Here is a 258,114-nt window from a genome sequence, read left to right as displayed (position 1 = left end):
CAGATGCCACAATACATAAGTTTTCACCCCAGCACAGAATTCTCACAATTTTATAGCATTAACAAATTACCATATCTAGTGGATACATCCAACTTAAAAACCATTTGTCCCTGTTACCACCCACAGAACTGTCCCGTTGGATCCTTTCCAAGGGTTCTGGGCCCTCTATCTTGTTTTAACTACAATATATCTTATTATTCCACCCCAGGTGCATATGTCCCAAACAAGATGTCCTTGCTAAAATCTCTTTCCTTGAAAAGACCATTAAACAAAATTTCAATAATGTGGCACAAATCATGAGAAAGTGGTTTAGAAACAGTCAGCTGCTACCTTAAGTGTGAGAAACTATATAGCTGTATTAAAATCTACAAACATATAAAAATCTTAAGGCATCACCAAGAGGGGGAGGGTATTTTTCACACCTGAGCCAGTTGTGTAAGGGAGGACATCGACATGATAAAAAGTATAATCCCATCTTGCAGGAACTGCCTCTTATTGCCCTCTTCCTTACCTGTCTCAAAACCCAACTTCTTGCTAAACAAAGGTTGGTTTGTGACTCTGTGGTGTTCACGCCCTCTGTACCTGGGCTGTTTCCATGCACATCCTCAGCAAAACACCCACTGCTTTTGCAAATGGCCAATTGAGCCATTAACCATTACATTTTAGTCTTCCACACCCTAAGAAAGAATTGCGGAGAAAATGGAGTACACCTACTAGGAGCCTTCCATTTACTTTAAGCATCTCCCTCCTCTGGAGTGCTGGTTCACCAATACACCCACCTTGGGAAAATGTGGATATTCTACATGTACCCTACCCACCAATCCACCTACTGGTGAGAAAACAGCCCTCAAGCCCCCACCCCACAGCGCCCATCAGCACACAGTTAACTCACAGTGTCTGATGGCACGGCACTGCTGCTGTCAGTGTTGGTCTTGCTCACCCATTCAGGATGACTGGCAAGATTTTATTGCAGCATAGGAGACTTTGGTGAACATGGCTGAAGGCTGAAGGGGTGAAGAGAGCTACAGCAAGGGCTGCAGTGAGGATCGTGTCTGCGGCTGATGCCAGCTGACATCTGTGAGTGACTGATGAGCTGTTAACCCAGAGTGAAAGCACTGGCATGTGCTCTGCAGAACCCAATTCCAGAGGCAATGTTCTCAGCTGCTGATGATTGAGGATGAGGGCACATGCTGAGAAGTGCTGAAAATTAACTGATCAAGATGGCCAACAGTTTAGGAAACAAGTCACAGCAGCACATTGAACTTTCAGTCTTTCCTCCTCCATACTAATTAGTCACTTGTTCCAAGGCTTTCAAGATTCTCTCTCACAGCTTCTGTACCCCATCCTTGCTTACAGTGTTTTCAGGTGTTCTTTTAGTAAGGAAAAAATGAATTGAATTAACATGCTGACTGCAAACTGTCACTCATCAGTTCTTGGCTGTTGCATCTTGTTCTCTCAACCTCTGCTTGCCTTGCCTTGTTAAAAGATAAACTCTTTAGGAAAAGAACTGTTCAAACCCCTGGGCTGCAGTGAGAAGAAACTGTTTCTCAACTGGGCACAACATTATCAACAACAAAAATATCCTTTTTACACTTGGCAGTTTTCAGGAGTCATCGTCTTGTGCACAAATTGTGTGGTTGTGGGTGAAAAAAATAGCTTATAGCTACTTACATGAGTGATGATACATTGTCAAGTAAAAAAATTATAATTAATGATAATATATGAATTGAATGCTATTCCATGGCTTGGTGTTCAGACACTGATTTATGATTTACAAAAATAGCTCATAGCTATGATCTCCATGCTGCCATTATACCAAACCAATATTTCATCTGAATCTGTACATCCCCTGGGAATTTTAAGTACCATCTGAGCATGCAATCATCTAGGAGAGGAGGAAGCATTGCTTTTATGTCATGGTTTATTTCCTTCCTTAACTCCAATTTCTGTCTTGAAGTTAGACCAGTTAAAAATGAGTTGTGCAAACGTTTCTTTGCACTTTGTGATGTCTTTGAAAAAATGATCTTTAAATTCCATTTCCAGAAGAAAACTACAGTTTATGCTTAACAGAAGTAAGCTTCAAAAAGTACAGTAGGGAACATTATATTCCTGTGTTGATGTATGGTGTCATTGATTTTGAGCTTTCAACTGATACCAGACAAAACAGAGCCTTTAGTCTGAATCAGCTGCACTTCAGAAGTTAAAATTGAAAGGAAAAGGGATCCATACCTCACTGTATTTAATTTTGCCAACCTAAACCTGGCTCCCATAATCTTTTCTCAGTCATTCAGGAAGCTTCATGCAGTTCTGCTGTGTTTCATAGTTTTGTATGCTGCAATGTGTGGTATTATTTGTTCCTGGTTTCATTCTCTGAGGGCCCCAGGAACATTGCCTTAGGTTTGAGTCTCAAGGTCTCAGTTTAAAATGTTGGACCTAAAAACTCAAGCCCTTGATCTTATGGAGCTGCAGTGCGATAAAACACAACAGTGTAAGGTTGTGTAGATGAGGCCCCAGAGTAACCAAGCTCAGCCTAGCAGGACTGTTCTCACTCTGGGTCTGCACATGGGCTGCTTCTGCACAGATCTCCTGGTCTGAAGGAACTGGATATGGCAAAGCAGAGGGAAGAACCAGACTGAGGTTCTGGGTTCATCGTAGACTTTGGACTGGTTGGCATTTTAAGAGGATTAATATGGAAGTGTTCCATAGGTCTCATTTGTATTCTACCATTTTCCACCAGTAAATGAAGGGTCTGCATTTGCACACAAATTCCCTTTGGGAGTTAAGCTACGTCTGTAACTCTCCTGAGAGTGACATGTGGAAAATGGAGTACCTGCATTTGAATTTTAAATTTCTTGTATTACATGGGAATTAGGCTATACTGTCAGTGCTTTAGTTGCCCTAAATGCTACCATTAGCTTTCTTGAAGCCAACTTCACAACCATCTCATAGGCAGTGACATAGTTGTGACATATAAAGAAACTGTCATGGAGGACAGTCTAGGGTTTTTGTAAAATCTGCCCCTGTTAATACAGAGGGCAAATTAATTCAAGTATTTTATTTCAGGGCTTTTTAAGACAAGCAGCATCTTTCTGTGCAAAAAATAATGTGTAATAAGCACTGTGAGTGGGACAGCCAACCAGAGCTAAATGGGTAATTCTTATTTGATATTCCCATATAATACAGGGTTCACTTGGAAATCACAAGGTCTTTTAATTATATTTTAATACTCTTTTCTGGATGTGATTATGATATATTATGCATACAAGTCAAAATTCAGTGCTTTCACTAATAATGTTTTTAATTTAGTGAGTGCATTGCAAAATGTATCTTTTTTCATCTCTCTTCTAGGTTTGAAGGTACTTTTATATGAATATTAGTATTCATCCTAATCCTGGTCTTAAAAATTACCTGTTACTTTAATGTATACCATGACAGCCACAGAGCAGCAGAACACACTGTTTCTACTGCCAGTTGGTTCTTCACCAACTTGTTTTGCAACAGATATAAAGAGCTGTGCCCTACAGCCATGCAGGGAAACTGATTTCATCAGCAAGCATGGAAGTGTAGTTGCCAGTTTTTTTGTAAGCCAAAATTGCATGACACCTTTTTTTTGGAGGATCAGCACAAGTCAGGCTGACCATAAATTCCGAACATCTCCTTTATTCCTTGGCTAATCTCAGCATTTAACGAGAACCTGCAAAAGTAAGAACTACTTTAAAAATTTATAACTTTACTTGGCAAGGGAAGAGGTATAAGGAACACAGCAGAGACAACAAGACTTTTAAGTTCTACTGTGATAGATCTTACCAAGAGAAAGTACTGCAGAGATGTCAATAGCTGCTTGCAAACAGTAGAGCTTGAAACTGGGAAAACATGTTTTTTCCCCTGTCAGAACAGCACACAGGCTTGGCTGAAGCCCTTGCCTGGCCTCTCCATCTGGCTGATGTGAGAAATGAGATATTGATTTTTCTGATACCATACGATCAGAAACTTAGAGAAGCCACAAAGCTAGCAAACAACACAGTTTATTACACTCTAAATGAGATGTTGGAAAACTTTTGCAACACACACCTTTCTATTTACCAAATACAACTGAATCCATGTTATTAAGCAAAGAAATGCAGAATACACACTGCTAGAATTGCTTCTGGTGAGAACAGATGTAGTTAGCGATTGGTTTACGTGCTGCAGCTTCCCATGTTACAGATGATTTGTTCCTTGATAAGAAATAATTCCTTTGTCAAAAATAAGCTGTAAGTCTGCAATTTTTCAGAATCACTCTATTAAATTAGAAACACAGTTTCTACTCATTTCAAGGAAACATATACATCCAAATCCATTCTGTATCATTGAAATTATCAATCTATGCATTAATCTAAGAATGATCTCTTATGTAGAAAATAGTGTACAAGAGAAAATCAAAGTAGACAATACCATTTATTATATCTTGTATTACAGTACATTGCATTAAATTATATTGTATTATATTATGAAACCACAAGGTAAAGTCAAGAGTACCTGTAGGTACTTGTAAGAAATTAAGATCTCAATATACAACAAAATAAGATACTTCAGTCTTTCTACTTGAAATCACTTGCCTACAAGAGTCAAAACAGAGTAGACTGAAGATCCCAAAACACTAATGGAAACAGGAACAACATGATGCTGGCTACAATATTTGGCACCAGTACCAAGTCTGCATTATTTTATCTCTGCTAGAGAGACATAGTGGCTCTAAACTTTCTCAATCAGCCAAAAAGTCCCAGAGGGCTGGAGTTTCCCATAGGAAAAATATCTTTTAATCACAGGCCATATCATTTAATGATTGACCAGCACTCACGTCCTAAGCATTTGTTCTTCTGACTGCAATTACTTTAAATAGCCACAGCATTACTCTGTCTGCATTTAAATAAGCAAGAGGATAAATAGGCCTTTTCAGTTTCCAAAACTGATACCAGTGAGATGGACAAAACACCAGTGGGACAGCCACAGTGAAAGGTGTGAGCTGTCCAGCACATCTAGTCCGCCACATTAAACCCATTCCATTGGTTTGGAAGGTATGCATGTGTTTGCATGTTTCTCAGCTGTACTTCCAAATAGAATATTAAAAAATATATCAGGATAGCATAGTTTCAAATGAACACTTCCAGCAATGTAAAGAAGTGTTATGCCTTATGTTGCCCATGACTTACTGTCTAACAAAGACATACCAGGAGGATTTCTCTCCATTTTCCAGTCTGGTGTTGTTCACTTCTATTGAGTTGTGATGCCAGGTTTTTTTCCCTCTAGCTTTCAGATTCAGGCCTGGAAGTGTATTTGTTCAACTAGATTTGGGGTCATAAATAAATTAAATGCAGCAAGAAGTAGAAGGTTTGATTGGCTGATTTCTACAGTAAAGGGAGTAAAGTAGCTGTGACCTTCTGGCTCTATCTTTCACAAGCATATAAGTGGGAGGCAAGAAGGAGGCTCAAAAGCCACTAGCATCGAAAATGAGCCACTTTTGCTTATGAAGACATGACATGTTTCTTCTGAATTGTCTCTCATTCCTGCAATGTATAGTCTCTTCTAAAAGCCCTGTTGGCTTTTCCAGATATTCCTCAGTGACTTGTTTGGTTAGGTTTGCTTTTAGTGGTCAGAGAACATGAAAGTAATGCAAGACCAATGAGTAAAAACATTATGCATACAATGCCAGGAACCTCAAGAGATAAACCCTAGTAACAGAGGAAAACACAAACAGGGAAAGAAAAAGGGAGGAGGAAAAGCGCCCAAGCTGAGCCTTTGGTTTGTTTTTCTGTCTCACTAACGGGCCTCAAAGAAAGACGAGAAGTTCTTCAAACAGAATTGAAGAGACTAAGTTCCTCTGGTTTAATTGTGGTACACAAACAGCTCCCTTCTTGGTCACTTGTGCAGCCTGTGTGAATTCATGCCCTCTGCATGATTCACTGGCTTTAAATCTTACATGTCAATGTAAGATCACTTCTGATAAGAAAGGGAGGACCAGGTTCCTTACCTACCTGTTGTCACCTAAACAAGGGAGGGACTCTGTCATAATAAAAGCAATCATTATGCCATTCCTTCTGCTCATCTGCACTGATCTAATGCTTTCCAATGGTTATTATTTATGGAGATAACTTTAGGCCTAGTGTCAAATTAGTTGTTCTTTTTGAAAAATCAACCACACTGTGTCAAGCATAAATTGTATAGAATTTTTTACATGGTTAGCTCTTAATGCATACTAGGAAATGCACTTTGCAATAATTCCTTAGTGTCAATTTTTTATTCATGCTTCCCCTGTAATTCTGCATTCTTTTTTAGTGTATTTGGAAATGAAATGGGAGCTCTCCAGTGACTACTATGATATTTTTGAAGCTTCGTGAATATGAACAAAAGACTGTGCAGTCCAGTGAATAACAGCTACTTAGTAAGTTAAAAATTACACTAAGATTATATCCCATGTAGCTTTTTAAAAAAATTAACACTTATTTATTAAAATTTTATTATTTTCCTGTAAGATAATATTTTAAAAAATATTATCAGTCCATAAATGAACTAGGCAAGTACAGATCAGCTGCCATTCTGTTATTTGATTAGCTCTAAATCTGTGTGGGTTGAGAGTGCTAACAACCTGTTGTCACTGGCCCTTGGACTGTGGCATTCAGCTTTCTATCTCCTCAAAGGCACCCACTGAAGGACATTTGATAGTCCCAAATACAAGGCTTGGTGGACATGTTAATGGTAGGGCCTTCCTCTTGTCCACCTTACGGTAACTGGACATCCAGGAATGCAAGTGTCCTGGGCAAAAAAGAAATCAAGCTAAAGACAGCATGGCTAGGCTTTGGCATTCAAAGAGGAGAAGAGATGGCTTTTTAAAATCAGATTTAAAAAGAAGCATAGGGGAGAGGAAAAGGAGGGGAATAGGAGCAGAAATGTGCAGGGGCATTTGCTTCTTCAGCATGTGAAGAAGGACACAGAGAAGGGGCTTATACTTCAGGCTCCTCCATCTCAGAAGACCAAAGAGATGTGTCACTGCAACACAGCTTGACTGAGTGCAGCTTCTACATAGGCAAGTAATTCTAGATTGTCCCAAGGAACCCTTGAAATCAAACATTCACCTTATTCATAACTGCTTTCTGAAAATTTACAGTGTTGAAGCAAGTATTTCAGCAAAAATATTCTCAAGTTCTATTCATTTCTTCAGGCTAAACAGTTTTTGTTATATACCTTACAAATTCAGGTCATGATAAATGACTTTGGTTTGACATATGTCATAATCCCACATCAAAAACTTTGCTAGTTCTAACAATACACATTGTCCAGTGAGCTTATATACCTATTTTCATTAAATACATAGAAAAAAATGTTTACTGCCTTAATGGGGTACATATGTAAAACCATAGCATAGGCCACGTAGGAAAGCAATACAGATTTGAGGAACTACTCCTGTGCAGAGCTAAAGGTGCAAGTGATTAAGAAATTGTATTTAGAGTTAAAAAGCAGTTTTGTCCCACAATAAATGTAAAGGAGCTTTCTGCTGCTTCAGGTATTTTGGATTTTTTTTTCTGGGTTTGAAGCTGTTATTCTGACAATAAAGGAGGGAAGTTATGTGCAGTGTACAAATAGGATCAAAAATTTGTTCCATTTGAACTTTAGCCTATGAACTAAATAGGATGTGGATTAGCTCAGTATGTGTAATGAAGCAGTTAGGAAATATCAGCTATGTTAATGAGCAAGCACATTTATCAGGGAACCAATAGGAAAGTAATCTTCTTGCTAAGCCATTGAACCAACAGGTTGCATCTGTAATTGGGGTCACCAAGGCCTACAATTGGACAAACCGGACCACTCTTTTCACAACAATGGTGTTTCAGTCACATGTCTGCGAATCTTTCTTGTTCTTAGTGTCTGTAATTTTTTGCATCACTGCCCCTAATTGTGCACCCTTTGAAAATCTGCCCCATATCTAATGGATCCTTTCCTTTGGGACACTTCAAGGGACACAGGCAAGGCCTTCCTGATATTACTGACCCAAGCTCCCTCTCAGAAAACAGAACATCTCTAAAACACAATTAGCTTCTTTTCTTTTTCCCCAGTCAAAAACATAAGACTAACTTTATTTCTAGTTGACAAAATTTTCAGGTTTATATAAACTTACAGCATCTTTGAACTTCGACCCTGTGGAGAAAAATGATGGAAGAGCACGTGTGTACTGTGACAGATATGTGTAAAAGTGCTCCAACCATGCTCAAAAAACCATGGGTTAATAGCACTCTTTCATTTAGCATGTGAGTAAATATTTCAGGGCCCAGGTCCTAAGATGAGGAAAAATCTCCACAGACTTCTCTGGGTCTTGGATCCACTTCCTGAGGTCTGTATGGTATTTCTTTAGCTGGAGATCACTGCCTCTCAAGACAGCAAGATACCAGTTGACAGCATCTGTGGCAGCTCTCCTACTGCTGCCAGGTCTTTATGGCAGGAGGTTTCTGTCAGAGCCAGGTGCATCTAACCCAAACCAGTACTAAGGGTGTGGCTAGACAACCAGAGGAAATTTTTTAACAGACCAGTATCTACACTATTTGGTCAGTGCCTTCTCAAGATTTTCTGGTGTAGACTAGGACAGCACTCAGTAAATACACCATAAATTCACCTCTATGTTTTCCCTTGATCTTGCTTTCACTAAATCTGGGGAAAATATTTATTACTTAATTCACTTGAAACCATTCTGTATATTTGTCTTCGAACATGAACATTTTGGTTACAGTAAAATTTCTGGTTCTCTATTTTCTTACAAATGTCCATGTGTCTTAAGTTTTGATTCACACCGGACAGGCAATGGCTGCAGTTGACCTTGTAATGACTGATTGTTCAGAATCCAGGTTTATACTTATAAAGTAGATAAATGTAAAACTGCTGGAACACAGCTAACAACACAATAAAACACAGAAACTAGTTCAACTACTAAATCAAACACAAGTTTGCATTCTCTGGTATGTGTACTGAGCAAAAGCTCTCTGTAAGATTTTATTCTGCTCACCAGGTGCATAAAAGGATATATTTCATATATGAACCTTAAATTCTAATAGCTAAAAAAATTCAAATTCAACAACTGAGAAGCTTTATGTGCAAGTAGATATTACCCACAAGAAGCAATACAAATACATGAAGCTTTAAAAAATGATTTGAAAGCTACAAAAATGACCAAAAATTTGCTTTATAAGAAATAAAAAGATCACTTAAATGGGCTGTATAAATGACTGAATATCTACAGCTTTGCTGGAAATTGATGAGGCATTTTAAATTTAGGTGTAAGAGGATTCAAGAAATTAGACCTGTAAGTGTGAGGGTGCAAACTGGCCTTCAGGCTGTGGATTTTGGAAGCTGCTTCTGTTAAAAAAAAAACCACAACTGGCTTCTTGGTTTGTTTCAAACCTCATTCAGAAGGAAAACAAAGATAATCAGAATTTCAGCAACCACTTGCTCAGGTTGTTTCAATTCCCAGTATAACAGAAAATACAGATGAGTCTGAACTGTGAAAACCAGGACTAGAGTAAGAATCTGACTCCAAATTTATCCAAATTCAATGACATTAATTGTTCAGTTTATATAAAAAGCACAGTGGGAATGTATATATTTTTTTTTGCAAAGGGATGGTTAACACTGGCTGAATCTTTACAACAACATGAGTAAACTCTAGCCCAAGAAGTGATAATTCCATATAAGAAAGTTTGAAGACACGGGAGAATAAAATCACCTGTTACAGGAACCATCAGTGCTGTGCTGAGACAGGCCAACGCTGAAAGTAAGCTGCCAGGTAATGATACCGGTGCCTGTGGAGGAGATGTGGGCAGGACCAGCACATCACTTCCATAAACTGTGACAGGGATGTTAAAAGCAAGGGCTCTTGCTGCTGAGGCTGGAGGCTGCCCGGAGCAGGTAGGGACTGGTCAGTGTGCAATGTGGTTTCTGCTGAGTTGTACTGGTTGTGGTGGGATCACAGGCTCTCTGGGTTGCATTTCTCTTTCCTCTAAAGGCAACAGCAGCAGAGCAGCCTTTTAAGTTTACCATGTGAGGAAAGAATAATTTCTTCCTCACCTGCTGTGTTCTTCAAAGGAGCATGAGCACTCATCAAATGTAATTACCCAATAGAAACTTAAAATGGAAACCCAGACTAATTTAAAAAAGATCATTTAACTTACATCAATATTACGCCTTCAGCTGGTCACTGGCAATGCCTGCAAGGTCAAATTTTCACACCACCTTCATTAACTGAGCTTTGACATCCGTTTGTCACCAGCCCAAGCCAGCTGGGCAGGGGAAGAGGAACTGCCCAGTGCAGACCATGTGGGCACCAGCTGCAAAGCTGAGTCCACAGGCATCTTCCCAAAGAGATCCTGCAGAGGGAAAGCTGCCCATAGAATGGGGTTTGTCCTCAGTTGACTTGCGTAACTTCTGTAGCCATGTGATCATGAAATACCAAAGCAGTGAGAGCACTGCATTCTGAGGTGTGTTCATGACCACTCACATTTTGTCCACAGCCAGTGTGAATGAAGCAAACACAAGATTTTTGATTTGGAAATGTGTCGTTCTGGTCACAGCTTATGGAGAATACAACTATACACAGCTAACAAAATAGCAGGACTGCACAGAGATACCTTTAGGTAGGTGGTGCTCCCCCTGTCCTCACTGGACTGGTGCCTTCAAGCTTGCCTGGGTGCTCCAGTTGTGGCACAGTGCCTGCTTTGAAGGGGCCATCCCAACCTGCATTTTTTACATTTTTACCAAAGGCACTGATAAAATAAACAGGAAACAATAGTGGTTCTCTCAGTCAGATGAAATATCCAAAAGCAGCACCAGATAAGGAGCTGCTTGTAAAAACGAAGGTAACCATGCAAAAGGCTGCATCTCTCGTCTCGTTCAGATCAGCAGTCACTAAAAGAGGGACAGAACTGAGTTAGCATCAGTGGGATTCCTGGAGGTTTTTTCTATTTTTGCCCCCTGCCCTCCATGAAATTGCCTTCCCTCCACACCATGAAATTGCACTTGAATCTTTACTTTGGTTCTGTTCTGTTTAGATGGATGCTCTACCTGTGGTGATGCAGTTCTAGTTATTCTGGTTTTCATATACAACCTAGTCATAAAATAAGCCCTTCAACAATTTTATTTTACGGTTTCATGCAATACTGCTGGTACATAAATGACATACTGGGATTTACATGTCAAGTCTAAAATGAGATTACTGAGATTGCTGAAAAATACAGATTTTAAGATGAAGCATAGTTATTGAGTTTGCCTCTTTTATGGCTGAAATATATGTGACCATTACACTGTTATGGTTTGTAGTAGTTAAAGTTTCAAGTTAGAGAAATAATCTGTGAACAGGTTAGTAGAATATAGGGTTGCAAATCTCCTTTTGTAAACAATGCCTGTTTGGTATTTTACAGACTGTATAAACTCTGGCAGTAAGAAAATACTTGATAGTGCAGGCCTAGATGAGTAATTGATTTCAACAATTGATTTTTTATTTTTATCATTTTGCATTACCATCTTACTGACAAAAAGAAAAGAGTGAAATACACTGACATGCTAGTGGCCCTTCACATGGCTATTATACAGCCACAAAGGTCTGAGAAACAGTTTTTAATACATCTTTTTCTTTTCAGGCTCTCTATAAAAGGCTTCACCTTAATCGAAAATCCAGTGGTACACTTTGTCTTTTCTCCCAGGACAGAGATTTGACCACTATGTTAAAGCAAAAAGAAGTTTTTAATTTTTAATTAGAAATAAAAATAGCAACAGGAGAGACAGCCAGGACTGTGACTTGGTGAATACAACTGTGTCTTGGGTAGAAGACCTGTAGAATGCTGTGGGCTTTTTACCAGTACACTGAAGAGACAAAGGCCACCCACTCAGGAGATGCCAGAGCTCCTCTAGTCTTACTCCTATTACTCTGAAACATTTTCCTTATAGAGCTGGAAAAAGCTAGCTTGTGATTTTTAGCTTAAATTATTAACTGGTCTGGGGATGTTAAACTGCATTTGCCTGTAAGTAAGTTACACTATTAAAAAATAACTAGCAGAGCCCTAGTTTAGAGCTACAGCTATTTTTATCTGAGAAATGAAGGGAGTCCCCTCCTGTTGAGAGGCCATGTGAGCTGAGCATTACCACTTGCTGCAGTGGCATTCTCCTGCACTTTGGAGAATCTGTGGAGGAGATCCTCCTCCATACACATTCTGCATTTGAAGCCAGCAGAATGTGGGCTCTATGGCTCCTGAGATTGTGCCTCTCTGAGGTGACCAAGGGTGAACCTGCTATAGGCCAATGGAATTAACGACAAGACTCTAGGCTGCAATCTGAGGAGAGCACTCTTACAGCCCTCCATAAACACACACTGTTAGGCATGCTAAAAAAATACAATGGCTACTATTGACTGGTAAATTTGTGAGCACCAGAAATTTGCTGGTGCCCAGTTAGGTCTCTTTTCAATGGTTTTCCAACACTGCTGTGTTTTGTCAACCTGTTTCACCATAGCATTGAATTCAGCATTGTAAGTGAAGACATCTCTGCCATTTTATCTGTAGCTCTATGAACTTAGGGCAATTACTCTGCAGAGAGGTGACAATTCTGTTATGGAAGTTATTGAATTCTGGTACTGTAAACACTGCAAACAGTGCATCAATAATGAATGGCCAGTAAGAGAGCACAATGTACCTGCCTCTTCCAGAAATATAATTTTTTTATGCTCGATATCGTCTGGCAGATAATTTAGGCCTAGAAATTAGACATCAATTTTTCATATTATTTAAATGAACTTTCCAAGGAAAATTAAAAACATGAATTACTAATTACTGGCATGGCTGAATAGGAGGGAGATGGGGAAGGAGAAGTGAAAGGGAATGAAAATGAGGGTCACAGACATGTCTCCTTGGAGTTTGCTGACCTTTAAAAGAACTCCCAACTGATTAGTAACCTTGAACATTGATAAATTAGACGATATTCATTCAACCCATTCTCATTTTTTATTTAGCAGAGACTTACAGCTTTGTTCAGCAGTATCACTTCTGCTCTTTACACACATGTAACACTGAGTGTCTCTCCAAGGATTTGATTCAAGTTTTAGCAATTACCTTATATTTCAATTTTTGGCTTTTTAGCCTATTAGTGTACTGCACTGTACTTTACAAACCTACAATAGCAGAAAGATCCTCCAAAACTCAGGTCAGGGTAGGCAACAAAAGTGATGTTTGTTTTCCATTTACACATCGTTTCAGTTTTGATTAAAAGCTGGGAATAAACACCAGTATTATTCCGCCTTTTAGAAACAATTGAGAAAACAAATTTGAAGATAATTTTCCTTCCAATTCTCATACTTTTTATAGGTCTAAAACTGATGTCAGAGGAGGCATTGAACAGATTAAGGGCAGAGACACTTGCCTCACCTGTAACTTCTCTATCAACTGACTCAACACAGGGATGCTTACACCTCTTCTCTAGGTATCTGCCCCTTCCAGCTCCTCTGCTTTTCTTTAGAGCTTTCTACAGCCTTTGCCAGAGCCCAAGGATTCTGTCCTTGAAAAATGTTCACTCTTTTCAGGTCTTCACGCATTTTCTATGTCTATCGTACCTATTCTTGAATGAAATTGCAGTGCTGTTCTTAAACGGTAACAATTTCTGCCAAACCTTCTCTCAGAAATAGCCATGCAGCTGCTGCTTAAATCTGCTGGAGATGTGCCTCAGCGTCTGAGGGGAAAACATGACCTTCTGAGAATTACTAGCAAGTAAGAAAACACTGTAGATACAGTAGCTTGCTTTTCAGGGAGCTAAGTCTTTAAAAACTGTGATTGCAACTTGCCAGGAATGGGACAAAATATTAAAACCCTTGAATACCTGTTATTTATGGACTAGGTGAAAAAAGGAGTTTATTTGGTCTGACAATCTTCATAACTTTAATGGTTCAAAGTAAACTATTCGTCTGGGTATTTTTCCTTTTTTTTTTTTCCCCCAGATTTTTAGTTTCTTGGGTTTGTTTATATCATTTGCATTCAGTGGCCTAGTGTCTCTTGTATTCTCTAATTCAAGAACATCCAGTACTCAGCAGACACTAGTGTTCAAGGGGATATCTACCAGATACATGGGGTTGCATGGGATTCCTTTGATCTCTTGCTGTACATAAAACACTGTGAAGTATCATCTATTTGCAGGAAATTATTCTGTTTTGTAAAACTACATATATAGATATTCCTTGTAACTTAATAATACATGGGGACAATAATAATGGAAGTTTTGCCTGTCCAGGTTACATGACAACTTACTGAACTGCTAGGAGATGCTGAGGAGCAGCAAGGCACTTTGAAAAGAACATGACTGTTAAAGTATATTTAAAGAATACTGTCATCTTGGGTAGTTTCCTTATCTCCTGTTCTGCCTCCACTGTTCATGATGCATTCCTTACAAATTCAACCTTTTCAGGCAATTTGTAAGCATTGCTTTATTCTTTATTTCTCTTTGAGAATAACAGTTTTGGTCACATAGCCTCTTTTATTTATTGCCCTAACAGAATAGTAGTGTGCATCGGGTTTGCATATTGAAGAAATCCCCATGCATTAAGATACTTTACACAAACAATAAAAACAGCTGCAGAGCTTACAGAAGCAAACCAACCCATGGCAGTTGGAGAGAAGAGGAATTTGGAGAAGATGCCCTGTAAATCTGAACAGATGCAAGTCACATGCAAATGGTCTGTGCCGACTCTGGGTGACAATATGCCACTGGCACACAAGGTCTGATCTTTAGGTATGTGAATTTGCTGTTCAATCCACTGTAATGACTCAGATGCATGAAGTTGCTTACATGTGTCTTAACAAAGATAAGACATAATAGGTACAAGGCTATGTTGGGCATAAGCTCCCATATTTAGAGGAGCTAGACAGGTAATACTTCACCTGTATTGTCCAGTTGCCCAGGAATGCTTGTAAAGCAGAAGTAACAACACACATGAAAATAATGTCCTTGAAAAGCAAAGATGGCACAAACAGAAACTTAAGGTAAGAGAAATATTTATTTAAATTTGCACAATAACGAGCTTATACTGAACAAAGTCAATCAAGAAATAATATTAAGTGCAGTAAAACAAGGAAATATTGATGACTTTTCCCATCAGAAAACATTAAGAAGCCATGCCTGTGCATCACGGGTTTTCTTTTTTTTTTCTTTTTTTTTAACAGTAACTTCTATCTTTTTTTTTTTATCAGCGCACATACTGTACATATCACATCTTAGCTGCTGGATTGTTTATTCCTGAAGGCTTCATCCTTTTACTTAAACATCTGCTAAGTTCTGCAGTAAGCAATCAAACACATTTGTGCAGTTCCAAGTATGATTAGGTAAAACTGCTGCATCTGGTCAAGTGTTGGACTCTCAAAGCTTCGAAAGACCCTATACAAGAGCTCATCGTGGATTTTGGATCTTGATATCATTATGTACAGCATTATAACGTATCACTTTACACTAACCTAAACATTCTGCACAAGGATGCCAGACAGACAAATAGCCAGAAGATTTGGGCCTAACCTCATACAAAGGTTTACACATCTGAGCTTGTCTTGCGTCCCAAAAATTTCACTCTGATTCAGGTCACTGAGTTAATCACATATCTGCACTTCAGATAGACAAAACCAACCTAATTTTAGTTTTAATTTTGAACAATTTTTGGTCTAAAGGTCTATTTCTGTGAAGAAAAATTCTTTAACCAGAAACTGCTTGTGAGAAATGGTTGTTGGTGTCACAGTTCCTGAAGGCACTGTGGATCCACTGAGCAACAGACGTGGCCATTCTAAAGGACAGAAAAACAGAGAAGAATTGAAACAATTTGTATTTTGTACAAAACAAGTATATTCAACAAGTTCAGCAGTTTGCAAACACCCATCAGATTTGAACGTAGAGACTTGGATCAGAACCATGACAAGTCATCATTGCCCAAGGGAATAGCCTATTATGATTTCTCTAATTGCTTGGTTTGCTGTAGTCTGTGTCCCAGAGCTACAACAGTTAAACTGAAAGAAGCTGGGATCAGTGGAAGAATGCTCCCAACATAAAGGTATCAGGCATCTGCTCAAGTACATAAAGGTGTTGAACAAGACAGGGCACTTGGGAGTTTTATTCAGATCAGGCAGAAGGGACTCTGGGCTTTATTTAGCCCTGAATGCTTCAATACATCCTGGCTGTAACATCAGCAGAAACTAATCCATAAACTTTTTCCTGATAGTCCAGACATTCTTCTGAGAATATTAGCAATTAAGGGAACAGATTGCCCATGGACATCATTAAAGTACCATGGAAATAATTTTCTGCACCTTTAATACACCTTAAGTTTGATTCTTACAATGCATATAATGCTGAGTATTATTTATCAATTACTCCAAGTATATTCAATTGACTAAATTTACAGGACTGATTAAAAATCAAGGTCTGAATAATTCAAGCATTTACTTTCAACTCCTTCTGTTTCAGGAGGTTACAATCCTACTCTCCACCTTCTTTACTTGTGATTAGAAATGTTCTTGTGGCTAAGTCTGCTTTAGCTGATACCCAGGTTTCTGAATTCTTAAAGGCTTTGTGTAAACCTATTTTGCAATAGCTTGCTTAGAGAGGCTTAGACTGGAGCTTTGACCTTCTGTGCGATGCTCTGCAAGAAAAGAGTGGGCTGACACAGGATGAATGAGAAGGAGCACTATGAACTGGGCACATCATTAACCTGACCTGGAGGGAGCAGGCAGCTTGCATGCAGAACTGCAATATTAAAACATCAGCAATATGAGCAGGTAGTGTACTTCAAAACAAAGACTGTTCTGTAAAGAGAATTGAGTGAGATTGCTTAGGGACAAAGTGGTACATTTTTACTGTTATGCAGATTCACACCTGAGCCATCAAAACTATGGAGTTTGGCAGAGTATTTGTTTTAATCTTAACTATGTTCACAATGAAGCAATGGATTTTATTAGTCTGTTTACGTGCTTGCACTGAATATCAATTAGTCAATGCTTAAGGTTCAGTCTTTGGTTAAGACAAAAGGGCAGATGGTAGCAGCACACAGGTGGCCATCATCAGAACTGATACATGCCTTCTCATTGCCACTGATTAACAGCACAACAAGAACAAATTTTCCATCACTGAATCTCAAAAGTGCTTTAGGAAAGAATCACACACAACTATTTGTTTTACAGATGGGGAAACAGATGCAAAAGGACCTCAACAACATGGCCAAGCAAAAAGTAACTTCTAGAATTGGAGCTGGTGTATACTATCAGCTACAGATGCCAAAAGTACAGGTTTCTGCATGTAAGACTGTTTCAACATCCTTCAGGTGGCAGCTGGCTTCCTGACCATTAGCCATTCTGTCAGATCACAGCATTTTCTTCTCACCACTGACCCATTCTGACATCAAGACAAATGCCAACGCCTACTTGGTGCATACCAGTGCCCTTGAGAAAGGACTATGCCTTGACAGCAGCAGCTGCTATTGCACACAGCATTGCAGCAGGCAAAGTGGAGGAAGGTGATGCAAGACAGCTTCTGCTACCTGATCACACAGAGTTCTCATAGAAGCAGGTGTTGTAGTTAGATTATTTTTATGAGCACCTTTTCAAAGTAATTATACCCCATATTAGAATTTGGGAAGCAACTTCCTTGGGAAGGACATAGAATAAACCCCAAAATCCACTGTGAATTTCAGTAATAGTTAAAGAGCTATGGATGAAGCCTGCTGTCTCTATCCTTGGCTACTGTGGAAACATATTGTTATTCTTCAGTATTGGATAGCAGAACACACAACTCACCTCATGGGCTTACTTTGAATGGAAACATTTATTTTAAGCTCCTTTTGCATCTTTAAAAAGAGATGCTGGAATTCACATATGCCCATAGCCATTAATTTTTCTCAATGAATTCCTTTGACTATAAAACAGTAAATGTTCTAGGCATGCTGATTATATATTAATTTTAAAGCATGAAAGCTATATAACCATATAACTAATCCTTTTATTCTCAAAACAAATATTGTTCTCCATAGCAATTCAATAAGTTCCAGTAACACTATAGGATCACACTGAACAACTTTCTTGTGAGAAGTCTAGGCTTACATAGCCATATTTGCATATTTCCAAGACAGCATGGAGCTTGATCAAACTTGAATATCCTGGTGGAAAAGCAAAGGCCACTACTGCGTCCACAGCACTCTGCAGAATGGGCTATTGTCCTGCTTCTGACCTCCTAGCAATTAAACCATCCTTCTAGCACATGCAAGAGTAAAATTAACTAAGCTGAACAATTTTAATGTCATCTCTGCTGCTTTAAAACATGTGTAGACACCAACTGTTCACTGACTGGACTCAGTGCATTAATAATTATGTGCCACACAACAGTAAGGAAAGAAGCATCTCAAGCTTCATCTTTATACACTTTACCTTGCACTGGCAGAGGGTGCACTCTGTGCCGTGCTTAATCCAAGAAGATCCAGTGAAGCGAATGACATTGGTTTCATCCAGACATGTTTTAGTGATGTCATTGCGAACGGTGTCTGCTTGGCAGGGGTCAGTGACACAGCGTGGGCAGCACTCGTTCTCGGGGAGGACACTGAATTCACAGTCCACCTCCGGGCATGTCAAGGGCCAGCAGTCAACTTCTCCTTGCTGTTTTCAGAGAGAGTGAAATATGATTATCAGCTCTTCTTTTGTTTCATCACCCATTCCTCTGAATCAGCACTATGTTTCCTAGCTGGCTAATTTTTCCCATCTGGTCCTGTTCAGAATTCAGCAGAGAACACTAATACTCACTGACGGTGGGAGACACAGCAGGCCAGATGCCTTTTTTCTGCATGCTATTCAGGAAGTATATTAGCTTTAACTTACTTCAACACTCTCTGCATCAAACTGCAGCTGAAAATTCTTCATACAAGTTATGCAATACATGGTATTGGTCTGTCCTTGTGAGACCCTCCTGCAAGTGACAGAAGCTATAACATGACTGCACTACAAAAGAACTCAGAAATCTCCAGTTTCACAGAGGTCTTACTTCTATTTGGACTGTTGGTTTGCCATAGAAAGCCCTCAAATTTATCTATGCCATGTTTACAAACACGTTGGCTGGATTAAGGGTGTCAAACCCAATGTAACAGGGAACACCAGAGTGAGAGGACCTCTACCAACTTACCATCAATTTAGGATATTATGATCAGAATAACTGGACTTCCAAATGTAATCACACTTTCTGCATGGTGGATTTAGTACAGTCTGGGTAAGAAAAGGTCAAAGCAGAGACTTGTGTTGGGCCAGAATATCCTTAGAGAAGTTCTGTATGCCTGATCACAAATATAAGGACATTTAATTATTCCTAATAGTTACTAGAAGCTGGAATCAGCTCCCCTTCATTCTGGACAAGGGCCAAAGCTGCAGATCTATTGGTCAAAGAGAAGACTTCACAGAATTCATTAATGCACATTTTTTGGGGGTAGCAGGTTGGTCTCTGACCTCCAACTTATTCAGCTATTTTAGCACAGATTGAGTAGTCTGGACTTAAGGGGGACAAAGAGAACAGCTTTTGGCCCTAGGAAATCAGTTTATTCCCACAAACTGTATCTAAGACTTTGAGCCTGAGGAGTTCACTATCTCTAGAGCAGAAGCTGAAAAAAAATTCAGACACTTGTCATAGCTCCAAATTTACTCCTCTGGTTGCAGAAAGTATTGTGAAGTTACTAATTTACAAAATTCTCATCTGGTTAAATTTTCTTCTTTTTGAATTACATGATAGCAAGAATGAAAGCAATCTTTGAATGCAGTCACTGATCTCGATACTTCAAATTGCTTTTTTGCAGTGATGGACAGCACAAGGAGTAGACAATGCACTGTTCACTCCAAAAAGTCCATGACTCCTGAAAGAAAGCAGGCTTTAGCTACTTGAAGTAGGATCTTGAAAAAAAAAAAGAAACATCTATTGAGCTTCTAAACTGTAGGTTGTTTTGTTTCATTTTTAGGACATTTAATGAAGCACAGTGGAATCTATTTCACTGAATTTTAGCAGTGGTAACTGAAAGCACAGTCTACAGAAATTGGTTTCTGGCTGTTATTCATGATACCCTGACAAGCCAAAGCTGCTACATAGACTAGACTTTACATTTGCAGGTCACCTTGATAAAAGCTACTTGTTTTTTCTTGGGATTTTTTTCTGTCACAAAAACTTCCTGAGCAGCATTATGAGGAATAGTTTTTGCTCTGAAATACATGCCCAGAAAAAAGATGACAACTTTTAACAGATGGGTTTTTTCAAATCTCATTTCACTGTTTTGAAAAATGCATAAAGTCTTATAATTTTTCTGTTACTCAAAATGTCTGAATGAATAAACAAGCTTTAGTCTACCAACATCCTTGAAATTATCAACTGTGGTAACAAATACATACTTAGAATTTCCTTACACAGCTTCATCAGTCTCTGAATGACTGAACACATGAATGTTGCTGTGTAGGTGCCATATCCAAATGACCTTCACTCTTTGCTAAAACAATCTTCATGATTAAATAATTTATATTATATGTATTGTGCAAAAATGCATTTTTGACAGGAACTTGACAATACTGACAAAAATCTATGAAAATCAGATTTTGATTATACACATACTCCAGGGGAAATTAAGAGAATGCTAATGCATGAAAATTAAACTATTCACAGATCAGAATATATCATATCCTTTTTCCCTCTGTCTCTGCTGCAGCAATCAGAAGCCTTACCAAACAGCGGCACTGCTGACAGTTCTGTATCCAGGAGTCCCCACTGTTATAGGAAAGCTCCCCGCTCTGATGCAAACATTGACTGCTGAGCCTCGGGTCACACTCAGGGCAGCAAAAGAGGTCAACGGTGGGATTTTGGCAGTCACAGACCATTCGCCGGCACATCACATATCCATTCTGTTTTTAGCAGACAGACATACAAGGATGGCAGAAATTTGCACAACTCCAGCTACACTTGTGCCAAAATTTGATTTTTTTTGTCATTATTCTAAGCCACTAGCAGCCCAAAAGGTTTTCTACTACACAATATCTTTGTTGAAATACAGTTCAAACCAAGTTTGAAATCCCAATACAAACACAGCAACTACCATAAAGTTCTCCTGTTTTCTTATATACATCCTTCATACAACCATTCTTCCTCTAAGGTGGTGAAACCCAAGGGTGTCTTTCCCAAGGGTCAAATTATAATGGGTTGCATAAAGTTTGTCATTCTCATGTGAATGCTACATGAATCTTGTTTAAACTTCCAGATTATAGAGTATCACAGTATCACAGAACACCAGATTGGAAAGGGGTACCAAGGAAGATCAATCCCTCACTTTTGTAATAATGTAATCACATAAGGAAAATGATAGGTGATCTGAAATTCAACCCATATTCATGAAAGTTCAGCTGCTGAAATGCTCAGTGTATTTGGGCTTCATTCTGCTAGAGCATTTAGCTTGGGACCAAAATTCCCACAGCAAAAATTTGAGAAAGTTAAAGTGAATTACTCTGCAGATACAGAACTTCTATTTATAGCCATCTGCTAGAGATACTGATGTCAGTCTCCAACCCCAACATGCATGTAGACACATTTTCTTTACATGAAAATGCTGTCCCTCCCAACCCAGAAAACACAGGCAGCATCTCTGCTAACCAAACAGTACTATCATCCTTCTCCCTGTATCATATAATAAACTTCCCAAAGATGTTCTGTTCGTGCAGGTTGGAGACAGAAGCTCTCCCCAGGACCCTTTCTTTGTAAGATAGGATTTTATTTTTCTGTAGCACCACACACACACCTGAGAAGGCAGAAATTTCACTTGAATAATGATGCTCTTTCCATGATTCCTACCACCACCTTGCAGAAGCTGCTACTTCCATTTGTACTGACCTGGCATGAGCAGACAGAGCATCTGTCATTCTCCAGCACCCAAATCTGACCATTGTGCTTGATTCTGTCTTCATGGATACAGTCTCCTGTGCAGTTCTTGCCATGCGGACATCGACAGTCATACCCACCGTCCAAGTTAAAGCAAACAGTGTCATTGGCACAGCTATGCCTTCCAGTTCCACATTCATCAATGTCTGCAAAAACATGCCATGCAATGCTCTTAGTCCACATTCAATTAACAAAAATGTCCTTATGGCAGTCAATATAAATGATTCTTAGCCACTAAAGCCTTCAGCTGAAAATTAATTTGTCCTTCACCAGAACAGGGAGAAATAACGTACAAGTTCATGAAAAAATATTTTACAAGTCGCACTGGCTTTTAAAACATGTATTTTGAGTTTTTCTAAACATCTGTCTTAAGTGAATGCTATTGAGTAAGGTAGCTAAAATGAAGAAATCACAAGAAAAATGAGAAGAAAAATACTTCTCGGCTCCCTGAATAGCATTAGTTTGCGGCAACCATTCATGAGACAGGTTCAGTGAAACAGGAACAGCTGCAGAATCGTGTTTTCAAAACCTTTCACTGGCTCTGTCTAGCCTATTTGAGTTCACTTGCTGAGAAGTTAATGTGAAAGGTGACGTCTGACCTGTAAGCTCATTTAAGCACACCATGTTTTATGTTGCATCATTTATTAGAATGTGAAAAATAGAATACTTTAATTATTCAAATTGCAGTGACAGCTAGTGTCTAGAATAGAAAATAAAAAAAATCATATCTCCAGTGGAAAAAAAATAGATTACTTCAAAACAATTCTATCTCTAAGAATCCAGAAGTAGCTTTAAAGGCCTACTTCAGGAAGGTACACACAATTATTTTGCAAGAGCCAACTAGCAGCACATACTACCTTCTACTCGAAGAGTCTTTAGTTTTTTTCAGCTGTCCAAATGAAAAAAAAAATTATCAGGGAAAAAAGGCTCAAAAGGGCATTAATTAAACCAATATATGCAATAGAAAATGGAAAACAGAGTAAAGACCAGAACTATGGTGATTGTAAATATCGATACACTGAGTGCAACTCTAAATACAATTTCTCCACAGTATAGACTAAGTTCTTCATTAAAGCTCATTAAAAAGTATTGTTGTCATAATTAACTGTCCAACAGAGGAGTATGAGACAAAATAAGAAATACAGTGGTGCGTGAATTTTTCTCCATCAGCATAAAAACCTAACAAAACACTCAGTTTGGGTTCAACAATGGAAATGAAACCTCCAATTCACCTCAAGCACAATCAGTTTAAAGCAAAATAACTCAATTATCATTTCAATGCCAAGTGTAGCTGCAGTTTAAAAAAAAAGTAAACAACTTGCTAACATGAATATGAATTGGGATGAAAAACAGCAGGAAAATTATTAGAATCCCATTTTGTACAAATAAGCAGGATTGTGGATTTCTTTCAAATACTGTAGGTAATAACAGTGGTACCATCTTAAAAAAACTGCAGAATTACTAGGGTTTATGGAAAGAATGAGGAAAATGTCATTAGAGAAGAACTGAAAAGAAATTAATTGCCCATCTCTAAAAGAACACAATGAGTACTCAAGAGAAGACATGTTGACAGCTTTTTTCCCTCTGTATTGCCTAACACAGAAGACAAGGGACAGTGAATGAAACTGGAAGACAAAAAATTTAAGCCTGATAAAAGGAAATAACTTTTCATACAATGGATATAGAAAATATGACACTTGCTGCCACAGAATGCTAAGAGGCGAAAAAAGCCTGCATAGCCAAAAGCGTATAAAGCTAGCAAGAATATTCAATATGCAGTGCTAACACATTCTGGGAGAGAGATTACATTTCATGCATTAGGGCCTTGGTACATTTATGTATATATCAGGTAATCCAGAATGGGTGAATCATCTCAGATCTCCACACCTTCTACCTCATTACCTTCTGAAGCATCTGGAGGCAGTCACTGATGCAATATGGCAGAGGGTAACTGAGACCATGAACCTAATTCCATGTGGCTGTTTGCATGGACTTGAACAGATCACAGGCACATCAGACAAGGAAACCCACCCAAACAGGCTGTCTAAACCCCAGACTTAAAGGTTTCTAGGAAAGTAGTGAACAGGAATGCTTTGGGTGATGCTGGTCTGGGAAGAGCAGAGGGGTGGAAGAACTGCTCTCTTCATCCTCTGTGTTTTCTCTTATAGCCATACTGAAAGTAATATAATCTGGCAATTTAAAATCAGGATCTCCATATATTCAGTATAACTGCTTTTAAGTTATGCAAGAAAGAGAACAGAAATTAATTCTACTTAAATACAAAGATTTAGATTAACAGCAGGATTTTCTTTATCATCAAAGTAACTTTTAATAAATTACTTTGAGTTAATTTCTTTAGAACACTCTTTTATACAAAGCTTTCACACAGCTTTTGTCATAAAAGAATGTCACTTTTCAACAACCTGACCACTTGACAGAAAGCAGCCATACTTAATAAGTAGACAAAGTTCAGCTGTCTTGTAAATAAGGTGAATTTCCTTGAAACAAAAAATGCTGATCCTATAAACACTAACTGCGTTTGGCAGTTACTTGTAAGTGTATTTCACAATTTTCCTATGATAAAAAAGCTTCTGAGGTTTGTTTTTCAGCACAGTAACAGTAACTGAAAATAATGGAGGTTTCATCATTGACTCTGGTATCAAGTCCAGCTTGGTTTTTTTTCAGTTGTTTGATTCATGAAAATATATGTTCTGGATAGGGCAATTTAAATATCCCTACTCACAGCAGGAGCTATTTACATTTTGATTCTAACCTAATCAGAAACAGCAGTGTGTTTATGATGCAGCAAGAGAAACACCAACTTTTCATGCATGAAACTCTCATTTGCATTATTTATCCACATCAGACTTCAGGCACTATCAACAAAGAGCTTGCACACAAATCATCCATACCAAGCACAACTTTGTTCACTTTCTTATTACTTTAGATTTTAATGGTGAATTATGTTACTGATATGTTGTTTACAGCCACAACCAGTTATGGACAAGGTACACTGGCTCCTGCATCTTCTATGTCTGAAAAGGGAAGATGGTAGAATTACAGGTTGTACATGTCCAGTATATCTAGCCACAGAGGCATTTTATTATTGCTCACATATTGTTTAAAAACAAAACCAAAACAAAACCAAAAACAACAGCCAAAAACCCCAAACAAAAACCGAACCAACCAACCAACCAAAAAAATCATCACAAACCACACACCATAGAAAGCTCCAAACAAATAATTCCCTTCAGGCTATTTATAACATATTTCGTAGGAACCAAGTAGCTTGCATGCTATGACACTAGAACACTAAGTCTTAAAAAGACTTGGAAGTTTGCCTCAATAAAAACCCAGAAATCAAGTGTAACTTATTATTTAGTGTTAAATTGAGGATGAGTTACTAAGAGTTCCTGCTGAAGAGTAGTGATTCTTTGTTTCCTGTCTCAAGTGCTACCCATAACAAAGCTTCTGTTAAACCTAAGTGTCAGACTCCAAACTGACAGCGGTTTTTCAACTACAAGAAATTACATGTACTAGTTAAAATACTGGATGCAGTGTGAGATAAACTGAGACATCCTGACGGCCAGCAATTCCTCTGCCTTCCAGATCCAGAGACACGGATGCTGGAGTGATCGTTTTGGACTTTGCTCATTCATTAAGGCTGGGTAGCATCCTGAGGATTGTAATATGCCTCCATCCCTCATTATCCTGGATTGTGGAACATAGTGTTCAAGTAGAGACTCAGCCTCTGTGTTGTCAGGCAAGCTGCTCTGTCACACAGAAAAGGAAGAGATTCTAATTCTGGAAGCCTGATGGCAGAAGGAAAACATGAGATATTTCAGAACAGACAACCCAAACTGTGAGTTCGCATAGCAATAAAACCTTACAACCAGAAAAGATCCTTATACAATGCTTTCCAATCCTTTCATTTGCACCTGTCTCATTTAAAGAATGTGGTACCTCTTGAGAGTGAAGGTATGTTGACCTCATAATTCTATATGAACAACAGCTGGTACCTGACAGATACTCTTGGTAAGTCCTAAGAGGCTGTCTTAATTAGGTGAGTTATTTTTTGGGTGTGGATGCATGCAAAATGTCCAACAACTCCTGAGGTATAAACTGCACTAATCTGGTACAAACCAATACAGTTTCCCTCTTCAAGTGATTTTGGAAGCTTTTAGACATTGCAAAGGACAAATTGAAAGGAATCAGGATGTTACACAGAACTGCAGGGCAAACATTAAAGGGACCTGAACTTTCTTATTTTAGGATTTTGCCCTCAGTTGTTCCAGATTTCTTACTGCAATAAAGCCTGAGGATACGTCTACTCCCTTTGGCAAGCTCCCTTTAAGAAATGGTATGAGAGACAACCTCCAGAGCACCAATAAGACTGTTTAAACAAACTATAAAGAAAAGCTGTCGGTGGCAAAGAGGAAGATACCAGTTAATATATCATGCTGAATGCTGTATTTACATATATATAATATTTAAGACATCCCAAAGCCATACAGTTCTCAAGAACTATATGGCTGATATTTCACTTTTCTGGAAATACAATCCTATTTCCAAGGGAAAAACAGCAAGTGCTGGTGAGAGGTTGAAGCCCTACAGCTGCATTTCCAATAATTTCTCTAGATAATTGTTATAGACACCATAGGTCTATCTAGGAATATAATGTGAATCTCTAGGTCTTCCATTGCCTGTAGGTACAATAAAACAGGATTATGATTTTCTGCGTTCAAGTGCATTAGTCAAAATACTCAATATTGTCAGTTGTGCCAAAGAAGACGCAGTAGCCAGGGTGAATATATGTATAAACGGGTAATTCAGCAACTATTATTTTATTATCAAGCACCTCTAGCCAGGAATATTTAGTATGATGTCATAAAGAGATTTTTCCAGCAAAACAGGACACAAAAAGATCCAGATTTGAGGCATACAGTGTAGAACAATCAAGGAAGAAAATATTTGAATCCACACTTGCTTGACTTTTACAGGTTTCCTCCACTAGAAGAGGGAACTTTCTTCAAAGCAACTAAAACTTACAAAAGATGAGTCAAAGTCAAGCCTGTTATGCACTCTGTATAAAACACTACTTTGATGTAGTTTGCACTGTTCCTTCTACAGCTATGCAAGCTGAAGCACTTGCATAAGCCAGAAAGTTCCAGAGATTGCTAGTTCTGGACACAGTTGAAGGTGAGAATTGGAGGACTGAGATCTGAAATTTGAGATTAGTGTAGACTGAAAGCTGCTGCCCCATTAAAGTGACTATTTAAAAGACCATCCACCAACAACTCGGTCTAATTACATCCACCTAGGGGTTACTGAAGAAATCCACTTTCTTTTGTCTTTAAACACACCAGGGAAATCTCTTACAGAGAAAAGACCTGACAGCAGAGAAGATGAATGCTTCTGCACTACTGTATTGTGCTATTGCAAGTTCAATTTACTACACTACAATGGATTTTAGTCTGTCTTTTCATACCCTTTCTGGTTTTATTTTTATCTGAGACAACATATCACAAGCTTCGATCCAACAAAAAGTGATGTAATGAAATATCTAACCTTCTTCTCAACCAAGGCCAGGCTGGATGGGGCCCTGAGCAACCTGGTCTAGTGGAAGGTGTCCCTGCCCACAGCAGGAAGGTTGGAAAAAAGTCACTTCCAACCCAGACCATTCTGTGATTCTACGATCTCAAGTTGCTAAGCATTCCAAGATTTGGAGCCACAATCAATCAAACTGAAAGTGTTCCACTGTTAGTGACTGGGGTTATAAGCAATGAAGATAGTTTCCTGGCATTTGTGATTTAATTCTAATTACTTGTTATCCTCCATGTATGTTTAATAAAGACCTGCTGGCGCTTTGTAGAAAAGGTCAAAGCGTTCTAATAATTGCTACTTCTGTATACATGGAGCAATCCCCATATTTCTTTTCCCTTGGCTTTTCATTTGCTTAGAAATTGAGCTTTAATTGTTACTTGTTTGCTCACATCTTAACATAGCCATTTTGTATCATGTATATCTCTTGAGACAGAATGTGCCAAACCACTATCTTCAACCCTCGAGACAAGTGTTATATTGACACTTTATATTGACACTGAAGATAAAACTTGGGATATTGAGAATATTTCAATAAATGCCTGACTGGAGTATTTATTACCTGTGCCAGGAGTGACAGAAGTGCAATGTTATAATCAGAGGGATCACAACTTATTTTTTGCACCTTCCTGTCCTAACACCTGGACAGCTAACACTGACATTTAGTTAGTCCTTGACAAAGAAAGCTCGACTTATGAAAGCAGTGGTTGACTCAGTTGCTGATTCCTCCTGGGAATACAGGCTTTCAGCTGTGGTGAAAATGTGTAGAAATAAAGTATTGATGATAGGTATACTGAAAAGGTCGTTCTCGCTCCTGGAGAACTGCCTGTGTGTCTGCCTTAGTGAAATTAATTCAATTGCCTCCCTTTGGGATGGATGCAGCCCACCAATGTGAGTTTAAACAGCAATAAGAAAGATTACGCTGCGAGCACTGAATATTTCAGCACTCAGACAGAAAGGAGAAAGGGTCATAATTTTGCCCTAAGTAATCCATGGCAAAACCAGACTGGTTTGTTCTGTTATTTAAGAGCAGCAGCATGAAATATCTTAGGAGCTGAGTAACATTCTATACTAAGAGATCTGCATCTGAAAACAACTATGTTTTTATTAGCCCACTGTTCTCTCAAATATCATTCATAAACAAAGAAAACCTTCCCATCACCTTATCCTCCCATCACTCTCTTGTCCCCTACATCTTGTCCCAGTCCTAACTCCAATTAACTTTCCAGTTTGTAATGTAGTTCTCAAATTGCAGCTTTCTAGAGGCAGTTAGCCCTTGCACAGGAAAAGCACCACAGAAATAAACAAGGTGTAGGTAAGGGTCTCAGGGATGCAGAATCATTTTTTGCAACAGGAAATACTTTAATCACAGACTATTTCATCATACAAGGAGCAAAGTGGAGGAACCGAGGTCTGGATTGAGGCCCATTTTTACAAACAAAGAATCTGACAGATAAACAGATTACTGTGGAGTGACAGATTACAGTGCACTCTATCAGCCCATGGGAAATCACTTATGCAAGGGACACATACAGAAGCAGATGCAGAGCCAGAGAAACTGCATTTTAATCACCATTTCTAACTTAACATATTATTTTAATGAATTACAGAAATGGCCACTAATGCTCCACTTTACAGGAATAGTCATACTTAACATTCTTTTGCCTTTGCTGCTGATGCTTATTTAGATTACAGTTGTTTGGGTCAAGGTTTAACTTTCACTGTAATGTGTTTTTTTGACACTGACCTTCACAGGATTCTCCACTTGGTGAAAACATCCCATTGTCATGGTAGCCATCTCTGCATTCACAGTGGTACCAACCAGGCAGGTTAATGCAGTTAGCGCGGCTGTCGCACTGAACGAAGCCATCTGAGCATTCATCAATGTCTGTTTATTAAGAACAACAAAATAGAAGAAAAGTCACACAGAGGAAGTTGTTATATTCATATGATGAAAGAACAGTGGTATTTATGGGTTTCATTACTGACACTTGAATTTGGAGAATTACTTGCAGTGAAATTTTGAACTGTTTCCATAAAAGGACTTGGCTAATGGTTTTGGGCCTAAGAGCAGTGGAGGTTCTGCTAATCTCAGTCTACTGTTGACATATTAACTCCTGTTGTCACAATACAACAGGTAATCTGACATCTGTGTCATGAAGAAAGGACTTAGGTTCTAGTTCAGATAACAAGATGATAACCCTTTGAGTAGTGCAGTCTGCCTGATAAAGATTTTTTTCTAGGTATATATCAAAACATAAATATGTTCTTGGTGACACCAATTTTAGTTACCAGGGCTTCCCTATCTTGACTTATACCAGCACCTATGACTCTCAACATAACTGACTGCAGTCTTCCCTCCAACCACCAAAGAAAACATCTGGGTTGCCAAACAAAAGTTTAAACCATGAAGACTAAATACAACACATTCTCCTTCTCCTCAAAATTCCTTTGGGATGTGTGTATCAACTTCCACTGACTAGACTTTACAATAACAATTTATCATAGAATGGATTTTTTTGATGCACTCACTAGATCCAAAATCCACCAAAACATGTTCTAAAGATACCTGAACTGAGCAAAGATGCAGAGAACTTTGTGACATGTTCATTTCCCGTGCCTTCAGGTACACAGTAAGCCATACTAAAGAACAAGTGTCAGAGTATTAGTGCTGTTAAAAGTTACAGAATACCAGGAGTATGGAGTCAAACAGGAATAAAAGTGAGTTGTTCCCTATCAGACTCATTGCCTTATCACTGTGTTTTATACCAGAAGTAGCATACCTACTTGAGCATTAAGCTGACTGAGAAGTGCCTACAGAACTGGCACAAATGGAGACACAACATGTGCAAACTGCCTTCAAAAACAAAAAGCTCTAATCTCTTTCCACCATGAGTGTGAACAATAAACCCTCTATGTACTGGTCACTCTGGACAAAGCAAGGATTCAACTTTTACAGAAACCTTTAAGAACTAAAGTAATAAATTAAGACCCAAACTCAAAGTACCTCAGCAGCTGATCTAATATCCTCTGGGATGCAGATATGAATGAGAGGTGTGATATGACCACTGAGATGTATGTGAAATATGTCAAAATTCTGTCCACAGTCTCTGTTACCTCCCATTTATGCCATCCATTATTTTCAAAGGAGAAAGTGTAAACTCACTAAGCAAATAAATTGTGAGCTGCAATAAGGTAACAAATCTCTTTTCTGAGAATAATAATGTGCATATAAAGACATACTCTAGTTTTTTATGAAAACTATTCAAACACAAACTTTAAAAACCCCAAGACTTCCTTATCCATCACAAACGCATTGTTCTACATTTGAAGACAATAAAATTATTAGTATGGGGGGAACACCTGCATAAACTACAAGGTATAGCACAGTCACCCATGTTTGTTTTTGAGTTGTGTTTTTCTTATTACATGAGGTTGTGCTCTGGGTATTTTAATTACATGCCAAATAACATTTCTTTGGAATTACTGTACAACTGTATAATGAGTGCATGGGTTTTTAAAAGACCTACAGACACTTGAGAAAATTTCATTATAAATTTTCATGATGATATTTATGTTTGATTTATTATCATCAGTCTCTCTCTAACCAGGCATGCCTGATGTACTCTATCAGTATTTATGATTATGAAAATGACCAGTACACTGCTGGAATATAGAAGCAAGCATATAATTTGCTGTTTTGTGCACCACAAATTAAGTCATAATTGGTCTATTGCTTTAAAACAGAATTTTCAACTCCACTACAAATTCCAAGATAATCATCTAAGTAGTCCTCTTCCAGGACTGAGAAATGCCAAACCTTCACAATCTTCCACTGCTCATGCATTTCTTTCTAAATCAGTATAAACTGTGGCCTTTTTCTTGTGAGCAGCCAGAAGCCAGTGGGACCCCAGAGGTGTTTAAGAGATCGGAGGAAGATCAATGAAAATTATGTTACAGTAGTGACAAAAGGTTGGCTTGCAGTCTGTGTCTTATCTACTGCTATGTGCTCACAAATCCACAGATTACTTAAGAAAAAGGAAAGGAAAAGAAGAAACGACTGCAATCTAGAAGTTCCCTTAGCAATGGGGAACATGCTGCCTGGCAGAACAGAAGATCACCTCTTCGGTACAAGACCACTGGTTGGGGCTGGCCAAAGCTACAGGCCCCAGAGAACCAACGAAGCATGTAAACTCAGAGACCAAAAGAGAAGAGTTGCTATTAAGACTTGATATTAATCTGCATACTGGCTATTTAATAACATGCATTGAGACACTGAATAGCATACATTTTTATTTTGGGAGAGTGGAATGTATTCATTGTTGATGAGCTGGAGAAAATAGTGTTATTTAGGTCAAAGTAATAAATATGAATTAAAGAAAGCTGTGTTCCTCTCTTCAGAACAAGTTATTTGTGAATCTGTAAGCCTTCTAACTGTATGTGCAGTATCACAGGCACAAGCAGAATGCATTCTGATGAACTCACTGATAATTCAGGAAAAACAAGCTGTGAATGTCACATCAATATTGGTAAACTGACAACAAAAGCAGCTTTTCTGTATTTATTTGCAAACTAGTTGCCAAATCCACATCACAAGAAATATTACTTAGGATGAAATGCTTTAACAGATGTCAATAAACAAATATATTCCTCTGTTTTTGTTATAGCTGCATTCAAAGTTGAGTGAAGTTAAGTAAGAAAGCCTACGTTCATAAGCATGTATGGAAGCACACTGCAGGTCTTGAAGAAATGTCTTATTCCCCACAGATTGTTTGCCATTGCATCAGAACCACTGCTCTGTCAATGCTAAATAACTCATTACTCCTCACAGGATTTTGCAGCAAAACAAAAGAAATCCAAAACAATTCTCCTCAACACTAACTTTTTAGGCAAACGATATCTTAAACATATGCCAGTGAGTTTCTGAATATAGATGTTCCTTATGCACACAATTTAGTTCTAATTCTTACAGCTAATGCTGGTCATAAATTCTAGTAAAGATGTGCTCTGTAATGTGACAAAATATGACTGCCGCAACTCTGTTAAACTAGAAAATGCAGCAGAAATGTGTCTTGCAGCGGCAAAGCATTTATTTATGGAAAATTTTCTTGACTTCTGTATAAAAGGATTTCTATTTTCAAATCGGCATAGCATGGCTCAGGAAGTGTTGCAAAAGTATCTACAACTGAAATTATCTTATTAGTTTGGGAAAAGCAGACAGAAATAATTTTCCTCTGTTCTTTGGTGAAACCTTCTATGATGAATCATCTTGCAGCTGCTCAGTCAGAGGTGTGAGCTGACAAGAGAAGAAAAACTGATTGAAGATTTGCTTGGCCAGTGGCTATGATCTATCAGTGAGCTATATTGAACATTAACAGCACTAATGAAGTCCTATTTGATGCTGTACTAGAAAGGCACGAAAAATGAAATACTACTCTGTAGCAGAAAGTTACTGAAAGGGTTTATATTTTCACTTATGAAAAAGTAAACAAAATGTTGAAGTAGAGGAAAAGGAAGTATGTTTATCTTCCAATAGCAGGTGATGACATTTTTAAGCAGAACAAAACTGACACCTTATTCTGAGTATGCAAGTTCTGGTCTTTAACTGGCCATAAAGAGGGATGGAAAAGTGAGGGGAGAAAAATAAAAATAAACTAATAATAAAAAAGTAAAACACCCCCATCTTCCACAGAAAGTAAAATGAAATCTTATACTTTGTGTGATGGACCAGAGCAAATGGTTTCATCCTGGTCCTGCTTCAGCTTATGGCAGAACTCCCATTGACTGTCATGGAGGTAGTGCTTTTCTCTATTTTTTATCTCTCTTTTCAAATAAAGAGCACAATTGCACATATCCAATCTGCTACACTGCTGATGCAAGTGTCCAGGTTTGTAACAGAAGCACTGGAAGCAATCTTCATCTCAAACTGGAGAGTAGCTATGCAGCTGTACCACAGCATCTCAGCACCACCTGCTCTGGCTGTGTTTCCACCCTATGACATTTGCACAGAAGATAAGTGATTTTGGCTCTTGAAATACTGTGGCTGGGGAACACACGCACCTGTGAGACTGGTGAGCCCACACAGGACCAGGAACACATGAATTCTCTTTACCCTATGTAATTCACATACACACTCATGGCAATACTGTACATACAGGACTGCCACAAAACAGAGTAACTGATTATTACATACTTATGCTGCACATGATTCAATTTCCAAATACTCAGGTTTTCTCCTGTGCATTTGCCTTAGACATAAGTCACCCTGCTAATTCCCATATTTTATTACCCATTTTTCAACTCCAAAATGACTTTTTTTTTGCTGAGGTCCACCTATAACAAACACAGTCAGAGGCGTTTTGAAAGTAAGAACTACATGTGCCTAGCTCCCCTTAACATGACAAAATCTTGCTCTCTCATATTACTTTCTTTATACCTCAGAATCACTCATTTCCTGAATTATGGCAACAGGTTTAGCTGCTTATACTTGCTTCTCTTGTGAACACTGAGAAAACTCTCTTCCCTGAAGAGTAAAATAAGATCATTAGCAAATTAGCCACTGGTACAGTAAGAAAAAAGGAAAACTAGCTGTCTGATGAATATTATTAGAGAATTTCTGCACAGTAAGACTTTTGAAGATTGAAAGTGGTATAAAATTGCCAATTTGAAAGATAGCAGAGCTCTTTTATCCAGCAATAGGACCAAGCTCTCTAATGTGGTCAAGCTGCACTCAACAAAGAACCCTGGTGTGGGGGAAGGGGTAAAGTTTCTACCATTATAGATCACTCATCAAGACTCGTATATTAATCACCAAATCCTCCTTTTAGAAAAGCCTGCATGCCATCATCAAGCACAAACTTAGAGACACAGCACAAATGTAGTCCAAAAATCCTTTTCATAAACTGCTTTAACCAGGCCGATACAACTCAAAGTCCTTGCTGGTGAAGAAGTCAATACCACAGATTGGTAGCTGTGAATACCTAGAATTTAGTTATCTTCACACTGGAAGTTTTTCTGTGACAGTATAATACATGGCACTTAGCTAGGACTGCCAATTAATAGAGACTCCTAATTGCAATAATCTGTCCCAGTGCTAATTGGGTTTTATCACCGGATATAGTTATAAAGATTAATGAGCAATCAACATCTTCCATAATGTTCATTCACTACTGACTCAGGCTAAATTTGAGATCTCACTTCAAAGCCAACAGCCTTGCAGACTAATGCTATTGTCCAGAGCCACCCACATCCCAGCCCCATAGACAGTACAAACAAAGAGAAAACAACTGAAAGAAAAATAATTTCAGAAAAATATCACTTAAGAAGTGGTTTAGGAGACTATTAAGCTGTTTAAAAAAATAAATCTTCAATGTTTTTTTTTATGTGTACATTTGGAGCAGTTAGACTCTGATATGTCTTTACACATGTCAATACATTTTCAAGGATATTATGTCTGACTTGGATATAAAAGACCATGTTTCAATTATTCAGACTTACACTCAGTTAACAGAATACACAGTAGGATTAAGACGATGGCTGGGTTATGTAATTTTAGTAAATATGTATGCAAGGAGGAAAAGGCCTTATTCAGTAGGACAAAATGAAAGCTCACTGTACTGCACAAAGTATTTGCTATGATAACTCAGTTTTCTGGACTAGCTTTGAAAAGAGTTCATTATCTCTACTGCAAGTTCTAGAGTCACATTTCCTGCATTTAGTAACTGAAAAGTTGTTGTGTTGGTTCTCTTTTGACAACAAATTTCTAATACAATGATACTTCAAAAGACTCTGATGTTCAATCAGAACTTTGATATGAGATCCTATGCACAAAACATGACCCAATGGAGAACTACAAGTGCTTGAAACTAGTTCAATATACTGGAGCTATCTTGTTAAAACAAAATACCAGCTTTTGGGATTTCCATCTCACTACATTCTCACATACCACATGCACATAAATATAATACAGAGAAATAAAAATTCCAAGAACATAGAAGCTGAGAATTGCTGACACAATCCAGAAAAACAAAGTAGTTTGGAATGTTTTAAATCTATTTTGTAAAGTTTGATCATCTCCTTTTTGCTAACACTGCTGCTGACTACAAAAGGAACTTTCTTCCTTGGTCAATATTTTGATTTTGTTTATAATATCACACTGATTTCTTCAGCTTCCAGTAACTCTTTTAAGATATGATATCATACTGTGAGTACTAGGACATGCTTTTCTACTGTATGGGTTCTTGCTTCAAAGTCCTCATTAAACCACAGAATATGCTTGATTTTAACTGCAATTTAATCCCAACACTTTATTCAGTTACAAGTTTAAATCATGAAGGGCAAGATTGCAGCTGGCCTGTGCAGCACAGCAAAGAGAGGAGTCACCCATGATTTTATCCTACCATGAGAAAAAGAACTTTCTCTACACATCACTAGAAACATCAGCAATCTCAGATACAGCAATCAGAGAAGTGCAAAGACTATGGCACTTTCTCTTTCTGCTCCCCTGGATAATGCATTAGACTCATCTTGGGAAAAAAAATGCATTTTCAATGCCTTTGGAGTTGCTGCTTCTTGACATCTCCCAGATCTAGTAGAACTTCTGGCTAAGTCACCCTGAAACTATAATCTGGCTCAAGGCCATGAAACTACAGCTGAAGTTATAAATGTCATGTTAAAAATTACTTCAACAGGTTGAGTCAGTGACAAGTTCTTCACCAAAAATTTCCAATTGTTATGTTGCAGGAAAAAAAGCTATTGTCATAAAGGGGCTTTTCTTTCTTTTTTTTTTTTTTTAATCCAAGCACGACCATGATTGCATTTTTTAAAGTACCTTGTCCATGAAAAACTAATTTAGTTATATTAATGAAAAGGAAGCAAAATGTGATTGAGGATGTAATATGGAATTACAGTTCATTAATTCTTCAAGTATGCAATTTTCCAGCCTCCTGATCCCCCATTGATTTCTGCACACCCCCATAGGTCCTGCTAAATGCCAGCAAAAAGAAATTCAATCGTGTTAGTATTTCATGTGTGGCAGTGGCAGCACCAAAATTAGATAGAAATGTTGTGAAAGGGAATTTTCCACTGACTGTTCACCATGCAGCTAACAATTCTTTGTTGTCAAAAATTGATCAATCACAGACCCCACCAATAACAAACTACAACAACCTCTCATTATACACTCAATATCATCAAAGGAATTGGTATTCATAACAATTGAAATACACAACACCTAATTATCCATGATGGACTAGGTGCATCCATGAACACTGTAAAACAAAAATAATATATTTTTCAGCCATATTGTGTGACACCAATTATGCCAATCCTCATTAGAAAGACTAATTGAGAGGTGTTGGGTTCCTATTTATAGTTGTTGACAAAGAGGTGGTTTTGTTTCACTTAGTTCATCATTATCAGTACAGTATCTCAACTCTAACACGCGCTTCTGTTTCCTCATTAGCCCTATCTTGAAAAAGAAAAGTCCTTATTTTCTTCAAGATAGCAAAAGCATTTGCATACCTTGAAATACACTGACATACCTCCTAGCATCCAAAGTTATGAGCTACATTGGCACACTAAAAATGGGACTTGCACACTAGTGCTAGCTGCTAAAGATGGGTAAGAGTAGCTGAGTTCTGAACAAAAGAGAAGTAATTTGCCTGAAAAGAGAAGAGCTGGTTTGGCCAGATGTTATCACTTTTCCAGTGGGTGTGAAGAAAGACTTCACTTGCACAGTACTGATGAAAGTTCTTGGGTTTCCTCAAGTGAGGAGTCAAGTCGGCCATAACCATGAATTATGATGTTTGTACATATGAACGAATGATGCAACCAGCACATTCTCAGCTTCGTTTGGGTTCAGCTTTGCAAAGGTTGTTTCAGATCAGCTCTGTTAAGAATTACAGTAAATTTCCAAGTATTTAGTTCCAAGGCAATTCAGGGAAAACAAACAAAAGAGCGCATAGAGCAACTCAAACAATGTTTCAGCTAAGAACTGTTTTGACATCCTGATTTGATCTTGGTCTCCTGCTACAGTCCTCTACCCTTTGGTCAGGGTATTGCACATACCATACATGTGCTAAAGTTTAAAACATTCTTACCTACATTTTCTTTCTTTCCAGTGGCTTTTTACCATGACCCTTAGTCCATAGACCAGTGATCACTAATTTACATTGCTACTGCTGAACTGTCAAATCATCTTGAGATTGCACAAAATTGCTGAAGCACAAAAACAGAAAAACACCCCACACTATTCCTTTTGCTTGAGCCATAAACATATCATTGTTAGAGACTGCAGACTCCCTCATGCTGGCAGCAAAAGGAAGGGCTCCATAGCAATACAGGGCAATGATTGGCAGTATTACAGATTTTAATTCCACTAATAGTTGAATGGCTCATAATTCATACAGTGAGTGATGAAGGTCATCCCTATCTCCCTTATATAACAGAAGAAAATTCTATTACAATGATGCCAAGCTGCACCATTCACATTCTATTTATAGCCAACTGTATTTTAAGAATGTAGATGGAATTTCAGTTTTCATGTTAAATAAAGGACTTTTTTCCCCATAGTAAATAACAGCTAAGCAAGTGGGAGAATTTTGATGTTTTTAACACATAATAAGAAAATCCTGTCTCCTCAAAGCTTTTTGTAGAGTTCTCTTCCCTGGTCTTTCTTTTTTTTTTTTTTCCTTTTAAACTGATACCTACAGGATTGTAGTGTTGCAACAAACTAAATTAAGATATGAAGAGAAAAAGGTAAGTGCAAGTATGTGACTCTTCAGCTAAGAAAAAATCTTTTTTTATTTAAAACAGAAGACACTGAAGGAGGAAAGAAATTATATGCACTCAAGAAACTGTGTCAGGCAAGGAAATGAAGGGAGAAAAAGACACAGAACGATGAAGAAGCAAAGCATCTTAAACTATAAAACAAAAAGGATGAGATAAGTAGGGTTCATGTCTAAATTCAAAATGTGCATTAAACTCAATATGGGCATTTTTTGCTTAAATTATATCAAATATTTACTTTGTGAATAATTGTAAGTAAAAATATGCAAAGTAAAGCAGCTAAACATTCCAAGCTTCTTTAGTCACCAGCCCTTGTCTTGCCGCTCATTTCTGAGCTTATTTTTCATATGTGAGAAAAAATCCCATGATACAGGAAGGGTGACCTCCCTTTCAAACACTGCAGCCAAGCAAAACGCGTCTCATCTGCAGTACCCTGGCTTTCCTCTTTCTTTGCTGCAGATCTCATTTGTTTACTCTCAGAAGCAACTTTTAAACCTTTTTGTCCTATATAATGAGATGGCCATTTTAGAATATGTCCTTTTAAAAAGTCAAAGGGATTTTTTAGTTTTCACAAATTGTCTGTACTTCCCATTCACAGAAAATATGCAATAAATGCCACCATGCTCAACTATTGACATCTTTGAACAGAGGGGCAAGGGGAGCACAGATGAGGTGACCCATATTTGATTTGGACTTTTGCTACTGCCTTCTTATGGAAGCCTTCTCACCTACTCAACTTTCCTCATGTGGCTTGATTTCCATATCTAAAATGGGGTGAAAGTGCTTCTACCATCTCTTCTTTTTTGCACGTGAACCACTCTTGGTAAAAAAAAATTAAATTAATGGTGCTGATTTGGCAAACACTACATATGCAGATGCCAAGGATCAATCTGGGGAACAGCAGCACACTGGGAAACAGGAACTACAAAAGAGGCCAACTTGTTTTGGGAAGAGGTGAAAGGAAGAACACTGAGCTGTAGAGAGGGATGCTGCACCCCTTGCCCTTTCTCCCCCATCTGCTTTATTTGGTAGCAGAGGTAGACTGCAGAAATCACAAGGACACTTACTGATAGCAACTGTCTGTACTGGGACCAAATATTATTTTGTATCTTCATTAATGACACAGATGAAGGGATCAAGTGCACCCTCAGCAGATTTGCAGATAACGCCAAGCTACATGGTCCTGTTGACACACATGAAGGATGGGATACCATCCCAAGGGACATGAAAAAGCATGAGAAGGGAGCCCATGGGAATCTCATGAGGTTTAACAAGTTCAAGTGCAAGGTACTGCAATGGTTAGGGCAATCCCCAGTATCAATTCAGATTGGGGGAAGAACAGATTGAGAGCAGCCCTGCCAAGAGGGACTTGCTTAGAACAGTGTAGGAGAAGGCTGTAGATTTAGAACTGTTCGTGGTGGAGCTCAACAGATCAGAGACCAGCAGACCAAAGAGCTGGGAAGTCTGGATGACATATTGCAGACACCTGGGAAAGCAGGTGAGCCGTTGAGAACAGAAGCATGGGTCTGCACATGAGTATAGAGAAGTCAATAGTAAATTTATTAACTAAAATATTAGAAAAATGTAAAATGAAATTTGAAGAACATGCACTCAGAGAACTATTAGTTTGGTGCAAAAAGAATGGCATAGAAGCACACTCACAGATGGCGGTTTTATAGAAACATAGCAAAAGGCAGGCTATGCTCTAATTGAGGCTGCCACTAGAAGGGCAGGTTGGATATTGAGGAAATTCCTCCATGGAAAGGGTTGTCCACATTTATCCAACATAATCGCTGTGGCTTCCTCACAGCACTTGGCCACATATGGGATCAACGTGGCTGAGCTGACTGGGGACCATCAGCTGTGCAAGGAGGAGATCGTCACGTGCATTTCTAAGAAGTGGGACATCATCACCCACAAGAGAGGGGAGAGAACCTACACCCAGCTGGTGCGACTGGTCATGCTGTCAATACAGGCCGTCACAGACTTCGGGGTGCTGGTGCATGAGAGGCTGGACATGACCCAGCAACATGCACTTGCAGACCAGAAAGCCAACTGTGTTCTGGGCTGCATCAAAAGCAGCATTGCCAGCAGTTCAAGGGGCAGGATTCGGCTCCTGTACTCCACTCTGCTTTCATAAGACCCCACCTGGAGTGCTGCATCCAGCTCTGGGGTCCCCTGCACAGGGAGGACATTGACCTGTTGGAATGAGTCCAGAGGAGGGACACCAAGATGATCAAAGGGATGGAGCACCTCTCCTAAGAAAAAAGGCTGAGAGAATTGGGCTTGTTCAGCCTGGAAAAGAGAAGGCTTTGAGCTAACCTAATTGCAGCCATCCAGTACCTGAAGGGGATCTACTAGTAAGATGGAAAGGGACTTTTTACAAGGACATGTAGTGACAGGACAAGGGGGAATGGATTCAAACTAAGCGAGTAGATTTACATTAGATACTAGGAAAAAAAGTCTTTACTGTGAGGATGGTGAGCCACTGCAACAGGTTGCCCAGAGAAGCTGTGAATGCATCATCCCTGGAGCTGTTCAAGGCCAGGCTGGATGGAGTTCTGAGCAACCAGGTCTAGTGAAAAGTGTCCCTGCCCACAACAGGGGCTTTGGAACTAGGTGATCTTTAAGGTCCTTTCCAATATAAACCATTTTATGGTTCTGTGATAGAAGTCTTGCATTATTTGTTTCAAACAGATGTCACAAAGTAAACCAAAAGTGGTTTTTGTAAAAATATAATAGACACTGTACAGTTCTGCTGTCCGCTAAGGAAGTTTAATTTTTCTGGATACTTTAATGACTGATTGGATATAGCACAAGCACATGTAACTACCTTCATATTATTCTACACTTTCAGGGAAAATATTTGGAGAAAGGGAAGAACAGGAAGCTGTTTTGCACAACAGCATAATGAAGTTCAGAATCTCACAAACAGCTTATCTATACCATGTTTGTCAAGTTTGCAATCCATCCATTGGCTGCATATGCCTATTTTTCTGTAGCCTGAATTAACACTTGGAGCATTGTTAAAGCATTGCTTGCATGAAAGGCTCTTTCTCCAGGGGTTAACTGAACACCTCTTTACTACAGTTTCTGAGACTGCCAATCATGTTTTCTTTTTCTGATTTGAAATTCTTTGTAACAGTAGATATGAAGACTTTTACTAGAAAACAGTTAGCTGAAGTTTGTTGAGATTATTAATTATAGTAATTCAAATGACAATAATTAATTATTTACTAGATTTTTTATTGGTATTGTGGAATATGAAGTATTGTATCTCTTCTCAGCAATGGCATTTTCTGAATCTAAGCTTTCTCTTGGTCTGGTAAACATCATGTGCTCAAGGTTCCTATGCTTATTTTTGACTAAAATCTTTCAAATCTGTTACATTTTTTTCTCAGGTGGAGAAAAACCCTTCATGCAGAGGTTTCTGGAGAAGAGTTTCAGCAAAAATTGAAACTCTGTGCTAGAGTTTCTTGCTCTCTCTGGAAAGGACCTTCCAAATTCTTTTGAGCTGGAGGAGGACAAATAACCTTTAAGCACTTTATGCCTTTTATAATAATGAATGGAGAATTCCTAGGCAAGACAAAGGCAGCAGAGATGTTGTATTGGGTTTGCACGACCAAGTTTTGGAGATGTGGAAGCTACAGGGGTGGCTCCAGGATAGACCTGATGCTGGCCAAAGCCAAGCTCACCAACAATAATGGCAGTGCCCCTGGCATAATGCATTTAAGAAGGAGAAAAAGTTACTGCACAGTAACTACCGTAAGGCTTATCAACAGAAGAAGCTGTGAAGATGATGGCTCCTAACCTCATGATTTATGTAAGGCTTATCAGCTGCAGGAACTGCGGGAACAAAAATACAGGAAGCAGAAGTTAATTTGCACTTTCTGTTCTAGAGCAGCCAAAGAAGATTTTTTAGAAACTTTATAGGAATTTAATATTTGACCGTGCAAATTAGGCCTGTTTAATGCGCTATGACTGCCTATTTCTCCCTATTAATCACCAGTCAGGAGGAAATACAATATATTGTGCTCTCTGCATCAGAAAACTATATTAACCAGAAGCATGTAAACAGTGCAGAAGTCCAAATTCCTAGAGATAATGTTCTCAAAAACTATTAATTTGAAATCCAGGTAAGCAAAAAACAATATTAAAAAAATTCTGGGTTCTGAAAGGACTTGGGGACACCACCAAGGTACTGGATTAGACAGTTCATTGGGGCACAGTTCAGTTTTTGAATCTTTTCTCCTTCGCACAAATAGTCTCTAAATAGCTACTGCCTATAGTAGCTTAGAAAGGAAAATTTAATAGCTTTCACCCTGGGCAACATGAAAATTATAGTAAGTTGACCATGCAAAATATCATGTTGATTTTAGCCTTCTCTTTACCCTTGCTTGTTCAAACCTCAAAGATCACCTTATATTCTGAAGGATTAAAAACTTTTGCAACCACAAGAAAAGCAGAAATGTTGTCAATCAGATGACTGATAACACTCATATGGCTTTGTAAGGAAACAACTCATAAAGTCATATCCTGCTAACCTCTCCTGAAGTCACCAAAGTATATTTTATGTGAAGATGCAGACTACATTGCACAATTGTAGTTCAGTGACAGGACCACAAAGTACAAACTGTGTATTAAAAATTCGTTATTATTCCATATTAACTTATTGGAAATTTATCATTGTGACATATTAGTCTCTTAAAATTAGAACTAGCTGTTACTTTTAAGGAAGACACAGAAATTCATGTTATGGGATTTTTCCCAGAAATTTGCCCATGATTCTACTATCTGCTTTTCCTACAGGCATCACTAAACACACAAATTATGTGCACTATCTCAATAACGCACGAGTAGCTCAAACATTGGTCTTGCCTCTGAAGTCAGTAATGAACGTGCAAAATAGCCATCTTTGAGAAGGGCAAGACTGTAATGCAGACCACTTATTCCTCAGCCTTTGCAAGCTGAGTAGTGACCTTATACAACAAAGGTGCAAGTTATAAAGTGAGATGTTTCAGCATCCTCAGCAGAACCTTTACATTATTTTTAGCAGCTGGGTCCTGTCTCTTTCTGCTGAAATGGAAACCACAGAAGATATTAATTAAATGCAGGTGTGTGCAGTAATTCAGAAGAGCTTTCATTTCAGCTATTCAGCTCCCAAGAACAGAAAGTACAGTTAGATATAGATATGTAATGTTAAAAGTTTAAGTTAAAACTTTTTAAATAGGATACTGAGAATCTCCATCTACATTTAAGCCATGGCTGTAAAGGCCAAACTTCCAAACCCAAAACACCACAAATCCAAATTTCAATAGGGCAGAAAGCCAGGAGATTTGGCAAAGAAATGGAGAGCACTTGGAAAGACTCAAATTGGAAAAATGGCAGTGATCCCCCAAAGTTAAGGCTGGAAAGTCCAGCAATGAGCTGGGCATGTCAGTCCCAGCACCTCTCCTTACCTTTTCCCACAGCTGGGACTCTGGGTTACATGGACTTGACACCACAGCGTCAGCACTGCTGCAGGGCAAGAACAACATGCAGCTCAGCATCCAACCTGTATCTCAACTGCTTGCAAGGCACAATTTAGCCTCTTTGGGCCTTGTCCTGGGCAATTTTTTTGTTTGTTTTTTGCCTGTACCAAGGGGAAAGTTTGTAATAGCCTACGAACTTTGAAAATTACTATTGTTTAAATGCCAGACTACAAGTGACTCCAAAGACATGACTTTCAGAACATGGTGAATTTCTACTGCACATTGGGATATATTGAAATGCCTTATGCTGCAAATCATGCTTAAGAACTATTTGCAAAATTTTATCCAGGCTCTATAGACTAACTCAGTTTTCTCTTATTTCTATGAATTAAAGTTAGCACTTTAATGTAAATAAAACATAGATAGAGGAAAGGATCCTCTAACCTTTAAGTTTAAAACTTGGGACCCTCCCCAAAAATGGGAGTCTGAATACTCAGGACACCAAGTTCCAAGCAAGTCAAGAGGACTATGAAAACTAATGAACGAGGGGAGGCATCCTTTCTTCCTAAAGCTCTTGCTCTGAACAGTCCATGCCTGTGCTGCCCTCATGTTTATTCCATTTTCCTCTTGCTCTCTTCTTTTGCTTCCTCCTTCACTAAAAACCCCAGCAATCCCTTAGGGATAAGCTTTTTGCTCAAGGAGTTTGTGTGTTATATTCCTTTATCCCAGCATAAAATCAGCTTCTCCTGTTAGATTATGAAGGGCACACCTCTTACTCTAGCTTTGTGCAGGACTTTGCATACTTGTATCACAAATTTGAGTCTTTTAGTATTATTGTTCTATATCCCAACGTGGCTATCAGTAATTTAATTCTTCATTTTAACAATAAAACTGAGCAAATGGGATACTCCTGAGCTGCTCAGAAAGTTTTGAGTGTGATACTCTCATAGCTTATGCAGAGTTTTCATTAGACTGTGACCAAGAATTCTTAAGAATTCTGCCAAAAGTAATTTTGCTTCTTAAAGCATTGGTTCAGCATTCTATGGGCTTCAAACGCCACTTGTGTCACAGCTTCAGCTTCAGAGCCTACCTGGCCACAAGATGATTGTGGTTGCTTTAACTGAACACAAAGGATCAAGGGCTTACATGGAAGCAGTTCTCTCATGATGCTCCTCATTTTTGCAAAATTAGCAAAGTTACCAAGCTTTCTGGTTACTTTGACGGAGCCTTCTATTCTAATACTAGTATAATATTTTTCTTAATAACTGGGGAATCATAATTATTTTCACAAACTTTCTTTGGAATAGTAATAATAACAGTCTTTAATAATCTGAAGGCTGCTATTACGGTTAGTGCACCTGAATAAAAAATATCATGAAGTTCAGAGGGAAATTCAAAGTTCTACAGCTATTAAGAAACAACCCCAGGTACCACTACAGGTTGGGGATTGCCCAGCAGAAAAGTAACTTTACAGAAACCAATCTGGAAATCCTGATGGATACCAAGCTGAATGTAAGGCAGCATTGTGTACTTGTAGCAAAGGCAGCCAACAGCCTCCTGGGTTGCGTTAGGAAGAATGCTGCCAGCAGGTCAAAGGAGGTGATCATGCCCCACTTTTTTATGCTGTTGGGATCCTATCTGGAGTGCTAGATCTTGCATCGTATTCCCAGTATCAAGAGAGATGTGGAGCAAATCCAGCACAGTTCTGTGAAGATGATTAATGGACCAGAGCATCTGTCATATGAGGAGAGGCTAACAGAGCTGAGATGTTCAGCCTGGAAATGAAAAGGCTGAGGGGAAACTTACCAATGTGTATAAATACCTTACAGTGTTGGAGAAAGGTAGACACTCTCAGTCATGTCCAGGGAAGGCACTAGGGGCATGGGAAATTTCATTTGAACGTAATGAAAAGAATTTTTTTTGTACTTTGGAGGTGAGTGAACACTGAAATTGGCTGCCCAGAGAGCTTGCGGAGTCTCCAACCCTGAAAACATTCCAAATCCACCTGGGCATAGTCCGGAGAAACCAGTTCTATTTGACTCTGCTCTGAGCAGGGGAATTAGACAAGATGATTTCCAGAGGTCCCTTCCAACCTCATAATTTTTATGTTTCTGAGAAATATTTAATCAGAACTATGAAACCACCTTTTGCAGATGGAAACAGTAAGAACTGGTGATTATATTTGCAAGATTATTGCTGGGGTGTGAATTCAATCTCCTCTTAATTAATTGATAGGTTCCGTAGTTGCTGACAACTTCTACTTAACTGTATGGTTTAATTTAAAAATGCAACAATTCTTCAATAAGCAGTTTTTAAATATGTCTAGCATAAACAGAAGAAAGTAACATGATATTTTAAAATAGATTTGACATCTTTACATCAGTCTCCCTCTTTCTCTGTATGTGATCACAATGGAAGATGTCTGCCTAGAAAAGATTGCATCACCTTTGTAGATATAGAGACTGTTCAAAGGGAAGCTTGCAGCATAAATTATTTTTAGTACGAGCATCTTGAAGCACTTCAAGTCTAACAAAGAGTACCTTCAGGAAAATCCTCTGCATTCACTGCTAGTGAGTATGTACTGTTTGAAGCTGTTTTTCTCTTGTGGCTGTACACAGCATCATTTTTCTGACAGCACAGTCTCAGAACAGTTCAGTTTTTACTCTTTATTGACTGGATAGCTCTTCCATTGTCACTCTGACAGTATTTTAGACTGTGTGTTTCGATGATTCAAAGATTACAAACCTATTCTGCACATCAGTATCCAAATGAGGTGACCAGACCTTTACCCCTGTGGCTGACCTCTAGCTTTACTTAGTTCTACAGTAGGAAAAATAAGATGTCCCAAGGAGGTTAACCAGGACAGAGGGGTTTCTCCTTCCAAAGATGACCTAAGAATTTGTTTTTGGGCTGCCAAATAGGCTCCAAATCATAACAGTATCATTGCATATCATTAGCTATGCAATTATCAGGTCACTACCATACTAACCTTAAGTTAAACACTGACATCAGGTGTTGAACACATCAGATGTGGTCCAAGCCTCTGCCTGCCACCTTATGTATGCTTCCTGAAGGGCAGGAAGGATGGGCAGTTAGGCCAGCAGTTCAGATGTTTTTGAAGGACATTTGGGGCTGAATGCACTAATCTAATTTAAGTTAGCTTAAGGTACCTGAACTTTCTGAATTGGGGACATAGTGTCCCTGAGTTGTCCTCTAAAGAAGGGATCAGAAACAGGACTTCCAGGGGCAATTCAGAAAAGCCAGTAAGATGTCTCTTTGATAGTGGCTATTAATACTGACTATATTAGGAGACTAAAGCAAATATGCTCCTACACACTTCAGACAGAAGTATAAAGCTGTAAAATACAATTATGAACTTTAAAACTATACGTTTTATTTAGTTGAAAACAGGAGAATGCAACAAGGAGCATAAGACAACCACTACTAAAACCAAGTAACAGTTTTAATACTTGAGCATTATCTTAGCATAAAATTTGATCCAAGCAGAAACAATGTTGCAATTAAGAGACCTTGATACCCTGTACCCTGTTATTTGCAGTCTGTAAAACACTGAGCAGTAGTTGGAAACTTGATTTTTTGACATTTTTCTAGAAATTGATGAGCGATCAGGATGATGCTTGTCACACAGCATCTGCCTTGTGCACTGTGGTAGTACCTGCTCAAATACAGAAGAATGAAAACAACTACATTTCTTACCTCTCAAATGGACCAGATAATACATAATTCAAACCAGTCTGTGTTTTTCATTAAACTGGATATGTTTACAAGTCAGATGAAAGCAATGCTTGCTCAAATTACCTCCTTTCCACTCTTTGGAAGATTTATTGAAGGCAATATAGAACAGCAACAATAGTCAATCATAGGTGGCAGACTGCCCTTTTATTAGGCATATTGAAGCCAATTAATCTAAGCAAGCTTTCTCCCTTTACCTCCTGGAGGCATGTATGCTTAGAATGCATTTAAAAATTCTGCAGCAATAAATAATGGTGCTGAAACTATTCATTTGAACTTTGAAAAATTATTTACAGGCACTTGAGATGCTAAGCATTGGCATTCTACATACTCTGCTCAGCAATATAATTTGATTAGATCTAAGACTTAAAAAATAAAGTTCTAAAACAAAGTCTTGTAGTACTGCAATCCCCAAGGGTAGTGGGAAGATAAACGAATGCTTGTGAAAGGAGGCAAAAGCAGCCAGAAACACTGAAACCTGCCCTAACACTGAGTAAAGAAAACCTGAGCTAATCACAAGTCTTCAAATAAGGTTGCAAGGGAAGATGGGTTACTGAACCAGTGACACATATGAAGAATAGAAGTAATCAGTTATTGGAATTTATTTCTAGATGTTAGATTATCTGTTATTTATATGAGACATTCAAGGTCATTTGAGGTGAAAAGCAAGTCTATAATAATCTTATTAATTATGAAACATCAAAACCCAAGATGTCTTAATTAATGTTCTAATTTTTGCAGTCCATGTGCTTCTAATTAGAATTGCTGCAATATATTCTCTTGAGAAGCATATAGGAAAAGCGAGTAACATTTTAGTGGCAGCTTCCTCTTTCAGGGCACACACTTAAACACTCTTTTATTCTTGGATTATGTCAAACATCCTCCTTGGATTAGCTTCATCGTAAATTAAGTTATAATCTTACCAGTTTCACAGCTGGGCCCAGTGAAACCTTGTGGGCAGGCACACACATTGGAAGCAATACAGGCTCCTCCATTCCTACACCCGTCCTTGCAAAATGCTGTGAAATGCAAAATCACAATATATGGGTAATAGAACTACATTCAGCAACCACGCAGGTGGACATCGTCTGCTGGCACAGAATTCTGTCTGTGTACCACTGAATGCAGAGACTGCCTTCTCCTAAGGACAGAGGTCACAAAGAGATGGTTTATGCCCCCCCCCCCCCCCCCATCCCCCAGCCCCCACTGGCCAGATGGGCTAACAAGCTACAGAAGGAGATTAGAGTAAATCATCTGAAGACAACAGCTCCCATATGTGCTCCTTTGCATGAACTTGGAAACAGGGAAAGGCAGCATCTTCCCTAGGAACAGACTGTTCCTAGAGCAGTGCTTGTCTTTTCTGCTGCCCAAATAAAAGCCTGAGCATAACAGGCACAACTGAATACTAAACTGTCTGGCTACCTCAGTCTTTTATTAAACAATTTGATAGAAACTATAAAAATAATAATTCCATCTCAAAGGAAGAACTTCAAAACTTTTACCATTTACAGCTTAAAGTCCATCCCTGGATTTGTTCTTTGGCATGCTGCAATCTAAGAAGCTGTGCTTACATATTTTGGTGCAGCATTCTCCAGATGTGTGTGCTTTGAAGAGTCACTTCTGTGGACCCAGAAATGCAACCAGCTGTGATTGAAAACATGGCAGATGTTAACTGTTCTGATTGCATCTGCAACACGGCATCAGAAATGCTCTGGTCACAAGAAACTGCAGGTGAAACTAGGCAGATCTAGGTTGCCACCAACACAAAATCTTGCTTTGGGGCACCCTTAACCAGCCACTTGTAACCAGTCATTGGAGTTGTCAAGCTTTAGTTTGCAGCTACCCTGTGTAGCAGCACAACTGATAAGGTCCTAAGGCTCATCTGAGAGAACATGGTGACTGATTTGAGCTATCCAGCTTTCAGTTTTAAGGCAGCTGCCTTGTGACATGAGACCTTCAGTACTGAGTGAGACATTTAAGCTTCCTGGTGCGGGAGTACATGGTGCACAGGAGTACAGCTGGCAGCACAGTGCATGAGAAGATGCCAAAAGCACAGGAGTATCCAGATCTCTCTGAATGATGCTGGCACCCAAGCCTGGGCTGCAGAGAAGTACATTTCTCAGATTTTGATACACAGGCTCAAAGCCTTCTCCTGCATACTGTCTTCTCTGTATTGAAGAAAGAGAGAGAAGAGGGAGGGAGGGGATGTACTTTTCTTACACAATGGGGCTGGTGTTCTCTGAAATGTCAGATCTGCAGTCAGAGCTCTTATTCAGGGAAAGAAGAGCCAAACACAGTGCTGTAGGGTTATGCACCTTCTCTTTGATCCAAAGAAATCTCAATCACCTTTTTATAAGCTGACTCACCTCCAGCAGAAGAACTGGTGAATACTCCCAAGCACAGCACAAGAATGAGCTGTGCAGACAGAGCTCTCTTCTGAGAGGAGCTCCTTTGGGTTTGAACCTCCTCAGGCTAGGACTTTCTTCTCATTCCTCAGAGGAGAGAGCCCAGTATAAAAGGACATATTTGCTGACAAGTCTCACTCCACCCATTTGTTTGACTTATTACTTAGGTGAACGAATAACTAGTGCTAAGATCCTGATCAGACTTAGCAATTAAAGAAATTCCAGGTTGCTTAGCCTTGATAATAAACAGCAGAAGGGATCTATAAGACATTACCAATGTTAACTCTGGCCCCTTAGACTTTTATGTCTAAGACATCAAGAGGACTAAGGCACAACTTCAAGAAACACTGGGTAAGCTATTGCTGCACCTGGCCCACATCTCGCATCTGAGCCCACTCCTCTAGAACTATACTACTTTTATTTTCAAGCATTCTCTAAACCCTATGCTCAGAGGTTGAGAACTTCCAAAGGCTTGGGCCCAAGTGTCAAACATCAATTCTTCTGATTTGAAATGCGAAGAAATAAAAGCATTGGTATCTCTGGGAAAACATCTTTCTAAGAATAAAAGTATAACTAATGTTTACCAGTGAATGAGAATGTTAGAAAACATAATACCACCTCATGTGTAGTGAAGGTTTTGTGTGTCCATGTCTACCGATTTTCTCTCAGAAAAAAAGACACAACATACCAAACAACTTTCAGCTGATCCAAGCAAAATAGCAAGCCATTGAACATGGATAATGCAGATGTGGCAATGTTTGCACAGCTGTAACTTTGATGGTAACAGTGGACTTCCTTGAATGGTACAGCACATATAAAAAACTGTTAACTTGACAGAGAAATGAAACACAACTGCTTCAAATTTTAGACCCCATTATCTGTGTATGCATCATCCTCAAATTACTATGAACTCTGCCAAATACAAAGTCAAGGAAGCCTATGAAGATCTTACAGGTGCAGGACCCAAGTGTCTGGCCTGTCATTTTCTCTGTCTTGTTCAAGGCACGTGACCAGAATTGTATCAACTATATGACAAGAACTTCATCCAGTTAAAGACTGCCAATCCCCCAGGTTTCCAGCAGCTTACCTTTGCAGATGGTACCATTTCCCATGTAACCTGGCTTGCAGACACAGTTGTGCCCACCCACAGTGTTGAAACAAAGCGCATTTTCATCGCAGTTGTGCTGGTTTGTTATACATTCGTCATGCTCTGAAAAGGGAAACAAGAATGGAATGGTTTTGAATTTTTAAAACCATAACCAAATAAAAGCTCTGTATAGGTTTCCATATTAAAAAGAGATAAACACAGTAGTAGTTACTGACAATAGGGCTATGTGAACATGTAACATGGGATAGCCAGGGTATCTCAGCACATACTTGTATGTGATAACTGCACTGCAGCATAGTTCCACTTCTATTAACAGGGAGCCAACATCATTACATTTTCTGTGTGGGCTACAGTGTTCTTGTAAACACTTGCCAAATAACCAGCTAGCATACTGAAAACCTATATGCTAGTTCTAATGCATAATTTATTCATGCAGGTTTATCTTATGCCGAATTCTTAGCATTTCCTTCAGAAATCTGACTAATTGTGCAAAATGCACACTCCAAACTGCAAAAGACAAGGTTAGCAGAAGGCAGGTCTTCAGAGTGTAGCCTATGCTTTCCCTCTCTTCAGTCCACACACAGCACTTTATTTAGATGAAATAAATTACCCCAAAACGAAGGTCTGTCTGCTTGTCAAGGGAATTTTAGCCTGGCACGTCCTAGCACTGGAGTGCTAATCTAAACCAAAAAAGTACTGCGTGTTTAGGTTACAGAAAATTTTAATGTCTAATTTGTGATTTCTAAGAAATGGTAAATGCAATCTTATAATAAGGTGCTCTAAAGTGTCATTTCAAAATTATGCATGAAAATATTATTTTCAAAATGTAGTAACTTAGTCTGTAAAATAAAATGTTTCCATCTTCTGGAAATATTCCTCACATTTTTGTTAAATCAACAGTATTCATCTATTCATAAATAATTTCAGATCTCTGAAATTTTAATTTCAGGGAAACCATCTGTTTGGAGATCATAAAGGCACCTAATTTTTGTCAGCACACGTGGACTAACCTGCACCTGAGATTTCCATAGCCATAATTCTGCTCAGATTTTAGCAAATTTTATTATGCTAGTTCTGGCTATTTGACACAAGTTTTAAATTTGGAATCAGATGCTCTTTCTTCACCCATTTTTGGGGAGAAGACTGTTCTGAATCTTTCTCTTTATAAATAATGAGCTAAAGTCTGCACATAGCCCACAGAGTTGTCAGGAAAATTAATTTCTTAACATTTGCAAATCACTATGGAAATGTTCAACTTGTTACTTCAATAGTGGCCATAAACTGTAGGATATAAAGCTAGCAGAATGGCACACCTCCAATCCATCAGTAGATGTAAATTTTCCTCTAGTAATGGTAAGTACCTGTTGTTTAAAAGGGGAAAACATTCACCTCAGTATAACTAATAAATTTTAAATGCTACACAGGTTTAGTTTCATTTTGATGAGTTCACTGTTGCTGAGTGTTTATTTGTTTGGCTTTTAGTAACACTAACCTAATACCCTTCTTCTAAACAAAGACTTATGTGTCTGTCATATCACCAACCATGTTCTCAAATGGATACAGCAGGGCACAGGTTGCAGGCCTCTGCCCTCAAGCATTACGATTAATTATTTTGCTCTCAGCATGAATAACTAAAATTTTTATTGTTTGCCAAATGATCCAAGCCATCTAAAATCCACTTATGATATTCGAGTCTGACCTCCTAACATAGTGAAATCTCTCATGCTGGCTGAAACAGTATTTATGCTAAAACACTTCATTAAAAAAAAAAGTGACCACTCAAATTATGTAAAAAGTGTTTTCTGTAACTAGCTTTCTTAACTTGTGTTAATAAGATACTACTTATATATGGTTTGCTATTTAAATATTAATATATATTTTCTCATTTTTAAATAACACTCATCAGGAAAATAACTATGGCAATGTGTGAAATATTATGTATTCATCGGGCCAAAATATTATCTTGGTATCTCAGGAGGTAGGGAGTATACAACAATACATCACACAGGTAAACTCAGCTCAAACTGCTGAATTTGACCAAAGAAGTATCATCCTCAGTGAGGGAGCACAGTCATCCAACGTACGCCTTAAGAAAGCAAAAGCAACACTGAGGCTATTTATTTCAAGCATCTTTAGAAATCATGTGACAGTTAATGACAGTTCTATACTTATTCCACTGTACACCATAATGAAGATGGGAACAAGCCAGATACAATAGCATTACAGAGAAAAAGAAATTAAAATTACTTTTGCAGAGAGATTTGAATGATTAACGAAACTGAATTTGCATAAACATATTGCAAAAAGACCAAATGCACTGGTTTCAATGATGACTTGTAAAGATTTATTATCCAATATATCTTAATTCCATTTTGCACTGTTCAGGACTCCATGTTCAACACTTAAAATTCATAAAATCTCTGTTCTGAGAATCAAAGGATTTTTTAAGTACACTATTTATATTGACTAAACTATGTCTGGAATGAGGTCTTTTTATAGAGAAAAAAATTATCTCCAAAATTTGCTTTCGGTCCACGGTAGTAACAATGGCAACAAAAAGTGCACATGAATGTCCCATTAAATATTTCTTACAACACAAAAGACTTTAAGAGGTAAAAATTATGTGATAATGCAATTAATTCACTTATGTGCATTTGTGCATGCAGCAAATACATTATATATACACACAAAAATATATGTGCACATACATACATATATGTGCATCTGCATATATATACATATACACATATATATATATTTACACATACACTACGAGTGATGTACTTTATTTGACTTTGGTTCATTTTGAAATACTACTCCAGAATATTCCATACGGTTTGCTTCAGAAGTGAATCTAGGGTGAAGTACTGCATTCTAGAAAGACCGACTGCTGGCATAAACTAGATGCTGTGATGTATGTCAATGCAATGACAGCTGGGAGCCTGTGTTACCAAATTTATTCCCTGTGCAGAGATTCTTGCCGAACATAGCCAAATTCAACATTTTTTCCACAAGGTGTGGCACCTGCCTCCTCTTTAGCACTATGCAATATAAGTCCCCCATCATTCCTACTTTGTATTTCATGATTCAAAATAAATAAAAGTCTGTATAGCATTTCCTACTTGCATACTGCACGACTTCCCAGTATTTGCCTTGTGAATCCAAACTCTGAAAATATCTAAGAAAAAAAGCCCCAAACCTAAACATAACCCAATTCAACAGCAAAAAGGAATAATGACTACATTGCATCACTTACTTAGTGGTAAAGAATATTATGCTGGCAGTTTTCCTGAACCATCCATTATCAACACCAGAAAATAAGAGCTGAGATCGCGTTTAAGGTGCAGAAATGCACAGAAGTTCCCAAAAATATATATAAAATACATCCCTCAATTGTAACCTTGGAACATGATGCATCAGATATTCATCGTGGAGTGAGGAACATGTGGACAGGGATTAAACTAAAATAATTTCAATAAAGAGAATATATTAAGTACGTTATCCTTTTGATACCTCTGCATTTGTGAACACAAATTACTTTCAGGCTTCTGTGTCCTTCCCACTGATTTGATATAGAACCACAGAACCATGGTGACCAGCTGGCTATCTGACGTGGCAGTGACAACAGATAAGAGTTTCTTGAATTATCAATAGCCAACACACTTGAACTCCCACTTACAGTTATCTTATTTCCTCTGTCTATAGTTCACATACAAGACAAAAGTTAGTAGCAATTATACGCATAGTATGAAAGACTTACTCCATTAAGATCATTTGGGAAATGACAAATGGTTAATTTCTTTAGGACTTCACATTAACTCATTTCAACTCTAATTGGTAGGGTTACTTAAAGCGTCACTATACGTACACTATTTTCAAAGAGTAAATGTTGTAATTTTATTGAATTACACTATTTGCTGGAGATTGTCCAAAGAACTGGTGAAGGGACAAGAGAACAAGTCTTTCAAGGAGAATCTGAGGGAACTGGGGTTGTTTAGCCTGGAGAAAAGGAGACTCAGGGGGAACCTTCTCTACAACTACCTGACTGGAGTTTGTAGACAGTGGGGTTCAGTCTCATCTACCAAGTAACCAATGATACGACAAGCGGAATTGGTCTCAAGTTTAGACTAGATATTGGAAGGTATCTGTTCTTGGCAGTCCTGGGTTAGACTTGATGACTTTAAAGGCCTTTTCCAACCTAAAGGAGTCTATGATTTTATATTTTCCATATACTTATGTTAAATGTTTGGATTGATATTACTCAGTTCATTTTTCTACAGATATTGCTCAATTCAAATGCAAAATGGAACCCATGTTTTAATTACTCATAGAATCACCATCACACGTTTACCCTTAGTTAATGCTGGCGTCATTAATCATTAATGATCACCAGCAGGTGTCCTCAGTTCAAAGCTGAGCCTCCTACAATAGTCTGTTCCTGGCTAATTCTGTTGATTGATCTTTATCTTCATCCACTCCCATATATCCATGCTGCTCCTGGTCCCCATTTTCTAATTCTTTCTTCAGTGCAGCCATGAACAAAAATTTCTCTAGATCTATGTTCACAATTTTCTCTTTAAATTATATAGATAATAAAAGTAGCTCTGACATGTGCATGTTCTATTTTTAAGGTCTGTTTAGAGACCATCCTGCTTTCTGAGATGCTGTTTCTGTCTGTAATTACTCAGTCCATTGCTGTTCTTCAGGGAGAACAGCTGCCATCATCCCTTCCAGATGTCTGTTTCCCTCTTTCATCGATCTGTTTACTTACTTTTTCTATAGTTTGTGTTAATATAGTAAAAAAGAAAAAATAATGCAACTATAATGAAACCTTAGGAAGAAAATCCACTTGGGGATATGTCAAAAATTCAGTGTTCCATAGGAGAAAACTCCAGAATTGTATCTTAAATTATCAGAAAGTTATAATGGGGAATCTATTTTACTGACAATTAATGATGTAGATTAAAACAACTGAAAAACACTTGATCAAGAGAAGGAACAAGCATTCATTCTCCTTGCATGTGCCTGTGAGGCTAGAAGAGCTTTGGAGAAAGTTCCAAAGTGGCTGGAGCTCTAATGAGACTTGAGACAGATATAGACAGAGCTGGACTTTTGAAACCGGTATAACTTTTCTCACAAAAACCCAAATACCAACACTGAATTTGATGATGAAATTGATCCCTAGAGTACCTCACATTTCTAATCATGAAGTTGTTTTTCTCTCTAGAAGAACCAAAACTCTTAACTTGTGTGCTGTTCTGTACCAAAGGAGATAACACAAGAAAGATACTGGGACCAAAAACATGCAGAGAAATACGTGTATTTATATGCAAATATAACTTCCAACACCATGAGACATTCTAATTCTGGTTAACACTAGTTTTTAAAAAAACTTGCTATAAGAAGACTTTCAATTTTACTCTTTATTTCATAACAGACTTTCATCTAAAAAACTATTTCACACATCAAAGCCGAGGAGAAGTATATACTTTTTGCCCTATCCTTTTACTTTGACTTTAAGACTTTTTTTTCTTTGCACAAAAACTCTTTTCTTTCTTTTTTGTGTTCTGGATTTTCCTCCTAGACTGACGAAATACATAACTCTCAGCTTTAAAACCCTTTGAATTCTCCACTAATAATACCCAATTCAGTAGCTCTAATTTTGGATTTTATGGCTTTAAATAGGGTAGACTCTCCTCCATGATTTAACTTGAAAAGTCTAACACATGACTTGATTGTTGACCAGTCCACCTTTCCTGTTATATCAGCACACCAAGAAGTCTGTGCCAAGATCTGTTGAACACTGGGAAGACAAAGACATACTAAGTCATCTCATCCACAGAAGACAATTTTGAGGCAGTCCACCCTTACTCCCTCCATCTTCCTCTAAAGCTCTTCATCAAATCACTTCAACTTTCTTAAACCCACCTAAGTTTCATCATTGACAAAATGTGTTTTCTAATTGTGATTTCCTATTTCAAGGAAAAATACACATTTTTGCAAAATACATTCTTCTCATAGAGGTTTCTGTTGTAATATTTATCAGAGATACTTCACGTAACATCCTGTGCATTTTTATACTTTTCAACCAGTTAGGCAATGTAAACATATTGAAGAATATTTTGCCTGACAGCTGAAGTTAAAAAAGCTTTAATTTATCTCCACTTTTCTTCATGTCTGCCATTTTCTATATACCCTCTTGAACAGAAAAGTTTAAGGGAAGGATTTTCCAAAACTCTTAGCAGAGATGTAACTGTTTTCCCTGAAGGAACATCAGTAACTCCCACTGATTACAATGACAGGACTGTAATGCAAATGCAAAATGATTTTGAAAATCCCACCTTAAGAGATTCCAGTCTAGACATAAGGTCTGTGACCTTGTCACCCACTTCTTTTTTGCCTTAATTCAAACTGATCTCTTAATATCTTGTCTCTTTTACCAGTGACATTTTAAAAGGAGGTTTCTATCTTTTAAAATGTATTTCTCCATAAATTCATCCTTTTTTTCTTTCTTTCTATTTTTAAGTCTAGCCAGATGCATTATTTTTTCTTAGGTAACCCTTATTTAATTCCAACTTGGATTGTACATGAAACCTCCCAGGTACTTATGATAAACTGATGCTTTCAAAATCTTCTATTATAATGTTCAAAGTGACAACAATGGCAAACTCTACATCTGTTGTAGTGCCCCCCACTTTATTGCTAATAGAATAGCAAGACTAGAGCTGCAAAAACAATTTCCTCAGCCAAGTGAATTTATTTTACTACCTCTCGTAATACCAATCCTTTTTCTTTATTTACTGTTTCCTTACTAAAAGGCTCCATCTTATAACAAGTCTGCCACTAACAACAGATACCCATTGGATATCTGGTCTCCATCCTACACATATTTCTGTTACACAAATAAAACTGTAAAGTAACCTGACTGCTGTTGAGGCTCATAATTTGCTGCCTGTTCTTATGTTTCACTAGTAACAACTTAATCCACATGACTAGAGGGCTCCACAAAACCACCTTTGAACCCTTTTTCAGCACAAACTTAACAGAAGGTTGGATATACACAGCAGAACAAAGATGTCTCAGCAATGAAGTACTGGCCGAAGTTGGTTTGATAAAACAGAAGGGTCTCATAACTCTCTAGAAACAGCTAGTGTTTTTCTTCTTTTCTTTTTGGGATAGCTCTGTCACCAGGCCTTGTCACATGTTCCAGGGGCTTCTGGAAAATCAGTTACTACATTTTAGCACCATTATCAATGTCAGTGGTTGTCCGGTAAAGAAAACAAGAGGCACCACAGTGATGGAAGAAATGCTGCTGTTGCTTTGATCCTGCTCTAATCTGCAGGAATCTGGAGCAACTTACCTAAATATAAATATTAGGAAACAAAATGTTTTTTTTTTTCTGTCCTCTCATGGAGCAGGAGGATTTCTTAATGGATGAGATGTTGCCTCTCATTTTCCTGACAGTGCTGTGACTCAGACACTCACATCACTCACTGGATAGCAAGGACAGTACTATTTTTAGTAAGACAAGAGGGAGAGAAGGCTTTCCTTAAATGTTGCTCCTATGATTTTAAAGAGGATCCTCTGCTTGAAAATGGGGGCAAAGTTATGCTTCAGTGATGGTAAGGTAGAGCAAAATTGATGTTTTGCCCTTTGGTCAGCCTTGATGCTGTCTCTAGCGATGCACCCAATTTTCCCTAGGGTACGTCCTCCTTGACAGCCTACAAAGGTGCACCAAAACAGCACAGGAAACCTATCCTTCACAAACATTGCCTTCCCGGGAAACAAAAGCGCCTGGGGAGAAAGGTACAGCCAGTTCTGACCACAGCACAGTTTCGGGGCAGAGCTAACACACATACCTGCCTGTAAGGCATGAAGTTCTTATGCAGTTCAGATACAGACCTTGATGAGACCTGCAGAGGCATCTGAACCGTTTCCAACAAAAGCCAGCAGAGCATAGTAATGAAGGTGCAATGAAACTTGCTTTCATCCTCCTTCCCCCAACCCTGCAAGGGTATGAAACTTCACACTGACTAACTTGCTTCATGGGTAGATTTTCCAGACCACACCATGTCTTTGTTGCCACAGTCCAACTGCTAGTGTCTATCGAGCTTACAAATAATTATTTCTGTATCCATGTGTATCACAGAATAATAGAATCATTGAGGTTGTAAAATACCTTTAAGATACTTATGAGGGGTTTTTTCGTTGATAAATATTTGCATAAGCATATCTTAGCAAACTTTACATATCTGAAAAATTCTGATATTAAATTTGTTATCCTGCTTAAGGACACCACAAATTGTTCTAATGTGCAGAATCATAAATTATAGATAGTCTACATTATTGTTCAGATCTCAAAACCTCAACATCTGACTACAGAATCAAATCAGGGAATTAAGAAAAAAAGTAAACTTTGACCTGATATTCCATTTTTCTACTAATACTATCATCCCAGGACAACTTCACCTTTAAAACCCTACTTACTTCATATGTCAGCCCTTTGGAAACAATGGGATTTAAGCTGAGATGAACAACTTTGGAGGATGTCAAACTTAGTCCCACCCCTTGGAAGATGTACAAAGAGAATAAACACAGAGTATACAAAGCAGACTGGAATATCTGTTCAGACTACCACCAACCACAAACTCTATTTACTTCTCAAACATTAAAATGATGCAGATAGAAATTAAGTACATCCAATTCCACCTTCTGAAGGGCAAGGAACAAGCTAATAAAGTTTTCTTACCAAGTATTTGCACACTTCAAATTTATTAAAAACACATGAAAAAATTAAAACAGATTACTCTTAATGAACCCTCACCTTTTCAGAAATCAATCTTATCTTGAATAGGACTGGTCATTTAACTCCACTGTGAACAGTCTGAAACCTTTATCTTCATTTTTTCTTTTACATGCACTGTCATTAAAAGATTCTACAACAGGTTTCCAAACCCTGAACATTAAAGTTAACACTGTGTGACAGCTGGTGTGTTTCGAACTCATCACATTTACTGATCTGTAACAGGGTAAATGACAGAATTACCTGCTGTAATTACTGTTGCTGACAATATATTTTCTCTGGTGATTGGTCTCTGTGACTCAGAGCTGCTTATCTTTGTCAGTCCAGTCCAAATCTCCATTTCCATGTGACTTGGACATTAACTTACGAAGTATTTACAAATTAGTTCCAATATCTGTCAAGACAGATATTTGGGACAGTATAAATTCATCTTTTGTTGCATGTTAAGCAGTCTACCATCTAATATTATTTTGTATTGTAAAATAAGTATTCATGATGAAATTCTATGCCCCATTTCAATTAAATGTGCATTTCCTTTATTAGTGTATTGGGAGGGAAACACACTAAAAGGAGTTAAGTACAATGAAACAATGCAAGCAAATAAGGACATTGACATTTTCACAAAATGCTCATTCATAAAGCAAGACATGAATTTAAAAACAAACAAACAAACAAAAAACATTAAGATACTGAATTCTCATTGCCTTCTTGTGAAAATTTTAAAGAACACTTACAGAAGACAACAGTGACTTTTGATTTTGAGCAATGTGAGTTACAGGTTAATCAAGCTAGAGTTCAGTGTGTTTCCCTGAGACACCTTTTACTATTAAATTATAAACAAGATACAATTCCTTACACCATTTCTCCTAAGAAAATATTTTGGAGGATGTGAAAAGACTGCAGCATATAACAATAAGAAACAGATAGTCTTTTTGAGATGATTTGTAAGCTTGTCAGAAAGAAAAAATACTCCTACAAAACCTCCAAAAAACCATTTAGGTAGAGCAGCTTCCTATTTTGTTGCTAAGCTTGTTGACAGAACTCTTGGTTTTTGAGATTTTCAGAGATTTTTGTTACTTGGCATGGGAGACCTGAATTTTTGCACAACTAACTACATAAATTGTAAAGGAGATTGGTTTCAAGAAAGTAAATTGATCACCATTTATGAAATAATTACTATTTTCAGTTTTCTAGTTCACTCTTGAAGATGCCACAAAACTAACATTTTCTTTAAAAAAAAAAAAGAAAAACAGAAAAAATGAAATAATTTTAAAAAGGACAAGACTGAGCAGTTCCATTTATTGAGGATGTCCTCAGGAAAAATATCAAGTATCTGTCACAGACATAGCACTTCCAGAAACATTTCCTCACAAAATGCAGCTTCATTAACTAAACTGAAATTTTGCCCCAAAACCTTAGGATTACATTGTACACCAGCACAACATAAACATTAATACTTCCCTTTGTATCAACGTGACTTTTCAAATTATTGACAACGATTTTGGAAGTCTTCCTTGGGGCACCAGTAGATCACAACCCTGAAGATGAATTCCAACATATTTTCTCAGTGGTATTTGCTCCTTCTTATTGCCCCACTCTTTCTGACTGCTGTAGAGAGGTCTTGCCAATCACACTGTCACCTTAATTATTTAGATGAGCTGGCAAACACTGACAGAGCCAACGTGAGAACTGAAAGTAGTTATAGACAAACTCAGAAGGGCAGAGGAAGTGTAGGTTTAGCTTCCACACTAATGCTACTGCATTCATGCATGACCAGCCAGAGCCTGGCTGCAGAACCGTCAGCATATTTCAGTGTGAATCAGAAGTTACATGCACAACTAAAAATATAAGCTTTTCTGTGTTCACAGGAACACTAACACTGGAGGAGTCAGTGAAGTGGATAAGTCCAATATGTTTACCTTTTGTGCCAACACATTTCAGGGTAGATTTCAGCATAATTCTATGTGGAAAGAAGGACTAGAAAGGACACAACTCATGCTGTGGTCAAGAGGTCTGTACCACAAGAAAGCAGTTTGATGCAGTAAAGTAAATGGTTTTGTAAGTTGAGAATCATCAGTCCAACAGACTGACAAAAGCGAGCAATAGTAACAAAGATTTATTGAAGAGACAAACCAAGAAAGGACTTGTCAAAGATGACAACATACTAAATTATAATGATTGACAGTATAAAACATGAGTTAAGGAAACAGTCTTCCATTTAGCATAAAGCAGATCAATCTCTTATAAACATTTCATGAAAAACAAAGGACACTTATTTCAGGAGTCAGTGATTACCAGACATGCCATGTGTTATGCAGTAGGAATCAAATTGTAAAGAATCAAAGGTTTCCATGCTCACAGATTGTCTGAACAGAAATAATTCAGGGATTCCTATTTCTCCAAACAGCCAAGTCCCATATTCGTTCAAAGAAAAAACTTATAACTATAATATTAAAACAAAAGGCTTCTTAAGTCCTGGACAATATTAAAAAAAATATTGTCTCTTCTTATGAGTCCTGACTGACAGTTAGCTTTCTTAGCCTCTGCCTTTTCTTACAGCTGTGTTAACTTAGATTGGAAATATTTTTCAACAGTGAAATGCCGAAAGACAGACATGATATCTATATACTGCCAGCTGTATCTACTACCCTTAAAACGTGGTTAATTTGTATCACGGCTATAGACACCTTTATTTTGCTGTGAATGTGTAGAAACTCACTGAATTCAATACAGCAAAGGTCACATAACCTTAAATAACTCCACTGTTCCTTTTTTAAAAACTGTCTTGCTTCATACAGTGGCTCCAGTCTCTCACTGATCTTGGCTGGAGTCCCTGTGAGAACAGGCAACACTCTCTCAGCATGAGGCAATCACCAGCTGGCTCAGACACCATAGATGTGAGCCATCCAACTTCCCTCACTTCTGGCTCACTCAATGAGACAGCACCAGATTCCCATCTCCTAAGCCAGAAAGATCCTTATGACTTCAAACAAACTGTCCTCAAGGCTGCCTACTGATTTTCCTGCCCTTTGCAGTCTATCTGTCACAGTCTGCGATTGCCCACAGAACAACGGGCCAGGGGAGGTCCAGCTGTGAAAGGATGTCATGTTGCAGTTAGTGAATATCAGCCATCCTCTTGCAACCACTGTCCTAATTCCCACAGATCACAACGACCACCCAGTACTGAGATGAATAGCTGAAGTTTCAACCAAACAACCACCTCCTTGTACTCAGTCTCTTGGATTTAAACTCCTCTAAAGAAAATCATCAGCTGTTTGATTACTGGTAATTTCTGTGTGCAGTTCAGCTCTAGATTAAAGGACCTAATATGTATATGTGTATTTCTAGGCAGGATTCTACTGCATAAACACAGGCCTAGGTAATAGGTGACATCCAGCCTGGTACCATGTGGATATCCAAGACAGCTGTGGATATCCAAGATGCAAGGCTCTACAAGAAGACTAGCAGCAGTTGGAGAACAAGTAGGACACACCACAGGACCTAAAAAGTTACTAGACTTCTAACTGGGCAACTAGAACTTGCTGTAGACATCTAAGCTCACATTTTGGTCAGTCACCTACAGAACTCAGTAGTGCAAAATAATTACCTAAGAGAGAGGATTGAATTGCCCTCAGATAAGGGGCTCAAAGTCATGGAAAGAGGTAACTTAACTCTGCTTGCTGAATCCAATTGTGTGATTGTCTAGAACCTGTAAATAGACAACTGAGTTAGGTCCAGCTGAAACCTTGACCTCTGTTGATTATAATGTGAGCTTAGATGAAGAGAATGGTACATTGGGATGTCTGAACTGCAAGCTGAATTTCATCTCCTTTGTCAATGCCAGTAAAATTCTAACATAACGAGTTAATATAATGCACTATGGAATGAATAATTCATTCAGTGCTGTATGATTTGCCAGATTTTCTATTTTTAATATATACTGTGTTAATTTTGCTATATCCCTACAACTCTACTTTCCAATCATATTGTACTGACACAGGACACAACTGCACTGTAGAAGCTGCCAAGGGACACTGGGTAATTGAAAGTTGCAGAGGGGTTCAGAACACTGAGACACAGGAGGTACACTGGCTGTCTTTGAAAAACTATAATATAAATATTGAGCACTGTCAACATTTGGAAACATTACAATTTCTGATTTTTTACATTAAAAGGAAGATCTCACTCTTTTCTGAGTTAGTTTCAAACTGTGTATATTCTCAAGCTGATATCTGTATCTCCTCTTATAAATTGAAAAAAATCCTTAGACACTAAGAATGCAAAATATATTCCTTGTAGAACAAAATAATCAATTCTAATGTCTAGTTCTGCAGAAAGACAGATTTTAAACAGTATGCAGAAACTGTGGAAATGCAAAATAGACCCTTGCTTTTGATACAATACCTTTTACCATCCTCTCTTTCCGAGGCCAATGGGGAATCAGCTCTATGATGCATTGACAGATACAGACATGTAGATACACACACACATACCAAATGTATAGAATTGGTTAAAGAATGACTTCTGCAAAAGAATTAAGTATTCAGTACTGAAGATCATACATTTGTATCTTTGTCAAGAGAATATATTTTCTGTTTAACAAGTCAAATCATCTTCTACTGAAGACTTTTCAAAAATGTGTTGGACTTTGATCAGCTGAGAAATCTATCCTGCTATAATTGCATAGCCAGATGAACAGTTGTCATGAACTGGGTCAGTAACCAAGGAGAAAATAGGACCCAAAACATATCCTCTAGGAAAAAAAGTTCTCATTCCAAGTTGAAACAGCCTCCAAACTAAGTTGTCAAGGATAACCTGATTCAATCCAAATAAAGCATAAATGAGTTCAGTTGTATAAGATACAGTAGATATATAAAAATTGCTTGTGTTGTTATCTTAGTAATGCAGTCGCATAGCAACAAGCTCAGGCTCAGTAATCAGTCCTTTATTAGCTTTGTGAATTATCGTACAGCTAGAAAGTGAATATTGGAGAGAATTTATCCTGAAAGAATATTGAGAGCTTCATGTAGGCTGACATACTATAAAGCAGAATGGAAACCGGGCCAAGTAATAGGAATCCAAATCAAACAGGCTTTAAATTAAAAATGCTCCGTGCACACAACCTGACTTGTTTATTACTAATAGCAACCCTGGCAGTATAGCTGGACACCATCGCCACCTCGGAGTTTGCATTGTACTGTGATAGTGCATGTTCATGCACATTACTTCTAACATAACTGTGGTGGGGTGTGGGGCTGTGTCACCAAAATCAAGAGATGGAGAGACAGATGGCTCATCTTGTCCACATCATTACATTCTCTGGTGCTTTGCTGACTAAAACATTTCCTTACTCAAGCCATAGTATCTCAGCATCACTACAGTGATGTTACAACCAGCACCTGTCAGTATGCTTGTTTATTGCTCTGTCCCTTGCAGCACAAGCACAATTATTTGTCTTTTCTTAAGCACAGTCAATGAACTCAGCTGTTTTACAAGATGCAGGACTTGAGGAAAACTTGAAATGTTGCTGAATTAATAAAAAATAAGTCAGGGGAAATAAACAGGAGGATATTAGCTGTTTTATTGTCATCATGTCTCATATTACATTACTTTCAAGTAACCAAGCTGGGACACTACAAGCATATGACTGCTCTGAGGTCACAGACTAATTTTTTAACTTCTTTGCAGCAGTGAAGGGAAAAGGGTATATACAGCAGTGCTGAATAAAGTTGCATCTTGAGGCCCTATTTTGTCACTTACTAAAATGTGGTCTCATTTACCAATGTACTAAGCACTGTCAGCTCTCATCTTCAGGATGTCTTGTCGATGCTTTCGTGTGTATGAAAAAGCAGGCTTTTTAATTTAATTAACTGAGGACAAGCACACAGCTCTAAACACAGAAGCTGGATGACTTCATTCAACTCTAGATTACATCAGTTTTATGGCAGCTTTCACCCATGGAAACTCAGGCAACCACAATACTTTGAAGAGATTGGTAGGTGCTAAAACATAGCCTACATGCCTCACATGTCAGCTAGATTTTATTTATCACTTTAAATATAGAAAGGCATTCCTCTTCAGTTCTCAGAACTCATTTGTGGGAGCTGCAATGTACAGTTGGAACAAAAATATATAGCAATACATGATATTGTAAAATATCCACACTTCACAGCTAGCTGAAATCCTACCAATGTACACTGGTGCAAAACATTTCCCACCCCACATCAGAAACCCACAATGAACTTTGTATCTGAATAGTCTGTGCTCTAGGGAATAAAGATGGATTTCACCTCAGCATCCTCACAATAAATTCAACAAAACTTTTTCTCAAATACTCCTGCCATTAAACATCACTTCTGCTGCACAGCATAGGAAAAACTAGAAGATTGAAGGACTGTTTATGTCCCAAACAATTGATGGATTTACAAGTCAAAAATAAGCCAATGAAATCTGAACAGAAGCCCACAGGCAGATGCACGTTTATGAACTTGAGCTGCCAAGAGGAATCATTCATCCAAAGTGTGTCAGAGTACTATGTTAATAAAATCCTCCATGTGACAGAGAGTTTATTCCCAGTTAAAATAAATGTAGCTTGCAAGAACTGGAGGATAACAACTGAGCAGCCAGCAGAACTCCTGATAATCTGGGGATCTGAATTATAAACAGTATGAGCTGTTATTTCAGTATAATCGCAGCTCCCTGTTACTGGCATTTCAAGTCCGTCCAGACACCAGACTGCTGGTTCCCAAAGTGGAGGCACCTATGCTTGGGGGATAAGAATGGGCTAAAGTTGCACTGCAAAGACGGTGCCTCTGTTTCGTCATGAACATCCTCAGAAGACTTATATTGTAAATAAAGCATTAATGAAGGAAAAGAAGGCAAGATCCACACTTTGGCTACACACTATACCAAAATATCCCAGATATTAGCTTATTTACTGGCTGATAGGATAATGAAAACTGGGCACTGGCATATGTATAGCAGATATCTTTTCAAATGTACACAACTAATATGGAGACTTCCAATGAGAGGACGGGAAAGGAGAAGGGCAAGGGGGCCTTTAAAGGTAATTTCAATTTCTACTGAGGACTATCACTATACTTTTAACACTGCATGTTCAAAAGCAGCAAAGGAAGCTTGGCAGTTCTAAAAGGAAGGTGTCTCCCACTCTCTGGAGAGTCATCAGTGCATTGTCGCCTGACCAAATGTCAGAATGGAGAAAGAAGTATTCCAGAGATGTTACTTTGAAATCTTTCATACACTGACACATACAAACATACGCTCAGAAACCCCACCAGTATCAATGCTTAGCAAAATACCAAACCAACAGTTATTGTCCTTGACTGGGGACATCATCAGTGGCATTAGCTGAAATCCAAGCACATGCGTAGTTTTTTTATAAGCCACAGCTCTCTTCAAGAATGGAACCCAAGAGGAGAGCAACTAATGTAAAAAGGTACTGGCCACACAGTGCAGGCCAGTATTTTCCCCTTACTATTGAAACCACCCAAGTAATTATTAATTAGTATTATTGTTATCATAATTCCTACTTTTTGCACATTCATCATCATTATGCAGCTAAATGTGTAGTTTTCTCCTCAAATCTTTTCCATATGTCAAGTCAATCTCCTCAGACTCTTAACTATTTTAATGCTGGAATTCCTTCCAATTTGCAACAGATTTGTGAATTGATTTAATTTGATCTGCAAAATATGCAGAGCTGCCAGTATTCCCAAGAATTAACATTTTAAGTGTCACTCAACTTGCTACCACCATGCTTCTCAGTAAGTTATGTGAAACCATTATTAAGACTTCCGTTTACTCAGAGAGGCTATTGTAGGAAGAAAATTAAATGCTGCTGAATGCATTGACACTATATTCAGAAAAATGACTCAAAAAGGCTTAGATAGGCTGGGGTGGAGCAGCAGGGAGGTCTAGCAAGGTCCAGCTGGATATACCTTGTTAAAAGTCTGGGGGATTCAACACGTTCTTCATTGCTTTGAGTACATCATTGCAGATGTCCAAGTCAAAAAGACCAAAGACCAAAGCCATGGGCTTAGAGCAAGCTAATCTAGTGGAAGGTGTCCCTGCCTATGGCACAGTGGTCTTTAATGGCCCTTCCAACCTAAACCACTCTGTGACTCTAAGGAACTACTTCATCCCTTCTGTCTAGTTTGGTTCTGAAGAAAAAACTCTCCTAATGTTCCAAATACAGTCATGATAGGTTATATAAAAATCCTTAACACTTTTTTTAGAAGTCAAGAAAAAATTCCCAGGAGCACAAACGTGGTGGTACCAGGCTGTAATCCACAATTATGGCCTCACAGACATAGAGTCTCCACTCATTTGCCAACTCCTCTGGCTTCTAAGTTACTATTTTCTAAAAGCAAGCAGTAGCAAAAAATCAGCATGACTCGGCTTAAGTGAAAATGAAAAGAATTTAGCAAAATAGTTATAAAAAAAGCTACATGGTCTGCATACACTTAAAACAGACATGTGAGCACTCAGCTCTACATGTGGCAGCAATCCCACACAGCTTGGCACTGCTGCAGGGATGGACATGGCGGCTTATATGGCCAGTGCTTATGTGGCCAATGTTCAGAAGAAGTAGACCAAAATTTGTAACGTGTCTGGGATACTTTCAATAATTAAGCAGTTAAAAATTCACATGTATTTCCTGCTGAAGTACAGTGCAACTATAAAGCCTCACTGGTGTTAGGATACAAAGTTGTAGATTAATCACTTCTCTCACAAAATACCCTCCAAAAAACAAAAACACCCCCCAAACAAAAAAAGCCCCATAAAACACAAATAGGAAAAACCCCCAGAAACATGTAATACATAATTTACTAAACTCCAGATGACAGCATGTATGAACATTAGTTCAAAGAGGCTCTGGCTTATATAATAACACTTCATATGTTCTTACATTCAGTTGTTTATCAGCTTATTCAGACCACAACTGCACAGAGTCAACCAAATATACCATCCTAGGGTACTCAAGGAAAGCCTCAATGTCTGCCCCTCCAGTACCATTAAATGTGAAACTTGAGACAGCCCCGGGGGAGGAAGTCTCTGGGAGGGTAACATCAGCTGCTTTACCTCCCCCACATCATCTCACCAACTCCCTCCAACAGGAGAAGCAGAGCACACCACCAGCACTTCCACCAGAGCTACTGCCCCCTTTTATGCTAAATGGAAAGAAAAAATAAATAAATAAAAGAAGGTGGCCCCACAACTTTGCACAAGAACAGAGTTTTAAAAATCATCTAGATTGCAGAAAATCCATGGCCTCTCCAGGCAAGGGTATGCACCATCCTCTGCCTTAATACAATCTAGAGAGGATGCACAAAGCCTCACAGAGTCTCCTTTCTTCTGTTCCGCTTTTGCTGGGTTACTTAGATAGGTGAGTGGTCCCCAGGCAAAAAACTAACTACCACTATTGACACTAAACATGATTAACTATCCACTCTGACTAATCTGACCACTTCACTGTTATAGCAAAGCATAAAAAGGAGAGAGTTCTCATCTTTCATTTCCTAACTTCTCCCTTTTCCATTAAAAAATAATAATAAATGATAGAGTAAAAGATATGTACTGCACTATTCAGACCATTGCTATCAGATACAGATTACACAGCCACCTAAAGAGTGAAAGAGACACTGGCTTCTTCTTTATGTCCAGAAGGAAAACTTTCTTCTTTCCAGCCAAGAAAATAGCCCATGTGTTTTTGTAATGCCATGTAGAGTAAAGGAGGGTTATTATTCCAGAAAAATACTAAAGCTAATTTGATCATAGCTAACAGTGATGGTGCAGCATTACTGCTATACATATAAAACTACCCCAGCAGACACGTCATTTTTTGCCTTACTTCTCCCAGTGCAACATCATTACATTTCAGATTCTGGGAAGCAAAGTGGAAGGAGAATGAGGCACTGCCAATGTAGGACCCCAAATCACGGTAGCCCAGGGCATATTTTTATGCCTTTAATTTCAGTTTCTGCACCCATTTGGTATATGGGTGCAACTTAGGACTCATCTCTCCTTCTCATAGCTGTGATTGATTTCTGAACATAAAAATCAGTCCTGAACAACAGATTTCTGTGTAAATATCTTTGCGACTGACTCAATCTTAACCTAAGAATTTTGCTTCCAAGAGGAATACAAATAAAAAAAGCTGAAACTGATGTCTTCATTACATCCTTTGTTGTGACAATAAAAATGTAATTCAAATCTATTGTAAATCCTGCAATGAAAATACCCAGACGAATGAAACTGGAGCTGTTTAGGAAGTAGCTATATGCTGTCTAAATCAGTCTTTTGTGTGCACAACTCTGACAGAGATAGATAACACAGATTTCTTTTCAAATGTCTCGCACAAGAGAAAAACTCTTCAATGTCACTGACTTTACATCTCTTTTCTATTTTGATCAATGACTGCTAAATTATATATGTGTTCATAGGATGGAACAATACAGCATGTTATATTAGTCTGCCAGCAAGTTGTGTCGATGTCACTCATATAATAACCTGCCAAATCAAGTTCAGGTATAATTTCTCAACATCTCTTTCTTGTGCCTCAGCTATCCTGTGCAAACAATGACATATTAATGCCATGCTGCAAAACCTTTTTTCCTGCTTCATAACATTGCCAAGGATGTGCCACCAGAGCTTCTGGTCCAGTTTACAGTGTCAACTATTTTATGCACAGCTACAGTTCCATAACTGGATTCGGTTTTATAGAATTACAGGAACTGTGTTCTGAAATATATTTTAAAAATTTAACATTTAGTAGTAACACACAGAGTCAACTGTCACTTGCACACTCTATTCTTGTTATTCGTCAACTGGATTAAAAAATTGCTTCCTCTTCAGTTTCACTGGTATTTCAGCTGGCAAGTTAAAGCCAGAATTGCCATGAGGCCCAGAACATTAAATTCTGCATAAGGCAAAGAGGGTTGAATGACTACATTTACTGCAAACATTTGCAAAACCAGAAGTGCATTGTACTCTCTGTACACAAGTACTGAGAGATTCGGACAGAACTGCATACTGTATAAGCACACCCACACAGTTCTGGAGCCCTTGAAAGATGACGCAGTATGCTTGCAGCTACAAGGTGCCCCTACAATACTCAGGACTGCCTTTACACACAGAGATGTCTGTGTGAGGCTTCTGCAGCATGGCTCTCATGAGCTGGCAAGAGGCATCTCTAACACCTTTTTGCAGTAGCTGAGAAGTGATGCTGTCAAAGCTGATGAGTCCAGCTATCTTGCAGGAAATAAAATACAGCAATACAGAAGTTATGTCCTATAATACCCACTTTTTGCATGAAATACATAAAACAGAGACTGTTCAATGGTATGAATGTAAACATATTTTGTATATTTGTGTTTGAATTGGTTTTAAAAAACCATTTCTTTAAGGGACTTCTTTCCTACTTTTTCTTTTTCGCCAGACATAAACACCAGGTCTTTTTAAGGACTATGGAATACATTAACTATTCTGTGTAGCTTCTACAGTAAATCTGATTATTAGAACAAAAAAGAAATATAGAAAACAGAAAATTCTGTTCAAGACAGTGTTCAGCCTTACTGTCACAAATATGCCAAGTTGAACAGGGTATTCTTCACAGAAACTTTTCAAAATATCTTCATAATTTGCAGACCTCTGTCTCTGGTCTACCCTGATTGCTTTTCTCTTTGCTGTCCTGATTTCCTGCCAGATAAAAGCACTTGATTTATGCCCTTAACTTCTAGAACACCTTCATGAAAAGAAAATTGAGCTTAACCAAAATAATTCCCAGTTACAGTGAGCAAGCCGTGAGCTCATGATGCACAGTGAGGTGTGCTGGGCATAGACATGTTGGTATCTCCATTCTTACAGTGCAAATGTTTCTACTTGCTGCAATCGTAAAAGGAAGATTAGGTTGATGGACTTAAATAAGGCAAATGCATGGTTGGTTGAAACGGGTTAAGATCCCTAACACACTTTACTGTCTTGATTCTCTAAACAAAACAAAAAAGAAAAAAAGTATTTGGAAAATATATTTCCTTCTCAAGTCCTAGATACCAGTTGTTTAGTTGAATGCCATTAGCACTCCACTTAAATGATAATCAACCAACCAATCAACCAACCAAAGACAATAAAGGCAAGCATAATGTGTTTTTCTTGTAAACGACTTGCTTTGAAATACTATATTATGCTGTAAGAGAAAAATCCTGCTTATGAAAAGTTAGCTACACCTAAGCATAACAGTCTGGACTAAACCTCTTGATCTGTCTCCAGGACAGCAAAGGACTGTCATTTGCATCATAAACTCCTTCCCACTGTTACTTTACACTGATTTATTAACACACATCTTTCAGCAATGTCTTGCATACATGGTCAGTTTTGCTACTGCACAACGCTTTTGCTCGTTCTCAGAATGGAGAAAGTTTCTCCAAGAGAGACAATTCTAAGCAATCTAGTAGTTTAAACTTCCATGTATGGCTAGGCTTTGTGAACAAAGATTTGGAAAGGGGTCTACCCGCATGGGTGTGCCCTTCGAGCCTGCACGGTGGATTTCTTAGGTGAGGCACAGCGTGCGCAGAACTGGCCCCACCATTTAACTCCTCAGGTTCATCTGCCATGGCTGAGCGAGCTTGGACGGTGACAGTGAAGTCCTTGGGACTAGAACCTACAGCCCCTGCTATTCCCAGGAGGCCTCCCATCCAAGTACTAACTGGGGCTGACCCTGCTTAGCTTCCGAGATCTGATGGGACTGGATGTCAGGGAGGCATTTAACTGCCTAAAACTTCCATAAACTCCATGTTCAAGCCACAGAGACATACCCTCCCTGCTTGTGTTCATTTTAAGTCTTAGACTTGTATGTGTCCAAATGGGTGCACGCGAAAGTCTACAAAATCAGGATTTTTAATAGATGGCAAAACCAGCAAAGAGCAAGACTATGGTGACGAGTAAAAAAAAAAAACTTACAGCAGACTCAGGTACAAATATATACACTTGTCACCTGCTACAGTGCTATAATGTAAATGCTCTCCCTGTCACTCATACAGGCTAAAACAAGAACAAAATTACACTTACTGATCTAAACACATTACTTTGAATGTATTCTGTGTTTTCTTCAATTTTTAAAACATAACTAACCTTTCACATACTAATTGTTTGTTGCGAATGTCATGCAAGAGTCTTGTAAATCTGCATACTTTGGTAACTAACCAGTGCCTCCACTGAAGGTGCTCACGCTTTTTGTGGAACAAGAAAAAAGGCAATTATTTTGTGACATATACACTTAACTATGTTAGGTTGCCATTTGTTGAAATTCTAACACCCAGTAGGGACTGCACACTTATGGTTGCCTGCTAGTGTCCAATGATCACTATGATTTAACTCCAGAAAAACTCCAGGATCCAAATAACAGTGAGTGGCATTGCTCAGACATACAGAAAGTCACTGCATGACTTGCAGTTCAGCTGGCCTAGTAGGTCTTAAAATTCAAAATCTTACAAAACTATTTCATATACTTTCCTTCCTTCCACATAAATTTTCCCAGCTTGGTTGAGGCAGAGGTGCAAAAGAAATCATTTATTATGCCCCCCATCACACTGATTTCACAGGAAACTATTATTTACAAACGTGGAGCCAAATTCAGTTTGGAATGTGAGATCTCTAATGGATTTCCAGCATGTTTAACACAAGTTTGGTTGTCCATAGCTCTTGAACCATAATGAATTTCATAAAAGTACATTTCAGCAAATATGAAGAATGCAATGTATGAAGTCTTGAGAAATACCTGCTAGATAATATGAACTTAAAGGCAGCTTTACTGAACAAATATAGCCTTTTATAGAAAGAGTTAACATGTTCCCCTGTGCACACAAAATAGCAGTGCTATTTTGCTCACACACACTTTTGTTCACCAAGGAAACATGCCACATCATCGAATCATATTTTATTTATCTGTCTAGAAGGGAAAAAACCAATTCTCCCAGGAACACTTAAGAGTCAGCCTGGCTCTGATACCAAAGAATGTTATGAATGTTCAGCATTTACTTCATAACCCTAAAGTACCCTGAAATAAAAGAACAGTAGAAGAAAGTCAGTACAAACCAAACACCTCCTCTAGCACATCCACTGCAGTAAAGTGAAAAGGGAAGATACCAGTGGAAGACCGATCATACTGTCCACTGGTGTCAAGGCAAGCAGAACTCCTGCTCTCTCACCTCAGGGTTCACCTGGGGAATCTGACTGAGCCATAAGAACTCAAAATGAGAATACAGCCACTTCTATTATCAAGCAAATTTAACACCAACAAAAGTTTGCAGTACAGTCATACTCCAAATGAAGTTGTACTGGTATGGAATATGGGAACCAAGTAAAACATAGCATTATTTTGACTTGCTTATTTTTCCCTTCAGTCTCCTCCCTTCACCTTTTTGATCAGCACCCAAAACCATGCAGACCTTTAAAACAATCCCAACTTGCCCTACAATTTCAGGCAAACAATATAACATACACATAATATATAAAACGCATTAGCTTTTCTGCGCTGTAATTTTGTAACTATTTTGGTGTTTATTCTGTTCAACATTTCATTTGATGCTCTGTGACTCAAACAAAGACTAACTTTAGAAGAATCATATCAGTGCTCTTAAAGACTATCATCCTGTTACTTTCTTCCACAAATACACAGCTCTTACCTGTACACGAATAATCATCAATGCGTATATATCCTGTTTTGCAGACACACATAAAGGATCCTGGTGTGTTGACGCACACTGTATTCTCACGACAATAGTGCCGTCCTTCAGCGCACTCATCAATATCTGTGAACAAGGCAAAGAGGAACACAAGTCAAATTCAGCGGTGTCCTTTGCAATCTCTCTACACTGCTATTCATTTCCACCAGTACAATTATATAAACACCTGCTCCAGCAGAAAGAATTGAAACTTGATAAAATACTTCCCAGGGCAGAACACCTGTTGCAGTATAAAGTCCTAGAGCAAACTCCAGACATAAATCACTGCAGACATAGACTTCAATACCTAATTGGGTTTGGTATTCTATTGTGCTGCAAATTTAGACATATTTCTTGTAGCAGGTTATACTGTAATGGTAAGACAGAGAAAGCACTACCAATAACAAAAAACCCCCCTTCTGCACACTAATATTATACTGCAAAGAAAATCTATATTAATTGGAAAGTGCTCAGTGACACACTGTTCCTGTATTACTAACAATACAGACATCATTACTGAGACACTCTGTACACCTAGTTATATCATCATACAATGTGCCAATGAACTTTGCTACCAAAGCATGCTAAAAATCAAAAGGGTGGATTGGTGGCTTGATTTTTTTTCCCCCTGCTCATCAGTTTTGATTTCCTCTCTGTTTTCAATGATATTTATAGCTTTCAGAGTTGAAAATAAAAACTCTGGATGGAAAAATGTTTTTGTTGCAGAGTCTAATGATAGTTCAAAACTACAGTTTGTACCTATAAACTTAAATCAGGTTGACCTCTTAATGATGTGATACAGTGTTAACTTCTGTACTTTATTCCTGCTTAGGTTGTATGCTTACCAATTCTCTCTTCCAATTCTTATCTTCCCAGGGTCTTTAAATCAATAGCTATTTACCAACTGCATTCATTGCCTGTTCTTTTATCTAGAAGATAATTTGCCTTATAGTACAAGGCAATGTAGCATACTGAATACTAGTGATTCTGTAGTAAGTTTCTAATGTCATTCAGTTTTGAAAAAAAACAAACTATTTTCCCCATTTCCTCTGTCCACTGGATTCTGCTGGAGAAGCTAGAGGAAGCTGGCTACAAAGTATGAAGGTGGTCCACTGCAAATGCTGAGGGTGGTGAGCCTAGTCTGCTTTGCACAAATTCAGTTTCGAAGAATTCCATGGCTGATATACTTTAACTGGCTTCCTTTCCTCCCTTTTCCTGTAAGCTCTGCAGATATGCAAGAATCACAGCTCTATTAAGGTGCTAGTTTGTAACAGCTAATTTTGCATGTGTGAGGATATATACACAAATGATACATGTTCATTTGTGTATCTACAGTGAACACAGTGGGCATACTAAGGCTCAAAACACATTTTGTGAACATCATCTGAGAACACCAAAAAGAGTGAAGCTATCATAAGACTACCACAGAGGAAGCTGGTTTTGCATGGAAAGTGGAATAGGGTACACATCTCCTGACTTACAGATGTTCTGGAGTAACAGAAACACTGAGCTCACAAAATCAGCCAGCAGTTACAACATATGCCTCGGCCTCTACAATAAATGATGCAACTTGTGTCTTTCGTAATTTCAGTTCACAACTACATATTAAATTAATGGTGTTGATTTGTATTTAAGTAACAACATCAGTCTTTGAGTAATTACAGGCCTTATGTTCTCAGTGTCAACAGACTGTTGAAAAGATAGTTTTGGCACCCTCACAAAATTCTACTTAAAGATCCAAAGCCTCAAAACCATTAAACAGAACTTTCCGAAAACTATAATAATGATTGCTTTGGCAGGCAAATAGCCACAGGAGACCCAAAACACCAATAGTTTTATTTTGCAGTGAAAAAATTAAAGTCAGACCTACTTTGATTCAAATCTTCTAAGCTAGAAGTACTCTAAATAAAACCTTCCATTTTGCCAACATACCACGTATTGCAGTTTTGCAAAACGTTTTATTTATAATTGCCATTTTTAAAACCTTGCTTGTTCAATTGATACCAGAAAAAGAAAGAAAAAAAGTATACACCCCACAACTGATCAGGTTAACTTTGAAGTGTTTCACTTGAACAAATCTGATTTTCGGTGTTTTTTTTTTTTAAATGGATTTGCAAATATGTTGCTCACAATTTTTAAATGCTCAGTGAAAACGAAAAGTCTTTCCCACTCAGCTTTCTATTATTGCTACTATCACATGGTTATGTTACGTTGGCAACTAAAGACCCTATACATCATGGACACACAGCAGATAAGAAGCTGCTCTAGCAGTTTGCAACTTTAATACTAAGTATAGTTCAAACAAAAAGGGTAATGTAACAGTCAAATGACAACTAGTCACACAGAGATTGACCACACTAAAAGTATACAATTCCATTCCGCTTTAAGCACTTCTCATGCAAGCTTCATATATATTAGGTTAAGGTATTACTGATCAAGGAAGACTGAACAGGAGCATGGAAGGAGCCCAACATCTGTTCTCTTTCAAAGCTACTGAAAAAGCACTGTCTCATCCTGCTTACTGATTGAAAACACTGAAGCAGTCTTTTATTCATGGTTTAACTCCAGGCAGCAACCAAGCCCCACACAGCCGCTCACTCCCTGCCCCATCAGCAGGACCCAGGAGAGAATTGTAAAGAGCAAAAGCCAGAAAAGTTGAGATAAAGACAGTTTAATAGGGAAAGCAAAAGCTGCACACACAAGCAGGAATTCATTCACCACTTCCCATGGGCAAGCAGGTGTTCAGTCATCTCCAGGAGAGCAGGGCCACATCGTGTGTAACAGTTACTTGGGAAGACAAATGCCATCACTGCAAACGTTCCCCCCATTCCTCCTTCTTCCCTGCACTTTATATACTGAGCATGATGTCATATGGTCCAGAATATCCCTTTTGTCAGTTTGGGTCAACTCTCCTGGCTGTGTCTCTTCCTAACATTCCATACACCCCCAATCTCCTCGTCAGTGTGGCAGTGTGAAAAGCAGAAAAGGCCTTGGCTCTGTGTAAACCTTGCTCAGCAATAATAAAAACATTTCTATATTATCATCCCTGTACTCAGCACAAATCCAAAACACAGCCCTATTGCAGTCACTGTGAAGAAAATTAACTCTACCCCAGTCAAAACCAGCACATCACCTTAAGATATAAATGCACAACAGAAAACCCGATGCATTTCAGTATCTAAGAAAGCCTACAACATTTATCTTAATTTACCCCTGCCAAAAAGCCTAGTTAGCATATTAATGCACATTCATGTCTTGCTGTTCAGCCAGTTAGATACTGAAGTCAGTTTAACAGGATGAACGCATCACTTTAATGGCTCTACACATTCAACAATAAAGGCCTGTGTGCTTCAAGTCTGTGATGTGATACTGAGCCATCAGCTGTGATGTACTGACAACAATGTAGTCATGGAGATCATCAACCTGCTCTGTTCCCAGTGGAACAGATAAAATGGGCACCTCTGGGAAAACTGGTTAGTTCAAAAGTGTTTGGAATCTGCACTTCAATGATTTATTTATACTTGAAAAACATAAAAAACTGCCTTTCTTTATGCCCCAAGGACTCAAACAAAATTTATGCAAAATAGATAACCAAAGAAATGTTTCCCTGTATCCCTTCCTCCTGCACCCAAATGAGTTTGCTGCCCCAGAGTAAAATTCCCAGTTATGTTTTACAATCCCATTAATAAGACAAGAACTTGACCTGCAATCTGTAAATCATTGTTGACCAAAGACTCACACTAAAAAACAAAGCCTCTCCTTAGACCTCCCTACACATTATTGCCTTTATTCACCACAAAAGCCTTCCAGAACAAATGAGTCTGGTAACTAAGTCAGTAAATACAGGCTGTTAAGAGAGGAGGCTATTTCCAGAACTGAGAATCCTTTATGGATAGTATCCTGCCTCCAGCCATTTCCCTTAAAACTCAATGGTGTCTAACACCAGTTATCTCCCTGGTTGCACTTACAGAGAAGTAAGTGCAGACAGGGAGATGCTCTTCTAGGATTTTTGCAGCAAATAATTAAGCATCAAGGAAGAGAGAGAACAGGAGCACGAAAAGCTTTATTTTTAAAAATTATTTTGTAAGTGCATCAAAAATTACCCTGAACACATGAGCACTGTAGATTAGACCTATAATTTAAAAACAAAACAAACAAAATCCCCACAGTTTTATGTTAATGAAAGATTGTCTTCAATGCCTATAAATATCACATTTACCTGCTCAGCAGATGTTACTCAACAATTAAAGGACTATAAAAGAGGAAAATGAATAGTGACTGATCGCAGCAATCAATACCATTTAAAAAGTAAATGTGAATTTAAAACCTTCTGTCCTTTTACTTTCTCTTTGTCACCCCTCCACCGACAAGTCCTTCTTTTCTCACCTTCTACCTCTGATACAAGCTTCTCTGCTGTTTTCCTTCCTCAGACAATTTTTACCTGAGTAAGTTTAGTCCTGTCTCCAGTTCTTGCTCACCTTGTCTCTCTCTCCTCCTGTGTTCAATCCATTCCTTCACCAGCTCTTACTCCTTGAAAGAAAAAGGATAGACCGTAACTTTGAAGCAAGTTCCCACCAGCTTACCCATCTGTGAAAGTACTGGGCTTTTTCCTTCCGCCACCAAACACACTAACTCATCCTCAAACTCTTCCTTCCCAAATTCTTCTGTGTTTGGTACACTGAAACTTTTCAGCTCATTACTCTAAAAAAATGCTTCAAGTAGGGTCTCTCCCACTTCCCCAACCATATTCCCAAGCTTCTATTTTTTTGACTTTCACACACAGCCTGATTTCAGTATCTTGTGTGCTTTGGTTTTCATAACACTATCCCCTCCCATATGCCTCTTCTTGTGTATACTCTTTCTCTCTTACTAAGAGGACAAAATATCTTGTGGCTCTGGCACAGCCAGCCCTTGCTCCTCCTTCTCCCACAACTATCTCTAGGTTCTCCATCACCTGGTAAACCTATGGTTTAACTATTACTATTACTCCAGTCAGTCACAAAAACAGCACTTCAATTTTATTTTACTGAGCTCTATCTAATCCACTGCAGCAGTTTTTTCGACTGACATATTCAACAAACGATGTAAAACATCAACTTTAATCAAAATTGTGTATTTATTTCAGCTGACAGTACCACTACAGTCACTATCACTCCTACCCTCTATAGATAATTTTTGACCCTCTTCTCTTTACACCCTGTGCCTCTGGTGTTACCAACAGCCAGTAAAAAGCCTGATTTCAACAGCAAATTACCAAGAGGTAACACAAACTATCTACCTCTGAAACTGGGTTTTTTGGTTTAGAAGGGTTTTATTACTTTTATTTTTGCCTACCTTTCTACAGCTGTGTGTCTCTCGTCCCTCAAAGATTAAAAACACTAAAACCTGAGGAATCACAATATAACTAGCCTTGTGAAGCAGGAACATACCACACATACTGAGTTAAAGCATACAAAAACAACCTCAAGTATACAGGAAGACCAAGGAGAAAAAAAAAATAACCTTCCATTATCCCTGCCATGCTGCTCCCAACAAAGAACTTGGGCTGCTAAAAATTCACTGTAACAATGCATAGGGAAGGTAAGAAGAGTTTGGCTGCTACTTGTGTGTATTGATTTTTACTGAATTATTAACAGACCTTTAGAGTATCTCGGTGAGTTGGCTTATTAGTGTTAGCATTGTTGTAATTAAACTAATAGGAGGTTGTTATATCTTGGCTAGACTGCTAAAGCTTCAATTAAACTAAAAATAAATTCAAATTACTCAATCTTAACACAAGGCATATTCTGTCCTAGCCCATAACTAAATTCACAGATAACACATATACACACTGTACACATCTTGATGACTTTCTCTTCACACTATTTTAGATCTCTGATCTTTGCTTAAGTTCATGATTTCTTTGTCCCTCTGCTGTAGCCAGAGAGGGCGCCATTAAGACAGAAAATACTCTTGAAATAAAAGCAAAGTCACTCAAGGTCTACATTCCTTGACAGATGCTCTATATAGCTTTGAAAGGACACAATACAACATTACAGTGTTTCAGAAATATCATTTTTATCAGTACAAAGAGTTGTTTTTATTTCAAGTTGTCCCAGTTTTAGGAAAGGAAGACAGACTGTTGAGATAAAACTGTACTTGTTAAAACATGCAGTAGGAGATAATGTTCAACAGCTACTCATGAGCATGAGATTCATGGAGGAAAATGAAGTCTTCATTTCAGTCTCATAAAAACATCACTGGACTACACATATATTACATAGTTTTAAAAATATATATCACAGAAAATTTCTGAAAACAAATATTGCCTGCCATCATGTAATGTAATGCTTTACTTGACAAACTGCATCTTCTTATTTATTTGTTATAATTAATTCATATGGTAGCATATACGTGATAAAACAAGTAATTATATACAGTTATCTGTCAGACATAAAAGCATCCCAGGGGACCTTTCCTTAGGCACCAAATAACTAGTTTAATGCTGTTGCATACTGATAATAGAAAGGATTTTGTATATTATTAATTAGTGAATTGCAAAAAAAAAAAAATCAGAACAACTCACTGAGATTCCAGTTCATGATCTAACCACCTTCAGCACTGCACTTCATTAGAAATAGGTCTTTAAATCTGAATTGCAAAATCATATTTTTCTTCTTTTACTTTAGTACGACAACTTATTGTGAGCTGTGAATGTCAGGAATTTCAAAATACATGCCCCACTGTTAATGTTTTTGTTTCCTCCTATTTTAAAAGGGTAATAAGGAGCATTAATATTTTTATACAGAATCTACAAATATGTATCGGATTCTTCTCAGGAAGAGACAACACAGATTGTACTGCATTGGTGTATATAAAACTCCTTGTTGAAAGACAGTACCAGTAAGCAGTGATAAGGCCACTGTGGGTGGATTAGACTGCTTTGGGGGTTTTGGGAGGGCCTAAACCATATAGCACATTCCTGTAAGCTATCCAGGAGGATTACCAAATGTTGTACAGAAAGAAGTAGTGAGCGATGCCAAACTAGTCAGAACACCATAACAGACAGAAACACTGTGGCTGCTATTTCTCTGCTGCCTTCACAAAAGAATATTAATTTTAAATTCAGTTTGCCTTAATGCAAGGCATTTCTGTGTCTTTGTTACAGCTCTTGGGGACCCACCCTCTATGCACTGTTAAGACTGTGTCACACTTTTAGACAGGTTTTAAAAGTTACAAAAGAAACCCAACCAGATGGCTGTCGGAACTTTTCAGCACTGTGAAAGGACCTAATTATTTCAATAGTCACCTCCCAGCTACTAGTGAAAACTGCAGCAATGAGCAAAAGGGAAGAAAAAAACCCAACAAAAACTAAGACTTTAGTTTCTTTTCTCTTTTCCTTGGAGGCTGCGGATTTAATTAATTAATATGAAAACTTTTACCTTAATTTTCCATTTAAACCCATTTATTGCTGGTGGAAAAGGGCTGTTCTCAGTACAATAACGCCTCTCCTTATCAGGAACTAGTAGCACAGAGGAGTTCAAAAGAGTTTTAAAGACGTTCCTTTTATATGACTAGTTTCAAATTTGTTTTTAATTGTTGTACCATCACTGTCAGTACTGGCTATAGGGGGATGACAGAATCAGTCTCAATATAATTCCTGTGGAAGTACATAAACTCTAGTAACAGTGAATCAATTCCTGCAATTTGTACATGTACAAGCTACCCCACTGCTTCAAGTGGTGGAAATAACCTGTACTCCAGTATGCACTATGCTTTATGAACTGGTATGAGGGATACTACTTGCACACTTTAAGTTAGGAATATGCTTTAGTATTTTCCTGAAGTAGAGCCATGGCAAACATGAAGGATTTGACCCACTCTGACACATTGATATATTAGAACTTGATAATTCTTGTCTGATAATTCTTCATATTTAGATTTCTCAGTAACATAATGATGGAAATGACACTGTCTTTGATGAGAAAAATATTAATAATTGATAGTACATAATGCTACTTAATATTAATGTCCCATTTTAATATTAATAATATTTAATTAGTTTTTAATAGATATTTGAAAATAACATTCTGCCCTCCTAGAGTGAAAGTTTTTCTTTCTGCTTGATTAGTTTCTCAATCCAACTCCAAATGACAAGGTAATGATTCAAACACTGCCAGTTGATGGAGATTGAAAATCTTTATTTCTTAGCTATATGTAATACTATTGCCACGTTTCACTTATGAAAAAAGAATTTATGTATGAAGACAGGAACCTTCGCAGGTTCACAAAACTGACAGTATTGTAGAGCTCCTAAGTAGGACTTTCACCCCAAAAATACAGTGCATACCGTGAAGACAGAAAAGCTGGTAAATAGCCCAGTATTGCTTATTAAAGACCCAGAGGACTTCATAGAATAGATTTTAATGCTCTGGGGTTTATCTCGATTACTTACACTCTTCCCAGTATTACACTTATTTTAAGAAAGAGCAATTTGTTGATAACTGTACTTGGCCAATACAATGCAACATATCCTATTGCAATTTGATTATTACTATTTATCTAAGATTTTTTTCTCATTACTACAATCTGTAGAAATCATATTCATTTTGAAAATGAAATTTATTTTTGTAATCCAGTAGTTTAAACCAGTAAGGCTAACAGTAAGAATAACAACAGATTGTACTAATTAGGAAAGTGAAGAAGTGTAATGTTTATATCATTGGTGAAGAGGGCTGAATAAAGTATTAGAAATTTTATACAAATCCAAGGATGTATTAGCCATCTTTTCAAAGAGAATCAGAACATACAACTCCGAGTGAAGGGAAACCTGATGAGGTCCAACCCAGTGGCACTTCTGACATGCTTCAGACATCTCTGGAAAGTGACAATTTATCATCTAGGACTGTTTACTTCCCTCCACTGATGATGATTCCAATCAAGCCAACTTATTCAAAAGCAGAGTTCTAAACTGAAATCCTTTCCCCCTCAAGGGACAATCATCAGTGAAGCTGATGCAATTCTCAAAGGAGACAAAGACACTCAGTATTTGGTCTAATTTCATCTGCTACACTTGAACGTAGAACAAACATGACAACAACAGGAAAAAGTATAAATTAGAATATAAATGGAAAATAATTTCACAAAAACTTGTTTAATACTACTAAATGATCCCAAACCATTAACATAAGCTAGCTATGCTGTATACTGTCCAATTAGTACACCTAAATTTCCAAATATCGAAAAATAGACATGGTCCACACACCCATAAGGTAAATTTGTGATGGGTAAATGGTTGACCCTGGTCAGTAATTTAGCATCCAGCACCTGCTTCCTTGCTCCACCATCCAGTTGGATGGAGGAAATAATGAAAAAAGGAAAAAGAAGAAAAAACTCACAGGTTGACATAAAGACCATTTAATACATGAAAGGGAAAAATCGGGGGAAAAAGTGATTCAAAGGCCATGACTCTCCAGCTCCCACCAGCAGATTGGCACCCAGACAACCTTTGAGCAGTCACCCCAGAAAGAGTACACCTGTTCTTACTGCTGAGAATGAAGTCACAAACTTAAACCACACCACAATGAAGAAAAATCTCTACTATGGGCAAAAATATGTGATATAAAATGGCCTATGCACAAGGGAAAATCCTCTTGATAAGGAAATAATAGCTCAGTTTTCTCAGGTCTTGGCCTTCACAAAAAGAATACTGTATTCTCTTGTCTTCTTTCTTAGATCTGCTCTCCTCTCTATTTAACCAGCAATCCTTAGCCACACTTCTAAGGTGATACCAGATTTTGCAGAAAAATAAATGAAATACACTCCTCTACATGCATCAGAATATCTTGGCAGCCAAGAGTTAGACTATATATCATTAAAAATCTTTTCAGCATAACTTCACCGCCACAAAAGTAGTGGGCATTAAACACTATTTGAAATATATCCTGGAGTCTGATCATCAGTTTGAGAGTACTGCAGGTGTTGTTTTGGGAAAAACTAATTACACTTCAACAGAACATCTGGCTTTGTAAAATGTTGATGTTAGGTAGGCTATATGCCGAGGATGCTATATTCAGAAGCACCTACATCTTGGCAGCACAGCATAATCCATACCAAACCTGCCCACAAAGTATCTCAAACTTTATAATAACCTGAGGCAAAAAATAGATTACAAAGTATTTGGAATAAGGCTTACAGCAAGTCAATGAAGAAATCCCAGTTCTTTAAGTATTGCTTTACACAGTCCTCTGAGGGAAAGCTAAATGTAACATAAATATTAACAAATGCTATATTTATAAAACATCAAGTTATCCACCATAACAGTATCTGGGGACATCACACAGCTTTGGAAAGCACCGTTTTTTTCTAGGATAGAAGCCAAACCCTTCCATCATTCAGAGGAAATTTATGCAGCTTTTCCAGACCCACATCGAAATCAGCTTTGAATACTTTTATTTTTGTTCTTCTACCTTAAGAAGTTCTGCCAATGGAAGAATCATTGCTTCTGTTTATTCTTTGAATTTTGACAGTGCTGAGGCACAAATCAGAATTGCATTTAGTGAAATTTGGCTCTAACACAGAACCAATGACATCCAATTTTGCCATGTATTTGAAGTTTGTGAAGTGCAAACATAGAAACAGCTCTTACACCTATGGGCTCCAGCCATTACAAGAAGCCTTCTCTGAAAGTGTTTGTGTTTACTCAACATTTCTGCATTTGACATTTCTCACAATTCAGGCCACAATAATGGGGCAGAGGAAAGAAAGGGCATCTGCCGAGAGAGGGAGAGTGGGACTGCCTTGGCCTTTCAAACTGAGGCCTAGGATTATTGTGCCCTTTGTGGTTACTCAGTTTAGTATCAAGGTAAGAGTCTCTTTCCAGAAATAAAAAACCCTAGTGCTCAAAGTCGTATTTGGTCTGAAAGAAGGGATACAATATTAAAAACACAACTCTGAAGAAACATGGACATTTCAATCTGCTGTCCCTTCTCTTCCACAATCTTAAGAGTTTCACATTGTGACCTTATTTCCTGTCCTTCCAGCATATGACCCTCACACCCAGGCAGAGACAGTCAGTCAAGGACAGGTGTGTGTCATGTCATGTACAAACTGTGCACAGTTAAGTGCAGTGCCTTCACTACAGTTACAGTGTGTAACCAGCAGCAAAGCCACGCTGTCTTGCCTGCTGAGGTAGCTTTGCCCGTGGCTAGGAGAACCTCTTGTGGAAGGAACCCAACCTCCTGAGCTTTGTTCACATGGGCACATCTTTCTAATGGACTTACTTCTGCTACCTTCAATGGGGCCAACTGTTCCTACATCAGGAACATTTTTAAGTGAGATTTGAATGCATTCAAACATAGTAATATGCAAAATTATTATTTTTATGAAAATAATGTATCCCAACCTTTTATTCACATCTCATGTTCTCTGAAAGCAGTTAAATAGTTTGATCATTACCACCCAGAAACAATGTCATTTGCCCATACAGAAGCAATTGTGCCAAGAAATCTCAAAAAATCGTCACATTGAAATCAGGTATTGCACAAACTGGTAAATGCACTTATAATACAAATGCATCATCCTCACATACAATAATCTACTGTGTCCTCAACCATTTCACCTCCAATGCTGATCAAAAAGCTTCTTTTCTTTTTTTGTTTATGGCATGCCTGACAAGTTTCACACAAAGCAACAGACTACTTAAAGTGACATGAAGATGACTAAGAAAGCATAATTTCTTTTTCTACTTTCATTTAGTGGAATGACAATAGAGCCTCAGAAAAAAAACTTCTCAAAGCACCTGATTTCACCATAAGTCCATTGCTACAGTAATCCCCTCAAACAGGAAATGGCTAGCGAGTTCCCAGAAATGCAAATCCACAGTCTAAGCCACAGCACAGTTTCCAGGGACTATGGGATAAAGAGTGGTTGATGCTAAAAGTTATACAGCAGGTCCTGATGTCAGATGCCTACTGGGACATGATGAGGAGCAAGGGATTTCTTTCTGTATGGTTCTTAGTTCTACTTCTCAAAACTGGCTTCCATCAGAAAGCTTACCATAAACATCAAGCAGTGATGTATATGAAGCTGAATTAATTATATGCTCCTTTCCTGAAAACAGCTGCAAATTCTCAAATCTAAATCCACAGATGAGCATTCCCACTGACGTTAATGCACCTCCAAACTCAAGCGAGCTGCAGCCATTAACTTTAGGAGAGTTCAGCTGAAGGAGAAATCCCAAAAGGCATTGATCCATCCCTTTTATTGTGCACCACCAGACAACAATGCAGGTATTAGGTGGGACTGCAGAGTACCTTAATGCACAGATGCCCGACTTTCAATTTCATCCGAACCAAACTACTTATGAGTCAAATCTCATCCTGCTGCCAACACTTAAGCTTCATGGTAAGAATGGCCTGACAGCACACTGGCATTATGTGTTTGCAGAACAAGGGTTTTAATGAGGAATAGCAACAGTTGGCACAGAAATTAAGAGACTGTGAAGAGGACTTCAGCTTTTGCTGCTGGAGTGGGGATGGGTTTTTTTCACCTGATTATGATAGATTGTAGAGATCATTCTCTTCTAATTAAGTACCTTGTTGCTCCCTGATACCAAAAGACCAACTCAAATAATAAATCTTTACTCACTGTGATTAACAAAACTAGTATCTAGTCTAGTACTTTGCATTTCCTAGGGGAAGAGCATGGGAATGGGCAGCAGTGAAGAGAAACTAAATATTACTCTCATATGTTTATCAAATGGTTCACTTTTAGATTGCCTGAGGATCCAACTATCATAAAAAAAAAAAAAGGGAAAATTTCCTTTCACAGAATCACACAATATGCCAAGTTGGAAGGGACCCACAATGACCATTGAGCCCAACGCTTAGCCCTGCACAGGACCGTTCCCAAGAATCACAGAATGTGCCCGAGAGTATCACCCAAATGCTTCTTGACCTCTGGCAGGCTTTGTGCTGTCACCACTTCCCTTGGAAGCCTGTTCCAGTGCCCACCCACCCTCTGGGTGAAGAAACTTTTTCTAGTCTGTGATTCTGTAATATCCAACCTAAAGCTCGAGGACATAACTTCAGGACATTGCCTTGGGTTGTGTCATTGGTCACCACAGAGAAGATAGAAACGTGTTTCTCATTCAAGACCTCAGTCATACCAACTGGTCACCTCCACTCTGATCAGATTTTCTGAAAGAACTTAATTGGAGAGATGAGTTGATCAACATGCTGCATATCCAGTTCATTGTGCTGACCAGGTCTATCTCTGACAACTTATGAATCAATATATTTATCCCAAAGTAATTTATACAACAGAGCTAATCATTTATACAAGGTATTACCTTCACAGTAGGCATTGTCCTCTCGAAGTGCTCGGAAGCCATCTCGGCAGATACAGACAGCTCTGTCATTCAAGTTTCGACAGACCGAATGCTCCATACAGCCATGTCCTTCAGTGCAAAAGTCATGGCCTGCACAGAAACAAACATGATTGAGGATTAAAAAGAACCCATGGATTATAGAACATCCCTGTCAAAGACAGTCCTATCTTTTTCTGTTAGGTCAAAGAATACCCTTCTATTGTCTGTGAGATATAGAAAAATAAATTGTACCAAGCATGAAATGGATGAAAGGGGTAGTAAAGGCCACAAGAACAGACTGTTCCTAGGTCTTCATTTCAATTTCAGGTTATGGCATTGATCTGAAGCAGCTGGATAGGAGGCTTGCTTAAATCCCCTTACTGCCTCCTTGTCACTCTTCTTTTACAGAACACATCTTAATGATATATTTCATGTAATTTTTTTTGTTTGTTTGCACATTTACAAAAAAGTTCAATAGCTTAGACATTCAGCATCTAATTTACTAGTGGGATTATTTTTCTAGCACCTTTTGTTCCCAAATATATTTATAAAATCCTTCTACATTTAACCATAAGTCTTTGATTAACACTGATTTGTTTTTCTTTACTCTTCCCTTTCACTCTTCCTTTTAAGCTCCACTGAACGAATACTCATTGTATCATCCTTTCCATTCCAGTGGATTTTATTTTTAAAATCTCACCTTTAACCATCCCCATTTCCTATTTTCATATTTTTTTCTCTTCCATTTTTACTGAGCATGATCATTTTCCACCTTAATTACAAATTTTTAAGATTCTGAAGTTCTTTTCCAGGTTGGAAACTCAGTAGGATTTTTTTAACATTTTTTTCCATTTGCTTTAATGAAATTTAATGATGTTATGTTGCTGAATACCATTAAATCATCCTTTATCATGCTGAAATCAAGCTGGTTGTAGTAACTGACTTGAAGCTTCTAGCTTCCGCATTTGTACATAAAGGTGTGGGGCTTGTGGCCTTCATTGTTTTCTCATTAATTTCACTTGCTTCCAGTTTCCTTCTTGAACTGAAGCATTAGAATGGATCAAGCAACAGTACTCTTTTCCAACAGCTGTTTTCTTCTCTCAAAACCACAGGGGAAAGGGCAATGTGGGTCAGGCTTACGTGACCACAACTGGTATAACAGCAACAGTCCAAAATGCAAGCTGGAATCAGGCTGCAACACAAGCCTCTTGCAAAATAGCAAACAAGTATTTGCTGGCAGTAAAGATTATTATTTTTTTATCACTCCACCTGGTTTATGTTTCATATTTTGCTGTGAAAGAGATTCTACCCCTAACCTCACAGAAGCTTAGTTAAACAAGCATGCCAAGAGTGCAAAGGGCTTGGGGGTCAGGTCAAAGAGGTCTTTTGTGCTTGGACATCTTAGGAACAGTGTGAAGCAACAGTAAAGAAGCAAAACAAGACAAGGAAACAGAAAAGTCCATAAAGAAAAAAAAGAATGTTTTAGTACTGAGACCCAGTGATATGGTCATAATGGAAACATTGCAAACCTACTGTGACAAGAGGCTCATGCTTTTCTTTCTCTCTCTCTTTCCTGCTGTGGATTGTCTCTGCAACCTACAGACACACTTTGGTAATGTTACTTGAATATTATAATTCACTGCAGCTACCAGAGTGCTGGTATCTAACAGGACATTCAGGAGCAAAACACTCCATGCTTTCACTGAGTTAGAAAGTCTTCAATATTCCTTGATCACAACAGAAGTGTGTGTGTCAAGACAACCTCTTGCCATGATAACATCTACTCTTTGCCTTTCTGTTGTCCTTCCCATTGAATCCTGAGTTTATGGCAAAGCAATAATCTTATTTCTGGATCTCCTGACCTGTATTGCACTGTATCAGATGTTCATTACCTATCTAAGAACATACATATCATCCAGAAAGGGTGAGGGCTTTTTTACTGATTTTTTTGTATTCTTAAGATTCACAGCACTCATGCAGCAGCTGTATTAATAAACAAAACACGTGCTGCTGAATAACAGCCTACAACAGCTTCTTGTTTAAAGAATAAGCTCTTCAGCTCATGCTACCATGGCCAAGCTACCATAGTTCAGGGAGGATTGAAAATGTTCAGAAAGCACTCAACCAACATATATTAAAATTTTCTAGCTACACCAGGCACAAGACACATAGAATTATCTCTAAGCCATTGAAGATTTTATAGAAAATTATCGTTAAAAAATCCTTTTTGACTGTGACAGACTTCAAGACCTATCTCCTCTTAAGTTCTTTGCTTCTACTTTCTTATCTCTCTGCTTGATGTCATTAATCATTACCGTCATGTTTGCTCTGAGTAGCACAGAAACAGCTATAGCTGCACTCTTATTTTCAGTGAAGCATACCTAAAATCCATCCAAAGCCTAACATCTTCTTTCAGGCCAGGTATCAACTTATCTTATTTAGCTACAGAAGAAGCAGACACAACCACTTGAAGATGCAATTGCTCATAGCTTTGAAGATGCCAGTCTTGTCCAGATCAGAAGAGTGGGCCAAGGACACCGAACACTTCCTACACCTCTCTCCTTTGGTAAGGACCAGACCAGGTGTAACACACAAAGGTACACAGAATACACAATTGTTCCCCAAAGCTTGTGCTTATAGATGCAGACTGCAAATTCAAACAAGCAGACAAGTTACTCCAGTATTTGAACAACTGCTTAGCACAAATAGTTCTCTGAAAGAGATATCTCAAAGCACCTCAGAAAGATCTTGGTGATCATGGACATTTCTCCAATCTCATTTTGTTTGGACACTGGAGTAGGTGAAGAGTATTAAATCACTAATTATATATATTATTTCTTTGGCTTTCCACTAATTTTGAAATAAAACACATAAATACGTTTCACAGAATTTATACTAGTAGGCATTTTACAATTTTCAGATGTCACAGTGCTATTCAGCTTCGCAAGATTTACAGTGATTACCATCCATATGCGTGTCCTATTCAAAATTATCAGAAAAAATGTCTATATAATCCATAAGAATGGAAAATTACACTGAGTTTATATAAATCCTGATATTACCTTACCTTTACAGATTTTGCAGCAACTGTGAGGTAAAAGAATCTGTTGAGATTCTGGGCAGTTCAAAGCTGGACAGATGTCTTTTGGAATACGTTGCATTTTGTGGTCCTGTTAAATTGAGGTAATTGATTAATACTGTGAGATAGGAAATAAAGAAAATTATAACTTTGGTGCATTTTTAGCATTGCAATACACAAACAAAATAGTTTGTCTAGGCCAAAATCCAGGTACCTTCAAAAACCATTTGAGAGGACAAGATAGCACAATAAAAGCATCGGGAACTCCCCTACATTCAAACCTCTTCAAGGAAGCAAAGTGTGACAACAACTCTCTTTGTTCTTTGCTGTCAAGCAACTTTCCTCAGAAGTTTCTCTGACATTATGTCTGAAACAGTAACAATTATTTCTCAAAAACTGAGGTGCCAGATTTGAGAATCAAGGGTCCTCATAATGAATACTCTAAAGAAGCTTGTTATTTATACAGCAACTAAAATCAAACTGGAACATCTCTGATCCCACTGCTGTCTCAGTAACAGTGATGGAAACTGGCCTGAGTCCTTATTAGGAAAGAGAGGGAGTCTCAGCTAAGTTTGGATCAGGTATCTGGAAATGTACAATACCACAGGACGATATCTGAGTATCTTCAGGCACAGAGTGCAGGTCACATGAAATCACTGCAGTATGACCACACAAAATGATTGCCTTAGCAATCTGGCTACCACAGATGTACCACCTTTAGGCTCCCTTGGGCCCTAAATAATGTGTCTTGCAGTGCTCTAGTCACGACATGGCAAAGAAAGAAAACAAGGCAAACAACAGCATGTCCCTTAGGGAATCTGCCTTATAATAAGGAATCTGGTTAAAATAAAGAGCTCAATGAACTCAGAACCCTGTATTTCTGCATGTAAGAAAAGCATCTAAAATCATGTATATGCCATTACATGTATTATTATTATTGTGGGTCTAGCATTTAATTTTAAATCCTCTTTAAGCTTGAAATATAAAGAGGAACATGAACACAATGGCCAATATCAAAATTACTGCTCAAACTTTACCTTAAGCAATCTTGACAGAGAAACCAACCCTAATCTGATCATAGAGTAAAACAAACCAGCCATAGATGTGCTGTACACAAGGACAAGCAAAACCTAGCAATTCCACAAGATAAATTTACCTTTGACAGAAATAGTATCAGTTAGGGTAGTCTGGATTGTGTTTAATTCTTCCATAAATTCAAAGATAATTTTTCATTCACTTATTTATAATAGTCAAACAGAAAAGTGCATGCCTATAGCAAGCAAAGCTTCAGTAGCCAAACAAAACAAATCATGATGGTTTTAATTACATGCAGACAAAAAGAAAAAATTCCCTATATTGCCTTGAAAACATCATTATAAGCCTTCAAGCATGAAATCAGTACTTGTGCCATTCTTATTAATATCTCTTGGCCTAGAATCATTAATTATACCCTTATATGAGAACTCTGGTAGTAATAAAATAGAGTCTGCCTATGAATTCCTAACTGACCAGTTTACAGTATTTAGATCTTCTGCTCTGAATTATCATTCCAAAGGCTGTTCAGCAGAAACTCTGTGTCCTTCAGTCTTTGAAAAAGCAACATTTCAATGAGCCAAAGTTGCTGCCTACTGTTTCTGCCAGGACAGTGAGGTAGCCCACCAGCAAACAAGTCGGATCTATCAAACACAGACTAGGTCAGCCAACAGAGGCATTTTTTTTTATATACAGTATCGCAATTGCCAGCTGTAAGGAACACAAGGCAACCTCACATACCTTTTCATGGTTGGTAATTATACCCATTGACTAATCATAGAACTTATGTCCAAAGTGTCATGTTGAAAATATGAGGTCACAGCCCTGTAAAACCTACAGCTGAATCCAAAATTATTTCTGGTCAGCTTCTCCTTTCTTTTTTAAAAAGGGTTTCAAAGCATGTACTGCAGGAATTAAACTCACAAAGATTAAAATCAACAGCAGTAGGACAAGAGTCCCCTGTTCTTCTTTGTAAAACATATTTTTTACTAACTATGAAAACGTCTGAGATTTTAGAAACTGGTCGGATAGCTGCATGGCCAAAGAAGTTGCTCCTGTCTTTTTTCTGCCCTAGAAATGTGCATTCAAGTTTCCCACTCAAGTCCACAGAACGCAGGCCTCTACCCAGACAGGATTCCTCCCCATTCCTCCCCTGGAGGGGTAACACGCAATCCACTGCAGCAGTCTGTGCAATTCTCAACCTACAGCTGTCCCTGGGTATATTTTCACTACAGAGTGCACTTGTGCCCTGAAGAGCAGCTCTGTTCATACAGCAGAGCAAGACTGACCCAGCATCAAGGATGTTCTGTTTACAAACAAAAACCCCAACCCTACCCCATTTCCATCACTAGAAATACCAGACACCTGGTATACCAGCTCTTTTCCTTCTTTTTCCTCTGGCTTTTCCTTGAAGAATTATCCTAAATTCCAAATTACGTCCCCAACACATTCATGTATTCCTTACACCTGATCACATAATCTTGGACAATAGCAGTGCACATGGAAACAAGGTAGTCTGCTGCTGTTTTACTACTGATGATGGAGGATTGTCAAGTTGCATCATCAAAGCTTGCAGCTATATGCAAAGTAAATTTATTTGCAAAATTTGATGTGGAACTCAGCAAGACAAAACAAACATAGGACCTATTAGATGCCTTTTCTGTTGTCACTTCCCAAGTTAGACCTGTCTGTATTTCAAAAGTTCCTTTCAGTGGGACTTTGATATTTCTACATGCAGGAATATTTTTGCCATCAACAGTATTCTTACCTTGCACTCAAAGAGAACACAGTCCCCTGAGCTTGAATACACAGTTTCTCTTTGTCCTTCAAAGTAGGTTCTGCCTTCAAATACACACACCGCTTCAAAAGAAAATTAAAAGAAAATATTAAAAAAACATAATGATTTTGTATAAAAGTGTTGGCACTCTGCTTATAGAGCTATACATTTTCTTAAAGATAACTGCATTTCAAAATGAAAAGACTGAATCACTTGCAAGAATATTCTAAACCCATCCCTAAGACTCTTGGATAATAAAACAAATAAAACAGGGGAGAAAAAAACCCCACAAAATAATCATAAAAGCACACATAAGTAGAAGACGAAGGATATTGAAGCGATGTGGACTACAGATAGCTACTGAGACAGCAGAAGATATGTCTCTCAGGTCACGCCAAAGAAACTATGATTGCCTGAAACACAGCTCAGGTACACCAGAAAATGGAGCTGTGAGAGCAGTGCCAGTGGTATGAATAAAAAATTAATTTCTTGAAGAGGAAAGCTGCACAATGAAGGCTGATCACTGCAGCCACATCAGACCTTTGACAATTCAACACCCCACACAGTTATTTAAACATTATGGATTTGTATCTTGATTATCCTAGCTATTTACCTCTACTACTGAAGTATATTAGAGTATATGAATTTTATTGTACAAGAACTGACTCAAGTCTCCAATGAGCAAACAACAGAATGATATATCCAGGATAAGTGTTTGTTATACTATGGTCTGGCCTAGTGCCATTCCTGCGATCTGGCAGCACCAGGTTTTACAGCAGCATGATGATACAGCTCATACTGGATTGCTCACTAAAGTTCCTATTAAGTATTTAAGAGTTATATAAAACATCTTCACAGCAAACTGTCTTTTGGGTTTTTTTAATAGGTTCATTACTGCAATTACATTATGCAAAGCATAAAGACTGGGGAACATACTGCTTGGTATAGAAAATCAGATGTCTGTCTCTGTTGCTTAGTACACAGTGAAGGCTCATCAAGTAACCATAATCATGAAATAACAGGACTAAGTTATAACTTCCAAGTTCTAGATTACATGTTAGAGGTCTAATTTGCTAACCATTGATTTAGTGATGCAAATCAATTATGCTTTCACAGAGAGATTTATTTATTCCATTTAAATAAACTCAAATTCACAGACAATTTTAAAGTATCTAAAAGTATGTGAGTGGGGTTGTTTGTTTGTTTTTATTTTGCATGACCTATATTAATTACCATTACTTCCGTTATTTTCATTTCTGCTTTACTTTTCTTTTTTAACTTGCCGCTCCTTCTTATTACTTTGTTAGCATGAAAAGTAGAGTTTTGTAACTGATGTTGAAAACTAAGTGATGGGTATAGCATCAGGTTTTTTACATTTTAAAATATGAGTTATATCTTATAAAATATAAAGTATCACAGCATTTTGCAACACTCTAAATGCCATAAACAGCAGAGTTTACAGTCAGACTTAATAAACCAAATACAGAAAAGAGCACAGGAGAGAGTCCAGGGGAGAGTCCTAGGGCTAACAGAAGGAGGAACTTTGTACAACATCCACCAAGAAAGGTCACAAAGAGTCAAAAAAGCTCAATACAGTGTATCTTTACCAGAAAACATGATCTTCTAGAAGGAAGTATGTGAAAAAAATCTATATAAATCTCTATGAGGGATTAGATGATCTTCAGTCCAGACAGAACAAGACAATCATCCAGTCATACATATCACCTCCTATGTATTAAAGCCCATGACACTAAACTGAAATATTCACATCCTAAGCCCTCTCCCTCACCCCATAAATTTCAAACTTCTAAGAACAACTACATGTGACAGGAATAAATGAAGTACAGCAATGCCCAAGGACCATAACGGCAATGAAATGTTAACACATCCTCATGTTCCCAACAGGCAGACAGGAAAGGCAAAAGACATCAAAATCACTGTCATTCTATCTTGGAAGAAAATACACATTCCTAAAGCCAAAATATTCTCAACATATGAGCAAGACTATCCAGGCATCTTAAAAAAAAAAAGAAATTAACCAAACTACGTCAAAGTATAAATCCACTGAATCCAGGCTCCCTATTAATGGCAACAAACCTGATTCTTCAGAGAAACACAGAAAATAGCATACACAGAAGAATCACTGAAAGAACACATCCAACCTAGTGTAAAATCAAAGCTATTTTTTTATTCCACCAATAGCCTTTGGAAGCCTTGGCATATGAAACTACTGCAATGTAGTGACACTGCATCACAAAGACTTGCTTTCAGGAAGAAAATCAACTCTCTTCCTTTAAGCCTTAGAAACAAGGAAAACTTAGAAATTCTGGGTCTGTAAGAGATGGTTTTGCTCAGACAGTCCTGACCCTTTCCCATGTACCTTCATATAGTCAAAGACTGTTTCTCAAAGGTTGGAACATGGCAGCAGAACGCACATTTCAAGACACTTGCCTGTGTGGGTCCCAGAAGTTTCCAGCAGTGCTCACATTCCCACCCACACAACCACAACATTTGGCCATGACAAAATCACAGAATATACTGAGTTGGAAGGGATCCACAAGGGTCATCAAGTCCAACCCTTATCCCTGCACAGGACCACACCCAAGAGTCACACCATGCGCTCGAAAGTCTTGTCCAAATGCTTCCTGAACCCTGGCATGCTTGGCGCTGTGACAACTTCCCTTGGGAGCCTGTTCCAGTGCCCAACCATCCTCTGGGTAAAGAATCTTTTTTCTAATATTTCACCTAAATCTCCCCTTAGATAACTTCACGTCATTCCCTTGGGTCCTGCCACTGGTCACCACAGAGAAAAGATCAGTGTGTAACCCACTTTTTCCCATCATGAAGAAGTCATAGACTGCAATGAAGTCTGCCCTCAGTCTCTTCCAGGCTGAACAAGCCCAATTACCTCAGTGGCTCATCATACAGGTTCCCCTCTAGGCACTCCACCATCTTTGTATCTGCTTTGAACATCCTCTAATAGCTCAGTATCTTTCTTACATTGTGGTGCCCAAAACTGCACACAATATTCAAGGTGAGGCCACCCCAGTGCAGAGCAGAGCAGGACAATCCCCTCCCTCGATTAGCTGGCGATGCTGTGCCTGATGCCCCCCAGGACACGGGTGGCCCTTCTGGCTGCCAGGGCACTGCTGGCTCATATTCAACTTGCTATCGATCAGGACCCCCAGGTCCCTTTCTGTGACACTGCTTTCCAGCATCTCATTTCCCAGTCTGTACCTACACCTGGGGTTTTCCCATTCCAAGTGCAGAATCCAGCACTTTCCCTTGTTGAACTTCATGTGGTTGGTGATTGCCCAGCCCTCCAATTTGTCCAGGTCTCTGCAGGGCCTCCCTGCCTTCGAAGGAGTCAAGTGTTCCTCCCAGTTCTGTGTAATCCGCAAACTTGCTTCGTATCCCCTTCCCATCCTGTGTCCAAGTAATTTATAAAGATGTTGAAGAGCACAGGGCCTAAGATGTAATCCTGTGGAACACCTCTAGTGACAGGTCACCAGTCTGATGTCACCCCATTCACTGTTACCCTCTGTTTTCAGCCTGTGAGCCAATGGTTCACCCACCACATGATGTGTTTATCCAGCTGTGTGCTGGACATTTTGTCCAGAAGGATCCTGTGAGAGACAGTATTGAAAGCTTTACTGAAATCCAAAAGAGATTACATCAACTGCCTTCCCTTGATCAGCTGGGTTGTGAAAAAAGAAAATCAAGTTTGATAAGCAGGACTTTCATGAAGCCATGCTGGCTGTGACCAGTGACTGCACTGACTTTTAGTTGTTTTTCAATACCTCCCGGAATAATCTTCTCCATAACTTTATGAGGCATTGAAGTGAGACTCACAGGTCTGTAGTTTCCAGAGTCCTACTGCTTGCCCTTCTTGAAAACTGGGACAATGTTAGGAAAATTCCATTCAGCTGGGACTTTTTTGGACTCCCAAGGCCACTCAAATATCATTGAGAGGGGTTTTGTGGTTACATCAACCAGATCTTTGAGGATTCTGGGATAAATTCCACCAGTCCCCATACATTTCTAGGGAACCAGCCAGAGCAGCAGACCCTGCACAATTTCAGGGTCAACTGCAAGTTGATCATTCTCACAGTCATGGTCCTCCAGCTTAGGGCACTGAGACCCCCTTGGTCTGCCATCTGTGTTGACAACAGAGGCAAAAAAAACCTGTTAAACACCTCTGCCTTGTCTCTGTCCCTGTTTGTGAGGTGACCAACCTATACTGCCTATTGCCATAAGTATATTTGAAAAAACTCTTTTTACTGTTCCCCGCATTTCTTGCAGATTCAATTCCTGCTGAGCTTTGGCTTCACAAATTTTCTCCCTACAGTGGCAAGCAGCATCTCTGAATTCTTCCCCTGTCATTTGTCTTTGCTTCCACTGGACAGCTAAGAAAATTACATCTCATCCATTGAACTTGGGTAAATAAACATTCCAAGCATTTTGTTGTGGCTTTGCCAGCACGATTATAAAGCTCTCAGGTATTAGAAACCTGTCTATACAGAGTGACCAAACTATGTTTAAGAAAAAAGAGAAAACTCAACAAATAATAAATGCCCAACTGAAAAAAATTAATTGAAACTAAATTGAAAACCTCTTAAGAACAAGCTCAAGCATGTCTTATGGATTGCTGCTCTGACTACATTTAAAAGGGATACTTCTTAAAATCATCAAAATAAAGACTACTTGGATTATTTCTTTTCTATCAGTATTCTCTAAAACACGAAAGATTCCATCATATTTAAGCAGTTCCTTCCATTAAAAAGCAGCAAGAACTAAGGTATGTTTTTAACCTCTAATTTGGCCACAATCACTTGTATTTTCTCTTCTCACCAATGCTAACCTAGCCAAAAACACACAAGCATTTCCTCCACACCAGTACCAATGGCATGTTAACATATTTAACATGACAAATACCAGTGGGTTTAGGGATGGTGTAGGTTTGCCAGTGCATGCTGTCTTTTTTTCCTCCTACTACGGTCATAAATGCCTCTGTTCCTTTCCTGCTCTCTTGCCTGGCCACTTCTCTTCCATTGCCCACTGAGGAGGCATCCTGACAGACAACAAAAGGCAGATTTTCATCAAGCTATCATAAGGCTTCTAAAAACTTGAAGATTGTCTGGTTAGGTGAGTATTGAGCAACTTGGAAAGATTTCTAGAAAGATAAAGCTACCAATTTTTTTCTGCCCCACTTTCAACCTAAGACATTGGGACTCACATCCCAGGCAGTGTGGAACAGAATGTTCCTCCTTCCTCCTGATTGTCACAGCCAGTAAATATCCCATGATGCTGGTGTTTCCTGTCTATTTTCCTCCAGAAGTAAAGATTTGTCAGCAACATGAACATCTGGACTAGTATTGTATAATTGGAAAAGTCCAGCGAAGATTTAATTTCTGCTTGGCTAGATGCTTCCCAGGATATTTTGATTAGTTTGTGATTAGTATCTCTCTGGGGAAGCATATCATCTTTCATCTTCTAAGTACTTTCATTCGACAGGCTAAGTCACAGGCAAGACATTACCTGATTATTAGTTGTTCCAGACCTTGATAGTTATTGCCTGTGTAGGATTTCATTTACAGCAGAATTACATCACCCATTTCCTCTTGCCATCAAACTTCCACATTCCCCTGGTGCCTAAAATAATGTATGTTATTAAAAGAACAGGTTTCTAAGAAGATGAAACAGGAAGCCTACAAAAAGTGCTCAGAAGTTTGACTACTCTTGATCTATTTTTATACACAAAGTGATCAAATGTTACACTGGTAAGCAACTCTACAGGATCTAAAAAATTATTAGCAAGGTCTGCTTCTATTTACGCAGATGTAGTGATAATACAACTGTCTCCTGTACTATTATTTAACACACTGTCATGACACAACATCTTTTCCATATTCATCCAGCAAAAGGAATCTTTCAGGAGCCTGCTGGCTGTTGTGTTTGGTCAATGAATTATCAACAGTTTGTCAAACCATGACTTCTCTTGCACAATCCTTTCTTCTTCCCACTGGCCTCCAAATGACATTTTCCTTTTGCATTTTTTAAAATGTCCATGCAAAATCCATGACCCAGCAAACTCCTGTTTTATGTTCACCAGGTTCTCAGGAAGTCATGCAGTACATTGTCTCATTTCTGTATTACCTTCAGTGTCTAGATTTTTTATGCCTTCTCACAAGGAAGGCCTGTACACTTCCCTGTGGTGTCTACAGCTGATTCAGATTCAGATTTATCACCAAGGGACAATAGGAAGTTTAGCACATTGTGAATTCCTCAAATCACTTTAATTTCTTGTATCCACAACTGCCCAATGACTGGCAGATGGGACTTGAAGTTTTGTGAAATTTGTCAGTAATTATGAATGTACAATTTAAATCTGGTAATGAAGTATGTTGCTGCATTCTTTGTTCACTTATATTGGTTGGTTGGCAGAGGGGAAACCCACCCAAAATTACCTCACACAAAAAAATCCCCAAAATCTGTCTCATTCATTTCATTTTCCACCTCCTCCTTGGAACCTCCTCGATTACATTTTCCACTGTTCAGAGATCAAGGCTTAGGCATTGTGTAAGTCCCATTAATCCTACTTTGCAAGCTTACATAGTGCAAAACCACTGTGCAGCTTCATCTGTACAAGTACACACAGAGATAATCACCACCTTTCCTGAATTTCTGTCTCTTGACTGCCACATCATTACTAGACATTGCTCTCACCCCCTTTCTCATTTATCTTTGCAGAGATTTGGGCATAGTTTCTTCTCTGCTCAATTTCTGGAGAGCACAAGCTCCTGTTACTGCAGTCAGTGAGGCTGAAGACTTGACTCATGCCATGCCATGTCCCTCAACAATTCAAAATTATTCCAAATTTCAAACTGAAAAATATATTGTTATGTATTTTTTCCAGTCAATCCCTGCTGAAAAGCTGCATATATCTGCTTTTACTTACCCAGCTGAAAAAAGAAAATTTGATTCAATAAAAAATAAGACAAATAGTAATTGATTCCTTATTAGCTGGGAAAGCTAAATGTCTCTATTGTAATACGAAGTCAATGTTCTACACTGCTTTTACAATCACCTAGCATCTACAGCGTGAGCCACCTCCAATAACACTAACAGGTTGTTTAGTCACATTGGCAAGGAGTCAATCTAAAATCATAAATTCCTTCCCCTACCTGTCATGTTTGCTGTGTTTGTACCAACTACTATGGAGTAATTACATAATTTATCTATCCTGTGCATTTTTGTTGAGAAGTCTTCCATAGCATTCAACTGAGCTCTTAAATGAGGGCTCCTTGAGGCATCCTTAAAGACTAAAAAAGCAATTTGAACACTGAAAAAGCACGTGAAAATGTGACTATGACTAAAAACTCTGTTGATAGCAGTTCAGCTGAGGCAAACAGACCTAGCAGATGAAGTAAAACTTTTAAGTTAGGCTGCCAGTAAAGGAGTCTGGTAAAGAGCTCTGTCCATGTATGGTTAGAAGATGTTAGACTTCAAAACACGGAATTTTAATGAAAAGAACAAAGGACAGGGCTCTTGCTGTCTATGATCAATTGACAGCAGAAAAAGAATGATTGGGACTTGCTTTAAACAGCACTGGTAAACAGCTTCCAAAATGACGAAAAACTATTCATATGGACTAGTTTTCAGAGTACTGCAGAAGCCAAGGCAGGCTCACACTGTAAGAATCAACCTATTACTTCCATAGTGTTTTCATGGGGCTTAAGATGCCACACTGGAAACAGGAGCAAAGGTGCAAATGGGCAAACAAGATGGTTAAACACATGTATAAAAATAATAGAATCATAAAATATCCTGAGTTGGAAGGGACTCACAAGGATCATTGAAGTCGAACTCCTGGTCCTGCACAGGACAACCCCCAGAATCACATCATGTGCCTGAGAGCACTGTTTGAATGTTTCCTGCACTCAGACAGGTTTTGTGCTGTGACCACTTCCCTAGGGAGCCTGTTCCAGTGCTCAACCACTCTCTGGGTGAAGAACCTTTCCTAGTATCTAACCTAAACCTTCTCTGACACCTTCATGCCATTCTCGTGGATCTTGTCACTGGTCACCACAGAAAAGAGATCAGTGACTGCCCCTCCTCTTCTCCTCACAAGGAAATAGTAGACAGCTATGAGGTCTACTACCAGTCTTCTTTGACTAAACAAGCCAAATTAGCTGCTTCTCATACAGCTTCCCATCTATGACTTTCACCAACTTCATGGCCCTTCTTTGGACTCACTCTGAATAGCTTTATATCCTTCTTACATTGTGGCACCCAAAACTGCACACAATATCCAAGGTGAGGCCACCCCAGTGCAGAGCAGAACAGGGCAAACCCCTCCTCTGACTGGCTGGTGATGCAGTGCCTGATGCCCCCCAGAACACAGTTGGCCCTCCTGGCTGCCAGGGCACTGCTGACTCATATTCAACTTGCCATTGAACCAGAACCCCCAGGTCCATTACCACAGCACTGCTCTAAGCATCCAGGGTTGCCTCATCTCAGGTGCAGAATCCAGCACTTTCCCTTGTCAAACTTCACATAGTTGGTGATTGCCAAGCCCTTTAATTTGCCAAGATGTCTCAGCAGGGCTTCCCTGCCTTTGAGGAAGTCAACACCTCCTCACAATTTAACATAATTAGTACACTTTCCAGAAGGATCCCGTGAAAGACAGTAAGTATCAAAAGCTTTACTGAAATCCAGAAAGATTATATCAACTGTCTTCTCTTGGTCACCTAGGTGGGTTAGCTTGTCATAAAAGGAAATTAAGTTTGACAAGAACAAGTTTCCTCTCATGAAGCCCTGCTGGCTGTGACCACTGACTTTGTTGTCCTTCAGGTGTTTTTCAATACTTCCCAGAATAATCTTCTCCATTATTTTATCAGTCACTCAGTCACTAAAGTGAGACTGACAGGCCTATAGTTTTCAGGGTCCTCCTTCTTGACAACTGGGACAATGTTAGTCAACTTCTATTCAGCAGGGACCTCTCTGGTCTCCCCTTTAAGAATGACAAAAAAAACCCCAAACCATTGAGAGAGCCCTCGTGATGACATCAGCCAGCAATCTGAATATTCTAGGATGAATGTCAGCAGGCGTTATTGACTTATAGAGACTCTGCTGGAGCAGCAGATCCTGCAGGAGTTTATGAGTCTCACAACCATGGTTCTCCACTTCAGTGCACTGAACCCCATAGCCCATCATTGGGGTTGTAAACAGAGGCAAAGAAAGTATTAAAGACCTCTGCCTTGTGTCTGTCCCTGTCTGTGAGGTGACCAATCTCATCCTGTAACAGGCTGATGTTATTTCTGCATTGCCTTCTGCTATTAACATATTCCAAAAAAGCCTCTTTTTACTGTCCCCCATGTTTCTGGCCAGCTTCAACTACAGTTGAGCTTTGGCTGCACAAATTTTCTCCCTACAGTGTTGAGAAGAATTTCTTTATTCCTCCCAAGTCACCCAACCTTGATTCTACTCAGCATACCCCCTTTTTTGCCTTAGCTCTACATGACTTTCAACATTTTGGAATTGCCTGCTCCTATGCTCTTAAGAGGTGGTGCTTAAAAAGGTGACCAGTACTAATGGACGCAGTGACTCACCAATGAGATGATAACTTTATTTATTTATATGTCTATTTTTAAAATTTATTCATTTATGTCCAAGGTTTTTCACCTAACTCCTTAACAGAATACTGCAAAATTAGTAAACTGAAAAATCTGTGGCTAGGTGCTTACACCATAGTACCAACTCTATACATACAGAGTCACACAAGACCATGGACAAGATTTAAGCATTCTGAAGTCATAAATTACTAGTTTTAAGAACTCTGAGAACTTCATAGCAACCATATGCAAGATTGTTATCTCTTCTATGCTGTACTAAGATTTGATTTCTCATTTAGGTGCCTTGCGGATCTACAAGGTTTCTAGTTACAGCACAATGAAAACATTACAAAAAAACCCCTCTGTCTTTACAAGCCTGTAAAAATTACCCAGAGAGAAATACTGCACTTCTGTGAATATGAATATAACCTGAAGAGACATCTTAAGGAAATAATACCTAAATTTACATGTCTTTGTCAAAGTAATAACAATATAGGGAGAAGCATGCCTGTTCATCTTCCCTACATTCCAAGTATTTGAAGTGCTCACTCACTAGAAAAAAAGAACAAGTATGTGTTTATTTTCCTGATGACTCAAGCATATTTTCTTGCTTTGCTTTCAGGATGAGGAAAAAAAGGTTTTACAACTGAAGCCAGGTGTTTTCTGTCCCAATTTATTACATCAAATGATGTCACTGTAATATCGTTCTAACACTACAAATATACACTGGACATCAGAAATTAGCAAGCTAAAAGAATTGTTCTTCAGCATAATAGCTTATGACTGCAAAAAATGCAAAACTAGTATGTTTCAATTTTTTTCATCTGTTAGGAAAAAAATTTATATGTCAAATAATGTTAAGGGATTTTAACCAAATGTCACCAATTAAAAATAAAATGAAATCTGGTAAATCAACCAAACATTATGCTTGAAAATAATTTACAGCAAGAAAGGGAAGACCAGAATTTTCATTTACAATCAGAAACTTACACAAATAAGTTCAAAAACTAGGAGTAAAAATACTAGTCAGCTACTCTGTACAGAAAGGCTTAGGATGGTCAACAATCTTCCTAAACAAATGGAAAGAGCTTTCTTCTTAGCAGAAACAGGTACCAAATAACGCCTCTCCTCCTCCCGCTCCCCTGCCCCCAAAAAAAAAAAAGGGCAAAAACCAGTAAAAACATTCTCTATATTGGCAAAGAGGGAGAACAGTTATACAGAAACACCACAGACCACAGTCCTGTGCCTGGTACAGTGACAAAAACAAATAGCAGAAACTCTTCAAATAAAGAGGATTGCAATGATGTTTGATGTTTTTAAAGGCAACAGATGAGGAAAGGAAGATAAAGGTCTGTTACACCGTATCTGCCAAGACTTCAGTCTTAAAGTTGTGTTTCACATGGGACAAAATGGCCATTATTTGAAGCCAAATATATCTTATGAGCTGACAAATGTAGAAACCATGATCAATAGCAGCCTGAAGGTCTGCACATCACACATTTGATATCTGCAAGCAATGGCTAAGAGAAGTAGACCAAGCAGTAAACTTCTGCAGTACAAGACTGAAAGCCACTGGTTTAAATCATTATCTTCACAAAAAGATAAACAAAGGATAACAGTATACATAATTTTATATTAATCTCACTGAATCAACTTCACTCATATTTTACCATCCCCTCCTTGGGAAATAAGATCACATTATTGACAGTTTTGAGGTAGTTTCTTCTAGTAGTTTATTTGTTGCATTTCATCCTTCACAAGCTTCCCATTTTTTAATTTCTTATGACATAGGAACTGTCAGAAAACCATACATGTGTCCTAGTTTATCTCCCATATCTCCTACCAGTGTCTCCCCCAGGCCAGACTCTCATACAGACAGTCCTTGTCAATGTGGTAATCTTCAATTAGAGCCTGTTGGATGCAAACTGGTCTTTGCAAGATTGGTAATGTGCTCCTGGTTATGGGACAAAAAACCTCAAGCAAACAAAAAAAAACCCAAGCCCCCCAAAAACCAAAACCAACAAAAACCAACCCCACACTTCAATGATTCAGATACAAGTGACATGAGCACACTATTAGTGAGAACAAACATTGAAATCAACACATAGCAATGTTAATGCAATGTGAATTCTCACATATCTTCGGTGATTTCTGTAATTATAAATAGTATCAGAATTTTTTAAATTATTATTTCATAGCTAATGACTAAATTCTAGTGAAATCAGTATTTACAAAGTCAATGTAGCAACTTACTAGAAACTGGAACACTGCCAGTCTGTCCACTCCCAGCTGTCTGAAAGACAATATATTCACGTCTAGCATATGTTGTTTTATTTGTACTCGAAATAAACTAAAATAATAATACAATGCAGGTATTTTATATTTTATGAACTCCCTGGTAAGAACATAATGAAAAAAGAATGGAAAAGATTATCTCTTTCTCAGACAATCTTGTCAAGATAGGTTATGAGGAGATGAGAGCATGGCCTACAGCAAAATTCTCATGTAAAAAGTATTTTTAATACTCTTACAAAAAAATTACCAATATTATTTTTCAAAATTCTTCTTTAGTGCAGATTGTTACATGTTCAGAGTAATATATTTTAATGAATAAGGATTTTCTTAAACAATTTTAGTATTCATTCCTCAGGCACACAGGGAGACTAAAACTAGATGACTTTACCCTTAACTGGAATTCTCCTCATATACTGGCACATTGCCTCCAGATCTAGAGTCTTCTAATGGACTTCCATAATGCATGGAGTCCAGAATAGCTAAAAAGCCACTCACCTAAGAGGGAGCTGCAGTTTCATGTATATAGAGACTGAGATAGGCACAGACACTGACTCCCCCAGTTCTCCTTTGCTAACAAGGAACAATGAAATTCAAAGGACATGGGGATGGAGGAAAGGAAACAGAGGAGCAAAATATTCTGACAAGTCCAATTACTGTAAGTTGTATTTCAATTTACACCGAACAGCAGACATACAAGGTGTGAGTTTCCTGCTCAGAGGAGAACTGCAAGTGAATTGCAAGTGAAAAGACTCACTGTTTCCCTTCTGATGAGGAGAAACAAGGTCACTGGAGACGACAAGCTTGGCAGCAAAAATCCACTGACAATTCTGTCACTGGATGCCTAACAGATACAAACCAAGTATTGCTATGGTGTAAGAGTAGTTAGAAAATGTCTATAGCTTTATAATGGAAAATATAGCAAAGACTGAGCTTGTTGGATCAAGGGTGAGACTGGCCCTGACTACTAAAGCCAAGGGGAGTTCTTCCATTGTCTTCAGCTGGCTTTGAGTCCAGCACAGTAAAGGCACCAAAACATTCTTAGAGTATCTGAGCTTCCTGAGATGTTACATATCCCAAAGACACAAAGGCTCTGATATCTTCCCAATGTGTGCAAACTCCTCATGGAAGAGAATGAAGCAGAGAAAAACTGGCTGTTCTCAGTGGCGCCCAGTGACAGGACAAGACGCAACAGGCCCAAATTAAAAGACATAAAAATCCACTTGGACACAAGAAAATACTTTATTACTGCGAGGGTGACTGAGCACTGGCACAGATTGTCATAGGATATTGTGGTGTACTCATCTGTTTGGATATTCAAAAGCTGTCTGGCCACAGTCCTGGGCAGTCTGCTCTAGGTGGCCCTGTTTGAGCAGGAGGGTTGGACCAGGAGACCTCCAGAGGTCCCTTCCAAACTCAACCCTTCTGTGAAACTGAGATTGTAGGAGCTATGCTGGATTCACAAATCACACATGCAGCAATTATGCTTTTCTATTATAGCTTTGAAAATCTAAAATAGCTCCACTGATTTTATTGACCTACATGGGTTCAAGGACATGGGTTTTTTTCCTCTTCAAAATATTTCACTAGAAAAATTATTTGTGTCCTATTTCTAAATGAATATAAATACTGACTTGCTTTTGAAGTCACAAGAGTTACTGAAGTAATAAAATGGTTTAAATGGTCAGTAAAGTACAATGTAATTCATCTCAGTAGTATAAGTGGGTATATAATGCTTTTTATCTGTCATTCCAACATGATACTATCATTACATGTGATTCAAAAGCCTGAGAAATAAGGTTGATGTAAATCATTTCAGTGCTGAAAATCCAGAAAGTTAAGGCTGAACGGACTATTCTGCTAAATGCTAAATAACTTTCAGAAGTTCTGCATGCTGTCTACAGGAGGTTGTAATAAATAACATGGTTCTGTGAAACAAACCAGTGCTGGCTATATTCCAGATACCTTCTAGTGCTATTATGAAGTAGGTTAATTTATCTGATTTTTCATATTAAAAAAACCTCCTCAATATAAGAGAATTTATGCATTGGTGCTAGTTGCACTTGTGTTCTTTGATGCCATGTATAAATATTTATAATCAAAAAGCAAATAATTTTTTACACTAGACAGAATGTTGCTTCTCCTTTACGTTCTGATGTCTTTTTTTTGGGGAAAAGCTATGACAAATGACTAATCATTGTTCACTGCTAACAACTGCCTCGTCTTCCTCCAGTACAATGCCTGTCACCCTGAGACTGCTGGCTGCCCACAGCCCTCGGACTTGTGCCATGTCCCAGCCAGGATGCTGGAGCTGCTATTTGGTTTCCCTTCTGATTTACTGCAAGGATAAGATGACCTGTACAGTCAGTGCTCATAAATCCTGCTGTTCAATCATTTCTCCAAGCTGCAGCCTCTTCTCTGTGTTACAGTAAATGCAGAAATTCACTCAAATGCTGAAAAAGCAAGTCAGAGGCTGGAAATCCACCCTGCTAGAAATGCATGTCACTGAAGGCAAGAGGATGCGAGCCCAGAAAAAAAAAAGCAGCAATTCTGTGAAAAGATGAAACTTGGGGAGAAACTGTGCTGGGTTTGGCTGGGGTAGAGTTAATTTTCTTCACAATGACTGGTATGAGGCTGTGTTTTGGATTTGCGCTGAACACAGGGATGATGATAATATAGAGATGCTTCTGTTATTGCTGAGCAGGGCTTACATAGAGCCAGGGCCTTTTCTGCGTCTTGCACTGCCAAGCTGGCAAGGAAGTTCGGGGTGCATGGGAGACTCGGAAATTAAAAGTTTCTGTACATTAGCATGACAGGCCACTGCATCAAAAACCAACACATTTTATAGGAGCTACAATGTCCACATTTGTGTTCTAACTAATCAAAAATCCTTCTCAAATTATAAAACCCATTTACACACTATCTCTCCACGTCTGCAACAGAACTGTGAGCTGATCCAGTACAAGCCTAGAATTCTCACAGTTCTTAAAATACTTGTGTTGGAGTATGGATTTGGCTACAATGCACCAGAAAACCATCAAATGTCCTGTTTAAAAAGAACAAACAAACAAATGCACAAACAAAAACACAAAACACAAACAAACAGGTGCATGGGAAAACTCACAGCCTGAAGATTTAAGCATAATCCCTAAGACTTTAACCTCTACTTGAATCTGTTGGGATAGATTTAAATAGTTTGGGATCAGGTCTAAGTATCTACAGTGTCACTGGGAGAAGGACAGTGATGAGAAGAGAGCAATTTCTTCCAGGAGATCAGTCTTTTGTGATGGGAATTATTCCTGCACCAGATAATGGTACAAATAACTCTCCTGGTCTTAAAACACTGACAATCAGCTGGTTTATTAATAATACACTACCTCCACTTAAAAAAACCCCTAAACACATAGCACACAGCTGTTGGAAGTGATGCCTTAGTGTCAATACACCAACTAAAAAAAACATGACTTTAATAAGATTTGCTGACCAAGCACCAATTGTCTCTGCTACTAAGACATTGGCAGTACTTTCACAATTCACTTAAAATAAATGAACCTGTCCTTGTACTTCTTAACCCGAGTCCACGGTCTAAAGCAATATTTATAGGGTCAGTAGGAGAACTTAATCTCTCCATGACTCGTTATCAGTGCCTATCACCACACAATTCATTTGCCTCTGCTGAGGAGAAAAGAATTTAATGATTTTTCACATGTACCTGCTCAGAAAGGTTTACAATTGCATTGAGCACAGGAAAGAAAGAAGTCTCTGCCTTCTGGCTCCAAACAATTCTCCACAGGAAGGTCCCACTGAACTAAGATATATGCTTTGGTAGCTGGAGTGAATTTTGCATTGAATAGCTTGTCTTTGGCTGAAACAGATACCAAACACATTGGACCGTTTATCTGCCTTGGAAGATTGCTGCTTCTTTTAGCCCATTACAGCTAATAGAAAATACAGTGTTAATTTGCATGCATTGCCATTCCTCATGCTACCAGCATTGACCTTCACACAAGAGACAAAACAGTACAAGTTGTCTGAATGGCCTCAAACAAAGGCATGGAGGTAGGGGAGAAGGGTCAGGGTTCAGTTTCTTGTTTGCTTTGTAGATTTTTATTCTTTTGCTCACAAAAAGAATCAAAGCAATAATGGTTAAAAAATAAAAAATCTAAACCATTCCTTACTAAATGTTCTTTCCTGAACTAGATGTTTAAGAAAAACATGAAGAGTCAGTTGTCTGAAACTTCCAAATTGTTGAAAACACCAAACAAGATACAACAAAGCTGCACTGTCCAAAATGTAAATGCTGGGCTGAAAGTCAATTCTCAGGACTTGGCAGGATGGGAAAGTGTCTTAGCATAACTGCTGAATGCCAGAAACAGGCTTGAAAATCCAGCACTTTACATTCCTGATACACTTGATATGCATCACAGTAACTGGTGTAAAGATTAACCTTACAAATTCAGCTGTCTAAAAGTTCACTATCTAATCTAATCACCTGGACTCCCTATACAATCCATGGAAGGAAATGTCCACTCCAGAAGGCAACTCATTCCATCTCCTCCAGCCCCTCTCAGCACCAAGTGCCCATCTCTTTCACTAGCTATCGAGAGAGCCAAAATGGTGACGTCCAATACTTGTTAATGACACACGACAGGTAAATGAAACAGCAAATGACAGCAGGCTTGAAAATGCTTGGTTAAAGTTTGTAACCCTCCCTGCAATCTGAGTGTTAGCACATGTTATGGCACCATTTTGGCCTGTACCAGCCAAGATGCTCTGAAGCAGTGCCAGGCATGGCTGGGGAGACAGCCCCGATCAGAGGCCATTCCCAGTCAGCCATCTGGATGCCAATAATCTGCTCCGGGGGGGAAAAGAGAAAGAGTTTAGTCATGCAGATGTGAGCCACAAGTGCCACCTAGCCCCAGGGCCACAGGACTGTGCCTGTCCTGTTTTAATTTTAATAAGTGAAGTCACTTCAGATTATACTCCCAAATTCTACAGCCCTAAAGCCGTGTAGAATGGCCCCATCCTAGGTCATTTAAAAGTTAATAAATAAATAAGATTAAAACCCCAGAAAGCCTGCTTGCTGATCACTGTAGAAGCCTGAAGTGCTCTTAACTCTTCCCTGCCAACTGTAATTAAATCACACCTCATTCTTTTGATTTTTGGTGACTGAACACCAGCAGAAGAAAGGAATAATTGGAAGAATTATGAAAGGAAGCAGTTATCTCTGGGGGAGTGAGACATGGCCACAAGGCTGCCACTGTCAAGGCACTTCTGCCAAACTGTTGTCTAAGTGGAAACAACCCCAAGCAAGAACTATGTTCACCAAGTACAATGATCTCAATCAGTTCAGACCCTGAGCTGAAAACACCAACATGACAGAATACAGCTGACCCATACATATCAATTCAGAGACAACTGAGCATTTCCACCAAACTGGCCTGAAGAATAAGCAAGAGTCCTTTATGTCCACTGCCTCTATTTTCCTCTTTCACTAGAATATAACTACCTTGTCAATGGGACTGATTTTTGTTCTCTGCCATTTGGTCCCAAGAATGTAGCCATTCAGCAATGGTTTTATTTATTTTAAAAGTCACTTTAAATAATAGAGATGAAATTAGAAAAAACTTTTCAAAGTAATTTTTTACTTATATTTTCTGATCTAATTATTTTCTGGTAGTTTGTCAAGAGAGTAATATGTATGCATGTTAGTTATAAATTGAATTATGTATGTACTGGCATCAAATTACTAACACTGAAAGCTAAAACATTTTTTATAATATTATCAAACAAAGTGTCAAAGTAAACTTCACAGTGTGCTGTACCAGAACTGTATCTTAATTTGAAGGAGAAGTACCAATGCTGTATGACAAGGTCAGTGTCCATATGCTCATTCACATTTCCTGACCCTTGTCAAGATTCCTAATAAAAATTATTTTGGAAGAAATCACATTATGTGAATGCTTCCCCATTAGCATCTGGACAGAGAATTCCTAACACAATTAACAGGCAGTGCATTAGAAAAACACACTTCAGAGGATCAGGTTTTCAAATTCTGCCAACATAATCAGAGATTCAAATAGCCTTAAACAGAGGCTTGAACACCACACATCTCACATCCCTAAACTACCAATTCCCTGAGTCATCGAATATGCATGAAAATTCTGTGTAGCTGGTTAAAAAGAAAAAATGGTATTTGATTTTGCATTTCCTCTTAATTAGAATTAATCTACTTGAATAAGTTAGTAAAGGGTCATAAAATGGGATGATTTGTGTAACTTATGACCCAAATATTAGCAAACTCCTGTGGGAACTAGATCAATGAAGTACAAAACATCTTTCTGAATTTTATCCCACAACATGTCATTTTAACCAGTTAAGTATTTCTCTAAACTCTCTAAGTTTTATGCTCAGTAGAAGAGTGAGGAAACCCCAGAGAAAAAGTCTCAACATTTACTGAATAAAGAAGTGTGTGCATCTCATGGTCAATTTCAAGAATGGATTATACCACAGCCTACAATAACTAACAATCATACATGGAATACACATACATAATCAACATGAAATTTTATATATAGTCCATCTAAATAGCAATTAACCTAAAATTCCTTCTCTGGCCCTATTTGCAATAAAACCAAAACGCTATAAAGACAAAAGGCAATCATTACCCTAAATGACAGCATTTATTAACCTTTTTCCATTTTCCTGTATAATTCTTTCATGATCTTTCATGAAAACATTTTTAGGTGTCTGTTTTTTCCTGGTCTCCTGAGTCTAGTATGAGTTTTCTCTTCCCTTAACTGCAAAAGAAGAATCATAAACATGAACTCTTATTTCTAGCACTACAACATAAGGTTGGAAGCACACTCTTCTTGTGATAAAGGTGTTAGAGACACTGGTCAAGACAAACACCAGGCAATTTTTCTTGAATTTCTAGCAGTTTGGTCAAATAGATAGACAATGGAAGCATGCAAAAAGTTTTTTAAGTAACTTTCTTTCTTTATAAATGTTGATAAGAAATATCTCTGCTTAAAAAGAAATTTAACTAAAATGAAACGAAATATCCCCACATGAAAAATTAAAACCTTTTAGTTATCAATTTTTCAGAATACTTCAGAGAAGCCCAAGTTCCCTGATTCCTCAATCCAAATATTTAATTCCCTGACTAGTTCTTTCACTGATATGTTTACAGAAACCTTCATATTCTTTAAGATTTCAATGCATTCATTAGAAGGAAGTACAACAGTACAACTTACATTGACATTCCTTGCAGCACTTGCCATCCACATAGGCCAGGGCAGAATTAAGTGGACAGTCAGCAAGGGGGCAGATCAAAGCCTCGCACTGCACAGTGCCGTTCTAGAAGAATAAAAGGTGCTTAACTGGTAGTTATATTTAGCAACAGCAGAGATGTTCTTAAACACGGGAACTTGAAAATCTATTTTGAAATGCAATGAACTCCCCAACAACACCTAAAAAGACATTTTAACATGGGTCTTTTAGTAACTACATGTACAGAAACTATACCTTTAGAATGTCACACATACAATCTTTTAGACCTGAATCATGAGCTCTTTGAGAGGATAATGAACAATATTTTTTTTTCCAGAGTCATATCTATTTGGAGGCAAAACATTCAGGATTTTTGTTAATTGGCAGACAGATTACTGTGAAATAACACCTGTGCAGAACAACACACTGTCGTCTGATATTTAGGCAAAAGACAATATATTTCTAAAAGGTAATAATATTACAGCTGTGAGAAAAATCTAAGACAAAAATATAAAATGCATTTAACACTAAATTCAAAGAATTTAAAATATTTATTAGCCAGATTTGATGTCATAAAACACTAAAAGCAAATTGAATGTCCCCACAGAAATATAAAGATAAAAAAAATACTACACTTAAAGAGACCCATTTAGCAAATCATACAAAGCAGCAAATCAATCAAAGGTGCAGTACAGACAACAGCAGCCTTTTCACCCATTTCTAATGGCCTTTGGATTAGGCATTTAATGAGTTCAAATGGAATGAGTGAGTTTTACATGAATGGACAATAACACAGATGCCATGGTTTGGTACCTGAAAGGATACTTTGCAATCACTTCTGGAGTTGTGATACCTTGGGGAATCTTTCATCCACCAAATCTTTTTCATTTGTAATATAACAGAGCTTGCATATGACCCTGACATTTTACTCTTTATTACTTACAGAGTTGTAACCAAAGGCAACCAGAGGGTATCTGACACAAGGGATCTATTAAATCACTTGCTAGCAAAAAGACTGAGTTTATAGAGACAAAAAACAGGGAATTAATTATCCAAAGAAACCGCTTGCAACTGAGTGCATGGGAATAGCATGATAGCTCAGTGTACTGCATAGGATCTGCATATGGTAACATGAAATACCAGAGCTACACACACTAGCACTGCTGAAACAATAGGAAATTATTAGTAGTATTCCTTAGATTTACTTCAGGTTTTAAACCACTTTGTTGTTGCTACCTAGCATGCATCTGGAAGTTCTCATTATTTGCCTAAATAAATCTACTCAGAGGAAATACTGGAGGAGTTCCTGCCTCTCCACTCAAAGCGTAGTCATACCATGCAAGTGCAGTTCTTACAGCCATCCGTCCAGGATTCAAACTCTCTGTAAGTCGTGCCTTTCATTGTGCACGTCCTTTCACAGTAGCACTGATCCAACTTGTTCATCCTCTGCTCAGCTTGAGACAACTGTATTACAGTTCAGAAAAAAGTTTTGAATTTGTTAGTGGTTTTCACATGAGTAAAAACACAATTCCAACTGTCTCCCTTATCATGAAGTATGCAGATGAGAGAATACATGGAGGGAAAGGCAGTCCAACACAATAAAACAGTTATTGTTAAATGCAATTAATCCATCAGTCATTCAGAAATGGACATTCAGAAGTAAGACAAAGCATTTAATCTTTCTCATCATCATGACATCAGGGACATCATGAAACAAAATGAGTAGGTAAGGATGGGTACAGCCCCTTCTTTCTCATCCTTGTATGTATGAACTGATCAAGAATCTTGCTCTACATAAAGTCCTTGCGGACAGTAGGTTACGGGCAAAAGACCAAAATCTGAGTGGTCAAATTGCAAGTAAAGCTCAAAACCAACATGTTAGCAATTGCTTCTGCACTTCAGCCAAGGCATTTTTAACATTTGTGTACTGAATCAGCCAGGTACCAGCATTCCTGCTGTTATCTAAAGAACTAACATTTCAAATCAGAAGACTCATCTGTTTTCACTGGCAGACATGAATGCTTTTGGTGTAATAGCCTACTGGAACGAAAGAAGAAAGTCCTGCTTTGGATTCTTAACTCTTTATTTGCATATATTTTATCTGAACATGCCTTTGGCAGCTCAGGTCTAGACAAGTCTTGGTAAGTCTTGCTGCAATAAATACTATAAACACCATTACCAATTTCATTGTAGGTTTATTGATTTATTAGCTCAATAGACAGAGTTTGGATACCTATGATCCCTTTACTTGCTCAGAGACTTGGATACTGTTTACTATTAAAATACACAATTCTATAAAATATTAAAACACAAGAAAACTCTCTGAACTAGGAATTTGTATGTATAGACACTAAGCATGGGTATATAAAGACAAACATACCATGGGCAGTTGATCTCCAAACACCCATGTGCACATCCCCATATAAGCACAAATGATCGACAAAGACAGCAATTCAGGACTGATAGTCCTCATTTCTCCCATGACTTGAGTCCTAATAACCATTACCTTAGCTGATGTTTTGGCTAAAATGTCTTGCAGTTCCATAATTTTCTGCACAAGTCCATGGAAGTCATTACAAGTTGGACATGCTAGAACAATAACATGTGTGTTAACAAAAAACCAAACAAACATGTATGCACAATCGGTTCAATCATGTCAAAGTTGACATGTCAAATTCAAGGTTTTAGCAAAGTTTGTGGGACAGAAATAAGGTACAAAGTACATGTTTCATTTTACGATATAACAATTAATAGACTTACTGCGATTAAGATCTGGGCATTGAGAAATAAATCCTTGAGGCATGACAAGTAACTGCACATCTTGCATTATGCCCTATGTGTAAGTGGAGGAAAAAACCCAAAAACATTACTTTTACCTGTCAAAATTATGTTTTCTATTCACCATGTAAAACATTAAAGCTCACACAGGAAAAAAAACCTGATAAAAACAATACTTAGGAATAAAAAGCTTCTTGCCTGGACCCAACTCAGTGATAGAAGAATAAACAGGAATTAAAATAGATGTACAGACATACTGAATAATTTTTAAAGACATAAGATAAATGTCAAGATATTATGTGACATGAGTTTGGTAGTTTTGAATTCACTGTTATTTTTAGCTAGTCACAGCAACAAAGCTTGAAAATGACCTTTAAAAGTAATTTGAAAACAGCTGCAGTTTCAGATACTTTGAAATACTCTTAAATAAAATGCAAATGTTTTACTCAGCTATAACTCTTAAATAGATCTGAAGATTAAAGAAACGAGTCAGGAAAAAAGCATTCATGCAAACAATGATTTTGTGCTGGTTTTGGCTGGAGTAGAGCTCATTTCTTCACAGTCGCTTGCATTAGGCTGAGTTTTGGATTTGTGCTGGAAACAGTGCTGATAACACAGGGATGTTTTAGCTATTGCTGAGCATAATTTCCACAGCAACAAGTCCTTTTCTGCTTCTTGAACCAACCCACCAGAGAGGAGGCTGTGGGTGCACACAAAGCTGAGAGAGACACAGCCAGAACAGCTGACTCCAACTGACCGAGGAAGAGGACCTATCCCAGACTGCACTGTCACACACCATTTAAAGCTGGGGCGAGAAGGACGCAAGGGACATTCACAGTGATGGTGTTTGTTTGTCTTCCCAAGTAACCGCCAAGCATAATGAAGCCCTGCTTTCCTGAGGATGGCTGAACACCTGCCTGCCCATGGAAGTAGTGAATGAATTCTTTGTTTGGCTTTGCTTTACCTATTAAACTCTCTATCTCAAACCATGAGTTTTCTTTTACCCTTTTCTTCCCCATCTCACCAGGGTGGGGGATTAGCAAGAGGCTAAGTGGTGCCAGCTGCAGTTAAACCACAACAGATTTTGATGGGGATCCTTCCATAAAGCTTTAAGAATGCTGAGAAATTACGTTTGTTACATGTCTGTTACACAGCTGCAGAGTTTTATGTTGGCAAGAATTTAGGGAAATATTAGCATGAAATTCAACTATGATATCTGGAAAGGAATGGTTTCACCCAAAAGAATAGATTCCATGCTTGCAGGCAGAATTTACATGCATGCTTAATCATCAAGACATAATTAATAGCCAACTTTCTGGTGTCTAATAGCAAAGGCCAAAGAGAAATTTCAAAGCAAGCCAAGAACTGTGTTATGATTACAGAAGCACAAACTGGTTGAGGTTGAGGAGGCATCTCCTAAGATCATCATCTTCAACTCCCCTGCTCAAGTAGGATCAGCCACAGCAGGTTGCCCAGGACTGTTTCCAAAGGGCTTTTGAATATCTCTACAGTAGTCTTACTCTGACCAACCTCACAATAGAACTCTTTTCTTATGTTCAGATGCAATTTCAGGTGTTTCAGTTCTTGGCCTTTCAGTGGGCACTACTGTGGAGAGTGTGGATCCCTCATCTTCATTCCGTCTGTCCCTCCCCCTCCCCCCCCTCCAAACATTCAGTTATTTATTCACATTGATGAGATTTGACCTTATACCTCCTGAGCCTTCTCTATTCCAGGCTGAACAATCCCAGCTGTATCAGTCTCTAATCATATGAAAGATGTTTCAATCTCTTAATTATTTTATTTAATTTCACTCCCTTCCTTTCAGGGAATACATACCTTAAAATAACCATGTGCAGTATTCCTCTGTCCCAGCCAAAACGTTGTACCCAAAGGGAAGTCCATGAAAGGCTTCTCCACAACTCTTTCATAAATTCTGAAAAGGAAGGGGAAAATATAGTCCCAAGATGTTATCACTTAATTTACTCAGAGCTGGAATATTCAAAATGTGACTTCTTATAAAACAACAGTTTTTACTTACTTATTGCAGTCCACATGTAAAATCAAGTGAGAGGAACTGATTGCTAAGGAAAGTCTGTGCCATTTATCATCTGCCAGAATGTATGGGAATACTTCTGTGTGGGAGCGATGACTGCCTGAACGATAATGCAACCTGATTTCGTTCCGATGACCACTGCTTTCCAGCTCCAGGTACCTGTACCATAAATGCATCATCATGTCATGAACCATTTTTATCAGCACACCAACATTTACATGAGACATCTTCTCATCATCATGCAGGAACTATTCAAAAGAGTGAGGAAAAACAACCAACAAGATACAAAGGTAAAAGTAAATCCTTTTCAGATCTCCACTGCATCTTTCTTCTCAATGACAAATAACGGCAAGTTACAACTTGCATGTAAGTACACAAGATTCCAAGCCAAATACTTTTTTTCTCTAGCAAGACTGTTTTCTATTACATGATCTGATTGGAAAAATTACAACGCTCTCATGAATAATTACCTCATTCTGAAAGTACAGGATACTCTGAAGGCATGAATGCACAAGACAATCCCAAGTTTTGCAATAGGGACATCATCAGCAATTACCAACCAGGGAAAAGAGGCCTGAGACTGAACACTGTTTTGTTTGCTTTCCTATGTACTTCTACATTTCCTTTCATTTTTTGTAATACAATTTCTCCAAAGAAATATAAAATCAATAAATGTAATAAAAACAAATTCTTCAGAAAAAAATTATATATGTGTACATATTTGCTTCACTAAATAAGTATGTGTATTTGTGGGGTGGGCGTGTATATATACAACTATTTATACACATATATATATATAAATATGTATATACATGATAAAAGCCCAGCACTGCAGCTTTGCCTAAACAAATGCACCCTACACCAGATTTGCAGATTGCAAACACAAACTTTGATGGTGAAATTCCAGCAGCTCAACTTAAAAAGCACTCCATAACTCAGGTCTTAGGTAGGCCTGTCTCTTGCATGTTGGAACTCCTCTGGCAATAAGCTTGACAAATCATTTGTCCTTTAAAGTAGTAAGTTTCTCATTTTAAAATTCCCCCAAGAAAAAGCTTTTTACACAGGAAAGAAAAAATAAAATGGAGATTCTCTCATAACCACATGTAACATACACTTAAAGGAAAATTACAATCTGTGTGGTGAGATACAACAACTGGGAGAATGGACAATTCATTTTTGTTTATTTTTGCAGTTACATCTGCAATCAGGCATGACAGTGACTTGTAATCTGAGTGCACACATTCTAGGGCCATGTAATTTACTTTATTTAACAAGCTATCTATATTAAGGAAAAGACAACAATTGCAGTTTTGAAGAGCGAAGCTGAGACAAAATCCAATGTATCTTGTACAATCATTATCCCTAGGAGGAGGCTGGGCTCACTGCACATCTCTTCTTCCTTCAGGGTGTTTCACAGAGGAACATGCCTAGCAACAGCACAAAAACAACTAGTCTTTTGCAAAACTAGCAAAGGACAATTTCTTCTTCCTCCCTAGTATTACCCATGCAGTTAACTAGATTCAGATATAAATTTCATAATCTAAGACAATTTACCTTCTCATGGCCCAAAACCAATTTATGCTTTGGCAAGAAGTAGAAACTAATTGAAAGCAAGGCTGGGGAAAAAATGGGCAATAGTGGCAGGACATCAGTCAACTTAATAACCTCCTTCATAACTCAAGCTTCAAGAATAAAAATAAGGTCAACTAACAGAGAAGGGGAACATTACAGAACTGGACTCCTCCAGCAACTTTTTAGTATCTCAATCCAGTTGCAGACACAACTGGAAAACACAAGGCATGGATATGTTGAAACATTACCTCCAGGTAGAACTAACAGCTAGCTCCTCCTTTGAAGTCAATGACAGAACTGATGCCAACACACAGAGATGCAGACAGACAGGGAACAAACCACACCAGTAGACATACACTCAGTACAGAAGGTATAAATCAAACATTTGTGTTGCCCCTTTTGCAGGTGAGATAATGAAATCTCTGTGAATGAAACATTGATTTGCAAATAAAAAGAAGATATCCATACAAATTTCACAAATTAACAGCTGCTGAGAGAGGATGCTGACAATCGATGACACTGTAATCAGCAAGGAAATCTGCATACACAAAGCTGTACAAAAATTGTGGACTCTTGGAGTTTTGTTTTAATGGTGATTAACACACTTTTTATAGTCACAATCTCTTTTGTTCTTCCATTTGGTAAATTAACACATAAACTACCTTCTAAAGGATAAAATATGCATAATAATGAAAATAATAGCCATTTGGAGAATTATTAGGAGAATAATTTATGGTATATTAATAATCTGCAGAGGCAGCAACAAAACAAAATCAGAAAAGCAAGTGAAATGATAGCCAGAACAATATTGCGTTCAGCTTGAACAAATGCCATGATGATGAAACACAGGGAAGCAAAAGTGAATTGTTTCCACTAAATTTTTCACAAAATACTATGCTTGCTGTTCCACTATTCTACATTTGTTTAACTGCCTCGACTTACATGACTCAGTCTGAGGAGTTTCAGGACATGGGACAAGCTTCTGCACTGGCAAACTCATATGGGTGAAAACACAAAGTTTGCCCACAGTGAGGCTTCTTGTTCCATCTATGAGGCTGTAACACTTGGGTACATGCTTTCCAAAGGTTTGGAAGAGTATTTGAGAAAGTATACTAAGCATTAACAAACACATCTGGATTAAAAAAAATTAATTTAGGGCGACAAAAATACACTTCTCTGTAGGCTCAGATTACTATTTTGAGAGAGAAGATGGTGATTTTGGTTTCTAATGACTTACTCCCAAAGAAAGTAATAATTACTTTGTACTGCAGTCTTCCTCTAGACAAGAATTCCATCACTGAAAAGCTTCAGGGAAACCTCTTCAGCTGAGTCACTGGATTCCTGTCCACACCAGCCCAGCACAGCCCACACATTGCTGGGACAGCAGCAGCCAAAGATGTCCCATTATAAATCCCACTGATGCTTCCCCCAACAAGCTCCAAGTTGGTCATCTATGCTGCAGAAGGCAAACAGCTCTTGGATTGAAAAATAAACCCCAATGAGAAACACAATACAAGAGGAGAACCAGCTCCCTGCTTTGCAATGTCCATAATCTCTGTGGTTGTTCAAGGAATACCAGTCAACTTGATTTTAACCCACAAAACCACATACACACTGGGATAAACAGATTCAACTTCACTGGGAGATCATGCTTAGGTTTTACTACATTTGACATGTGGAGAAGAAAATGCCAACCTCAAAAAAAGGTTGTTACATCTCCATAGCTCACTCTGTGCATGCACAATCACTGCAATGGCAACAGCCGAGGCAACCGTCACAGATCAGCTGCTCTGCTTGAAAACCAGCCAGACAGTGATGCCCTAAGTACTGACTAAGGATGAGCCTGTTTTCATAAGAGGAAGAAATTTGTTTCAAATGCCCTGGAGGAACGTGAGACAGAAAACAGTGATGTTTTCTCTGCTGCCAAGCACTGATCTGTTTTAACTGCTGGGTAAGAGTTGGGAGTCAGCAAATCTGCTCAACTGCAGAGCTCTAATGACCATACTGGCAAAGGGCACATGGCCACACCAGCCCAGGCAGGACTTGCTCCTTGGGCTGCAACAGACCAGCACAGGGAAGACTCCAGAAGAAAGTCAGGACAGCAAAAAGTTAGACATTTCAGAGGTGAAACACCAGGTGGTCCTGGTATCCACAGTATCAGTCTTTGAGAAGAGAGAGGTATGCCCATTCCAGGCAACAGCCAGTGTTGGAAAAGCCTATTGCTTAATGTCTCACTTGTTCATTGGCCATCCTTGCTCACACAATAAACGCACACTTCATTTTACAGCATGCAGACAAATATTTTAGAAGCTAAAGGCAAGATATCATGGTTGTTGCTTATAAATTTATTACAGGGTGGGGTTTTGTTTTGAGCTTTTTTTTAATTTTTTCTACTCACAATTATAGGTATAGTGTTAAAAGAGTTCTTCATGGGTCTTTGATCTACATTAAAAAGAAAAGGGAAAGCAATAAAATTAAAGAGGAATATGTACGAAGAAAAAAATTAAAATCCTTATCTCCATTATTTATTAAAAAAATCTTCATCTGAAGGTTTTTGATATGAAGTTCTGGCTTTTCTGATAAGTATAATTACATAAAACATAAGAGATCCTACTCAGTAGACCCTATCCATTGCAGACTATAGTTACAACAGCAGTAAGCAATTCTGCTGGGTGTAGATTACGAAGATGTAAAAGCAATTCTTGCAGCACCACTACCACATTCAGCAATGCATTATTTGCTATTTTTCATGGTATGATGACTGGGCAGCCAGGAGTGTGAGCCTTATTTTTCTATTTGGAAGTAACAGTAAGCATTCTGAAACATTTCCTGGGAGGTTTTAGTGCTTGGTGCATCCCCTAGAATAACACAATCTCAAAATATCCCCAGGTAGATTCTCATTTTTTCAACCTAAATTATTAATGATTATATGAAGCTTTAAGTGGTAACTTGATTTTACCTATAAAAATCTAGTTCCCACTTCTCATTTATACTACTGCTTGACTGCTTTGACCTTTTCTTGACTAACTACAGTTCTACCTAGCTAAAAGAAGATTGGCAGTTTTGCCAGGGAGTGGAAAAATTAAAAATGGTCTTTACTTCTCTGGATAAGTTGGTACCCCTTATTAGTGAAATTGCACAGTGGGCAGGAAAGTCACCAGTTCCATTTTTGTCCCTTTTTTTGCTGAATACAGTTTCAGAACCAGACATGGATTTTCTGACTTAGGATATTTTTGTTCAAAAATGTTGAAATAATCATTAAAACAAGATCTTTGGAAAGAAACAAACATTCTCACAGTAAAGGTTGTGGGGTCTAGGGTGAAATGCTTCCTAAAATAAGAGATAGAGAGGACAAATCTAAGATTTTCTGGAGGACTTCCTTAAATACTCTTTAACACTATGGTTATTACCTATATGAAAAAAGAGAACTCAAGGGACGAGAGCTCAAAATCAGAAGAGGGTATTACCCATATCCACACAGAGCACACAAACAATAGGTCAGTAAACCCAGCCTCTCCTGTAGACCTAATGGGGCTTTTCCATTACATGGTATTATCAGTCAAAAGCAGTAAGTCAGTTAAAAGAGCGACCTAAATTCTGTAACTTGATGTTAATCTCTATGCCTGTACTAATAAATAAAGCCAGTGAGGCCCATTCCCTGGCCCTGAAGGTAAATATGAACAGTAGTGTTCCACTACAACTCACAGCCATGTTGGAGCTCTCTCTTCTTTCCTTGAAATTGGTGGGTTTTTCCACACTGCCTGGTGGGAACAGTCCCTGGCCAATGCTGCTCCCCAAACTGCCCTGACATCATCTGCAAGGGAGACAAAAGCACGCCAAGGAAGATGCTAAAATTATGCAAAATGGACAACACCAGGCCAGTGCTTCAGCCTGGGTACCGTTTTATTTAGTAGCACAGCCCTGGCCAGGCACTGCCAACAAAGCTGCATCACCACTGCATCAAATGGGGCAGGGGGAAGAGCAAACAACACTCCTCAGGGCACTAGTCTCAGAAGAAAAAAAAAAGGTTCAAATCCCTGCTCCAAGTCAGGCAGAGTGGAAGTTAACTACGTGAGGAAAACACTTCTGAAGCACCCCAGCCAGAGAGCTACTGATCATTCTGGCATTTACATCTCTTTTGCTTTTTATTTTCTTCCACCACAAAATGGTCAACCACTTCAGCTTTGCACTTTGCACTGGACAGCTACTGAGAACAGCGGGGGAGGGAGAAGGTACAGCCCTGATGTTCTTAGACAATGGAGCCAAGTGTTGGGACATGCACAGGGAAACACCCTCCTCACTGAGATGCTCATGGGAAGGAACAGGCAGGTGAGAGAGGGCTGGAACAGCAGAGACACCATCCACACACATTCACCTGCACAAACTACTACTACTACACAGCATTGCAGCTTCTCTCCAGACAGAAAGAAGCCACAGCAGCAGCTACTAGAGTAAGATTGAAATACCCTAATGTTGAAGTGAAGGCTCGGAAATAAACATGTGAGGCTGTTCAAATGCTTTCCATCAGTGTCCCTGGCTCACTGTCGGTACCCAATTCAAACTAATAAACCACAGGGAACAAATATGCGGGGCCTCATCTGATTTCACTGGGACTGCTGTGGTCTGGAACTCTGCTGGCTTTGAAGTCAAGAACTTGCCTCTCAACCAAGAGATCTCTCTGCTCACCTCCCAGAATTTGAGGTCAACTGTATCTAAATCAAGGAGGAAAAATCTTGCCTTCCCCCCTGCAGAGGCTGCATAGCTTCTGCTGAGTTTAGTGCTGTGTCTTAATTGCCCCTGGCTACTACAAGAACAGGGAATCCCAGATCCTGCAATGTCACTGCTGATGAGAAGGCAAGGCTCCCAGCCAGTCCTCTCACAATATCTAGGGGATGAGCCAGAAGCAGGACCTGAGGGGCCCCACCAAGCTCTTCAAGGAACTCCAAGAAAAGCTATTCTCGCAAAAGGGGCTGGCTTGGGTCTTGGAAAAATTCAAACCTGATATTACAGCACATTGTCCATGCCATTCCTGCTTGAGCCATGGATATGAAATCTGCCAAAGAACATTTTCTTAAACACTAATTCTTGCCTCTCACTAACCCCATAAATCAATACACTTATTTTCCATTTGTTCTCACTAACACACAGTCCCAGAAATATCAGTCTTGCCTATCTGAAGCTTCCTCGTCTACTAAAAATCAGCGAGGGAAGAACTTTCTCAGATGAAACACTATAAAAACAAATGATATAAACCATCCTTCTCTTTCCCTTTCTTGACAAAGTTTACCCATCAAGGACTACAAATATAACAAACAACTTTCTGACATATTAGTAATAGTAAAAGGTTATTTTCAATGTAACTCCTGCCACTTCCTCCCTCAAAAGAATACAGATTTCTTTGTTATTTATTTCTTCACAGAAAGCCTTTCAAACAACAGCTGAAGAATAACAGCATTTGTCAAAACCCACATTTCAACTATTTCAGTGGTAGTTTTCAGTGTCATAAGAAGGTATAACCTTTAGTCTCTTACTCAAGAAGGCCTGTCACTAATCTCAATTCAATTAAGAGGTTCCAGATGCATATGAGCATTCTGTAAGAAGTTCTCAACCAATTCACCCTGGATTAGTTGGCACTGTGATGATTTACACTGGACAGCATGGCCTCGCTTGATTAACTAAAGTTACAGAATGGTGTTCTCAAGGTGCATGCATTACAAGAATTCACACCCTACTGGCATTTTTATTCTTTTTCTTTATTTTTTGGTCATAGAGCAAAACTGAAGCAAAAAAAAAAAGCTCAAAAAACCCAAACACCCCCCCAGTCAACAATGACATGGTGTCAATCACATTTATAATAACTTTTATAACCAATACTTCAAGAAACAGGTCATTCCCAGCATTGTGAAGACATTTAACTGAGTATAACACAAAACAGATGCTTTAAAAAATATTTCCATCCAACTCCGTACTGAGGGATAAAAGCTAATCTCCCAAACAAACAGAAACAAGGAACCTTTCTCTTTTGGAACAGAGCACCCAACCAAGCTGTCAGTATCTTCAAAAAGAATCCTATGTCCCAGAGAAACTTCTCATGCACTAGAAAAGGAGTGAATGAATGAAAGAAAATATTTTTGACAGCTTTGATGAAACATGCAACCTTTATCAAAAGACTAGAAGACTAACACAAGAGAAGTTTTAAATCCCTAGAGAAATTAAATTCAAAAACAACTGATTGTTGTGAACAGAATCCAGAGCGTTAGTAACTATTATCAGATCAGTAAGGAACAGCAACTAAGATTTAAAACCAAACAACTGAGTACTACAACCTGCACTCCTCCAACAAAGAACATCAGGGAGTGGTTTAAAAAGAAATAAGCTACTATTTCTTTGGTATAGAGAACAGCCACATACAGCTTTAACATTTGAAAATGAATCCCATATTAGTCTTACCTAATGTCTGCTCTGCAAATTATTTGTTTAAGTGGTGAATATTGGCTTAAGCGGTAAATACTGAAAGCTTTTCTCAGAGTAATGTTTGCACAGATTTTGTGGTGTCAGAGAGCACACTTCACACTGCAGTCCAGAAATACTGATACTCATACATGAAAAGAGGGAACATACAATTCCACCTCTATTTTCATACAATGGTGAAAAGAGAGAACACTACTCATGCATTTAGAATTCACCTCTGACAACTTATCTCCTTGTACACATAAATCAGTAAGAGAAAAAATGTCACAGATAAGTTGCTCCTACATGCTGAAACTGCTGTACAGTACAGGCAATTGGACAGCAGATAATCGGAAGACACCAACTACTGTGAAAGCAAATGCTAAGTTAAGGCTGAAAGTGAATCAATTAGAAGTACAAATTAAGTATAGAGAAAACCTGTCCATAGTATGGTATTGATTTCAATGCTCTGTTTCAGGATATAAAAAACACTAACCAAAGGAAGGAATGGGTAAACTACAAACCAGCAATTTCACCCTTTAAAGGCTCTAATATGAAGTATCTCAAGAGACAGGAATATAATATTAGTTACATAAAGCCATTTAACCACTAAGGGTGGAAAAAGCTTTATTATATCTCTCTACTGTTGATCATTAAATGAAAACATATGATGTAATATCAAGACCTAAAATATATATTACAACCTCACTGCAGATTAAAATCATCTCTGTTGACTCTTTTTTCAAGAAGTAGGTAAGACAAATTCAGAAGTGAAGAATACAGCTTAAACCGAAGGCTGAGGGCAAACACAACAATCAGTCTTTAACAGTGCTTCTACTCACACTTAAGGCATCCCCTCATTACCACAATTAAAAATATTTAACCTTGTTACTGTGAAATACAATGCGTTTTAATCAGGGCACTGTATCTGGTCAAGGTGATGCTCTCAAATTAAGAAAACATTTATAGCTTCCATCTTTCAGACATATGCCTAACAGGTGCATTCAAATGCCTGAAATTCATCTTCACAATTACTGATGCATGATTTGGATTCCCCAACACCACAAGAGCTTTTCTTCCCTTGAACTATCAACCTTCATGCTGTGCCCAAAACTACCACTGCCTGAACTCCTTGGCTGCTCTAATCAGTGGGGGGGGAAAAAAGCAATGTCTGTGGAAATGTACGATCAAGTCAGAAAGGGACAGTTATAGGTAGTATTTCAGATTCTTTCATTTTCAGATTATTTTTGAAATAATTTAATATATTTAATACTGAAGAAAAGCATAATTGTTATGAAAGGGGAAGTCAGCTTCAATAGCCAACTAGGAAAAGAAAAATGAAAGCATTTAACAGAGTCCAAAAAGATTACTATATTTGCAGAAGATCATTTCAGGAGCTACTTCTGTGGTGACAGCAACAGCCCGGCCTCAGCAAAAGCCTCAGACTTACATAGAGAACTTTTGTATCTCTCTGACAGCCCAAAGATAGCATTCAGCACATGACATTAGAGGGGAAACTTTGAGACCAGTCCTATCAACTTCTTAACACCTAAAGTCTTAAATAGTTGTAGTATTCATTTTTTATGATACTCTAAAGGGAACCAGCAAACAAAACCAAAACCAGCCACATAAAACTAGAGAACATATACTGAGTCAGTAAACTCTGAATCATGTAAACTATTTTAAGTCTATAAAGAAAACCATAAAACTAAAAAAAGTAACTACAGTTTAGGAAATGCTCTCAATTGCTGTAAATTAACAGATTCACACCAAATTCCCTAGACCCATACAAAAAAAGGATGAGTTTTTACTCTTCTCTATTTTCAAAAACACACAAAGTATTTGCCAAGCCACTAAATAAACATACCTTTTTCCACTTCTTAAACAATTTTATTTTCTTGTACCCTAGAAATTCTTTTATCCTAGAACTATTATTTGTTATGAAACCTCTGTGCAATAAAACATATGAAAAGTTACTTGTGTGATAACTGACTATATCCTTCAATTACTGCCACCTGCCACCTTCCTCACCACTATTTAATTTCTCACTAAGGAAAGGTTAGAGCTAGTACTGACCCCTGTAAATTAGGGATATAGACCCAAGGCAGCAGTTCAATATCAGCACAACTTTTTTTGACAGAGTGATAAAAGGCTAAAGCTAGGGGCAAAGGAGTGGAGCCAGGTCTGGCACTGCTACTTCTTCCACTAACTGTGATGACTGACTGCTACGACAGACTTCACAAGAAGGTGTTTAAGAACTACAAGACTGTTACAGACAAGTCCCTGGTCAGAGATTGGCAAGGCCAGAGATGGAGATCCAGAACTGAAGAAGAAGCATCTAATGCAAGCTATCCAAATGTTTCCTTTACTCTTGTCATTACTGTCATTCATCATAAAAGAACATTAAAACCATGACTACAGGAGACTCGGAGATGCTACCCTGATTCCAGTATTATCCACACCTAAGTCAGCACTCATTCTAGCACAGTTAAGTTGACCCGAACAAGCACTACTATGGCACACAGACATCCTTCTGTACATCCTAGCACAGAATAGACCAGAATGTGTTTATTAAAAGCCTAAGAGCACATCTGTTATAACAGCCACAAGCTCTTTCAGGCCATACTCTTGTTGAGAATAATTTCACACCTGCTGAAGATAACGAAGATTTTTGCTGACTGTAAGGGGATCAGATTACATCTAACATTTTTTAAAGCCAATTCTTCTAGATCCTTTTTAAATTAATTGCCTAATATTCCCCCAAAGAACACAACAAAATATTCATGAGGAGATTGTTCTTTAGCCCGCTTCAACAAATCTGACCTAACAAATGACTGTTTGCCTAAATAACCTATTTTTTTTGTCTCTGATTATCCAAAGGCTTAAAAAGACACCCCAAATGCAAACATAAAGCATACATCTCTACAGAAAAATCATAGGAGGACATAAGAAAAAAAGGACACACTAGCTAAAATGGTGGGAGGAGCTTTTTTCACCAAGGCACAAGCTGATTATTATCTTTATTTTCATACCTCTAACATTATACCATCAGAATAAGAGTAATAATAGTTTCCACAATTAAGAGGAAAAGGGCCCCAAAAATGCTCCGCAATGCCACTAAGTTACACATCCACAGTTTATATACCTACACACATAACACAGACCTTCCAATTTCAATTAGAAACCTTGACAAATGCTGTTAGACAGTTCAAATTTCACTATGCAGATAAACAGAAGATTACAGAATCAACTAGGCTGGAAAAGACCTCAAGATCATCAAGTCCAACCTATGACCAAACACCACTATGTCAACTGGACCATGGCATTGAGTCTTCCCTTAAACACCTCCAGAGATAGTGATGTCCTAGGCAGTCCATTCTAATGTCTAATCACCTTTTCTGTGCATACATTCCTCTTAATATTCAAACTAACACAGCTTGAGGCTATGTCCTCTAGTGCCATTGCTGATTGCCTGGGAGAAGTCACCTGGGGTCCAACCCCCACCTGGCTATAAACTCCTGTCAGGTAGTTGCAGAAAGCAGTCAGTTCACCCCTGAGCTTTCTCTTTTCCTGACTAAACACACCCAGCTCCCTCAGCTGCTCCTCACAGGACTTATGCTCCAGCCCCTTCACCTCCCTTGTTGCCCTTCTCTGCACCCTCTCCAGTACCTCAACATCCTTCCTAAACTGAGGGGCCCAGAATTGGACACAGCACTCGAGGTGCAGCCTCACCAGTGGCAAGTACAGGGGAACAGTCACTTCTCTAGTCCTGTTGGCCACACCATTAGGGATACAGGACAGGATGCCATTGGCCTTCTTGGCCACCTGAGCACACTGTTGGGTCATGTTCAGCACCTCCAGGGTCTTTTCCACTGGGCAGCTTTCCAGCCACTCTTTCCCTAGCCTGTAGCACTGCATGGGGTTATTTCTGGCCAGGGACGGGTTTCTGGCAAATATTGCTAATGACTCCTTAGAAAAGTGTACCCTTGAAAACTCCTTTTGATTCTGTCAGAGAATCATAGGGCAGTTCTCTTTAATAGCTATTACTCAGACAGATATATAAAAATATTTCTCTAGCAGTCATTACCCTATCAAAGGGATAATCCTTAAATGCTATATGTCACACACTTTAGCTTTTTAAGGCTGACAACATTTTGAGTAAAATTCTGTCATTCATGGGAGGCATAAGCCCATAACTGGAGGATTTTTTTTTGTTTATTTGTTTGTTGTTGTTGGTTGTTTTTTTTTTAACTCCTTGCAGTGTTAAACACCAGCTGGTGAAGAGGTGGACACACAGGGCCATGCTTTGTGAATCAGTGTAGCTATACTGACATGACACTTTTATACCAGCTGAGCATCTGGTCCTTATGGTTATGAATGACAGTAGAGAACTGCCTTTTTATGCCCTTGGTGGCAAGAGAGCTGTAAAGAGCAACATCTATTCCTCTTCCCTCAGCTGATTTGGACTTGTGAATTGTTATGAACCTGGACAATATGGCTATCCAAACACTATGAATATTTGCAAATTATATGCTACACAACACTTTGGCTCTAATTTATGTTCAATTTTTTACTGCATAAATACACATACTTTCATTAGCCAGCATAAAGGTATCAGTACTTACCTATGATCTAAATGATGAATAGATAGAATAACGCCTGAATTCAAATGGACTTGTTTTAAGGTCACCAGGATTGTGAATTCATATTTATTTCTTAACTTCTGAAAAAAGATTTCAGCTGTTTCTGGAGAGGCCTTAACACTTCTTGAAGTATCTAAAAAACAAGGTAAGAGGAAAACCCACTCAGTATAAACTCTTACTTTATATCCTCATTCAAATAGCTTACAAAATAACAAGCTATTTATTTCTAGAAGCACAGTTGAACAGAAAGGCAAAAGCAGGGACCAAAGTATTTTAAACATCAGCTTTACATGCAATGGGAGCCAAAGTGAAAGAGAACACATTTTCTAGGACACCTATTCTATTCTGCAAAAGGGTAGTGGTTTACATTGAACCAGGGTCATAACTCTTACTTTTCCACAGATGTCAACACAGTACCTTCAGTATCTTCTCCAAAATACAGGCTCACTAGTAGTGAAGTTAGAGAGTGACAACACTAAACATGAGCCTAAAACATGACCTGAGCAACTTTTAATGACTTCTACAGAAATGTTATGCTTAATAGCATATACACATAAATAAACAAACTAATTTTAAGAACAAACAAAGCAAAACCAAAACAAACCAGTGCAGAGCAGATCTCTTTAGGGACAATTTACTCATCTTTAAGTAATTTTATAGTTAGCTTCAAAACTCACCAAGTTTAAAAATATATTACTGCTAATTAATCACTATATACTCCAGTTGTGTGGTATTTTGCTGCTGCTTCTTGCACAGAATTTCATGAACATTTGTTAGAGTAATGGCATACACACACAAAAGATCTTACATTTAAAAACCCACACACAGCCAAGAGTGAGGCAATATCTCTGCTAAATTCGCACATAATATGCATAGAAAATAAAAAAGCCCAAGCTTAAAGCCTCTAGAGAGATAATTTACAAAATAAGATGTCAAATGCTAGAAAAACAATTCCCAAGGTTTTCTATAATACATTATACCAGGAAAATATTAATATATATTTTTAATGCACAAAATCAATTCATTAGCATGTGTAATCAACTGTGTAAGAAGTAAATCAATTCACAAGCTTCTTGTCACAGCAATTTGACCATCCTGCTCCATGCAGGGATACTAACTTAGAACAGCAGTAGAGAGTTAATTGCAATGGAACTGGTGATTTTCTTTTGGTAGCGCTGGAGCTGAGCTCTCAAGTACACCACTCTAAACTTACACCACTGGTCTGAGAACAGTTTTATTCTTTAAGCTGGACCTATGAAAATGCTGCTCTCCATTAACAGAAAATCGTTTATTGTGCTTCATGGACCAGGAATCTTTTTAATATGTATTTACGAAATGTAACAACCTGTACAACACTGAAGTCCTAGCCAAGCTCCTGCACAGTGTCACACAAGGCTGAATTTCATTAGTTTTTCACAAAGGAGAACCCAAAAATTAAAACACACACACACACACACACAATTCCTGTGATATTTTCATTAGCAACTGATGAAAGAAACTATATGCATAACCACCCTAACCCTTATACAATGCCAGTTCCCACATAAATATCTCCCCCTCCTACATGCACTTTTAATCTAACTGGAGCTACAGGGATGCAAAGACTGCACTACAGATGGCCTGTGCTTTAGCAAGGAAACAAATCTTCACCATCACATGGAGCTCTCAAGAGCCATCCCGATCCTCAATGCTGTGCTAAGAGAGGCAGAGGAAACACAGAGCTGCCACAATACCCACAAAAGAGGAATCTTTTTAGACGTCTATTTATGTAACCCCTTAATCATCTGATCACTAGGCTCGATGAGAATTTTCCATCCTTTACTCTATCAAACCTTATCTGGGTACCCTATAATCATTCACTGTGGCCTTAGGTGACCTTCCTGTATAGACAATAGCATCAAGACCTGATTACACCATGCTGGAAGCCTATATATAAAGATTACTGTCACATTAACTGCTAGAGTATTAAATTGCCAAAACACATGGCCATTCAGCTTTGGCATTGCAAATAGGTCAGTTCATACTTGCTGCTCAAAAAGGCTATACAGCCTTTTGAGTTATTACTATTCTATGAAGCACAAGCCCCTCTGTTCAGGGCAAGCACCAGGTGGATTTCTTAAAAGCAAGATGACTGAAAGGTCCTTGATCCATCAGATCCATTCCTTTTACACTAACACAAGAGTGCAAATACCTCCTTCCAATTGCCTTTGAACACTAGCAGTAGGTGCTTTATAGATCACCAGCTGTGCTCAAATACTGCTTCAGGCTTGTTCTTGACATTTGGCTTTTAGTAATCAGTTGAACGCCCAAGGAAAAAACTTTATGAGATTAGACCTCTTCCATAATAGTTTGGAAAAATCAAACTGGTATATTTCAGATAATAACTTGTGGTTTCTCAACAGTTACATATAAATCTCATACTGCGAACATTTCTAATACACAAATCCCAAGGCATAAATCTTTTTAGAATGTAAAAATAAGGAGAGAACTATTAGTTTAAATGAGAAATTTGCCTCTACCCATGAGATATATATATATCTGTATATATGTGGTTTACTTTCCTAGAATATTCCATGTGTTTGTTTTGACCACACCATGACAAGTCACAAACCCATAGTGTTATCACCCCATACTTTAAAGAATGAAAGTGACAATGAAAGAAATAAAAATCCAAACTCAAAGCATGTCTCACTCTTTGTTAGAGATCTTTTAAGATCTAACACTGCAAAGCAATCTGAAAACCTAGCAAATAAAACCACTGACCATAAGACCTGCAGGAACTCAGCCCTTCAGAAGACAAGCTGAGCAGCTGCCTGTGTTTGCAACAACCCTCACTACTAGGACACATTTTCCCCTCTCAGAGAAAATCTGTAGTCGGAGGTCTGCAGCAAACACCAACGCCACAGTAGTGTCTCCTGGAGATGTTGGAAGCAGCCACCAACAAGTTATGGAGGAAAATTTCCATATAGAGTACCAGTAGCATACTAAATCACACAGACTTAGGACAAGCTATTTTTTATTAGAGGTGTTTTCCAGTCCACAATTAAAAAAAAGAAAAAAGGTTTTAATCAGAATGGAAAACTTGTCTTAACAAAGGGTGTGCTCTTGAATTTCTGAAAAGTATCTAAAGCCAAACACACAGTATCAACTGAACTATAACACAGATTCCTGCAGAATAGTCTTTGAAGGAGGTATCCTAACTAATTGGGCTACACAGTTTGATTCATGTGCACATAATCAGCTTTTAATAGCAGCATCTATAAATCAATTCTCCATCTGACCGTAGGTTTGCTGAACTATCCAAATTAAATTCTAGAGATTTGTGAGAAAAAGAAGGGCTGCAAGCTAAAATGAATCTGAAAAACATAATAAGTCTGGCTCAATTTTGTTTCATTTTCCTGCACTAGTTGGGATGAGTGTCACAAGCATATATTCACATCCTGTCACTTGTCCATATTCAAATCTTTGGCTAATATTTTCTTAACTAGAGATTTCATGCAGCCTTGTCCTGGGTTGAGCTGGCAAAACACCAACTGTCCAGGACAGAGTGAAAAGGGTTCCTCCTCCCCCCAACCAGCCAAGGGAAAAAGAAGAGGGAGAGAGGAAAAAAAAAACTTCCAAAGCCAGGTCTATGCTGAAACTAACTACATGTATTTATACAGAAAGGAGAAAATTAAGAGGATACTACAATATAACACACACTTACACAAGTTATGTATAACAAGAAATAACTTCCCACTTCCCAGTAAACACAAATTCTACCATTTTAACTACAAATCATTCTAGAGATGTTGGTTCTTCAGAGACAGACTTAAGCAGAGAGAAAAGCTAAGAACAAACATTTTACTTCCCTCAGATAACATGATGTTAAGCCGGTGCTCTGAGCTTGGGCCTCCCCATCCCTCCTGGGACAGCAGAGTGTCTTGCTGGCACCACAGCTGTGAAGCAACTGAACAAGCCACACCCACACACCAGCTCTTACCCCTTTTGAGATGATGCAATATGGTATGGAATACAATATTATTGGCTAGAAGAAGTCAGCTGTTAGCTAGCTCAGCCCAGCTCAAGTCAGCTGACAATTCCCAGGCCTAGCTGAACTTTAAAACCTAAATTTAGGCCCAGCTGGCTAAACCCATAACAAGCCTACAAAGGGCAAGTGTTTACTTTATATTGTTCTTTTATTTAAGTAACCAATATGGGCTAAGCTGCTCCCAGCCAATGGGACAACATGCAAAGCCAATCCAAAAGTAGAATGTTTCCAATGCTGAAAGGGTACTACAGCAGGTTTTTAAGAAGAGAATGCATTCAAATTCAGGAGTTGCATTTCTGTAATGAAAACTGAAGATAGAGAGAAGTAAAACAACTTTTATTAGACCCAAACCCTGCTAGATATGATATGCTTTACATACTTCAGGAAAAAGGCTGGTTGTTTTGATATTTGAACTGATAAATAAGATCAGCTAATAAAACATTTTGAGCTGCTTTTGCTATACATTTGTTAATTTCCTTCTCATAGATTCCAAAACGTTTCAGAGAGAATTGCAAAACAGGAGCAGCTATAGTTTTCCAAACCCACAAGAAGCTGAGTTGGTTTCTCCAAGGCTGTAGGAGGGAGCTCAACAAGAGTCTGGGGGAAGATGCTGCAGTTCTACCTCAAATTTAAAAGACTACAAGATACAGGGTGAACACTAACCCTGTTAGACTCCCACCCGGGCCATTCCCTAAGGGTGTGCTTAAGCTGCAGAGCCCAGGACTACTGTCCAGTTCCCAAGCCTGGTGAACACTAAGACTACAATCTAAATGTATGTCAGGATACAAACAGGTGCATCTAGACCTTTAGGTATCCAAGTGCTTCCTGTAAACTGGGTACAGCCTAGTCTCCTCAGAACAAAAACTCACAAAGGCCAGGAACAAGAACTCTAGTAAATCTCTCAAGCTGAATGATCAGGACCTTGGGATACCCCATGAACTGTTTAAGGAGATAGTCCAAAAACTGCCCTTGTAGTTTAGATACCACCATGGTATGGTGTGTTTCCCTTCTTATTTCTACTGAAGAAATGTCTCAGAAAGGATGTATGCAAATAGAAATTAAATGGATGCGAGAAGGAGAAAAGAGAGCGCAAAATGCTCTTCAACAGAAATTAACAATTGAAACAAAAACTGACTTGAAGCCAAATCATTAACTCAAACAAAAATAAGGGGGGAAATGTCACAGTTTGTTCTTACAGCATTTGGGGAGGTTCCACAACTGCCTTTGCTTTTTAGCTTCCTCTACTCTGAATGTCAGCTACAGCTTTGATTTGTCATCCAGGTTCCTCCAGTTCAAGCCATATGCAAAGTCCCACAAGTCACAACAGATTGACACAAAAGACTAGAAGGACCTGTCTCTGAATACATTTTTCCCCCAATTACACTGGATGTTCATACTTAAAAAGTTCAACTTCATATTATTCAACCTCAAAAAAATGGTAACCATATCACTTTTAGCCAAAACTATGGCTCAACTACATCCTACATACTTTGGTGTTTAAAGTCATTTTGGCATAGGTGAGAATTCAAATCTACTGTGGGATAAGAGGAGGAAAAGGTACTGAGGGTCTGGACACCTAGGCTTAAAGGCCATTGCAATGTTTCTGACCTGAAATAACCAAACCATTATTATGGACCAAACTTGCTTGTGTAATCAGGAATAGTTTGTACATTTCTGTAAACAATCATGACTTCATTCAAAGTGCTTTGCTTGAAATGTTTTCTTCGCCATGGTCAGAGTCCACAGGAAATTTTTGCTTGGTTTATTAATATTGTTTGCTTGCTTTCTTTTTTGAGGTTTTTTTTTAAAGTTATAGGAACACTAAAAACTGACATCTATGCAAATAAAATTAAAACAGAACATATTTAATAGGGGGAAAACCTTCTACCTGGTATGATAGATGGAGATAACCGAGTGGTAGCAAGGTTTCAAATATTTCTGCCTGCTCCTGGCACTAACCTGGATGACTTTAGGACAGACTTTGCAAATTCAAGACAGTCTTTGGCAAACTGCAACTGTAATATAATATGTATTCCCTGTATATTGACAATAATATCACTTAAATCTGCCCAGAAGCGTTCTGCAAAAGAGATGATACAAATCTAGTTTGAGAGTGATTATTCTTGTGGCTGGGTTAAGCCTCTGAGCTTATGCATCTACTGGCTGCTTCTAGAAACCAACCAAAGTCACATCTAACTTAATCTTTCTGTGATGCTAAGCTTACCTTTTGACAGCCCAACTAGTATGACTTCCCCTGCTGAAAGTCTCTTTGCATCCCTTTGAGGCTACAAAACAGTTGTTGAGGTGCCAGCCACTGAAGTACAACCAAACTCTTCCAAAGCATGGCCAAACCCCTTAAATGATCTTGAGAATCATTTTTCATGCCACACATGTACTTAACTAGCCCACACTGTGTAGACTGGGGCAGGTGGATCTTTCCTTTCAGCCAACCCACCTCCTACACTAGCAGAATCCAACTGTTCAGCGAAGCTGTCAAACGAAGGGTGCAGCTGCTCAACATGATTCCTCACATGGATTACAGATCAGGGAAACATCATTTCAATGGTAGTGTGCCTCAGTGTGTCAGTACCACAACGTAAACAGCCACAGAGAGCACCTTTGCTCGCATAGTAGATCCATAAACACTGAAGTAGATTCAGAGGGAACAAGAAGCAGATTTACACCACTACATAAACACCCATTTGAGCATAGGACTAGGTATCATGGCGCTCTCAGCCTCAGGCTTAGCTTTACCAAGCACAATGCTAAGACACTAGGATATCTCATCCTCACTTGTGCTTTCTTTCAGCAAAGAAGGAATTTGCACCAGGATTGCAAATGGAATCATTTACTGTAACAAAGCAGCCTGGCTGCACCTCAGAGTCAAGTGTACTCTTCCAAAAATAGGTAGGGTCCATGACTAAAGGTTTCATGACTTTTGGACTCAGTAAGCAAGAACTAAAGAAGAGGTAAATAGATACAGTAAAGATTCCAGGGACTGTATCTACAATACCATATTCCTGACAATTTTTCCAACCTTTTGCAAATTAAATAAGAAATCTAATCATAGGAAAACCTGAATTTAAGATGTGTAGGACTCTGGATTAGAAGTCTGTATTCTCAGCACAGGAGGCTGAAACAGCTGATTTGCTAACAAGCAATACAGATCCTGCTAAAGTTGTTACTAAAACAACTCCCACCAAACCACTATAGAAAATGAGAATGTGCTCTCCTGAACATTTCCAAAAGGAATTTTAGAAACACACAGACAAACACAGAGAGAAGCATCCCCCACACAAAAGGACTATCAGCAATTTTTAAAGGCATACATGATACAGAAACTTCTGCTCCTTGCCCAGAAAAATAGTATCTCTTTCAGTCCAACTACGTCATCATGCTAGATACTATCCCCAGGAGAGAGGGTGCTACTGAGTGCAGACCTATTACATAACAAAATGATGAAGATAAAAGATAATGTGTTCTTTTTACTGTAATTCCACTCCTAGGAAATTATAATACGTGCTGTATGGTATGCTCTGCACCATATATTATTGTAGTGCTTTCTAGTGATTTATAGGTTTCAGGTTAACAATTACATGATGCAATAGCTTTTTTTGATTACCAGTTTTCTCTACTCTATGTACCAACACTATCCCTAATTCCTCTTTAAATTTTGAAGATGCTTTGTATGCGCTCCCTCATAGGTAGTATCAAGTACTGCTACTTAGAATTATATTGTTTAGGTTTTTCACAGTGATACCACTATAAAACCTACTATGTTTGAACAAGGACACAGACGTATCCCACAGAGTGGGATTTCTCTCTGCTTTATTTCAATAGATGCTCCAGCTACATTTAAAAGATTGCAGCTACTACAACTTTATAAATATATATGTACATATAAACACACATACAAACAGCTCCCTTTAGGCACAAAGCAGATTTCTAGAAGCTGCTTTGAGAACACCTTGAAACCAATGGAGAAAGTCAAGCCTGTCTTGTTTTCCTTGCTGCTGCCATCTGTGGCATATGCACCTAGTTATGCTTGGCTGCATACTGTCACATGAGCACTTTGTGTCAAACTGACCTAACAACAAAAAAAAAATCACACCAAGAAATGTTGTTAACACTGGGACACGGAAGAGCAGAAGAAAAATAATGCATTTCTTTCCAGCCACACTGGTACTGTAATGAGGACATAATACACATGAGAATTGCTAAAAGACTGATTTTATTTTCAGTTCCTTGTCATATACCATGGTCAGGATTTTAACAGTCATTCAAATCACACTGAGGGGGAGGACAGGAAGAGGCAGTAGTGTTGCCAGCCAGCCTTTTCCAAATGAACAAGCAGGCTACCAAAGGTAAACAAAGCCTAATCAATTAAAAACAATAAAGTACAAACTTAATGGCAATAATAAACCGTGCAAGCAGATTATGCTAGATGTAGATCAAGCTGAATGACATGACCTACCTTTCTCCCTGAACATATGACACAATTTAGATTCTCAGTTATATTCCAGTGGGTGAGCTATCATACAACAGACGGTAGATCAGTACGCACCATGGTACCTCTGGTTTAGGATCATGCTTGGTATAGACACTCCAACACCCTCTGAGCAACACATCACATCTCTCCCTCACTTGGTTCTCACTGTGCAAGTATCAGTAAGACTTACTCATGCTTTCTGCTCAGTCATTTTCTCTCAAGTCCTCTTTTTGTCACCAGTATGCTGCTCCTGAGGACCTAACTCCTATAGTTTGTGTTTCACCAAAACATTTAGGCTGGAAAGGACCTCTTGAGATGATCCAGCACAACTGTAATCATTTTTGGATACTCTGGAGGCTTTACCTTTTTTCCTCTCAGAATCTGTTTCTTGCTCTTTGCACTGGTTTGAATCTCTCATTCTAGATTTTCTTCATCTCTGGCTTTCTGGGGTATAAGCGCTTTCTGTCCACATCAGGGCTAGTTACATTTGGCTTAGCAAAATTCTAAGTTTTAAGAATTTTAATGCCAATTTATTTTCACACAACACAATGATAAGCTTAAGAAAACATTAATATGAGAACCAATGAAATTTCACAGATAGCCACAACAATGTGGTCTGCATGAAAGATTAAATTCTGACACAAGAGAATGGCCAACAGTCACCAATGAAGATAGAGAGCACCATAAAATTTAAAACTGTATTCTAACAGCAAAAATAGCAGAGTGTGGCACAGGGAGCGAGACCACCACTGTTAAAAATTACACCTGAAGCATGCCAGACACATCCAACACCTCTGTTGCTAGCCACAGGACTCCAGCAGTGGACTGAGCAAATAGCAGCAGAGAGGGGGTATAGAGAAACACTGAAATGCAGCCCCGAGGACCCGACCTTCTGCACATGCAGGATTTATTGTTGGAGTTTATCAATAATGCCTTTTTCTCTGTACAGGTTTGAGTTTCGAGAAGTTCTGTATCCCCTGCCCCCTGCGCACGGCTTCTACACCCCCCTCGTTCATTCTTCGCCCCATCGTGCTCCCTAAGCTCCAATTGGTCAGTTATGGGTGTTTCCCCATTTGTTACGCAGGCTGTCAGTTATCCAGTTTGCCCCACCCTGAACCTGTTGTGTTCTGAGCCCACTCCTCAGATCTCCTCTCATTGGATGTTAATGGTTACCGACACATGTTTTACCCAATCCCACCTAAGGTTCCAACCCCTTCTAAGCCCCTCCCCAAAACCAACCCCTTAAAAGTCAGCTCTCCCATTGAATAAGGGCTTTTTGGTTTCACTTGCATGTTGTGTGTGGTGTGTTCTCTGAGAAGCCGTTCCCCCACAGTTGCTTTCTGCTAAGGGGGGGAAGGCAGAAGACTGAACTGTAGAGATTTCAGGTACCAGAAGAATGAGGGGGATGTGGCAGAGAGACCACACCTGAGGCTAGAGGATGGACATCAATGCTAACTGTGCTAGCATACTTGGAAAAATCTCTACTCATAGGACATCTGATTTGATGCCAGGAAAAGGAAAGGTTAGAAGGTTTTGAATTGGGAACATTGAAGAGGAGGGACCCAAGGAATACCATTACACACAACTCAGCTGTGAGCAGGGCAGACAGACAGAAAATACATGGGGGACTCAACCTACCATTGCCAGAGGTTTCAAGGAAGCAGGGGAGAATCAGATTTCAGATTCTCCTGCAAGAAGTTTTCTTTCATATCAGGTATTAATGGAGTCCCTGCTTCTAGGAATATGTCTGTTAGCCCCAGTAAATCAGCTACACATTTTAAACTCATACTCAATTTATAAGCTTGGATGAGTTAAAAATCATTATGTGTTTCTAACCCCTCATTTCTTTCCTCTGGTAGGCTTGTTTTAACTGGGTATCATTAAAATGTATGTAAGTGCACCAAAGAACAGGTTTCGGGAGGATACAAAGGCACTGGGGTAATTATTGAGTACCAGGTGTCAGATGCTATTTTGTGTCTTCAGAAATCTCTCCCCCTAGTAAAACGATTCCACCAACAGCCTAGATCTCCAGAATACAGAAAGACTTAAGGGTCATCCACCCCATTCCTAGCATATTAACTGAATGTAACAAAATTACAACAACATAGCTAATATTTCCCACATTTTTTTATTTCATGCTATCTTCTAAAAATAAAAAGTGTGGAGATTTCTACCTCTTCAGTAGCTATTCCACAATCTAAACTAGTTCACTGTGAGAGTCTCCTTTTATCTTAAATCCTCTCCATTGTAGTATCATTACATTACTCTTACCTCTAGCTCTTTGAATACTAAATAATTCCTTCATTTTAAACCTAGGAATCTTCTAATACTAAACACTCATCATATAACACTTTTGTCATTGCTTGGACAAGCTGTAATAATCAAGTTCTTTCAAAAGCTTTCTTAGTAAGCCAGTCCTTTTGTTACTGTATAATCAGTTTTGCTGTTGTTCTCTTCAGTCCCTGAAATTCATTGATATTTTTCTGAAACACAGAAACCCAGAGTGAATGCAATAACCTAGACACAATCTCAGTTTAAAAAAAACCAGCCTTCTCTTACTCCTGAATGCTTTACTTACACTGATGGTGTATGCAGGGATTCTTAAAAGGACCATCACTGAACAGGGTACACAAGGTTTTCCTCAAGCCTACCCTCTTCCTTGAACAGGTGCTGAGCAAATCTAGGGACAATTTCAAGTTCAAGACATATTAGTCAATGTTACAGAAAATCTGAGAAGTGTCTTTGGAACAGCTGGGGCACAATATGCAAATGTATGCTTAGGGAGTTATTAAAACACAGATTATAGACTGCAAAACTAGAAAAGGTCCTTCAAAACCCTTTTAGATCATTACACAGCCGTATCTAGAGACTAGTGGATTTCCATGGAGTCAAGGCTGGCACATCAACCATTTTTAGGATAAACACTAAGGATGTTATCACTGTCTATTTATACTAAGTATTTGTGCTGGGGAAATTGTATAAACATTGCTCTAACAGATTGAGCAACTCTACAACTGGAGGTCTTTTTCTTATTATACTTCCTCTATGTTTTCAGAGAGGGAAATAGCCACTCAAATTCCACTAAAAGAGTTTTCAGTTATGGATCACTAGCAATATTGATTATAATGGCTCCTTTGGAAGCATTACAGTCTATCGTAGCAATGTTGTTGCTGCAGCCAATGTTAATCTGCTAAAAGCCTTTTGAACACTATCTTCAGAAGTCTCTTTTAGTCTTGTAAAAGATTATGCCCACTGCTTTAGCACCTTGCAAGAGCCCAGAGCTGCAAGCAGCATCTTATGACTCAACATAAAAATCAGTTTTCTAAGCTTGAGTCTCTCTGAAGTCATCAGCATCACAACACCCAAAAAAAAGTATGCACCAAAAAAGAAAAGCAAACTAAATGTTGTTTAACATAAGTAAATAGACTTTTTTTGCTGTAAAATTTTTCTGTGTTGAAAATGGCTACCACATTTTTTTTCCTACCAAAATACTGTTTAAAAAGAAAAGAAGAAAAAACCTCACTTCCTCAATGGAACCATGACTTCAATAATATGTTTGGTATAAGTCTTTAAGTTTCAGTAGCAGCTACATGCAATATCCAAGTGAACATTCATAACAGGTATTTATCATGGAAAACTTGTCCAGGTGAAAAAAATTAAAAGCTAAATTATGCTTTCTTATCATATTTCCCCTCAGATTTTCCCAAGAGGAAATCTTTTGGACAATACCAATATGGAAGACAGCATTTCTGAAACATTGAGACAAAATATAGAGGAATTTAGCCAAAACAGACTGACAGAAGAAAAAACAAACAAACAAAGCCACAAAACAAAAAGATCAGTGAAAAATCCTTTTTTACCCCTTATTCAGCTGTACTTTAACAGTACAGGTAGAAGAAAACACCTGCTCAGCGGATGTGAACCTTGGCACAAACCAAATGGAACCAAATAGAAGGAACTGAAGAGTCACTACATGAAAGTACAGTTTCCAATGACAACTATATGAAATTTCCAGCTCTTACCCAACAGTTTTAAATAACTTATGAACGCAGTTTTGTACCTCCCTTAAGACTCAGTGAAAACAGTGAAGTTAACCATACCTGGAGTTATTTTTCCAAGCTGGCACCCATATGCCCTGAAGGATACAGACTAGGAGAACATAAGCTGGAGAGGAGTGGAAAGGAGAAAACCTATTTCCCACATCTTAAAAGCAAATAGTGGGGGAAAACAGACATTACAACTGATCGAAAAGGGATGTGTACAAAATTCTGCTGTCCTGGGTGAAACCTCCCTGGAGAATGAACCATGCTGCAGTGCGGGGAGAAACCATAAGAAAACATTAATCTTGCAAGTCTCAGGCACACTTTGGGATTACAGAACTATGTCACAGCAAAAGCAATTACATAAGGGTAGCAAGAACTCATTTCCCCATGTCACTACCTCTCACTAATGCAATCCTCCCCCAGCAATATGGAAAGATGCGCCTGACAGCTACCCAAAAGAGGCACTGTCACCTCTCAGGGCAAACATACTGCACATGCTGGGCTCTCTCTGGCATGCAGGACAGATACTGTCCTGCTGTCAACATCACATCTTTCAATTTCAGCCAACACCCCCACCACGCTGCCAGGAGAGGCTGCCAGGTGGGCAGACAACAGCATCTGGCTGCACTTTATGGGGACATCAAGATGGAGAGAGGCCTCCTGGGCCCCACTCCTCTGACCGTCCTGCGCCTTCTCATGGCACCAACTGGGGCTCTGCCCCACATCACCACACTGACACCATCGTCATGTATTTCCCTTTCAAACATGCCTTAGAGCTGTACATCATACTCATCTTCAACTTTCCAACAAGTAAGCTTGTTTTGGGTGATACTGAACGCATAAACATAACATGGTTATTTGCATCAACCTGAACAATCCAATTCATAAAAAATGTTTCTAAGAATCAGCATTATCCCAACAGAAAACAGACTCCCAGAGACCTCAATTTGTTGTAGATATCAGATGCAACTTGGATGTGAAAAGCACAGCATCAAGCCCACAAGATCACAAGAAAACACATTCTTCTAAATGGAGTCACACCCTTGCTGACTAATAAATGCAGGTATTAATTCACATCAAAGGCTGAAGTATCAGACACCAGAGATACCAGCTCTCCCACAAAGCCCAGGCAAAGCCAGTGAAGTCATGCTGTTTGGCACTCTCTCCCAAGGCAATCTGGGCAGGCAAGGTATGATGCCTACACCAGCAAGCAGATATAAGTTCTCTCCCCATGCTGTAGCTCCATCCAGAATCCATGCTCTTAAGAATTTAACAGACTGAAAGGTGACAAGAGGCCATATCAAGACACAGGGAAAGAAGTGTGAGTACAAAAATAAACCAAAATAAACCCCAAAGGCTAGAGGGAATATTTCCTTTCCTTCTCCACAGAAAGCCCATTGCACAAAACCCAAACAAAACAAGGACAACAAAACACTTTGTGTAAAATATTTTTTATTGAGATGAACAATGGCCTCATTTTTGGAGCTGTACTTCAAACAGCTTTATTGCTCTACACTTACACTTTTTTGATACTTTGTGTATTACTAAAATACATTCTCAGCAACAATTTTTATTTGAAACTTTCAGCATAAGACAAGTGCAACCCCCAAACACTACAAGCCAGGTTTTCTGTCATTCCTTACCATTATTTTCTTTTAGCTATGCACTAATGACTACATTCAGGGATAAAAAGCTTTTCTTCTCAGGAAACCAGTCTCCTTCGTATCTGTCCTATATTAGGCCCCCATTCAGTTTCCATTTCTCAGTCCTACCCTCTGCTGTACCATTACAAACATCAATCATAAGCCCACAATATTTAAGTCTTTCTTCCCCTTTTCCCTTTCTGCTTTACAGATAAACCAGCACAGCAGTAGTTAGCAAGCATCACAATACCCGCTATTAGGTACCTTCAAGAGTATTCATCAGTGGGTAAGTGCATCATAGTTGTCCATGCATTAGAGTTCAGCATGGTTTAGAATGGGAAATGGATGCAGGATTCCTAAATACTACTTCCTCTTTTTTGGACAGGCTCTCCAATCATCAGACACTTCCCAAATACCTTCCCTTGCTATCACTGCTAACAGGTGGGGAAGGATGTTGAACATTAAGCTCTTCTGGAGCAAGGGAATGCCTCAATGGAGCAGCTAGAGCCGCAGGCCCTAGAAAAAACCAGCCTAGCTCTTCAGGGCTCTCCTTTAATGTTCAGCCTTGCTCCTCAGCAGCATCAATCACAACCCTTGCAGTACCCTACCACAGTGGTTACTGTTTGCATAGGTGCAGAGGCAACTTTGGAAAGTGCCAGAGATAGAAGGCAGCAGAGGGAAAAGTTAGGCTGTTGTTCCAGGCATGCCAAAACCTGGACCTTACATTGTCACAGAGCAATTGCTTACACTAGGCATTTCTAACATCAAAAAACATGGCAGTGCTTACTGAGATTAAACTTTTATTATAATTTTTGTTATCTACAGATCATCTCTGTGCTGGAGGTACCACATTTTGAGGATTCTGTGTTTCTGAAAAAAACCCAATTTGCATGCAAGAAAAAATGCTGCAGTTAGGTATTCACTCTGCCGTCACCTATGCCAGTTGGCAACTTTAACATCCTCTTCCCCAGCTGTCTGCTACCACTCCTCTGGGAGGTGAATACAGCTGGAGAAAGGGGATTTTACAGGACTCTCTAATCCATGTCACTGCAGTCAGCCAGGTTTGCTCCTGAAGCTGGCTGACTCTGCCATCAGCAGACATGGGAACACTCATATAATCTCTTGCTTTAGAAGAGTTATGAGGACAGTAACCTCTAGCTCCTGGGCAGTGACAAGCAGCTGGGAACAGTAATATTTTCAGCAGGTTCAGCTGGAACCTGGAAAAAGCATCTGTCTCTAGTTTCAATGACAGGTGGCAAAGAAAAAGCTGCATGTGTGAAGTGCATAGGCAATGTAAATTCTATTTCTGTGAGAAAAGTTTGCTCCCCTCTACTTTTAAGGCTTTATTTTTAGCAGGCAGTTAAATCCCACCCTGATACCCAATCCCATCAGATCTCAGAAGCTAAGCAGAGTCAGCCTTGGATAGTACTTGGATGGGAGATCTCCTGGGAATACCAGGGGCTGTAGGTTCTAGTCCTGAGGACTTCACTGTCACCATTCAAGCTCGCTCGGCTGTGGCAGAGGAACCTTAGGAGTTAAAGGGTGGGGCCAGTTCCACACACGCTGTGCCTCACCTAAAAAATTCACTGCACAGGCTTGAAGGACACACCTCCCTGGGTAGAGCCCTCCCCAAATCTTCATTGTCAAAGCCTAGCAATCACTCACTCATTTTTAGCTCTTTTACTTAGGAGTGTAAGATACAGTAATATTGCCTTGCTAATATTTTAAAATAATGTGCTAATGATCCAGTCATACAGCAACAAGTAATAAATCTCTTATACCAAGAGGTCTATTTTAGGGGTGGGGGTCTTTTTATGCCAGCAGTTTGTGCCAGCAAGTACCAATTCAAAGAACAGTACTGTCAAGTCCTTTCATTCATCCCACTGACAGGTAAGTTATTTTCTGGTGTTTTATAGCACATCTTGTTCCCAATCAGAATATACCATATCTTGCCTCTAGAACTGTCCCTTCTCATCAGAAATACCAAAATATTGTTTATAACCATATTATGAGTTACATATCCTAACTGCTGGAGAAAATAAAACTTAACCTCTGAATGAGCTCCATCTTCTGCATTTATACACAACCTCTCACATTTCCATGACCGCTATGTTTTTATGGTTTTCCTAAATACACATTCCTGTGTTTGTAACCATCTGACTGCACTCTTCCGTCCACCTTTTAGCCTCCTCTTTGAGGAGTATTATACCCCTTTGGATGAACATATACTGTCCTTACACATCACTTAGCCTTCACTTTTGTTGCTTCTCATCACTTGATTTACAGGATACCTTCCATCACTCTCCACTGCAGCTGGAGGCAGTTGGAAGGTGTCTACATTACTATATACATACACCCTTTCAACAACAATATTCTGATGCATAGTATTTGCTCTCAACAACAAGTAACATCCAGAAAGACTACCAAAATATTACATCTATAAAACACATAATACGGAGTCTAAAGGGAGAAGGGAGGGTGACAAAAAGTTACTCTTGCCGCCCTTCTTTAGTGTCACACCTCACCATTTCCCACTGTCAGCTGAAATACCTAGATTCACTGGAACTTTGCATGTGCTTAATGTTACATCTCCTAGCATAGACTTGAGACAGACATCCAAAGCCCTTGTCACCCTTCAGCCTCTGTTGTACTTTTGTCTGCCTCTTCAAATTTTTCTGAAGTTACACATGCAACAAGTGCTTTTGCAGCAATATAATTTCCATAGTGCATAAGAAATGTCTACTCATGTTCATCTCCACCTATCTCCTCAAATTTTATTAATGCAGTATACTTACAAAGAAAGAGTTAGTTCTAAGAATGACAACTAGTACTTCTCCAAAAGCCGTTTTCAACCATATGAACTATATTTCAATCCATCCACCTGGTGTCGGCTTTACCCAAGTGTCACCTCTGTTTTGCAAAGGGAAGACCAAAGGTATTGACAATTTCAGTGCCTTACATAAGCAGCCACCAACCAAGACATTCGTAGCATAGATATTCTGACTTCTGTTCTGCTGCTCTGACCAGAAGAGGAATAATTTTCCTCTCAACATATTTTGACATAATATCTGCTGTTGGCTAGAAAGTGCTGGCAGATGTTCACATATAGCAGAACTAACATTTCTGAAGACTTCCTCCTGTTTTCTATTCATAATTGTATCTTCCCACAAGCTACACTGGAACATTTTACAATTACTTTACAAAATCACATTGCCAGTAAGAGAAGTTCCTGCAACTAACAAGAGCCAGTTTACAATGGCATTCAGTTGCTACCATTCACAACCACCGAGGAGTATCAAACACCCAAAAAGTTTAAGAACCCAAGACTACAGCATCTAAATCTGCTGAAGTCAGAGCACACAGCTAACAAACCAAAAAAAATGTCCAAGTGACAGCAAATTTCACACAGCTAAAATCTATTACTAGATCAGAACTGTATAAGGAGCGATCTAAATGCTCTTGAATGGACAATAACAGACTAAAACTACCTTTGGAGAGTAACTGCTTACTGTTTTATATGGTCTAGAAATGTAAGTACCTTTGAAAAATCAATTACATGAAGAAGAATTTGTCAGAAAAGCAAATTAGATGCTAAACCCTTATACTGAAAGTTGATGCTATATCTAATTAAGCAGTTAAAACTGACTTTTTGCCTAGAAATAGAAGGAAAGATACTATGCTGCTTTAGCTGTATGTACAATTTTCCCTATCATACATATATTTGTCTGTTTCCTGTTGGCAGTTCAACATGCTACTTTCATAATTTCATTCTAAAATAAAGAACAGCATTTCTGTGTGTTTTAAGTTGATGTAACATAAGACTTTACATCAGTTGAGAATGTCAGTATCAAAAAAGTCATACTAAAATGTTATATGTATATAGCACATGAAAATATTCAATATCTAAAAACACCAAAAGGCAAAGGATCACAAGTTAAACCTTGTAGCGTAAGTTCACATACCATTTAAAGTAACTTGTGTCATTCTCACAAAATCATTTCTGTCTAGGACTAAGACTCTAGCCAGAATAAGGTAAAAAACCCAAGAAACCCAAATTCCAAGTCAACACATACATGTATTTGAAATTCACACACTGCAAATACACACATTGAGAGGCATACATTGCAGCAATTTTCCTGAAGTGTGAGCTCGAAGACCAGATCAACATTGACTAAGTGGACCCAGTGGTCTGATCAAGGAAAGATATTTCTCTATTTCTAAAAGTAAGTTCAAAAATTAAAACCTCTCTGCTAAGTAAGGACTCCATTTACTGTAAGAAAAATCAGCATTCCTCTTATATGGCAGTAGGGAAAACTGTCTTCAGTCCCATGGGGCATTGAAGACTTCCTAAGGGACACCGAGTGACTTCAACCACCATTTAGACACAAGTGTTTTCATCTTTGTTATTTCCAGTTCTTCTCAACAAAATAAAAAGGTTGTTGCGAGACTTTTAAACTCCTGTCTCCCTTAGTTATAAATAAACTCCTAACCCATTTGGGAACTATGAACACTCATAAATGCAAGGAAAGAGGCAACAACTTGAAAAAAAATATTTAGCAACCCAGTAGTTTTTTGTCCTGACATTGGATAAATATACAAGAAAAAGGCTTATTCTTCCAAACCCCTAATCTGTTACCACTGAATACATAGTAAATTTTGACTTCGCAATCACCCAACCATTACAGCACAATGGGGTTTCTACTCAGAGACCCACCATAAAAATTACAGCTATTTTAGGACACAAACCCTACTGCCACACTAACACATTGCTATGCTAAGCAGCTGCCCCCTTCACAGAGGGCTCTGCTCTGCAGCCACAAGCCCACCAGAGATGTTTAAAGCCAGTATGTGGCTAGTGTCTCTGAACGCATATACCCATGTGTATCCACATTCATGTCCATAGTGACACATGCTGGCTGTTCAGGGGAAGAACACCACTAGAGAGGTCACCCTACAGAAAAAAAAAAAAAAACAAACCAAAAAAAAAAAACAAAAAACCCTTGGCAACTATTAGCCACTGATAAATTATCTCATTAATGCAAACATGAAGAAGAAAATTCCCTTTCCAGATTTTATCTCCCTTGAATTATAACTGTTCTGCACACAAAACAAACCCTCTTGTCTGTTGCACCAGAAATCTGTTCAAATCCAGGTTGAAACTTCTGGCATGACTCAAGAAGCCAGTGATCAAGTTCCCCTATTTTAAAATTGTAGACTGATGTGGAGATTTGCTTGTGCTTCACCACATGTTGAGCCATATTCCTTGTTTTTGTTTAGTCATAGCTTATAAGAAACATTTAAATCATCTTTCAGAGAAAAGACGTGATTCTAAGCACCATTTTTATGCCTTTTTTAATTAAGGTTGGAGTTTTTCCTGAAAATATTCTTGACTGCAGCTTCATTTAACATATCAGGACATTATTAATGCGTAATTCAAAAATACACTGATAATGAGCAGGTGTAGGCAGTGTAACCAATGCCAACATATTCAACTAGGCATTGAGAGTTATTTTACAGCCCTTTATGAATTACAATATAAAAAAGTTTAAAATGTTTTAATAACCCTTCTAAATGTATTTTGCAAAGATAGAAGACTACTATTTTATTCCTACTCCAAATAATAACAAAGAAACAATCACAAAACTGAAAGAGACCAAAACTAATTCTTTGTTTCTCATGCGAAGTATGTCACAGAAGCTCCCATGAGCCACTTTCCCTTGGCAAAAAAAGAGGGTTTTATTTCCAGCCATCTGCCCCCCTTCCTCCAGGGCACTTCATTTCAGTATTTTGCTCGATTCACATGAAACTTTCGCTGAGCTTTTCCTCAGCAGAAACTGGGGTATATTTAGCGTTTCCCAAGTAAACCAGGAGAGTGGGTGGTGCTATTATTCATCACTGCACCCCACGACTCACAAAACAAGCCATCTGCCATTCCCTTTCCTGCTGTACTTTAATTAAGCGTCTACCAGTCAAAAAAAAAAAAAAGTGGGTGAGAGAGGAAAAGAAAAACGGGAGCGGGGCTGTGAGGAAGAGGGGAAGAAAACCGAACAAGAAGGGAAGGGTCGGGCCCCCGGTGTCTCAAGAGCGGGCAAACCCTTGGTAATGGGTAAAGGTGGGGCTCGCCCCGTGAGCGGTGCCGGGGCCCGACGTCCACGGCCGGAGTTGCGGGGCCGGGATGGCCGTACCTGGGAAGAGGAAGGCTTTGCTCCCGTTGTGCAGCCCTGGCACCTGGCGCACGCCCTCCGTGGAGCCTCCCAGCTGGAGCTCGGACAGCACGTCGATCCGCAGGGAGGGATCCACGCCAAAGCCTGAAACTGACCCGGAAAGTGCCGTCACCCACCCGCTGACACCGCAACTTCCCGAGCCCCCCCCCAGCCCCGCCGCCGCTCCCCGCAGCTGCGGCCGCCCAGGGGCCAGGGCATCGCCGCTGCGAAGCTCCGCCGGCCCCGCTCCCGGGTGCTCTCCCGGAGAGTCCGACAGCCGCCTACCTGGCCCCAGGCAGAGAAGAAGGCAAAGCGTGCTCAAGCGGATGCCGGACTCCATGGTATACCGATGCGCTCAGTCCATAGTCCCCCTTCTCTGGCTGCTGAGGGCAAAAAGCCTCCGGGGCACAGGCTGGGTCCCTTCCCGCCGCTCACCGAGCGGCGTGGACCCCGCACCGCCCCGCAGCGCGCATCACGGCGGGCGCCGCGCTGCCCCGCCGGCGGCCGGAGCACACAAAGGCGAGTGTGGGGGGCGTGCGGGCAGCGCAGCCCTCCGCCTGCGGGCAGACAATGGGGAGCCCGCCGGAGCCTCCTGCCGCTGTACGAGCGAGGCCGAAGCAACCGGGAGGCGGAGGCGGCACGCCCGTGCCCCGCAGCTCCCCGCCCCGCCGCCACCAGACGCAGCCCCTCAGACGAAGAGGAGCCGCCGCAGCCTCCGCCCGGCTCCCGCTGGAACGCCGCGCTGCTCTCCGCCGTCCAGCAGGGACAGCGGCACCGGCGGGAGGGGCCGCCGGTTTAAGCCACGGCCACAGGAGCCGCCCACCGCCTCCGCCGGGCCGGGCAGGCCGGGGGGGGAGGCAACGCCCCGTCCACCGGGGGCGCACCGGGCGCGGGAGATGCGGGACTCGCCGTCGGGCGCTCCGGGCGGGCCGGTCCGCACAGCCGGGGGCGCCCCTGGGAACTTCGAGGGGAGCTGCCGGGAAGCTCCGCCGGGGCCAGGGGCGGCGGGGGGCGGCCGTGTGGCCCCGGAGGCCGCGGCTCGCAGCGGCGGATCGACGCTGGCTGTGACCCTTGGGGCACTCTCCTGCCTGCTGGCGGCTGTCGCCCTTGCTGAAGTCACCGCTTGGTTTCCATCCCGAGGTGATGCCGTCCAGCGTCTGGCGAAGCCTCCGACTGATCTTTGAGCACGAATAAAACTAATTTGGGAACGACGGGGTTTGGGGAAAGAAACCAGGACGTTTCCAGAGGATGAGTGAGATGGGAGTGTGCGGGGCTGACAACCGCAGGTTCACTTGCCCTGTCGTAAAGGACGAGTCTACGCAGCGGTCCTATCTTCGGTTCTTTAAGAAACCCTCCTCCCCCCCAGCAAGTGACATTTCTGTGCCTTACTTTGTGTGCCTATAAAGGGGACTAAGAATAGCCTTATTCTTCCCTTCCCTTTCATAGACTCCCAATGTGCAGGGCAGAAATGTCTTGTTGCTAGTTTGTCAAATTGTGCAGAATAAAGGACTGTTGGGTTTTTTCTACTTTCACATGCATGTCAATAAGACCCCGATGTCAGGTGCTGATTCCAGTATTGTTTATTGACCTCCCCAAAATTCATCCTCTATAGGTTTTGCAAGTAATAAAATCTTTACAAGTAACCTTTCACATATCTCAAAAGAATAATTCTGAAGGCTGAAAAAAAAGTGGTTTTGCCTCCTTTTTTTTTTTTCCAAGACAACCATGGGAGTCAATGGTAAATTTCCTTTCCAGAGTAAATTAACCAATTGAGCTACTAAGCAACATAGAAATCAAATATCTGCCTGTAAGGGGGTTTAAAAAAAAAAGAGAGAGAGAGAGAGAGAGAATGAGAGGAGCAGCTATAGAGGAAAGTGGGAAAATGCAATCCTTCCCTCAACCCAAATCCAGAGCATGGGTGTTAGAATGTGGTTCCACTGTGCTCAACACACATGTCACACTTACAAGAGCTACAGGCTTTTTTCTCCAGGTGGTGGAGCAAGTACAGCCCTGTGAGAGTGGTTTCCACATCCACTTCACATTGCAACTGGCCTGAAAACAAAATAAAGGAAACCTGCTGCTGGTACCACCTGTATAACTGGTCACACAGCATCCCTTATGTTGTATCTTGCATAGTCAGAGTTTTTAGTGACATTCCACCCCCATCCCAATCAGCCTAGCACCTCTTATGCACAAAAGCTTTGTCTCCAGCCTTTTGGTGATGTGGAGCTGTGCTTCCAAACTCACGGAATCCACTATCTGCCACAGCAGTCTTAACAAATGATGTGTTTCCTTGGGAAATTTAATGGACAACAGCCACACATCAGTGGTTGTTTTCATGCTATTTAATCACATTGGTTACAGATAGCTCAGCCAGAAGCAATTAATTTGAGAAGAAATAGATTCAAAACTTAGAGCAATAATGATGCATAATGAACCCTGCCACCAGTTGAGCCAGGAATGCAAGTTGTTATGGGTTTAGCCAGGTGGGCCTAAATTAGGCTTTAAAGTTCAGATTAGGCCTGAAATTGTCAGCCGACTTGAGCTGGGCTGAGCTAGCTAACACCTGACTTCTTCTAGCCAATAATATTGTATTCCATACCATATTGCATCATCTCAAAAGGGGTAAGAGCTGGTGTATGGGTGTGGCTTGTTCAGTTGCTTCACAGCTGTGGTGCCAGCAAGACACTCTACTGTCCCAGGACAGATAATTGGTGCGTTGGCCGGGAAACGAAGGACACTGGCAAGTGTCCCAGAAAGTTGGCAGGGTTCCCGGGAGCATTGTTATAGAAACGTTCCTTGATATCTGCATTGCTTGGGTACATCTAATATAAACAATGTCCTCTTGCAACTGGATCCTCATGTTATTCCTTGTACTGACTGTTTTTGTGAGTTCAGACAGCTCAACTTGTACCTGATGTGAATGCAGCCACTGCAAGGAGAAGCCTTACAGCCAAGGCAAGCTGTCTTTCTCTCCTGCCCCACCTCAACAGAGAGCAAACCCCAAGCATGAGTCACATGGTGAACTGTCGTCCTTCCTGTGTGACCAGGGGAAAGGCATGAGGAGGTGGGACAGTGCATCTACTTCTGTGCTGGAAGTCCAGGTATGGAAATCAAAACGTAAGAAAGCCAGTAAAAAGCTGTCCACATGTTGAAGCAAAGATCCCAGAACAGAGCCAAGAACAGCAATTAAGCCGCCCTGCCTCCAGCTGAGAGGAGGAGGAGAACGACCAAGTCTACAGGACATTGCTGAACCAGAAAACTAGCCAAGAGTGTACCTCTACACTGACTTGTAGATGACAGCCAGTGCCCCTCTGTGGGTGGCTGGACCAATAAAAAAAGATTACTTGAAGCATAGAGAGGCCCATGTGGGCTGTTGGTGTGTGGCAGGACACTGCTGCTTGAGTAGAATCTGTAAAGATTCATCATGTGGATGTTCATGTGCCCAAAGGCCGAGCTAATGAAGGAACATCACACCTGGACTAGCATAAGGGACAGTTGTTCCTGGCTCAATGGGCCACCTGCAGGTGGACGAGGCCGAGGGGTGGATTTAACCATGGACATTATTTCCCAGGTTATCCACTATTGTGAGACCCCTGAGAAGGGGATGGAGACCCCAGTGTGGGGATAGTGACCCCTGAAAAGGGGATAGTGCCCCCAGTGTGGGGATGGTGACCCTAATGAGGGTATAGTGACCCCTGAAAAGGGGATGGGATAATCCCAATGTGTGCCTCAAGGACATTTAACCTTGAGAAAAAAAGGTAACTTGCATTTTGAGTTCTGTGTTGCAAGACATGAACCGTCTGATGAAAGAGACCTGAGCTGAACTGGTGGTGGTGTCCAATGATGAACTGTTTTTCCTGCCTGAAGTACCTACCCCATCCTAATGGACTATTGCCTACAATATGGAGGGGTGGAAGATGGCCCTGGAAAGAGCAAAGACTGTTTAAGCGCGAGAATAGATAGATCTAAGGTATGAGTGACGTAATATGGTATGGAATAAGGGGTGGAATATGTTATGGGTTTAGCCAGGTGGGCCTAAATTAGGCTTTAAAGTTCAGATTAGGCCTGAAATTGTCAGCTGACTTGAGCTGGGCTGAGCTAGCTAACACCTGACTTCTTCTAGCCAATAATATTGTATTCCATACCATATTGCATCATCTCAAAAGGGGTAAGAGCTGGTGTATGGGTGTGGCTTGTTCAGTTGCTTCACAGCTGTGGTGCCAGCAAGACACTCTGCTGTCCCAGGACACAAGTGAACAAATCAAAAGAGGCAAACATCTGCCTTGACTTCTTTGCATCCTCCAGCAGCCACTGACATTTTCCAGTAGCTGGACCTGCTGGAGTAACATAAGCGTGTAGATCAGGTGGAGACCATCCTTTTAATAATCTATCTTTTTCTCGATAGAATTCCAAGGACTGGCCAGTCATCTTCCTGTACATGAAAAATCACTCTTAATGCCATCCAACCTACTTTATCTATTTCCCTGTACCTCTGTGGAGCCCAGGGCAGACACTATACACATTACACAAGGCTATGTTTATGCTATGTGAAGCGTAAATAGTGGCAGTATCCAGCTAATGGAGAAGTGAACAAAATGCGAATTTCTACGAATCCAAAGAATATGATATTGATGAGTAAATCTTTCAAATAGTTGTCTAAATCAAATATATATTTCTACTCATGTAATCGCTTTCTGATCACCCTAGAAACATTTAGTTTCACCATATTTTTGGGCATGTCCTTTCTTAAATTTGGATATTATGGAAATACCTGGAAAAAAAGTGGGGTTTTACACCTTTGAATGGATTGAATGCTGTTTTCTGTGATGGAAACCATATCTTTTAGCAAGAGATCTACAAACACTTCATATTGAGTTGCACCGTAATGTACTCCACACATGGCAAATGGTGACAGACCTAAGAAAACACTACAACATATACATATATGTAAAAACCACGCATCGGTGAAAGTGCTTTCTACAGTAAGCAAGGTCTCTGTCTAAAGAAGGCCATTTCAGATACTAACCTTTACATGTCTCAGCAATTTTCAAGGCTCTCCGGAGACTAGATGTCTTAGAGGTGGTTTGGTTTTAGTTTGGTTTTGGGAGTTCAATTGGTTGGTGGGTTGGTTCGTTGAGTTTTTTGAGGTTGGTGTATTTGATTTCTGTGGCCAGACTTCAGTAGTGGGAGGGCTACAGGAGTGGCTTCTGTGAGAAACTGCCAGAAGCTTCCCCTGTGTCTGGTGGAGCCAATGCCAGCCAGCTCCAGGATGGGCTCCCTGCTGCTGGCCAAGGAGTGATAGTAACACCTCTGTGATAACATATTTAAGAATGCAAAGAAAGTTATTGCGCAGTTGAAGATTGCAGCAAGAGTGCAGTGAGAACATGTGAACAGCGATGTAAATACCTACGTCAGTGTAGAAGGAGGGGCAGGAGGTGCTTCAGGCCTGGACCTGAGGCTACCCTGTAACCCATAGTGCAGACCATGGTGAGACAGCTGTGCCCCTGCAATCCATGGAGGATGATCAGGGTGTAGAGATCCACCTGCAGCCTGTAGAGGAGCCCACACTGGAGAGGGTGGATGCTTAAAAGAAACTGTGATCCTGTGGAAGGCCCATGCTTGAGCAGGGTTCTGGCAAGGACCTGCAGCCCATGGAGAGTGGATCCCACACTGGAGCAGGTTTTTTGATGGCCCTGTGTGTTTTCTCTTGGCCCTGTGGGGGACCCACACTGGAGCAGTGTGTTTGTGAAGGACTGCATCCCATGCAGAAGTGACATGACCCAAGGGACAGTAGTTTTGTGAAGAACTGTTGCCCATGGGATGGACTCATGCTGGAGAGGTTTGTGCAGGACTGTCTCCTGTGGGAGGGACCCCGTGGGAAGCAGGGGAAGGACTGCTCTCCCTGACAGTGGCAGAAACGACAGCTGACCAAAACTCCCATTCCCCATCTCCCTGAACCACTTGGGGGGAGGAGGCAGAACTTGGAAGGAAGGAGGGGTGGAGGGAAGGTGTTTTAAGATTATTTTACTTCTCACTCTATTGCTCTGATCCTATCAGCAGTAAATTTAATTAATATCTCCACTTTAAGTCTGCTTTGCCCATGATGATGATCAGTAAGTGACCTTTCCCAGCTCTTATCTCAAGTCATGAATTCTTTGTTGTTTTTTTCTCTCCTCTGTCCAGTTGCAAAGGGGAGGGTTAACCCACTACAGGTGGTTAAGGGGCTTTGTTCTTTTGGTTTTGTTTTTTTAGTGAGCTAGGATAGTTCTTATCCCTACGAATGCTAGAGGTGAGATTACTCAAGGAAACATCTGTAGAAGAAAAGACTAATCTTTTGCACTTGCTATGGGACTTCTGTGGCTTGCTTTGAATACCACCTGGTCATAGGTTTTACTGTATCTACAGTGAAACAACCTTCTCTTTACAAAATCTCCAGGAGAAATGGCATCCTGTAATTCCACAGCAATGGACATGTCAACAATAGCACACACACAGTTTGTCCAGGTATAACTGAAAAGGCTTTCTGAGGAGATGACCTTGGACTCATTCACCAGATCTCCTGGAAGGGGGAATGGCCCTGACAGTGATGTAAGCCTGCCATGTCACACTAGCAGGAGTACACTCTGTAACACAGCTTTGGTGCTTTGTTACTCATAAACAGTCTTCTGGTTATCAATGTTTCAATTTCAATTATATTTCTGGATTAAACAGACATCATGATATTGTCATCTCCTCTCGCCAAATACCCTACTAGATCCTAAAAAGCAACAGATCTTCTGAATAATGACTAGTATTCACAACAATTTTCATGCCAAATGAAGAATTAAGGGATGTGTGTCAAGCCCCAAATTAATGAATGCTTTATTTGCAAAGGGAATCTCATATTATTTATGCACATATTAATTATGCTATATTAATTACAGTCAAATTAATTATATGGTAATAAACTGGATCAAGTAGAGTTCTTAAAGCATGCAGAAGACAATCCTGCACTGTGAAAGCATTACCTCTCTTACTGTTGCTTATCCAGGTCTATTTATTTTTAAAGAAAAACATGAATGTTTTATTCACAGTAGTTTTACCCATGTCTTTCTATGCCAGAACCTGGAGAGTCCATGTGAATTTAAGAAATACATAAGAAATTGCCACTGACCTACTTATAAAACACTGATGCAACTTTTTTCTGAGTGTATTGCAAAACATGCAGAGTTGTTTACTCAACATTATGATAGTGGTTTAATGCAGCATTTATACAGAAAAATATTTGTAAAACATGATGTTCCATAATTAATACTTTTTGAAGTGGAACAAGAAGAATAGTCTGTTGTCATAGAGAAGCAGCTTTTAATTTGAGTAAATTTGATACTGCTGGGGATGAGGACTTTCTATTAGTTACAGTCAGGGAAAATGCAGGCAAATTACACTGCAGCACTTTCTGTTAATACCCTTCAATGTGGACATCTCTCTTCACCATTTTATCATTATGATCCACATTTTCTGTCTATGAAGACTGTCATGTGTAAAAACTGTATAGTTATTGTATGATGTGTAAAATGCCATGAGAGACTACGGTGGGACCACAAAACTCATTTTCACTTTTTTTTTTCAACAGTAAGGAGCAAAGCTTGGATGCTGGTTTTGAATAAACCTCAGGTGTTCATCAGATAGTTTTTCTTGCCAGTTTCCTGACCAGATCTGTAAACTTAAGTGGCATCCTCTCCCTCCCTCTATACACTGCTCTATTTGTTTCTGTAAAGCAGGTGATTTACTTTTGCTGCTTTGTTAGCTTCCTCACAGCTCCCCACTTGCAGAGTCTTCTCTTCCCAATTCCCCAGATGCTTTCTGCCCTTAGCAACATCCTCTCACACAGGCGCACTATCTCTTTCCCCCTTTCTCACACATAAACATGCATGCTCATCTTCTCTTTGCAATTTCTCAGTCTTGCAGGCGCCCTTAGGTGAGAGCTGGTACCAGTATTAGCATTAGCTGCAGGACACACTCTGCCTTTCTGACCAGAACTTGGATGGGATTTAAATACAGCACTTGTCAAAGATCCAGCAGAGACTGACAAACTGACTAAACTCCATACCCAAGCATGACAGCACCAGCCCTGTTAAAAAGCCAAGCATGAAAGACATCCCTCTCAAGCATGCATCAGCTGAGGAGACATCACCAATTTTAGCTACAGTTATGAATGTTTCACACCAATTTGATATTTCTCCATTTGTAATTGCAAAATTTATTTTCTGTTGGAGAATAGAGCTGTGAAACAAAGGCTACAGCTATTTAAGGAACACACCTTAAGTCTCTTAAAGTTTCATGTCTTCCTGGGTCTTTATACCATCTTCACTTGATTATACTTCATGTCTTGCACCTGAGATTGCAGCTTTGGCAAGTGGACTGGTGCAGTCTGCAGTGGAGAAGCAGCACCAGGAGTGGTGGAAGTTATAAGGCTGTTGTACTGCTTTATTCTTCTGAGTGAAGAGAAATTGAAGCAATTATATTAATGAGAGGTAGAGATTAAGGTATTTTTCAGAAGTTTTCCCAACGATTCTTGTTTGATTCAAGGGCAAGGGAGAAAGGCTGAAAGTGCAGGCTGTGCTCTCTTTCCCCACATTTGAAGTTAGAATCTTCCAAATTGCAAAGTCCCCACATTAACCTTCCTTTCTAAAGTCTTGTTCTTTATTCTAGCTTTATTTTCTCCCTCCAAGAGAGTGCACATCCCTCTGAGGTAAGACAGAAGTGATAGACTGCCCTGATGACAGCCTCCGCACGTTATGATGCCTAAAAATGTCTTTTCACAGAAAATGTCAGCTAGGATTGCTGGCATTGTATTTGGCATGTGGAACCATATGAAGTAAGAAGAGGATAGTTCATGATCACGATTTAATTATCTCAGTTGTCAGTCCAGACCACAATAACAATTAGGAAAGATTAAATTACCTTGACCTAACTGCGCTCTGTGTTTTGATCATTTTGCCATCTGAAGTATTATCCCCTATTAAAAATGGGTCAGCATATCTATCACAAATATTTATGATAACAAAGCTGGCATAAAAAGAATTTATGTTTTACTCTTGTAATAATAATAATTAAAAAAATCTATGCATCCCTCACTACAGCCAGACACTGGCTGGAGTATGCGTCCCTAAAAGAAGGTGGGTGTAATCTTTTTCTCCTTCTACCACTTGACATAAAAGGGTAATTCCATCTGCAAGTACCAAAGTGGAGAGAAAATTTCTGATAGTAGAAGACCATCTAGTGTAGAAAGCAAAGGTAAAACAACATCCAGTATCTGAAAATCAAATCAGAACAAATCCATATTTGACAGCGGAATTTTTAATAACTGCAAGAGGCTCAAGGAGTTCTCCAGGTTTTATTTTCATTGAAAGCAGATATCATTTTAGAGAACACAGGTTTAAGTTTGACACAAACACTAGGGGATGACATTTACACCTTTCTGTAGTGGTTGGATTCAGTGACAAGCTTACAGGCAGCTTTGGATCAGGGACCATCTCCAGATCCTTTTCCCAGACTCTGACCCCATCCCCAGACTCTGCTCACTCATAAAACCCCAGCAAACACTGTAGTACTACTGGGGTCTCCTTTTCTTTCCATGTGTTCAAGCTGCCATATCAATAAATTTCCCAAATCCAACAATGATTGTTTCAAAAAAATCCTGTCTGCCTGGTGTGTCATGAGTGGGACTGCAGTAGAGAAGTCATGCATCCATTTAGTTTTCAGTTGAGCAAAGCCAGATTTTGACTCTTGCCTTATAGAGAGAGGGAAAAATAGTCTAAAACAAGCTTGTGACCTCAAAGGTACAAATTTTACATCTCCTAGTACAGTTTAATTACTTCTGCAATATCAGGAGAGACAGTATCACAGGATCTCTTACACTGTGTGACAGGTAATAGACTTTTCAAACTCAATCTGTACAGTTTTCATACCCAAAGGTGTATTTATTAGGCAAACTGGAATAGTTTCAATATTTCTATCAGTTATCAAATAATTGAGAGGGCCTTCAAGTGATGTAACATTGTGTAGTAGCATTAAAACATCATCAAGCTGTAATTCCTAAAGGACTTTAGATTTCTACTGCCTAGAGAGAAAAATGTAGAATAAAGGAAAGAATCTGGATGGTGAAGGATGTGTACACTTTGGTGCAGTCACCTGAGTCACATCTGGCTGTCTAGCTGGGAGATCTCTAAAGCCATGTTAGCTCAGCTGCTGCAGTGCTGGGACATGGTGAGTGGCCGTTGGACACAAGGAGACATCTCAGAACAGCACTGCACTCTGGCAGAGCAGTGGCTGGAGATTTCTGAACCCTGGTCACTGCAGAGACTAGACATGGCCAGTGCCAGTCTTGTCAAATCTCCCTGCAGCCAAAGGAAAACCTGACTCGCATTGTCAAGAAAAACACATGGACACTGTACCTCAGCCCACACTCCCTGGCTTAGTGCCACAGATGTCATAAAAGAAACCCCAATTCCAAAGAGCCAGTCTGGGAATGAATTTGATACAAAATTGCAGAGTGTAAATGTTACAGCATTTTGGCATTGCTTTTTAAACCACAAAATTTAAATTTCCATTAATGAATATAGCAAAATCATTACCAAAAATGGTACTAAATAAATTCCATTATTTAATTTTTTTTGAACAAACAAAAGGCAGAGAAAGATTTGGACTCACATGTTCTTAAAAAGCAATCATTTATAGACACATATGTTAGATCCCACTCCTTGTTCCCTTAATAGCAAAAACGCATGTAGGGCTAAAATGACCAGGTTCAAGTACCTGCTTCATCTGATTACAATACGTGCTTTATCCTGGCATATCTCTATTGCTAGTGAGCACCCAGCTCTTGACTTATTTCTAGCAGGACATTCTTTCATCATAAAATGCTTGATTAGTCCTAATCTAAAGTCCTCTCAAAAGTCTGAACACTGGGCAATTCTCATGAACATCACTTGCAGTTTTACTCATTACTTGTTCAAGAACATGTAGGTCTAGAGATTCTATATTTCAAGAAGCTTGTCTATGAAAGACAGACTGTTTATGGGGACAGATAGTGGTCAATACAGTACATAATGACTGATGGAAAAACAACTTTAAAAGCTGAGAATTCCTTGCCATCTTGGTTTTGAGTTCTAACAACAGTGTAATCTTGAGAAATAAATCCAACATCTAAAATAATATCATCTTACATGAAGAGGAGAATTCAGGAGCCAGGCATGCTAAATCACAGGTGTTTCAGTAGCAAAAAGGTACAGAGGTACAGGAGGGGAGGGTTACTGATGACTGAGAAACCAATATTAACTTGAGAAGAAATGAAGCAACTGTGAATAAGAAACTCTTATTAGAAGAGAATATCAAAGATGTCCAATGATTAGTTTGTTTAGAGGAAGATAAAGGTAAGACTTCTAGAGTGCCATGTAAGCCACTGAGGGGAACTCAAAGCACGGTGTGTAGGAGAAACTGACTGTTAGCACACAAGTTCTAGATCCAATAAAAAGAAATACAGTGCTGTAAACACAACACATAGCTGTGGATCAAAGTGATTAAGCATGAAGAAATGCTATGTGTAATGGAGCTCATTAACAATAGGATTTGGTTCAGAGTATAGTCCCAAGTATAATAATTACAATGAGAATAATTATGATTGATTTGCATGAGTATTTACCTCGAAGCTGATAGAATTGCAAGTCTGAGAGAATAGAATCATATTCAAACTCAATAATTCAAGAAAAATATCAGCATTTGAAGATAAAATATTAGCATTTAAGACACGTCTTTTTCTCTCAAAGAAATAATTATTTTTAAAAATGATGTTATTCATAACTTTAGAGTGGAAGCTATTTATAACCTGTGCTTTAGTAGATCTCCACAGTTCAGAACAAAGAAACAAGGAAAAACATAAGATATATAAATGATAAAATTCGAGGATTAATTTTGATCCCCAAAGCATCTTTCAGGAAAGGATATTCAGCTAAAGCAATGCAAATAAAATGCAAGATTTGGCAGGCAAGATACAACTCATACAGCAAGATGAAGCTCAGAAAGTACACAAAACCAGTCAAAGAAGCAATGCAAGTAAATCACATATAGAAAGCTGAATATTATGTGTAGGCTTACTAGACTGCTAAGTGTAAAGAATTAAAGCACAAGGTGAGAGAAGATTGCAATGAAGGTAAATGATTCATTTGGGTGTCAGAAAAGAAAGGCTGGTGGAGAATCTTTACTCTGAAGTTACATGTAATGATGTGAAAGCCCTGTTGCATAAAAGATATTAAAAATGTCAGTGCCGTAACAACTCCAGAAATACATATTCCAATAAACTCATAGTACCAAACGGAATTCATCAGAGACTCTGAAGAAATCCTAAGAATGCAGCACAATTTTAGCCTACCATACTTTATCATTAAAGATATGTAATTCATCATTAAAACAGCCACTCTGCTGGGTAACTGGAAAATAGCCAACACTGTAGCAATCTTTAAAATAGCTCTTAAGAATGACCCTCAGAACTGAAATCTAAAGAATCTTAATTCATTAACGGGGAAAGTAGTTGAGAAAATAATTTAAAATAGTTATAAAACACCTACAGGTGATATGTAGGAGAGAGAGAAAAAATCAGAATGAATAAATAGCAAGTCAGCACAGATTAGCAGAGATAAATTGATATCAGTGAGGATAAATTGTGCTTTTCTAACCTGTTCAAATGTTACAAAGAGTTAGCAAAATATTGACTAAAAAGTCACAAGATACGCATTTTCAGAGACATTTGATAGTATCATTCACAGGAAGCTTTTAAGGACACTTGGTAACCCTGGGGTAGAAGATAAAGTCTTTGTTATGGGTTAAAGAGAGAGAAAAGGATAGGAATGAATGGCAGATGATTGGGATGAAAAGGTGGTAGGAGTGTGATGCCATAGGGACTACCAGAGGATCACTGCTAGGATTAATTCCACTCTTTCTCCATCCCCATCTATTTATTAGTGACCAGGAAGAGAGAGAATACAATGAGATGGCAAAACTGCTGACAACACAAAGCTGTTAAATTAGATAAAACTAAGGTGTCTGTAAATAACTCTTGGGACTGGTTGCAAAGCTAGCAAAAGGAAAGGAAATTATGTTCTGCATAAGCAACTGCAGAGATATGGCCATTAAACAAACTGCTTAAACTGCTTATACTCATTAATGGGGTCCAAACAAATTATGGAACAGCCTTGCTGAATTGCATGTGGGAGACAAGAACTACTACATTTTGTTGCTTATTTACAACTAGAGACACTATTTTAAAACATCAAATAGTACAAAGTATCTCCTGATTGACTATTTAAATAGTATGGATTTCATTTTATCTGAACCCTTCCTACTCTCTGTGTGGGGCTCAATACACACAGTGACATACCACTGCTGAGAAGGGCAGTGTCTGCCTCTCTCCTCATAGTTGAGAAACCTTGGCAAGCAGATGGCTCTGAACGGTGGGGCCACCTAAGCAGTCTGTCATAGCCTCCTTCCCTCACCCAGTCTCAGAGCCAGAGAACTCCTGCTGGGGGAGCTTTTATATCTCTTCATAAAAAACACTGACTACATGCTAAAGATAGCCTCTGCTTACATGGGGCAAGCCAAACTGTGCACAGAGGGAAAAATGAACAGCCTTTCCATATTGCAAGAGATCTTTTACAGATTACAGTGCTAATGGGAGGGAGTTTGCTGGAAGCTCCTGTTGGCCAATTCACTGAAGAATTTCCTTCCTGTTTTCTGACCCCAAATGGCTTCAGAAAACATGAAAGGCAGAAAAAAAAGAGGAGGAAAATGCCAGGGGTGAACTGAAAACGTTATGCTGGGTCCAAGCCTCTTTTTTATTTCATACTGATGTAAATGTGGAGTAGCTACATGAAGTCCAGCAGAGACCCCTCAGCAATAGGGCTGTGAGAGAGAGCAGCATGTGGATGGACCAGCACTTGGGTACTGAGCTGTAACTGCCAGTACCCAGCCCCACAGTATGGATACTGCTGACAACTCCATCACTTTTGCTCAGTCCTGTTCAATCCTGAGCAGAAAAAGGATACAGCTGACAGGCACAGACTGATTTCCCAGGACTATGAGAAGACTCTGTATTCTTGCCTTATTGTCCTACTATAGCTGTGCTTTAATGAATGGAATAAAGGTAAATATTTGCTCACCCCTTCTGTGAAATTATACATCCTTGGAAAGGAGGGTTCACTTCTTGACCTGTTCAGGTGACTGGAATATTCCTTAGGAGAAGGTAATAACTCAATAAGAACAACATTAGCGCAGAGCAGCAAACCTCCTATGAAAGCTTGGAGGAAGGGAGGAGAATAAAGGGCACATGACACAGAAATGGTACACGGCTACCCTGTCTCCCATTTCCTGCTTGTACAAATCTCCTTTTCTCTGCATTTGTCACAGTTTAAAGTATCTTTTGAACACAGGTGAGCAGAAATGCATATTATCTGCATTCAATACCTTTTACCTTGCTACTAATTCCTTCCCAACTCTGCTGCAAATTCTCACCAGGTATATTTTGGAGTGCCTTTAGCTGTTTTCACAGCTATTTAGCACTGGAAAGCTTATGGTCATCCTATGGTCTATCAGTTTGTTCATCCCTCCTTTCCTCCAGTTCATGAACCTCTTTCCTACAGCAAAAGTTCTGGTGATTAATCTTCAAGGACATGATTTTGCACTTTGGATTATTAAATTTCATGCTGTTTCTGTTCTGCTGTTCCACAAGGTCATCTAATTTCTCCTGCATAATAATCAAGTCTTCCTCTGGTCTGTATTAGCTGTACTTACCAGCTTTGTGTCATCTGCAGATCTTGTAAGTCTACATCTAGCTCTTGCACCAAGGTCACAAAGGAAAACAATGAACTAGCCCAAGGCTGCCTCAAAAGAAACATAACTATTGCTCTGTATTCTGTTATCCAGCAGCTTCCGCCGTTCTACAAGGTCAGAATTAATCCCCTGTCATCTCTTACTCAAATATTAGTTCCTGTGAAGCACACCCAGCCTCAACACTTTCCTTAAGCCTAGGTAGATTCATCCATTTTATTTGCTTTTTTCACCCATATTTATTCCCTAAAATCTTATCTGGGTTTCATAAAGGACAAAATCCTACTGAGCTGTGATTATCTCCTTCCACTACTCCTTCCCCCTCTCCCCCCTCCCCTTTTGTTCATGCCATGAAGCAGCATATTTAGCTCTAGAAATGGTGCAAGCAGAGGGCAAGCTCTGCCAACATCTCCTGGGGAAAATAGTTGCTACTAAGCAGGTGTAAGTGTCAGGACAGATGGAAGTAATGTTTGCCTCATCACCCAGTCCTATTTTTGTGTTGTTTCTTTTAAACTAAAACTTTAATATGTTTAACAAACATGCAGGTTCAATATTATTTGGGGCATTTCTTTCAAAGACCCTGAGAGGCTCTAAGTGAAGGTAAAGAGTATTCAGGAAAATCTCCCTGTACTAGCAAGGACTCCATATAGATCCTTGCAGCTTTTCCAAAACGAACAAGTGTTGGGGCATAGAGGGAAGTGTTCTTGGAAAAGGCAGAGCTGAAGGCCCAGCCACGATGAAAGCAGGGTAAAACTGCAGCCTGAGGATGGACTCAGAAAACAGAAAGGGAAGAGAAGACAGGACTGCTGAGCAATGCCAACAGATATGCTCATCCACCAGGTCCCTCAATCATCAGCTCCTCAGCTGGAGGTGGGAGTTGACTGGGTTGCCCTTCAGACACACTTGCAGGGGTCTGACAGCTCAGGACTTTAGAGGTTGTTTTATCTATCTATATCATCTATATCTATATATTTTAATTTATATATATATATATGTATACATATAACAGCTGCCTTAGTTTGTGCACATCAGGGCAGCATCAGCTCTCCAGGCCCCTCACTGCCCCAATGTATGTATCAGCCTGGCAGCCAGCAAGCAATTCTCACCTCACCCAGCATGGCAGTGGAGGAGAAGATGTAGTCAGGATTAGTGCCAGTAAATTATTTTAAGCGTTTGCCCTGCTTGTGGCAGATTGCTCAGGTTTCCCCTCTCAATATGTTCAGATGCTGCCATAAAATGTCTGTTTGCTCAAGGCCATCTGCCTAACTCACAGTTTGGGGGTGGGGAAGTGTCATTTGCTGCTTACCCAGGCTGGAACCGAGTTTCCAACATTTGCAAGTGGGAGGTGAAGCCAGCCTTACTTCAGGTTTTTGCTAAAGATTGTTCAAAATTGGATGAAGCTGCTCAAGCTGCTGGCTGGAAGGGCTGCATGAGAGACGGGTTTACTTTTCTGCAGCCATAGCAATGCAACCCAGCAGTGCCTGCTTCACAGCTGGCTCCCACCTGCCAAACCACAGCAGCAGAAGCAGAGCTGCTTCACACCTGACCGCAGCATACTGTGTAAATGTGCTCTGCATTTGCTTTTCCCTCAGGAAAGGATGACTTCAATCACCCTGCCATTCTCATTCACATCCCAGTTCTATCTTCATCTCCAGTCCTGGAAAGGGAATTCATTTACTGTTAGGCCATACTTGGGTTAACCTTTCACTTCTATCTGTCAGTCAGCAGCTCCCACACTCCTTGCCTTCTGGTTCTCTTTTTATTTCAGAAGATATAGTATCTCCTGCTATTTATTTTAGTTTTCTTCATAAGGTGCAGCTCAGTAAACCTTTTGAATGTTTTCGATTTCTCTACATTTTCTGACCTTTGAGACCTAACTCTCCCAACCATCAGTTCCTTTTCCATTAGAGGCAGGTTTCCGCCTTTAAACACTTTCTGTGGGTTCTTATTTTTGCCAGATGGGTCAACTTTCCTTTCCTACCATTTTCCCTTTGTGCCTGCAATACACAAGAAAACTCTCAAATAATACACAGTTCTGACTTAAATTAACTCCAAGCCTTCACATTAAAAATTTTGAGCTCCTAACTCCAGAGCCTTTTTTCACACACACACACAAAATTGCCATTCTGAATCCAAAACCTTAGTAAGGACCTGTTTCAACTGATTTATAATTACCTGATCAAAGATGATTTTTGACTTCTAGTTCCTTTGTAACTCTATAGGATTCTGAGTTTAAAGCAGGATCGTCTCTGTTTGATACAATGACCTTGCAGCAGTGCAGGCAGACCTTCTCATCCAAAAGTACCAGGACTTTTCAATTGCTAGTAGCATAACTTCCCAGACTATATGTACAAGTTAAATACTCCTACCATCAGATAATTCTTCCATCTTACAGAGATCTTCACCCATATCCATAGCGGAGCCTGGGGAGATCCACAACAGATGGCTCTGACAGAAACATATTTTCTTCTCTGCGCCTTCTGTTCACCACAAAGCTTCTGTTCCTGTACCTATTCCCACCAAAAAGCCCTGCACAACTTAGTAACACCTCTTCTTGACCTTCATGATTATACAGTTTCCCCATTAAAAAAATTAAAAGGCCTAAAAAGCAGAGAAGCTGTGATAGCTATTCCAGCAGCACTCATATTTTACTTTAATTCTTGGAATGTTTGCTTTTTTATGAAGGCCACAGCTAACAGCAAGAAATTGCATGAGACTATCAGCTTGCATTAAAGCAAAAATAAAAATAAAAAAATAAAAGTGTTTGTCACTTATATGTGGAGCTAAAAGCTTTGAAAATATGACTCAGAAGTACCTAAACACTCAGAAGTGAAAAAGGAAATCAGGGGATACCTGAAATTATGGGGTTTTAAAGGCCAGTGGAAGAACTGTCAAGAGGTTTGGAGTCTTAGCCATGGTTTTTGAGTATTGAAACTGATGGAAATACCATGCTAAGTGGAGGGAGAGACAACTGAAGACAGCTCAATGCCTGTGTGTGCTATGTAAGAGGAAAGGGGAACTTGCACAGAGAACTGACCTGTAAAATCACAATCCTTGTATTAAAATTACAAATAACCTTCTCTCATTGCCACCAGGAATCATGAGATGAAGCAGATTTCATGACCTGAAAGTCTTCTCAAGCAGCCAGTAAAGTAGTATATAGTTTCATATGTAATAGACTTTGAAATATTTTATTACAGGTACAGTGATGTAGAAAATGGTTTAATCAACTACTGTGTGCTCCTCATCTAGGAAATGTTTACTTGACTGTTAAGATATGTCAAACAAGCAACATGGATCATGTCATCCTAATAGTGAAAATACTGGAATAGTCCAATCTATGAAGCAATTATATAGGAAAAGAAAAAACATTTCTTCCCTTGATCTTGAAGCTCTCTGTGATACACTGTACTTGGAGCCAAGTAAAGACAATAGAGAATTTGCAGTGTTCATTTTTGTATGTATTAAATATCAAACAAAATCAATTGGAAAAAGACGTTAGCATACAGTAGGTGTTACAAGAGAAGTGTGTGAACTTCTGACAATTAAATTAATTACACAGTTAGATCTTTAAAACCTTGGCAACTAAGGAGCTCATCCAAACACATAGCAGTAACAGTCTTCCTTTAATTTCTGACCTAAAACATACATTCTCTCCTTTGATCCTGCTTTTTATTGCTTTTCCCATCCTTGGATGTTAATAATACACTTGTATAATTTTTTCAGTTGGATGTAGAGACCGTGTGGATGTCATCTTATCTTACTGTTCACAAGGTTATTGTAAATAAAACAACAGAGAACATTAATAAGGAGCAGAATAACATGTAATGCCATTTTGAAGAATTCATACCACTGTTATTCATCTTCTGTGACCATTTAATAGAGGAAGTGTCTGAGGGGACAGATGGGAATTGAAAGCAATGCACTTGGAAGAAAATGGAGATTACAACTATCCCTCCAATAATTTGAATCTGATTCTCAAGCTTCTTCAAAAATAAATGCAGAGCTCAAGGTCAGAAAATACATTACTTAGAATCAACCATTAGGATGCAGAACAGCACCATAGCAGATTCTGCTGTCTGCAGATATCCTACATTTTTCGTCATCAGCAGTGGAGTATCCAAGTTACTGCAAGAGTCTTGGAATACTAGGATCAAGTAGTTTATTGATTGCAAATACAAGTAGCTATGCAATGGTAACAAAACTGCAGATACCCAGATGGAGCCCAAAGTCACAGAGTCAATGAACTCAACAAACTTTGATAGGGATTGTCCATAAACTAAGGGAATGCTATCTGTGTGTGTGTATATATGTGTGTATATATATATATATATATATATTTTATCATCAGTTAAATGCCTCCCTGACACCTGATCCCACCAGATCTCAGAAGCTCAGCAGGGTTAGCCCCAGGTAGTACTTGGATGCGAGACCTCCTGGGAATACCGGGGGCTGTAGGTTCTAGTCCTGAGGACTTCACTGTCACTGTCCAAGCTCGCTCGGCCATGGCAGATGAACCTGAGGAGTTAAAGGGTGGGGCCAGTTCTGCGCATGCTGTGCCTCACCTAAAAAGTCCACTGCGCAGGCTCAAAGGACACACCCACGTGGGGAGAGCCCTTCCCAAATCTTCATTCACAAAGCCTGACCATGATGGCGATGAGATTTTATGTATAGATATAGATATAGATGATACAGATGATATATAGATATAGGTATAGATATATATATACATATGCACATATGCATACATATAAATATATATATATACATTTGTCTAAAAGGACTGGAAGGGTGATTATGGTTAGCTATGATGTAGTGGAAAGTGTGGGACCTGGCATGAGCAAAATGGCATGGAATAAGGGCCAGACACAGTTCTGCTTTTGGCTGGGATAGAGTTAATGTTCTTTTCAGTAGCTGGTACAGTGCCATTCTTTGGATTTAGTATGAGAATAACATAGATAACTCACTGATGTTTTAGATGTCGCAGAGTAGTGCTTAGCCCAAGTCAAAGACTTTTCTGTTTTCCATGCTCTGCCAGTGAGGACTTGCACAAGAAGTTGTGAGGAAGCTTGGACAAGACAGACGACCCAAACTGGCCAAAGGGATATTGCATAATATAGAAAATCATGCCAGTATGTAAACTGGAGGGATATGGCCAGGAGCTGCCAATCAGTGCTTGGGGATGGGATGGGCATTGGTCAATGGGTGGTGAGAAATTGGATTGTCCATCACTTGTTTTTCTCGGGTTTTATTTATCTCTCTCTCTCTCCCCCTCTTCCCCATCCCTGTCCCCCTTTTCATTACTAATATTATTATTGGGGTTATTATTTTATTTTACTTTATTTCAATTATAAAACTGTTCTTATCTCGACCCACAAGTTTCAACTTTGTCCAGTTCTCCTCCCTGTTCCACCGGGGTGATGGGGTGGGGAGCTGTATGGCACCTAGTTGTTGTCTGGAGTTAAACCACAATACTAGGTCACATGTGCCACTGTTGATGGATTCTTCCACTCTTTGTTAAGGCACATCTGTAAGGGCTGGCCAACAATACAGTGGGGAAATGTTTCCATGACAATAAGCATCATTTCTTTCTCTCCCCTCCTACTTCTTTCTACCTCCTCCTGGCTTGTGTTCATGACTGTTCTGCAAAAAATCAGCAGCTCACTGAAGATCTTTTTGGATACCAACTTATGAGGAATGGTAACTCTATTCTCCAGGTGGCATGATGTGGGGGAGGTAGGCAACCATAGAGATTGTCTGGTCCTCTTCGAGCAGGTAGCCAAGGTGAAGCCACTGGAATGACTGAGCTCAGAAAAGTGGGGAGTGAACCTCTTGCTCTCCAACTCATAATCATCCCATATTTCAGTATCATTCAGAATATAATTTTTGAACAGCTTACTACATAGCATTGCTTACTTCAGAATCATTATTGCAGTCTGGTTTTCGGAGATGGACTTGCCTTCTTTTGGATTGCTCAGTACATTTCTGTCTTGTACTGGTCTGTCTTCTGTGGTTTTGACCAGCAGTAGTCTCTTTCTTACAGCTCTGCAGAAGCAGATGGGAGATCTAAAGTTTCAGCTGCCCTCAAACTGTATCTCCTGTGGGAGAGGAATAGGCTGGGATAGAATTTGCATTCCCACTGCTGTTGCTAGTACAAAGCTAGCAGCAGCTTCCTGAATAGAGGATCTCCCCTAGCAGTGAGATACCCTGACACTGAATGCAGAAATGCAGATAGGCAGCAGAAGTGGCTTTTCTAGACCTGTTTCTGCCTTTTAACAAGATGTAGCATGTTGACCAGATGCATAAAGAAAAGGCAATGTCAGGGATGCATTTTGCTGAGTGTAAATCTCTTCCTGCATGTTCTGGACCAACTGAGCTGACTTTGCCCTCTCCTCCCTCCTTTCTGTGTCACTGACTCCCAGCCCGGGTCCAGTCACTCTGCCATTGGCTGTGCTGGAGGTATAGAAAGACAGCATCAATACCGGGAGACTGAAACACAGCATCTCAAATAAAATCCAAACAGGAGGGAGAGCATGGGTTGGGAGACAGATTATGTCCTGTGTCCCTAGCAAGGAGAAGAAGGCAAACCCAATATGGGTTATTTAAAGAAACTGGAGAAAAACTCCTCTAAGGATTAAACAGATCAACCAAGTGGGATGCCAGGACTCTCTGCTCTTGCTTGACCCAGAATACTTTTCTGCCCTGTTTCAGCCTTCCATCATGCCCTGGGCAATAGCTGCCTTTAGACTTAGGGTTTTTAAACAGGGAAAGAGAGAGGTGGCCAAATTTGATGCCAACCACATCACTTCTTTCAATGCTGCTGGACACAATCAGGTGTCTTGACTGTAGTGGCCTGCTGACCCACCAAAGTGCAGGAGAATGTCTAGATTAGTAGAGTAGACACAGTTTGAAGTCCAGAGAAATGTTAATGTCCTATAAAAAGATCCAAAAATGTGAGGTCTTGAGGATCCCAAGCTGTTTCAAGAGCATTTAAATTGTTTTCTGGTACTAGTTCAAGGTTTTTCTCTGTAATCCAGGACACAATTCCTGCACTCAGGTGGGATGCAGCTGAGCTCCAGCTCTTTTGTGTGTCTCTGACTCCAGCTGACATGCAGCAACTTCTCTGAATGTGAAGGATTATTATTATTATTTGTCCTCTTCTTATTTATATTTTTCTTCTTCTTTGTCATATTTGCTCACCTTCTGAGTGTGATTTAAACTTTCAGCCTTGATCCCTTGGTACTTCATCAGGCTATCTCTATCAATCATGACTCTTTCCAAATATGGCCCATTCAGAGAGCTCTAGAAAGGAGCCAAACCAGAACAGGAAAATAAAGGGCGGGGGGGGGGGGGAAGGCGCCGCAGGAGGTACTGAGCAGAACAGCAGCAGATCATAAGACCAAAGAAAAAAATTCTGAGTTGGGTTTGCCTAACTTACACATCTCTTCAACTTTACTAAATAGTTCATGCTGTAAGAAAACAAAAATCAAGTAATTCTCCTAGAAACTAGTGGGTGTTCAGAGCAGAGTCCTACTGTCATTCTATGTAACAGTTACACTGAGGAAAACTGTTATTGAAATAAATATGGGGCCATATCTTGTTGGTCTTATTTATTCCAGCAATCTCATGAGAGTTGGTGGTTCATGGAATAAATGAGAAGGATTTAGCTTGAGGTGACAGTAGGTAAGCCCTCAAGCAATGGGAGAATGGAAGTGAGACTGCCCAAGATTAGAAATCTAATGGTCTCCCTAGGTTCATCTAAATAGGGAACACTGAAACTGGTTGGTGTTCAGCCTACTGTACAGCAGTCCATCATTAAAAATAGAAGAGACAGAGAAGAAAAATGAGGAAAAAAAATAAGATTTCCCTGCAGATAGGTTTCTAAAAGGTACATTTCTCTAAAAAAAAGGCTGCAATGATTTCATTAGCATATTTAATCAATGCTTTTTAAAGATCTTTTCGTTTCTTTGAAATTTCAAAGCATAAGGAATTTATTAGTAAAATGACATTTATATTGAATTTGAATATATTATAGCTTTGATGATAACCTTTATACAACAAGATTTTTTTTAATATAATCTTATTTAAAATGAATAGATATACATTCTGTGCAGCCAAATGTTTTATTTCCTACAAGTACTGCTACCATTTTTATTGCTTGTAAAAAATCTTTATAACTATGCAGACACAGTATGGCCACCTTTGTTAATCTTTTCATAAACAAGCAGTCTTGTTTCATGTAAATTTGTTAAAGAAAATTTGGTCTTGTGGTATGAGTGTTTGAAGGAAGAGATGGAATCTCACAAAGACTTGAATTCACTGGTCCACACCAATACTTTTAAAATACATGTGAAAATCTATAGAAGACCTGTGATTTTCCTGTAATCAATTCACCACATTACAAGTATAATGTCTAGGGATGTTGTTCTATAAAAGACATGGGAACAAGTTTTAGATACCCTATGGTACCTTTACATGGAACAACTGAGCCACCTTGTAGCCGGTCGGGTTCGTTTCAAGAGTGTGTAGTGTAAATCATACTTTTTCCTTTTGCACTCCATTCCCTATAGTCATGGCAGGAACAGCTTGCACCAAAACTGTCAGTTTTATAGCAAAAATCTCTCAACATGCAATGCATATTCTGTGCAAAAATGTCAGGGTGCATTTTCCTGATGTGCATGTCATGCATTGTTTTCATTAATCTTTTATTTTTAGAAGAGGAGGAAAAAAGCTCTTTTTATCTTTGCAGATGAGAAGGGAAAAAAAAAAAGAACGATTTGGTTAACTTTCCACATGACTTCTATTTTTCTCAGGAAGATAGAGCTGTGTTTCATCTTCTAGTGTATATTCTACATGTTGTACATTTGTTTCTAAAAATATTAAGAAAACCACATCACAGTGTCAACTGAATGTCCAGAGTGTGCCTCTTAGATCTCCTGTCTGACAGCTAAGTGTCTCTACAATTATCCATTGTTTGCACCAGCTTTCTACCTACTTAGACTTCCGTGTCACACAAATGCTGCTTGTGAGAAAAGAGAATAAGTGCATGCCTTGGAACATGACATGGAGCTGATTAAAAACCTGGCAGGAAAGTTAGTATTTTGGTGGAAGATTATAATATTTCCTATCAGATTATGATCACTGCGTGCTGTGGAGTGATAGGTAGTGGAGTGCCCCAGTGGGACATTTTGGAAGCTGAAACAGGTAGACTGACACTTCATTTGTATGAATATGGGGTGAATATGTTACATATAAAGACAAGTGGGTGACAAATATTGTTCCTTCCCCAAAATAAGGAGCATATCCCCATTGCAAATTATGAATAGCACACTGTGTTTTTATATCAGCTCCCATTCAGATTGACTTTCCATTTGTGAGAGTAAAGCAGGTATGAATTTATTAGATGGAGAGAAGGGAAAGTTCAGGGGGCTATAACCATCTTATTTCACCATTAGCATGACCTGCTACAGCATGTATGTCCCTCATCCCCGGATGTAAGATCTTGTGACATAACACAGCCTTCCTGTCTGCATTTGAGTGGGTTGTGGCTTTATCTTCCTGTGGAGGAAAGCATTCAAATTTTTCTTCAATACTTTTATTGTCACAGAAGAGTTGATAAAGTTAATTTTTTTTCGTTAATATGGACCATCATTATGTTATGGGTTTGGCCAGATGGGCCTAAATTTAGGTTTTAAAAGTTCAGCTAGGCCTGGGAATTGTCAGCTGACTTGAGCTGGGCTGAGCTAGCTAACAGCTGACTTCTTCTGGCCAATAATATTGTATTCCATACTATATTGCATCATCTCAAAAGGGGTAAGAGCTGGTGTGTGGGTGTGGCTTGTTCAGTTGCTTCACAGCTGTGGTGCCAGCAAGACACTCTGCTGTCCCAGGAGGGATGGGGAGGCCCAAGCCTGGAGTACCAGCTTACCATCATGTTATCTTAGGGAAGTAAAATGTTTGTTCTTAGCTTTTCTCTCTGCTTAAGTCTGTCTCTGAAGAACCAACTTCTCTAGAATGATTTGTAGTTAAAATGGTAGAATTTGTGTTTACTGGGAAGTGGGAAGTTATTTCTTGTTATACATAACTTGTGTAAGTGTGTGTTATATTGTAGTTTCCTCTTAATTTTCTCTTTTCTGTATAAATACATATAGTTAGTTTCAGAGTAAACCTGGTTCTGAGGGTTTTTTTCCTCTCCCTCTTCTTTTTCCCCTTAGATGGTTGAGGGGAGGAGGAACCCTTTCCACTCTGTTCTGACAGTTGGCATTTTGCCAGCTCAACCCAGGACAGATTAACAGTCTAACAAAGTGTTGTTCAAGATGCACTGTATCATGATTCTTGCAGAAAGTAATTCAATATAACTGAGGTTTGACCACTCTGCAGAATTAAGGTCTTATTGCTTTTTAATCATCAATCTCAAACAGACAGTCTAGGAAAAATAGTCCAATATGACTAAATAAATTAGAAATAAGTGAGGGATTGAATTCTTCTTGAGAAAACTTCTCAGTCTTCTACAGGACAACCCAGGAAAGAAAGGTGAATATGTATATTCTTTTCATTTCACTTGAGACATTTGCAATGTAAGTGCTTCCATCTGAGCTTATCACGGTACATTCCCTTCATCTGAAGGAGACACTTCTAGGTGTTGAGTCATCTGACCAATTTTAGATGTTGGCTTCAGGGTGAGATAATAATAGCACAGAAGACCCAATTTCTCTGTATAAAGGAAGTCTAGATGACCAGCTCAGACATAGATGTGTACCAATTCATCATCAGAGAGCAACTTTTTCACAGAATAAAGCAAGTTAGAAAATTGATCTTGGTTCTACCACCACCTTAGCCTCATACAATGAGACATCTGTACTTGACAGAGATGTATGGGTCTGTTCTGAATGACTGGGTAATTTTAAATGGCTTAACTGGAGCTTTTATCAAGCACACGAGAACAAGTATTTCCTTAAACTTGGGTGAACAAGCAGAATACTACTAAGTTCAGTTTCCAAGTAGCAACTTCTGTTCTCTCTCTGGAATTTGGGTAACAAGTAACAGTTCAAAATAATTCTGTAGGATAGAAGGGTGTCCTAGTTACAGCAGCTGGGACCAGTTTATCATTGTGTGGGTGTCACCAAAACTGTGTATTCTACATCCTCTAGACATTTCTCATGAACTGTTAATAAAGAATCATTTGCAGCAGCTGCCCAGGGCACACCTTACACATCAGGCTACAAGCTGGGTGCTAGAGAGCCCTGGAAGAAAGGGGAGTGTTTTTTTGTTTTCACACTAAATTATGATAACTTCCTTCAGGGAGGCATTAGCACCTTCAGGCCAGCCTGAGGGGTCATGTCTGCTAATGGGCTATTAGGGACTGGTCCAATAGGCAGTTGCAATGACCTAGACCATGAAAGATTCCAAAAAATCCCATGACTCACAGAGTTAAATCACCCATTGTGAAACTCCCTGCCCTGGGAGGAGGTACACTGGGCATTCCCACCTGAACCTGAGCATATATAATCTTCAGGTGTGGGTACTTCTGGTACCACTCATCAGAGTCAGGAGAGGACCAGAACTTCAACAGGACTGTGACTCTGACTTTGTCTCGGTTTGAGGGGAAAAACCAAAATGTTTTACCCACAAGCAGGGGAGGGGCCTCCTCCACAATAATCACACCACTCTTTATCAAATTTAAGAAAAGGAATTTTAATACAAGAAGGATAACTGCTATATATATATATATATATATATGTAAACAGACTAGTGCAACCCACTTCCCCAACACCATAAGAGAAAAAAAAAAAACAACAACAAAACCCAGCAGGTTTTCCTCCGGGAGAAAAGGTTATACTTAAGTGTCCTTGTCACAACCCGGCTGGCTGCAGAGTGAGTTTCAGTCCCTCTCCAGCGAAACAGACGAGCAGTGGGCTTTCAGATGGACTCAGTCTCTTCCCCCTGTGTTCCCCGTCCAAGAAGCAGAGAGGTACGAGCAACCAGCAGCAAATCCAAGGCAGGCAGCAGCACGGCAGGAAAAAGTAGTCCGAAGTAGGCAGCGGCAAGACAGCCAGGGAAAACCCCAGCAGTAACCAGCAGGGCAGCCTGCCTCCTTGGAGCCCCCACTCCCCCGTTCCGCCGAGCCAAGACTGAGGAGAATATCCCAAAAAAAAACCAAAAGAGACAAACCTGCCCCCACCCCAGCGATCACAGTTAACTGCTTCTTTTGTTAACCGCTGGCCTGGGCAGTTAAGTGGCAGGGGAGAGAATTTACATAATAATCCCAAACTACAACATTATCCACCCCTAAATTCTCTTCCATGCCGATACTCTACATTAAACTTAAATTTTCTTTCAAATAATTAAGTGTTTACAAATACAGTAATATGAGTCGTTTACCCAGAGATAAGTTCCCCTTGAGGTACACATCGTGTCTCTCCATCTTCCTGCATCACCCACCAGGTGGAACCAGATCCTTGAGCAAAGACAACCCCACGAATGGGTTTGCCTTTGCCTGAGGCAGGGTTGATCCAGACTGTTTTCCCTAGCATACCTCTCAGGTGTATTACAGGGACTTTGTCTCCATCTACAGTGTGAAGGGGTTCTGATTGGGCAGGGCCGGCTCGATTGACAGAGCCTCTAGTGTTGACTAGCCATGTAGCCTTTGCTAAGTGTTGATCCCAGTGTTTGAAAGTCCCTCCACCCAACGCCTTCAAAGTGGTTTTCAACAGTCCATTACACCGCTCAACCTTCCCGGCAGCTGGTGCATGGTAGGGGACATGATACACCCACTCAATGCCATGTTCTCTCGCCCAGGTAGCAACTAAGCTGTTTTTGAAATGAGTTCCATTATCTGACTCAATTCGTTCTGGGGTGCCATGTCGCCACAGCACTTGTTTTTCCAGGCCTAGGATGGTGTTCCGAGCAGTGGCGTGAGGCACTGGGTGTGTCTCCAGCCACCCTGTGGTTGCTTCCACCATGGTGAGCACATAGCGCTTGCCTTGGCGGGTCTGTGGCAGTGTGATGTAGTCCACCTGCCAGGCTTCCCCGTACTTATACTTATCCCAGCGTCCACCATACCACAGGGGCTTCACTCTCTTAGCCTGCTTAATGGCAGCACATGTCTCGCAGTCGTGGATAACCTGAGAGATAATGTCCATGGTTAAATCCACCCCTCGGTCTCGTGCCCATTTATAAGTGGCATCTCTGCCCTGATGGCCCGAGGCATCATGGGCCCATCGAGCCAAGAACAGCTCTCCCTTGTGCTGCCAGTCCAGATCTGTCTGTGATACTTTCACTTGCGCAGCTCGGTCTGCCTGTTGGTTGTTGAGATGTTCCTCATTGGCCCGATTTTTGGGCACGTGTGCGTCTACGTGGCGGACTCTCACAATCAGCTTCTCTACTCGGGTGGCAATATCTTGCCATATATCGGCAGCCCAGATGGGTTTCCCTCTGCGTTTCCAATTGGTTTTCTTCCATCGGTCTAACCATCCCCAGAGAGCATTGGCCACCATCCATGAGTCGGTGTAGAGGTAAAGCTTTGGCCATTTCTCTCGTTCAGCAATGTCCAGGGCCAACTGCACGGCTTTAAGCTCTGCAAACTGACTCGACCCACCTTCTCCTTCAGTAGCTTCTGCAACTTGTCGTGTGGGACTCCATACAGCTGCTTTCCATTTGCGATTAGTCCCTACAATGCGACAGGAGCCATCGGTGAAGAGGGCGTAGCGTATTTCCTCTTTTGGCAATTGATTGTATGGTGGAGCTTCTTCCGCACGTGTCACCTGCTCTTCCTCTTCATCTGCTAGACCAAAATTTTCACCTTCAGGCCAGTTTGTGATGATTTCCAGGATCCCAGGGCGATTTGATTTTCCTATACGGGCACGCTGCGTAATCAGGGCAATCCACTTGCTCCAGGTAGCATCAGTGGCGTGATGTGTAGAGGCAGCCTGTCCTGACAACATCCACTTCAGCACTGGTAGTCGAGGTGCCAGAAACAGCTGTGCTTCTGTGCCAATCACCTCTGAGGCGGCTTGGACTCCTTCATAGGCGGCTAGGATCTCTTTCTCTGTGGGGGTATAGTTGGCTTCAGATCCTCTGTAGCCTCGGCTCCAGAATCCAAGTGGTCGGCCTCGAGTCTCACCAGGCACCTTCTGCCAAAGGCTCCAAGACAGGCCATTATTCCCGGCGGCGGAGTAGAGCATGTTCTGTATGTCTGGTCCTGTCCTGACTGGTCCAAGGGCTACAGCCTGAGCAATCTCATGCTTGATCTGGTCAAAGGCTTGTTGCTGCTCAGGGCCCCAGTGGAAATCATTCTTCTTACGGGTTACCAAGTAGAGAGGGCTTACGATCTGACTGTATGCTGGGATATGCATCCTCCAGAACCCTATGGCACCCAGGAAGGCTTGTGTTTCCTTTTTGCTGGTAGGTGGAGACATTGCTGTGATCTTATTGATGACTTCTGTTAGAATCTGACGGCGTCCATCCTGCCACTTCACTCCCAGGAACTGGATCTCTTGGGCTGGTCCCTTAACCTTACTCCGTTTGATGGCAAAGCCAGCTCCCAAAAGGATCTGGATGATTTTCTCTCCTTTCTGAAAAACCTCTTCTGCTGTGTCCCCCCACACAATGATGTCATCAATGTATTGCAGGTGTTCTGGAGCCTCACCCTTCTCCAGTGCAGTCTGGATCAGTCCATGACAGATGGTGGGACTGTGTTTCCACCCCTGGGGTAGTCGGTTCCAGGTGTAGTGCACGCCCCTCCAGGTAAAAGCAAACTGTGGCCTGCACTCTGGTGCCAGAGGAATGGAGAAGAACGCATTAGCAATGTCAATAGTGGCATACCACTTTGCTGCCCTGGACTCCAGTTCATACTGGAGCTCCAGCATGTCCGGCACAGCGGCACTCAGCGGTGGGGTAACTTCATTCAAGCCACGATAGTCCACAGTCAATCTCCATTCTCCATCAGACTTATGCACAGGCCAGATGGGGCTGTTGAAGGGTGAGTGGGTTTTGCTGACCACCCCTTGGCTCTCCAGTTCACGGATCATCTTATGGATGGGGATCACAGCATCGCGGTTCGTTCGGTATTGCCGACGGTGCACTGTCGTGGTGGCAATTGGCACTTGCTGTTCCTCAACTTTCAACAGTCCAACAGCAGAAGGACTTTCTGAGAGACCTGGCAATGAGTTCAATTGTTCAATCCCTTCTGTCTGTACAGTGGCTATTCCAAAAGCCCATCTATGCCCCTTTGGGTCCTTAAAATATCCATTCCTGAGGTAGTCAATGCCCAGGATACATGGGGCGGCTGGACCAGTCACAATGGGGTGTTTCTGCCAATCTCTCCCTGTCAAGCTCACTTCAGCTTCTAGCACAGTCAACTCTTGAGATCCCCCTGTCACCCCAGAAATAGAAATAGTTTCTGAGCCCACATGTCCTGATGGCATTAATGTGCATTGAGCGCCAGTATCAACCAAAGCCTTATACTTTTGTGGGTCTGATGTACCAGGCCATCGAATCCACACAGTCCAATAGACACGGTTGTCCCGTGCCTCTACCTGGCTAGAGGCAGGGCCCCTCTAACACTGATCCTGGTCATAGCGGTCAGAACCTTTTCTCGATGAGTACACCTGGGAGGTGCCCTCCTGTGGGTCAGATTCTTGCCCGTGGGAAACTGGGACTGCACTTACTCTCACTGACCTTCTTCCATTCTCCTTCAGTTCTTGTACTCGGGCTGCAAGGGCACGGGTGGGTTTCCCATCCCACCGTCCCATGTCTTCTCCATGTTTGGCCAGGAAGTACCACATCTCAGTTCGTGAGGTCTGTCCACTTCCTCTGGCTGGGGGGCGTCTGGCTCTGACTTCAGAGGTTCTCATTCGCACTGGTGCCACTTGGAGACTTTCCCTAATTTCCTCTCTGATCGCTTTTACCTCTGCAGGCAGCGTCTTGAGACTCTCAACCAATGTCTCTACAGCAGAAATACGGGCCTGCATTGGGCTGTGGGTCATGCTTTCATATATCCGGAGCTTATTTGCTACAGCGCCCACTGTTTCATGGTTCTCTTCCCTATACATGGATGCCAGGAAATCGGTGTATTCAGCTGGCCCCGAGCGTGAAAGGTCCCACCACATATGTGGTGTGCATCTGACCTTGTCAGGGTCATTATTGGCTTGCCCACCTCTTCCAAAAAGCACGTCCATCATTGCCATCTCCCTCAGACGTAAAATTCCTTCTTCCATCGTCTTCCAAGTCTTCCTAATATGATGTTCCTGCAGGATTTCTCTATAAACAAACTTCTCTCTTACACTCGTTAGAAGTCGTGCCCAGAGTGAAAGGGGCTTTGATTCCCTCACGAACACCTGTTCAATAGCCACATCCTGGGCCAGAGCCCCCAAAAACCTGGCTTCAGCACCATCCAGTTGTAAGGTTTCACCCATAAGGTCCCAAACTCGGATCAACCAAGTCAGGATGGGCTCACCCGGGTGTCGAGCAATGTCTTTCCGCAAACTACGGAGATTATCAAATGACAATGACTCAGTGATGATCTCAGGCTCTGGGTCTGCTTGCTGTGGAGGTGCAGCAGCCCCCTCATCGTCTGCTGGATGGTCTAATTTGGTCTTATATTTCCTTTTCTGAATAGGGGCAACTTCCATAGGCTTGGCCTGTCCTCCTGGTTTAGCCTCATCCTTTTCTCCCTTCACTGTGGCATCAGGGGTTTTATTCTCTCGCTTTTCCCCCTTCACTGGGCTAGGTTTCTGAATGCATTCTGGAAAAACCCTGGCCCTACCTTCAAACATTCTGTAAGCTGCAGGGATACAACCCTGCAGAAAAACCATAAAGAGCAAGATATCTCTGGCATCCAGGGAGAATTTAAACATCTCAAAAGCTGTTGTAGCAGACTTGAATGGGGAATGGACAAAGGGTTGGGAGAAGAGATTCCCCTTTGTTCCTTCCCAAGGGTCCGTACTATTATCACTGAATCCCCAGAGGTAGCAGCTTAGGTTGCGGCAGGAAAACAGCCTGGAGAGCACCACCCACATGACATCCAAAGGCATCGAATTCATGGCACCATAAATCCAGAGTAAGAACTCAATAATAATTGCGGCTATTTGAGTTTTGCTCATTGATTTGTTGATAAGACTTAAACCTGCCGCTCCTTTTGGCATGAATTTGTACCAACAAAAAGCCAATATATTATACAGGATGGTCCTGATGAACCCTAAGCTCAAGACCCACATGGTGCCACAAAATAGCAGTTATCCTTCTTTGTTTACAAGCCCCACACGTTGGGCGCCAAGAAATGTCTCGGTTTGAGGGGAAAAACCAAAATGTTTTACCCACAAGCAGGGGAGGGGCCTCCTCCACAATAATCACACCACTCTTTATCAAATTTAAGAAAAGGAATTTTAATACAAGAAGGATAACTGCTATATATATATATATATATGTAAACAGACTAGTGCAACCCACTTCCCCAACACCATAAGAGAAAAAAAAAAAACAACAACAAAACCCAGCAGGTTTTCCTCCGGGAGAAAAGGTTATACTTAAGTGTCCTTGTCACAACCCGGCTGGCTGCAGAGTGAGTTTCAGTCCCTCTCCAGCGAAACAGACGAGCAGTGGGCTTTCAGATGGACTCAGTCTCTTCCCCCTGTGTTCCCCGTCCAAGAAGCAGAGAGGTACGAGCAACCAGCAGCAAATCCAAGGCAGGCAGCAGCACGGCAGGAAAAAGTAGTCCGAAGTAGGCAGCGGCAAGACAGCCAGGGAAAACCCCAGCAGTAACCAGCAGGGCAGCCTGCCTCCTTGGAGCCCCCACTCCCCCGTTCCACCGAGCCAAGACTGAGGAGAATATCCCAAAAAAAAAACCAAAAGAGACAAACCTGCCCCCACCCCAGCGATCACAGTTAATTGCTTCTTTTGTTAACCGCTGGCCTGGGCAGTTAAGTGGCAGGGGAGAGAATTTACATAATAATCCCAAACTACAACAGACTTGTAATCTCTCTTGAGTTGGGTTCACTTCTTCTGCCAGTTTACTTTTAAACTAGCACAGAGAGCTCATTCTGTTCAGTTCTTCCCCATGATGTGGACAGTCACTTCTCCAGCCCAATTGCCTCTGCGAAACCATTGTCTCTGTCTTCATTACCATGAAATTTCCAAAGTTTTCCAGGCAAACTAAAGTCCCTAAAGCCTTAGAGAAGATAAAAGCAACTAGATTTCTCTTACTAGACACTGATCAATCACCAAAAGCTCAACTTTCCCAAATAAGTCCTCTTAGAAATGAAGAAGCAATCGTAGTTGGAAAAGGGTATGTCTATGATGTGTCAGATAAAATGGTAACACAGAAGGTGAGAAAGTAAAATCTTGAAGAGAATGAAGCATATTCACACCACATTTTTTAAGAATGGTCATTTGGGCACCTCACTTTCCTCTAAGCCAACTTGCTCAAGCCTGAGCCAGATCCTGCAGCTTTTTTCAGACCCAGGTGGTGATGCTTTGATGAGCCTTTTGGGCCATAGGCCAACAGGGAGGTTGTGCACCATACTGCTGACAGGGAAGGTTTGATAAAGCTTCTTTTAATATGACTTAGAAACAACCTCCCACAAGCTGTTTGCTTTTTTGGAGGCTGCATAGCGTATGTTCACCTTGGAAGGAGGTTGCTACAGCAGAGACAGCAACTTCACCAACAGTCCTTCAGGCTTACACCCACAAGTCCCTGCTTTCTGCTGGTCTTCATGATCCCTTCCCCCACACCAGCTATTTTTATTCTAGTGAAAATATCATCTGTGAACTAACTAGACCCATTTTCAGATCTCCTTTCCCATAGAAATGATAACAGATACTGCACCCAAGTGTTTATATTTCATTCAGTGAAGGACTCTCAGCTGCAACAGTGAAATGTCCCAAATAACAAATCACATGTCAGCTGAATTCATGTCATAATTTCTAATATGTTCTTTGAATTCTTTTCCTTATGGTATATTTACTTTGACTGACTTATCCACTTGCAGCTGCCTTTTCATTCTATATTTGTGCTCATTTCAGTCATTTTGTGTTTTATAGTTTATAAGAGGTTTTTATGACTTTCCCAATGTATCCCAAATTGAGATGGGAGAAGAGAGTAGCTGAAGAAAAGAAATAGTGAAGTGGTGCAGAAAAGGAAAATCTAAAAGATTGGCTTTGGGCTTCTCGCTTAAATCATTCCTATGGTTAACCATGAGCCTGGTTTTGTTCTGCTTCCCTGATGCAAGGGGAAGGCTCATAGATTTGGGGGATGCTTTTTTTTTTTTTTAAAATTAGCTTCAGCATATGCAAAGCAGAAGTCAGTCTGTGTTTCTTCCTTATGCTGGTGAATATGGTGAATACACCTTCTTTACAACTCACTTCTATTAAAAAATAATAATAATTTCATAATTAACAATGATTTTGTGGCTTTCTTTTCCAGGCTTTTATTAGCATGAGAGACCACAGCCAGTGCTGCAGCAGCATAATTTCTCCGGTTCAGAAAGGAAAAGCAATTCTGTGAAATTTAATTGGCTAAGCTGAATTAATGGTCTTCCTGGTCCTAATCAGAAACAATATAAGGAAAAATTAAAGGAAGAATTGTCCATTTCCTGCAAAATCTCTCAATTTATGCTAATGCAGCCATAATTGCTAAAGCCATTTTATGACTGGACATACAATAAAACAATCTAGCAATTTTAGAAATCTTTACTCATTGTCTCTGCATGTTTATATCATAGTACCAGAAGTTCCTGCTAAAAAGTTCCTCAGCTAGCACGGAAAGTGCTCACAGGTGAGATATACAATAATTTATCTGACTTAAGTCACTGAATGTGAATTTTCAGCCTCTAGTCATAATAACCTTGTTTATCATAGCCTTAAGGCTATAGGGACTATGGATTGGGTTTTTCAAGAAAAGATTGACAAGAAACAAAATGCAACAAGAACTTTGCAGATGCCTCTTAACCTGCATGGTTTCCGTGACACAGAGTCTTGTTGAAAGAGGATGATGTTTGATGGGTGGCATCAGTTTACAGACTGGGTTGGCCAGTAAAAGAGAAAACAAAAGCCCAACACTAGTAAGGATCATCGTATCAGGTGCACAGGGGTGGCCTAGACCCTGGTGAACTTACCATTATTGCTTGGTAAATATTTAATAGAAGCATAAGGAAAGAAAATCATTAGTGAAAACAAATGCATATTATTTAAATCCAGTGGTTCTCTCTATGGGTGTTTACATGCACAGTAAACAGATATTTTCAAATCTCAGTAAGTTTCTGAATATGGAAATTCTTTACACCTACTAGACTTAATCCTCTGCATATAATGTGTATACACAGAGGATTTCTAAGAAAATTACACATCAGTCTGAGGAGAAGTGTATTTGGAGTTCCTGGATACTTATTCAAGTACCCAACAAGGAACTTTGGGTTGGTTGAGGGGCTGTGAGGTACAACCAAACATCCATGGGCAGTTCATAAGCAGCATGAGCTGCTCTGTGCATCTGACAAATCCTGTAGAAAAAAAAATGTCAGAAAGGGGAAACAAGACCCAGAAAACACAGGAACCACCATTTTGTGGTGATTTGTATCAACTGATACTTCAGGAACAGAAAAGTCAAGAGTCCCTGCAGAGAGTAAGGAAACATGGAGAGAGTTACAAGATGAGGGGAGGAAACAACATTAACAAACTCATGCCTTTGGGTTGGACTCCTGGAGCTCGGATCCAAGATTTTCCTTTTCTGTCAGGTATGATGATGTGAGGGCTCACCAAAGACCAAGGTTTCTAGTTCTGATAGAGGCAAAACTGTGTTTTATGAAGTGAGCCAGAAAAATTAGGGTCATTGAGGAACTTCTTGATGCCCCAGCCAAAACATAAGGCAGATTCTGAAGTGGAAGCTGCCAGTCAGAGTGCTGTGAAAAGAGCTTTGGCTTTGAAAATCAGTTCCTAAACTTTTTAGTACCAGTGGGTACTTTTTATTTACACTTCCAGGTTTATCTTCATCTGAGGAAGAGGATGCTAAATAATTATCCCATGACTCATCTCATGGAACTCTTTTGAAGATTGTTTTGCATATATGGGATGCTTTGATGTGATAATAAAAGCCAAGACAGAAATGGAAAGTTATTGTCTGAGAAGATTCAGAGTGTGCAGGAAATCAGGCATTAGACCTCATCTGCATGTATGTGTTTCTCCCTCCCTGGTTAATAATTCCTTCCCTAATCTGAGAAACTCCCTTGGAGTCTGGTATATATATTCTTGGGGTTTTTTTTAAATAAAGCAAAAGAGGGAAATTAACATTGTGAAATGAAATTCTGTACATTATAAAATTGGTAACAGATTTTGGGTGACATATACACATAGTGTAGAAATGTTTGCTCTCAGTCTTAGGATTCTCTTTCCAGCGCAAAGGGATATGTGACCTTCACTGACCATTTCCTCCAAACTTGCTTCTGAGCTGTTGCTCTCCTGTCTTTCTCAGACTATTTGTTCTCCAGCTCTTGCCTAATGACTGCAAGTGTTTTGCTATTTCTGTAGCTCTTCCTAATTTTCTCTCAAGATTCTTTGTCAAGTCTCTTTTCTCTCCATTCAGTACAACCATATTTTCTTTTACAGAAGATCTGTATTTCTATATCTCAAGTTTCTTATCTCAATGCTAGTTTTCCTTACAGAAGAATCCTTTTCTCTCTTCAATTTCTCTCCATTCTGCCTCTTCCTGCCTAGTAACACCCAGTCGCAGTCTTCATATTAGAGTCATCCAAACTTTTCATCATGTCCTTGCTTACTCCCATGTCTCTGGTCTCCTCCCCTAAGCTGGTGGGCAAAACAATCTCTTTCTCAATGAATGGCTGGGCTGGTTTAGCTGAAACTGTTAAAACAATTTTGCCAAGAGGCTATAATCTCAGGATTGGAGAATTGCAAACAAGACAGAATTTAACTTGATAATAAATTTTAGCTAAAATGGTCTTTTAAAATCAGGCAACTTTTGTGTTACATAGTGCTACAGGCCCCAGATATACTGAAGAGTCAGTTCTCTAAAATTACTGAAGCAAAGTAATCTATTAAAAGTAATGTAGTGCACCAGATACACTTATTCCAATTTATAAAACAGAAATTTTCATGGCCAATATTAATTTTCTTTTGCTACAATACATGGTTTTATTTCATGCTTCATTAACTAGTGTAGGTGTTCTTGACACTAACTCAGCTCTTTCCAACTAGGTCTCATACATTCATGCTCTTCCTCCTACAGTGCAAAACAGGGGGACAAGGTGACTGTTAAGAAAAAAGGGGCCATCACTTACTACTCATAGGACTGAGAATTTTTAGTCTCTGTTTACAAACCATTCCAAGCTTGGTAAGGTAGAGGTCATCAGCGTACAACAAACCAACACAGCATGTCCAGAGCCCATATTACTCCTCCTTCCAGACCCTTCTTGAATGCTCTTCAGCAGCTGTCCTGGAACAAACACTTTGTTCGGGCAGTGACACTGGGTCACTGCCTCTCCTGAGGCTTGTCTGTCCCATGGCCTGTTCATCTCCTGTTATGACATGGGGTCCCCAAGATGGTGCAGCTGAACCAGCTGATCATCCCAGCTAGACCAGCTGATCCATTCCACAGCCCTGAGCAGCCCAAACCAGTGGACTAGGAAAGGCTGGGAAGGAACCCTGTGATTATTCTGTAACTAACAGGCCGCTGCTGTCTGCCTTGTTTGCCAGGGTCAGTCTTGTTACAGCAGCTAGGGCTTACCTGCACATACACACAGTGGATGTAGAAGCAGTGAATGCTGCATAAGCCAGCTGTAGAACATGCTGCAGGATGTGGCACTTAGTGTTCTGGTCCAGTTGACAAGGTGGTGATTAGTCAAAAGTTGGACATAATGGTCTTGGAGATCTTCTCCAGCCTAAATGATTCTGTATGTCGAGGACATGGAGGCAGACCGTGGAGCAGGGACTGCTCTGTCTGGCCCTTGTCAGCCAATAAAGGAAGCTTTGTGACCTGCTTTCCTGGAAAGGTTTAAACTTTAAAATAAATGTGTCTCTCATGCAACAACAGTGTATTATTTTTATGAAAAAGGATAAATTTTATGAAAGCAATTCCCCAAAAGCTGAATTATTTTATCAATTATAGATCATGTAGTAGACTGCAATCTTCCATGCATGTGTCACTGTAGCTCCTGTTACTCTCCCTTGCACTTGTCCTACCTGTTGACAGCAACTCAGCTAAATAAAAAGCCTGTTTGTAAAATTTTATACTGCAAAAAAAATGTGCTGCTGTTGGAAGAAAATAGCCAACTGAAATATTGTAACAGGAAAAAAATCCCATATAAGCAAGCACCTAAATAAGAAAAATGTGTAACAATGAACTGGTACAATAAATCCATGAGATCCATGCTTTCTCTAACACAAGATTGCCAAGTCATACCCAAGTTTAATTCTTACAATGATAGCTCATTTAATGACAGTGTTAGTAGTATCATCATACTAGTTGGAAGATAAGATTTAGTTGAGTGGATTTTGCAGATTTACAGAAACAGAAGCATTTAAAGCATTTGTGTTCAAAATAGGTGGGATACCCAGATAAGAAAGTAGAGATGAATTGTAATTCTGCTTTCAGAGATGAGGACTGAGACACTGAGAGAACAACTGCTCTCCCTGTTCTTTGCATCTCCCTGACACCAAGCTTGCACAGAATACTCACAGAAAGCAGAATCATACTCAGCTGCTTCGGAGCATCAAGCCCAGGCTTTAACCATACCCTACCTAAAGCAGCTTTTGCAAATCAATGCAGCAACAAAATTAGACATTTTGACGTATCTTATTATACTTGATTAGACAGAATTGTGTCTCCTTAATTGCCTTTATTATATGCTGATTATATACTGATGACAGGCATTGTGTTTTAAATTCTTAACAAGAAAGCAGGTTTTTAAATTCACCTTTCAAACTAGCTTTAGTGCCTTTGGCTCTATGTAAAAAGTATGGAAAGATCCTTCAAGGAACTTTAAAATTAATATAACTTACCATAGCTGTATGAAGTAAGTATTTGGAGGATTGAACTGTGGTCCGTGATTCATCTTATTTTCTTACCTTGCTGCTTTTGATTCATTTTCTGTGCTGGGACTCTTCATTTCTTCACAGAACTGATCCCATTTGGTACCTAGATGGCAACTCCTGGGCCACAGACAAAAGAAAAATAAAACCCAACAATTCTTGCAGTTAATTTTACACTGTGGCATGGAGGTTGGGGAAGCTAAGGAAGTGCCAGACATCAAGCTATAAAGCAGTTTCAGATCTTGATTCCACAAAGCACTTTGGTACACTCTGAGATCCAACTTTCTTCCAGGCAGCAGAGGAATGCATTTAGGTACATGCAAAAGAAATGTACTATATTAAGCCATCCACATATTGCAACCATTTGAGATGCATATAAAGTGTATAAGCACAAAATCTTTCCATTTGCCATACAAATTTATTTAATGGAACTAGTTTTGTATGTCTAATAATTAAACAGTTGAGCATATTCAGGCATCAGGGGAATTATTTTGGCCATAATTGTGAATAACAACAGTTGAAACAACTATCATGCCCTTTTCCCTTAAACTACAAGATCTTTTGGAAACATTCTCTTCAAAGTGTTTTGTTCTAAAAGTTTATGTCTAGAAAATTAAGTTTGTCACCATCCCTTGTTGTTATCTAAAGGATTGCACTGCCACCTTGTGACAGGAAAAGCCATGTAAAATTACCATGTGTACTGATTGTGGCTAAGAGGGACATTAAGTAAAAAGCCTTAAAAATTAAAAATAGGAAATGGATTAAGGAATAACTATATTATGATAGAGGTTTTATAAAAAAGGGGTAGAAGATAATAGTTTTTGCCACTCTTCATCACATTTCAACTGTTTTCCAAGTGCTCACAAGGTGGTCTCTTCTTAGAGAGAGCTTCTTCCATTGAGTTGTGGTGTCAAACCCAACTGTCAGAGCCCCATAAGCATCCCTATATGAGCCCAACATCTGATACCTGTCCCTGACAGTAGCCCAGAAACTCCACAACATCTTCTGTGTGATGATCCCAAAACCAGCTTGTCTTCACACCTTGGTGCTATCCTTTCCACATCTCTCTTTCTCACACAGATGCAAATATATGCATTAATTTCACAGAATATGCTGAGCTGGAAGTGATCCACAAGGACCATTGAGTTCAACTCCTGGCCCTGCACAGGACCATCCCCAAGAGTCACACCATGCGCATGACAGCATTGTCCAAATGGTTATTGAACTCTGTCAGGCTTGGTGCTGTGACCACTTCCCTGGTGATCCTGTCCCAGTGCCCAACCACCCTCTGGAAGCTGTAGACTGCAATGAGTCTCAGTTTCCTCTTCTCCAGGCTGAACATACCAAGTGCCCTCAGCCACTTGTCATACAGCTTCCCCTCAAGGCCCTCCTTTGGATGGTCTCTAACAGCTGAATATCATTCTTATATTGCAGTGCCCAAAACTGCACACAATGTTCCAGGTGAGGCCACCCCAGTGCAGAGCAGAGCAGGACAACCCTCTCTCTCGACCGGCTGGTGATGCTTTACCTGATGCTCCCCAGGACACGGTTGGCCCTCCTGGCTGCCAGGGCACTGCTGGCTCATATTCAACTTGTCATCGACCAGAACCCCCAGGTTGGTTTCTATGGCACTGCTTTCCAGTATCTCATTCCCCAGTCTGGACAAACATCCCAGGTTTGCCCCTTCCCAGATGCAGAATCCAGCACTTTCCCCTTGTTGAACTTCATATAGTTGGTGATTGCCCACTCCTGTAATCTGTCAAGGTCACTCTGCAGGACCTTGCAGAATGCAGGGTGTATCATCTGGTCATAATAATTACATTATTATTAATGAAGGCCTTGAGTAGATCAGAATCAAAAGATCAGCAATTCAGAAAGCCTGCTAATGACAAAACAATTCTAGAAAAGAAAGAAAACAGAGGGATGGGGAGGGGAGGGGAGGGGAGGGGAGGGGAGGGGAGGGGAGGGGAGGGGAGGGGAGGAGAGGGGAGGGGAGGGGAGAGGAGAGGAGAGGAGAGGAGAGGAGAGGAGAGGAGAGGAGAGGAGAGGAGAGGAGAGGAGAGGAGAGGAGAGGAGAGGAGAGGAGAGGAGAGGAGAGGAGAGGAGAGGAGAGGAGAGGAGAGGAGAGGAGAGGAGAGGAGAGGAGAGGAGAGGAGAGGAGAGGAGAGGAGAGGAGAGGAGAGGAGAGGAGAGGAGAGGAGAGGAGAGGAGAGGAGAGGAGAGGAGAGGAGAGGAGAGGAGAGGAGAGGAGAGGAGGAGAGGAGAGGAGAGGAGAGGAGAGGAGAGGAGAGGAGAACTGAAATTTTGGGAAAGACAGGTGTATAAACAAGGTAATAACAAGGTTGAGAGTGTCTCCTGAGAAGCTTTCTTTCAGTGTCCATTTTCTCAGAAGCAACAGTTGTCTAAAGAATCATGCTTTTATATCCAGTTGGTCTAACAGAAATCAAAGAAAATTAGTAAAGGTTCAGCCCCTGAAATATTTTGTATAACCCTTACACATTTCATGATTCAAGAGACAACTATCAGACCAAAGCAAATAAAACTGAATGTCTCAATGGAAATACAGAATTGGGGGGGCAAAAAAAAAGCTCTGATCTAAATTTTCCAACTTAAAAAATCATTAAAAATCTCCTGTTCATTTCACTTTTTCAAGATGAAGGAGAGAAAAGAGGAATAAAATTCAATACTCTTCAGTGTCCACCCTGACAAAGAAAAAAGACAACATAATAAACAAAAAAGGGGGTTTCTTGTTCAGTAGTTTGAAGGGGTTTTCTTCGCTCTGGATTACATTGTAGTTTTGCTAATCTTCTGTTAACTATCTACATGTATTTACAGACAGGAGGCATAAATTTGCAGGGAAGAAACTCCTGAAGCCATGACCCTTTTTCCATCAACCATTTTGCTTTCACTGCTGTAGCTAGGTATGAATCTCAATTTCTCCTTTGCCTTTTTGTCTTTAAAAATCTATTATCAATAACACACTAGACATGTAGGTCAACATCCGAAGAGCCCTCACCAGGCCCTCTGAATTCATGTCTGAATAAAAAGCAGAGTGCTGACATTTAACTCCTAGAATGCAAACATAAGTGTTGACTGTAACCACAATGCAGAGTTAGATATTGAAATGCTGTTTCTTTTGCCTTTCAGTTGAAACCGCTTAAGAATTTTTTCTCTAAAAACATTTCACACAATTTTCAGCTTGTAATAATAATATCTAAAAATATTTTAATGCACTTTGTGTAATTTTCTCTATTACATACACTGCTAGAAAAGCTGCTACCCTAAACCTGACATTTTCCAGTGATTGACAAACCATGGAATTGGTAAGGGAAGAAAGTGTAAAGTTTTGTGAAGTTTTTAGAAAGCTGCAAAATATTTTCTTCAGTAAAGGCCTTTATGGCTGTAAAAAAATTTTTTTTTATTTTTCTTAATTGAATAAAAGCTAAACTCATCTAACAATGAAAGAATTTATTTAGAAGTAATTCATCTTCATACTGTTTATATTTTCATGTAAAAAAAAAGGGAATATATATACATATTAAATCAAAACATATCTCCAAATACCAAGGAGCTTTGGCATATTTGCATTCAATTGAGGGCACACTGGCTTTTGCTTTGGCCAGATGAATCTTTGGATGTGTAGAAATCATACTGACTGATTCCTCTGCATCAGAAAACTACCACTTTTATTTGGGTTTGATTTATTCCTCCCAGAAGGACTGAAAAATGATTCTTCTTTCAGCTATTGAATTCCATGTAATTTCCACTTGTGTTAAAATGTCATGCAACTTTGATCAAAGCAGGTGGCCTTCTTACTCCAGCAAGCCAAAGCAAACATTATCTGTCCATCTCTAGTAATTATACTACCCCCAGTGACCCATTCTGCTCATAAGTGAGCCAGCCCTGCACTTTTCTTCTCCATTTGTTCGCTCCTGATAGTGCTCTTCTCTCCAACTTGGTCCACAAATGTCTTCACAAACTGATTAAATGGGCTCACCTTTGCCCCTTGGGTTTCCACTGTATTGTGTCACTTCCATCTGCTTCCCAGAGACCATGCTGAGGTGATCCATACTGCTGTCCTGTGTCAGGGTATCCTGATGGTAAGATGACGCCACAGGGCAGAGACACACTGTTCCTCAGGGCTGGCTACACTTTGCAATCCCTCCTTCCCATTCCCACTGTAGTTTTTTGCATCTCTTTGTTCTTGTTCCTCCTGGTGCGGTCTTTCATCAGCTACAGTATCACTGTTCATTATTTTTCTCAGTACTAATTCCAGATTCATCAGAGTCACTTTGCCATCACTTTCAACCTCGATATTCTGGTCATCGATCCTCCTTAAGCTCTTCAAATTGAGTGTAGAGTGCTATGCCATAACTCTTTGACCCCAGCATCAAGGGCTGACTGGGGTGTGGGTAAAGGAGGCTGGTATTTAGCTGCTATCTAGCCATAGCTCTGTGAAAGTATTGTTTCTGCTGTCCAATACCCAGCTTAGGTCACTGATCTCCTTGATTTCTCTTTTCAGATGTGTTATGGAGTAGTTATCTGTAGAAGTGAGAAAGAAACTCTAATCCTTAAGGCAAATTTACAAAACTTTCCTGTCAGAGTTGCAGGATCCACTGCTAAAAAGAAGTACAGCTCCATGAGTCTTCGGTGCTGTGTCAAATAACAATGACCAAAACCTGAACAGTAAAGGCAGCACATACCATGTGCAATAGATATGAAACATGTTGACTGTTGGGAAAAAAAATCAAGTTACAAGATAAATCACTAATAGTATACCATCTTTGGATTTATTGCTTATGTTTGACTTGAGTTTAGTACCTTTGATAGCCTTTAGGTCATATCAACTTCTCTTTTTCATGTAACTGACAAATACCATAAATTACAACGAAAACAGTGAGGCAGCATCCAATGTCAAAGGATGATTAAAAATTAATTACGTATAAAACCAAAATATCCTTTTGCCTAACTAGAGTTACTTTTGCAGGTCAAAATCAAGGTGAATTACCACTGGAGAAAAACCTGTGCTGTGGCCTCTTTCCCTTCAAGACAGTATAAACTCTGTTCAAGATTGTCCTTATTTAACCTTGCATTATGAAGTGACTCATCAATGTCTCCTAATCATTGAAAATCTATCACATGCTAAGTACACCAGACAAAAATTAGCTCCACACACGTTCATGCTTGAAGCATGCTTTTAATGATCTGGATTGTATGAGTCAAATATTTGCTAATGGGCAAAGACAAAATATTAACTTGTTAAACAATGACTGAACTTTTCAGACAATATTTACACATTACCTAAAAAACAATTAAAGAAAACATTTTCAAAGACCTTGACTTGAGCTTCTACTGACTTTCCCATCTCTTTGCTGTTCTCTTTTTCTGTCTCCTTGAAAAATCATCTGATAAATGTCAGACTACTTAAATAACAATGTGACTCCAAAGCAAAGATGTCTCCCATTAAAAGATATGCAATGCACATTACAGAGAAACTAGAAAATCAACCTATTTACTAGCACTATAGACTTCAATAGATCTCATTCTACTTTATATCATTTGTCACATCACTGATATTATAAATAGTCATTATTTCAAATGAAAAATTTGTTTTAAATATCACCTTCTTATACTAATTCTGGATGTGAATGAGAATTGCAAGTGCAAAAGAACATATCAACTCTGAGTATTTAATTTCAGCTGCCATCTTCTAACATATCAGAAGTGGTTTTGCAGGGCTTCCTTATTGCTGTTGGTCCTTCACACCACTTCTATTGGGCCTGGATTCTCCATAGCTGCAGAAGGTCTTATCTGGATTTAATCCTTAACATTTCAGGCTTCAACTCCAAAAGGTGTTTGAGGGCAGCTCTGAGTAGTCCTGTATTTGTCAGACTGATCAGTCCAACTAGCATACATTCACAGCCACACATATATTTTCATATTCTGCAGAGCCAATGTCTTTATACTCATTTTCTTTGACAGTTTTTCCATTCTAAAGACATACTTTGCCACTGACAAAAAATCACACCATTTTAATTACATTATCTCAGGCTTATGTATACTGTTATTCACTGATAGAAAATGTCAGTTCCCAAAGACCATTGATAGCTGATGATACATAATTATAACAGGGCCAGAAACAGTTTTCCACATGATCATGTGATGGTTCATTCATTTTTATACAAACTTCAACTAAAATACCTGCATACCTAAGAAAAACTGAAAACCCTGAAAAACCATCCATCAGATAACACCAAGGAAAGCAGAGTGTTGGATTTTCTTCTCTTTTTAATTCCTATAGACTTTTTTTCAGCTCACATTCAAAAAACCCCCAACACTATTTACAGTCTACTTGCTAAGCAAATAGGAAACTTAAATCAGAAGGGATGAGAACATGAAGCTTTCTCAAGCCTATGTCAAAGGTGAAGGAAACTTTGCTGACTCTCCTCATTTGCTGAGTGACAGACTAGTCTGTGCAGTGAGCTTGAAATGCTGTATATTTTTGGCTATCCGAGATCCTCCTCCTTTCACCAGGTTTTCTAGTCTCAGACTTCCTTTCTTTCTTATTTCTCCCATTTTTTTCCATCTTCACATTTCTTTTTGTCATTGCAGGGAAAAGCAATGAGAGACATTTTTGCAGGAATATGTTAGTTCACTCCACCTGGGCTTATGTTTTTTTGTAACACTGTTTACTTTTTTCTTCTCAGATTTTTTCTTAGCCCAAGGTGATTTTTCCAAAATTTTCTTCCACTTTTTTCCTTCTTTCAACACTGTAGACTTTACTATGTTGGATGTCCAACAAGAAAAGAGGTGAATCTTACTTGGATATGGCTTAAGCCTAATGAACAGCCAGTCACCTACATTTTACACAGACTTATGAATCCCTGAGAAAGAGATGCAGCTGAACGGAGCAGTCAGACCTCATGCCATACCACAAGACTAGTTAGGTTTGGGGTCCTATAACATCATGGATTTAATTAGGAACACAAATACTTATGCTCCACAGCAGGCCTTTTTTTGGTCACTTTGTCTCCACTCATGTAGTTTTTTCTTCTATTCCATCTTGTGGTCAGGGGATCAGAGAGGAATTAGGGAGAGCAAAAGTCTTCTCTGTGTCAGTTGTTGCATTGGCTGTGGTCTGCTTGAAGCTTCAATTCCCCTTTCTTCTAATGGTCTCTACCCTGCCTACTTGCAGCTGGGTCAACTCATCCCTGGCATCAGCTATGCACTAAGAGATGATAGGGTGTCTGGTATATAAACCAGGAACATCGGCAGGCATTTCAGCAATATTTCCTAGGTAAGATCTCTTCCCATCACTTGTGATTCAAACTCTGCCATCCAAATAGCACTGTCTCCTGACAGGACAGGCACACTGATATGCACAGAGGCAGAGTGCCCATGGATTGTGAGTAGCAGCAGATGGGGACCAGTGCACAAGAAAGAGCAGTGCTCGGCCTCCAGCTTCCCTTGCTCCTGAACCTGTCTGGAGCAAGAGGGGCTGCTCCCAAGAGCTGTGGAGAACTTGGCAAGTGACACACCAGTCTCTGCAGCACAGTCCAGAAGAACCCCGCAGTCACGCAGGTCCTATGATTCCAGTATGGAGTGTAGTAAAGATTACCCCTTCTCTCAGAAATATGAAAAGATAAGGAGAGCAGACTGGAAGGGTCTTGTAATCCTGCCTGGTTATGCTTGGTTCAGGATAGGAGGATTTTTACTTCTCTGCCCTTCATTCACACAATGGTCAGTTAGAACAAATACACAGGGGAAAGTAAAATTTCATTTACAGGACTGCTTCTCACTTTTGGAAGGATATTCTGGCCACTCCTATTGAATAATTCCTGTCCTGGGAACAATAAGGATTATTAGGAAATTCTGAAATAAAGCCATAAGTTACATTACAGTAATTTGGTATTTAATTATTTCCTTTGGCAAGACTTAAATGTAAACATATGAGCATGCTAATTATATACATACATTATTCATTCCAATTTGTTTTAAGTATGTCATATTTCATCCTCGTCAACTACAATGCCCAACAGGACCAGTGGCTTCTTAACACTTGGTAGTAGGTTTATTTTTTCCAAGGAGTTTGACAGAGACACGTGAAAGACAGACACACACTCCATGTGACAGTAAATAAATTTAGAGACAGCAGCCTCTATAAATAATCTATGTTCATCATCTTATGTAAGAAAGTGGAAGGTTAGCCACTAATTCCAGTCTACTAAATGGTTTGCAGCAGTTGGGTAAGAAAACCTGCAGGCTTTCTTGCTATCGTTATGCTGTCACATGGCTGCAGTCAGGGAATGACACAAGAATAAAGTCCATAAGCATGTGAATATAAATGAAAGTACAAGTCAGTGATTTGGAAAGACACACCAAAAAAACTTCTAGAAAAACAGCAATAAGGGAGCAAGAAGGAGCAGTTTTTCTTTTCTATTCTGAATAATTTGTCACTTTATACAATATTTATAGCAACATAAATATCAGAAGCACATGCAGCAGTCCTTTCTCACCACAGAGCACCTAGTCTGTCCAGGGAAGGATTCCTGAGGTTAGAGCACAGGAGCTGAAAGGCAGGGAGTTTATTCCTTGCCAGGAAAACTCCTTGCACCACCTTAGAAGAGTCATTTTTCCATTCAGCGTTTCTTTCATCTGTAAAACTACCTCCTAGCCCATAAGTGGGATAGTGCATACTGTTAGTACTTCCTTAGAGTACAAGATCTGGTTCTCTGCCTCCCCAACTCCTAAGAACTGCTGGTGTGGTGAGCAGGGAATAGAAAAGCTTTTGAGTTAGGGGAACAGAATTTGTTCCGCAGAAGCCAACACAGGACAGCTGTAAACTATAAACTGGGATTGATATTTTTTATTTTTATACAAATTCACCCTCATATGGTCAAATTGTAACCTTTTGGAAAAGGAAAACATTTTGTATACATACAATATATCCTTCTTGGCATTAGCTGCAAACTTTCCAGGTGATCCCACCTGCACTCAGCATCCTTCCTTCCAGATAATGCAGCTCTAAACTACTAGGAGATTAAAGACCTTGGCCATGGCACTTGAATTCAGAGTATGCAACATCTCACCTGCATTGCCTCCGCTTCCATGCTGGGCTCTGAAACCCTGGAAGGATTTGCCCAGTTCAAATATGGAGAGGATATGGACCAGTCCCATGTAGAGCAGTTTGGGAAGCACAGGTAGAGAACAGGACCTGAATCTGTCCTTCCAAGGTTCAGGTACATTCTGTCAAGCTTTAAACCTGACTAGTGAGAAGGCAAATAGAATGGAGCAAAAAGCCTGGTGAAAGAAAGGGAACAAAGATTAGGGATTAATGAGGCAGACAGGATAACTAGATGCTAAGCCTGAGGAGAAAGACTGCTAAAAGAGGTAGGAAGAAAGGATTCAACTGGTTGAATAGGTATCTCCAAATAAGAAGGCAGAGGAGAACTGGGGAAAATATCCAGATAGTAGAAATATTTGGTGAAGGGAATACTTACTGTGTGTCAATGTTTCAGTACCAGAGACAAGACTGATTGTTCTCCTTGACTACAGCACAGCCCCTTTCCAGCTTGAGATGGAGCAAAGTGTTCCCAGGTCTCACTCAGCAACACCTTAGTGTCAGTAAATATCTCTGCCCTTTTCCCATATATGAATGACAACTTACCACTGCTATCAACTTCTTACCTTAAAACAAAAATATATGAAAACAGACCTCAGGGTTCAAGCAGAAATGAGTGAAACCACCTATTTTTTCCCCTCTGGCTGTGGTGGGGGAAGTATTTTCAGAAGAGCAGAGCTGGAGCCTAAACAAAATATTTTTATATCTGTGTTCAGTAAAAGTGCTACTTATATATTAAGCTTTTCATAATCTGATGTGAGGCTATTCCTCAAGTACTATTCATATTCTTTGCATGGCAAATTGACTATTTCAATGAGTATATAATTTCACTGTGCCTCTTTACTTATCTGCAAAATGGGTGTGATAGCATCCCTTCACCTCAGGAATATGCTGGGATAATAAAGTAATTAATGTTTGTGAGCAGACATATATTTGAGAGCAATAGAGAGAATCCAAAAGGGAAATGATTATGTATTCAGAATGGGTTTGAACAGTGGGTAGTAAATAAGGCATGACAGCACACAGTGAACAACAGGAGAAAACCAAAATTCACTAGCTGCCTATTCAGTTGAATAAGACAAAGAAGAAATCATGAGAAAAAATACCATTCAGTCATGTCATTCAAGTTATTGGCATTTATGCACAAAGAGGGCAAAGGAAGATTCCATAGCATAATTAGTATTTTCAACTGCAGCAAGGAGCATTTTATAATAACAAATGCCTTGATAATATTCAATAATATGAAAAAAATGCAGCAGAAAGTGCTATGCAAAGTATTTGACAAAGTGGAGGACTTACATATTTATGTTATTTTGCCTATAAGTCCTCCTATAACAAAGCAAAGCTTATGATCTTGCCAACTGCTCTGTGCTGTAAAATATTATTATGCCACCTAGACCCATAACAGGAAGACACAGCTTGACAACACCAGACACTAGGCAGATGTTAAATGAACTGCAGTTAGCTTATCTTCATACTACACTCAGAAAAATTTTGGAGCTTTGGTACCTCTGACATGTTTCTCTTCTACAAAGGTGACTTCAATATGGTAGCAGATAGAAAGTCACAATTTAAAGGAAGCATACTTTTACATCTGTGGGCAATCCTAGTGTCTTCTTCTCTACTTCACTAAATGCTCTAAATAATTTGATTTCCTAAGCAGAGGACATACCATGTATTTTTTTCCAAATGGATACTACAGAATTAATCTTGGGGGTTGCAGTTAATTTTCAACTGTGCTTATCAATAACACAGACTCAGGACCTAAAGCCTACCTCTTTGACATCAGTATGAACCAACAGTAAATTCACTGAAGTTAGTGGAGCTATACCAGCATGATGGTCTAACCCAGTGTTTATTAAACTCAACCAAAGCTGATATTTAAGTAGGCACTAGTACATTGCTTTGAAATTTCCACCAGTATGTGACAGAGATATTTGTATTTCCTTAAAATTCTCAGAACCAATGTAATGACTTTTCCTGAAATTTATCTCCAGGAAATTTCTGATCATGAGCTAAAGAATGCATTTTTTACTTAATGTACTTGCAAACTTTAAATACATAATTTTGTCTTTCTCTACAAAAAAAGTTTTTCCAAATATAAGCCCATCTCCTCTAAAATTTAATACATCTTTTTATCATGTTACTACTGACCCTGTTGACACAGCAGTGATGCATTTTGTATCAGGACAAATATATCCAAGCTTGAAATATTTAGTATTGTTATAGCACATCAGAGGTACTATATAGACTCTCCTATATGGACACTGTAAGGAGTAGAAAGGATGATGATGCACTTTTATGTTTAGGGTGCAGCTCCTTTTAAGAAGACTGCCTTCCTTTATAGTGGTTTAGAGGAAAATTGAAGCATTTCACAAAATCTGTAGCTGGTAAAATATGACATTTCACTTCTCTTGGTACTTTTAAGACAGTAAGAACATTTTTGAGTATTCAAATAGTAGGACTCAATCATGCCTTTCTCTTTTTTAAATCTATTTTTATTATTTTTGAAATATTTTACATTTATAAGTAAGTGCATTCTTCAGTAGAATTGGAAATCTCAGAATGCAGAAATTATTTCCACCTGAAGTTTCACTGTCTAAAGAGTATTAAATATTTTAGTTATAGATTCTACCTTTCATGTTCAAATCTGGTTGTTTGTTTCTCCAGGCCATATTCAATGCCAATTGCAAAACTGAAGTATACAAAATCTTATAAAAATATATAACGTAAAGTTAAGATCTCCTAGTGTATATTACCCTTTCAAGTTTCAGTGAAGATCAGAGTTTTCACAGAACCTAGTTTCCCCTGTGGCTGGATGAATCCTTCCAAATCAGAGTTAAGTAAACCTTCTATCAGACAGAAGTAAATTCACACATATAAGCAAGCCCACTGAAGCCAACAGAAATGAGAACAGAAATGTTCTCCTCTTAAATATACATTGAAACAATATCCAAGGTAAACATTACTTCATAAATAAAACATTGAGACACTGATTTTCCCACTTGACTTGTGTGATGCTTAGTATGGTGAAAATCATTGATTTACTGTAGTATCTCTTCAACTTAGCAATTTTTTGCTCAGGCACTGCACATAGACCCCAATCTGCCCTTAGACAACTGTTTCTACCTCTTTAGGAGGATGTATAACAATACATTATAATAATAATGAAGAGTTCTAAAACTTAAATTATCTGAATTTGTAACTGGGTCTAAATCTTCAGTTTTATTTAATCTTTATTTGCATACAGGTTTTCCCTAAAACAGCACAGAAGTTCATTATGATGAGTAGTCAGCAGATCCACTACGTAATTAATCTTCTCCAGGGGGTTGGAATAGAACAGAATTTTTAAAAACATGTTTCTCACCTGTGTGCTACAATCATAGTCACAAATATTAAGGAGGATGTTTTCCTGACATCTTTGTAGCCCCAATCATGGAACATCTGTAATAGGATGTTCAGCAGAGGAGCAGCAAGAGAAGCAACACATCTGCTCTGTTTGATGTGTCAGGCACAAGTTCCATCAGCTCCTGGTCAACATTGGCAAGCATAAAATGAAGCTCTTCTGCTCCAATTCAGTCTATATTCATCACTCTAAGCTTCCCTGACAATCAACAGACAAAACCAGGCACCACCAGAGATCAGTGACAGACACCTATCACCAGATGAATCTCAGAAAGTGCCCATTTCTGAACTCTGGATGCCTAAAATTAAATGAGAAAAATCCTATCCTGGGTGACTGGAAGAGAATTTCATGCCCTGAACACCCATTTCTCTTTAGTATTTTGCAAATGAAGGATGAAAATATCCTTCCCTTGAGAAATTTGCCCCACAAGGACCCAGGACTCCTCAGGAAAAATTCTTATTTCAATGCTTAGTTTTCCAGAGTGCTGACAAGAGGATCAGTTCTTTTATGGATGGTATTCATTAGGTCAGAATACAGACATAGGCAAGAGAATGCAGGAGAGAACAAGGTGGAACTGTGGAAGGAGACCTGAGGATGGTACATTTTATTCTGTTGAACCACCTTTGCCAAATTAACATGATGAATGCAGAGAGCAGCTCCAGCTTCCAGCTCTGGCAGAGGACCACACTTAACCAAATTCCTTTTAAGGAATGCCATGAATCTGAGGCAAGTACTCACCAACATACATGCCAAACACATGCATATCTTCAGTTCAAGCTCTCTGAGGTACAAAGAGAATCAGAATAAAATATGAGAAGAGGAGCTGTGATCTCCTTTAGGTCTTTTATGTTTGAGCTGAAAGAAAGAAGCACCCAAAAACACATGCTGAAGAGGCAGTGTGAGTTATTTGGACATAAGGAGACCATTTGGAGTAGGAAGGTAGGCCTCCAAGTGACAGTAAGAAGCAGTAGCTGAATTTTTGCTTTTACTGATGAGATTGTGAAATGCAAAACAAACCCCTGTAAAGTCTTCACATAAACCTGTAGAAGAGACATAGAGTGTTCTCCATGTAAGAAATTATAGAAACATCAGGAGAAACAGTAAATTTGTTTGCAGAAGCCAAAAGAGGACAAAGAAAGTAGGAGACTTTGTAGGAGGCAAAAATGAGGAGCTTTGATTATAAAAAGTCATCATAGATATAAAAAATAGCAGATTTAGTGTAGATCAAAAGAGAGAAATATAACTGAAAAGAGCATAAAAGGGAGGAAAAAATATCTATCTAATTAATGTAAACAACTTCTCAGTGAGTCAAGAGTTATTAAATGATATGCAGTGGTGAAGGATTTTGCCCAGAGTAACAAACAGAGTCAAGGACTGTTGTTTTAAGATGAAAGGACTAAAGAATGTTTATACTGTGAAGAGTGAGAGGAAGGAGAAGAAGAAAGATATAAAGGCAGAAAATCTACAACCCAGAGTGTGATGAGGTATGTAAACAATTCACTTTTAAAAATATGTTGGGCAAACAGACAGTTATTTCGATCTGAAAAAGCAACGTTTGTCCAAACCCAAACCTTGTTTCCATTTTTTTCCAGCTATATCTATAAATTTAATGAAAAATACTATCTATTCTTACTTACCTTGTACTGCCTGTGTCTTTGGATTTTCAAGATTGCAACAATCAAGACAAAATCAGTAAGTTGATTGATTAGTACATGAATGTAGGGTGGGAGTCACGAACTGGACACAGCTCTTTCCATGAGAGAAGAGAGAGAAAAGCTGAAAAATTAGAAGTGAGAAAAGCCAAACACTTCTACATGAAGCAGTGTTGTTTACAGAACTCAGAAAAAACACAGATTTGAGACCCAGCCTTCAGAAAATGGTTTACTCCTTTAAGTGGGTAGTCAACTCTTTTTTCGTTTCCCTTTTAAGATCCAGATTACATAATTTCCATATTGTTTTATTCAAGAGCTCATATCATCAACTTTCAAAGCAGAAGTGTATGACATGTCCCTTCTTGAACTGCAAAATGTGCCTGTTGTTATGTTCTAGGAAAAGGGCAAATCAATAGTGGGCAGTATTCGGTTGAAAAAAAAAATTCAGCTTTTACTCCTTCATGATGTAAATTTAGGAGTGATTTTTGAATACATGATGAACTCCAGTTGGTCTTGCACTATAAAACTTAGGCAGGCTGGAAAGGAGAGAGGTCTGATATTGCCCACTCACCCTTCTGCCCACAATGGGATGAATACCACTGCTGACTGTCTGAAAATTCTTTGAGAGTTTGTAAGGTAGGTTAGATAATGATGGAGCCTTCATGGTGTCCCTGAGCAGTTTGTTCCAGTCCCTAACATCTCCTAACTATTACAACCCAGAAATTCTTTCAAAATGTCTGATTTAAATCTCTGTAATTGCAGTTTAATTCCCCGTTGTATCTTGTATTCATCATGAATTTGGTGAATAATTGATTCTCTTCTTCTTTGCTGCTACCATCTGCACATCTAAAAACTGTATCTTTGCCTCGTCTTTCCCTGATAGACAATGCCCCCCAAACACACACACTTACTTCAGTCTTTACTTGCAGGCCATGGGGATTTTTAACCTGTTATCATTCCTGCTTTTCATCTCTGGACTCTTTCCAGCTGGTTCGTATCACTCTTGAAATGGGATGTGCAACTTACAATGCAGTGTATGCCAGCAGAACACTTTCACATGTCTCACAAACAGCATTTCAGAGGACATCACCCCGACTGCAAACCGAATGAAGAAATAAATAATGCAAAGCAACAGCAAGACACTACTGACGTACGTTCAGCTTGTTATTTTGTGCAAATCATGATCCCCTTCTGTTTGACTGCTGCTTTGTTCTGCATGTGGGCAGACTAAGCTACTGTGTAAATATAGTATTTTGCATTTTTCTTTACTAAACTTTACACTACTTTCTTTAGGACATTTCACTAGTTTTCAAGACCATGTTGAATTCTGAAATGCAAGTGACTTCTTCAAGCTCAGTGTCATCTACAAACTTAAAATATCAGTGAAGAGCCAATAAAAACAATTCTTAAACATTGCTATACCTTTCATTAAGAAAACAGCATTTTAGAAACTGTAACCTTAAAAAATTTTTCTAATTTACTGTGGATTCTTTCCTCTAAACTGTATTGTTTGCTGTTCAAGTAATGTACATTTTCCACAGTGCAAGTTCACAGCTTCTTCAAAATCCAAACATTTTCCTCACATTTGAAGGAACTTTTTTTGGGTAAGATTTGCATATTGTCAGGATTTCTCTAAGACTTGTGAAAACCAAAAGAAAATGGCTAATAACTAATAAAGTCATTGATCAATGTGTTCCCATATGCACACTACCAATGTTTTTCAGGTCCTGTCATATGCTTAGTTGCACATTTTCTGATAGTTATCAGAAATAATACTAATATTCCAAGTCTTCAGCTGGACCACAAGCCAGAAGTAGTTTATCAGCTACCAAAGACCTCAGAGCTATTGCCAAGGCTGACTCTATATTCCCCATTAAGAACTGGCTCAACAGCATTAACCACTGAAATTAATTGCATTTTTTTATTCATTACAGATACTGCAAAGGTAAGAGAATAAGAACAACCTCTGCTCAATAGTGTAGATCATTAAGCACATCTTAATTAACTGGTTTTAAAATTAATTTCAGAAATTCCAAAACATGAGGAATTAAAGTATCTTATGGACCTATTGTGCTATTAGCCTTCCCAAATGTGAATGCTTTGGAAATGCCACTGTGACTTCATGCCAAATGCAGTAGCAGATGACAATTCCTTTTCAGATTTGGCTAGAGAAGCAGCTACCTTTACTAGCACCCACACAGTGTATAGGTAACCAGGTTCCACCTCTCCATGTCTGAGATCTAGTCAAACTCATGTCTAACACCTCCAGAATGAGTCCTAGTTACCCCGTTGTTCTTAAAAGGTGGGGGAGAGGGATGATCTTCATCATTCTGGTGCAGGTATGGTCTTTTCATTTTCCATAAATGAAATCGGGATTCAGACGCGAAAACAAGACTCTAGCATAATGGCTATTTCATGTCATATGTATCTCATTTCTCGGCAGGTTGCTCCCCGGCAGTGAAAAACCCCAACAAGAGCAGAGCTGACTAATATTCCTCGTGAACAACATCTCAACTTCTGTTAGATGTCCTACAGGGCTGCTCAGGATCTCATGACAAGGAATAGAGGACAGCAACCATGTTCAGAGCACTTGCACCCCTTCAGCAATCCTGATCTGAGTCCTTTGTTGTGTTACTCCCTGAACCTTTTAGCCAGATGGGACCAACCACTCTCAGGCACACTTGGACCAGCAAGCATCCAGTCACCAGCTATCACATCTTCAGTGTTCGTACCTCTGATCACCTGCAAGAGAGCAGGAAAAGCAGATCTGATCTTCACCGTGTGACTAGAAGAGATGGCTAAGAGATGAATGTCATCAGACTAGGCTTCTCTCCTACCCCTCATTTTGCCCGTTGCTGTCCTTTTATAAACCCTCTGTTTCCACGGACATAGGCAGTTTTATTTGCCTGGGTTCTTTTATCCCACCCTTACCCCGTCCGACGGCTGTGGTCGCGGCCCTGGGCACGCCACTTCTGTGTGGGGCTGCAGTCGCCACCGCTCTGCCCACGGTGGGGCTGTGACAGCGACTCCCGGCAGTCCTGGCTCCGCGGCGGGCGGGCGGCTGCGAAGGTCGGTAGAAGCCCTACCACAGAGCCCTGGAGATCCATTTCTGGTGGGTCCGGAGTGTTGCCGGGGGCAGTGCTTCTGTCGGTGCAAGGGACGCCGAGGCGGGAGCCCCGCTCCGGGCGGCTTGCTCACGGTGGCCGCGGGCTAAGAACGTCAGGGAGGGACCCGTCAGCCCCGGGAGAACCCGGCATATATAAGTGATGCAGGGGATTCTCCGGAGCCGACCGAGCCCAGCCGCTCGGCGCCAGGCAGAGGGCTCCCCAGCGCCATGGCCCCCGCCTGGGCGGCGGGAGGAGCAGGTGAGGGCGGCGAGGCCGGGCGGGGAGTCGGATGGGTGGCACACCCCGACTGCACGCGCCCCTCGACTCAGCCGCGCTCTCCGCAGGTGCCGTCGCAGCGCTGGCGCTGCTGTGGTTGCTGGTCTACGCCCCGAGGGACGCCGACTGCCACCCTCTGACCGTGGCTGATCTCTTCGACCGGGTGATCCGGCACTCGGGCAGGATCCACAGCCTCTCCACGGCGCTCTACGCCGAGCTAGTGAGTGTAGGGCCGGCCCCTTGGCCGCGGAGAGGGGCTGCGCAGCCCTGGGAGCGGCTGCCGACGGAGCGGGATAGTAGGGGAAGGTGGGGGATGGTGGGTAGTGGTGGTGCTCTCTGTGTATGCTTGTTTTCTTCTTCCGTAGGAAAAACACTTTCCTCCACGTGATAACGAGCTAGGAAAGCCCGCTCGGAAGTGCCACACTTCGGGGATGCCGACCCCCAACGGCAAAGAATACGCCCAAAAGATCCCGGTAAGGAGGGACGGCGGTGGCAGGCAGAGATGGGGCTAAAGGAGGTACCAGAGGGGTTGGGGGACTGGAAGAGGGTTCCGCGGGTCACGCTGCCTCCTTTCTCCCCGTTGAAGGAAGGGGAAAATACCTCCTGTCCCGTCAGAACCCCCAAATGTCTCGTTCATGACGCTGTGATGCTCCTCCGCTCTGGTCGGACTGGAGATAGGCAGAGAGGTTTTATGCTTCCAGAGCTTCATCAATAATTTGGATGGAAGAAGCTGCTAGATTTTGACCCCAAATAGGTGCACATCACAGAAATATTGCATATGAACCCTTACTTTGTTGAATTTTAAAAGCTGCATATGGCATATGGTTACCTATGCTCAGATTATATGTATTAGTTATAATAAGGATATTGCAGTAGTACTTCATCAAAATGACAGAGAGACATCTTTTGATTTTGTTGTGGCAGTCTCTCTGGGATGGGAACTTAGAACACACATTGTGCGTGTGTGGCAAAGAAGTTAAACTAGTCAGTGTCACTGCAAAGTACAAAAAGCAATCAGGAGAAAGAAGTAACAGTCATTAACTCTGAATTCGTAGTTAGGTAAGGAGGAAAGAACAGCAAATTGGTTTAGACAGTTGTAATGGCAAAGAGAAAAAATCATTATTAGTTTAGAGAAGAGCAGGAAGAGTTTCTTCAAAGAAGAAGCAAATTGTGAAGTCGAGGATACAACAATGGGATAAACTTTTGCCTCTAGGAGACAGATGAAGACAAATGTTAACGTTTTGGTTTTTGGTTGTGACGGAGTGAGTTGCTTCCCCAAAGACGTCCAGAAGGTCCCCTGGAAGGGTAAAGAGAGATGAGGTCCTGCCCATATTAGCTGAAAACAAGACAAATATAGCTTTTGGGTGTTACTATATATAAGCAATTAACCAGAGAGAGAGTGGCCCTGAAGTATTGAATTGCAGATATAAATCTTAACCCCACTGAGATTTCACAATGAGACTGTTTAAGAGTATTCATATGACCTGCTGCAAAGTAACAGAGCTTTATGGTGTTATTTTATAAGAGAGAAGAACTAACTCACTTGATACTGAAACTTTTGCAAGCCTGGAAAGAACCACTTTCCCACTTTAACCACCATATTGAACACCATCAAGAGCTACCTGATGACAGCCTTAGCAAAGCTAAGCAAATCAGCAACATGGTACATGAGCTGAAGACTGGAGTTGAGAAAGTAACAGAAAAGGTAAGATTTTCAATGTAGCTTTTATTCATACCAGTTATGCAGCATGAGTGACTTTGGGAAGGGGGCAATGTCTGCTCCGACTTGGGCTTGGAGGCTCTTATCCAGCAAAATGCTGGATACAGGCATCTTCCTGTCAAAGAATGTGACTTAGTTTATGGATTGGCAGATATGTAGATGGCATGATAGGTGTCCATACCTGTAAAGCAGTGTTTTAATAATATGAACTATATGAAAGACACAAGTATAAAGACTAGAGCCTTCTACAGCTTCCCATATGAGCCAGTAATGACTTGACTTTTCTAGGGCAGTAAAGGGGAAGTGGGTAGACCACGATAAATGCCTAATTGTTTTCAGTTTTATTTGGATTTACATTTTAAGTAATTCAAGTATTGCTGCTGTCTGCTGCAAAGAACTCTTTCCTAAGGCAGTAATTTTCTGCTGGGATAAGTTCTCCTAGACAACAGTGACATGGTTCAAGTCAAATGCGAGTCACAAAACAATTTCAAAACTCCATTCCAAATTCTAGCAGATCATACATAAATTATTGAACATAATTTTTTATTATTTCCATATCTGTCTTTTCATTACTAGCAAGAAGTCCTGAGCTTTGCATTTCTTGTGCATTTGTATCTAAACTTATTTGTAGTTTTGGCTAAACCAATGGAGGCTGTGTGCCCATTCTCTGAAATGGGCAAACTACCAAGGTGCCTGTTTCACTAAAAAAGTGACTGATAAACTGGTATCTCCACCAGATGACCTTTCAGCTTTATGAACACATGGGGAATACAAGTTTTAAAATGATAAGCAGCTCATAACTACAATAGGTTGAATTGTACCCTACTCTAAAATGTAGACCTGATTAGGGTGACTCAGTGCTACAAATGGAAATTCCGCTTTCTAAATGTAGCCACAGTTTTGGGTTAAAACAGCCTTAAAGTTTAGAAGTGTTCAGCCTCAAAGCTTGACCTTTGCTTCATTTTGTAGCTGAAGCAAGCCATCAAACTCTAAATCAGCTACACACTTTTTCTGTATTTACTTGCTTTATTTTTTCTAAAACACCTTTGAAGGAACTGCCAAGAAGGAAAGCTTTGAAGTATTGACCTCTCTGTACTATGGACATACCACAGGGTAGAAATATAATTACAAAAATTAAGCAAACAATGCAAATGCATTCCATGTTTTGCAGCTGTGTTTTTCTGTAAGAAAGAAAAATTCTAAACTTGCTTCTGTTGTGAAGCTGCTGCTCTGAGATGTGATCGCTGTCTGCAGAGTTCACCAGGTTAAACAGCACTGGTGAATGCTCATATTAGAAGCTTCCCTTCACAAAACTCATTAAAATAAATGGCTAAAAAAATCTCAAGACTGATTTGCTATAATACTTCAAGAGGACATAATGATTACCAAACAGGTGTTCCTCTACTTAAACTCAGATGGAGTTATACTCCAGTATTCATTACTGTCACTTAAGATCATTTCAGTCTATTCTAAACTTTGTCTAAATACCATAAAAATAAAAAATGTTTTTCTATGCAAGGAACTTTACATATATCTTCAATAAGTATGTGAAAGATCTTGAGTAGCAGAGCCCAACATAGTGATAATATTTTCAGAATTTGTTGTATATGTAGTTACAAGTTGTACTTCTTTCTCTGTTTTCAATACAGATGCAGTCAATGGGGATCATCAGCAATTCTTTAAATGGAATGGCATCATCTGAAGGCACTGGTTTATCAATTATTAATGAAGCAAATATGATGAGTGACTCTGACTTCATTCACTGTTTCAGGAGAGATTCCAATAAAGTACAAAGCTACTTAAAGATTCTCAAATGTAGGATTATGCCAGAGAATAGTTGCTGAGTTGTAATCCCGTGACAAGTAGTCTTCAGCGTGTTGTTATAAAGATACAAAAATAGAACTTAAAAATTACCACATTTACAGTAATTTTAATGGAAAAGTGGTTTTGAAATTCTCTGGCAGCTACTTGACACAGCTGACCAGCGCAGATGAAATACTAAATAAAGCATCGTGTGTATATGTGGGTTAATACACCTGATAAAAAGGAGTACTCTAGCAGTAGATAAATAAATGTTCTTGCACACATACACTGTGACAGACTATATTATGGCTGATGGACACAGTTTAGACTGATGAGTTACAGAAAGGCTTGGGCTGGAAGGGACCTTAGTAATCATCTAGTCCCAACACACCCTGCCACGGGCAGAGACACCTTTAACTTGATCAGGTTGCTCAGGTCCCCATCCAACCTGACCTTGAACACTTCCAGGGATGGGGCATCCACAACTTCTCTGGGCAGCCTATTCCAGTGCTGCACTACCCTCTTGAGTAAAGCACTTCCTAAAATCTAAGCTAAATCTCTCCTATTTTACTTTAAAACCATTCCTCCTTGTCCTATCACTATTTGCCTATCACTATTTGTATAACGCCATTCTCCCTTTTTTTTTTAAGGCCTTTTTTAAATCCTAGAAGGCTGCAATGAAATCTTTCTGGAGCCTTCTCTTTTCCAGGCTGAACAACACCAACTGTCTTAGACTGCCTTCATGAGGTTCCCATGGGCTTACTTCTCAAGCTTGTCCAGCTTCTCCTGGATGGCATCCCATCCTTCCGTTGTGTCAACTGCATTGCTCAGCTTCATGTCCGCTGCAAACTCACTGAGGGCGCACTCAATCTCACTGTCTGTGTTATTGCTGAAGATATGAAGAGCACCCATCCCAAGACAGAGCCCTGAGAGAAACCAGTCATCACTGGCCTCCACCTAGACATAAGAGCCACCAACCACAACTCTCTGGCTGCATCCATTCAGCCAATTCCTTATTCACCAAGTAGTCCACCCTTCAAGCCTACGTCTCTCCAGTTTGAAAAATAAGGGTGTCACGTGGGACCCTGTGGAAAGCCTTACAGAAGTTGAAACATGGTTGAAAGTGAGACTCAGTTTGTATTTGGTACAAATACATCTATATACTATCAATAAAATATACTTTTACATAAAGAAAATGCTTCCCCCCATTTCTACATATCTATCTACCTGAAGAATATTGCTTAACACTGAAGAGTGGCATTGATGTTGATCAGGTCGTGTAACTGTAGGACCAACAGCAGGCTTTTGTGTTCATGTCATACTTCTTACTAATTCCTATGGGCTTTCACATGCGTCCTATAAGATCTAGTTCCTAGCACTTTTATTCATTTTATATGCCATTTTATACCTGGAATGGCTTCACTGATTTCAGTAGAAATGCCTGAAGAAAAAGTTTCTCTGTGAGAAGTAAGTCAGAATTTTGGTCCAAATAGCATTTCAGTCCAAGAGCTGAACATGGTGTAGAAGTAAGACTTTTTCACATTCCACATGCTGACACAGCACTTTACAGTACTGATGACAAACTCCATTGCAAATAAAAATGCAAAAGCTGACATGTATTTTACAGAAATTACATTTGCCAGCACAGGGTGGTGCTGATGGCTGTGCATAGAACAAAACTTCTTTGAAGTCAGATCCTGAACGAGCCATTTGGACATGTACTTATAATCAACACAGATTTATCTTTAATATTCTTGACTATTTCATAACCGAATGCTCTTTTCTGGCCTTCCCTGTTCTTGATGGTTGTTGACAGTAGCTGGAGCTCAGACAGCCAAGAATGGAGAGTAAAATGCTGGTGATTATTTAATAATGATACTGATTTGGGCTTGAGAAACTCAGCAGGGAAAGATTTCAAAGCAGCATTTATGCAGACCAGAGGAAAAGCTTGTTCAGTTGCATCTCTGTAACTGCCAATGTCCTCAAGTATCTGCTGTCTGGTAGACAACTGATGTACTTTTGCAGCTAGAAGCTGTGAGTCTTCACAGTTCACATCTGGTCCCTGCTGTGACAAGTATGGTAGAAAGACAAGGGGTTACATTTTGCCTGCCCTTGAGAAGTTCCTAGCTGCAGTTCCTTGAGCAGTAAGATACTGTGAACACATAACAAAGTAGCAACATTCATTATGCGAGAGGTGACAGACATGGGAAGGGTAAAAGAGGATGGTGGAGGGAAGCTCCCTCCCAGACCAGGTCTGCCCAGTCCCATCCTGCTCCCGAGGCACCGCGGCTGGGGCTGATGTGTGGCCCCTGTGCTGCCACAGGCTGCAGGGCCCCGCGGCGGGAGGTGACCATGTTCACATGGGAGGCAGCCATGGCCCCCATGGCCCTGCTTGGTGGCACTCAGAGTGAGTTACAAGGGGACTAGAAATCAGCCGTAATGGCAGCTGGCAGGATCTCCCAGGGGTTGTGGCTGAGAGTCAGGTGGAAAACATGTTGTGAACAGAGCAGATCATACAAATAACTCTCATGTCTTTCAAGGCACTAAAACCCTGGGAACGTTTTTCAATACAGAAATGGGAAACACAAAACGAGGAAGTGGGTGGCACATAAGGAACAACAATGCGCTGAAGTATCATCCATAGTCATTTGTCCTCATTAGTGCTATATTTCAGATTTGCCTTTAGCTGAAGCGAGGCATGTTGGTAAAACAAAAGCCTTCCTGTATTGCCAGCACTGCCTTGTTTCCCCTTGTAATTGAGGAAAAAACTAAGCAGTGGGCTGAAAAGAGCATGTTTTTCTCTATGGCCACCAATGCCTCCAACAGAAATAACAGTGATGTTGGTTTTTGCACAGTCTAATACTTCATCTGCCTGATTTTTCTCCAAGATAGCAGTGGAACTAGTTAGGAGCATTTGATAATGTAAAATTGTGTGCTACAATTAAATGCTTTGGAGTTTGAGAATGCATGACTTGCATCTGAGAATATTAACTTAGGAGAAACAATTCTGTAAATTAATGGAAAATCAGAAAATCAGGATTGGCTTTCAGTTAAGCACTGGCCTCACATCCAATAACCTGTAACACTGTATGCTATAGGTTAAGTCATGGCATAATTTCTGTTTGTGAAACAATTTGTTCCCATTAACTTTCCTTGTCAAAGAAATACATTTAAGAACTCAAAATTCCTCCAGTGTTCTTCAGATCTTATTCCACGAAACAAAGCAGGATAACCCCAGAATATCTGTAGGGAAATGAATTACATATATAAAGAATGAAGAGAATATTGTCAGAAATGGATGGACGAAGACCGAGAAGCAGCAGAACCTGTGGGAATAGGAATAGATAGTGGACTTGAAACTCTGGAATTTTGAATGTTGAAAGATTTTCTACAGGTTTTTGGTTTTGCACCCCCCAACCCAGACGCTGCTTCTACCTCCCACATTCATTCCCCTCCCGTGTGTTCCCCCTCCGGTTTGTCCCTAACGTTGCACCGCTGAGGTGTTGGGGCCATTGCCTGAGCACAGGCCCTGCTGTGCACTGCCAATGCAGCAGCTCCAGGACCCGCCAAGAGATCTAAACTGGGGCAGCCCCTCCTGAGGGAATCATCCCTGCACCGCTGCTGGCACAGCCACTGGAAATGAGCCTGCTCATTCTGCACGGCCTGCCCCAATCCCTGAGTCCCTATTGGTCAGTTCTTCTGTCACTTCATGAGCATCTCCCCATTGGTTATTTGGGTTGTCAGTTACCCATTCTGCCCCTGCCCTCACCCTATTGTGTCCAAGTTCCAAATCCCTCCCCTCAGATTTCCTTCTTCTTTACAGGACTCTCTTCTTATTGGATGTTTAATGGTTGCAGACACACCTTTCACCCACTCCCGTTTAAGTTTCCACCCAGTTCCAAGTACCTCCTAACCCCTTATAGGTCGGCTCTTTCATTAATAAAGTGCTTCTTGGGTTCACCCCCATGCTGAGTGTGGAATGTTCACTGGGGAGCCGTTTCCCTTTGGTTGGCAACCATTAAATATCAGCATTTTTGTACAGTCCAATTAATTTTTTTCAATTATTAGAAGTTGTTTTTGTATGATAATTTTCCATCACTATTTCCTGATTCATTTTTCCAAATGATAACAGATACGACAGAGACACTCCCAGTGATTGAAAATTGCTTTTGTTCCTTTTGTAATGTGCTTAATGGTTTTTATAGTGTATCTTAAATTTAGACTGAATCTGATATATGCTGATGTTTGCATGCTAGATTATGTGACTAATGTCACTTGTAGTTTAACTCTTACCTGAAACCCTATGATAGCAAAGCAGAAACAAATGGAAAGAGTCTTCTTTGCACAATATACATTAACATTCAATGTATTACATTCAAATGCTAACCTGCAAAATAAAAATTACTCTGAAAAACTGAAGAATTCCTCAAGGGTTGGATGCTTATAAAAACTGGCATTTCTGTGTGATTGAACAAGCACTGGAAGATCACTCTAGAAATGCTGCCTTGTGACATTCCCATCCACCAAGCCCACATTCATTGCTCACAATGACAACCAATAGAAAAACAAGGAGTTGCCATTTTCTGGCCATTAATTTAGATGCAAGTCTGCATGGGGAGCATCTCAGATCCAGTTTTAAGTATCCCACACAGCATTACACAGCAGCAGTCATCTGCTAAAAGCAACAGTCATTAAAAGACTTCTACAATCCATGGCAATTCCGTCCACTGTGAACCTTTCTCTTCAGGGACTTTTTGGTCTCCCCATGGTCCAAAGCTTCATCTCAATTTAATTGGACCCTAATTCCTCTCTGGTCCTTTCTTAAGGCACTATTTACAGCTATCTTCTTGAAATTGGTTTGTCTTTTCTTCTAGTCTGTGAGAATCAGTAATGGTCTTCTTGGTGAAGGGTGCTGAAGCATATGAATCTATTTAATTTATGTTAGTCTTTTGACTGTGGGACATATATTCATTGGAGGACCTGTGTGACTACAGTGATGGCAACTGGTATACTATTATTCTGACACTGAAGTTAGTAATGCAGTTTTGTGCCTTAAAGCAGTCCTGTTCTTCTCAGCAGATCATAACAATTTCCTGTTTGGCAAAGAATCAATAAAAACAAGATAACTTTAAGAAAATCATTTTATACTGTAAATCTGTATAACTTGTGTGCTGACACAGCTGTGGTCAGGAAATCCAGCTTTTAGGAATGTTATATGAGATGCACAGAGGAGCTAGTTGGCCTCTCATTACACAGTGTCACAGTTGTCTACACACAGTAAAACATGTCTCTGGCTGTGCCTGATAGAGACTGGAAAAATCTGCATCATGATACCTTTTGAAAGTCCAAGAGCCTGATCTAGAGAAGGAAATCAGCACCCTCTTGTTAGGTATCAGGGAAGCTCCTCTGAGTATCTGACAGACTTTCAAGATACACATTTAGACCCATCTGGAGGATCTCCAATTGGTGGGATGAGAAAAGCCTCTCCTGCTCCTGAGGTTGCGCAATGAGATCCCAATGTCAGCAGCACAGCCTGAGGGCATGGCAGTCCACAGCTTGGGTAACAAAGCAAGTACTGAGGTCTCAGTCCTTTTTCCCTTTCCCTGTTGTATTCTGTATTACATTAGCATTGATAGGTTGCCAGATCAAACAGAGAGGTGTCCAGTGAGTGTGACTATCTGCTTTGTTTGTGGCCGCTAAAGAGCTGAGTTTAACTGCAGTTCACAATTTGAGGTACTCAAATTCTCCTCAGCCCAGGATCCCAATAAATGTCCATAATACTCCACAGCCTGCAAGTATAGTCTAAAAATGCTACACATGGAAATACCTCAGATACTCTACAAGCATGTGGCCAGATCATCCATCAGGTCAGATCTTTGAAGTCAAAGTAGTACATTCCTGGTTTTAACTGTGAGGTGTCACTGGTATCTATTATGTCACTCCATCGTACCAGATGCACTCTATGCCTTACACCTCCACAGTGTGTCTCTTACAAAGTGCTTCAAATACCTGCTGGGGATTTTGCCTATAATTTGTGTTCTCTTTGTTCTTTCTAAAACTAGTATGCACACATAATTTGAAGAAAACAAATAGTACTTGATCCTTCACAAAGAAAAGGCTGGCACTGTAAATACATTTTTGTATTCATACTGGGTGCTATTTCTCATTTACCAAGTTTTCACAGTATAGACTGAAGGGAAATTTCTTTAAATAGCACAAAATGAGAGGAATCAAGGTTATCTGTGTCATGGGACAAAAAATCCATTTTGACTAATTAAATTAGACTATTTTAGATGTAATTAAAGATTTACATGTGTATTTCTAGGCTTTTTAAGAAAGCTTGATCAGCATTTTCAATTAAAGAATGTTTCATCTGGCACACTGAAACTATTCTAGCTGTGGATTAAGAATACTGATAGAAGGTATTATGAGATTTGGAGGACCACAAAATGGTGTAAGTTTTAATAGGCTACAGTGAAACCAGAACATGTTCAAATTAAAACACGTCATATTACAACTGTGAAACCAATTCTGCGTGAGCCTTGCTTGATCTTTGCCTCCCTCAGTGAGACATCTTTCACATGTATTCTGTTTAACACATCAGCTCACGGTTTTGACAACAGTTCACATTTTGTACTTACAACACCATCAACTAAAAGAATTTCCCTGGAAGCCCTATGAATTTCTTCTCCCCCTCCAAAAGTGTTGCTTCTAACACTAATGCTTGACTGACCTGCAGTAAAAGAATACAAACAGCTGTGAAGACTCTTCCATGAAAGGTAGGATAGAAAGACCCCAATCACCCCCACTATACACTGATGTCCTCTGAAATGGGAAGCACTCAAGAATACACACACACACACACACCACCACTTGACGATTTCATGGTAATTTGGAAATACTTGCAATCCCATTTCACAAGTATCTGGGCCATCAACTTTTGCTGGCCCTTCAGATAGGAGCTGGTCAAACAGAGCAGGACTATGACTTCAGCAGGACAACTGGAGGGTAAATTCATCCCCATGTATACACAATCTGTCTGTCCCCCCAGAAGGTTTCAGGTAGAATTTGAGTTGATTCTGGAATTTCAACTGCAAGGTACGACTAATCTCACATTACTGAGCAGCATATAACACACTAAATGCGTTCAAGGGCCCTCTGAGTGTAGGTATCCAGGCAGCTTACAGTAATGAAGGTTTCTAACTGCAAGAAAAGGTAACTTAAGTTTTCTGTACCGTTTTTCCCTTTAAATCAAGCATAAGAAATCCCATGCAAAGAATGACACATAATGCAAGACTAGGATTGCACAGCTGGCCACTGAGAAGGCAGGACAGGAACAAGATGAGACACAAAACTCACCTGATAGTGCACAAATTTTATGATATAACCTTCATCCTTGCAATATCAAGATTTTTAGCTGCAAATATATCTAAACTTCACCTCCTAGATGTAACAAGGGGAATGTAACATGAGTAATGTATAACATAACAAGGGAAATTGTAGATCACCTATCAAGAGGTAAAACATAAATAACAATTCTACAGATTTTTGGAAGATGTACAATAGGCTCCGAAACCTAAGGCAAGAATAATCAGACACATTAATGGCATGTAGGATGAGAAAAGGCAAACTAGATTGTCATAATCATCTCTTTTGCCTATAAAATATATGAATGCCAGAAAGCCAATAGTCCCTATACCACCATAATGTTCTCCAAAAAGTTATGCCTATAGCATAAAACCTTTCATCTGTCCTCTCAATAAATGCATCCATAAATGTATGATAGAGAAAAACCTTCTGCTCCCATTTTGAGCTATATAGCCTTGCAAATAAACAAACTTAAATTTATAGAGTGATTTCCTTCAATCGCATGAAGCAAGCAAGTAATTTAAGTAGCTTTAATAATATTATTTGAGTCTACTTGTATTATACAGAATACTGTCTTGTCTTTGATACAGACATATGCTAATGTGTCCTACTGGCACCAGCTTAAACAGGAATAAGTCATGAATACGGCTACTATGGCATGTCATTTCCATACACACTTTTCTGAGATGGCTGCAGTGGCAATTTTTATAATTATGGGTCTGTTGCTTAGTGCATTTTGGCTACAATTCTGCACAGTGTCATTACACTTTTGAAATATAAAAAAGATTACAATAGATTGAACTAACAGCCTGACAAAAAACTCTGAAATTACAAGTTAAGAATGCTGAAAGTTTCGTCCATGGGAGAAAAGACAGGAGTTAGTGAGTTGCATTCCCCAGTACACATTCACATCAAAGTTACTTAAATATTAAATGTTTTATAGAGTAGGTTTGTTTCCCTTTAGTATTGGATACTTTACCAGGATTATCAGCTGACCTGTGACCATACTATTCAAAACTAATTGAATATAGACATAGGTAAGTACAGATGGAGAAAACACATCAAAAATACTTATGTTTGTCCATATGAATCTATTCTGTTATTTCATGAGTATCAAAAAGAACCCAAACCACTTACTGTATTGAGAGAAACAGGTTCTTCTTATCTCATGCACAAAAGAATTTAATAAGTCTGACTACAATGAGAGATAAAACTGTTTCTCTAACAATGTGTTTTTAATGAGTATCGCATACAGTGTAGATGTATAAATCAGAGCACAGCTTCACGCTCTTCGCTTCACTTTACTTACCATCAGTTTCTATTTCACTTTTAAGGTCAGTACAAGACTGGAAAAGACACAAGAAAAGACAAAGTAGTGAAGAATACTTCTTACATCACTAGTTGTTCATAATTTTAATGGTGTTAGATTTTAGCAAATTTTTGAGGCACAAACTAGCTAGCTTTACAATGTTCAAATATTGTTAGTCTTAAAAGACTGCTCATTTGATGACTGCACTCTTCCACGCAATTTACAAACTGCCCCTACTTCCTTACACTGATGATGTAACTGCCTTGTTTGCAGGATCTTGGTCAGGATACAAATACAGTGGGCTCTGCGATGAATTTTCTCTTGGGGGTGGTTTTGTACTAGTCAGTCTTTCAGAATTTCCTGGAGAATTCTCTCTCCACCTTGGACCTGCCTGCTTCTCAGACACTTCCCACATAGATGGGCATGGAGAGGTAAAATTCATGGTGGATCGTGAGAGGTAGTTCTCCTGAAGACCTTCTTCGTGGAGGCACCTATTTGAAAGCACTTCCTTTTCTTTGGAGTTTCGCCATTTCATTCTTCGATTCTGAAACCAAATTTTCACCTGTTTGCAAATTAATGAGAGTTTATTATCATTCTTTTCTTTAAACAACTTTGCCCTAGAAAGTGTTTTTTTTTTTCCTTTCCAGCCTCTAGTTTCACATTCCTTCCTTATTCATTGCTATAGTAGAGATACAGTGAACTTAACTGACTGATATTACTTGAGGATTTTCTCATCACTATTTACTACAGCTGGGCCAAATATTCTCCTTGACTTTCATCACCTCCAACATGTGATTATATGAGTTAGACTGGAAAACGGACAGTCCAGTGGTTAAGGATAGAGCAGTTTCCTACAGAAACATCCTTCTGGACATAAAAAAATTCCCAGAGAAAATTAACACCATCGTTAACAAAACTAAGTGATATTACTGGTGCTATGAAGCTCTTCTTCTTAAAAGAGGCTGTAAGAAGGATAACTGTCCCTTTCACAAGCATAGCCAAAAGCAGTTTGGCCATATAGCTTAAAAACATGTTGTGACATAGGACACAGGAGAGGATTTAAAGACACTTTTTTCTGCCTGACTACAGTTTCCCAGGAGTTGCCTATAATTCATATGCTTTGAGATCAAATAATTTTTTCAAATCGTTGAGTTGCAACTCATTTATGCAAGCATTCAAAGGCATTTATAAAATGCTGAGAAAAGCTTGGGGAAATATACACTCTGGAATGAGTTTTACATAAAGACAAGAAAGGTAAGGGTAATCAATCAAATTATTCAGACTGTGCTCTATTTTCCCTTAAACATTTGCATTTAGGTCTAGTATTGAGATACTTGATATGAAGACAAAGGGGGCTATGCTTTCAAAGTTTTGAGAATCATTGCCTCTGATGGCAGGTACTTTTCCTCCAGCTCAACTGGTCAGAAAACTGAAGGAGCAATGTTCACAGTAACTGTTCTTCCTTTCAAGAGGGAAAATAATGAGACATCTGGTCTATCGCTACCACAAAATTATTCACCTGTAGTAGTAGTTACCTATGTATCATTCCATTACTTTTTACTCCCCCAGGCTCTCTTCAATAACAGGAGTACAGAAAATAAACTCAAGGAAATAACTGTAATATTAGGAATTTGACTACATTTTGGGAAATTTTTAGGCAGCACACTGGTGAGTGCAACAGCACATTTCCATTGAAATGGTTTTCCTGCAGAGATTACAGTTCTGTTCATCACACTGAGAAACACCACACTCTGTTTGTTTCAGTTTATTGTTGGAGTGCTTGCAGAGTCAGTCAATCAGTTTGCAAGGAATCACTGCAGACCAGCAACTCTGACCTCCTGTGTGAAGTGGAGCCAATTGCAAAGTTAGATCAAATTGCTGAGACCCTTATCAATTTCTGAAAATCTCCAAGATAAAGATGAGAGCTCCCATCACCATTCCCAGGCTTCTCTGCCCCCCAGACAGCTTCTGCCATACATATCTTAAGTACTTCACCCCTGCTGTATGCAAAGAAATGGAATTGTACTGTACCCCTCTTCATCTTTTAACTATAATCTAGAGGGCTACGTCTACTCCAGCACCTTTAAAATCCCACTTATCAGCAACTACCATGTTCATTTTCTGCTGTTGCATGCCCTCACAAACATTTTATTCCAGTTTCTTTTAGGTTTTGTGCTCTTTAAGACATGCACTTTTCTTTTGTTCCTGTCTACAGGTATGTCAGGTCCCTGAGATTCCAGATTAAGCTACTACTGCTCAGCACCATTATTAACGTACCTGTTCAGTCCGAACAGCTCACTGGAGGCCAGCTCAGATTTATGTAAAAAATCGCATGCAATGTGAATTGGTAGGTAAAGTGGGAGTATTTTAGAAGGTCACTCTGCAAATTTTTTCTGCCTACAGTATCTCTTAGCTCTGAAGATCTCTTCCCTTGTGCAGCAAAGTTTCTTTCTGTAGGCATGGTTGCCTGTCTCTTGGGGCAGAAAGGTTACAGAGCAAGCAACAGTGCTGTTGACTGCATTGTCCCTAGCTGTTCATCTGCAAGTGCAAAGGGTGCTCAGAGGAATGCAGGAGGGCTCTATGCTCTGATGTTTTCTGCCTGTTGAGTAGTGGGATGGAACATAGTTCCCTACCCCAAAGCTCCCCAGGGAACTCTCAGACAGCAAAACAGGAGTGGAAATGAAATTCAGAGGTCATGTTTCTTCTACTTCATGTGGAAATGGAGTAATTGATTTTTTAATATATAAATACAGAAAATAAATGAAGAAACTGTTCAAGCATTCCCTGGTTAAAACTGCCACTGATTTACTGAGGTCTTTGCACTGTGAAAGAGCTCAGAGCTGCCCCTGTGCTGTTCAATTTTCCTCCTTCAAAGCCATTTTAAAGATTTTTTTCCCCAAAAGGACAGAAAGCCACAGATGTTGTATCACTCCTTACCTGAGACTCCTTTAGACCCAGGCTAAGGGCCAGTTTCTTTCTGTCTGTTTTACTAATATACTTCTGCTTCTGAAACATTTTCTCCAAAGCTTTCCTCTGGTCTTCAGAAAAGACAGCTCTTCTTAATATGCCTCTCCGGGATTTGGAGTTAGACTCCTGGGTCAGAAGAGGCAGCACACTTTCCTCTCCTAGTGGAAACAGATGAGAGTTTCCAATAATATCTAGCACATATCAGAGAAATAAAGTGCCATTCATTGTAATGTTTGCAGACTCTTGTCCCAGTTTTGATTTGTTGGTGTTGTGTGTTGTAATGCTTCAGTCATGTTCACTAAGGACTAAATCCTCACTTGGATCCAGAGGTGTTGTGAGTATTCAAGAGTCTCCCCTTGACACGGTACAAATTAAATCAGGTAAGTCCACAGAGGAACGCTAACACAGCCCACGCTACTGCAAAATTCAAATACAGTCGGGGAGAAACTACTTTACTTTCCTTTGTTTGTCATCATCACTGAGTAAACCGCAGTAAGCTTTCCTTTCAGTTTATTTTCCACTTGTGTAAAATGTGAAACCAGATAAAAGAATCAATCTGTAATACTGATTCAAAGAAACTAAATAGGCTTTTAGGTTTTTTACTAATGAAAGGCTTTCCGAGTGAAAATTTTCTCAGAAAATCCCTGGTCAATTACTTATTCTGGAAACTGGAGCAATTTCTTTATTAGAGGATTTAGGGAGTACTTGGGACTTACTCCTTTCAGCCTGGTTTCTAATCCTTTGACATCTCAGAGTAAGTCTTGTGAGGGCAGTTTTCAATGAATCCAATAACATCCCCTTGACCCATGCCTAGAGGGAACCCAACCCTGGAAAACAGCCTCAAAGCTGGGGGACAGAGCTGCAATGGAGAAGCGTTTGCATTGTCCCTTTCATTGGCCTCAAAAAAACCATAGAAAACCAAAATTCAGACAAATCTCATTACACAGACCCAATAAAACCTAGAGCCACAGCACTTTCCCAAGCTTCCTATACCCTAGAAGGACATGGTGTATGAGGAGCAGTCCCTGGTGAGCACTGGTATGGCTTCAGCACTCCTGGCTTCCTCAAATACTCACCCAGGGACCAGGACCAGAGTCCAATTCAATAGGGTCGATCACCAAGCACTGAATGTAATACAAGCAGGCCAGGAAAGAGCTGCACTCTCAGAAACCTGTGCCATGACTGTATAGCCACTGACACCAACATTTTTTCTGTAGGAGTGGCAATTCAGATTCTAAAGACACAAGCTGTCCTCCTGTTGTCCATCTTCTCAAATAGATGGGCCTAGACTGCTGTTGCAATTTATAGTTACAGCAGCTGGAAAGGTGTGCTGCTGTTCAATTCCAACCAAGGATCTGATCATTTCCATATTGAAACCAATGGCAAATTTCCCATGAAAAGCAGATTCTCTAAAAGATGGCACATTTTTTTGTGAAAAAGTCTATCTATTCTAGCCAGCTGTAATGGGGTGGGGGGAGATTAAATACATTTGTCAAATTGATATAATGCTCTTGAAAATACTAATTAAATCCAGATGCAGCTTCTACAAACTCTTCCTTGGGGCTACACACTTCAACTTCTGTGTATTATACATATATACACATGGGTATATGTGTATTTAAACACCCACAGAAAAACAAACACACGTATACTGAGGATACTGTAGCATAATGATGACAAACTGAAGTGTATATGTGTATTTCAAAGTTGACTAAATACTTCTGTGGTGCATGTGTGGCTGGTTTGATATTGCATACACTACCCCTGCATCCTGCTTCCAGCTGCGACCAGCAGAGGCAGAATATCAGAAGTTGAGTGAGTGTACAATGATTATTCCCTAAAATACACTGCCACTGTGAAATGTTACTAATTTAGAGACCATTGCATTCTGTCAATGTTCTTGATTTTTCTCTGCAATTAGAGAATGGATCTTGGTATTTATCCCTCATAACAACCTGTAGTAAAAAGTAATGACTATAATTTACAATGTTACATTATAAGTAATCCTAAATTTATACAGATGTATTTCAATTTTCAAAATTATATGAGACCAGATACAAAAACCATAACCTACTGGTTAATGCCCTGATATTTATTACACAGTGAGGTACCATAAGATTTCATCCAAATCAAAAAACTATCTGCAGAACAAAATTCAAAATGCCATAATGAAGGTTTCTGCAAAGGGCAAGCCAGGTTCATATTTCTCTGAGGAGTGCAGAGCCCCTTCATGACCCAGCCCCCCCAAACTCCAGTCCTGCCCATGAAGCTGGGGGCAGTCCTTCCTCAAGCATGTTTTCTCCCTTTCTTGCTAAAATTTGGTGAATTTAGTTATCTTTTTTCAGGCAGCCTCTGAGTAGTTTCTACCCATTTGTCAGCCATTCTCAGGATTACTGGAAGGTACAGTCTGGCAGCAAAAGAGCTGGAACTCTCTCTCAACCCCACTGCAGGCAGAGAGACAACAGCAAGGGAAAAGGCGTAACAGGGCTGGTCCTTGCCTCCTGGCCTCCATTCCACAATGGAGTTGTCAGCCAAGGACAGAGGATGCCAGATTATGTGACCCCTTAAAATTTGTCTTGCCTGGCTGGTTGTTAACAGTCAATCAGCAAGGAAACAACCTCCTGCTGAAGCCTCAAGGCACCAATTAATTCCCATACAGGCAGCATGTAGGGTACAGCTTAACACCTGTATTACACTAACTGAGTAGTGAAGCATCTACACACTCTAAAGGACAGTATGTGACAGACTTTAAAAGATTAACTAAACAAAATTTAGTGATGAGCAGGATGCTCACAAGCATTAGCCAGCAGCCATTAGGTCAAAAAATTTGGAACTTACACCAACTTGCCTACGGAGTTTTTTTAAGAATAACTCATATTCTAAAGTGCATTCCAACTGTTACAGAAAAATTAAATTTCAGTTTGTGGATTAAAAGATTTTTCAGTACAGTAGGACAGGCAGTCATATATACATTTCACAAATGAAGCAAAATTAGATATGTCAGTTTGCAACTTATCACTCTGAACATACATCAAAAGGTTCAGTGTTCTGCTGACATAAATGTTAACTCAGTTACCAACCATTTCCTATGTTGCTGGTTTGATTTTTGTTTTGCTTTGGTTTTTTTTAAGACTTTCCTTTGTATCTTAAAATATAGTGATAAATGTCATCTTAATCTGTGGAACAATCTTCATTTGCCTTCATGTCAGAGACCACCTTGAAGGAGCAAGTAAAAGCTTTAGTCATGGTTTCCATTTTTCCATTAGAATTCAATACATTCTAGTTAAATGGACAATTAATAGGTCACTTCCAAAATAGTAGTGTATCAGTCCTGGTTAATAAACAATCCCCACAGTTGATAATGGGCCTATGTATTCAGCAAGTCCCTGTATACACTCAGCTCATCCACTAAATCCCTTTTCAGGTAGACAGGGTTATATGGGAAGATGAGCTAGAATGAGTCTATAAAAGTCAGTTTCATTCACTGCTTTATTTTTCAGTCAAGTGCTTTAAATAGTGTCCAGAAAATCCCTTGGAATGTGAGACAGGAGAAAAGACTGGCACATAGAGTATTGCTTTATGGCCATACAAAAGGGCAACTGACCCTTGCCCAGGCCTTTTCAATGTGAAATGGTTCCTAAAGTTCATCTGCACAGAGAAAAATTGTGGTGAGGTCGCGTGTGGATGAGTAAAGTGAAAGTGGTGATTGGTCATGGTGCTGTCAGCCATTGTGGGAGAGCCGAGGCCATGTAAAACGCTCTGTGGGAAAGTGTCAGCCCCCTAAAGAGGTGCTCAGAAACTTGCAGCTCATTAAACTGCCAGCATTTGCTGCCTCACTTGTCAAGAATCATTCAACTTAGCAACTGCCCTTCTGAAACATTCATAAAAAGCATGCACTTAGTCAGGAAGGGTTTGAATGCAACTGTGATAAAAGAGTATATGCTGGAGCATGTATAAACTTCAATTTTCATTTGAACATACAATTTGTGATTTTTCTCTGTTTTGTTCCTTCTGTTTGTATTCCTGAGCCATAAATACATAAAATCATGACTGTCCATTCTTACACGATGGCATGCAATCTTCCCAATCAAGGTTAAATTTAGTTCTGGATTAAATGGAAGTGTGTTCCAGGTCTCAGTCCTGAAGAGATATTATATGCTGGTCAAAATTCTCTCCAACCTACTTCTTCTTTTTTTTTTTTACATTGTGATTAAGAAAGAAAAACAAATTAAATGTGCACACATTTGACGGCTGCAAAAGGAATTACTTGTATTTAAATAATGCTAGGGCTTCCTGAATCATAATTTCTCCCTACTAAACATTAAAATGCAGCACACATTTTATGATCCTTCTGCTCTTTTATTTGCAAATGTTTATTGACACTGATTTTTAAAAGAGACTGATTTTAAAGAATCATTTCTAGCAAACTGAAAACAAGGAGCTTTCCTAGGTTAGCTCTGTCTCAGTGTCTCAATGCCATTAGAAACCTCTCACAATTGCTCAGTGTACTTAAGTTTGATAAATCTTTGGAAACCCTCTGAATAGGATTGCTGTGATTTTACTAAGGAATTAGCTGCTGCCATTGCATCACCAATTAGTTTTCCAGAACACATTAAATCCTGCTGCTTTGGTTTACAGAATAACTCAAGCATTACTGATGAAGCATAAAAACTTACTTGGAAAAGCAGTGGGGGATGCAGGGTGCTGACAGGACCCACCGCAGTATGCTGAGTAGAATGGCGGGGCTCGGAGAAAAAAGTGTTTGGAAAGAGCTGCAAAGAAAGCACAGATCTAATTGATTTTCCATTGAGCTTAGGTGATATTCATAACAACAGTCCTCCAAAAAGTCAGTGTGTAAAGTCCTGCCCCACAAGTTCTTTTTTCTTTTTTCAAGATGGTGATATTTTAAGGCAAACAATGATAAACCAAGTAATTGTTCTTTAATTTAGCAAAGTTATTTGACATGTGTAGCTTAGCTATAATGTGCAAAATTCTCAATACATTTATCATAAGAATGAAGATCTGCAGAATTTAATTTTTTCTGTAATTTCTGTAATTATGGATTTTTTTCAAAAATATTGTTATCTAACAGATTGTTAGATATGTTGTGGAAATAATGAGTATAATGAATCTGAAAAAGTTATTTAAAGTAACTCTAGCAAGCATGACATCCTAGAAAAACAAAATCAGCTTGTACTTCAATGCTGTTAATAGTACTCAAACTAACAATGTCTTCGATAAGAAACCTTTATGAATAAGTTCTATAAAATGCCTTAGGATGAAGCAGCTGAGTTCTACTGGCCCAGACTACAGAGCCTGATGGTCAACTTGGTCTTGCTGGAAAGGTACTCTAAATTTAAATAAATCAGTTGCTGAATAAAGTTCTGCTTAATACAATAAAACATTTACAAAAATTTACAAAATTTACAAAATTAGGTAATATTTGGTAAATTTTTTTTTTACCAAAGAATAAGAAGTCTGTGTTACATCTATAAAGTGTTTCTAAACCTTGGAAATGTCTTCATTATCTACTAATCCCTTAATTTTCTTCTGTAAGGCTCATGGGCTTTTCCATTAATTACCTTTTAATTTCTGCTTGTACTAGTCAATTATGAAAACTGGCATTTTTTTAATTTTGAAAAAGATGCATCATGCTTCCTCGAACTGTACACTTGCAAAATGTAATCAGCATCAAACCGCTTATGTCACTTGTCCCATTTTGTCTAGGGAGAAAATAAGCAGCTCTAGAGCCTGTTCTGTAGTTTGTCCAAACCTCTAAAAATAACCTGATTAATTTTTAAAAAAAGAAGTAACTGCAAACTTTAAAAAAAAAAAAAGAAACCAATAATCAGGAAGAAAGGTTGATAAATAGATAAACTTCTCAGCCATGCTGCTAGTTTTTAAAGGTTTTTCAACAGGAATTAAAAATAAAGATCATTCAAAATTAAGTTCCCAAGTACATGTTAAGGCATCAAAATAAGTTTTCTGACCGTTATAGTTGCTGTTGTTCCAGAGCAATAAACTATTACTGTAGAAGCCTAACTCTAAACATTTTTTAAAATATTTACCTGCAATTATGGATTGGTAAGCATTGTGCCAGTATAGCTCTTCACTGAAACCTTGGTGTGTCTAATGAAATATAAATATACTCTGAGGGAAATTAACTCCTACTTTTGAGGCATATGCTTGCAAAACATTTAGAAAAAGCAATTATTTATATCAGGCATTAGTATTGTAAAGCTTCTTTTCCACACCAGACCATCAAATGTGTAACCATGTCCTTAGAAACTTGAAATAGTCAAGAATGTGCAGCCAAATCTTACTTAAGTGTCCAAGGGCTTTAAATGCAACTGGTGCAGTGTCTAAGCTGGAAAGGATTTGACTAAGTCGAGAAGTGCAGGAGCCACAGAACATAAAGAAAGACCTGCCAAATCAAAACAGTTGTCCTCCTGGGCACGACAATTCATTATTGACAATTATCAGCCGTAGTTCCCAAAATTCCAAGTGAAAACCTTTTCTCCGTCCTTAGGAGACACATTCCTCATGCCATTATCAGGTTTCCCTTACAGTCAGGTAAAACTCTCCACTTCTAAAAGTGCCACAGAAGGTGCCACACTCCATTGCTTTGCTTCCTTTTCAAATGTCTCGGATATTCCTTGGCTGCCATAATGCCCTATTCCCTTTAATCATTGCTCTAGCACCTTATTCATGCCATACAATTTTTGTTAGACCTGTTGGCTTATCCTTGATTTTCCCTGTTATGGTTTCTTAACTGTGTCCAGTTCCTTGCTCTGTTTTGATAATGTGGTGCTCAAAATGGCGTGAGATACAGCCAGGAGACCCTTGGATAAATCAGAATTGAACAAGCTATTGCTTCAGATAGACAGCATGCTCCTACAAATAAAGACAGGAATAGAAAAGGACAGGGTTTCTCCAGTCACTAAACCTCTCAACAAGCAAGCTGCAAGCATAAAGGTCTGAAGATAGACCAGATCAAAACTTCAGACATTTTGTTTAAGCAAACTCCAAACAAGCAACATATTTCCATGGAAGCTGCTGGCAATAATTTAATGCACTAGCATAGCATCATGATGCCAACAGCAGACACTGGCACTAATTTTGCACAAGTCAATTGAAATCATAAGTCTGCCTTTCTTGAGTATTTTACTTAATTCCTTCAACCAACTGCTGTCTTTTCTGCCTGCATGGCCTTCAAGGCAGAATATTTGCTTAATGCAGGTGATATCTTCATAAAACTCTGAACCAAGAGGTTACTGAGAGCACTTCTCAAGACTGATTTATACTAGATGCTAAGGAATAAACAATGCCATTATGTCTCTCTAAGTCTATAGCCAACATATATGTCTAATTCACAACCTTCTTTAATGTGCTCCACTACACTGATACACAAGTGAATTCTATGTTATGTATATCAAATACATGCCTAGGTCAGATCTACTGAAGCTGTTGCACTCAAAAGCATGCTTAGCAGTTAAACAGAGTTACATCAGTAATGAAATCTGACATAATACAGGGATACTCAACTCTATCTTGGGAGTTCTATGTAGAGAAAAATGTTACTGCTTCAGCCTAACATACTCAAGTATATTTTTTAACTTTGATAAAAACAATACAAACTGTTCATCACATTAAAGGCTTCCACTACCTGCACAAAACGGCATTAACAGAATTAAAATTGTTCAGAGAAAAATTATATATTTAATATATACACATTTCAGAATTATACTGAGATTGTCCCTGTAGGAATGATACAACAATTAATCAGTGGTGAGGACAATATAAAGCATTGCCTATGCATTTATTTTCTGTTCACATATTTCATGGCAATGTTACCAATATTCGTTGCTCAAGAGACATAAAGCAAACACTGTTTGCTGTTTATATAAGGCTGAAAATTGCTGAAATGTCAGAATATTATTTTTTTTATTTTTTTGGCCAGAACAACACAGTAAGCAAAAGGCAGCTGTTGCTCCCAAATCTGTTTAGTAACATTAACTAGGGGCCAAATCCTGCTAATTTGTATTCAGGATACTTAAGGGTTTTTTCTGCTTTCCATCTCCATTTCATAAAAACTGAGATTATGTGAAACTAAGTGTTTCACAAGAGTCAGTCTTTACAAGTTTAGCTTCACATATGCATGAAAACAACATATCAAAGCAAGCTGTAAGTGCCTTCTGGCACTCCAAAAATTGTACAATATGCCTTAAAAGAAAATGTATGGAATCACAAATACAAAAGGATTAAATATCTAAAATAAATATTTTTTTCACAAAAGATGAGTTCTTTTGACACTGTTTCTCCATGAAAAATTTTAGTAATAATGCTCACAACATACAGCTTTTTGAATAGGAATTATTTTACAAACAGATAATAAAATGATACTAAGCATGTAAATGGACCTCAAGCTCATCTAGTGCTAAAATGCAAAGGAGGAGTTCAGATATTGATAATTTAAAACATACTGCCTGCTCTGAAATATTATAAATTCAAAAGCTCTTCCACTCTAAAAAATCATGCTGACAGTGGGATCACAAGTTTTCCTTCCAACTATCCACCATTTGGAGCATAATGTTTCTAAGTACAACTCAGTTCAAACAAATATGTAGACACTGCTTTTTCTAATTGTAGTGTTGTGAAGTAACTCAGAAAATAGTGTAGGCTATAAGCCATCAGGAAAGCGGAAAGGGATGAAGGAAATATGTCTACTGAGGAGAAGTAAACTGTTGGTAAACTTCTTGTATTACTCATACAGGCTCCTTCACTGCATCAACTATATCAGCCTATAAAGAGAGATGGAACAATTCCAAAGAATGATTCAAAAAACTGCCTAAAGCCAGCTAACAAGAAACACAAAGGACAGGACCAGGACCAGAGACCTGAAGCTGCATGAACACTTCAACTCTTCAAATATTGCTAAGTCCACATGAACTGCTTTTCACAGTGATGCTCAGGCACCAGCCTTGGCAGGTAAATAAAAAATATCATCAATAAAATTATCAAATTTCATCTGAGATCCTTGGATGGCTTGTGCCCACATTCTGTGCACAAGTAAACTGCAATTTCCTACCTACATCAATTTTTGGCAACAAGTAAATCAAGCGTTTGTAAACCTGCAGGAAAGTTTCGTGTCATGAAGAGCTCCCTGCAAATAGTCCCGCAGTGGTTCTGCCAGCTCAGCAGTCCAGCTGAACCACATTTCTGCTCCTGAACCACAACCCCTGCACCTCACCCTGAGTCATGGCTCCGTCACTAGCAGTTACTGTGTTTAGACTGCAATGTTCCAGAAGCAGTTGTGCACCCTCAAAGCATTTCAATGTGAAGGGGAGCCCCTGGCCACCAGAATAAAGCAAGAGCCACTGCCATATCTTGCCAAAGGCAATCACCATCACATGGACCTGTCAACCTTACTGCAAGAGCCTGTGGTGCAGCACCCCTCAGAGATGGAATTCTTGCACTTCCAAAGTCACTATTTGCTTCCCATTTATACCTGTAAACCACAACTGCAGGAATGCTCAAAGGAATTCAAGCCAACAGGGCAGACCAGATCAGCATATACAGACCAGTTTTAAAATATTGGCATTATTCACAGAAAGGGTTTTGACATTCTAAATGTAAATTTTTAAATCCTACATAAAATGCAGATGCTCGAAATGGACTTGCATTTTTATGTTGTGTCCTGATGGGGCTTTCAAAAATTGGCACAACAGAATGCAAAAAAGTGCTTGAAATGTGCTAACAACATGATCGTCTTCTTAGACCTACTGCAATGTAATGGCCAAGAGTGTCACACTGTGAATTATCTGAAGTAATGTGAATCACTGTCAATTTTCAGATGAATCATTCACATGCCTTATTATTAGGGCTTACTTTGCTGTACATGTTTTTCTCCACCTGCGGGAACACAGGTGCCTCAGGCTGGTGTCAGATTTCACCCCTATGACAGCCCAAAGCAACAACCAAACCCCAATATCATTTGCCAAAGACTCCATGGGTCTCCTGGCATCAGCAGTAAAGGTGGCTTTCTACCCTCTCCACGCTTCCTACACAGTCTTGCTCTTGAGAAGAAAGATGGGGGTCTGGAAAGCTGTGGATTTACCAGCTTTGTTTCTGACTTTGTCCTCCAATATGCCCCAACACTTTACAATTACCAGTTCTTGTGATAAGGGACATCACTGTCACTTCTCTGTCTAAACATTCAATGTATTGCCTAAGCTCCTTGTCTGGGCCTCCTGTACAGTCAAAGAGAAAAGGTAAGTAGCTCTATATAAGGATTCACCACCTTATAACAGACACATAAGAAGGTAAATTGTGTCATCCTCTGGGGGCATCTCTCTGTACTGACTATAGATTAGACAAGACATTTACATGTTATTAAACAGCTGAATTACTATGCCATTCTTCTAATCCTTCACAGGTAATGTCAAAAATATAAAATCATCTGTACAGCCATAAAAACTCTGTAAAAAATATAAAATTCAGCCATAAAGGCACTAAAATTATTTTCTTTAGTTTTCAAAATTTTCAACATTTTTTTAGAAATTATTTCTTCAAACATGGTAAAATTAGGGTCATATGCTGGAAGAGGACAATTCATTGGTTTTTCATTGTTGCAGCCCTAATTACAACAGGGCGAAATGCACTGTTTGTTCCAGTCGTATACACTGATTACCTTAAATTTCCTACCTTGACCAGTCTTTACTTGTTGCAGTATTGCTAGCTCCATCCAGACAAAAGTCTCAAGGTCAGCTAAACATTGTTGGAATGAAAAAATAACAAATGGTGAACTCTTCTTACTTTTTTTCTTTTCAAACAGAAAAGATTTAAAACAGGTTTTCGTCTTCCTACATTTGTAAAAGGCAATACTTTTTAAAGTTGAAATTTTATATATTCACATAGTCCCAAGATTCCAGGGGTGGGGACTTTAAAAACACCAAATTGTCCAAGAGGAGGAGGTAAAGCCCTCAATATACATACAAAATACCTCAAGAGAATTATGTCCTGTAACAACAGAAAAAGGCAGCCTTTCAAGAGAAATTTTCCTAAGTTTCTCAACACAAAGCAAAGGCCACTTCTCCAGTGTGACAACTCACCTCCAAGAAGCACAGTCCAAGTTACTGAAAATATGTAGGTGCCTAACTTTATAAATACCACAGCCTATGTATTTGACATTTGAAACAGCCTCCTTAAATGCTGTATATACCTGCAGTTATTTTGAAAATAATACCTTCCCCTTCTGCTACAGAATACAAAACACGTTTTACAGAAGTTAATTCACTAACCATAGGCATGACTGATTCCATGGTTTCCCCTTTGCTATAAACTCCATGACTTGTCTTCCTAGTGCAGCTCTGAGATGTTCTGGCAGTGCTTAAATCTTGCTAAGGACCAAACTTGGGATCCTCTCCCTTTCTCAGAGACAGCACAGTAAGAGCTGCCAGAGGAAGGAGCACTGTTCAGCCAATGCTCATATTCCCCACTGAGCACAGACTGCCAGACTAATGGCTGGGTCGGAGAGTAGCTGGCACTAGCCTAGCTTTGACAACCTTACAATGAGGACAACAATTTGTCCTTTAAAAGCCATTTTGCAGCCACTGTTAAGATACACTGGGCATCCCAGACCAATTCTATTAAACGGCTCACAAAGTTAACTGGAAGCAGGAAAAGTGCTGCAAAGAGTCTGTGAATTCTGATACTTAGAGAAACTCCTCTGCCTCCAAAGACGAACTTTTAAAACAACAAAGGTGCCTCAGTGCTCCTGACAATCATGGCATAAGAAAAAATGTCAAATAGATCTCCCCACCCTAAAGAGACTTTCTATCCCCAGAAAATACCAACAAAACAAGCAAATCCGGACTTGTCAGTCAACTTGCTGCCAGAGTTAGAGGGAGTCGTGATAAAACACCAGGCTCTTTCTTGCCTTTTATTTTACTGAAAGTTAGTGTTACATGACACATGAAGACACATCCTGGCTTGAAATCAATAACTAATAAGCATTAACTCCTTAAGAAAGGGTCCAAAGTGAAGGAAAAAAATTAGTTGACTTGAGTAATTTAATTATTTCTGGGTTGTCATAAAGAAACACGAGATAGGCAATAAGATTCATTGATTCAAGTAGGTATTACAGGATAGAAATGGTGTCATTACAGGATAGGGGAAAAAATGCCAGTGTTCCAAAGAGTTAGCCTGCAGAAGGAGGCTTGGTTTTATCTCCCTTCAATGCTACCAGTTTCGTGTACTACGTTATGCCAGTCAATTTCTTTTTGCTCCAGCTACTCCTCTACACGGTAGAAATCTCTCTCCTATCTCCCTGGCATATTGTGATGCTTAATGCATCAAACTGTAAAGTCTCCAGATATTATAGAAAGAAAAGCTACATCTATAGCACAGAATAGATGTTCATTATTACAAGTCAAAATTTATGTTTATTATATACTCCTTTCCAATTGATTTCTTTTGCTATATGCACTGTCCTTCCTTCCACTCTACTGTATTCTGACGCTTTAGGCAAAAAAATCCCCTAAGCTAAATTTTTCAGCAGGTTTTGCAATGGAATTATCTCACTGTTACATTTATTTGTTTTGTGACATTCTTCAATTTCCTTTCTCTGTTGATGTATCAAAATGCCACAATTAAAGCAGAAAGCCTCATTCTTTCCGTATACTGACCATATTCTTAGACATAGCACTAATGACCATATTCGGGCTGTAAAGCACTTACTGTGATCCTCCTCCAGGACAAATTACTTGAAAAGAGCAGAGGTTTTCAGAAAAATTATTTCAGGTAGCAGAGTAAGGAGGAATTTAAGGTAGCTTCCCAAGGAGGTCACTCTGGTCTAGTGCCAGCCACTACTTCAGAAACGATGAAAGATATGGGAGGGGACCTTCACAGTACCTGTTCTACAACAGACAGCACCTCCGCAGCCTCTGCACAATTTTTCTGTGTCAGAAAACATCAAAGAAAACTGTCAAGTTTTGTAATTTATCCAGAAGATAATGAAAGAACTTGAGTATAAGGGACTAAAACCCAGATAAGCAATCAGCAGTTGAGGACAGCAGTAGCAGCTCACAGCAAGGCGTGAAAAAGCCTGTGGGAATCCCAAGCTGATATAAACTGGAATATCACTGCAGAAGGTGAGTTTATCATACAGCAATAATGCTCCTTCTGCTTTTCCTTCTTAAGTTTTATGTAATATGCTGTTTGTTCATGAGGTTGTACTCTTAAATGAAAATAAACTAATTTTAAGAACCTATTATTTGATTACATTTCATTTTTTAAAATCTATGTAAGGATGGAAAGTAATTATTTTAGTATTTTACAGACAACATACTTATTTCAATTGCACTAATTAGATGATGTATCTAGGATGTGACAATGAGTACTTGCTCAGTTTTTGATTTACAATAATTTTGTAGAACTCAAACATGCAGACAGTCACTTGAAATAGTTCAACTAAATCCTTCGTACATCTGTAAATTATGGAAATGGAAACTTGCTGATATAACCCTGCTGCTGAAGAGTTAAAAAGAGAAAAATTGCCATGACCAGATGGCCAAACCCAAGAATGCCAGGCCACCTGGTCTTCTTTGCCACCATGGATAAGAGTTTTCCAGTTTACAGAAAGAATACAGGATTTATATTCTTTAGCACTTTTATGGAGTGGTAAAGCAGACCCTAAACCAGGGTGCTTTCTTCATGTCTTTCCTTTGTAGGTGCTGTGGACACATGTAAAAAGGTTCAGCTTATTAATTCAGTCCATGGTGTGATTTTACATTTCTTCCTTTCTGAGAACTTTTGGTGACCACCCCAGAATTTGGAACTTCATGAGTAATACAGATTACTGTTTCCAAAAAGTCTGATATTTTTTCAATTCGCTTTTCTATAGCTTTTTTTTTTATTAAAACCCCTATATTATGCCAAGCTAGTTTCTTAGGCGACTTTTAGTCCTTGCATAATCTATAATACACTCACTAGTTCAGAAAGATTTTAAAAAATTCCTTTATCATGTTCAGTAGTTTCATTAAAGACTTAGACAAAGATTTTCCAAGCTACCATGTGATTTGGGGGCTCCAAATAGGAAAGAGTTGATTCCTCAAAAGAAAAAAAAATCAGTGAACAGTCACAAAAATAAGTAATTTAACACTCTCTACAGAATACGAATTCCTTAGTTACAGTATCTTGCATAAGCAAGAAACTTAACACACAGCCTGACCACCCCAGCTTTTCTCACAAATAAAAGTGTCTGGTCTAAACAGTTTCCCCAGTGCACCTACACTAGAGAGAAGAGACTCCTAAGCAACCACAAACTCTGGCTCTGCAGGACAGTTCCAGTCTAATTCAAATTTATGAAAGTTGAGACACCTAAGAGTCCTCATCACTTTAGGACATGCAAGTCAGAATCAACAGATCCCAGTCAGAATATAAAAGTCATTGTTGCACATGACTTTTTCTTAGTGTACAATACATGAGGAAACAGAGTATTTCTACCTGCTCAAATGTAAGAGACTGGTGCTTTTGCCAAAATCACCCGGAGCTGTGGAATCAGAAGAAACATAGGATTGGACTCCAAATCACTAGGCAGACGTGTCATATTTTTAGTACCACTATAGGTCAGTCAAAGAAAGAACTAATCTTGGAAGGATGCATTTGAAAAACTTGACATTCAAGACCTTCTGTAATAATTCACCTATGGCCTGGTTTTGTTGTTTTGTTTTGTTTTAAACTTTACCTTCAGCAATGAAGAGTGCTGAGGCATCTTCTATGTCTACTTTTACAAATAAATGTAGCGTTTTCTCTGTAACTTTTCTTTCAGGAGGAGGGTAAGGGGGGGAAGAAAGAGGGAGCCCAGAGAATATGCCCCTAATTCCAGGAAGATACTTGCCCTGTTCCCAAGCCTGGCCTATAGTTAAGCTAAAACACACATGTTTAAATAACTGATATTCTTGATAACACTTACTGCCACCTGAGGTCTGGAACATTCAGAAATTATAAGGTACACTTTGACTCTCTCCTGCCTACCTTTAAAGTACATCATGCTAAAGGATCAAAAACTGCTTTGGATTTTGTAGAAGAGTTTGTAGGATTTAATTGAAGTAAAGTTATCTTTGAAAATAAAAAAACTGTTACTTCTGCTTCCAAAACCACACCTTAAAGACTTAATTTAATAAGCACAATTCTGCTTATCTGAGTTTAATTTTAAGTACATTAAAAACGGTATGATCATAAAAATTTCAAAAATACCACACAAGATTGGAATATATTCGCATAATGGAAAAGCAAAACGCAAGATAGATGGCGAGTCTAATACTGAATTTCATTAATTAACTTTGATTACAACTTCAGTCAGTTCTATGACTAACAGAAGTGTGCATTTCTTAAAATAGTTTATAATGTTGCTCGTTACCCAGATAAAACGTATTTATATGGAAGCGGGCACATTCAAGAAACAAAACGTGTTTTGTAAACCTGTTTGTTTCCAGTTCAAGTGACACCGGTTCCCGCGGGCGTCCGGCGGGGAGCTGATCCCACCGCCCGGCACACAGCGCTGGCTCTCAGTGGGTCGAACGGCTGACGGCAGAACTGTTACATCGCTTGACATACATTTTCTTCTTTTTTTTTCTTTCCTTCCCCTGGTTTCGTTAAATGTTTCAGAAAGTTGCCTGCTCTGCTTGGATTCATTTTCCCTTTGGCTGCGGGGGCCGGTCCTTCGCGCCTTGCCGTTCCCCAGGGACAGGGCACCTACGGAGGGGCTGCTGCCGACAGAGCTATCGCTATCCTGGGGGATGGGACCGTTCGTCCTCCTCCCAAACCTTGGGATTCCAGACCTTCCCGAAGCGCGTGTCGGCCGCGAAGCTTTTACCAGCCCCCTTTGAGGCTGCGGGGGGGAGACCTGGAAGAACTGCGATTGCGGGCGTTTAACAGCACCCGCCGCTGCCGCCGCCGGCTGTGCCGCGCTCGCTGTCGCCGCAGGTGCGCACCCGCGCTCAGCAGCCGCCGCCCGCCTGGAGCACCGCCGGCCCCGCCCGCCCCTCCGCGTCCCCCGCCGGCGGCAGGGCGAGACCCGCGGCACCCAGCGGGGCTCGGCGTCCAGCGGGGCTCGGCTGAGCGCAGCGCGAGGCCGAGCCGTCGGGCAGCCCCTCCTCGCCTCTCCCCGGCGGCAGACGCGGGAAAGGGCCGGCGCTCACCTGTGGCTGCCGGCAGGAACAAGCCGCCTCTCTCCGCCGCCGGGGCCCGCGCAGGGGGGCGGCCGCCGTCCGCCGCGGAGGGGCTAAGCACTTGGAAAGCCCATCTTGTCGGGAAGGGAGCCCCTGGGGGGCTAATTTGTTCCACCGCGGGGCACAGCTTGAGGGGGACGGGGCTCGCGGGGAGGGGACGGAGCTGCGCGGGGCTCGGCGGCGCTCCAGCCCGTAGCAAGTTCTCGATGAGAAAACTTTTGCCCAGGTTGCCGAAGCCCGGCGCCGCCGGCAGGCTGAGGAGAGCAGAGGAGCCCACCAGGTCCCAGTACAGGGCGCTGGGCAGCATAGCGAGAGCTTCCACCCCCTTTGCCCTGCCCTGCCCGGCCCGGCCGCCGCGGCCCCTCACTGGGCTGGGACGGGGCGCCGGGCGCTGGGGCCGGGCGGGCTGGCAGGGCGTCGCCCGGAGCGCTGCCGAGAGCCGAGCGGAAAGCTCGGCGGGGCTGTCCGTGGAGACGCGGCGCCTCTCCGCCGGGCTGGAAGGTGTGTCCAAGCGCATTCATTATGTCAGCCGGGGACGAGGAGTGATGGACGCGGCCAACAATGCCGCCTTGCCCGGCAGCCCCCCGGAAAGGGGGGTAGGGCGGGCAGCCGCGGTGGCTGTCCCGCCGTGCCCGCCCCCACGTGGCAGCCGGCCCGGGGCTGCACCTGTGTGCGGGGCACGGCAGGGCCAGGGCCAGGCCGCTGGCCTTCGTCCCACCGGGGAGGTGGCTCCGGTGCTGGCCATGGGGAGATCATGCCGACCTAATGATCCCATGAGGTAATGGGAAGATAGTCATTAGCTCACTCCCTCCGGGCATTTTTATCTGGCCTTTTTTTTTCTTTTTTTTCCTTTGGTTACCCAACCCCCAGATACGCACTGGATTTTCAACATTTGTCTTCATAAATCTGATTAAGATCAGAACGGTGCTGTTAATCATGTTTTCCCTGAGATGTGAAACGATGCTTTGTGCAGGCATAAACACTCTTTATCATGGGTGGCTTAATCCATTTCTACTTCCTTGTGTGTATTCTTATTTATTTGATTACAAACCATGTAATATGGCAAGGATGTCTCATTTTTCAGTTCTAACACACATGCAGAAAGTTAAAATTTGTTGCTGTTCCCAAAGACCTGAAAGCATCTCCCTGTTTTGTAGAGAAATCCTTTCACTTCAAAGCAGCTGTTCACCAATCTAATCTTGGGGATGTTCCCTGCAAGATCCTCTGGAGCAGGTGCATCCCTTATTTTTGTGTAGTAGCAGCGGCGTAATCCCTTGGACATCAGGGTAGTTCAAAGTTAAAACCAACTGGACAAGTGGAATAATCTGTGCCCTCAGACAGGAAATGGCAAGAATGGTTTAACCGCTGTGGCACTAATGCCTTGGGAGATGTAAATTAGATGTTCAGGTGTCCCAAGCTTTCCTTCATGTCCTTGGGTAGATTGTGCTCTAGTGAAAAGGAACCTGAGACTTGATGAGTGCTTCACAGCAGGGACCTGTATAGTCTGACCTTTTATCTTGAAGCAGTGGCTGTAAGCATGAAGAACAAGACCAAGATGAGTCTGATATTTTGCCCTGCTACCTTCCTATTCTTTATCTATTCTCAGCTTAAACAATTTCCACAGCTTGAGCACTTGTATTTATAAATCTGAAGGCCTTCATCTCAAGATATTTTATCTCTGAGCATTTTGAGACTGGGGTTGCCTCTTGCCACAGAAAAGGACAGAATCTAGCCTGTTGTATCCTATAGTACATGTGAAGGTACTATGCATCGGGTGTCAGGGTGGCATTTAACTGCCACTATGCAGCCTGTAATTGTGTGACAAAAGGATCTTTAGCCATGGACCTGAAAAGTTGTTGCATGTGTATTACCCAGACATGGTCAGTAAGTAGAAATGGTGTTCACATGGTGATTAGCTCTCATTTATTTTCATTTGGTTCTGCAAATTTGAAAGGTACTTGCTCTGTATTTGGACTTTGCCTATTTATTAATTTACCTAAATGAGAAGAAAGTTTGCTTTAACTGGATATTTTGGCTTGCATCAAGTGTTTGTACAACATAAAAATACAGCTCCTGAGTTGCAAACCTTAAAAAATGGGGTACATGGAACATACATTAAATGCTCAGCACTCAGTTATGCCTTCCTCACTGTGAGTCCTGGGTACAGTCTTACTGCCAGGGCAGACAATTTACAAGACCTGTCTATCTAAATCAAAGTCTCCCTAATTCCTCTTCTACATTAGTTCTGCCCTTTCTCAGATGGCATTTCCATCCTTGAGCTAGCAGATCTCTCGCTTGCAGCTCCTTCCCTGAGAGCAATTCATATGAAGCTGAATCCTGCCATTACTTCAAACTTTTCTTACAAGCATTCCTGTTGCTTAATGGGAAGCATGCATATTAGCCATCAGATGTTCCTTTTAACTTTCAGTAATTTCTCACTAACTTGTTGACATTTTATTTACTTTCTTCTAAAGCGGACAGATTTATGGCTAGTCATAAGCTGCACTAGTCAACCACAAAACCCAAATAACAAAAAATTCTTCACTCATTTCCTTATATTACACTCTACCAGATTCAATCAGCATCTATAATTTTTTGCCAGATTTACACATAATTTTTTGTGAGCTCTTTTTGACAAGGAGAATCTCTCTGGCTAAGACAGCTGCTTAGGGTTTGAACAGTAAGGTTTACATCTTCACTCCAGTAACTCCCCATCACTGGCCCTAGTTCTCGTGGTGGACTTCAGCTTACCAGATGTCTTCTGGAAATGCAACACAGCAGAGAGGAAACAGCCAAGGAGGTTCCTGGACTGTGTGGAAGATAACTTCCTCACACAGCAGGTGAGTGCTCCAGCTAGGGAAGCTGCCCCATTGGACCTGCTGTTTGTGAACTTAGAAGGTCTGTGGGTGATGTGGTGGTCAGACACTGTCTTGGGTACACCAATTATTAAATGATACAGTTTTCTGTTCTTTAAAGAATAGAAGGAGGGGGTTCAACAGAACTGCTGCCGTGTACTTCAAGGAGTCAGACTTTGTTCTGTTTAGGAGCCTGGTTGGTAGCGTTGATTATAGGGGGAAACACTGTAACAAAGAAAGAGGAAAAGGCCAAGGTACGTAATGCCACTATTGCCTCAAGTCTTTAGTACTAAGACTAGTTGTTCTCTGAGTACCCGACCCCCTGAATGGGGAGATGGGGGCGGGGAGCAGAATGAAGTCCCCATAAATCCAAGGGAAAATGGTTAGTGGCCTGCTACACCACTTCAACACATGCAAGTCTCTGGGATTGAATGGGATCCACTCAAGGGTACTGAGCTGCTCACGGCTTGGTCACGTGCACTGTTTGCTGGGTAAAAAACTGGCTGGCTGGCCAGGCCCAGAGAGTGGGGGGGAATGGAGTTACATCCAGCTGGCGGCTGGTCACTAGTGTGTTCCCCACATCTCAGTATTGGGGCCCATCCTATTTAATATCTTTATCAGCGATCTGAATGAGAGGATCGAGTGCACCCTCAGTCACTTTACAGACTGCACCAAGCTGGGTGGAAGTGTTGATGTGCTGTAGGGTAAGAAGGCTCTGCAAAGGGATCTTGACAGGCTGGATTAATGGAGGAAAGTCAGTTGTATGAAGTTCAATAAGGCAAAGTGCCACATCTTGCATTTGTGTCAAAGACAGGAAGCACTGCAGCCTTGGGAAAGAGTAGCAGGAAAGCTGACGGATGGAAAACGACCCGAGGGTGTTGTTCAACAACCAGATGAATATGAGCTAGCAGTGTGCCCAGGTGGCCAAGAAGGCCAATGGCATTTTGTTTTTATCAGAAATAGTGTAGCCAACAGGATCAGGGCAGGGATCATCCCCCTCTATGCAGCACTGGTGAGGTCGCACCTTGAGTTTTCTGTTCAGTTTTGGGTCCCTCATGACAAAAAAGACAGCAAGGTGCTCGAGCAAGTCCAGAGAAGGGCAACAGAGCTGGTGAAGGGTCTGTAGACCAAGTCTTATGAGGAATGGTTGAGGGAGCGGGGCTTGTTTAGCCTGGAGAAAAGGAAGCTCAAGGGAGACTTTATCAGTCTCTGCAACTACCTGACAGAAGGCTGTAGCGAGGTGGGAATCATTCTCTTCTCCCAAGTAACAAGCAATAGGACAAGAGGAATTGGCCTCAAGCTGTGCTAGGAGAGGTTTAGACTGGACATTAGGAAAAATTTCTTCACCAAAAACATTGTTCAGCATTGGAACAGGCTGCCCAGGAAAGTGGTTGAGTCACTATCTCTGAAGGTATTTAAAAGATGTGCAGATGTGGAGCTTAGGAACAAGGTTTACTGGTGGACTGGGCAGTTCTGGGTTAGTGGTTGAACTTGATCTTATAGATCTTTTTACAACCTAAACAATTCTATGATTCTATAAGATTACTCCAAAGTATCCAAATGATAGTGGACAAGCATCTTTATTTTACTGCATAAGCTATGTTGAAAATGGTATCTCAGGAGAAGATGTGTTTTCCAAGATTTTGTGCCAGCAGCAGCTGAAAAGCCTTGCAGTTCAAAAGAACTGGGTAAATAGGGGAAAAGTCACAGAACTACAGAATATGCTGAGTTGGAAGGGACCCATTAGGATCTATTAAAATTCGATGTGCAAAAACTTCATCACACCTGCCATTTCTGTTGTAGAGGCTTCATGTGGTGTGAGCCGTCTGCCTCCATGCTTCCCCACAATGTTCTTCTTTGGCAGCTTGAGATGCTCAAGCTGTATCACTGCCATTTTATTCCATATAGCCAAGAACAAGGATATTGATATAAAAACAGAAGCACACTTGCAGGAGACAGAGATGAGGTAATTGAATACAGGTCTTTTCTAATTCTGTCTTTGCTTAGATGTGCTAAAAGCAGCTCTACCCAGTCATAATTTTACTGGACTCTGTGTATGACACTTTGGAGACATGTATTTGAACTCACTTATTATTTATTTTCAACTTTGCTTTTTCAGCAGAAATAATACCATACTCTCTGTATTTTCTGCTCGTAAGCTTTGGAGTGACATATTGTAGCCAGAGAAATTATACATGAATTTTATAAGAGTGTACATGCATTTCTTGAGATTGATCCTGAAGTTCTCTGGCAAAAATGCCTTGGACTTTCACATTGAAATGTACTTCTAATAACATAGCTATCTGTATTTTACAAGTTAGATGCATTTTCAACACTTTTGGAGATAATTGTCTCACACTGTTTTGTCTAACGTGAGCAAGGTAGACAACAGTCTGTAAAGTGTGTTCTTCAAAGTATTACCATGCCTGCCAAGGTGAGGTTGGGTTATGTCATCACTGCAGAGCTGCTGTAGACTTTTAGGCAGATTTTGCTGTAAAGTTCCTCTCCCTACTCAAAAAATGCTCCCCTGACATTTTGGTGGTGATCATACATGGAGAGGCTGTGTCTGAGCCTGAGAAAGTAACTTGCTGTCAGGCTATGCTAACCTGGGTGCAAACCACTCTGGTTAGCTCCAACTCAGAGACACCTCAAAAGAGCAGTGATAGAAGTAGCACAGGTACTCAACAAACTAGGAGCAGAGCTCCAGCTCTGCAGGAGGGATTTTTATTTAATTTATGTTTAATTTCTATGTTCATGTACCATACCCCAGTTGTTCTGGCTTACATGCACTGCTTTGCGTACCATGAAGTTCAGGACACAGTTCAGATAAAAAGTGCGGCACCTGCAGGATGTGAGGCATGAACCTGTTATAAGCTGATACCTTAAGCATAACTTGCACCAAAAACCATTGTGGTGACTTGCACTGTGCAGACTTTTGCTGTGTAAGTATTACCTGCATCACCTAGTGATTGGGTATCGCACAGGTGGCCTGGGGAAACCTTTGGTGTCTCTTTCCAGGAATAGGGCAGGGTGTGGAAGGAGAGGAAAATTAGGTTTGTGCATTCTGGCTGGGCTGGAGTCCTGTCACAACTAAGTATTTTCTCCATTTGTCTGGGAAATACTTTGGGTGCATTGGGAGACATCGTGTTCAGAAAACAGAGCAGGAAACTTCACTGCTGTCTCACTCTGTGTGCAGCCTCGAAGAGAGCCTGGGTGGGCTTGTGTTGGATATTGGCTTTGGCTGTAGCTGCTCACACAAGCCACTTGCAAGACTCCCAAACTTTGCAAGGCATAGCTGCCTTATGAGGGAAGAGCAAAAGTGGCGTACAGCCCATAAGATTAGATTCTGGGCATCCTGCTGTTGCCATTTTAATTTCTGAGGAGGCAGTTTGCCTTGACACTTACTTCTCTTCCTACCTCCCGCTGTTTCTTTTTTTACACTCCTGACATCCTGAAAGCAACATAAACTTTGCCATTAGTCAGGCTTTTGAGAAGTTAGCTAAAGCATTTCACAGCAGTCCAGGCTGAACTTAACCATTCACCAGAAAACTCTGTTGTGCTTAGGAATCACCATCATTCTCAACAAACACAGATGGAATTAGGATTCTTTCAATCCAGTTCCATAAAAAGCTTCAAGAGCTCAGTTTCAAATGACTGAAGTAATTTCTGTCAAATCTGGCTTGGCATTAGATCTCAGCAAGTTGCAAAAAAATACACAGAAGTGAAATGTTGAAGTGTGAAAAAAAATTGATTCCCTGTCAAGTTGCATTGCAGATGTGCAAAAAGTCTTACTGCAGTATGCACTCTGACTTTTGTGCACGATTTTAACACATCAAAAGCTAGATATATTGATCTGACTAAACTTTTAAAACTATGCTTCTCCCTGCAGATACCTCACTTGGAAAACTTCAGTCCTACAACATTTTACTTAGAAATTTTATTTTCGTAGTTTGGATGTTTTTTCACCTCTGTAACATATAGCATATTCATAGAGCATGAAGTCTGTGAAAGAGCTTATATAATGGAATTTGTAATTCACATTTAATTAGACAGTAGCAGGATCTAAGTCAGTTAAATGTCACCCTGACACCTGATCCTGTCAGATCTCGAAGCTCAGCAGGGTCAGGCCCAGTTAATACTTGGATGGGAGACCTCCTGGGAATACTGGGGGCTGTAGGTTCTAGTCCTGAGGATTTCACTGTCACCGTCCAAGCTCGCTCAGCCATGGCAGATGAACCTTAGGAGTTAAAGGGTGGGGCCAGTTCTGCGCAGGCTGTGCCTCACCTAAAAAATCCACTGCACAGGCTCAAAGGACACACCTACACGGGTAGAGCCCTTCCCAAATCTTCATTCACAAAGCCTAGCCATGATAGCAGGATCTATTCCTTCCACTCTGGTACAAAGGATTGAGAAAGAAATATATAAAAAAATACAACAATTTCTCAGAAGATGACATATCCCTAAGAATAAGTTATATTTACAACTCTGCTGATGTGAAATGCATAGCTTATGCAATAGCCTGTCCAGCATTGTTTCCTATACTTTGGTATGATTTACGGCAGTGTTGATCCTGAAGCCATCTGGTAATATAAAAAACCAAGCAAGGTGTTTTCTGAGTGTCTTGGGTATTTCACACAGTTCCTATTGTGTACCTTTGTCCTCTCGGGATAGGGATGGTGTTAGAGACTTGTGTATTGTTTTAAGAAAAGTTTTTCAGTATTGGATTAACCAGCTGAAATCCATGTAGTGGTTGAAATTATCAGCTACTTCTGTGGTCAGAGTACTGTGGTCCTCTCACAGATTATGGATGACTCTGGCACTTCCTAACTGAAGTATCAGGTAGTATAATGAAATTTCAAGGCAAAGAAAAACACAAGTAACTTGTGCAGAAAGAACTAAAATCTTGACAGCTAGTCTCAACCCACATTTACAATACAATTCCAAGGTCCATTAGTCAAGCCCAAGTCCCACTCAGGTAACACTGCATTCAACATACTGGACTAGTTTCCTGTGACAGTTTCTCTTTACTGCACATCAGCATAGCATCATGGACATTATATATTTTTCATCAAGAGAAACAAGACTGTTACTAGAATAAGAAAAAAGAAATTGACATTCAGGGCAAAGAAGACAACATGGTCTGAGCTGGACATGCTTCGTAAATAATGCACAAGAAACAGATTTGGCCATATTTAGTTTAAGAACAAGCAATTTAGTAAATTGCATTGTTGAATACAGCCAATGTCTGTTCTCTTTCTGCAGGTGGAATGACTGTAATCTATTTTCAAAAGAAGAATGGTGCAATTGCCAGTTTGATATTAGTAAGTGAGAACTTTGCCTGCACAATTCAGGGACCATCTTTTGTGTACATCTAGCCAAGGTTTTACTGAAGAAAATAGTATTTCAGAGTGGTATTCTTGAAAGGTTTGAGCCTACATGATTCATAGCTGAAAGATTACATTCCATGCTGAGCATGTAGCTGAACACCTCTAAGTCATCATGACCATTCATGTTAGTCAGGCTTTTGTAGAACTGAGCCCTATAATTTTCCAAGGGAAATCTCACTGTTTAGCTCAAAGAGTTTAGTTACATTGTGGTGATTTTTCTGCTCACAAAGGAAGTGTTCATTATCATGGTAAACAATAACAGATTGAAGCAAAAGCCCCAGATATCCTACTTTTTAGGAAACAGGCATAAATGTTTGGGAGGTGGGGGAAGAGACGAAAAGGTCTGCAAAGCTGCAGTAGGGATTCAAGTCCGGAAGAAAAGTAAGTAGGGGATCTTGTATGGCTGCTGACTGCTGGACATTCTGGCCCTATGAGCAGCATAGGGACTGGACAGCCTGACCCAGCACACTGACCCAATGGAAAACAGGATTTCTGCAAGCAAAGAGAAATAGACCTCACATCTACCCACCCTCATTTCTCCTAGAGGTTTCAGTGGGGAAACTGGCAAATGAAGGCAAGGATTCTGATAAACAATCTCAAAAATTATGTTTTGCATTTCATCAGTAGTTTCTGGGAAACTGCCCTACGTGGTACAGGCTTTGTTTGTTGTTGTGTTTTACTTTGTTTTTCCCAGACCTTACACTCTGACATCTGTAGGGCATTGTGCCATGTGTATGGTATCTTCCCTACACATGATCTACAGGTCTGTAAAATTCCCCCATTTTTCACAGAAAGGGATAGTAATCCAGTAAAAAGCAGTAAAAGTGTGATTGAAAAAATCTTTCAAGATTAAATACTCCTTTATTCAAAATTAAATACCTTCATGCCTGGAAATTCTTTTTAATTATGAACTAGAGCTATCACAAAAACATTTTTAATGCAACCATTAACATTTACTTAAATTCCTCTGGAAATTTTTTATTCATCAGACTATGGAAATAAATTCTTTTCTGGTTGTTCCTTATATGAGTAATCAAAAAGACGTATTTACATCTGTGTGCCAGTTTCTTACTAACAGTGCTTTCCTATGTTGTTTGCAGAGCCCAAGATACCTGAATGTTTAAGCACTTATCTATATAACTTCAGCCCTGTCTCATGAAAACGTCTGCCAGGAAGGAACTAGGCTGTCAGCTTCATCCCATCAAAAAGCCTTCCAGCGCCACGAGCTGCAGGCAGGTTCCAATTGTTAAGTCATTCTGGCTCAAGCTGAATTTAAAGGCAGGCTCCTGTAGCTAGCGGAAGTTGCTGGAGGCAACTGCTCAGCAAAAGGCATTAAAATCATATGTCTCATGATTATTCTTTTGACTCAATTACCCATTTACTCTTTATTTTTATATCTAGTGGAACCTGAGGGCAACAAATACGCATAAGGGGAACAAATCCTGTATAATAGTTCTTGTTTTGGTACATTCACTTAGTAGTGATTTATTAAGGGCTGCTGAATAAGCCTGATTAAAATGCATAAACAGTTCTGAACAGTAAACAACCATGTCTAAGGATGAAAAAATGGGACCCACATGCTGTGCATGGAAATTGCCCTTAACAACATGGCCTATTGTTGAACAGATAGGAAGCCAAAGGTTGCTTGTAATCAAATTTGAAGTTTCCCATCACTTATAAAAGCAACACTTCCTTGTGTAAACGTTTCAATTTGTTGTTGTTGAAAACTGCTTCCTGACTTAATCCCTACAGGAACACACAATTTCTTTGATTGTCATGTGGAAAGACAATTTCAGATAAAGTTACTTCTAGATTTAGACAAAGTAAAATAATTACACTTAACCCAAGCATTCCTGCAGCAATAAAATCTGCATAGTTTTCTAAGATTAATTGGAAAAAAAGGATTCATTGCATCATTTTAATTGCTTTTGAAAATTTCCTCTGTTCTTGCAATTAAAATAATACAATACAAAATAACAGATACATAGAGCACATTACAGCAGTATTAACATTCCTAACTTTTTACACGAGCTACAATCTCTGTGCAGATTTTTTAATTTTCCTTCAATTAACAAGGTTAATTAATTACAGAAGTTTTCATATTAAATATCTGATCTAATGTACCTTAAAAAAATACAATCTTTTCATTGCTGGGGAGCAAACACAGGTACATTTCAAAAAAATGAAAGTTGCTTTCAATTGCTTTGATAAATACAGCTTCAGAGCAAGGAAACCCTAACTGAACTATAAATACCATTACATTTCCCTCTGGATACAACAGGAGCTATGCAGAGGCTTGCAGAAGCCAAGATTTCACTCACTGCATTTGAGATCTCTGAACAAAATGATGTCTTCCTAACATTGTTAAAACTTTTTTTCTTCTGTAGCAAATAGAAGCAAATTGTATTTAACTATGTCCTCATGTTTAAAACATGATTCTCTATTATCTGTTCTATTTGAAAGGTCCTAGAGGCTTAGAGGTCCCTAACAACTGGAGAAGGGCAGGAAAGGGAAATGTTTCACCCATCCCCAAAAAGGAGAAGCTGGGAAACTGCAAGAACTAAGGGGACCTTTTGAGTTTCAGCAAGGGCAAAAGTGAAGTGCTGTCCTCAAGAGTGAAGCAGCCCTGCAGCAGGCCTGGCTGAGAAGCAACTCTGTAGGAATGGCCCAACCTGGGTGCCCACTAGGCTGCTGTGTGCCCTGGCAGCAAGGACAGCCAAGCTGCCTCGGGTATGAACAGGAATGCAGCCCTTTGGACTGTGGAAAGGGATTGTTTCCCATTCCTCCATACTTGTTAGACACCTAGATACTGCACTCAATTTTGAGTGCATCAATGCAAGAAAGAGATTGCTAAATTGGAGTTCAGTATTGGCCCCCAAGTTGGTTGGGTTCTGAAGCACTTGCGCAGTGAGGAGAAACTGAAGGAACTGGGCATGTTCAGCTTGAAACAGATAGGCTTCAGAGGGCAATAAGCAACACCCAGTACCTCTGGGGCAGTTAGCAAGAAGATAGGGTCAAGTTCATAGCAGAGCATGGGGAGAGAACAAGAGGTAACAGGCATAAATCAAAATGAGGAATTCAGACTGGATAGAAGGGAAAAAAGATTTCCCATGAGGACAGCTGGGCAGTGGAAGAAACTACCAAGAGAGGCTGTGCAGTATCCATCCCTAGAGGTTTTCAAGACCTCACCAGATAAAGCCCTGAGCAACTTGGTCTGAGCTCAGAAGTGACCCTACTATAAGCAGGAGATTGGACTAGTGACATCCTGAGGTCTTTCCAGACTAAATTATTTTATAAGTTGATTCTAGTATTCAGTAACAAAGTTCCCGATGACAAATTATTCTAGTTCAGCAGCTGGGGCCAGTTTATCACTGTGTGGGTGTAACCAAAACTGTGTATTCTACACCCTCCATATCATTTCTCATGAACTGTTAATAATAGATCATTTGCAGCAGCTGCCCAGGGCACACCTGACCCCACAGGCTACAAGCTGCCTATTAGAGAACCTCTTGAGACAGGATCTTCATATCAATAACTCAGCTGTGATAACTTCTCTCTGGGGAGGCATTAGCACCTTCACACCCAGCATGAGGGGTCACGTCTGCTAATGGGCCATCAAGGATTCCAAAATATCCCATGACTCACAGAATAAATGACCTATTGTGAAACTCCTGGGCAAGGCACTGGGCATTCCTATCTGAACCTAAGCATGTATAATGCTGGGGTTTGGGGACTTATGGTACCACTGGTCAGATCCAGAGGAGGACCAAACTTTGACAGGACTGTGACTACCACTCTTGACCAGAATGTGACCATCATCTGCACCAACAGGTTTTCCCTTTTCTTTTACTTTAGACACAAGGGGGCCATGTAGGGCTCAGCGCAGTAGCTAACAAACACCATTCTCTTTGTGCCTCAGGGTGCTGGGTTATACTTTTGGGGTTTGTAGGTTAAAACCAATTTCTCTTTGTATCATTGCATTTATTGTAATATTTTTATGAAATTGTTCCTCTGACTTATAATCTCTTTTAAGTTGGGTTCATTTCTCCTGCCCTTTAAACCTTTAAACCAGCATGCAGGTCTGTGTAAACTATGCTGCAACATCAACCCAATTTTCACTCATGTTGTAAATTGTGAATATTCCATATATATTCCATATAATATAGTGTACTGGATGTTGAAAAAGAGCTTCCTGAGCTAAAAGAAAGTGGTGAAGAAAGTGTTATTTCTAGATCTTTCTGTACAACCTCTGCAACCCTTACTTATGGGTCCTTATACTAGGATAAGACTACAATTCAGAAAACCTCAAGTCCTTCTGTATTTAGACATCTGAATAAAGATTATTAACTCCCATTTTTGCAGATAACCCTTTTTAGACCAAAATACTGGAGTTTTTTATTTCATATATCACATGCCATGGCACTTAAGCTGAGCACAGTGAGGACTAGAAGGTCTGTGGGGCAGGAGAGAAGACATTAAGAAAAAGCCCACCCTGTGACTTCTCACATCCTGCTGGGGGATTGCTCCCGGGCTTAGTGTCAGCTGGCCTGAGGCTGACTAGCCATACACCTGGCTAAAGTATAAAAACTGGGCATCGTCTTGTAACTAAATGTCTTTTGGCTAAAAGAGGCCTTACTTTAACCTAATGGTTTTCCATCCATTACACATACCCTGATCCTGCTGAACAAAATGGGCCCTTACAGAGATTTTGGTGAAATGAAACCTACATGTGGGCTTCAGTGAAGGCTTTGGCATATCACAGGCACTAGGGTGCTGATTTCTGTCTTGGGTGACAGACTCCCATGGGCTGTGGGAGAACTCAGAGCTGGTGGAATGTTTAACTCTTGAAAATACAGGTTTTATAGTGTTCCAGAAGCTGGCAAGAAATCTGTTTGGGCCAATGCTGTAGAGACAAGGGCTTGTAATCATCCTTAAAGGTTATGTCTGGTAAGGATTTCATTGAAACTATTTAAAATTTCCAAGGATTTCTGTTAGGGCTAATCATTGTGAGAATGATTATAGTCAGTAGAAGGGTACTTCTATCTTTTGAAATTAACTGTCTTATAAGTAGTATGAACCAGCATTATTGTTTTTTGTCCCAACTATAGAGTTTTGCAGGTTTTATGAAGACGCATATAAAAATGAAGGTTCTGTCTAACCTCTGTTGTGGATCTTACCCAATGTAGGCATTTGACTTTGAAAATTCATAAGCCAAAATTAGTGAAAAGATCATTATCTATTTTGGGAATACTTCTCAAATACGAATAGTGATCATGGTCTTGGTGCACTGATATCTCTTTCCTGACATGGAAGATTATTTCAAGCATGTGTTAATACAGTTAAGCTATTACTTAAGATTAAGACTACATGTTAAATATATTAAGGTTTATGAGATTCAGAATGTCATGGAGTGCAAGGCTATATGGATAAACTATGCTATGGTGAAAATACAGGATTACATATAAGAAATCATGTTTCTTCTTTCTATACCTCACCAGCTGGCATGGAAAGAATTGGAGTTTTTTCTGTTTTTCTATGTGAGATACACCCTCTTACTACCTGCACTCTGTGTTTTTTACATTCTTTGCTTGTCTGCTTTTGATGGAGGACAAATTAACATACCAAACCATAGATGTTCATTTACATTTGGCTCCCCAAGAAAGTAAATAGCAAATTTTTACAGGTATCAAGTGTTGTATTTGCATTTCTGTTATTAGTCTAAGCCTTTTTTCTAATTATTTTCACAGAAATATGAGAATAAATTTTGACAATAAATATGAACTAAGATTCATTACTTTAAACTATATTCAAAGCATTAATTTTCTTTCTCTTCAATGAAATTCAAGCTTACAATTTTTTTTCTGCTTTGCACAAGTGCACATCTGTTACAGAGTGTTTATATATTACTGGAAGAAATTCTAAACTTAATTACGATTTTTATGACATCCCTAAATTTATATCCATTTAATACAGTTCTCTTATTTAATTTAAGGAACCATTTTTCCCCAGTGTAAAATGCCACCATCAATACCACATTTAATTATGTTACATATCAGTCTTTTATGTGATGCTGAATCAAAAAGCCTCTGTGTAGTCAACTTACGAGGTCTGCTTCACACCTGTCAGTTTTCATTGTCTATCCCATGAAGAAGTTAATCATGTTAGTTAAACACAATTTTTCCTTTCTATATTCATGCTGACTATTGTGTATCTGTTCATGTTTACCAGTTATCTTTCCAAATAATTACTGAAACAATTTTTGTATTTTGTTGGGGTTTTTTTTCAATATAACACATCATACCTAGGTAGCATGTATTTGGGAGATGAGTTGACTGAAACACTGGGCTAGCAGGAAGAAATTATTTAGGAGTTACACTAATATTACAAAGAGATTTAATTGCCAGGGAATGGCACTATGACATGTTTATCATGTATTATTTAACCTACCACTGCTTTTCAGTCTGTCTGTCCCAGGCACAAAAACTTTCACTATACATTAGCCATCTGTAAGCGTATTACTGCACTCAGTAACCCCTATTTAACCCCTCTTCTCAACTCATTGAAATGGAAGTTAAAAGCATGTGGTCAATTACTCAATTACGGTAGATTGTAATCTAGCCAGGTATTTGCATAGCACCTACTCCTTTGTATACAATTACTTCTTCTCTTCTTTCTTTCCCACACACTCCTGCAATTTAAATGTCTTAATTTTTTATTCTGCAGAAGAAAAGAACATCTCAATGGTAACATGTAAGAGTCATTACAGCAAGTCAAACACTTTCTGATAAAATTATTTGGGTTGGAAAATGCTCCCCAGAAGTTCTTGAACAAAGCTGAAAACCTGTATTTGGTTACTATTGGCACTTGAGTTTGATGCTAAAATACCAAGTAATCTCTAATCAACATAGAACATCTACATGTTTCAGAAGCAACATTTACCTGAAATTACCCTTTTTTAGGAAATAATAATGTCCTAAGTTACTATTCCAGTTGGGAATGCAGTTTCAAAAGGTCAGAAGTTATCATGAAATAGATTACTTTCAGGGTTTATGACTATGTGGTTTTCTGACTGTCCTCATGCCAGCCTTAATGAAAGGGCCATTTTTATTCTCAAGCCACTTGAAATGTGTTATTGCTAGTCACTGCTACAGGATCTATTCTTTGACCCTTACAAGTAATACCTTATCAGCTGCTGACAGTGTGAGGTTTTTCTTCTTACTGTGGCTGATTTAGAAAATGTTACTCTGTTTTGATTTGAAGTCCAGTTACCACTCTGAATTTTTACCCTTTTCTCTGTTCTTATTTAAAGCTCTCTTTATGATTTTTTTTGCTATTTGATGCCACATTAGAAGATCTGCTACACTTATCTAATTGTATGGGATCGTACCATTGTATGGCATTCTGTTGAATTTCATACTTTTTTACAAAGATACCACTGGAAAGTGTCAATTTATTTTACACCTATTCTAGTCTCCTATTAGTTATCCTAAGTACTGTTGTTATATTATTCTTACTACACTGTATTACTTTTACATTATTAGTGTTAATATATTTGGAAAGTCTAGAGATCACTTATTCATGGTCAATTGTACAAAGAGCTGTATACGTGCATAGAAAAATCAGTATGAGTTTTATTTAGCCCTGGGTACATTATGACTATTCACTGAGAGTGCTTAGAAACCTCAATTTCACAGAATCACCGAATGGGCAAGGTTGGAAGGGACCACAGTGGGTCATCTGGTCCAACCTCCCTGCTCAAGTAGGGTCATCCTAGAGCACATTGCACAGGATTGTGTCCAGACAGGTCTTGAATATCTCCAGAGAGGGAGACTCCACAACCTCTCTGGGCAGTCTGTTCCAGTGTGCAGTCACCTGCACAGTATAGAAGTTCCTCCAGTTGTCTCTTGCCCTATTGTTTGGTATCATTGAGAGGAGTCTGGCTCCATCCTTTTGGCACCTTCCCTTCAGATACTTATAGACACTGATGAGGTCCCCTTTCAGTCTTATCTTCTTGTAGTTGAACAAGAAGAGCTCCCTCAGCCTTTTCTCCTAAGAGAGACACTCCAGTCCCATAATCGTTTTTGTTGCCCTCCACTGGACCTGCTCCATGATCTCCAGGACCTCCATGTCTCTTTTGTACTGAGGAGACTAGAACTGGAACACTCCAGATGTGGCCTCACTAGGGCTGAGTAGAGGGGCAGGATCACTTCCCTTGACCTGCTGGCAATGCTCTTCCTAATGCACCCTAGGATACCATTGGCCTTCTTTGCCCTCAGGGCACACTGCTGATTCATGGACAGCCTGTTGTCCATCAGGACCCTCAGGGTCCTTCTCCACAGAGCTGCTTTCCAGCAGGTCTGCCCCAGCATGTGCTGGTGCCCAAGGTTGTTCCTCTGCAGATGCAGGACTCTGCATTTGCTGTTGTTGAATTTTAGTCAGTTCCCTGCTCCTCTCTCCAGCCTGTCAAGGTCCTTCTGAAAGACTGCATAGTCCTCTCGGGTATTGGCAACTCCTCCAGCTTTCTGTCATCTGTGAACTTGCTGAGGAGTCACCTGCCCCTTTATCCAAGTCATTGATGAATAAGCTAAAGAATACTGGGCCCAGTATTGAACCATGGGGAACACTACTAGTGACAAGCCTCCAACTAGACCCTGTGCCACTAATTATGACCCTCTGGGATCTGCTGTTCAGCCAGTTCTCAATCCCCCTCACCATCCACTCATCCAGCCCACACTGCTTGACTTTGCCTAGGGGGATGTTGTGAAAGATGTTGAAAGCCTCACTGAAGTCAAGGTAGACAATTTCCACTGCTCTCCCCTCATCCATCTAGGTAGTCGTTTCATTGTAGAAGGCAATCAGGATGGTCAAGCATGATTTACTCTTAGTGAATCCACGCTGACTAATCCTGATCACCTCTTTATCATCCATGGGGCTAGAGATGGGTTCCAGAATGAGGTGTTCCATCACCTTTCCAGGTGAGGTGAGGCTGACTGGCTGGTAGTTCTCTGCATCCTCCTACTTGCCCTTTTTGAAAACTGAGTTGACATTTGCTTTCTTCCAGTCCTCAGGCACCTCTCCTGATCACCATGACCTTTCAAAGATGATCATGAGCAGCCTCATTGTGGTGTTCGCCAGCTCTCTCAGCTCTGGTGGGTGCATCCCATCAGGGCTCATGGACTCCTGTCTGATAAGCCTGGGTGTTCTCTAACCCAATCCTCCTTGACCAAAGGAAAGTTTTCCTTCTAATATTCCTCTGCTCTGGGTGTCCTGGGTCATAAGTTCTAAGGGCTGGTCTTGTCAATGAAAACCAATGAAAAGAAGGCATTCAGTAACTCTGCCTTCTCTGCATCTTCTGTTTCCAGGGCCCCTCCTCCATTTATTAATGGGCCCACATTGTTCTTTGTTTACTTTTTGTTACTGATGTATTTGAATAAGCCCTTGTCCTTGACATCTTTGACCAGATTTAATTCCAGGTGGGCCTTGGCCTTCATTGTTTTATTTCTACCTACTTTCAAGTAAATCTGAAGAAACCTTTGAAGTTGAGCAGTACTTTTAGATAGAGCTTTTTTTAGCTTCTCCCATCTTACCAAGGACTTCACCCTCAGGCACCTGGGAGTGAAATTCTGGTGAACACAACAGAATGCAGAGTAAAGATGCCATTTATTCCAAAAAATTTTTTCATGTAATTTAAAAATATTATTCTGGAAAATGTTGAAAGATAATGTTACACACAGCCTCTGACTGTTTAAGAATGCAAATAAATCCATACAGGAAACATTAAAATTGTCAATGACCTACTGGTGATTTTTATGCTACACTTTATCTAACAAGATATATAATTTAGCTATTAAAGAGCAATTACTTTTACAGTTCATTAAGTGCTGACTTAACTTTTCCTCTGCATTGTAATTAAGAACAATAGCAGCTGGAAGAATAGCTTCTACATTTGTTTGTTTATTTTGCTTCTGAGAAAACAAAGTAAAAATCTCAGATTATTGATGTGATAGCTTCAGGACCCTTCCTGTTTACAGTATCTTGACCATGTCTCAGATTAAATAAATTTAGAGGCCAAAGACCAAAATCCTAGACCACAATCAGGCATTCACCACAGAAATCACAGTGCAGAAATCACAGTGCCCCTCAAGTCCCCTATTTCTGCAGCCCCAAAGCAAAGATGCCAAAATAGATTGTGTTATTGGCTATGCAGCTTCCTGAATCTAAAATCAGCAGTAGCAGATAAACTTAATTGTCTGTGAAAAGATGATAGGATAAACTCAATGACTTTGCAATGAAGTCAGTATGAGTCCTCAAATAAGCCATTTTGGACACGCTGGTGTTTGAGGCTATATTGAAATTACTGTCAATTGGTTTCACGTTTTGTCCTTTGGTCCCCGTACTTGTCAAAGGTACTGTGAAGGTGTCTTCAAAAAAATCACCATTCATACTACATGTGACCCAGATGTCCAATGGTTCCTTTCCTTTCCTACCTCACCTAATTGTATCTTTCTTAACATCTCCATTCAGTCTTTTGGTTGCATTTGAAGGAGGCATAGTATTTTCCATTGGCCTCTTCCTCTTCTCCTGTAATCCCTTTCAAAATTATATTCACTATTTTAGTTAGCTGTAAACTGAGATGAAGAATTTGGTGGCTGGAGCTAAGGAACTCCAAGTAAACTTAGGAATTGAGACAATTATACAAAAATGGCTTAGTAACTAAAAAGTAACCAAACTATGGCTGTGGACATCCCAGGACTTAGCTTTGTAATGGCTCTCAAACAAGCCAAACACAGACTTTTCTATATTTGGCAGTGGATGTGAGTAAATCACACCCAATTTTCCAGGAAGGTCTCATTGACCAAGAATTAACTATGAACTTATTTTATAGTAAATGAACAACATCCCTGAACTATAACAGTGACCCAAATCCATTCTGGTGAATCTGAAAGGATATCACATTTCTTTAGCAGACTGTTTTGTTTGTATTTATTTTGCATTGTATTTATTATCTGCATAATTTTCTGCATAATTTTCCTGTTTCCCTGAAAAATAAAAA

The 258,114-nt window shown here is 39.7% G+C and overlaps 3 protein-coding genes across 3 annotated transcripts; 1 reads left to right on the top strand and 2 right to left on the bottom strand.

Annotated features, from left to right (window-relative positions):
* Window positions 1-15,033: 15,033 nt before the first annotated feature.
* Window positions 15,034-151,745, bottom strand: NELL2 (neural EGFL like 2). Its single transcript, XM_071552355.1, has 20 exons — window positions 151,249-151,745; window positions 150,946-151,074; window positions 130,538-130,688; window positions 117,876-118,049; window positions 117,674-117,770; window positions 115,820-115,892; window positions 115,566-115,648; window positions 114,395-114,523; window positions 113,044-113,146; window positions 93,873-93,964; window positions 91,061-91,163; window positions 87,976-88,104; window positions 74,607-74,732; window positions 51,081-51,203; window positions 48,512-48,607; window positions 29,324-29,464; window positions 21,928-22,121; window positions 20,772-20,948; window positions 18,456-18,680; window positions 15,034-15,826 (listed from the first exon to the last, which is right to left on the bottom strand). The coding sequence occupies exons 1-20, from the start codon at window positions 151,301-151,303 to the stop codon at window positions 15,776-15,778; spliced, it is 2,451 nt and encodes an 816-aa protein (XP_071408456.1). The 5' UTR covers window positions 151,304-151,745; the 3' UTR covers window positions 15,034-15,775.
* A 55,626-nt stretch (window positions 151,746-207,371) lies between these two features.
* LOC139669491 (prolactin-like) lies at window positions 207,372-211,192 on the top strand. The gene is made up of 5 exons (XM_071549984.1): window positions 207,372-207,402; window positions 207,489-207,640; window positions 207,786-207,893; window positions 208,946-209,125; window positions 210,790-211,192. The coding sequence occupies exons 1-5, from the start codon at window positions 207,372-207,374 to the stop codon at window positions 210,982-210,984; spliced, it is 666 nt and encodes a 221-aa protein (XP_071406085.1). The 3' UTR covers window positions 210,985-211,192.
* Window positions 211,193-218,594: 7,402 nt separating this feature from the next.
* Window positions 218,595-239,275, bottom strand: DBX2 (developing brain homeobox 2). Its single transcript, XM_071552352.1, has 4 exons — window positions 238,790-239,275; window positions 227,264-227,359; window positions 222,558-222,745; window positions 218,595-220,182 (listed from the first exon to the last, which is right to left on the bottom strand). The coding sequence occupies exons 1-4, from the start codon at window positions 239,124-239,126 to the stop codon at window positions 219,862-219,864; spliced, it is 942 nt and encodes a 313-aa protein (XP_071408453.1). The 5' UTR covers window positions 239,127-239,275; the 3' UTR covers window positions 218,595-219,861.
* Window positions 239,276-258,114: the final 18,839 nt, after the last annotated feature.

Source organism: Pithys albifrons, chromosome 3 (genome assembly GCF_047495875.1).
Source record: "Pithys albifrons albifrons isolate INPA30051 chromosome 3, PitAlb_v1, whole genome shotgun sequence".
NCBI lineage: Eukaryota > Metazoa > Chordata > Aves > Passeriformes > Thamnophilidae > Pithys > Pithys albifrons.
The sequence above is the reverse complement of the archived record's forward strand: the minus strand, read 5'-3'. Positions and strand labels throughout refer to the sequence as shown.

Excerpts from the sequence above, each read along its gene's own strand:
- NELL2 (XM_071552355.1), bottom strand. The coding sequence starts at position 151,303 with ATGGAGTCCGGCATCCGCTTGAGCACGCTTTGCCTTCTTCTCTGCCTG. Across the intron at positions 118,050-130,537 it reads ATTCATCATTTAGATCATAG|GTACCTGGAGCTGGAAAGCA; the intron begins GTAAGTACTGAT and ends TTTATGGTACAG. Across the intron at positions 114,524-115,565 it reads TAGCCAAAACATCAGCTAAG|TTGTCTCAAGCTGAGCAGAG; the intron begins GTAATGGTTATT and ends ACTGTAATACAG.
- LOC139669491 (XM_071549984.1), top strand. The coding sequence starts at position 207,372 with ATGGCCCCCGCCTGGGCGGCGGGAGGAGCAG. Across the intron at positions 207,403-207,488 it reads CTGGGCGGCGGGAGGAGCAG|GTGCCGTCGCAGCGCTGGCG; the intron begins GTGAGGGCGGCG and ends CGCTCTCCGCAG. Across the intron at positions 207,641-207,785 it reads CGGCGCTCTACGCCGAGCTA|GAAAAACACTTTCCTCCACG; the intron begins GTGAGTGTAGGG and ends CTTCTTCCGTAG.
- DBX2 (XM_071552352.1), bottom strand. The coding sequence starts at position 239,126 with ATGCTGCCCAGCGCCCTGTACTGGGACCTGGTGGGCTCCTCTGCTCTC. Across the intron at positions 222,746-227,263 it reads ATCCCCCACTGCTTTTCCAA|GAGAGGAAAGTGTGCTGCCT; the intron begins GTAAGTTTTTAT and ends TGTTTCCACTAG. Across the intron at positions 220,183-222,557 it reads TGGGTCTAAAGGAGTCTCAG|GTGAAAATTTGGTTTCAGAA; the intron begins GTAAGGAGTGAT and ends ATTTGCAAACAG.